At 49.1% G+C, this 233,006-nt stretch overlaps 7 protein-coding genes and 1 long non-coding RNA gene across 11 annotated transcripts in view; 5 read left to right on the forward strand and 3 right to left on the reverse strand.

Moving 5' to 3' along the window:
* Window positions 1-8,094, forward strand: part of CAPZB (capping actin protein of muscle Z-line subunit beta) — a 57,020-nt gene extending 48,926 nt beyond the window's left edge. Inside the window, exons 7-9 of one of the 2 annotated variants that reach the window (XM_087701828.1) lie at window positions 2,196-2,261; window positions 4,747-4,823; window positions 6,360-6,491. In XM_087701828.1, the coding sequence (XP_087557954.1) occupies window positions 2,196-2,261; window positions 4,747-4,823; window positions 6,360-6,462 (246 nt within the window). In that variant the 3' untranslated portion in view covers window positions 6,463-6,491. Of the gene's footprint in view, window positions 1-2,195; window positions 2,262-4,746; window positions 4,824-6,359; window positions 6,492-7,297 lie in introns of those variants that run through there. The other variant, XM_087701829.1, reaches the window with a different exon arrangement.
* Window positions 8,095-11,366: 3,272 nt separating this feature from the next.
* Window positions 11,367-22,704, reverse strand: SLC66A1 (solute carrier family 66 member 1). Its single transcript, XM_087702130.1, has 8 exons — window positions 22,495-22,704; window positions 18,883-19,134; window positions 16,761-16,890; window positions 16,184-16,271; window positions 14,944-15,101; window positions 13,640-13,732; window positions 12,443-12,628; window positions 11,367-11,730 (listed from the first exon to the last, which is right to left on the reverse strand). The coding sequence occupies exons 2-8, from the start codon at window positions 19,053-19,055 to the stop codon at window positions 11,632-11,634; spliced, it is 927 nt and encodes a 308-aa protein (XP_087558256.1). The 5' UTR covers window positions 19,056-19,134; window positions 22,495-22,704; the 3' UTR covers window positions 11,367-11,631.
* A 1,711-nt stretch (window positions 22,705-24,415) lies between these two features.
* Window positions 24,416-35,892, forward strand: AKR7A2 (aldo-keto reductase family 7 member A2). Its single transcript, XM_087701877.1, has 7 exons — window positions 24,416-24,684; window positions 27,311-27,498; window positions 27,796-27,900; window positions 30,212-30,308; window positions 30,568-30,670; window positions 33,150-33,279; window positions 35,654-35,892. The coding sequence occupies exons 1-7, from the start codon at window positions 24,480-24,482 to the stop codon at window positions 35,813-35,815; spliced, it is 990 nt and encodes a 329-aa protein (XP_087558003.1). The 5' UTR covers window positions 24,416-24,479; the 3' UTR covers window positions 35,816-35,892.
* Window positions 35,893-35,980: 88 nt separating this feature from the next.
* MRTO4 (MRT4 homolog, ribosome maturation factor) lies at window positions 35,981-45,060 on the reverse strand. Its single transcript, XM_087701878.1, has 8 exons — window positions 44,978-45,060; window positions 42,900-42,958; window positions 42,521-42,624; window positions 41,601-41,682; window positions 41,374-41,441; window positions 38,558-38,709; window positions 37,040-37,116; window positions 35,981-36,272 (listed from the first exon to the last, which is right to left on the reverse strand). Exons 1-8 carry the CDS (start codon window positions 45,003-45,005, stop codon window positions 36,120-36,122), a joined length of 723 nt encoding a protein of 240 aa, XP_087558004.1. The 5' UTR covers window positions 45,006-45,060; the 3' UTR covers window positions 35,981-36,119.
* A 574-nt stretch (window positions 45,061-45,634) lies between these two features.
* On the forward strand, window positions 45,635-71,937 carry EMC1 (ER membrane protein complex subunit 1). Its single transcript, XM_087702632.1, has 22 exons — window positions 45,635-45,773; window positions 47,549-47,673; window positions 47,804-47,869; window positions 48,661-48,754; window positions 48,844-48,972; window positions 50,136-50,262; window positions 50,530-50,679; window positions 51,093-51,260; window positions 53,567-53,638; window positions 54,341-54,463; window positions 55,406-55,502; window positions 55,695-55,811; window positions 57,581-57,780; window positions 59,007-59,156; window positions 62,713-62,874; window positions 62,999-63,118; window positions 65,101-65,238; window positions 66,744-66,917; window positions 67,611-67,821; window positions 68,794-68,878; window positions 69,671-69,800; window positions 71,308-71,937. The coding sequence occupies exons 1-22, from the start codon at window positions 45,667-45,669 to the stop codon at window positions 71,485-71,487; spliced, it is 2,925 nt and encodes a 974-aa protein (XP_087558758.1). The 5' UTR covers window positions 45,635-45,666; the 3' UTR covers window positions 71,488-71,937.
* Window positions 71,938-73,455: 1,518 nt separating this feature from the next.
* LOC148042558 (uncharacterized) lies at window positions 73,456-73,994 on the reverse strand. The gene is made up of 2 exons (XR_015695173.1): window positions 73,878-73,994; window positions 73,456-73,763 (listed from the first exon to the last, which is right to left on the reverse strand). It is a non-coding gene; the product is annotated as an uncharacterized LOC148042558 (long non-coding RNA).
* On the forward strand, window positions 73,809-198,982 carry UBR4 (ubiquitin protein ligase E3 component n-recognin 4). Its single transcript, XM_087702633.1, has 107 exons — window positions 73,809-74,151; window positions 77,283-77,380; window positions 78,276-78,379; window positions 78,867-78,996; window positions 79,088-79,227; window positions 80,094-80,196; window positions 81,370-81,511; window positions 83,320-83,444; window positions 84,413-84,537; window positions 84,725-84,784; window positions 84,909-85,099; window positions 85,313-85,412; window positions 85,889-86,026; window positions 86,465-86,579; window positions 86,959-87,146; window positions 87,262-87,421; window positions 87,774-87,862; window positions 90,069-90,238; window positions 92,010-92,292; window positions 92,743-92,875; window positions 93,547-93,626; window positions 95,565-95,693; window positions 95,824-96,006; window positions 96,836-96,958; window positions 98,036-98,265; window positions 98,367-98,491; window positions 100,107-100,204; window positions 100,527-100,684; window positions 102,138-102,347; window positions 103,497-103,598; window positions 105,437-105,537; window positions 105,852-106,050; window positions 106,194-106,382; window positions 107,236-107,299; window positions 108,802-108,993; window positions 109,982-110,052; window positions 110,363-110,510; window positions 110,641-110,865; window positions 110,968-111,138; window positions 111,353-111,535; window positions 112,583-112,741; window positions 114,571-114,723; window positions 116,040-116,267; window positions 117,397-117,554; window positions 118,882-119,053; window positions 120,032-120,233; window positions 120,791-120,954; window positions 121,070-121,286; window positions 122,327-122,543; window positions 124,029-124,061; window positions 127,376-127,439; window positions 128,559-128,693; window positions 129,509-129,683; window positions 130,420-130,560; window positions 131,406-131,527; window positions 133,046-133,157; window positions 133,777-133,907; window positions 135,165-135,342; window positions 136,339-136,443; window positions 138,319-138,456; window positions 139,364-139,532; window positions 140,576-140,672; window positions 141,082-141,189; window positions 144,212-144,328; window positions 148,046-148,255; window positions 154,066-154,215; window positions 154,458-154,685; window positions 155,774-155,852; window positions 156,209-156,442; window positions 156,535-156,706; window positions 158,110-158,254; window positions 159,177-159,262; window positions 160,797-160,884; window positions 160,989-161,182; window positions 162,862-163,101; window positions 163,345-163,483; window positions 164,950-165,075; window positions 165,168-165,296; window positions 166,084-166,427; window positions 167,404-167,494; window positions 168,573-168,657; window positions 168,847-168,974; window positions 169,100-169,229; window positions 169,364-169,521; window positions 170,145-170,254; window positions 170,347-170,488; window positions 171,410-171,491; window positions 171,621-171,794; window positions 172,923-173,044; window positions 173,323-173,520; window positions 173,789-173,869; window positions 184,424-184,511; window positions 186,203-186,330; window positions 186,867-186,974; window positions 187,136-187,255; window positions 188,216-188,406; window positions 189,888-190,061; window positions 190,561-190,660; window positions 191,398-191,616; window positions 191,730-191,843; window positions 191,928-192,070; window positions 192,899-193,024; window positions 193,263-193,457; window positions 195,165-195,389; window positions 197,241-197,331; window positions 198,273-198,435; window positions 198,537-198,982. The coding sequence occupies exons 1-107, from the start codon at window positions 74,003-74,005 to the stop codon at window positions 198,599-198,601; spliced, it is 15,534 nt and encodes a 5,177-aa protein (XP_087558759.1). The 5' UTR covers window positions 73,809-74,002; the 3' UTR covers window positions 198,602-198,982.
* A 31,710-nt stretch (window positions 198,983-230,692) lies between these two features.
* Window positions 230,693-233,006, forward strand: part of IFFO2 (intermediate filament family orphan 2) — a 31,208-nt gene continuing 28,894 nt past the window's right edge. For all 3 annotated transcript variants that reach the window (XM_087702614.1, XM_087702615.1, XM_087702616.1), the window contains exon 1: window positions 230,693-231,318. In XM_087702614.1, coding sequence (XP_087558740.1) covers window positions 230,747-231,318 — 572 coding nt within the window. In that variant the 5' untranslated portion in view covers window positions 230,693-230,746. The remainder of the gene's footprint in view (window positions 231,319-233,006) is intronic.

Genomic DNA, 233,006 nt, shown 5'->3' on the forward strand with positions numbered 1-233,006 from the left:
AGATTCATTATTATCCTTATCCTTCATTTTAAAACAAAAAATTCTAAATTATTCAATTCATGTATGTATGTATGTACGTACGTATGTATTTAGTGTCACAACCTCTGGTATGCCCAAATATGGGAGGAAGCCTACTGCTTCCTATCTTCCTATATTTTTACTGTTGCCTTTGTTACATTTGTGTTGTATTTGTGCTGATAAATAAAGGGAGACTAGTATAGATCTATTTCAAGCTAATTAGCTCTCATCAGCTAGCCATACCCTTACTGGGATTCGAACCTGGGCTTTGTGTTAACCACTAAGCCACAAGGTTCTCCTCCTTTAAGAGCTGAGCCAGGGAAATAGGTATGTATTTAGTGTCACAACCCCTGGTATGCCCAAATATGGGAGGAGGCCTACTGCTTCCTTTCTCTGTTTATCGGCTCGTCACAAGAGACCATCCACTATTTAGTGACATTAAATATATATCAGTTTTTCATTGTATCTTCATGGAGCCAAGTACTTTCCTCCCCCCCCCCCCACACCTCCCCCTTCAGGCTCCACATTGAAAACTCCTCAAGCAGCCTGTGAAGGTAATGGAACAGTCCCTCCCCAAGTGGCCGGTGCCTCTCAAGTTTGGGTGCTTCAAATTCCTGGGATCGGAAGATTAAAATAAAATAAAATAAAACGAAAACCTTCTTTCCCGCTTTCCACCAAACAGCTGTTGCATTTCTGTAATCGCCTCCACCTTCTCCCCCATTGTCAGTGCCTCTCAACAGCATTTCAACAATGTCCTCTCTCTCTCACCAGCTTTAATCTGCAGTGGGTCTTTCAAATTCTCCCACCCACCCCCAAAAAACCCCACCCCTTCTGGGACTGTTGCTTCCAGATGGGGAGGGAGGGAAGGAACGGCACCACCCGCCCTTCCCCCTTAATTTTCCCCACCCGACCCTACTTCAGCACTTGGGGACACCTGTGCCCTGTTGTTGGGGGTGGGTGGGTGGGTGGGAGGAGGGCGCCCAGCTCTTGCAAACATCTGGCCTTGAGCCGAGAGCTAGTTGAGCACTCTGCAGAAGGCGCAGAAAATGCCCAAGCATGAGAGATGGGAGAAGCTCCCGGAGGGCCCCACCAGCTCTTCCTGTCCCCCCACCCCATCGCACACACCCAGTGAAACAAAGGCCTTAATCTCCCTCCCGGCCTCCCCTTTTGTGTGTTTATAAAAAACACACCGGGCCCGGCTAATTGGAGCTGGCACCCAGCCACCAGCAGGCCGTTGCTTGCCTGGAAGGCACGCTGATGAAATTACATGCCCCGTCAGGCACTGTCCGTGCGATGCTCTCCCTCTGCTGGGGGAAGACGCAGAGTCCGTCCCCCCCCCCTCCATGTCTCAGGAACATTCCTTGCCTTTGTGGAAAGAGGGAGGGGGGCATCGAGGGACCTGCACTCCATCCTGGTCTGCTGTCCTGACCGAGGCTTCCCAAAAGAACAAAGCTGACTCGTCTATCCCGATAAAACCCCTTTTATTTAGGTTAAAGGGAATTCCTCTCCAGCAAAGTCTTTCGAGAGATTTCACAACTAGTCTTTTTATCAGGCTTGAAGAGCTGTCAAGCCGATATCTTCTAAACGCCATGCTGTAGCAGCAATTACTTGGCAAGTAGTCAGGGATGGATCTTCACCCAAATGAATTGAACTCATTGTCTCCTGCAAACTCCCCTCCCCTTTCGCTCCTCTTTATTCACTATGGGGGAGGGGGGCATTAACCATCCATTTATGGCCTTACTCCGAAGTCGACCCTTGTTCCTTGGCTGTTCCTTTCTCCTGGCAGCTCTCTGCATGCACACACTGGGAACAGGCTCCAACTGTTCTTCTGCCCCTCTGATGTCTGGCTCTGAAGGCAGCTGATAACTGGCTTACGGCCCTGGCCTCCTCTCCACCTCTGACACAGAGCCTTCCCCAGACTCCAGGACTGGCCCATGTTCCTTCTCAACCTCCTCACTGTCTGAGTCTGCCGCTGGCAGGCCACAATACCCACTAGACCCCCTCGCTCCTCGGCCTAGAAGTCCGTTGGGCACCTCAGTCTTGTCCCATGTGTGGGTTGGGATGACTGACCATTTTCCTTCTGGTGGGGCCCAGCCTCACTTCTGCAGTCGGCTGTCTCCCCCTCTTCCTCCTCCTCCTCCTCCTCCTCCTCACTTTTGTCCTTCCTTTCTTCCCAGATGGAAAAAGACGAGACGGTGAGCGATTCCTCTCCGCATATAGCCAATATTGGCCGTCTGGTTGAGGTAAGCCCCTCGTGATAGAGAGAGTCCTTTCTAACATCCCCTCCCCCCAGACCATGGGTTCAGGAAATGGGGCGAAGGCCCCCTTGGCTCCTAACCTTTGACCTTTGCGGTTTTGCTAATGGGCAACTAGTAGCTGAAGGGCCCAGTTGGGCTGAGAGTATGTCTTGGCTTCACACCTCAATTCTAGTCCTCTCTGGGGCATCTAAACCGTTAATATCTTCACCCCTGCTTTTGCAGAATTAATTGCAAAGGGAGGGGCTGGCTAGCCGGCCAGAGGAGGTGCCCACCTCTTGGGTTGGGGGGGCATTGGGTTGGGGGGGGCAGAGGGAGAGGGGGGCACAGAGATCTTAGTGTTCTTTTTTTGACCTCCCTCTCCCTGCCACTTTACCCAAATGCATAGAGAAGGAAATGTGTTGCCACTAAACATCGGAGAAGATTCATGCATAAAATATACAGAAAATTATAGTAAAGAAAATATATATATATATATATATATATTATATATATATATATATATATATATATATATATATATATATATATATATATATATATATATATATATATATATATATGATTATTCGTGTTATAACAGCAGCTAGGATCGTATTTGCACAAAATTGGGAAAGCGAAGAGATCCTGACAGAGGAGAATGTGATAAGGAAAATATTAGAATGTGCAGAAATGAATAGATTGACACTGGCAATCAAAGAGAAAGAACAAACTGATTATTATACAATTTGGGCATCGTTTTACCGATGGTTAGAGAACAGACATAAGAATTAATAGTAAAATAAATTATCTAAAGCAGGGGTAGTCAACCTTTTTGTCCCTACCGCCCACTTTTATATCTCTGTTAGTAGTAAAATTTTCTAACCGCCCACCGGTTCCACAGTAATGGTGATTTATAAAGTAGGGAAGTAACTTTACTTTATAAAATTTATAAAGCAGAGTTGCAGCAAATCCCTACCGCCCACCATGAAAGCTGGAACGGCCACTAGTGGGCGGTAGAGACCAGGTTGACTACCACTGATCTAAAGTATAGAAAAATGTATTAATAGTTAAAACGAACAGAGTTAAATAAATCACAATGGGATTGTTATAAAACTAGATACTTAAGGTATTGGAAATTAAGATAAGATGGGATTAAATAATGAATAAGATTGAATATTTTAATGTTGGCACAAAATATTTGCACCCAGATGACACACTGGTTAATGGAAAATAAATTGTTTGTATAAAAATAAAATAAATATTTTATTATAAAATACACGCAGAAGACGGGGGGAAAGCAGCTTTTTCGTGCCGTGGTCTTAAAACCCTCCTTTTACGTATCGCAAAGTCTCCTCACTGCTTCCCGGGAGGTGGAGAGGCTGCCCACGGTCCATTCCCCCAAGGTTGGCGCCTGGATGATCAGAAATTTGGACAGTTGCCCTCGAAATGTATACTGGGCAACTAGCCTGAAACCAGCCAATTGAACTGGGAAGAAAGGTAGCCTTCTTTTTTTTGCAGCTGCTTGCTGCCCCTGGTGGCCAATATCCCATCTGACCGTTCACATGGAACTGCAGGATTCCCTATTTTTATTCACCGTTATTCCATACTTGAAAATTGCTACGATTCTGCCAAATGGATTACAAGCAGAGCGGGCTTTGTCTTTTAAGAAATGCCCAGAGGTGTCTGGCTGGCTAGAGGATTACAAGCTCAGAGGGAGGATGGAAGAAAAGAATAGGAATTAGATTAAAATTAACATTAAAAATAGGAAGCATGTAAGAATAGGCCATGGTTTCTGCAGTTGCGGTGTATGGCTGTGCAGGTTGGACCATAAGGAAGGCTGAGCGCCAAAGAACGGAGGCCTTTGAACTCTTGATGCTGGAGAAGAAGACTCCTGTGAGTCCCTTGGACTGCAAGGCCATCCAACCGGTCAGTCCTAGAGGAGATCAACCCTGACTGCTCTTTAGAAGGCCAGATCCTGAAGAGGAAACTCAAATACTTTGGCCACCTGATGAGAAGGAAGGACTCCCTGGAAAAGAGCCTCATGCTGGGAATGATGGAGGGCAAAAGAAGAAGGGGACGACAGAGAAGGAGGTGGTTGGATGGAGTCACCGAAGCAGTCGGAGTGATCTTAAATGGACTCCAGGGGATGGGAGAGGACAGGAAGGCCTGGAGGAACGTGGTCCATGGGGTCGCGATGGGTTGGACACGACTTTGCAACTAACAACAAGAAGAATGGGCCATGTGGAAGAGCTGTTGGAATTGATGCTCCAGTCGGGAGTTTGTCGTCAGTGGAGAGTCCCATCTAATCAAAAGCTTTCCATGGGCTTCATAGGAGACCGGAAGGCCAACAGAGTCTCTTTGGGGGCCTAAAAATGTGGGCAGCTTCTCTCTCCGTGGGCTTGTCTAATGTTTCTCCCTTCCTCCCGCCTCTCCCTAAAACCACAGGGCCTTGGGATGACCATCAGTTCTCTCTCTCTCTCTTCCCTTTTAGGACATGGAGAATAAAATCAGAAGTACGCTGAATGAGATTTATTTTGGAAAGACAAAGGACATTGTCAACGGGCTGAGGTAACAATGGATGGACTGCAATGCTGTGCTCATGTTTATATATACATACATTCATACATACAGTACATACATACATACATACATACATACATATATGTATATATGTTGGAAATGGTCTAGGGCAGAGGTGTCAAACTCAAGGCCTAGAGGCCAGATCCAGCCCTCAGGGTGCTTATATCTGGCCCATGCAGCTGCCCTGGAAATGTTTCCCCTCGCACATATGAGCTAGTCGTTCCCGACTCTAGGGGGCGATGCTGATCTCTGCTTCAAAGCCAAAGAGCCAGCGCTGTCCAAAGACGTCTCCGTGGTCATGTAGCTGGCATGACTCAACGCCGAAGGCGCACAGAGCGCTGTGACCTTCCCACCAAAGGGGGTCCCTCTTTTCCTACTTGCATTTTTTACCTGCTTTCGAACGGCTAGGTTGGCAGAAGCTGGGACAAGTCATGGGAACTCGCCCCGTTAACGCGATGCTAGGGATTCGAACCGCCAAACTTTCTCATCGGCAAGCTCAGCGTCTTAGCCACTGAGCCACTGCTTCCATGGAAATACCAAAGGACCCGCCTGCAGTGCCTCTGCCAGCGAAAACGGAGCTCGCGAGGGCCATGCATACCCACCCACCCACCCACCCAGCTCTATTTTGGCTGGCAGAGGGTGGCAGGAGGCGGCTTTCTCTGGCAGAGAACTTAGGGCCACCACAGGTGTCTCCCCTTCCCCCCCCCGCCAACACTAGTGATGTCATGCTGGCCATGTCCTGCCTCCCAAGGTCAGACACAACCTTAACGCGGCCCTCAATGAAATTGAGTTGGAAACCCCTTGTCTAGGGTCTCCTTTCTTAAGCGGACTGGGGGGGAGGGGGGCTGGACTAGAAGACCTCTGGGGTCCCTTCCAACTCTGCTGTTCTGTGAAATTTCTCTTCCCCCTGCCCCAGACAGCCTTGCCTTCTAGGAAGTCTTTCCGCCTTCTCCCATCAGTTCTGCCATGGATTGGCCGATTCGGAAGATGGGATGGATCAATCCTAATCCAATCAGCCGGAAGGGCCTGTTTAGGGGTTGGGAAGGCTACCTCCGATTCCCCCGAAATCTTCTCTCTCCTTTTTTTTTTTCCCCAAACTTGATCCTGTCCATCACCCACAGCAAAGGTGCCCTGCCGTGCCCCATGGTGCTGCTTGCCGGCCTTTGGCACCCACTTCTTCAGTTGCTCAGAGGGGTTGATGGTTTGCCGGGAGCCGATTTTAGCATCAGACGAAAAGGCTCCAGATGGAGAAAAAGACTCCCAGCTTCCTTCCTTCTTTCTTTCTTTCTTTCTTTCTTTCTTTCTTTCTTTCTTTCTTTCTTTCTTTCTTTCTTTCTTTCTCGTTCGTCTACGAAATCTGGGAGATTTCAGGAGACTCCGTACGGCTCCTTCCTGCCTCCTGTTCTCCTTTCGGTTCTCGATCCCCCGTCCCCCTTTGCCTTTCTCCCTCGTTTTCTCCTCTCTGCCAACTTGTCTGACCCTTTTCTTTCCTTCCTTGGCTGCCCTCTTTCGTCTCCGCCCCAGATCAATTGACGCTATTCCCGACAACCAAAAATATAAGCAGTTGCAGAGGGAGCTCTCCCAGGTTTTGACTCAGCGCCAGATGTACATTCAGCCTGATAACTAAACCAACTCAGGTATACATCCACCCCACCCCGTCCCATCCTCTTCCTCCCCACTCCTCCTCCTTTCCCCTCCCCTCCCCAGTACTGAAACTGGCTTACGTGGGCATCTTGACACTAAAACCACCACTCACCGACTGAGCGCATAGATCCGCATGAGAGAATTCAGCCTTCACGCCAACTAACTTCTAATTCTTGCAAAGTCCCGTTGTTGTTGTTGTTATGTTGTCTTTTAAAGGAAAAGGACGGAGGGAGCCTCCGCATAACCATCGTTTGCGCTCCTTGCCTTGCCGTGTGGAGATCCTTGCTCTTGAGAATGCCGACAGCCGTGTGGGCGTCTGTTGTGTGCGGGCTGTGTGTGTCAGGGGTCTTGCTGGTTTTCTGTGAGCGCGCATGCGCCTCCCGGGCAGGCGGGCGGGGCCTCCCGCAGTCACCGCTACTGGCTTTTTGTGATTCCGGAGAGAACTTGCTGAATCCCTCCAGTGGTGAGGGGTGTGGTTTTTGTGAGTGATTTTCAACCCGGGAACAACAACAACAAACCCACCCTCCACTCACTCTCGACCAGGCTGCCGTGTTACAGAGAGTCCTTGTTTAACAACCGCTCGGAGTTACGACGGACCTTTCACACACACCCTCTCCCCTTCCAAATGCTAACAAGGATGCAATGGAGGTCAGCTACTGTGGATCCGGTTACGATCCACGGAGAAGCGCTAACTGACGTGTCGGAGATGCTGGGTTTTTTTGGGGGGGGGGAATTTGCCGGAAGCCGCCTCCGCTGCTCTTGGCCCCCTCCCCAAACCTCCTTCCTCCTTCTAACCCCCTGCCTCTTTCCTCCCCCAGGTCTGTGCAGACGTTTGCGGACAAATCGAAGCAGGAAGCTCTCAAGAACGACCTGGTGGAGGCATTGAAGAGAAAACAGCAAAGTTAGAATCCAGCGTCTCCCCTTCGAGGATGCTAACAAGACACGCCATGCACTCATTAGCACCCCCACCCCTCCCTAAATTTCTTAGGAATCTTTTTTTTCTTCCTCCCCACCTCTCTGGCATCCTCCTCCCCCCCCCCCCCTTGGCCTCTTCCCCGTTATTTTCATTTCCTGCATACAATATTCTTCCACTCATAAAATATAAATAAAAGCCTGTTTTTTTTTCTCACCACCACCCCAAATAAAGTTGTAAAAACTTTTTTGGGGGGGGGGCGGGGGGCGCTGTGAAGGGGGTGGGGGCTCTCTAGCAGCTTAATTCCCACTGTCTTATTGCCCACAGCCTTGCAAAATGTATTTTCTGTTGAGAGATTTGTGCCCTTCCCGGCCTTTTTCGACCCTTCCTCCTCCCCCCCCCCCGCCTTTTCTTCTTGGGCCTTACGTTTTATCCGCCTAATTTCCACCGATCATGTTTTTTTTCTTTCGATTTCTTGGTGCGATCCTCCCCGGCTTCCCACCGCTCTTTCCATATTTTGTTATATTGGTGTAAAAAATGTACAAGAAACAAAAAAAACAGAAAAAAACCCTTTATTAAATAACCATGGTTTGTGAAAGGAAGGAAGGAAGGAGGGAGGAGAGGGGGGGAAAAAATCCATAGTGGAAAATGTGTTTGGTGTATGTTTGGAAGAAAAGTTGAGAAAGGAGGACGGGGGGGGGGGGAGATGTGTGTATGGGGGGGGGTGCAGGCAGCGGCCAGCTGCCCCCCCCCCTTAAGGCAGTGGTTCTCAAACTTGGCAACTTTAAGACTTGTGGACTTCAACTCCCAGAATTCTCCAGCCAGCTCTGCAGAGCTGGCTGGAGAATTCTGGGAGTTGAAGTCCACAAGTCTTAAAGTTGCCAAGTTTGGGAACCACTCCCTTAAGGGATCTGCAAAAAGCTGGCAAGAGTCAAACACCACCACCACCACCCCAGTCCTGCTTTCCATGCGAGAGGCTGCCGTGTGATAATGCTTTTGACTTGTTCTTGATTTCTATGGGAATGCGAAAGACTGGTTATTTTTTTTTTTTAATATGTAATGCTTCAAATTGGAATCTACATCTCTTTTACTTGAGCCTCCATACTTAAAAACGGGAAAAAAAATAAAAATCTTTAAAAAACGTAAGACAGCCTCCGGTGCTGGGCCTGTTTCTGATTCTTTCTCTTTGTCCTTTTCCCCAACTCTCAAAAGAGTCCCAACCTTTTGATTGGCAGGGTCCTGATTGGCAGGCTGCGGCTTCGGGGGGTGGGGGCTGGGCTCAGTGCTTCAGATGAAATGCTCTTTTTTTAAAAAAGAGAATAATTTGATGGTTCTGACTAAAGTTGGCAAATGTGCCCCTTTTGAAGTCACAAGTTTCTTGGTCCTTCATGACACACACACACACACACACACACACACACACACACACACACACACACACACACACACACCCCTCATTCTCACAGCCAATGGTGGAGCTTAAAGCTTCTTAGCAGTTCTGGGCTTTTCAGTTTTTCTTACCTTTCGGTTTTTATATTTCCTAGAGCTGGCTGGCCTGAAATATTTACGCTGGCTTCCCATCTCAGGAGTCCTGTATATATGGAAAAAGAAGGTGGTATAATGCGCAGAAGGGACAAGAGCTGGATGGAACCTCTCCAGCCAGAGGCAGTCTACCTCTGAACGTCTCGCAGGCCTCAGACAGATGCGCTGTTCTACAAACTCTGCCGTTCTGACCCAGCGCCCCCAAACACAAGAAACCCTCTGTCAATGATTCCTTTCTTAGGAGCGCCGGCAGCCCCGGCAAAAAATTACTCTCTCAATGCAGGCTAACACGTCGGTCCGTCCGGAAGATAAATGGTTGTCTGCTACATCTATTTATCTCCCCCCCCCACCTGCCTTTTATCCCCAGAGCTAGGTGGGGCTTCGCTAGCAGCGGTGGCTCTTCTGTCCCGAGGACCGGCCCATAGATTTCCACTGTTCTCCCCTCCTCTCTGCCACATCTATTCCTCTCCGCCCCTTGCCTTTTATCCCCAGAGCTAGAGTGGGGCTTCGCTAGCAGCGGTGGCTCTTCCGTCCCGAGGACCGGCCCATAGATTTCCACTGTTCTCCCCTCCTCTCTGCCACATCTATTCCTCTCCGCCCCTTGCCTTTTATCCCCAGAGCTAGAGTGGGGCTTCGCTAGCAGCGGTGGCTCTTCCGTCCCGAGGACCGGCCCATAGATTTCCACTGTTCTCCCCTCCTCTCTGCCACATCTATTCCTCTCCGCCCCTTGCCTTTTATCCCCAGAGCTAGAGTGGGGCTTCGCTAGCAGCGGTGGCTCTTCCGTCCCGAGGACCGGCCCATAGCTTTCCACTGTTCTCCTTTCCTCTCTGCCACATCTATTCCTCTCCGCCCCTTGCCTTTTATCCCCAGAGCTAGAGTGGGGCTTCGCTAGCAGCGGTGGCTCTTCCGTCCCGAGGACCGGCCCATAGCTTTCCACTGTTCTCCTTTCCTCTCTGCCACATCTATTCCTCTCCGCCCCTTGCCTTTTATCCCCAGAGCTAGAGTGGGGCTTCGCTAGCAGCGGTGGCTCTTCCGTCCCGAGGACCGGCCCATAGATTTCCACTGTTCTCCTCTCCTCTCTGCCACATCTATTCATCTCCACCCCTTGCCTTTTATCCCCAGAGCTAGAGTGGGGCTTCGCTAGCAGCGGTGGCTCTTCCGTCCCGAGGACCGGCCCATAGATTTCCACTGTTCTCCTCTCCTCTCTGCCACATCTATTCATCTCCACCCCTTGCCTTTTATCCCCAGAGCTAGAGTGGGGCTTCGCTAGCAGCGGTGGCTCTTCCGTCCCGAGGACCGGCCCATAGCTTTCCACTGTTCTCCTCTCCTCTCTGCCACATCTATTCCTCTCCGCCCCTTGCCTTTTATCCCCAGAGCTAGAGTGGGGCTTCGCTAGCAGCGGTGGCTCTTCCGTCCCGAGGACCGGCCCATAGATTTCCACTGTTCTCCTCTCCTCTCTGCCACATCTATTCATCTCCACCCCTTGCCTTTTATCCCCAGAGCTAGAGTGGGGCTTCGCTAGCAGCGGTGGCTCTTCCGTCCCGAGGACCGGCCCATAGCTTTCCACTGTTCTCCTCTCCTCTCTGCCACATCTATTCCTCTCCGCCCCTTGCCTTTTATCCCCAGAGCTAGAGTGGGGCTTCGCTAGCAGCGGTGGCTCTTCCGTCCCGAGGACCGGCCCATAGCTTTCCACTGTTCTCCTCTCCTCTCTGCCACATCTATTCCTCTCCGCCCCTTGCCTTTTATCCCCAGAGCTAGAGTGGGGCTTCGCTAGCAGCGGTGGCTCTTCCGTCCCGAGGACCGGCCCATAGATTTCCACTGCTCTCCTCTCTGCCACATCTATTCATCTCCACCCCCTGCCTTTTATCCCCAGAGTTAGGGTGGGGCTTCGCTGGCAGCGGTGGCTCTTCCGTCCTGAGGACCGGCCCATTGATTTCCACTGCTCTCCTCTCCTCTGCCTTCTGCACATCCACATGTCAGGCACGACCCAACTGTTCCTCCTCTCCTTCATCAACCACCTCCAGACCTGGGGGCTGTTGACTCTCCATCTTATGGCCCAGGCTCCGCCTCTCTCTCTCTCTCTAAACCAGGAAGGATTCTTTCCCGCTTAGCTTCCCTTCCTTTGCCAAAAAAAAAGGGGGGGGGCAGGCAGATAGGAGAGCTGAAGCCCACCCACCATTGCTTCAAGGGTGAGAGAAGGTATACAGGGATAAGCAAAGAACCAAATCCACTCCTGCTGGGGTGGTGGGGATATTTTTATTCATTTCGCCATGTCCACACACACACACACAAAAAAGCCTATTAGAAGGAATGCCCTCCCCCCTGGTGTGGAAAAAAAAGACACCCCCCCTCAGCCCTCCTCTGACTCTTCGAGCTTCAGTGAGGTCCAGGCAGCCGGCTGCTGTGCGTTCCCCCCCCCCCCCAAACACTTCTTTTTCATGAATTAAGAGTTTTCCCTTCGGAGGAATCCGAGGTGAGGCGGGGGAAATGTCATCGATAAAAGTTTGCTGTCAACGCAGAACAGAGTCTTCACGTTTCAATGTTCATTTTTCCATGAATTGAGAGGTAGGAAAGGATCTCTCTTAAGGTGTTTTTTTCCTAGAGTCCTAGAGAGAAAGGCCAGGTCTTTTATCGAAGAGTCCCAAAAAACCCACTGCTGGAATCCTAACGCAGCCACGCCCCCGATCCTGGCATCGTTCAGCTTTCCACAGAGTCCTCTTCTCTGCCCAAAAGAGCATCTCTCTCTTCCAGGACTGGCAGCTTCCTCCGACGATAGGCCAGGAATTGGAACGAAATCTGAAGGTGAAGAATTAAGGTTTGCTGCTTTTGGGACTCAAAACACCCACCCATTGGCTAACAAAGGCTAATAAAGCCTCAAGAAGGTCTTTTTTTAAAGGAGAGGGTTGAAATCTCTTCCTCCTCCGGACAAGAGTGGGGCCATGGCAGAAATGGGGCATAAACTTGCCTTACGTGGCTCAGCTGGCAAAGCAGAAATGATATTTTAATTAACGTGGTAGAGGCAGGCATTTCTCTCTGGGAACAATGAGAATATATGTGCTGGGGGGAAAACTCTGCACTGGCGTCAGAACACTGGGCTGGCTCGGCAGGGGGTAGGGGGGGATCCTCCTCCAACGCTCCCTCCCCTCTCCCCCCCATTCAATCTTGACACTATCGTTGACTGCAGTTCAGAAAGTCTCTGAATCAAAAGTTTGTGACACACTATTTTCCCCTCTCTGGGCACAATGAGAATATATCTGCTGAAATAAAACCTCCGCACCGGCAACAGGGAGGGCATCTGGCCAGTAAATACTCCGCTCCATTCAGTTTCCCAGACTCCACCGCACAAGGGATTATGAGGTCGTTAAAAAGATGATCCTGCTTGTCTCAGGACTATTTTTGCCCCCACCCACCCACCCAATCTTGACACTAGCGTTGACGGCAGTTCAGAAAGTCAAGTTTAAAAGCAGAAACAAGCCCCTCCCCGCCCCCGTTTTGCAGAAAAGGATACCACGACGTCGAGGGACAGAACCCCCAAGCTGCCAACCAGCCAGGGCAAGTGGTGGATCACGTAACTGGCTTCCGACTGCCCCGGATCCGGGTTTTTCATTAAGACGCTGAGACCATAAAGTGTATTTCCCAGCATGACCAGAGCGAAGAGAGAATAAGAGATTCCGGTAGTGCATTTCCTCTTGAACTGCAAAGAGAGAGAGAGAGAGAGGGATTTTAAAAGCTTCACGGAGGTTGCATTCAAGAGGCAGGCTCTGCATAGTATTCTGTAATTGGGATTTGATTATGAACATTGAGCCAGATTTTACTCGGTGACACTGTTCACTGGGCTCACGGCTAGCTTCAAACAAGCTTTGAAGTGGAGCAAGCATATGACATCTCCGTGTCTTAGACCAGATCAGGGCGTAGGAATAGCCTTAAAATCCCCCAGTTTTTCTTGCAACAGATCTCAGATAAGTCTGCCTTTAGCTAGGTTTGGCAATGGTACACTCGGGGATAGAAGTAACAAGAATATAATAGAAAATATGGAATGGAATGGTATAGAATAGAATATAATAGAAAATATGGAATGGAATTAAGAATGGAATGGAATAGAAAATATGGAATGGAATTAATGGAATGAAATAGAATAGAATAGAAAATATGGAATGGATTTAAGAGTGGAATGGAATAGAATAGAAAATATGGAATGGAATTAATAGAATGAAATAGAATAGAATAGAAAATATGGAATGGAATTAAGAATGGAATGGAATGAAATAATAGAAAATATGGAATGGAATTAATGAAATGGAATAAGAAAATATGGAATGGAATTAAGAATGGAATGAAATAGAATAGAATAGAATAGAAAATATGGAATGGAATGGTATAGAATAGAATAGAATAGAAAATATGGAATGGAATTAAGAATGGAATGGAATAGAAAATATGGAATGGAATTAATGGAATGAAATAGAATAGAATAGAAAATATGGAATGGAATCAAGAATGGAATGGAATGGAATAGAAAATATGGAATGGAATTAAGAATGGAATGGAATAGAAAATATGGAATGGAATGGAATAGAAAATAAAAGGGGTTTATCGGGACAAGGACGAGGCTTTGTGCTGCTGAGGAAGCCTAGGTCAGAACAATCTGCTCCCCAAAAGAGCCCCTCCCTTCCGCAGTGGGCCTTCCCCCTTCCGTAATGCTTACATTGGTGTAGATCTGAGGGACCCGAGAAAGCAGGTAGAGCACTGACGAAGTGGATCCGATCACAAAGCCGCAGATCTCCTTCTGGGTGAAAGGCTGTGGAAGGACAGAGAGGGTTACGGGATGCTGCGGACAGAACGTCCTAGCAGGCCTCGTGGGATCCAGGAGGAAAGAGGGTCGAAGTAATTTAACAGGAAACCTCACCACCAGGTGATTTAGTCCATGGCTTAATTTGGATAATCCTTTCTCCCTCCCTTGAATCCACCTGCTACTTCAAATTCAAACACTAATCTTTGTCTAGCATTCCTCCCACCCAAGGAGTAAACTTTTAACTTTAGAAAGCACTAGCTGTTAACCTGGCATTGCGATCTAACATTATAGATACAGTATAATTCATTCCTTTTCATTTCAGCTGTCCAGGCGTTCCAGAGTTATGCTGGAACACACACACACACACACACACACAGTATTAGGGGTGCCTTACCCCCACACTATTTGTTTCCAGAGAGTATATCATCTGTGTACCAAGTCATTTCAGCGGCCCAGGTGTTCCAGAGTTATGCTGGAACACACACAGACAGACATACACACAGTATTTGTTTCCAGAAAGTATGTCATCTGTCTACCAAGTCATTTCAGCGGCCCAGGCATTCCAGAGTTATGCTGGAACACACACACACACACACACACACACACACACACACACACACACACACACACTGAGAGGTGTTAGGGGTGCCTTACCCCCATAGCATTTGTTTCCAGAGAGTAAGTCATCTGTGTACCAAATCATTTCAGCGGCCCAGGCATTCCAGAGTTATGCTAGAGCACACATACACCGACACCTTCCCCCCCCCGAGGGATGTTAGGGATATCTTACCCCCACCGTATTTGTTTCCAGAGAGTGTGTACCACGTTTGGGGGATACACACAAACACCCATTTGTAGATAGATTATTAACTTGGGGGAGAATGTTTCCATGTGAAAATCAATTGGGGCATAACCAGGGGAGCCACAAAATGCATGTATCAATGCCAGCCAGGTCTTTTCACCCGGGGAATCTTTTGCTGGACAAGTTTCCTGTGGCCACTGGACATAGGGGCAAAACAGGGGTCTGTTGTTGGGGTCTCCAGGGAGAGAGGCAGAAGGGCCAGAGGCCAGCGCTTCTGTTAACTTTTAACGTCATCTCCAACTACTGCTAAACTTTACATCACCACCACCTTTCTCGACGGGATTTGAACCCAGGGCAGCCATTGGCGAGGACAGCGTGGTCTCTGCAAGGCGTTTTAAGGCCAGTTTTGCCTCACCTCCCAGCCTGGCGGAGAGTCCGCAGAGGATAAAAGTTTCCTGCTTTTGAACATCCTTCCGTCCCCCAGGTGAGGAGAGGCAGGCCCCCCCTGCCAGGCGGGCGTCAACGTCGCTCCCAGGACGGTGCAGGCGAAGACGGCGTTGATTGAAGCGGAAACTGAGGAAGGGAGAAACGTTGGATTAGGGGTTAAAAGTCTGTCTCGAGTCTTCTTCTTTTTCTGGTCTGTCCCAATCAAACAAAAAGGAGAAGCCGGTGACATCAGCATAAACTTTCCCTGGCAGCCGCTTCGCAAAGCAGAAATACGAGCCAAAAAACCCCCACAAGAATCATCGTCCTCTGCGGCAGGGGAGCGCTATCGCGCGCCATCTACCAGATCTCAACCTCTTTAGAGATCTGAAACGGAAAGAGATACGATCGAGGGGAGACCAGCTTTCGCGGTTCAAAATAAGTCACAGAAAGGGTGAGAAAAAGCTTTCGCCACAAAGAGCAGATGCCCCACACACCGTTTCAATTTTTGTTCGAAGGGGGCAGCAAGGATGTGTCTTCCCATGGCAACTTGGGAGAACCCAGATTTTGGGGGCACCAAGAACCTCAAATCCTCTTGAAAGAAAGATCGGCTTCCCGTTAAAACTACCGTATTTTTCGGAGTATAAGACGCATCCTTTTTCCTGAAAAAAGAGGCTGAAAATCTGGATGCGTCTTGTACATCGAATATTTAGCAGGGGGTTCTCTGCTAAACCCACCACTGACACACACACACACACACACACACACACACAGAAAGAGAAAGAAAGGAAGAAAGAAATAAAGAAAAAAAGAAAAAAAGAAAAAGTGAGAGAGATGAAAGAAAAAAAGGAAAAAGGGACAGAGAGGCAAAAGGAAGGAAAGAAAGAGAGAGAGAGAGACAGAAAGAAAACATGGCCGGCAAGCCACTCCCACAAAGGAGGCCACACCCACAGAGTAGGTTCAAAAATTTTTTGAAACCCACCACTGGTGTGCGTGAAGCTATCCTGCCCCATGTAATCACCTTGTTTTCAAGCAAAGTATGCATATGCACAAGGCCCGTGTAGGTATCCCGTCCTATGTAATCGCCTTGTTTTTGAGCGAAAGCCCACATTTTCAATTCTTGTTAAACTTTGTGACACCCCACTTCTGGAATGAAGCCCTGATTTTTGAACCTTGGGGATATTCCGTGGCGGAGTTTTATATCTCGCTCACATTAGCGGAGGTCAACTTACGGACTCTGTTTTGATTCTTGACTTTGTAGTAGACGTAGAGAGAAATCATGAACAAATCGGCCACCACGTAGTAAATGGCGGTGTATACCTGGGGAAGAGGAGAAGGAGAAGCTGAGGGGGAATTCTGGGATTAGTTAAGAGAACTCGGGAACTCTCGGCTTAATAACAGTAAAGGTAAACATTCCCCTCGCACATATGTGCTAGTCGTTCCTGACTCTAGGGGGCGGTGCTCATTTTCGTTTCAAAGCCAAAGAGCCAGCACTGTCCAAAGATGTCTCTGTGGTCATGTGGCCAGCATGACTCAATGCCGAAGGCGCACGGAACGCTGTTCCCTTCCCACCAAAGGTGGTTCCTATTTTTCTACTTGCATTTTTGACGTGCTTTCGAACTGCTAGGTTGGCAGAAGCTGGGACAAGTCACGGGAGCTCCCTCCGTTATGCAGCGTTAGGGATTCGAACCGCCAAACTTCTGATCGACACATAGCCACAACAATGATGGCTTTGGTCATCTTTCTCAGGGTCCAGGATTGGGACCAGGAGAACATTCCAGGTCAAACTGTTTTTTCTCTGTTTCTTACCTGTAGCGGCAGCTGATCCGCCAAGAAAGACCCCAGTAAGTTCAGCGAGTCACCTCCGAGCCATCCCAGAAGGAAGTAAACGGACAGGGCTTGGTCCATGATGCCAGTTTTACAGGCCAGGTAGAACTGACTGCGTGGAAAAGTGGAGGAAGAAAGAATTTAAAAAGGAAGCATCAGAGTCACCCCTGACCAGCAAATTATACCACTGATTGTGGGCTGGGGCCGATGGGAAAGGGAATCCGGGGTCCAATTATAAGAGAAGCGCATCCTTTATTGCAGTGTTTCTCAACCTTGGCAACTTGAAGATGTCCGGACTTCAACTCCCAGAATTCCCCAGCCAGCAAATGCTGGCTGGGGAATTCTGGGAGTTGAAGTCCGGACATCTTCAAGTTGTCAAGGTTGAGAAACACTGCTTTATTGTGTCATTCTGCATAGGATGAAGTTAAACCACCCAGAAGAGACTTTGGGGACGAAATTTCATTTATTTTTTTGCTGCAACTGATTGTGGCACAAACAGCTCGTGTGTTTCAAGAGGTTCCTGGAGGTGATATTTTAAAAGCCGCCCACAGTCAGGTGTGGCTGGGCATCTGGCCATTTCCTTTGCCTGAATCCCAGGAAATGAGTCATCTCCCGTTTTGTCATCCCCAATGGGCAGCCACTTATTTGTCAGTCAACCCAGGGAGGGAGGGAGGAAGGAAAGATGGGAATAGAAGGAAGATAGATGGGAATGGGGATGGAAGGAAGGAAAGGGGAAAGGAAGGAAGGAGAGATGGGAATAGGGTGGGACGGAGGAAGGAGAGAGATGGGAATGGGGAGGGAGGAAGAGGAAGGAAGGAAGGAAAGAAAAAGATGGGAATGGGGAGGGAGGAAAGGAAGGAAGCGATAGGAATAGGGAGGGATGGGGAAAGGAGAGAGATGAGAATGGGGAGGGAGTGGGAGGAATGAAGGAAAGAAAGAAGAAAAGATGGGAATGGGGAGGGAGGGAAGAGATGGGAATAGGAACGGAGGAAGGAAGGCAGAGGAAGGGAGGGAGGAATGAAGGAAGAAAAAATGGGAATAGGGAGGAAGGAAGGGAAAGAGGAAGGAAAGATAGGGGAGGGAGGGAGATGAGAATGAGGAGGGAGGAAGTAAGGATGGGAATGGGGAGAGAAAGAGGAAAGGAAGGAAAGGAAGGAAGGAGAGATGGGAATAGGGAGAGACGGAGGAAGGGGAATGAGGGAGGGAGGAAGAAATGAAAGAAGAAAAGATGGGAATGGGGAGGGAGGGAAGAGATGGAAACAGGAATGGAGGAAGGAAGGCAGAGGAAGGGAGGGAGGAATGAAGGAAGAAAAAATGGGAATAGGGAGGAAGGAAGGGAAAGAGGAAGGAAAGATAGGGGAGGGAGGGAGATGAGAATGAGGAGGGAGGAAGTAAGGATGGGAATGGGGAGAGAAAGAGGAGAGAAAGGAAAGGAAGGAAAGAGAGATGGGAATAGGGAGAGACGGAGGAAGGGGAATGAGGGAGGGAGGAAGAAATGAAAGAAGAAAAGATGGGAATGGGGGAAGGAAGGGAAAGAAGAAGGAAAGATAGGAATGGGGATGGAGGGAGGGAGATGAGAATGGGGAGGGAAGGAGGAAGGAAGGAAAGATAGGAATGGGGAGAGAAAGAGGAAAGGAAGGAAGGAGAGATGGGAATAGGGAGAGACGGAGGAAGGAGGAGGAGGAAGGGAGGAAGAAATGAAAGAAGAAAAGATGGGAATAGGGAGGAAGGAAGGGAAAGAAGGATGGGAATGGGGATGGAGGGAGGGAGATGAGAATGGGGGGGAGGAAGGAAGTAAAGATGGGAATGGGGAGAGAAAGAGGAAAGGAAGGAAGAAGAGATGGGAATAGGGAGAGACGGAAGAAGGGGGAGGAGGGATGGAGGAAGGAATGAAAGAAGAAAAGATGGGAATAGGGAGGAAGGAAGGGAAAGAAGAAGGAAAGATGGGGCTGGGGAGGAAAGGAAGGAAGGAGAGATGGAATAGGGAGAGACGGAGGAAGGAGGAGGAGGAAGGAAGGAGCCAGCCAACTGGCACCCCTAGCACAAAACTCCCAAAACTTCCTACTGGTCCAGGGTGAAGGTTCCCCCCTCCTCGTTTACTTACGGGAAGGAAGCCCCAGCAAAACAGGCGATGGAGACCAGGCCCAGCACCACGCTGGTGATGTCCCAGCCATCCTGAGCGCACTCGTGGAAGACGGACAGGATCCACTCCGAACCGTTGACGCAATCCGAGGCGTTCCCACTGGAAAAGCTGAATTTGTGAGGATGAGCAAACATGGCCGGCCTCAGGCAAGGGAATGAGCCACTGGGAGTCACTGGGAATGCAAAACAGGCCTTCCCATAGTGAACTGGGAACCTGTAAAGGAAGACGAGAGATGGGGGTCTCTGGGATTTGCTGACCCTCAGATCAAAATGTGGAATAGCAAAACAAAAGCAACAACCCCAAAAAGGGTGAAAATTGATCTTTTAAAAATGAAACACGCATCTTCCTTCCATTCTTTTCCCTGGGGTATTTAAGTCGCTCCTGGAACAGAACTTTGCGTGAAGAATAAAATATAAACAACACTGGCCGCCACCTAAACTGAAGAAGTTCCCCAGCCTGGTAACGAGACGTCCGTAAACCAACCCACAAGCTCTGAGAACCAACCTTCGCCCTCCTCCTCCTACTACCCCCTTGCTACAGACATTCACCACTATTGCAAAATAAACAATCTGGTCCCTTCTGTTAAAATTTAAGTCGTTTTGCAAACCGGTTGCGAATAAATATTGGGATTCCCAGTTTTCCTCCGGCTCCCATTCCAATATTTCAAAGACCAAGTGACTTTATTGACTTCACCGGAAACCCCCATGTTCAGGGGCAGTATATCTGAGGCTAGTCTGAAAGACAGCTGTTAACTTTTCACCATGGAGGTACAGTATATGGCAGAAGTGAGTAGTGGGTTTGAAGAGAGGGGGGGCTCTAGATGCCCTCAGGGTGCCTTGCGAGGATTTTCAGCCAGGAAGGAACGGGGTTTAAGGACAGAAGGCCCCCCTCTAGATGACCTCGGGGTGCCTCTCAAAGAGCCTGCTTTTCGGCCAGGAATGAATGGGGTTTAATGAGAGAGGGAGCTACCTCTTTTTTTTCCCCTTTAACTTTTTATTTTATTTATACAAACTTCACATCTTTGCAACACATTACACTTCTTTTACACATCTGTTGTGATTCTTTTATCTGTACATATAAGTTCTTGTATAACTAACTTTATATATACACGTGCATTTATATTATTTCATACATCTTTTTTCTTCATTCTATATACAACATTCTATATCAGTATTTCTCAATCTTGGCAACTTGAAGATGTCTGGATTTCAACTCCCAGAATTCCCCAGCCAGCGAATGCTGGCTGGGGAATTCTGGGAGTTGAAGTCCGGACATCTTCAAGTTGCCAAGATTGAGAAACACTGTTCTATATATTCTATGATTACATTTGACTCATTTTGTATCCATTTCCTATTATTTATTTGCTACGGTCTATTTCGTATTTCTATTTTTTAAACATTTTCTGGTTTTGTGGTTGCTTTTTAATTTGTTGATCTTTCTTCCTTTCTTTTTTGCTCCCTCTAGATGCCCTCGGGGTGCCTCACATTTTGTATATATTTAAGGATATCTTTTCATGGGACAGCACTAAAGAAGTGACCCTTGGCTACAATGTAGAGTAGTGAGTACACAGCTTGTATAACAGTGTAAGTGTGCTGTCTGCTCAAAATAATGCCACACACAGCCATTCATGTCTAAACTGCTGGCAACAAATACTTAAACATTTACCAAATACCAAACAAGGAATGATATAATCTGTTTAGAGCTAGCCTAGGAAAGAGGAGTTAAAGCTCAAATGAAAGATGATACTAACTTTTTTAAAGTTTATTTTAGTATATCTTTGTTAAAGACTTATACCCTGTATTGGTTCTGGGAAGTCGGGGTGGGGGGGGGAAGGTTGGGGGGTTGGGGGGGAAGGTAGGGGGAGGGAGGTAAACATTTGTAAAAGTTTTTTTTCCAAAAAATTTCAATAAAAAAAACATTTACCAAATATGAGGGGGGGGGTGTAATCACTTATTTGCAGGGTGGGGGGAAAAAGGGGTCCTGGGCTGGGGACACCTCCCCCTCCCCCTTTGCTGTGACTCATCTAGATGATCTCATGTGATCCCAAGCAGCAGCTGACCAGGGGGACACCTCCCCCTCCCCCTTTGCTGTGACTCATCTAGATGATCTCATGTGATCCCAAGCAGCAGCTGACCAGGCAGGCAGCAGTCAAATCTTATCAGCACTTCCCAGGTTCAAACAGCTTACCCAGCAGCTTAGCCTCCCCTTCCTGGAAGACTTTGGTCTAAGCACTGGCTCAAGACCCCCTCCTCAAAATATGCTTACCAAGGAAGTCTCTCCTCCCCACCCCACAATTTTCTACAGCCGGTGGGAAAAATAGATCAAGGTTAACAGCAGACAGAACAAAGCTTTTGATGATTCATCAGTGCGTAGAAAGGGAAGAGTTCAAGATTGGCCAAGAATGATTATTTCTTTTGCTTTCGAAATCGTCCCGAAAAGACCTCGTTTTTGTTCCAGCTGAAAAGACAAACCACGGATAAACCAGAAAGGCTGGGATTCTGTGGTCTGTTTAAGACCCTGAACTAGCCAAAATTAAGCCAGTTAGTGGGAAAAGACCGACTACCTTGTTATAAGGTTGAAAAGCTTTTTTTATTTTGAAATATTTTCTATTGTTTTCTATCATACCTTCCGTTTCTATGTTGAATAGTGTGTTCTCTAGGTGTCAAAGGGGTTAATATACAAACATCGTCATTATAATCATCTCTCTCTCATCTATCTATCCATCTCTCCCTCAATCGCTCTATCATCCCTCTATTTATCATCTCTCTCATATCTATCTATCTATCTATCTATCTATCTATCTATCTATCTATCATCTATCATTCCCTCAATCGCTCTATCATACCTCTATCTATCATCTATCAATCTATCATCTCTATCATCTCTCTCATATCTATCTATCAATCTATCTATCTATCTATCTATCTATCTATCTATCTATCTATCTATCTATCTATCTATCTATCATCTATCTATCTATCTATCATCTATCTATCTATCTATCATCTACCTACCTACCTACCTACCTACCTACCTACCTACCTACCTACCTACCTACCTACCTACCTACCTACCTACCAATATGCGATAATACATAAACAAATATACGATATTTGAAAAGCTTTTTTGAGTGTGGGCTTCCTAATTTCAGCAGCCCAGAGACTTTGGGAGGGGGAGGGGTTGGGCCTTCCAATTTGGAACTGGAGAAAGGCCAGGGAGGGTCTTCTATGTCCCCACCTCCCTCTCCCCACGTTTAGAGATGCTCAGACTTCAAGATGGGGACGCCAGACAAAGCAAGGATCCCGGTTTCCCACGGGAAACTTGAGATGGGGGGGTCTCTTTCCCCCTCCCCCTCCCCCGCCTTCCTCGGCGGAGGGAATCCCCCCACGCCCCTTCCCCATTCATTGCCTGGCGTGTAAGGCTGGCCTGGGCTTCGCCTCCCCTTTACCGGGGCTCAAGGGCAGCATCCCTCACCTGCCCAGGTGTGTGTTCAGCCAGGTGTGCTCAGGTTCTTTCCCGGGTGGGGGGTTTATTTGGGGGGGAAAGGTTGGAAAAGCGGCGCGTCCGACTCACCGGCCCTTTGGCGGGTGGGGGGGTCCGCGATCCCCCCTCCCTAGCAGCTCCTCTCACTCCCTCCTGCCTTGTGGGGTGTTGGGCGGGGACACCCCGGATTCGCAGCCGGGTTGCCCGGGGAGGCTTTGCGAGGTTGCGGGTTGTTGTTTTGGGCTGCCTCTTTTCTTCGCGACCGGCAGCTAAGCCGGAGCCCCGCCCGCTGCTGACTCGGACGGGAGGCTCAGCTGATCGCCGCCGGCTCCGCCTTGCGGGGCGGAACTGGGCTGGCTGGGCAGTGGGTGAGGGGGGATCCTCCTCCAACGCCCCCTCCCCTCCCCCCCCATTTGCAGGCGCCCCTCCTCTAGCAGGCTCTTCTTCCACCTCCCCACCCGCCTGGTTAAAAGGGGGGGGTCCTTAGCTGCTCCCCCCCCAACCCCTCTGCTGAGTTTCGGCCAGGAAGGAGGGGGGGGCTCTAGATGCCCTCGGGGTGCCTCTCAAAGACCTTGCTTTTCAGCCAGGAAGGAGCGGGGTTTCAGAAGAGAGGGGGCTCCCTCTAGTCTAGATGCCCTCGGGGTGCCTCTCAAGGACACTGCTTTTCAGCCAGGAAGGAGTGGGGTTTAAAGAGAGAGGGGGGCTTCTAGATGCCCTCGGGGTGCCTCTCAAGGACCCTCCTGAGTTTCGGCCAGGAAGGAGCGGGGTTTAAGGAGAGAGGGGCCTCCTTCTAGTCTAGATGCCCTCGGGGTGCCTCTCAAAGACCTTGCTTTTCAGCCAGGAAGGAGCGGGGTTTCAGAAGAGAGGGGGCTCCCTCTAGTCTAGATGCCCTCGGGGTGCCTCTCAAGGACACTGCTTTTCAGCCAGGAAGGAGTGGGTTTTAAAGAGAGGGGGGCTTCTAGATGCCCTCGGGGTGCCTCTCAAGGACCCTCCTGAGTTTCGGCCAGGAAGGAGCGGGGTTTAAGGAGAGAGGGGCCTCCTTCTAGTCTAGATGCACTCGGTGTGCCTCTCAAAGACCCTGCTTCTCAGCCAGGAAGGAGCGGGGTTTAAAGAGAGGAGGGGCTTCTAGATGCCCTCGGGGTGCCTCTCAAAGACCCTGCTTTTCAGCCAGGAAGGAGCGGAGTTTAAAGGGAGGAGGGGCTTCTAGATGCCCTCGGGGTGCCTCTCAAAGACCCTGCTTTTCAGCCAGGAAGGAGTGGAGTTTAAAGGGAGGAGGGGCTTCTAGATGCCCTCGGGGTGCCTCTCAAAGACCCTGCTTTTCAGCCAGGAAGGAGCGGAGTTTAAAGGGAGGAGGGGCTTCTAGATGCCCTCGGGGTGCCTCTCAAAGACCCTGCTTTTCAGCCAGGAAGGAGCGGAGTTTAAAGGGAGGAGGGGCTTCTAGATGCCCTCGGGGTGCCTCTCAAAGACCCTGCTTTTCAGCCAGGAAGGAGCGGAGTTTAAAGGGAGGAGGGGCTTCTAGATGCCCTCGGGGTGCCTCTCAAAGACCCTGCTTTTCAGCCAGGAAGGAGCGGAGTTTAAAGGGAGGAGGGGCTTCTAGATGCCCTCGGGGTGCCTCTCAAAGACCCTGCTTTTCAGCCAGGAAGGAGCGGGGTTTAAAGAGAGAGGGGGGCTTCTAGATGCCCTCGGGGTGCATCTCAAAGACCCTGCTTTTCAGTCAGGAAGGAGCGGGGGTTTAAAGAGAGGGGGGCCCTTCTAGATGCCCTCGGGGTGCATCTCAAGGACCCTGTCGTGTTTCGGCCAGGAAGGAGCGGGGTTTAAGGATCAACCAATCAGAATAGAGCTGGCAAGGGGCATTGGAGGTCTTCTAGCCCATCCCCCTGCCCCAACGAGTGAAGTCACCCCCTCTAGATGCCCTCGGGGTGCCTCTCAAAGCCCCCGCTCCGCTTTCCTTCCTTTAGTGGGTTGAGTTCCGGGCTTTGGAGGCGGCGCCCGGTTACGAGTGCTCGGGGGCCGGGCCAGCGTGGAGCCTGCTTCCGTCCGGCCAGCGGCTGTTTGCAAAGGGCCGGCTGGATAGGATGGCGGCGGGGTCGGGGGTCCGCTCGGTGCTGGGCACCATGGAATTCGGGCGGCGGGCAGGGCCGGAGGCCAGCGGGGTTATGCTGCGCGCTTTCCTAGCCCGCGGCCACAGCCACCTGGATACGGCGCACATGTACGCGGGGGGCGAGTCGGAGCGCATCGTGGGCGCCCTGTTAGCGGCCGAGCCAGGCGCGGAGGGGAGAGGTGAGGAAGGGGCGCGCGGGGAGGTGGGGATCCCCCCCCCACTCCTTCTCTGCAAACTCCCGAAGTGCCCGCATTTCAATGCAATCCCCCCCCCTGCAATTGTGGGGAGTGGGCGTTTAAAAGCTTGGCTTTTGGGGTGCAGCAGCTGTTCCCCTGGATCCAGAGGCTGTCTAACCCCCCCCCCAATGTTAGACTCCTCTGTTGATTACACACACACACACACACACACACAGAGAGAGAGAGAACTCTGGGTCTCCGCCTTGTCCTCACTTTGGGGGAGGGGGGGAATCTGGTTATTCAGCAACCAGCCCCGTTTAATCATTGATTTAATCGGGGTTGGGGTTGGGGTGAGGTGGAGGGATCTTGTTGGCCTGGAAGTTAAGGAGGTTTCTGGGGAAGCTCAAATGAAATCTAAATAATAACAACAGAATAATAGAGAAGAATGGAAGGGAAGGGGATTGGGAATGGGAGTTGAATACAGAATGTAAGGAAATAGGACTAGAAAGGGAATAGGCTACGAATAGGATAGGAATACAAATAGGAATAGGAATAGGAATAGAAAATGGAAGAGGAATAGAAAACGGAATAGGAATAGAAAATGGAATAAGAATAGGAATAGAAAATGGAAGAGGAATAGAAAACAGCAATAGCAATACCAGTTAGACTTATATACCGCTTCATAGGGCTTTCAGCCCTCTCTAAGCGGTTTACAGAGTCAGCATATTGCCCCCACAGTCTGGGTCCTCATTTCACCCACCTCGGAAGGATGGAAGGCTGAGTCAACCTTGAGCCTGGTGGGATTAGAACCGCTGAACTGCAGATAACAGTCAGCTGAAGTGGCCTGCAGTGCTGCATTTAACCACTGCGCCACCTTTTCTAGGAATAGAAAATGGAAGAGAAATAGGAATAGAAAACGGAATAGGAATAGAAAATGGAATAGGAATAGGAAATGGAATAGAAAATGGAATAGGAATAGAATATGGAATGGAATGGAATATAGAATAGAAAATACGGAATGGAATAAAGAATCAGGTTAGGATAGGATATAGAATATTAGAATATAGAATAGAGTAGAGTAGAACAGATTAGAATTAGAAAGAATAGAATAGAAATAACAGAGTTGGAAGGGGGACCTTAAAGGTCATCTAGTTCAACCCCCTGCCTAAGCAGGAGACACTACACCATTATCTGACAGATGGCAGCCCAGTCTCTTCTTGAAAGCGTCCAGGGATGAAGCTCCCACAACTTCTGAAGGCAACTTCTGTTCCATCGGTGGATTGTCCTCCCTGTCAGGAAATTTTTCCTTATTTCCAGGTCTAGCAGCCAAACACGAAACTGGTGTTTAGGAAGCTAAAACCTGCAGCTTTGCTACTTAAAAACATAGACGTAGAGTCTTTATTGATTAGCCCTTGGGCCATATCAAAGTGCAAAGTTCCAGAAACATATTATTTCTAAAATTTGATAAAAGCAATATAAAATGGAATTTGATAAAATACAATTTAAAGTGGAATTGGAATAAAATACGATTGAAAATGGAACAAAATACAGTCTAAAATAAAATTGGAACACAATATAATAATTTAAGATATATCATATTTTTCGGAGTATAAGACGCACCAAGGTTTTGAAGAGGCAAATTAAAAAAAAAAGTTTTTGCACTCTGCAAACCTCCCCAAAATGGCCAATTTTTCACAAAAACAGGCCCTTTTTACCCCCCCAAAAAGGCATGAATAGCCTTTAGGAGGCTTATAGAGTGCTCCTGGGGGCTGGGGGAGCATAATTGAACAAAAAACGGCCCTTTTTCACTCATTTCTACCCTCCCCAGCCCCCAGGAGCTCTCTGAAAGCCTCCTAAAGGCTATGCATGGCCGTTTTGGTGAAGGGGGCGGAGTTTCAGGAGGCAAACAATGCTGTATTCAGTGTATAAGACGCACCTAGATTTTCAGCCTCTTTTTTGAGGGAAAAAGGTGCATCTTATACTCTGAAAAATACGGTAGATAAAATATGATAAAAAAGTTATGCAGACTTTTCCAGGTAAATACAAACCAAACACTTTCCATTGTGAACCTGGAGAGTGTGTTTTAGCCAAACCTGGATGCGTGCGAGTCGTTTGGAGTGGTGGCGTGGAAGGAGCGCTCTGCCCATGCCCAGAGATCACCTTGGCATCCTATGACAGAGCCCCCCCCCGGGGAGGAGGGGCTTGCTTGGTGTGCCTTAGCGGCTCCTGATAGAGAATTTTACCAAGTTGAGAAGTTGAGGCTGCAAAGAGCCCAGAGCAAGAGAGACGAACGACTCTTCCGATACACTGCTCTTAACCCTGGAGGTTCCATCGACCTGCTCAAGAAGGCCGAAGCTTCCAAATTGTACGAAGAAGAGCCCGAATGGATGAAATTCATTTTCTGCCACCTTAAATTTTAATCCATTCCGGCTCTTCGCCGTCCAATTTGGAAGCTTCGATCTTCCCGAGTAGGTCGGTGGAACCTCCAGGCTTAAGAGCAGTGTATTGGAAGAGTCGTCGGTCTCCCTCTGGGCTGGTTTGGAAGCATTTTTTTCTTCTTCTTTCATTTCTTGAGTTTGCCCTTCCAAAAGTGCCTCATCCTCCTTTTGTCCCTTCACCCCACCTCCAGTTAAAATAGCCACAAAAGCCAATCCTTGGGATGGCAAAAGCTTGAAGGCCCAGAGCGTCCGCTCGCAACTGGAAGAGTCCCTTCAGCGTCTGCGGCTGCCCAGCGTGGACCTCTTCTACCTCCACGCCCCGGATCACGAGACCCCCGTGGAAGAGACGCTGGGGGCCTGCAATGAACTTTACAAAGAGGTGCGGGGGGGTTGTTGGAGGTGGGGGGCTGCTGGGAAAACCTTGGGGGACAGGGCAGCTGGACTGCCAAGAGGGTTGAGGAGAGGGCATCCCCCTCCGCCAGGGTAGATGCCCCCTTCCCCAGTGCACGAGAGTGAGTGGGAGGGATCCTCAGAGGACATCAGGTCTGACCCAGAATGGCCGTGTTCCTGACAGGTGTGGTGTGTAGTTTCCTAATCCTCTTGTTTGATGGCATGTTGAGCAAATCCTTAAAGCTATGACCTAAAATGACGGGATGATTGATTTATCACTCGACAGGGGAAGTTCAAAGCGCTTGGCTTGTCCAATTACGCCTCTTGGGAGGTGGCGGAAATCTGCACCCTTTGTAAAGCCCACCAATGGCTGGTGCCGACGGTGTACCAGGTGAGCGAGGCTGTTAACAAGTGGGCTGCTTTATTTGTGTCAGAGTTTGTTGCATAAATTCAATTCCAGAAAGCACACAGAGAGAACTGATGCCGCAGGATTCATTAAGTTCTTTATATACATAAGAATAGATGAATAAATGAACAATACCAACAGATGATTCTTCCAAGTAAACACAAGGCAGGAGAGTTACAGGCGAACACAAACAAGTTAGTTTCATTTCAGCAGACAAGCCCAGCCAGTCTGCTAGTTTACTTCTCAGAGCAGCAGACTGCTTTCTTCTTCAGTTTCTGTTTCAATTCTCTGCACAGAATCAGATCTGTTTAAGCTCCCATTGGCTGACTTAGTTCCTGTGCCTATTAATTGGCTGACCTTGTTCCCATGTCCCTCCCAGTCATGAATATTTCAACAATCCGGAATATTTTGTGACATGGGAACTTTTCTACAAATGGTTAGCTGACGGATACAGAGATGAGTGAATTTACATGAAATGGGGACCACATGAGAAAGGGGAAAAAATGATTAGTAAATATTTTGATGGCTATATTAATTGATATCATAATGGAAGATAGTATACTTTTCAATAACGATTGATATTGCATATTTGTCTATATGGACATGATTATAAAGGGATGCGGTGGCTCAGGGACTAAGAAGCTGAGCTTGTCGATCAGGAAGGTCGGCAGTTCAGCGGTTTGAATCCCTAACGCCGCATAATGGAGTGAGCTCCCGTGACTTGTCCCAGCTTCTGCCAACCTATCAGTTTGAAAGCCCATAAAAATGCAAATAGAAAAATAGGAACCACCTTTGGTGGGAAAGTAACAGTGTTTTGTATGCCTTCGATGTTGAGTCATGCCGGCCACATGACCATGGAGATGTCTTTGGACAGCGCTGGCTCTTTGGCTTTGAAACGGAGATGAGCACCGCCCCGTAGAGTCGGGAACAACTAGCACATATGTGCGAGGGGAACCTTTACCTTTTTACATGATTATAATGATTATGTTTATATTTTAAAACCCTGGACCCCTAGAAAACACATTGTTCGCTATAGAAATGGAGGGTTATAGAATTGATACCATAATGGGAGATAGTATACTGTTGTGGCCCAGCAGGAGCCGTTGGAACTGCAAACAGACTCCGACAGCGAGGGGCCTTATGAGTCGGCTCTGGAAGATGTGGAGGACCCTGGACAGGGTTCCGACAGGGCGCAGAGAGGCTGGTTGGCCATCAGGAGGCGCCTGAGGCATGGAGCAGCGGTGAAAGCCAAAGGGAGTGTGCTCCTGACATCAGGCCTTGGAGCAGTGGCGAGGAGACAAGAGAGTTGGTTCTGGACGCCTGGCAATGATGGGCAGATCGACATAGAGAACAGCTACGCAGATACAAAAGATAATTAGATCCAGGTGGTTGTAATTAGGCTCCTCTCAAGATAGTATTTAAGGAGAGACTCTGGGAGGAGTCTGTTTGCAGGATTCAACTTAATTATCAACGCTGGAGAAGCTTTTATCGGTTCCACCACAAAACCGCGGACGACAAAATCGCGGTCAACGAAAGCGCGTATGTGATGTCATCACAGCGCGATGAAAAAGATAAAAAAATGTAAAAATAAAGCGAAAACCTTACCCTAACCCCCCCAAACCTAACCCTAAACCTAACCCTTAACCTAACCCTAAACCTAACCCTAAACCTAACCCTTAACCTAACAAAAAACCTAACGCTAACCCTTAACCTAACGCTAAACATAACGCTAACGCTCTAAACCTAACCCTAACCCTTAACCTAACCCTTACCTTTATGTGAATCGGCTTGCTGTAATTTAATTTTTATTTCAATTTTTCGATCTTTTTCGTCGCGTTGTGATGACGCGCTTTTGTGGAACGCGGTTTTGACGGGTCACGGCTTTTATCTGTATCTGTCGAAGTGTGGGTTGCTGCCAAGGTTCTTTATCTGCTTTCAGCCACCAAGATTTATGTTTCCTGCTAATAAAGAGTTGTGACATTCCAGCTAAGGTTGTCTTGGCATTCGTTACTGGACGGAGGAGGGGGTCAGAATAGTATACTATTCAATAACGATTGATATTATCGCCTATATCTTTATGGTATTTATATTTTAATGCTTTGGATACCTAGAAAACGCACTGTTCAATATAGAAATGGAACTGGTGATATAAAACAATAAAAATATTATTTTTTTAAAAAACAACAACCCAAGGCTGCAGAAATCGCAGAGCGATGCTTTCTTGGTCCCACTTGACGAAAGACTTTGGGGTGAAGTCTGAAGGGTTTATTATTATTTTTTTCCCGTTTGAACCCAGGGCATGTACAATGCGACCACCCGGCAGGTGGAGAAGGAGCTGTTTCCCTGTCTCAGGCACTTTGGAATGAGTTTCTACGCTTACAATCCCTTGGCCGGTAAGGAGTGGGAAGGAGTTTTTTTTAAAAAAAAACTCCAAAGCTTCACCTGTGGAATTGCAAAAATGGGTGAAAGGAGGACGGGCATTTATAATACAGTACAATAGCAGAGTTGGAAGGGACCTTGGAGGTCTTCTAGTCCAACCCCCTGCCTAGGCAGGAAACTCTATACCGTTTCAGACAAATGGCTGTCCAGCATCTTCTTAAAGACTTAAAGTGACTGTTGACTGATCTCAAGACTTTGATCTTTTTTGAACAGGAGGACTCCTGACAGGGAAGTACAAGTACGAAGACAAAGACTTAAGTCAACCACCGACGGGCAGGTTTTTTGGGAATGACTGGGCTAGAGTCTACCGGGACAGGTGAGTCTCCACGTAGCACAGGGGTGTCAAACTCAACTTCATTGAGGGTGTTGTGGCCTGCCAGCAGCCGGCAGAGCTGGCAGCAGATTCGGACAGTGAGTAGGTTGGGGAGGAACAGGGGCCGGGTCCTGGAGTCTGGGGAAGGCTCTGATGAGGGCTCTGTGTTGGAGGAAAAGAGGGGGCCAGGGCTGTCCGACAGTTATTAGCTGCCTTCAAAGTCGGAGATCAGTGGGGCAGAAGAACAGCTGGAGCCTGTTCCCAGTGTGCACATGTGCAGAGTTGCCAGACGAAGGGAACAGCTAAAGAACAGGGGTCGACTTGGGAGTACGGCCACAGGTGGACGGTGAATGGCCCCTCCCAGAGGAAATAAAAGAGGAGCAAAAGGGGAGTGGAGTTTGCAGGAGACTATTAGTTCGCTCAATTGGCTCATGACTCTCCAAGACTCCTTGCCAAGTTCTGCAGATATCGGCCTGGCAGCTCTCCAAGCCAGATAAGGTCTGTGACTGGAAATCCTCCCTTGAAAGTTGGATGTGAATGAGAAGAATTCACAGTAATTTAATAAAAGAGGTTTTTATCGGCAACAGGAGTTTGCTTCATGCTCTTGGGAAGCCTCAGTCAGAAGAGTGGGCCACATTAGGGGTGTTTGACATTAGGAGGGAGCGAGGGGGTCAGGGAATGGCCATGGTAGGCGTGTGACACAGGCTCAAGGTGCATTTCCCCCCCCCTTCTTTCTTTCCACAGTTCTCTACTATAACCATTTTCCTATCTCTTCTACCAGATATTACTGGCAAACATATATTAATTATTCTTCATACTGCACTAAACTTTTTATTTCTAAATTTTTACCCCGTTGTTTAATAGTAAATTGCTTTTTCCAGGCTGAAAAGCTATTTATACTATTGTATCTTTATTATTCAACTAATAATAAAAATACACTAGCATAAATAACGTAATACAACATCTAGCAGCAGAGGTAAATTTCCAGGATAGTAAATAGAAATGTCTGTCAATTATAGATTGTTGATTGTAAATCAAATGGACCTACAATATGTAAAATCTGGCATTAAACAGTAGTATTAACATAGGATGTGGCTGGTTTTCTATCCAGATCAGGCGACATACCGTATTTTTCAGAGTATAAGACGTACCTTTCCCCCCCCAAAAAAGAGGGTGAAAATTTGGGTGCGTCTTCTACACTGAATACAGCATTTTTGGCCTCCCGAAACCCTGCCCCCTTTGCAAAAAATGGATGTGCAGAGGGTTTGGGAGGCTTGCAAAGTGCTCCTGAGGACTGGGGAGGGCAAAAATGAGCAAAAAAATGGGCTGGTTTTGCTCGTTTTTGCCCCTCCGCAGCCCCTAGGAGCACTCTGCAAGCCTCCCAAAGTCTATGCATGCTTTTGTTTTTTTGCAAAAAACGAGGCGTGCAAAGGGTTTGGGAGATTCACAGAGTGTAAAAGCTTTTTTTAATTTACCTCTTTAAAATCATGGTGTGTCTTATATTCCAGTGCGTCTTATAGTCCGAAAAGTATGGTAATTGTAATCCAGTCCTCTTGCAGCACCGGCCAAAAACGGGTGCATTTTTGGTTGGCAGAGGCAACGTGGGCCAACTCAGTCTGTTATGTCCACAACGGCTCTGCGGGCTAGATTTAAGCACCCCGTGGGCTGGATCCGGCCCACGAGCCTTGACTTTGACACCCCTGAAGTAGCGGAAGGGACTAGCATCTTGAATCAGAAGAGGAGAGGTGAATAGAGATTGGCTTTTTGGTTAGAAAGGCTAACAGAAATAGTCCTCGACTTACAACTGCAATTGAGCCCAGCCTTTCTGCTCCGAAGCAAGACAGTTGCTGAGTGAATTTTGCCCCATTTTACAACCTATCTTGTTAAGTGAACCACGGCAATTGTTAAGTCACGCGGTTGTTAGAGTGATTTTGCTGGTCAGGTGGTCGGAAAAAGGGACACCGGTGATTCTGCGACCGTCATAAATATGAGGCATTGGGACAGCGTCTGAATTTTAACCCGGTGGCCCTGAGGATGTTGCAATGAGCTTTCACACGCACTGTAAGGGTGAATAATGGTCACAAGTCACCTTTTTTGCACATATACTGTTCTGGCTGTTGTAATGATATGCAGAATTAGGTCTAAAGCCTCTTTATATTTTGTTGTGGGTTAAGCCGAACAAAAATGTCTTCGGTTTCCAGTCTATGTGATCCTTTGTTATTGTTTCCCACCGGTTTTGGATTTTAACCCAGAATATTTTGGCTGCCTCCACCATGTGTGATCGTATGTCCCATATGATTTCTCACATTTCTCAGGTGCCATCTCTAAAACATTTCTGCTAACTTCTGTTAGGTTATTACTTCCTTTCTGCTCAATTGTTTTAGTTCTGCTTCTAACTGTTTAGGCCACAGGATGTTCGTTTTTTGTTTTAAAGTGGCGGGATATTAGTGTGTGTGTGTGTTTTTTTAAATACCTACTCCAGGTATTGGAAGCAGCACCATTTTGAAGGCGTGTCCTTGATCCAAAGCGCCCTCCGTGAAGCGTACGGCGCAGACCCTCCCACTTTGACCTCCGCTGCCCTGCGCTGGGTCTATCATCACTCAGAACTGCAGGTAAGGCCTGGGAATCATCTCCTTTTAACCACCCCATAATCCCTTGCGGACTGGAATCTGGGCAACCGAATGGAGCTAGCAGAGTGTCTGGATGCCTTCCGTGTCGCCAGTGCGGAGTTATAGTCACCCACCTCGGTCCCATTACACCTTGTCTCTGGAGGCAGAGGAGGAGATGAAGGAGATGGTCCAGAAACAAGCTGGCCTGTCCATTTTGGCAAAGCTGAGAGGTTCTGGGCAACAGAATAGAGCAGAGTGATTACTGGCCAGATGCCTTCCCTGTCGCCAGTGCGGAGTTATAGTCACCCACCCCGGTCCCTTTACACCTTGTCTCTGGAGGCAGAGGAGGAGATGAAAGAGATGGGTCCAGAAACAAGCTGGCCTGTCCATTTTGGCAAAGCTGAGAAGTTCTGGGCAACAGAATAGAGCAGAGTGATTACTGGCCGGATGCCTTCTGTGTCACCAGTGTGGAGTTATATTCAGCAGATGTATTCTCAGTGTGCCCAGAGAAATATCTGCCTTTACCTAGGATCAAACTCATAGCCTCCTGATTGTGAGGTGAGAGTGCCAGTTCTGGGCCACTGCGCCACTCTGCCAAAGTCCTGGAAATAACATTAAGAAATGAGCCTCAGCTGTTGGTCTGTGGAGATCCTCAGTCATCCAGGTCATGGTTGTCCCTTAGGTGGCTTTTTCAAGTGGCAACGGGACTTTCTGGTTTTTCTTTGAAACCCGTTGCCAACAGGCAAGGATGCCAACAAGGCACCACTGAAAGAGATGAGGAGGAGGAGGCTGGAGAAGATGGGCTGAGCCTCACTGTCCGTCTCGTGCTCCCCCGGTGAAGGATGGGCGATGAGGCCATGAACTTAGCCAGCCACAGTGGCAAGGTTGACTCAATCCAGCCAGCAGCCAGTGGATCTGGCAGCAGAGTCGGACAGTGAGGAGGTTGGGGAGGAAGATGGGTCAGTCTGGAGTCTGGGGAAGGCTCTGATGAGGGCTCTGTGTCGGAGGCAGAGAGGGGGCCAGAGCCGTATGCCAGTTATCAGCTGCCTTCAGAGTCAGACTTCAGTGAGGCAGAAGAACAGCTGGAGCCTGTTCCCAGTGTGTGCATGCACAGAGATGCCAGGAAAGGGAACAGCTAAAGAACAAGGGTCAACTTGGGAGTAAAGCCACAGATGGACGGTGAATGGCCCCTCCCATAGGGAATAAAAGGGGAGTGAAAAGGAGAGGGGAGTTTGCAGGAGACAATGAGTTCAATCCGTTAGGGGGAAGATCTCTTCCTGACTTCTTGCCAAGTAATTGCTGCTACCGCATGGCGTTTGGAAGATATCGGGCCTGGCAGCTCTCCAAGCCTGATCAAGGTCTGCAGTTGTGAAATCTCTTGAAAGATTGTTTTTTTCTGGGACTTTTGCTGGAGAGGGCTTCCCTTTGAACTAAACAAAAATGGGTTTGACTGGGACGAGGAGTCGGCTTTGTGCTTTTGGGAAGCCTCGGTCGGAACACCAATTAATTGCTTTTTGCCAACTTCAGCCAGAACAACAGGCCCTTGGTTGTCGGCAGTGTGATTCAAAGAAAAACCAAGCGAGCTAGTTGCCTCTTGAAAAAGCATCTTTGGGGCATCTCAGTTTTTTTAAGAGCAAGCTTTCAGCCTTCATGGCTGCAAAATCCGTCGATCTTTAGTGGAGGAAAGTTTTAGACTTGCTTAACTTCTAACTCATCTCTGTGATGAAGGGAGGCCTTCCGTTTTCAACCCCAATCCTTCTCCTTGCGTGACTTATTCCTCTTGTTCTGACCCTGTCTTCCTTAGAAAGCAGGAAGCAGAGTCTTGGTCCTGACAAAACCCCTTTTATTTATACGACTGTGAATTCCTTTCATAGGAATGTTTATCCACACGAACCTTATCTCGCTCGGAGAGCTGCCAGATAACTAGTTTCCAAGCGCAGGGCAAGGCAAAACTTGGCACAGAGTCTCTTATAGTCGCAAACAGAACTTTCCACTCTTAAAACAACCAAAGAAACAGATGGTTTCCTGCAAAAGCCCCCTCCCCATTCGTTCCCCTTTTGTTTCCTGGGGGAGGGGCCAATCACCTGCAAGGTGTGGCTTCGATCCCAAGTCGACCCTGCTTTCTTAGTTGTTCTTGTCTTGCCAGCTCTGCGCATGTGCACACTGGGAACAGGCTCCAGCTGTTCCTCTGCCTCACTGCTGTCTAGCTCCCTCTCTGCCTCCGACGCAGAGCCCTCCTCTGAGCTTTCCTCAGCCCCCAGGACTGGCCCATGTTCCTCCCCAACCTCCTCGCTGTCCAATTCTACTGGCCGCTGGCGGGCCACAACACCTTCGATCTGGCTTCTCATGCAGTTTATTCCTCTCTTCCTTTCCGCAGGAGAAATACGGAGACGCTGTGATTTTAGGGATGTCCAACATGGACCAGTTGCAGGAGAATCTCCGGTCCAGTGAGGAGGGGCCTCTCGTCCCGAGTGTGGTGGAGGCCTTTGAGAAAGCCTGGCACCTCACGGCTCACGACTGCCCCAACTATTTCCGCTGAAGGCGTGCCAGTGGGCAGAGAGGTCTCAATTCTTAGGTAAAGTCGAATTAAATGGCGCTTTCTGAATCCTAACGTTGAATTATTGCTTCCACAAACTTTGACCCGTTATAAAGAGAACGGAATGCGCTGTAAGTTCTTTTATACATTTTATAGACATTCATATATAAATCTATATACACCCCCTTTTAAAAAGTCATATTATGACAATATCATTGATTAGTTCAGTCCTCCATTAAGAAGAGAGCAGGAGTTAGGAAACTCTTAAACCCCACCCCCCCTAAGGTCTATTGGTATTTCTTCTTCCCTAGTTTTCTTCGTTATTTGCATCTTCCTCCTCTTCCATCTCCCCTGAAGTGTCCTCTGTGGGGGTCTCCAGCTGTTCAAATTCTCCCGTCTCGGCATCCCACATGCTCCTGATCACAACATTAAACTCGGCCATTGTGTATCCAAAGAGTTTCTGAAATTAAAAGCATGATGTCTCAACCATGGCGCTCGGAACGGGAAAATCATTTCGTGCATGACAGACTGGTTCCCCTCGCACATATGTGCTAGTCGTTCCTGACTCTAGGGGGCAGTCCTCATCTCCGTTTCAAAGCCGCTGTCCGAAGACGTCTCCGTGGTCACGTGGCCGGCATGACTCAACGCCGAAGGGGCACGGAACGCTGTTCCCTTCCCACTAAAGGTGGTCCCTATGTTTCTACTTGCATTTTTTACCTGCTTTCGAACTGCTAGGTTGGCAGAAGCTGGGACAAGTCACCTCACTCCGTTACGCGGAGCTAGGGATTCAAACTGTAATGGAGTGAGCTCCCGTTACTTATCCCAGCTTCTGCCAACCTAGCAGTTCGAAAGCATGTAAAAATGCAAGTAGAAAAAATAGGGACCACCTTTGGTGGGAAGGTCATAGTGTTCCGTGCGCCTTTGGCGTTTAGTCATGCTGGCCGCATGACCACGGAGACGTCTTCGGACAGAGCTGGCTGTTTGGCTTTGAAACTGAAATGAACACTGCCCCCTAGAGTCGGGAACGACTAGCACATATGTGCAAGGGGAACCTTTACCTTAATATAGGGTAATTTTATTTATTTATTTATTTATTTATTTATTAATTAATTAAATATATTTATATACCGCCCAATCCCGAAGGACTCCGGGCGGCTTACAAAAAATAATCTAATCTAATGGAAAATGCAGCTATGAAAGTAGGATCATCTGCAGCCAATAACTCACCAAGAGGCGAGCTTGCTCTGGGCTCAGGATGTCCCCCTCTTTGCAAACCTCGTAATCGGAGAGAAGCGTCACTACGCCTAAGAAAGGAGAAGAAAAACAGGAGAGAAAAAAATGAAAGGAGGTTCCCGGAGAAAGAACTCTGCCAATGTGTCAGGGTTCCAAGTAATACCCCTAACCAATGGTGAAATTCATTTTTTTTTACTACGGGTTCTGTGGGCGTGGCTTGGCAGGCTTGGTAGGGAAAGGATACTGCAAAATCTCAATTCCCACCCCACTCTGGGGCCAGCCAGAGGTGGCATTTGCCAGTTCTCCGAACTATTCAAAATTTCCGCTACCTGTTCTCTGAACTACTCAAAATTTTCGCTACCTGTTCTCCGAACCACTCAAAATTTCTGCTACCTGTTCTCTGAACTACTCAAAATTTCCGCTACCGGTACTCCGAACCACTCAAAATTTCTGCTCCCGGTTCTCCAAACCACTCAAAATTTCCGCTACCAGTTGTCCGAACCACTCAAAATTTCCGCTACCGGTTGTCCGAACTACTCAAAATTTCTGCTACCGGTTGTCCGAACTACTTAAAATTTCTGCTACCAGTTGTCTGAACCACTCAAAATTTCCGCTACTGGTTCTCTGAACTACTCAAAATTTCCGCTACCAGTTCTCCTAACTACTCAAAATTTCCGCTACCGGTTCTCTGAACTATTCAAAATTTCCGCTACCTGTTCTCTGAACTACTCAAAATTTCCGCTACCTGTTCTCTGAACTACTCAAAATTTCTGCTCCCAGTTCTCCGAACCACTCAAAATTTCCGTTACCTGTTCTCTGAACTACTCAAAATTTCCGCTCCCGGTTCTCCAAACCACTCAAAATTTCCGCTACCAGTTGTCCGAACCACTCAAAATTTCTGCTCCCGGTTCTCCGAACCACTCAAAATTTCCGCTACCGGTTCTCTGAACTACTCAACATTTCCGCTACCAGTTCTCCTAACTACTCAAAATTTCTGCTCCCGGTTCTCTGAACCACTCAAAATTTCCACTACCGGTTGTCCAAACCACTCAACATTTCTACTACCGTTTCTCCAGAATCTGTCAGAACCTGCTGGATTTTACCCCTGCCCCTAATGAAAGAAGACTCTGAGGATTGAGTGTCCTCAAAGTTCCTCAAATTTTATTAGAGATGTCATATTGGCACATCTGGGAAAACCCGAATCAGAAAGCTTCCAGGTTTTCCCCACCTAAGTGAAAGTTCAAGCACCCTGCCCAGCACCCACATGTCCATCCCATGGTGCAATCAAACACCGTCCCAACTGGAGATGCCTCCCAGTCACACCACTCCAGGTGCTGGGCAGGATGTCCTTGACTCTCTGAGAAAGGAATGTTATTTTGACTATATCTACCACACTCAATATAATTCCCCCCCTTCCAGTTTCCCACAGCAATGACTGTGGCAGGCCTGAAGGCCCAAGGCAAAAAATGGCTTCCAGGCCTGGCACAATATTTCTTCAGTAACGTTCCAAACCTTTTTTCAGGGCCGTGGGCAAGCCAAGCTGCCTCAGTTGGGGTTCCATGGAATGGGAAAACTGCTCCAGGGGTCCCATATCCAAACTGACTGTCAAGGTGGCTTTGTTTCCAGCCCGGGCAAAATCAGTCTCTCTGAATTGGGAAAACCACCTGCAAAAGAAAAAAAGAAGAATAGAATAGAAATTCATAAGGACTAGCAACTCTATTCTTGCATCCTCCCACTGTTGTGGACCGCCATCAGAGCTGGCAGCAGATTCAGACAGTGAGGAGGTTGGGGAGGAACCTGGGCCAGTCCTGGAGTCTGGGGAAGGCTCTGATGAGGGCTCTGTTGGAGGCAGAGAGGGGGCCAGAGCCATATGCCAGTTATCAGCTGCCTTCGGAATCAGACATCAGTGAAGCAGACAAACAGCTGGAGCCTGTTCCCAGTGCGAGTTGCCAGATGAAGGGAACAGCTAAAGAACAAGGGCTGACTTGGGAGTAAGTTAGGGGTGGGTTCCTGCCAGTTCTGACCTCTTCTATAGAAGAGGTTCCACAAATCTACAGTGCTGTTTAGAACCGGTTCCAGCTCCTTCCCCCCCGTCCGTCCGGATATCATCAAGATGAAGAGCGAGAGGAGGAATTCTGGGAGTTGAAGTCCACAAGTCTTAAAGCTGTCAAGTTTGAACACCCCTGTTTTTTTTTTTTCTAAAGGGTTAGGGGTGCAAGGGTCTTGTAACTTGACAACTTTAAGACTTGCGTGCTTCAAATGCCAGAGTTCCTGAGCCAACATTTTGGTTGCTAAGCAAGAGAGTTTTTAAGTGAGTTTCACCACATTTTCCAAGTTGGCCACGCCCACCTGGTCACATGGTCGGCAAGCCACTCCCACAAAGCAGACCATACCCACAGAAGAGGTTCTAAAAAAATTTTGAAACCCGCCACTGGAAGTAAGGCCACAGTTGGATGGAGAATGGCCCCTCCCAGAGGGAATAAAAGAGGAGCAAAAGGGGAGTGGAGTTTGCAGGAGACAATTCTTTCATTCCTGCATTCTTGCCAAGTGTTGTGGCGTCTGAAAGATATTGGCCTGGCCACTCTCCAAGCCTGATAAAGGTTAGTAATTGGGAACTATCTTGAAAGACTGTGGGCCGGGACTTTGCTGGAGAGAAATTCACTGTAAATTAAATAAAAGGGGTTTATCGGGACGAGGACTCGGCTTCATGCTGCTGGGGAAGCCTAGGTTAGAACAATCACCTGGACAGCAAGCGGTGAGGAGAGAAAGGTGAAGGAACAACTACCATATTTTTTCAAGAAACGCTATGGGGATGCTGAGTGCAGTAGGCTAAAAGCAGGCTACAGGACAACAGATTCTAACACCAACCAGCAATACTGCAAAATGATACTCTTCCTTCTAGGTTGTATTTTGCTTCTGAGTAGAAAAGGCACAGAATTCAGAGTGAAATTCTGCAATTCACCCTATTTGTCTTGGGGTTAAAAAAAAACAACGTTATGGGATAAAGCCCTTCTCAAAAAGCTTCCACTGAAAGCTTCCAAAATCCCCCTCCTCCCTCCCAAAAAATCCAGTTTTTCCTAGTTTAAATCTTTGGATGTTCTTTTTGGGAAACATTTACTTTATTATTATTATTTTAAAAAAAGGTTTTTATTAGGTAAACATTAAAAACATTGGACATGGTGCAGCATTTCTGGCATAATCATTTCCAGAGAAGTTTTTTTGATCTTACAACAATAACAGTTTATAGAGAAGATCAACAGAGAGGATGAGGGGACTGGAGACTAAAACATATGAAGAACGGTTGCAGGAACTGGGTATGTCTAGTTTAATAGAAAGAAGGACTAGGGGAGACACGATAGCAGTCTTCCAATATCTCAGGGGCTTCCACAAAGAAGGAGTCAAAATATTCTCCAAAATATCTGAATGTAGAACAAGAAGCAATGGGTGGAAACTAATCAAGGAGAGAAGCAACTTAGAACTGAGGAGAAATTTCCGGCCATGAGAACAATTAATCAGTGGAACAGGATTTGCCTCCAGAAGTTGTGAATGCCCCAATACTGGAAGTCTTTAAGAAGATGCTGGATAGCCATTTGTCTGAAACTGTATAGGGTTTCCTGCCTAGGCAGGCGGTTGGACTAGAAGACCTCCAAGGTCCCTTCCAACTCTGCTATTGTATTGCATTATATCTGTTACGTATGTGTTGTGGCCCAGCAGGAGCCATTGGAGCTGCCACCAGACTCCGACAGTGAGGAGTCCTATGAGTCGGCTCTGGAGGAGGTGGAGGACCCTGGACAGGGTGCAGATTCTGAGCAGGACGCAGAGACTGGTTGGCCACCAGGAGGCGCCTGAGCCTTGGACCAGTGGGGAGGAGCCAAGGGAGTGTGATCTCGCGCAGTGAGGCGGAGCCAAGGGAGTTGTTCCTGGATGCCTGGCATCGAAGAGCTAATAGGCGTAAGGAGCAGTTACGCAGTTACAGGAGATAATTACACTCAGCTGGTGGTAATTAGGCTCCTCTCAAGACTATAAAAGGAATGAGTGTGCATACGGCCTTTGCAGGAGTCAACGTATTCATTAAAGTTGGAGAACTCTCGTGGCTAGCTTGGCAGGCTGGCTTGCTGCCAAGGTTAGTCTGTGCTGGATTGCTACCAAGGCCTGGACTGGGCTGGCTTGCTGCCAAGGTCCCGTCTGTGTGTTAATAAATCCTTGCCGTATCTCTGTCTTGGCGTGCTTTGGTGTAGGACATATGTGTGGTCAGTCAAACTGCATATCCATTAATCCCTTTCATTATATAGTTACAACCAGTGCATATACAAACACCAAACACTTACTTCATAACTTCATCCTTGGTGCGATTCGTGAAAAGGAGGCCGACTTCTCCTCGCAGATGCTTGCTGACCTAAACGAATGAAACACCAGGTGATGAAAGTGACTTTCTCCAGGGTGGGGGCTTCAGGATTCCGAGATACTCCCCCACCAGGACTGGGGGAAGGCCCTGCTTTCCTACAGTAGCCACAGGCAAGTGAAGTGAGATCGTTTTAAAAATCTGGTGCTTTACCTCGTGCAAATTATCTTTGTATTCGTCTGAAGGGCTGTGGCCGAGGGCCACAATCATCACTTTGTTTTTCCCAAAAAATATCCTGGAATAAGAGAGAGAGAGAGAAATTCTACTGAAATGTCAAATGCTTTTTCAAGGGAGCCTTCAGTTTCAGCTTTTAATAGAAGACCGTCATGTAAAAATCCGAATGGCTGTAAGGAACACTGACGAGTTTCTGAGAATGTAACGGAATATAGGGAGCAGGTTGAGGAGGCTGATGATAGCAATAACAATAGCAGTTAGACTTATATACCGCTTCATAGGGCTTTCAGCCCCCTCTAAGCAGTTTACAGAGTCAGCATATCGCCCCCACAGTCTGGGTCCTCATTTCACCCACCTCGGAAGGATGGAAGGCTGAGTCAACCTTGAGCCTGGTGAGATTAGAACCGCTGAACTGCAGATAACAGTCAGCTGAAGTGGCCTGCAGTACTGCATCCTAACCACTGCGCCACCTCGGCTCTAATGATGAAGCTCAAATATTTGGGGGCCAACATGGAAACCAAGTCCTATGAGGAGTGGGTTGAAGGACTCAGGCATGGTTAGATGCTATGGTTTTCCCAGTTGCAATGGACGGCTGTGAAAGTTGGACCGTAAGAAAGGCCGAGCGCCAAAGAACAGAGGCCTTTGAACTCTGGTGCTGAAGAAGAAGATTCCTGCATTGAGTCCCTTGGACTGCAAGGCCATCCAACCGGTCAGTCCTAGAGGAGATCAACCCTGACTGCTCTTTAGAAGGCCAGATCCTGAAGAGGAAACTCAAGTACTTTGGTCACCTAATGAGACGAAAGGTCTCCCTGGAGAAGAGCCTCATGCTGGGAACGATGGAGGGCAGAAGAAGAAGGGGACGGCAGAGAAGGAGGTGGCTGGATGGAGTCCATACTCACCTGCTGTGTTTCCATGCACTGCGGATATCTTTCAGTTTGTTGTTTCGCATGTTGGCAATGGAGAAAATGAAGAGACGCTTGTAGGTGTCCACGCATTTTCGTAGCTAAAGACAAAAAAGTATTTGGCGGTTGCTTTTTTTTTTTTTTGATTTTCGCACCCCAAATTTTCTATCTTGAGGAAGTTTCACAGGCCCAAAGGTCAGGGCTTTCCCACAGAAGAGAAAACTTAGCAGACACTGCTATGGCGAAGTACAAATAAATGTAATTTAATCCTTTCTTATATTGGTGAAATTAACAAAGTCATCCTGCAAAATGACCCCTTTAAGGAGCCTTTAAACGAAATGGTTGCTCAACAGCTGCCTTACCACACCTGGCTTACCTCTTCTATCAGGTTTTGCTTCACTTCCAAACCTTTCTTGGCGGTTTTGGTTAAGGAGACTGCAAGAAAGAAAGACACAGGTTCAGGATTCAATAGGAAATCTTTGGAATAGCGATTGCCGATTCATATGGAAATTGCACTGGAGTGCAAGGAGAAGGAATATGAGGAAGGGAGGGAGGGAAGCAGGGGTGGGTTCCTGCCAGTTCTGACCTCTTCTATAGAAGAGGTTCCACAAATCTACAGTGCCATTTAGAACCGGTTCCAACTCCCTCCCTCCCCCCGCCCGTCCGCACATCATCAAGATGAAGAGCGAGAGGAGGAATTCTGGGAGTTGAAGTCCACAAGTCTTAAAGCTGTCAAGTTTGAACACCCCTGGGGTTTCTAAAGGGTTAGGGGTGCAAGGATCTTGTAACTTGACAGCTTTAAGACTTGTGTGCTTTGAATGCCAGAGTTCCTGAGCCAACATTTTGGTTGCTAAGCAAGAGCGTTGTTAAGTGAGTTTCACCACATTTTACTAGTTGGCCACCCCCACCCAGTCACATGGCTGGCAAGCCACTCCCACCCAGTCACATGGCCAGCAAGCCACTTCCACAAAGCAGGCCACACCTACAGAAGAGGTTGTAAATTTGAAACCCACCACTGGAGGGAAGGAAGGATAGATGGATGGATGGAAAAGAAGGAGAGGAAGGAAGGGATGGGTTGGTTGGTTGGATGGAAAGAAAGGAAGGAAGGATAGAATGGAAGGAAAGAAGGAAGGAAGGAGAGATGGGTTGGGTTGGATTGATGGATGATGGATGGAAAGGAAGAAAAGATGGGGTGGATGGGAGGGAAGGAAGGAGAGATGGATGGATGGAAAGAAATGAAGGAGAGATAGGAAGGAAGGAAGGAGCTATAAAAATTGAATAATTTTTCAGGGAAGTAACTGGAATCTCTGCAGGAAACTTGGATAGACTCCTCCAAATTTGCCATTCGCTACTTGACTTCCAATATCTGCATTTTCCACCCCGTGTGAACCAGCAACTTCTCCTATCAGCCCAAAAGTGTTATCTCTTTTTTAAAAAAGTCTCAGTATAAGATTTGGAGATTCGGAAGAAGCTCCAGTGTGAACACTGGACGTCTTCCAGGAGGCCCACAGATCTTGATCCAGGATACGCTCTGCAGTGAAGGGGGGAAATCAACCCATTAATCAATAATTCAAGTTTATCCAGTCCATTTTCAAGGCCACGTTGCCAAGGTTGGCGAGGAATTCCGCCTTTTTAAAAAAAAGATGTTGGGTAAAGCGAGTTGAACAGCTGATACTTTGGAGTACCACAACCCCCAGCATCCTCAGCCCACAAAAGAGATGGGAATAAAGCACTACCTGGGCACCAAAAGCTTCCCCCCACCACCCACCCTTAGGGGAAAAAAAGACTAGGAAAAAAAAGGCTACCCCCTTTGAGCCAAGGTGGCGCAGTGGTTAAATGCAGCACTGCAGGCTACTGCTAGATCAGCAGTTCAGCGGTTCAAATCCCACCGGCTCAGGGTTGACTCAGCCTTCCATCCTTCCGAGGTGGGTAAAATGAGGACCCAGATTGTTGGGGGCAATATGCTGACTCTCTGTAAACCGCTTAGAGAGGCCTGAAAGCCCTATGAAGCGGTATATAAGTCTACTGCTATTGCTATTGCTATTGCTACCCCCACCATCATCCCTCTCTTGGCGCAGGATGTTGTTTGGTGCAGCCTAGCCTACCTGACAGGGTTGTTGTGCAAAAGTAAAGAAACTCCCCCCTACTGGGGGGTCTTAATGGGGATGGTTAGGGTGGTCAGACAAAGACCTGAGCCTGGGGAGGGGGGGGGACACCTGATCCCTAGAGGGGATGCCCCCCTTCCCCCCTTTCCGCTTTTTGGTGCATTATGTTGTTTTGGGCAGCCAAGCCTACCTGGCAGGGTTGTTGTGCAAATAAATAGGGTTGTGCAAAAGAAAGAGTTCTCTGCTTCCCTTGGGGGGGATCTTTATGGGGGGGGAAGAAAAAAAGAGCCTAAGGGGGGAAGGGAGAGTCCTAACTCCTGGGGTCCCCCTGCCCCCCACTCCCACTCACCCTTCTTGTCTCGTTTGGACTTGGGCATCGCGGGCACCCACGTGTAGCTTACTCGTCCGGCAGCGGCGGTGGGCGGAGCCTCGCGGGCCGACGGGAAAGCATTAAGGTGTCTACGACGACGCCTGATTTCCCGAGCGAGGAAAAACCAAACATAAGCCTCACGAGAAAACAGGGCTGCCTTGTTAAGCCTATTTATTAGATACTTTTTATTATTTCGGTCCGTTTTAATTTCATTAATTTATTCCCCCAATCAGGCAATTCTGGCGGATGCCTCTTCTCCAAGGGCCCCTGTGAGGCCCTTCGACCCCGCTCGCTTGCGGGTCTTTCGCGCGGTGCCTGATGGGAGGACGTCCGTAGATCTGTGAATTTCTTTTCTAGTTTGAATTCCTCCGTTTTTATTTTCGTTCATTTTTGTTATAGATTTAGGTTAGGTTTTGATTTATTGGATTTATATTTTTGTTTTAAATTATTCCCGCCTTCGATATGACAAGGAAAACCAGTTGAGGGACTAGGCAGAGTGAGATTTGTCCTTGTGACTCTTTTTCTCCCCCAAGGTCACTCTAATACATTCGTATCTCTATGGGGCCGGAAGCCAAAAGTCTATTTCTCGCCTCTATGGTCGCGCAGAGCCTGTCGGGATACCGGAGGCTTTCTTTCCTTTTCCGGCTCCTGTTCTCCTCTTGGTCGTCATGGCGGCGCCCGTCCTGCCGCTGCTTCTTTTTCCGCTCCTGCTCCTTCCTTGGCTTCCCCCGCCGGCGAGCGCCGTCTACGAGGACCAAGTGGGCAAGTTCGACTGGTGGGTGACCGGCGGCCCTGCCTTACCTCGAAGGGCGCCGCCATCAGGGTTGGCTTGCGGAACTCCCCGCCACTGGAAAAGGATGAGGGCGCTGCTGCTTGCTACGTGGGGCGGGGGTGGGGAGGGCGAGAAGGAGGGCAATTACATGGCGTTGATGAAACATCCAAATGGGGCAAATGGGGCCTTGTCTTAAATTAGGGTGCTTCTAGGGTGGAAGGCAGCTGCTTCCCTGAGCTTAGTTGCCAGACTAATAAAGGAGAATATTTGCAGCACAGGGTTGACATGAGGGCTCCTTGGTGCTCTCTGAGCTGGGTGGTTTTCTTGCAGACGTTTCATGACCCAAGTAGGTAACATCATCAGTGCTAGTACCAAAGACAAGGAAGGAAGGAAAAAAATGAATTGGAAATATGGAAGGATGGGATGCGCAGGGAGGAAGAGGAGGAGAACTGTGGGGTCCTTGGTGCTCTCTGAGCTTGCTTGTTTTCTTGCAGGTGTTTCATGACTCAACTAGATAACTTCATCAGCACTAGTATCAAAGTCGAGGGAGGGAGGGAGGAAAAGAAAGGGAAGGAGGGAGGGAGACAGGAAGGAAGGAAGGAAATATTTGCAGCGCAGGGTTGCAGGTACTTCATGATCCAACTAAGTACCATAATATCATCAATGCTAGGAGGGAGGGGTATTTGTAGAGTGGAGGAGGAAGACTGTGGGGTCCTTGCTGCTCTCTGAACTTGTTTCCTCGCAAATGTTTCATGACCCAACTAGATAACATCATCAGTGTACTAAATAAATCACTGAGCTAATGTAACTTTGCCTTGGGGCGCCACGCACTTGGTGGGGTGTGTAATCTTACCTTACAGATATTTAAAATTTTAGGGTTGTAAGCCTCTCACTGTCATTCTGTAGTAAGATGAGCAAGCCTATGTATATAAGCCTCTCACTCATGACAGTGAGCGGCTTATATACATACATAAGCACGCGTGTGCGCGCGTGTATGTGTATGTTCCAGCATAACTCTGGAACACCTCAAGCAATTTCAACCAAATTTGGTACACAGATGACGTACCCTCTAGGGAAAAATATTGTGGGGGGTAAGACACCCCTAAAACCCCTCTGGGTTTGTGTTCTCTTATGATGCAGCCTGTCGTGCCTTAAAATGGCTTCTACTGTGCAGTGCAGTGGGGTTGCCATGGTAACGGCTTCACCGTACTCCACAAGGCAGCAGCCTCTGGTAAGGGGGAAAATCCAACATTAGAAATTGTTTGATCCGGACATTTCCCCCCTATAAATAAATACCCAGGCAACATTGGGTTATCGGCTAGTATAGGGGTCGGCAACCCACGGTTCTGGAGCTGGGTGTGGCTCTTTCATCCCTCTGCTGCGGCTCCCTGTCGCAAGTTGGCACCACAATTTTGAGAGGAGCTTCCGGGTTTTTTTTGAGGGGGGAGGAGAAGCACGCCGTACCAGGAGGAGACTCTATGGTGAGGGAACCAGATTTCCGATTGACTCCAGAATTGAACGGGGAGACTTCCAGTTAGGACCTTTGTGGCTCTTTTGAGTGTTTAAGGTTGCCGACCTCTTTGCTAATACATAAATAAATATAAGGTGAGGAGGGGGGGTCACTGGACTATCATGGCGAGTGGGGAACAGAGGTGAGAGTTGCACTCCAGGGCCCATATTTTCCTTTCAGTGAAGAGAATATCCTCTCCCCCCACCCCTATTATTTCAGTTTATGACTGCGGAAAATGTGATTTTTTTTTCCTTTGCATGTATTGCAGGAGGCAGCAGTATGTGGGAAAGCTCAAATTCGCCTTTTTGGAAGCCTCCCCCGCCTCCAAGAAGCTGATTGTGGCTACGGAGGAGAATGTGGTGGCTGCCCTGAACTCTCGCAGTGGTGAAATCCGTGCGTGTCCTTTTGGTTCCCTGCTTAGAGCGCCTCCCGGGGAGCCCCCCCCCTTCAAATGAGGAAAGAGCGCTGCCTCTGGCATGGATCTTTTTAAAAGGTTGATCTGGGATTTTTTCCCCCCTTCCAGTGTGGCGACATGTGGACAAAGGGACTCCTGAAGGGGCAGTCGATGCCATGCTGATCCACGGGCAAGGTGAGGAAGGGGATGGTATCCTGGTAGCCGTTTCTCGTTTACTCACACTCTTTCTCCATGTGAGCAGTATAGCTAGACCAGGGGTCAGCAAACTGCGGCTCTGGAGCCGCATGTGGCTCTTTCAACCCTCTGTTGCGGCTCCCTGTCGCCGGTTGGCTCCACAATTGATAGGGCTTTTGGTTAGCACAGGTAGAGGAAAAAGGACGCCAGGCTAGGAGGAAACTCTATGGTGGGGGAACCGGACTTCTGGTCCACAGAGGAGAAAGGACGCCCTGCTAGGAGGAGACTCTATGGTGGGGGAACCAGACTTCAAGTCCGTAGAGGAAAAAGGACACCATGCTAGGAGGAGACTCTATGGTGGGGGAACTGGACGTCCTGTCGGTTCCAGAATTGAACGGGGGGCTTCCGTTTAGAACCTTTGTGGCTCTTTGAGTGTTTAAGGTTGCTGACCCCTGAGCTAGGTATATGACCACAATCGAGCCAAAAATTTTGGTTTGTGAGATAGTTAAGTGAGTTTTGTTCCATTTTACCACCTTTCTTGCAACCCAGTTGTTGAATGAATCACTGCAGCTGTTAAAAGTTAATAACAAGGTTGTCCCAAAGGTGCTTATGGTTGTAAGTCGAGGACTGCTGCCATGTCACTTGATTTTTGGTTTTAGCTCACAAGTTGACAAAGGTCTCGGAAAGACCCCATGCAGCATTTGGAAAATCTGGAGGGGGACGGTTTAACGTGGCCACCTCACAGAGCGCGGCGCGCACCGAGTTGTAATTTCTGTGCCTATTTTCTGCAGATGCCATCACGGTTTCCAATGGGGGTCGTATCCTGCGGTCTTGGGAAACAAACATTGGTGGCCTGAATTGGGAGGTTTTGATGGATGCTGGCAGGTGAGCCTTTTAGATTAGGGTTCATTTAAATAATGAGTAAAGAAATCCAATTTTTCAAAAAAAACAACACCTTAAATTCTTAAATTAAGCTTTCAGATGGCTAGTTTGGTGGGAGTCCAAGAAGCAGTGAAGTATGTGGCCGTTTTGAAGAAAAGTTCCCTCCTTCTACATTATCTCTCCAACGGTTACCAAAAATGGATAGAACATTTGCCAGAAAGGTGGGTTGATTTGTTGACTACAAAAAAACAACAGCCTTTAATCCTAACTGTAACCCTACTCATTTTTATAAAGCAGAAATGTTCTGTTGTGTTGTGCACATTCTTTGCATTTTGGTTAAGTTTTTCACAGCAACAGGCAATAGATTTACAGATTGTCCTTGTTTAACTGCCTCATTTTGCCACCGTTCACAGTTGATGGAAAAGTAATGGTAAACTTTACAAACTTAACTTGTGTAGAAAAAGGAAAGCCGAGTTAAGACCATAAGCACAGTTTCAGTTAGTGACTGCTTCCCTTGACAACTGAATTAGCAGCCCCAATTGTCACTAAATAAGGACGGCCTGTAATATTAATATAGAGCCTTCTCGGTGGTAGCCCCGACCCAATGGAACGATCTCCCCGTGGAGCTTCGTACCCTCACCACCCTCCAGACCTTCCGCACAGCCCTTAGAATCTGGCTATCCCGTCAGGCCTGGGGCTAAAGATTGTAACCCGCCCGAATGGTATGAATGTTGCGTTTTAATCATGTATTGTCTTATGTGTAAAAGTCTGTTTCCCCCCCCCCCCCCTTTGGATTGTGAGCCGCCCTGAGTCCCCCCAGGGAAAAGGGCGGCATACAAATAAACAATCTAAATCTAAATCTAGATTGTGCAGAAATGAATAGATTAACACTGGCAGTTAAATAACAAACTGGTTATTATGCGATGTGGGAAACATTTTAGCGATGATTAGAGGATAAATATAAAAATGAGTGAAATATAGAAAATAGTTAATAGGGTTAATAGAGTTAAGCAAATTAAGAGGATGCAAAGTAACAGATATTTAAATTATTAGTGTTAAGCTAAGAATAGATTAAATAATATGATTGTAAATTTTAACTTATTTGTATTCAGGTGACACATTGTTTAATGGAAGATGGATTATTTGTACTAAAATAAAAATTTTAAAAATGAAAAAAAAGGACTGCTTGTAATAGTGATTGAAAAAAGCAACTTTTAAGTGTCTTCACAGCTGTCTCTTGCTCTGCGTATTTTATATCAATCCTTAAGAATGATTTCATTTTGGCCCAGACATTTTAAGAGTTTAGCTCCTCTGAGAAAGACGGCAAGATGGCTTCAAACAGACAACCTGATCATGCTAATTCCCACCTGCTTTTCCTTATCAGCGACATTGTCCAGTATCAGCTGGTCTATTCCCACGGAACAGGCGTTGTGCACGTTGTCGGAATTTCTCCGCACAGCCACCTCAGCATCCTGACTTTTAGCATTGAGGATGGTGAAATGACGAGACAGGTGAAGCAAGAATTTGGCTTTCAATGGGATTTCCTTTTCAATGGGATTTCCTTTGCCGGGTTGGTTGGGGGAAGAGAGGGGAGGGAAGACAGTCATCTCGCCAAAACAAAAATGTTTCTCTTACGGTAAAATTACAACAATGTCATATTTGGGGTGCACCTGTGCCTTTAAATAGGCCGTTAAATTTTCTGCCATGTGGATTTGCCTTTGCTGGTCTCAAGAGTCATCTCAGCTGGGCTCAGCTGTGCATCTCTGTGCTTTCTGTAGATCAGAGTGGCAGCTCCGTGGCTGAAGAAACTAGCTGGGACTTGCAACATTGTCGAAGAAGGCAGGCTTGTGTGTGTGAACCCAGCCACCCAGTCCCTTTACACCTTGTCTCTGGAGGCAGAGGAGGAGATGAAGGAGGTCCCACTGCAGGTGAGAGGTCGAGGAACGAGTTCTGAGCAACTGAATGGAGTAGAGTGATTACTGGCCGGATGCCTTTCCTGTTGCCAGGGTGGAGTTTTGTTTTAGCAGATATATTCTCATTGTGCCCAGAGAGAAAAATATCAGCTTCTACCTAGGATTGAACTCACAGCCTCCTGATTGTGAGGCAAGAGCGCCACCTCTAGGCCACCGGATCAAGGTGCTTCTGAGTCCCTTTCCCAAAATCTCTCCTTGAATTTTCTCTGCCATGGAGCAATAAGCTGGAACTTGATCCTGGAGCAAGGAAGTGCTTGTTCCTTTCAACTGTGGCCAGCATAGTTATAATGCACAAGGTATCCAGGTGTTGACTTCTGTAGCTGGCTTGGCTGATCTGCCTGCTCTCTTTTCACCCCCCTTTCCTGCAGTCTCTCGGCCTGGAATTTGCGGACATTTCCGAGGCCCGCATCCTGTCCTCCCAGCCGAACCCAGCCAGAGCTCCCCGGCCTCAGTTCTTCCTGCGCCTGTCGCCGACCCACTCCGCTCTCTTGCAATATCGGCACGGCGTCGTGAGCCTCCTTCGGAATTTCCCGCAGGTGAGGACGGAAAAGGGAGGCTCCGATCTCTTGATCCTTTGACCTCTCTCCACCCTTCCCCTTCAAGGAACCACTCAGCAGGTTGGGTGGAAATGCACAGGGAGAGAAACTGACCAACCTCGGTGCTTTTATTCTAGTGTTTCTCAATGCTGCTTGTTAGGGGTATCTCCGTTGGGAGACAGAAAGTAGTGCAGTGGGATGTACAGCTAGAGAGAAGGAACGTTGCTAGTAGAAGAAACATGGATAGAATCTCAGACACTGCTAATAAAAACAAGTAGCTTTACTACTAACAATAGCTTCACAAGCAGTGATAGTGGATGTGTGTCCAAACACAATTCAAAGAACAATCAATTGCTTACAGTCGCAGTTCACGTTCCAGTCATCAAGCGAGCAATTAGTCATCAAGCATAGGACAAGCAGAGCGAGCGAGAGAGAGAGATTTCCTGACTCCCTCTTATTGCAAAGTTAATTACAGCTGATAAGTACATTCACCCAGTTAAAGCAACATCGACCATTTGTTGTTATATATGAATCTATATTTCCTACCCAACACTAGGAGTATACTCCCAACACTGATAATAAAATAGAATATAATTCTTTATTGGCCAAGTCTGATTGGACACACAAGGAATTTGTCTTTGGTGCATAGGGTCTCACTGAATATAAGGAGAATAAAATACATTCATCAAGAATCATAAGCTATAATACTTAATGATAGCCATAGGGTACAAATAAGCAATAAATCAAGACTAGGAAACAATATAAATCGTAAGGATACAAACAACATGGTTATACTCATAAGTGGGAAGAGATAGATACTAGGAAGGATGAGAACAATAATAGTAATACAGTCTTGATAGATAATTTGACAGCGTTGTGGGAATTAGTTGTTTAGCAGAGTGATGGCATGGGGGGAAAACTGTCCTTGTGTTTACATGTTCTGGTGTGCAGTGTTCTATAGCATCGTTTTGAGGGCATTAGTTAAAACAATTTATGTCTAGGATACGAGGGGTCTGTAGATATTTTCATAGCCCTCTTTTTGACTCATGCAGTGTCCGGGTCCTCAATAGAAGGCAGGTTGGCAGCCATGGTTTTTTTCTGCCGTTCTGATTATCCTCTGAAATCTGGGTATGTCTTGTTGGGTTGCAGAGCCAAACCAGACAGTTATGGAGGTGCAGATGACAGACTCAATAATTCCTATTAATAATTAATAACTTTTAGAATAGGCGGACTTTGACTCCCAGAATTCTGGATTTTGTGAGTGTTGTGTGAAGTGATCCATGCATTATGTTTTTTTTTTTAAAAAAACCCTACTATTACAGTTTAGTGCTTAATAAACATTGTATTGTCTGGGTTATTTTGTTTGCTTAACAATAACAATACAAATTATATTCATAATCTTTACCCCCCTTTTTCCCATTGATAAAATAAATTCCATATTTGATAGTATTCTGTTCTGGGCCCCCTCCGTCCGGTAATGAACGCAGACACAGGCTTAGCTGTTTGCCACTCTTTATTCACAGCAATTATAGTCCTGTTGGCTGAAAGCCCAGACACTGGCAAGACGTTGGCAGCAACCCAAACTCCAACAGACACGGGAACACAAGGCAGACTAGACAAGGAGTTCTCCAGATTAGTCCTGCAAAAGGACTCCTCCCAAAGTCTCTTCTTATATATCTCTTGGGAGGGGCCAAGCCACAACCACTTGGCTTGATTATCTCTTATGAGTCTGTCTCCATAACTGCTGCCTCCGTTTCTCCGCCCTCTGTTGCCTGCGTCAGGGACAAACTCCCCTTGATCTTCCCCATTGCTCCATGCCTCAGGTGCCTCCTGGTGGCCAACCAGCCTCTCTGGTCCCTGCTCTGAGCCTGAACCCTGCCCAGGGTCCTCCACATCTTCCACAGCAGACTCATAGGGTTCCTTGCTATCGGAGTCCATCGGCAGCTCCAACGGCTCCTGCTGGGCCACAACAGTATTCTATATCTTGTTTCTGTTTAATTTTCAATGCAAGCCTGTCCCATTTCTGCACAGTCCAATATCTTCTTAATTATCTCATCAGCTAGTGATATTTCTATGTTTTTTGCAATGCTGAGCAAATACAATCCTCGCAAATACATGCAATGTTAAATATGCCCTTTGTTTATCACATTTTTCTGATATTACACCTAATAAAAAATAGCTCAGGTTTAAGATCTACGTGTTTTCCTAAGATCTTTTCTAACCACATGGGTGTTTTTGCCCAATTCTTTTTGTATAATCCATGCACTATTGATCTCTCACTGTCTTTCTCCACATTGGGTGTCCAGGCCAGCCTTGTGACTTTCGCGACTACCGGTGAGAAGACGGTGACGGCTGTCCTTGCCTGCAAGGGCGAAGGGGTAAATATATATACATCAATGCATGAAATGGGTATGGAGTTTTTTTGTACAACTACTCTGTAAGGGAGGCATCCATCATCCCTATGTTGCAGCAGGGATGCTAAGAATTGAGGCTCTTGGTGAATTGAACAGCTGATTGGCGGTTGGAATCGGCCTCCCAGAATACTGCCAATCAGCTGTTCCAGACTGCGGGGATTGCCAGAGCCCATTGCTGCCTTCGTGCGCAATGTTTTTGGCCTCTGTTGCATTTTTGGCCTCCACGCGCTCCGCTTTAGACACGTTCCAGGCTGTGGGGATTGCCACAGCACATTGCCGCCGATTCCCGCCTCCGCATGTCGTGTTTTCAGCCTCCACAACACCCCGTTTTCAGCCTCCGTGTATCGCATTTTCGGCTGGTTCCAGGTGGTGGGAATTGCCGCCACCGATCCTCGCCGCCTGGAACCGGCCAAAAATGCGATGCATGGAGGCTGAAAAAGGGATGTGCGGAGGCTGAAAATGCGACCCGTGGAGGCTGAAAATTGCTGAAGGGTGGGGCCCGGCAGGTAGGCAGGGCTTCAGCAATGTTCGGTGTATAAGACGCACTGCAATTTTCACCCACTTTTAAGGGGGGGGGGAATACGTCTAATACTCTGAAAAGTATGGTAACTTTTATTCTTGTAAGAAGCTGAAGGCCATTTTGCTCTGTTCATTCTCTCCCTCCAGGAAGGCCTTTCTTGCCCCGCCCAGTCCTACACCATCAACTTGTACCTGGCTGAAACTGGGCAGAGACTTCTGGACACCCTCATCACCTTTACTCTGGAGAAAAGCAGCATCAGGCCTGAGCAGGTAACGGTGCTTCCAATGAGCAGGGTTTGTTCTTAGCCTGCAGCCATCTCTCGACCTGGGTATTTCTCCCATGCTTTGGGATCCCAAGACCCCCCTGCATCTTCTTTCTCCTGTCTGTCTGTCTGTCTATCTATCTATCTATCATCTTCTGTCTATCTATACCTGTCTTATTTTTTCCTTCTACTTTCTTCTTTCTTTTTCATCTTTCTTCTTTCCTTTCTTCTATCTTTCTTCTATCTCCTTTCTTCTTTTTCTTTCATCTATCTATCTATCATCTATCTATCTATCTATCTATCTATCTATCTATCTATCTATCTATCTATCTATCTCTATCCGTCTTCCTTCAACTTTCTTCTTTTTCATCTTCTTTCTTTTCTATCTTCTTTCTCCTTTCTTCTTTTTCTTTCATCTATCTATCTATCTATCTATCTATCTATCTATCTATCTATCTATCTATCTATCTATCTATCTATCTATCATCTATCTGTCCATCTAAAAATGGCTGTATGTGTGTATGTTCCAGCATATCTCTGGAACGCCTCAAGCAATTTCAACCAAACTTGGTACACAGATGGCTTACTCTCTGGAAACAAATACAGTGGGGGTAAGACTCCCCTAACATCCCTCGGGATGTGTGTTCTGTTAAGATGCAGACTGTTGTGCCTTAAAATGGCTTCTACTGTACTGCCATAAAATGGCTTCTACTGTGCAGCGCAGTGGAGTTGCCACAGTAACGGCTTCACAGTACCTCACAAGGGGCCTCCCTCTGGTAAGGGGGAAAATCCAACATTAGAAATTACGTTCAGTCCAGACATTGTCCCCCCTATAAATAAATTTCACGGGCAATGCTGGATAATCGGCAACTTATTTTAAAACCAAACATCCCTTGCTGAGGATTGTAAATTTTCTTATCGCTCCATCCATTACTTCCCTTTGTTGCAGCTCTTCATTCAGGTCTTTTTAAAGAAGGACGACTCCGTTGGGTACCGTGCCTTGGTGCAAACGGAAGATCACCTCCTCCTCTTCCTGCAACAGCCAGGTACCCCTGCGAACACAGAGGGAGTGTTCCTCCCTTCGTGACTCCCTCCGCTTTGGCGCCAAACCCTGGCCAGAGCTTCGTTAACCCTTCCTCATCCTCCATTGTTCTGCCCTCTGGGCGATTCCATCAACGGGCTACAAGAAAAGACCTTTTTTTTTTTTTTTTTTTTGCTCAATCTCTCATTCTCGGCAGGAAAAATTTGGTGGAGCCGGGAAGAGTCTCTGGCTGAGGTGGTTAGCCTGGAGATGGTGGACTTGCCCTTGACGGGGGCCCAGGCAGAACTGGAGGGCGAATTTGGGAAGAAAGCTGGTAAGGAGTGATGGGGGAGGAGGGGAGAGAATTATTTTGCCAAGGTGGCTGAGGCTAACACTTGGGGAAATAAGCCTAGAGTTTATCGCTGGGTGGAGCATTTTCCTAATGGAGATCAAAACGTCTGTTCCGCCCACTGAAATTGGACTTGGTGTTCTAACCTAGGCTTCCCAAAAGCACGAAGCCGACTCCTCGTCCCAAGAAAACCCCTTTTATTTAGGTTAAAGGGAATTCCTCTCCAGCAAAATCCTGGCCAACAGTCTTTCAAGAGATTTCACAACTGCAGACCTTGATCAGGCTTGGAGAGCTGCCAGGCCGATAATCTTTCAAACTTCATGCTGTAGCAGCAAATTCCTTGGCAAGAAGTTAGGGATAGATCTTCACCCTAAGGAATTGAACTCATTGTCTCCTGCAAACTCCACTCCCCTTTCGGTCCTCCTTATCCCCTATGGGAGGGGCCATTCACCGTCCACCTATGGCCTTCCTCCCAAGTCGACTGCTGTTCTTTAGCTGTTCCCTTCGTCTGGCAGCTCTGTGCGTGCGCACACTGGGAACAGGCTCCAGCTGTTCTTCTGCCTCACTGATGTCTGACTCTGAAGGCAGCTGATAACTGGCATACGGCCCTGGCCCCCTTTCTGCCTCCGACACAGAGCCCTCTCAAGTGTTGGTCCACAACACTTGGATTGTGCCCCTGTTTGATCAGGAGACACAAGGACATCTCGGAAGGAAAAAAAAATCCACAAATATCTTTTGGCCCGGTGTGCAATTTATACTGCTATGTTCAGGGTTTTTGTTGTTTGTTTGTTTGGTTTTTCCACTCCTCCAAAGATTAAATGTTGAATTGTTTCCTGGTTTGTGTTTCCTTTTTTTTGCTGCCTGGAAATCAGCCATTCAAGGTAACCGAGAAATGTCCAGTGTCCTGTTTTTCTTGAGTGTGTGTGAGAGGGGGGAAGCACACTGATCTTGGGGGCCGTTTCTGATTTTGGAATAATGTTCCACCTGGTGGGCCTGATATCTGTGCAAAGAAGCATGGAAATAAACCTTCCAGCTTATTATTAGAGGAGGATCTTCTTCTTCTCCTCCTCCTCCTCCTCCTCGTCCTCCTTCCTTCTCCTTCTTCTTTCTCCTCCTCCTTCCTTCTTCTCCTCCTCCTCCTTCCTTTTCCTCCTCCTCCTTCCTCCTCCTCCTTCCTCTTTCTCCTCCCTTCTCCTCCTCTTCCTTCCTCTTCCTCCTCCTCCCTCCTCCTCCTCCTCCTTGGTCTTGTTCGAATCCTTCATCTCCATTGTCATTTGGGGGTGGGGGCGCCACTGTCTTTGGGACGTGGTGGCTCATTGGCTAAACACACTGAGCTTGTCAGAGTGAATTCCCGTTCCTTGTCCCAGCTTCTGCCAACCTAGCAGTCCGAAAGCACATTAAAAAATATTTCTCTTCTTCCTCCTTGTTCTTCACATTTTTCTCCTTCTTTCCCTCTCCTCCTTCCTTCCTTCCTTCCTTCCTTCCTTCCTTCTTTCCTTCCTTCCTTCCTTCCTTCCTTCCTTCTCTCTCCTTCTTTCCTTCCTCCCTTCCTTCTCCTTTTCTTTTCTTTTTTGGATGAGTTTTTCAGGCCTTTCCGCAAAACACCTTTCAGGGATGAACTTAACATTTTACAGGAAATCTCTCCCTCCCATCCCCTGCCCCGCCCTGGGACCATAAGGAAGGAAGGATTTTGCTCGGGAGCCTTTTCTTCCTTAATTGTGGTTCTCGGTGGCAGCTGACGCTTGTTCTTCCAGATGGCCTCCTGGACATGTTCTTCAAACGCCTGTCCTCTCAGCTCATCCTGCTCCAGGCCTGGACCACTCATCTCTGGAAGATGTTCTATGATGCCCGGAAGCCCCGGAGCCAGACCAGGAACGAGTTCAACGTCGACAACTTAGCCCGGGATGAGTTCAACCTGCAGAAGATGATTGTCATCGCCACAGCCTCCGGGAAGGTGAGGGGGAAGGGCTGTGGTTGCTCACTGCGCCGTGGTGGTGGTGGTGGTGGTTAGAGGCCGTGGAAGCACCCCACCAAGCAGGGCAGCGACCTTCCACTCCTCTTTGAAACATGGTAGACTGCTCCTGCAGGTGGAGGTTCTTTGCTCACGTCGTAAGGAGAGTCCCTGTTACCATCATCCTCTTTTAACAGCCCCGTCAATCCCTTGTGGGGTGGAGTCGGGGCAACTGCATGGAGCGGAGTGTTTACTGACCAGATGCCCTCCCTGTCGCCGGTGCAGAGGTTTTTTTGTTCAGCAGATATATTCTCGGTGTGCCCAGAAAGAGAGAAATATCTACCTCTGCCTAGGATCGAACTCACAACCTCCTGATTGTGAGGCAAGAGCGCCACCTCTAGCCCACAGCATAACTCATAAAGGAGAGTCCTGTTATCTGAATTTAAAATGATGGGAGTCTTCACTTTGTATTGAAACGGCCTCAAACCTGGTTGCCGGGAGAGGAAACCTTCAAGCGGTCAGGCAGAGTCCAACCCACCAGGGTGGCTTCGTGGTTCCCAGGCAGACCTCCTCTTTCCTCCTCCGCCTTCTCTTTCTCCTCCTCTTCTTTCTCCTCCCTCTTCCTCCTTGGTAGGGGTATCTCCGTTGGGAGACAGAAAGTAGCACTGCGGAATCTACAGCTAGAGAGAAGGAATGTTGCTAGTAGAAAAAACACATGAATAGAGTCTCAGACACTGCTAGTAAAAACAAGTAGCTTTACTACTACTACTAGCTTCAGAAGCAGTGATAGTAGATATTTGTCCAAACACAATTCATAGAACAAACAATTGCTTACTGTTGCAGTTCACGTTCCAATCATCAAGGGAGCAAGTAGTTATCAAGCATAGGACAAGCAGAGAGAGAGAGTTTTCCTAACTCCCTCTTATTGCAAAGTTAATTACAGCTGATAAGTACATTGACCCATTTAAAGCCACGTCGACCATTTATTGAATATGAATCTATATTGCCTACCCAACACTAGGAGTATACTCCCAACACTCCTCCTCTTCCTCCTCCTCCTCTTTCTCCTCCTCCTCCTCCTCTTTTTCCTCCCCCTCTTCCACTTTCTCCTCCCTCCTTCTCTTTCTCCTTTTCCTCTTTCTCTTCCTCCTCCCAAACAAGAAGCTTTCAATATCCAGAGTCTCTCCCAAGGACAGCTTAATTCAGATATTTGTTTTCCTTCTTTCCAGCTTTTTGGAATAGAGAGCAGCTCAGGGACCATCTTATGGAAGCAGTTCCTCCAGGATGTGCGCCCCGGCTCTTCCTTCAAGCTGATGGTCCAGAGGACGACGGCGCATTTCCCCCACCCCCCACAATGCACCCTGTTGGTCAAGGACAAGGTGGGTGCCTCCCCTCCTGTCTTCTCTCCCGAGTAGGAAAGGAAATGAGCCGCGGTGGCGCAGTAGTTAGAGGGCAGTACTGCTGACTATTTCTGCTGACTGCCGGTTGCCAGCAATTTGGCAGTTCAAATCTCAGCAGGCTCAAGGTTGACTCAGCCTTCCATCCTTCCGAGGTGGGTCAAATGAGGACCCAGATTGTTGGGGGCAATTGGCCGACTCTGTAAACTGCTTAGAGAGGGCTGTAAAAGCAACTGTGAAGTGGTATATACCATTTTTCTCCAAAAATAAGACCTCCCTGGATAATAAGCTCAATCAGATTTTAGAGCGCATGCGCTAAAATAAGCCCTCCCCTGAAAACTAGCCTGAAAATATTGCAACACAGCAGCAGCCATGAGGTGACCACATTCACCGCCTCCTGCACCTCAAAAATAATAAGACCTCCATGAAAATAAGAGCAAGGACTTGTTTTGGAGGTCAAAAGAAAATAAGACCCTGTCTTATTTTCGGGGAAACACAGTAAGTCCAAGAGCACTTCCTTCCCTCCCCTCCCCTCCCTGTGGTTAGAATGCAGTATTGCAGGCTAACTCTGCCTTACTGCCAGCATTTCGATCCTGATTGACTGGCTCAAGGTTAACTCAGCCTTCTGTCCTTTCGTGGTGGGTAAAATAAGGACCTAAATTCTTTTTTTTTTTTTTTTGAAATTTTTATTTTATTTTAATTGAACAAAAACACAAAAAAAGAATCATCCTTCATTACATCTTGTAGAAAGCATGTCAATTGGTTACAGATAACTTTCGTGCATTTTTCCACAGTCATTACATAGTTCATATTAGATTATACACTTGAAAATCTTTGAATATCTTAATATCAATGTACCACAATTCTCATTTGACTACAATTATTTGAACATGCTTTTACCTCAAATCATTCATACTTAAAGACACAACCACATAATGGCATTCATTATCTATTTCCAAGAATCCTCCAATAGCATTACACCTTTATAGCATCTTTTAAGTAAAAGTCAATTAATAAAGTTTCTAAGCCTCCCCCCCCCCCTTTTTTCCAACTCACTGACTAAAATTTATACCTTTATAACAAGATCTAAATGAAAATTTGTTAATAAAATTTATAGGTCTTTTTCCCAAGTCACAATTTACAGTTTATATCCAAATTTCTTTTACTAAATTGTCAATACATGTATATATCATTACGCTGTATCCATTATCATTTCATTATTATTATTTATGGTTAATTAATTGTTAGCGAGTAAACATTTAATAACAGTCTAAAACAATCTAAGAGTTACAAAATTCCTACTTATTAATCACCAATAATAAAAAAACCTATTTTTTATTACCAACTTTCATTGTCAACCTGTATCTTTCCAATAACAAATCAGTCTTATCTCTCTTGCCAATTGTAGAGTCAGTCTTCTTTTTATCTCCTTTTTAAAGTTTTTATAGGCGTCTCTCCGCACTTTGTTGCTTGAAGGGTCTCTCAGATAATCTCCTTGCCCACCAGTTGCTTCTAAAGTTAACTTGTCTTTGTTTATCAATCTTGCTTTTGAAAAAAAATTCTCTTCTTATGTCTATCATCATTAGTACTTTTTTCTGTTCTGTGTCCTGGAATCGGGTAGAGCTCCAATTCATCGAATTCCCTTTTCCATATTCCCTTCTTCCCATTTTCACCCACATTTGCTCCATTAATAAATTCATCTGTTATCTTTATCTTCTATACCTTCATTCTCCCCTTTAATTTTTGGGGCTCCAACCCCATCATCTTTTGCTGTGAGGAAGACTAGTCTTTCCAACTTCTTCTCAATTCTCTCATATCCTTCCAATAGATTTTGAATTCCAGCCAAGATATTTTGGAATTTTAAGGTTTCCTCATCTAAGTGTTCACCCATGTTTCCAAAACAGAAGAGAGAAAGAAAAAGAAACTAATAATGACTGCCACTCTAGTCTTCCAGGCCTCTCTTACATTTATTTTAAATTGACTTGAACACAAGTTCTTTTATGCTCTTCAAAGGGGAAGGGTTCTGTTCCCCCCAGTTAATTTTCACCTTCTGTAGGAAACAAAGTTCTTTAGATTTCTTTTAGTGTGGTAAAGTAATAGGAAGAATTGTTAAAATAAAAAGGAAGGTTTTAATCCAGAAGTCAAAAAATAAAGCAACAAGAAGCAGAAGAAAAAAAAAATCAATCTGTTCACTTTAAGAGGAGAGATGAAGAACGTTGCGAGCATTTCAATCCACAAAAAATAGTTAGAAAGGCAAAGGAAAAAAAACTTTCCACAGCGATCCCATTAGGATTATTTTTGCAGCTCACTTCTTTTGTTTAAGGATCGAATTTGGCTTTAAAGAAACATTTATTTGGGCAGTCTTTAGCAAAATAGAAAAAATACCTCACCAGATGGACTCACTTTCTCTTTTCACTTCCTTCCTTCCGAAGCATCCCGATTTCATCAGCCTAGGGGCTGTTTGTTTACCACGGGCTTGAAACACTTCCCTTGGGTCTATCAGGGATTTTATGATATCCCTGAGATCAGCAAGGCTTTGTCTTCCTGATCACCATCTCTACGGGACGGTTTAGGTCTCAATGGACCCCCCCCCAGCGGCAAAACTGTCAACGGCGGTCTCAGAGTATCGAGACCGCACGTTGTAACATCACGACGTGGCTCCTCCTATCTCAGGACCTAAATTGTTGAGGGCAATAGGCTGACTCTGTAAACCATTTAGGGCTGTGAAGCACTGTGAAGAAGTATATAGGTCTAAGGGCTGTTGCTAAGTGCTAAAGAGGGATTCAGTGGCCTAGTAACTAAGACGCTGAGCTTGTCAATCTAAAGTTCGGCGGTTCGAATCCCTAGCGCTGCGTTAACGGAGTGAGCTCCCGTGACGTGCCCCAGCTTCTGCCAACCTAGCAGTTCGAAAGCACGTAAAAAATGTAAGTAGAAAAATAGGAACCACCTTTGGTGGGATGACAACAGCGTTCCGTGTGCCTTTGGCGTTGAGTCATGCCGGCCACGTGACCATGGAGATGTCTTTGGACAGTTCTGGCTCTTCAGCTTTGAAACGGAGATGAGCACCATCCCCTAGAGTCAGGAACAACTAGCACATATATGTGAGGGGAACCTTTACCTTTCAAGAAAATGGGTGGGAGTAAAAAGGCCGATGGTCCTTGCGGGGAGGAACACCAGGGGAAGAAGCTGATCTAAGGCAGTGGTTCTCAACCTGTGGCCCCTGGGGGTGGGGTGGGGGTGTTTCATAAAAGCTTGAAAAAAATGCCAGGATTTAAATCTTTAGCTAAGTCTTGTGGGGAGTCACAAAAGGTGTTTAAAGGGGGCCCACATGGGAAGGACAGGTTGAGGACCAGTGGCCTAAGCCAGGGGTCTCCAACCTTAGCAACTTTAAGCCTGGAGACTTCAACTCCCATTTGGAGGATTCTGGGAGTTGAAGTCCTCCAGGCTTAAAGTTGCCAAGGTTGGAGATCCCTGGCTTAGGGTGTTTTAGTCCCGCACTCAACCCCTGCCTGCTGCCCTCCCCCCCCCCCCCCCCCAGGAGTCGGGCCTCAGCAAACTCTACGTCTTCAACCCCATCTTCGGCAAGTGGAGCCAGGTGACACCCCCGGAGCTGAGCCGCCCCATCCTTCAGTCCATCCTGCTTCCCATCATGGACCAGGATTACGCCAAAGTGCTGCTCCTGATTGACGATGAGTACAAGGTGCCTTGGGGAGGGGAGGAAATGGGTGAGTGGGCGAGTGTCATCCTCGCGGGATTCTTCTGCAGAGGCCTTTGCTATTTGCCGCCACCCCCCACCCTCCAACCTCCTTAATTTCCTCCGGCAGGTGACTGTCTTCCCGGCCACCAAGAACGTCCTGCGGCAGCTGGAAGAAATAGCCCCCTCCGTCACTTTCTATCTGGCAGATGACCAACGGGGGAAGCTGATGGGGCGGAGGCTGAGAAGGGTGCGGCTCCTGGATTCCCAAGCGGGGTGGTGGTGGTTAGTGAATTGGAGGGGGGGGGGCAGTAAGATTTTTTTTTTTAGATGAAGGGAAATTTTCTTTGATGTTTTGTTGCTTTGTTCTGACTGGACTTTCAAGCATCCATCCATCCAGCCTGCCAGCCCTGTCTGTCTGTCTGTCTGTCTGTCGCCTCTCTCACACACATCTGTCTAATCTATCTATATCGCCTCTGTCACACACACCTCTAATTATCTATCCATCCATCTATCCTATCTATCTATATCCTCCCTCCCTCTCTCTCTCTCTCACACACACACACACACAAATTTATCTGTCTATATCATCTGTATCACACAGACCTTATCTATCCATCCATCATCTATCCTATCTATCTATCCATCCACCCACCCAATCTATCCTCCCTCCCTCTCCTTCCCTCCCCCCCTCTCTCACACACACACATATTTATCTGTCTATATCATCTGTATCACACACACCTTATTATCTATCCATCCATCATCTATCCAATCCATCCATCTGATTTATCATATCTCTCTCTCTCACACACACACTTATTTACCTGTCTGTTTATAATAGCTCTGTCACACACACATCTTATTTATCCATCCATCATCTATCCAATCCATCCATCAATTATCTATCCAAACATCCATCCCTCCATCCATCCCTCCATCCATCTGATTTATCATCTCTCTCTCTCTCTCTCTCTCACACACACACACACACACACACACACACTTATCTGTCTGTCTATATCAGCTCTGTCACACACACATCTAATTATCAATCCATCATCTATCCTATCCATCTAATTTAGCCCATCTCTCTCACTCTCTTCTCACACCCACACAAACACCCACACACTGTATCTATCTCTGTCTATAACATGTGTCTCACACACACATCTAATTATCTAATTATGTATCCATCCGTCATCTTATCAATCATCTATTTGTTCATTCATCCATCCATTCCTCTAATTTTTCCTCTCTCTCTTTCTCTCTTCTCTCTCTCTCACACACACACGGTATCTATTTATCTCTGCCTATATCATCTGTCTCTCACACACATCTAATTATCTATCCATCTGTCATCTTATCAATCATCTATTTGTTCATTCATCCATCCATTCCTCTAATTTATCTTATCTCTCTCTCACACACACATACACACATAATCTATCTGTCCGTCCATATCAGTGATGGCTAACTTTTCTGTAAAGGTGTGCCAAAATTGTGTGTGTGTGCGCACTAGCCCTGCACTGTGCCCTGACCCACAATGGAATGCGCCCCACCCCCACCCACCCCCTGGCATGGAGGGGGAGTTTTCACCCTTTTCAGGCTCTGGAGGCTTTCCTGAAGACTTGGGAGGGCGAAAATGCCTCCCCCGGCACGCGCTCACACGCTGGAGCTGAGGTCTGGCATGCTGGCAAATATGGATCTGCGTGCCACCTGTCACGGGTCTATATCATCTCTGTCACACACACACACACACACACACACACACACACACACACACACACAATTATCTAACTATCAATCTATCATCTATTTGTCCATCCATCCATCCATCCATCCAAGTTAGCTATCCTGTGGCTAGCATTTATTTATTTATTTTAGCTCCTCAGCCAGTGTAGGGCATAGAATACATGGTAGTAAAGATGGAGCACATAACACTGTGGTAGGCGTAGAATGGAAATGTATCGTTGATTTTGTAAGGTGTGCAGAATTCAAGGCGTCATGTTGAATAGGTTCCCTTTTGGGAATGGGTTGGTTGATGAGAATGGAATCAACAGCCTTCCACTAACGCAGAGGCTCAGTTGGTGGAGGTCCCTGCCAGCCCTTTCTGGGTTTAGAAAGGCACGAGCACTTGGGAGAGTGAGAGGGGAGAGCTGCAAGTCGTGAACCAGCCTTTGACCCACTGGCTATTTCCCCCCCCCCCCCCAACCCCACCCCGTCCTCCAGGATTTGGCCACTGAAGAGACCTGGGATGTCACCATCCCTCCTGATCTGCAGCGGATCGTGACGGTGAAAGGGAAGCGGTCCAACGAACACGTCCACTCTCAAGGCCGGGTGATGGGTGACCGCAGTGTCCTGTATAAGGTGAGGGGGAGAAAGCGAGCTCCTTCTCTTCTTCTCCTTCCCCTTCTCCCCTTCTAGTTCTCTTCTCCTCCTTCCCTTTCTTTTCTTCCCCTGCCCCTTCTTCTTTTTTTCTCCTGCCCCTTCTCCTCTCCTCCTTCTCTTCTTCTCCTTCCCCCTCTCTTCTCCTTCTTTTCTCCTTCCGCTTCTTTCCTCTTCTCCTGCCTCTTCTTCTTCTCTTCTTCTCCTTCCCCTTCCCCCCTTCTAGTTCTTCTTCCCTTTCTCTTCTTCCCCTGATCCTTCTCATTTTTTTCTCCTGCTCCTTCTCCTATATCTCCTCGCCTCCTTTTCTTCTTCTCCTTCCCCTTCTCCCCTTCTAGTTCTCTTCTCCTCCTTCCCTTTCTCTTCTTCCCCTGCCCCTTCTTCTTTTTTTCTCCTGCCCCTTCTCCTCTCCTTCTCCTCTATCACCTCTCCTCCATCTCTTTTTCTCCTTTCCCCTCTCTTCTCTTTCTTTTCTCCTTCCTCTTCTTTCCTCTTCTCCTGCCTCTTCTTCTTCTCTTCTTCTCCTTCCCCTTCCCCCATTCTAGTTCTTCTTCCCTTTCTCTTCTTCCCCTGATCCTTCTCCTTTTTTTCTCCTGCTCCTTCTCCTCTATCTCCTCGCCTCCTTTTCTTCTTCTCCTTCCCCTTCTCCCCTTCTAGTTCTCTTCTCCTCCTTCCCTTTCTCTTCTTCCCCTGCCCTTCTTTTTTTTTCCTCCTGCCCCTTCTCCTCTCCTCCTTCTCTTTTTCTCCTTCCCCCTCTCTTCTCTTTCTTTTCTCCTTCCTCTTCTTTCTTCTCCTGCCTCTTCTTCTTCTCTTCTTCTCCTTCCTCTTCCCCCCTTCTAATTCTTCTTCCCTTTCTCTTCTTCCCCTGACCCTTCTCCTTTTTTCTCCTGCCCCTTCTCCTCTATCTCCTCTCCTCCTTTTCTTCTTCTCCTTCCCCTTTTCCTCTTCTTCTTTTCTCCATCCTCTTCTTCTCCTGCCCCTTCTTCTTCTCCTTCTCCCCTTTTAGTTCTTCTCCTCCTTCCCTTTCTCTTCTTCCCCTGCCCCTTGTCCTTTTTTTCTCCTGTCCCTTCTTCCCTCCTTCTCTTCTTCTCCTTCCCCTTTTCCTCCATCTCCTTCTCTTCTTCATCTTCTCCTCCCCTTTTCTCCTTCCTCTTCTCCTCTGCTATCTCCTTCTCTCCTCCTTCTTTTCTTCTCCTTCTCCTCTCCTCTCCTTCTTTTCTCCTTTTCTCCTCCTTCTCTTCTCCTACCCCTTCTCCTTCTCTTCTTCCACCTTTTCCCATTTTCTCCTTCCTCTTTTCCTCTCCTCCTCCTCTTCTCCTCCTGCCCTTTCTCCTTCTACTTCCCCTTCTCCTCCCCTTCTCTACTCCTCCTCTCCTTCTTCTCCTTCTATCGCTCTCCTCCTTCCCTCCCCCACTTTGTGCAATGACGCTGAGCCTTATTGCCGAAGGAAGCCTGACGGGCTTTGCATTCCCCCCACCACCTCGCAGTCGCTGAATCCCAACCTGCTGGCTGTAGTGACCGAGAGCACGGACACCCACCCGGAGCGCTCGTTCATCGGAATCTACTTGATTGACGGCGTCACCGGCCGGATCATCCACTCCTCAGTGCAGAAGAAAGCCGAGGGGCCGGTTCACATTGTCCATTCGGAGAACTGGGTGGTGGTAAGAGTTTGCCCCCTCCCAAAGCTTCAGGAACTTGTAGCAATAACAATAGCACTAAGAGTTATATACCGCTTCTAAGTGGTTTATAGAATCAGCATATATTGTCCCCAACAATCTGGGTCCTCATTTTACCCACCTCGGAAGGATGGAAGGCTGAATCAACCTGCAGCTGGTTAGGATCGAACTGTTGGCATTGAGCAGAGTTAGCCTGCAATACCGCATTCTAACCACTGGGAGGGAGGAAAGGAAAGAAGGAAGATAGCAATAAACACTTAGACCAGTGTTTCTCAACCTTGGCTACTTGAAGCTGGCTGGGGAATTCTGGGAGTTGAAGTCCAGACATCTTCAAGTGGCCAAGGTTGAGAAACACTGACTTAGACTTATATACCGCTTTACAGCCCTCTCTAAGCGGCTTACAGAGTCAGCCTCTTGCCCCCAACAATCTGGGTCCTCATTTTACCCACCTCGGAAGGATGGGAGGCTGAGTCAACCTTGAGCCTGGTAAGATTCGAATGGCCAAATTGCAGTCAGCCGGCAGTCAGCAGAAGGAGCCTGCAGAACTGCACTCTAACCACTGTGCCACCGCTGCTCATTATACCCTATAACTTGTAGGGCCAAGTCATGAGAGAGAGAGAGACCCCAGGGACTTGAGGAAGCTGGCTTTATCGTTAGAGACCTTCCTTCTCTTCGCAGTACCTGTATTGGAACGCCAAGGCCCGTCGGAACGAGTTCACGGTGCTGGAGCTGTACGAGGGCACCACGCAGTACAACGCCACGGCCTTCAGCTCCCTGGACCGGCCCTACTCGCCCCAGGTGCTCCAACAGTCCTACATCTTCCCCTCCGCCATCAGCGCCATGGAAGCCACCATTACAGAGCGGGGCGTCACGAGTCGCCATCTGCTGAGTTAAGGAAGGGCGCCGGGAGAGGGGGGTTGAGCGGTCTGTCTTACAAGAACCCGGAAACCGGATGAGAGCAGCTGGCTGGTGCACATGCGCGTGCTGGTACCCAGAAGAGCAGCTGCCACCTGTGCACATGCGCAACGGCCACCTGCTCTCTTCCGGTGCTTCGGCATGCGCTTCAGGTTAACCATCACTGCTCTAGAGCTTCCTGTGGGAAGATCAGATTAGGCAGGTGTTCAGTCCCTTGTGATGCCAAATTTGGACTGGCTGCCACGTGCTCGGCTGACAAATTTTCCTGCGCTGCCACTCGCTCTCCCTGGGCGAATTCATGCATCTGCCTTCTCCTTGTCAGGAGAAGAAGCACGGGATTTTCTCCTGATTGGAGAACCCTTTGTTTGAAATGGGATAGGATCTCCAGTTTGAGCGGGGGGGAGTGGTTGAACTAGAAGACCTCCAAGATCCCTTCCATGATTCTGTTATTTTCCCCATTTTTTAAAAAAATATATATGTAAAATTAAAATACAAAAGAAAAAAGAAAAAAAAAACCAGAGGCAAGACAAAACTAGACAAGAACATTAAAAAAATTGCAAATTTAAAAGAAAGTCCAAAACATTCTGGGAAGTTCCCAGAAGATGACCTAATTAATTTACGAGCCTCGAGACAAAGTTCAAAAGAAATCCATTCATTTATTAGGATCAACATTCTGGCGTGTTCTCCTGCAGAGCCAAAACTGACTGCTTCTTAATTGCATTTGAACTTTACCCCTGTGTCCCCTCCCCTCTGTCATAAATCACATTCACCAACAAGATTGTAGAAATATGAGATCCGACTCTGGCCGAAGGTATGCATGGAACCCTCCCTTCAATGCCAACCTGATAATAGTCATGGCAACGCTTTACAAGTTGACACAAACATTATCCTCTTTGACAAATCTATTCCAACAATAATAGCTTCTCCATTTTTCTCTTGGGTGTAGTCGGTCTTCCCTCAGGGGCCATTTTGTCCCTCCCCAAGGCTTTGCTGGATCCGCGGCGGCCGGAAGTCCCCACAGAGCAAACAAGGTGAGGAATTTGGGGAGCGGGGAGATCCACCCACTGCCTAGCCCAGGGGCATTTAGGACTTCGCAGATATTATGGGAAGCTGATGTTTGGGTTTCAGCCAGACCTTCCAAACAATTTTCAGCTTGCCACATGTCCACCTAATGCTGCTAATATTACTGGAGGGGTTTGGATACAGCCGAACCATGGGAGTGGATGGGTGGTGGATGGGAGGGAGAGGGGTTTTGTCTGGCCCGGATTTGTCAGAGTTTGCAGCAGCAATTACATCCAGAAAGCGCACAGAGGTAACTGACTCAGCAGGATTCAAATAACTTCTCTTTATATATAATATAACGCATGAAGTTAATATACAATACCAAAAGCAGGTTTCCCCAACGTAGTAGCGACTACAAGCAAACACAGGCAGAGGAGAGAACAGTTTCAGTTTCAGTTCAGGCAGCAGACTAGTTTAGAGCTCAGCACAGACTCAGAGCTACAGAGTATAGCCACACCCAGGCTCCTTGTCGTCTCCTTGTTACTCACGATCAGCAAATACTGTTTCTGTTTCCAAACAGCCCTCATTGGCTGACTTAGTTGCTATGCCTGTTCATTGGCTGACCTTGTTACCATGTCTTCCAAGTCATGAACTCTCATGCACTGATAGGACGGACCTTCCTAGGCCGACCTCTCAGAGCCAGGATTTTGTAAGATAAAATAAGAAGAATTACGAATTGCAAAGAGCAGTGGAGAAATAGCAAAAAAGGAGAATAAGTTGAGGATTGAACCGGGACCAAGATGTTTTCCTGCTCCTTACAGGGAAGAAAACTTGATACCGTATTCCCCGGATGTGCAAATCCACGCCGAGAGGTTCATCAACTACAATCAGACTATCTCGCGAATGAGGGGCATTTACACAGCCCCGTCGGGCCTGGAGTCCACTTGTCTGGTGAGCCTTTCTTAAACCAATGTTCCTTCAGCTTCGAGAGAGGTGGACTTCAACTCCCAGAATTCTCCAGCCAGCTTGCTACCTGGGGAATTCTGGGAGGTGTACTCCAGTCCTCTTAAAGTTCCCAAGGTTGAGGAACACCATAGATCATTGTCCTTCTGGCCCAGGGAATTCTGGGAATTGAAGTCCAGTCCTCTTAAAGTTCCCAAGGTTGAGAAACGCCTTAGACCACGGGTCTGCAAACCTAAACACTCAAAGAGCCATTTGGACCCATTTCCCACAGAAAAGAAAACACCGGGAGCCACAAAGGTCCTAATTGGAAGTCCCCTGTTCAATTCTGGAGCTGACCGGAAGTTCAGTTCCCCCACCATAGAGTCTCCTCCTAGCGCGGTGTACTTTTTCCTCTACCTGTCATAACCGAAAGCCCTATCAATTGTGGAGACAACTGGAAAATCCTCCCCTTGCCATAGAGTCTTCTGGCGCACTGTGCTTCCCCCCCCCCCCCGAAGCTCCTCTCAAAATTGTGGCACCGACCAGTGATGGAGCCGTAGCAGAGGGAGGAAAGAGCCGCAGTTTGCTGACCCCTGCCTTAGACCATTTGTCCTGATCCAGATTTTCTCACTGGCTCCTGAGTATTTCAAAAAAAAAAAAGAGAGAGAGAGAGAATAAATACCAGTAATTACAGCCACAATAGCCTTATGGAGCCTCCATATTCAGGAACAATCTTCCCTTGAGTAAAAAACACCAGGGGTAACAAGAAGAGATTGGCCTTGAGACACCCCCAAAAGCGATGTCAAGAGCTGAGTGGCTGGATTAATATATTTTTGGGAAGGACCCAAGTGCCACCTAACACTTACCTGTCTCCTGATGCAAATACTTCTTGACTTACAACGGTTTGTTTAGTGGCCTTTCAAAGTTACAACAGAAGTGGGGAAAAAATTGATTTATGAGCATTTTTCGCATGGACATTGAAGAATTGGGACCAAAATTCAGACCTTTGGCAATTGACTCATATTTTATGACCGTTTGTGACCGGGGTGTGTGTGTTCATGTCCTTATGACAGTTGCGGTGTCCCGACTGTGTGTGTGTGTGAGAGAGACGTGATGCCTTTTTGCCATCTCCTGACAAGCAAAGTTAACGGGGAAGCCAGATTGACTTAACGACTGCAGTGTCTCACTTAAGAACTGTGGCATGAAAGGTCGCAAAACGGGGCAAGGCTCACGTAACTAATGTCTCGCTTAGCAATTTCTCGAAATTTGGGGGGAAGAATTGAGGTCGTAAGTCGAGGGCCACCATGAGATGGGTCGCTCCCAGTTCGGCCGAACTGGGCCGAACCAGAACTGAGAATTCAGGCCCGAGTCGCAGAACCAGCGGCGACCCAGGCCTGCCACGCCCCCAAATCCGTTCCTTGGCTGCCGCCATTTTGGATTTTAGAGACCGCGTGCCCAGTTCACTGTAAATTGTTCTGTGCATGCACCCTCTTTATTCATTCTTCTTCTCCTTCAGGTGGTGGCTTATGGGTTAGACATCTACCAGACCAGAGTCTATCCCTCCAAACAGTTCGACGTCCTCAAAGACGATTACGATTACGTCTTGATCAGCAGCGTGCTGTTCGGCCTGGTCTTTGCCACCATGATCACCAAGAGGCTGGCTCAGGTGAAGCTGCTGAACCGTGTCTGGCGGTAACGGTTGAGAGATTCACACAGATCCACCCTTGAGGGCGGACGGCTGAGCCTTCCCGGTGGGTTGCAGCCTCATTTGAAAGGGGGGGGGGGTACTGCCCCTTTTCCCCCTTGAGGAAGAGAGAACTGTGGAACCACGCTGCCTATTGCCCACACACCCGTCTCCAATTCACTGCGGAAAACGAGAGATTGCAGAAACGGGGAAGGGTCTGTGAAATTAAGCTGCTTTGAAAAATGTTTTTCCCCCGGCCCCTATCCCCATCCTTCGATGCCTGCAACTGCTTTTGCTGTTGAACTTTCTACGACGACCATTTCGACTCCTGAAGCCGTGATAAAACATTGTCATCCTTTTTTTCTTCCCCTTGAAATTTTAGCTGGTTTGAGGAATCCACCCGATTTTCTTCTTTCTGTCCTCTTTCTCGGATTTTCAACGGAAGAAAATGGCTGGGGGGGGGGGAGATGACATGGGGGGGGGCAGTCTTTTGAGCAAATGTGTGAAACATAAGCTTAGAAAATGCAGAAGATGAATTTGGGGAAATGGATATAAACGGGGGGAAAAGATGCCAAAGATGGCTTCCAGGCCTGACAGACCTCTCCCCGGATTTTCAAGGGCCAGCGAGAGCTCACTAGATGCCACTGAAACTCCCTGTGTTACTCTCATTGCAGGACACAATCTTCTGATCTAAGGGGGGAGAAGCCTGTCAGGCCTGGAAGCAATCTTTGGCAAAAGACGGCTTCCAGGCCTGACAGTGAGCCTGTTCAATCTTTAGTGTCCCTAGCAAAGAATTCAAAAGAGAGATGAGCCTGTCTTTTCCCTGCATTGAATTTTTAAACTTCTCTTTTTTAATTGGCTCTTTTTTCCTCTCAGGTGTCTTATAGTTTTCTAATTTATATTGAATTTTTTTTGCTCAGTCCAGATTTGGGTTATGGGAGTCCTTGAAGCTCATTGAAAAAAAAGCAAGTTTGTCTTTCTAAATGCAACATTTTCCTGAATGTGGTTTATTCTTTTCACTTTACGGCAAGCGAGTGGCTTGCTAAGAGTCATCTGTCGGTTCATTTATATTTATTCTGAGGAGGGTTTTGGGTCGCGGTGGGCAGAGTCTAAATCTGGAGTTTGCAGGGTAGAAATTTCTGTTGGAAAAATGTGAAGTCAAGACCTATTCGCCCTGTATCCAAATCACACACAGCAGAAATAAAAAAAAATAACAACAGTGTGTTGGAAGAAATGTCCTTCTGAGTTCAGTTCCAAGTGGGGAGAAAGACACTGGGAAACATGGCGGCTGTTTGGAAAGATGGTTTTTAACGGTGGACAGGATCACATGCCCTGATGATGTTGGGTGAAGAAGGAAAAAGGGAGAAGATGCTGAGAGTGCCTTGAGTTTTATACCCTCTCTGGGCTCTTTTGAATTTGAGCTTGTATTCTGATTGGTTGTCAGGCTCCCATGGGGCCATTGGGGGGGGGCAATTCTGTAGGCTGGCCTGAGTCCCAGGCTTGGTTGACTCTTGCTGGGTGATGATGTAATAAAAGGGCTTTGGGCAATTCCTACCATGGCTCTGCTTGAAGGAGGTAGATCTTTGCTATATAGAATAGAATGGCTCAGGCCTTAATGGCTCCATTGACAAAGTTAAGGAGGGATGAGCTTCTGCCTTCCTTTTAGGGGAAATATTCTGCCCTTTTAATATAATCTGGGGGACGGGTGGGTGCTACCTTCCTACAAGTGAATTTGCTTCTTTGTCTCCCTAGAGGTGTGTTTAACTGGCACGCCTTGCCTAAGGAGCACCATTATTTCCATCAACTTTATTAAATTTTATTGTACACACACACAGAGAGATATTAGATTGCAAGCTCTTTGGGCCAGATATTTGAATTTTAAGCCATTCATGTGTTAAATTGCTAACACAAAATATTAATAAGCTCATGTGTTGGATGATTTCAAAACACATCCAAGAAGATCAAACTTTTTTTTTAAAAAAAAAAAAACCCCACTTTTGCACATAGAAACCCTAGAGGAGCGAGGGCGCCTGCGCAGCTGCGCCCTCGAGATAAAGTCGCTGAGTCACCTTTCTGCGCACGCGCCCTCCCGCACCTAACCGGGAAACGAAATTGATATTGCGCCCCCGGCGTTCCTTTGGCTTCCTCTCCATGCGGGGGCGGAAGAACGGTCGGAAATAGCCGCGGGGCGTTCTAGCCGTCCGTGCCGGAAGTCTCTGCCGCGCTTCTGTGAGGCGAACCTGCAGTCCCCTTGTGAAGGCTCAATTTTACTTCTGGACGTTGAGAGCCTGGAAGTCGGTTGATAATAACGAAAAAAGCGCCCAATTTATTCTTTAGGGCCGTTGGTTGTTTCCCCCCCTCAGAGAACAGACCGGTGTCGTTGGGGGGGGCGGAGTTTCAACCTGAATCAGCGGTCGGTCGACGTCATTTCCCCCGCGACCCGGAAGCGCTTTCCCCGGCCTCTAGTGTCTTTGCCTCAGCAACTCTAACGCTACTGGAAGCAGAACTGAGGAGAGTCGGCGGCAAGATGGCGGCGTCGGGGGGCGTCGGCGGCGGGCCCGGGTCTTCGGAGCGGGATCCCGGCTGGGAGGTGGCGGTGCGGCCGCTGCTGTCGGCCTCCTACTCGGCCTTCGAGATGCGCGAGCTGCCGCAGCTGCTGTCCGCCGTCATTGAGAGGTGGGAGGAGAAGGGGGCGGGGTTTCAACCCTCCCCCCGCCCTCCGGGTGGGAAGGGGGGGCGCTGTGGGGGGAGGGCCTCCGGGGATGGAAGACACCTCCCTATTTTGCACTGGCGCCCCCCAAAAACCTCCCCCTCAGGTCTCCCTCGGCTTGACAGCTCCTAGTGGGCGGGGAAAAACGAGGCCACGCCCTCCCCTCACAAAACCTCCTGCTGCTGGATGATGGGAGTTCTAGTGCTTACCCAGCTGTGAAGCAGTCTGCCCGAAGAGAAAGGCCTGCCCTTCTGGGGATGATGGAAGGGGTGGTTGGTCCACCTGGGAGGGAATGCCTCTTGGGGACAGTGCCCAAAGGATGTGGGTGATGGGAGTTGTAGTCCTTGCTCAGCGGGGAGCAGCCTGGCTGAAGAGGATTGAAGGAGAGAACCAGGCCTTTGAAGATGATGGGAGGTGTAGTTGGCCCACCTGGGGGAGGGAGCCTCTTGGAAAAAGTGCCCAAAGAATGTGGGTGATGGGAGTTGTAGTGGTAACATGGTGGTTGAAAGGAGCCCTGCTGTCCTGGAGTTAGAGGGAGCATCTTAAAGGGTGGTGTTGGGGGTGCTGAGATGTACAAAAGTTTCGCGTTCTGAATATCTGAGATGGGCTGGTTCTTCGTAGTGCCATGAAGTTGCCTTTGATCATCATTTCTCTGGGTGGACGTAAAACAGCCATGCTGATCTTTTAAGATCTCTTTGATCTAAAGACATTTGGACCTTCCAGACACATCCTGAGGGGCAAAAGGAAATGTGTTTTAAAGCTGTTTGAAAAGTGGGTCAGTTAGATCAGTTGGAGGCCAGGCCCTACAGGTTCCTTTCCCAGGATCTCGTCCCAGGTTTAGAAAAGACTTGGATAAAATAATGTCCGTTTCTTCTCACCGATGAAATTGCTTCCATGTTGGCTCTATTCATTGATCCGTTGTGCTTCACTTCTTTGGCCCTGTGTTTTTTTGGGGGGGAGGCTGCAGCCCCCTCTTTTTCTTTTATGGTCTGGAAATGCGTTGCTTGGACCTAAGCACCCCTAATTTCAGTAGTATTCCATATCGCATCCTGATGCCCTTTGGGTACCTGATACTTTAGTAGGATTTGAATATATAATCTTTCCTATACAGAACCTTGTATTCTAAGGCTGAGCTGGAGCTCTTTAGCATATATTGTGCACAGTTTTTGTTTTAGATAGCAGCTGCTTGTCTTCTTTGAAGCAACATATCACTAGTTGATTTTGGGCTGTACGTTGCTTTTATTGGTGGTATATTTTATGCTAGATGTTTGTGCTGCTGGGGGTCAAGAATTTCCCAGAGCAACTGACTGTTGTTCAAAGTTGGAGCTATTTAAAAAACAAGATAATCCCCAAAAACAATATTTTAAAATGCTACCTGGATTCCTGGTGTTGGCAATCTGAATGTATATTTTTCACCAAATACTCTCTTCATCCCTTGTTACATTAGAATAGAATAGATTTGAATTGAATTGAATTCTTTATTGGTGAAGTGTGATTGGACACACAAGGAATTTGTCTTTGGTGCAGAGGCTCTCAGTGTACATAGAAGAAAAGATACATTTGTCAAGAATCATAAGGTATAACCCTTAATGATAGTCATAGGGTACAAATAAGCAATCAAATCAGACTAGGAAACAATATAAATCATAAGGATACAAGCAACAAAGTTACAGTCATATGTGGGAGAAGATGGGTGATAGGGACGATGAGAAGACTAATAGTAATAGTAATGCAGACTTAGTAAATAGTTTGACGGTGTTGAGAGAATTATTTGTTTAGCAGAGTGATGGCATTTGGGGAAAAAACTGTCCATGTGTTCTGGTGTGCAGTGCATCATTTTGAGGTTAAGAGTTGAAACAATTTCTGTCCAGGCCTGTAAATATTTTCACGGCCTTCTTTTTGACTCGTGCAGTATACAGGTCCTCAGTGGAAGGCAGGCTGGTAATAATTGTTTTTTTTTTTGCAGTTCTAATTATCCTCTGAAGTCTGTGTGTGTCACAACTGTGTTGGGTTGCAGAGCCAAACCAGACAGTTATGGAGGTGCAGATGACAGACTCAATCATTCCTCTGTAGAACTGAATCAGCAGCTCCTTTGGGCAGTTTGAGCTTTTTGAGTTTGCGCAGAAGGAACATTCTTTGTTATGCTTGGGGTTTTTATCCAAAGTTTCTATTATGCAACAGCCTGCTTTGGAAAACTTCCCCTCTGCAAAGTTGCACAAACTCTTGTCTCTTTGCATTTCTGGGTGGGATTGTCAGGTTTGTTTTTCAGGGCATGCGGAATAAATCACATGAGTCTAATAGTCAAGGTTTTGAAAAGAAAAGGAAAAAAAACAGCATGCAACTACAAGTATTGAAGGTGCTGTGTTCCTGTTTGCTCTTCCTTTGTGGGATACAACTCTTCACGGTTTATTTGCAAAATCCTCTCGGGCATATTATGATCCTTGCCTTTAAGTTGTGTGGAATCATTTCAGGGCCTCAAAATAGTGCAAGCCGACTGATGCCTGCAGCAATCCCTTCACTGTTTCCGTGGGATCCGCGGGGATGACTTAGCTCGGATTTCAAAAGTTGCGTGGGTTGCTTTTGTTGGTTTGATCCAAGTTCATAATTCTGTCACAGTGCAGTCCCTCCAAAAATATCAATGCTGAATCAAACTTTAGACCTGAGTCTTGTTCCCCCGAGTAGCTGGTCAGATAAACAGAGGGGAGGCCCCAGCAATTCCTCAGCAGCTGATACTGAGACAGATCTCTCTGTGCTTACCATCTGCTTCTTGATGGAACAAGAAATGTCTTCCAGACCACCAATGGCAGCTTCCTCATATGAAACACAGCAAAATATCCAATTCAGAAAATGACGCTAGCTTAAGAGGTTCAGATTTTAAACCAGGATAAGCTTTCAAGCAGTCTCAGAGTCCCTGCTGGCTGATGATCTGTCCTGTGGTTTTAAGCCCCTGTAGTTCCTATATATCAGTAGCAAAACTCATCCAGAGACCAAAATCCCACCTTCTTTTTCACCTTCGATGCTCAGAGCTTTGCAATGTTTACTTTAAGGGTGCCCAGCTTTCTGAGCCTTGTGTCTGTGCTTTTTCTCTCTGCTGCAGCGAGTCGGAAATCCTGCACCACGACAAACAATACGAGCCTTTCTACTCCTCTTTTGTTGCACTTGCAACGCACTACATCACCACGGTGTGTGGAGTAGGTGAGTGAGCGCTCAGACATTCTGCTGCGGACTGTCGTTTGCCAAGTTTTTAAGGATGATTCTCTCCCCTCTGGAATTCTGTGAGGAGCGTTTCCAAAACTGGCTTAGAAGGCGGTTCGCAGAAGGGTTAGAAAGGACATAGCAGGAGGGAGGGGCATTTATCAACACCCAGAAAGGAGGAAGCAGAAAATGTGTTTTTTTTTCAGATAGCCGTAGCAATAGCACTTAGATTTATATACCGCTTCACAGTGAGCTTTACAGTCCCCTGTAAGCAGTTTACAGAGTTAGCCTCTTGCCCCAACAATCTGGGTCCTCATTTTACCTACCTTGGAAGGATGGAAGGCTGAGTGAACTTGCAGCCGGCAGGATCGAACTGTTGGCAGTGGTCAGAGTTAGCCTGCAATACTGCATTCTAACCACTGGAAGGGAGGGAAGGAAGGAAGAATAGCACTTAGACTAGACTGCTTCACAGTGCTGTACAGCCCCCTCTAAGTGGCTTACAGAGCTAGCCTCTTGCCCCCAACAATCTGGGTCCTCATTTTACCCACCTCAGAAGGATGGAAGGCTGAGTCAACCTTGAGCCTGGAGGGATTTGAACTGCCAAATTGCAGGTAGCTGGCAGTCAGCAGTAGTAGCTTTCAGTACCACTGTGCCACCATGGCTCATATATCCGTAGGTTGGGGTAACATTCCGTTGCCTCAGATCCCATTGAGTGGCTCCTCTGAAGACCCAAAAGCCTCTGAATCTCCACCAGAGTCTCCACCAGAAATTAAAAGGGGGGGGGAGGCTACATTTCAAGGGGGGGGATTCTTAGATCAGCCAAGGCAAGGACATGGCATTGCTTAAAAGCTCCTCCCCCCCCCCTCAAACTGACGTAACCACATTGCCTTTTCAGTACCTCGGAACCAGCTGCAGTCTGTAGCAGCTGCCTGCAAAGTACTGATTGAATTCTCCCTGTTGCGACTTGAAAACCCAGATGAGGCCTGCGCTGTCTCACAGGTGAGGTGGGAGAGGTGGGGGGATAAATGAAAGAGAAAGAGAGATACAGAGAGAGATCAGAGACAGAGAGAGGTCAGAGAGAAAGAAAGATGCAAAGAGACGAGAGAGAGAAAGATGAGAGAGAGACAAAGAGAAGGGGGGGAGAGAAATGAGAGAAGAGAGATCAGAGAGAGAGAAAGAAAGAGATGAGAGAGACAGAGACAGGGAGAGAGAGAGGTGAGAGAAAGAGAGAGAGTGTGTGTGCCCCCCTTCTTCCCCGTTGGGGAGTTTCCGCATCATTTGCATGGGAGGCTCTTGGTTGAAGCTGACCCAGGATGCCGGGGTCTTGCTTGCAAGATGTGAGCATCTCGTGCCTCCGAATTCACAGCAGAGGCCATGCTGGAGGGGTGGGGACTCTGGGAATTGGTGCCTGTCCAGCTGGGGTCTGCTCAGGTTTGGAAAAGGTTCCCTGAACCTTGCACCGCTCACCTTTCTTTTGCTTCCGTAGAAACACCTGATCCTGCTGATCAAGGGGCTGTGCACTGGCTGCAGCCGCCTGGACCGGACAGAGATCATCACTTTCACAGCGATGATGAAGTCGGCCAAGCTGCCCCAGACAGTGAAGACCCTCTCGGACGGTAAAGGCTCCCTCCCCGTGATATCTTCTGCCCCAGCAAGGGCTGCTCTCCACCTCCGACTTGACCCTCTACTCCCGCTCCTCTTTTCCAGTGGAGGATCAGAAAGAGCTGGCTTCTCCTGTCAGGCCTGAACTGCGCCAGAAGGAGGTGCAGATGAACTTCCTCAATCAGCTGACCTCTGTCTTCAATCCCAAAATGGCCCTGTCGCCAATGACGATGCTGCAGGCTCAGGTGGGTTGTGGAAGAAAGAAGGTTGCCTGAGAAGGCTCGGGTTCCCTGGGGAAAATGGCTTCCCATCCTCCTTAGCGAGGGGCGAAGGGTCCCAAGGCTCTGGCTGGAGTTCTTGGGGAGCCTGCTTTGATGGCGGGAGATCATAGCTGTTCTGATCCAGCTCCTCAAACACGATGAACCCTTTGTAGTTAAATTAATGATTCATTTATTAGGAGTGCCAGCAGCCCCGGCAAAAAGTTTCTCTCTCTGTCTCTCAGCAGGCTAACAAGCCTGTCTGGCAGGGAGATGACTAGTTGTCTGCCATAACTATTCATCTCCACCCCCTGCCTTTTATCCCCAGAGCTAGGGTGGCAGCAGTGGCTCTTCCGTCCCAAGGACCGGCCCATATATTTCCACTGCTCTCCTCTCCTCTGCCTTTTATCCCCAGAGCTAGGGTTCTTCCGTCCCAAGGTCTGGCCCATAGATTTCCACTGCTCTCCTCTCCTCTGCCTTTTATCCCCAGAGCTAGAGTGGGGCTCCTCTAGCAGCAGTGGCTCTTCCGTCCCAAGAACCGGCCCATAGATTTCCACTGCTCTCCTCTCCTCTACCTTATGTGCATCTGCAATGAGGCACTGTGTTCCTCCTCTTCCTCATCAGCCACCTCCAGACCTGGAGGCTCTTGACTCTCCAACTGAGGGTGGACAGATGGCCCAGGCTCCGCCTCTGTCTCTCTCTCTCTCTGCCACCTCCAGTTCCCCTTCCACCCGGAGCTCTCAGGTTGTCTCGATGCTGACATGATTCCCATGCTGTCTTCTCCTCTGATTCGGCTGCTGGAGGGGCCAGTGGCTGACAGGCCACAACAAAATAACACTTGGCTCTGCTTCTAGGGGGAAGGGGAAGGTGAAGAGCAGACTGCCACGGACCAATCCTCCACAACCAAAACCAAGAGCATATTTGTTGCCCAGAACGTGGCCAGCTTGCAAGAACTCGGTAAGGAAAGGGGTGGGGTGTTTTGTCTTGCTTGTCTAACAGAGCCTCCCCCGTTTCCGAAGGCGTCATCTGGAGAATGGGGGTGGGTGGGTGGGTGTTGGAGCTGCTTCCTTGCCACAACTGTGTTCTCAGACCCAGCCGGCTGCACCACGAGTTAGAAACTACAATTCCTTTGAGGTGTTGGTGTTGGAAGTGCAGATAGCTCCCAACTTAACGACGGTTCATTTAGTGACTGTTTGAAGTGAACAACAGCACTGGGGGGGGGGAAAGCGACTTAGGACCATTCCTCACACCGTTGCGGCATCCCCCGTGACCATGTGATTAACATTCAGCTGCTGGGCAGCTGACTCACATTTATGACGGTTGCAGTGTCCCCCTTTTGTGACCTTCAGACAAGCAAAGAGAATATTGCAGTTTTGGTCACTACACTATAAAACTATAAAACTACACTATAAAAAAGATGTGGAGACTCTAGAAAAGAGTGCAGAGAAGAGCAACCAGGATATTGATGGGATTGGAGGCTAAAATATATGATGAAGGGTTGCAGGAACTGGGCTTGACTAGTCTAGTGAAGAGAAGGGGAGACAGGATAGCAGCCTTCCAATATTTGAGGGGCTGCCACAGAGAGGAGGAGGGGGGGGTCAAGCTATTTTCCAAGATACTCGAAGGCCAGACAAGGAATAATGGATGAAACTGAACAAGGAGAGATTCAACCTAGAAATAAGGAGGAACTTTCTGACAGAAAAATCAACCCATGGAATAGAAGTTGCCTTTGGAAGTTGTGGAAACTTCATCCCTGGAGGCTTTCAAAAAGAGATTGGACTGCCATTCGTCAGAAAAAAATGAAGGACTAGATGATCTATAAGGTCCTTTCCAATTCTGTTAATCTGTATTAAATTCTATGGGGAAGCCAGATTTACTTAACCGGGTTACTGAGTTAAGAACGGCAGCAATTCGCTTAACAAACGTGGAGGGGAATGTCATAAAACTGAGTGAAACTCACTTAAAGAATTCCTCACTTGGGCACCCGAAACATTGGGCTCAGTTGTGGTCATTAAGTCTATCTGTAATTTCTTGCCTCTTAGTCCCCCAGGGCCATTTGGCAGGTTCCTGCTGGGAACAAGACTCTTTTAAGAGGCTAGTCCTCATCATTTGCTTCCCTTTTCAATGCAGGCGGTTCTGAAAAGCTGCTGCGCGTCTGCTTGAACCTTCCGTACTTCCTGCGCTACATTAACCGCTTCCAGGACGCTGTGTCAGCCAATTCTTTCTTCATCATGCCGGCTACTGTTGCTGATGCCACAGCAGTCCGTAACGGGTAAGCACCCGTCCTCTTTCTTCTGTGATTTCTTATGTCCTGGTTCTCCCCAACACCCCATAGGTTCTGAGCAGAACTCGATCTCTCCCCCCCCCCCATGTTTTATTTATTTTATTTACCATATTTTTCTGAGTATAAGACGAGCTCCAAAGTATAAGACGCATCTAGCTTTTGGGGAGGAAACAAGAGAAAAAAAATCTGTCTCTGCCTCCTTGCAACAAAAAGCAAACAGTACAGACAATATACACTGTTTGTGGTGTTACATTCCATACTGTACTTGTACAGATGCTGTTAAAATTGAAAGTGGCTTTCTGGACGTATAGGTATTCTCTGCTGTTTAAAAGAAGATACAATAGCACTGGGCCTCTTCAGATCAAGCCTTTATTTTAAAAAAGCTTCTTCATTTTGTCAAGCTGCCTAGAACAATAATAAAACAGTCTTTAAAAAAATATGTCTAATCATTTGAATATTCTATAGGCATTTATAGTTACTGACTTACCTTCCTGCAGCAAACAGCCTGATTAGCACAAGAAAAAAAATAGCTGCTGCTGCCTCCCAGCAATGCTGCCTTGTGGAGCAAACAGCATGTTTCACTTTCAGTTTAAGCGGGCCTCTGGATCATCAGCTGTTTCAGGTTGCAGCAATTGCTATAGCCTATTGCAGCCTTCGCAAGCCCCATTTCCCCCGTTTGCTGCAAGGAGGTAAATTGCTGGGTGGCAGAGGCCAAAGGGTGGGGGTGGGTCGGTGGGCCTACATTCAGTGTATAACACACACCCAAATTTTCACCCTCTTTTAGGGTGGAAAAAGGTGTCTCTTCTACTCTGAAAAATAAGGTATATTACTTTCCATTTCCACCGAACAGTGTGAGATCTGGGTTTTAGACAATCAAAATCCACATTGTTATATTCATCACAATAATATTAGTAATATAACTATATAGCAATATAATTACAACAATACATAACATTTTCATCATCAAATTCTCTCCATATTAACATTTCCTCTTTTTTTTTATATCTTCTCCTTTCTAACTTCTGTTTCTATTGTCTAGCCATTGGTAAAATACATCCCACGTCAAAAAAATGTTAGTTTCTTCTTTATCCTTAATAGTGAGTGTTAATCTGTCCATTTCTACACATGCTAATATTTTATTTATTATACTTCTCATCTGACGGTGTTTCATCATTTTTCCATTGTTGCACAAATACAATTCTAGCTGCAGTTAATATATGTACCGTGTATTCCCCAAAATAAGAAAGGGTCCTATTTTTTTTTTTACTCCCGAAATAAGCACTTGGCCTTATTTTCGGGGAGGTCTTATTTTTGAGGTGCAGGAGGCGGTGAGCGTGGTCACTGCTGCTGTGTTGCAATATTTTGGGGGGCGGGGCTTATTTTAGAGCATGCACTCAAAAAGCTCAATTGGGCTTATTATCCGGGGAGTTCTTATTTTCAGGGAAACAGGGTAAAACCAGATATATAGTCTTCTTATCATATTTTTGCGGTAGAATGCCCAACAAAAAATATCTTGGGATTCAAATCAATATGCTGCTTTATCATTTTTCCCAACCAAGTATGTATTTTTGTCCAACTTATTTTAGCTTTTGGGCAGGGCCACCACATATGATGGTATGAACCTAGTGGTTGATTACACTTACAGGATTTGGCAGATCTATCTTTATACATTTTAGCCAATCTTGCCGGTACAAAGTGCCATCTATAAAACATTTTGTACAGATTTTCTTTATATGCAGTGGACATAGTCAAATTCGATCTCTTGACTCCCTTCCGTTTTCCCTCCACCTGTGCAGGTTCCATTCCCTGGTGATTGACGTCACCATGGCCCTGGACACGCTTTCCCTCCCCGTCCTGGAACCTCTGACCCCCGCCCGCCTGCAGGATGTGACTGTTCTCGCCCTCAGCTGCCTCTATGCAGGTGAATCCATGCGACGCGGGAGCCAAGGCGAAATCCTTGGGGGGAGAGAGAGAGTGTTGTTTTGGGTTCCTATACTTGAAGGAAGGAGAAGGAGCTTCCTGTGTTCCAGGAACAAAGGGGCAGGCAGGGAGAGCTTGATGTTTCTTCCCCTCCGCTCTCTCTGTTTCCCATTGTCAGATCTTTGGGGAAGAGATTTTAATTTCCTTGAAGGGCTACCTGGGCTTACAATAAAAGCTCCCAAAGTCAGTTTGCTTTTAGTAGCAATAACAGCTCTGACTTATATACCACTTCACAGGGCTTTGCAGCCCTCTCTAAGTGGTTTACAGAGTCAGCCTATCGCCTCCAGACCATCCGGGTCCTCATTTTTACCGAACTCGGAAGGCTGAGTCAACGTTGAGCCAGTTGGTCAGGATTGAACTCCAGACAGTGGGCAGAGTCAGCCTGCAATAATGCATTCTACCAGGAAGGAAGGAGTGAGGGAGGGAGTAAGGGAGGGAAGGAAGGAAGAGCACTTAGACTTATATACCGCTTCACAGGGCTTTGCAGCCCTCTCTAAATGGTTTACAGAGTCATCAAACTCGTAAAGATGGAAGGCTGAGTCAACCTTGAGCCAGTCTTGTCAGGATTGAACTGCTGGCAGTTGGCAGAATTAGCCTGCAATACTGCATTCTGGGAAGGAAGGAAGGAAGGAAGGAAGGAAGGAAGGAAGGAAGGAAGGAAGGAAGGGCACTTAGACATATACTGCTTCACAGTGCTTTTAGAGCCCTCTTTATGGGGGTTTAAAGAGGCAGCCTTTTTCCTCCAACAATCTGGGTCCTCATTTGACCCACCTCGGAAGGATGGAAGGTTGTAATGATGCAGGGGGGGAGGCCTCTCACTCATCATCCCCCATCACAGGATGAGACTCGAGGCCTTGAGTTGGTCCCCGTTGCTCTGGCTGACCCCCAGGATCCTTCCTCTCCCCCCAGGGGTCAGCGTGGCCACCTGCATGGCCATCCTACACGTGGGCACCACCCAGCAAGTTCGCACGGGCTCCACCAGCTCCAAAGAAGAGGACTACGAAAACGATGCTGCCATCATTGTACAGAAATGCGTGAGTCAGACGCACACACAGGATTGGGTGGGGGGGGGGAGGACCTGCGAGGAAAGTGTGAACTCCAGCTGAAGTTTGCAGCCGCGAAATTCTCAAGGGAGCATTGGGGCTGGCATCAGCTGGGCTTTGGTCTCTTTCACGAGACCCTTTTATAATTTTTTTAAAAAAAATCCATCTCTTTCCGCAGTTGGAAATCTACGACATGATCGGCCAAGCCATCAGCAGTTCCCGCCGGGCAGGTGGGGAGGTAAGAGCGGAAAGGAGCTAAACATAAAATAAAATAAGCAATTCTCCCGTGCCGACCTCTGGAGCGGCAATCACAATGTGATGTGTTTGTCTGTGTGTTTTTTTTCCTTTTTCTGGAACTCCAGCACTACCAGAACTTCCAGCTCCTTGGGGCCTGGTGTCTGCTGAACAGCTTATTCCTCATCTTGAACCTCAGCCCGACCACCCTGGCCGACAAGGGGAAAGAGAAGGACCCCCTGGCAGCCCTTCGGGTCCGGGATATCATTGTGCGGTCCAAAGAGGGTGTGGGGTCTCCCAAACTTGGACCTGGCAAAGGGTAGGTCTGGCTCTGAGTGGGGCGAGTCCTTGGGAGGGGGGGGTGGGGGAGAAGAGACTTTTCCTTGCTGTTTCTTCTGCCTTTGATGCTGGGGGTTAAAGCGTGGTGTGGAGAATGCAGCTTCTTTCCATGTCTTGCCCTCGGCCGAGAGATCCTTCCTGAGCTGGTGTCCGCACTCTCCTTTCCTCACCTCCTTTCCTCCCCCTTCTGCAGGCATCAGGGGTTTGGCATCCTCTCCGTCGTCCTGGCCAATCACGCCATCAAGCTCCTCACTTTGCTCTTTCAAGACCTTCATGTGGAGGCCCTTCAGAAGGTGAGCGCTTGACGAAGGGACAGGCAGGTCCTCAGAATTGCTCTGAGGGTGGTTGGGTGTCCAGGTGTGTTTTGATATCTTTTATCCTCCCCGGGAGGGATGCCCTGGCTCAGTGGCTAAGACGCTGAGCTTGCTGATCAGAAAGGTCGGCGGTTCGAATCCCTAGTGCCACGTAATGGAGGGAGCTTCCGTGACTTGTTCCAGCTTCTGCCAACCTAGCAGTTCGAAAGCACGTAAAAATGCAAGTAGAAAAATAGGAACCACCTTTGGTGGGAAGGGAACAGCATTCTGTGCGCCTTCAGGAGTTGAGTCATGCCAGCCACATGACCATGGAGATGTCTTTGGACACTGCTGGCTCTTTAGCTTTGAAACGGAGATGAGCACCGCCCCCTAGAGTCAGGAACGACTAGTATGTATGTTTGAGGGGAACCTTTACCTTTTTATCCTCCCTGTGGGGGATGGCTCTCATTCTTCAGGGCTGGGATACAGACGGCCCTCCGGCCGTTCTGAATATCATGGCCCAGAGTACATCGATCCAGAGGATTCAACGCTTGATCGAGTCGGTGCCTCTCGCCAACCTGCTGTTGACCTTGCTCTCCACGGCGTATCGGAAGGTGGGCGAGGGCCACTTCTAGATTTGTCTGGGTGGTGGGAAATGACCCCCCCTCCTTGGTTCTCTCTGCTTCAAGCGTTTTCCCATCGAGAGAAAAGAGATCGGCCATGGTGGGGCTTGAAGGGGAAGTTGTGGGTTTCCTGGCTTGCTCTTGGTGGTGTGAATCTGCCCCGTGCGGGAGGGAGCGGGGCCTTATCATTCGGGCACGGTGCAAACCCCACCCAGGGAAGAAGCAGAGTGACTGCCCTAGATTAGCAAGGAAGGATGGGTTGCTTGTAGGCTCTGCTTTTCCAAGGGGGGCAACATGAAGCCTTGTTCGCCCTCACATCTGAGATTTTCTCCAGGGAGCGGTCATAAGGTTGTGGGGGGGAGATACTCACTGGCTGGGCTTTTGTGACACCCCTCCCCTTCTCCCACCAACCCCTCCTCCCTCTTTCAGGCTTGCGTCCTGCAGAGACAACGAAAGGGGTCCATGAGCAGCAACGTCAGCGCCTCCACAGACTCCAACACCTACTACGAAGACGACTTCAGCAGCACGGAAGACAGCAGCCAAGGTGGGGGGTGGGGGGGAAGAGGAGGCTTCAGTGGGGAAGGGACGGGGGGTCCGTCCTGAATACAATGGATGGAAACTGACCAAGGAGAGATTCAACCTAGAAACAAGGTGGAACTGTCTGACAGGGAGAGCAATCAACCCCATGGAACCGAAGTTGTGGGAGCTTCATCCCTGGAGACTTTCAAGAAGAGACTTGGACTGCCATTTTTCAGAAATGGCGGAGGGTCTCTTGCTTGAGCAAGGGGTTGGACTAGATGACCTACAAGGTCCCTTCCAACTCTGTTAATCTGGAGAGGGAGGTGGTGGTGGGGTGATGGAAGGCCCTGAGCCGTGTTCCTGGCCCTTCAACTGTCTGACTTGCCCCTTTCCCCTCTTTTCAGACGACGACAGTGAGCCCATCCTTGGTCAGTGGTTCGAAGAGACCATCTCCCCCAGCAAGGAGAAGGTGGCCCCTCCTCCCCCTCCTCCCCCACCCCCTCTGGAGAGCTCCCCCCGGGTGAAGAGCCCCAACAAGCAGTCGGCAGGAGAAAACGGGAACATCCTGGCCAGTCGCAAAGACCCGGAATTGGTGAGCTACCCAGGACTCTGCCTCAAAGTCAAAAGTTCTGGGGCTGCCTTCCTCCTTTTTATCATTTTTCTTTCTTAATCGATGCCTTTGTCTCTGTCTTTCTTTTTTCTTTCAGTTCTTAAACCTGGCTTCCAATATCCTCAACTTCCTAACGTCCTCCATGCTGGACTCGAAGAACAATTTCATTCGCAACTACCTGAGCGTCTCTCTGACGGAGCAGCACATGGCCACTCTGGCCAGCATCATCAAAGAAGTGGACAAGGACGGGCTCAAAGGTCAGGAAGGGGAGGGGAGGTCTCCCTCACCCCCAACCCACACATCGAGCCTCAGAGGTGGCGGGGGGGGGGGGAGACTGAGAAAAACCTGCTTGGCTGAAAAGTCTAGGACAGTTTCTGCCTCTCAGAGTTTGGCAGTGATGATCTGGATGGGGAACTAAATTCATGGAGGTTGCAGTAGAGGCGAAGAAGTGGGGGGGGGCAGGGGGAGGTAGTCTTCCCTAGGAGGAAGAGATGGACTGATGGGCTTCCTTCTTACCCAAGAAGGGACCCATGGGAAGATCCTGCCCTGGAGTTCTTGAGAAGGTTGGAGAGGGGTTGGCCTCACCTGGTGACTCTTGTGCTCCTGTAGGGACCTCCGAGGAAGAAGAGTTTGCGGCTGCACTGTACCATTTCAACCATTCCTTGGTGACCTCTGACCTCCAGTCTCCGACCTTGCAGGTGATTCTGGCTCTCTAGTCCGGGAGGAATATTTGTCAGTTAAACTGCCAGTTATTAGGAATAATAATTAGGAAATCTCCATCGTGTTCTCATTTTGAGCTTCTCCGTTGCTGCGTTGAAAGGCAGATGGGTTTGGACCTTTCCCTTTATTTAAACCGGGCCAACAATCCAGTGTTAAGTCTGTGTAGTTAAACAAAGGGGTCTTCTCTGATCCTCTCTGAGCTTGGTCGTTTTCTGGCAGACATGACCCAAACTAGGTAACATCATCAGTTGCTAGAAGGAAGTGGGATTTGCAGGGAGGAGGAGAAGGAGTGGAGCAGAGGTGGGATTCAGCCAATTCTGACCGGTTCTGGCGAACCGGTAGCAGAAATTTTGAGTAGTTTGGAGAACCGGCAAATACCACCTCTGACTGGCCCCGCCCCCATCCATTTGCTGTCTTCTGAGTCCCAGCTGATTGGCTGGGTCTTCTTCTGTTGCTCTGCAATAGAAGGTGGAAAGCAGGTTAGTGGGGTGTTGTGGCCCAGCAGGAGCCGTTGGAGCTGTCGATGGACTCCGATAGTGAGGGACCCTATGAGTTGGCTCTGGAAGATGTGGAGGACCCTGGGCAGGGTTCAGACTCCGAGCAGGGACCAGAGAGGCTGGTTGGCCACCAGGAGGCGCCTGAGGCATGTAGCAGTGGTGAAGATCAAAGGGAGTTTGCCCCTGATGTCAGGCACTGGAGCAGTGGTGAAGATCAAAGGGAGTTTGTCCCTGACGCCAGGCAGAGGAGGGCGGAGAAACGAAGGCAGCAATTACGGAGACAGACTCATAGGAGATAATCAAGCCCAGGTGGTTGTGGTTTGGCTCCTCCCAAGAGAGTATATAAGAAGAGACTTTGGGAGGAGACTTTTTGCAGGACACAACCGTTCATACCAAGCTGGAGAAGCTCTTGTGTGTATTGTATCTATTATCTGTGGGAGTCTGGGTTACTGCCAACGTCTTGTCTCTGAGTAATTACTGTGAATAAAGCGTGGCTAACAGTAAGCCTGTGTTGGCGTTAATCACCGGATGGAGGGGGGGTCAGAACAGTGGGGTGGGGTGGAAATGGAGATTTTGCAGTATCCTTCCCCTGCCAAGCCACACCCGCCAAGCCACACCACACCCACAAAACTGGTGTAAAATTTTTTGAATCCCATCACTGATTGAGGAGGAGGACTGGGGGGTCCTTGGTGCTCTCTGAGCTTGGTGCTTTTCTGGCAGACGTTTTGTGACCCAAACTAGGTAACATCATCAGTGCTAGAAAGGACAATATATAAATTGCAAACTATACTCCTTTTTTTTTTAACACTGATGATGTTATCTAGTTGAGTCATGAAACATCTGCAAGGAAAAAACCAAGCTCAGAGGGCACCAGGGACCCCCTCGTTTCAACCCATTTCAATATTCTCCTTTATTGTAGTTTTAAAAAGGGAGTGGCTTAGAGGTGGCGCTTTTGCCTCACAATCAGGAGGCTCTGGGTTCGATCCTAGGAAGAGGCAGATATTTCTCTTTCTGGGCACATTGGGAATATATCTAGAATAGAATAACAGAGTTGGAAGGGACCTTGAAGGTCTTCTAGTCCAACCTCCTGCTTAGGCAGGAAACCCTACACCAGGCAAATGGTTATCCAACATCTTCTTAAAAATGTCCATTTTTCACAACTTCTGGAGGCAAATTGTTCCACTGATTAATTGTTCTAATTGTCAGGAAATTTCTTCCTAGTTCTAAGTTGCTTCTCTTCTTGATTAGTTTCCACCCATTGCTTCTTGTCCTGCCCTCAGGTGCCTTGGAGAATAGCTTGACTTCCTCTTCTTTGTGGCAGCCCCTGAGATATTGGAACACTGCTATCATGTCTCCCTTAGTCTTTCTTTTCATTAAACTAGCCATGCCCAGTTCCTGCAACCGTTCCTCATATATTTTCTGCTTTCATCTGCTGAACAAAACTCCATATTGGCGACAGGAAGGGCATCTGGCCATTAAAACACTGCTAGCTCCATTCAGTTGCCCAGACTCCACCCCATAAGGGATTAAGGGGCCGTGAAAAGATGATGATGATGATTGTAGTTAAACAAGGTTCAAATACTTATAGTAGGCTGTGGTTTTTTGTTTTTTTTAAATATATCACTTGTGACTGACAGATCTGTTCCCCTCCAGTCTTTTAACACATGTGATGGTTGTCTTTTGCCAGAACATTCTCCTGCAGCAACTTGGGGTGTCTCCTTTCTCTGAAGGGCCGTGGCCTCTCTACATCCACCCCCAGAGCTTGTCCGTGTTGTCCCGTTTCCTCCTCATCTGGCAGCATAAAGCCAGCACCCAGACGGACCCGGATGTCCCAGAATGTCTGAATGTGTGGGAGAGGTAGGAGAAAGTCTTGAGAATGGGCTGAACTCTTCCAGTCAGAGGCTCCGTGGTCAACAATTTCATAACTCAAGTCTCTAGGCTAGTGGACAAAGTTAACCTATGCTTGGATTCTCCTTGCAATGCACATAGAAGGACCGTTCAGATAAGTCAATGGTTGATTCACAGCTTTGGCCGGTCACACCAAATTCAGAGTGTTTTCAGTCCAGTTGTGATGGATAATTGTTGCACAGTTACCATATTTTTTGGACTATAAGACGCACCCCCCCTCCTGCAAAAGTGGGTAGAAATGCCTGTGCATTTTATAGAGTGAATGTTGCTGCAGCCTTGCCCACCTGCTGGCCTCTGCCTCCCAGCAATTTGCCTCCTTGCAGCAAACAGAAAACAGCCTAGTCAGCTTCAGCACGGCCTGATTTAGCACGAGCAGCTGATTGGCAGTTGGATCGGCCTCCCGGAATATTGCCGATCAGCTGTTCCAGGCTGCAGGATCGTTGCCGTTGCTGCCTCCATTTTCGGCCTCTGTACGTCCTGTTTTCCGCCTGTCCTGTTCAGCTGCAATAGGCAGCGGGGAATGGCCCAAAAACAGGATGCGCAGGGGCCAAAAATGGGACGCAGGAAGGCCGAAAACAGGATGTGCGGAGACTGAAAATGGGGCACAATGGGCAGCGATAGGTGGCGGCGATCCCTGCAGCCTGGAACAGCTGATTGGCGGTATTCCCGGAAGGCCAATCCAACCACCAGTTAACTGCTCATGCTAAATCAGATTGTGCTGAAGCTGACCAAGCTCTTCTCTTGTGCGCTGCTTGGAAAATCCAAGCATGGGTTAAATTCAGCCGATTACCTCGAGACTGAGTTGAAAAAAGTCTTGTCCATGTCTCTCTTGTCCTCCGGACGCCAGTTTTTTTAATTCAGTCTAGCCATGTGCTGAAGCTGACCAGGCTGTTTGCTGTTTGTTGCAAAGAGGCAAATTGATGGGAGGCAGAGGCAGATTTCTTTTCTTGTTTTCCTCCCCCAAAAGCTAGATGCCTCTTATAGTCCAAAAAATATGGTATAGCTAAAATGATATTCTGATTACACAGATAACACTAAGGTATAAGAGCTGCTGTTTATAGATTTTTCCTTCTTTCCTTCCTGAATGTCTCCCTCCCTCTCTTCTTCCCATTCCTTCTTCCCTTCCTCTCTCCCCTTCCTTCTTCCCATCCCTCCCTTCCTCCCTGATTATCTTTCCTCCCTCCTTTCTTCCCATTCATCTCTCCTTCCCCCTCCTTCCTACCATTCCTCTCTCCTTCCTTCCTTCTTCCCATCCCTCCCTCCCTTCCTGAATATTTCTCTCCTCCCTTCCTTCTTCTCATTCCTCCCCCTCCCCTTCCCATTCCTTCCTCTTTTCTTCCCATTCCTCCCTCTCTCCTTCCCTCCCACCATTCTTCCCATTCTTTCCTCTCTTCTTCCCATTCCTTGTTCCCTTCCTCTCTCTCCTTCCTTCCCATCCCTCCCTCCCTTCCTGAATATCTCTCTCCTCCCTCCTTTCTCCCCTCCCTTCTTCCCATTCCTTGTTCCTTTCCTCTCTCTCCTTCCTTCCTTCTTCCCATCCCTCCCTCCCTTCCTGAATATCTCTCTCCTCCCTCCCTCCCTCCCTCCCTTCTTCCCATTCCTTGTTCCTTTCCTCTCTCTCCTTCCTTCCTTCTTCCCATCCCTCCCTCCCTTCCTGAATCTCTCTCCTCTTCCTCCCTCCCTCTCTTCCTGAATCTTTCTATACCCCCCTCCCTCCCAGGTTTGTGGGCACTTTGAAGCAAAACGCCCTGCAGGGGATTCTTCCCGGCGACACAGAGGACCTCAATGTGGAGCACCTCCAGCTCCTGCTGCTCATCTTCCACAGCTTCTCCGAAAAGGGCCGGCGGTCCATCCTGACCCTCTGCGTCCAGACCATCCTGGACGTTACCGCCAACCTGGACTCCCAACTCCGATGTGTCCCTCTCCTGCTGGCCCGCCTTCTCTTGGTCTTCGACTACCTGCTTCACCAATACTCAAAGACCCCCGTGTATTTATTTGAGCAGGTGTGTGGTGAATCCACGGAGGCAGGAGTGGGGCTTGAGGGAGAGGAGAATGCCCAACTCACACATCGGCTTGTCAATCAAGGTTTTCTTTGGGAGCCAGTCCATCCTTTGAATGCTCTCTTAGGTACCTGGAGATGGCTTGAACAATGAAAATAATCACCAAAGTTCAGACTGAAAAAAATTGATTTATTGGCTTGATTCCTGCTTTGCTTTTGTGCTCCACTGGGCCTCCCTGTTTTCAGACCCAAATCATGGAGGAAAAACATCCCAAAATGAGCCAATAAGTTACAACTTCCTTGCTTTCTTCTCTCTCTCCCTCTCTTTTTTCTTTGAAGAAGGAGCCATTCAGATAAATCACAGTCAATCCGTGTAGAAAAAAATAGTTTTCTCCTTTTGGGATTTACCCTGCTGCCCCATATTTATTTCCTGTCGCCTCTTTGTGTTTTCTAGGTCCAGTACAACCTCTTAACCCCTCCAATCGTATGGGCCAGCGCGAGCCAGGAGGGCAGCCGACCGGCCTGTTCCCCACTTTATCATGGCTTCAAGGAAGTGGAAGAAAACTGGACCAAGCACTGTCCCTCTGGTACGGAAGGGCTGCTGAAGAAGAACCGTAGGATTAGGCCCCTCAAATACCTTGGAGGAGCTGTCTGTCCTTTAGGCGGGGCCTAAAGGACAGAGAGATAGCAGGGCCCCTGAGAATCTTCTCCCTTCCTTGAGACCCCTGGAGACCCCAGGTGTAGAACTTAGCTCCCACCTGGCCCTTTGGAGAGGGGGACATAGCCCAAGGTATCCAGGAAGGAGAGTAGGTTGGGCGTGATTTCTGGCCCCAGGGGTGTGTGTGTGTGGGCATTCCTTTTGGAAATTTAAAAACTCATGTTTTCCGACTGGGACACGATGCCTCAGTGGCTAAGACGCTGAGCTTGTCGATTAGAAAAGTCAGTGGTTTGAATCCCTAGCGCTGCGTAACGGAGTGAGCTCCCGTGACTTGTCCCAGCTTCTGCCAACCTAGCAGTTCGAAAGCATGTAAAAAATGCAAGTAGAAAAATAGGAATCACCTTTGGTGTGAAGGGAACAGTGTTTCGTGCGTCTTCAGTGTTGAGTCATGCCAGTCACATGATCACGGAGACGTCTTCGGACAGCGCTGGCTCTTTGGCTTTGAAACCGAGATGAGCACCGCCCCCTAGAGTCGGGGAACGACTAGCACATATGTGCGAGGAGAACCTTTGCCTTTACACAGCTTCCTCTTTCTTCCAGATGCTGCCCCCCAGCCACGCTTTTACTGCATTCTCTCCCCCGAAGCATCTGAAGATGACTTGAACCGCCTCGATAGCACGGTAACAGGATTCTTTCTTTAAAGCTTTCATCCCTTCTGAACACACACACACACACACACTCATGCATTCTCCGGGAATGGTTTGAAGATAGGGAAAGGCTTCAAGGAGATTGTCTGCTCCACCCCGAGGATCATCTTGGGTGAGAGGGCAGGGGGATGGTGGCCGGTGGGTCCACTGCAGAGCAGATCAAGCCCTGTAGTTCCCAACCCCCCTCCCCCCCCCCGTTCCGTGGAACGGCACCAGTTCACGGCATGCCAAAAACGGGTCTGTGCAAACAAGCAAAGTCCCATCCATGGGATGCAGGTAGCACATGAAACCATGCCCACACCCCTCCGGCCCATGGAAAAGCCTCTCTCCACAGAACCAGTCCCTAGTGCCCCAAAGATTGGGGTGGGGGCTGCTGCTCTAGTCTGGAGCTTCCTGCGGGAAGTTTAGATTTGGCATGTGTGCAGTCCCTTATGATGCCAAATTTGGACCAGGTACCACGTGGTAGGCTGACAAATTTTCCTGGACTGCCACTTGCTGTCCCTTAGCAAATTCACGCGTCTGTCTTCTCCTTGTCAGGAGAAGAGGCATGGGACCTTCTCCTGATTAGAGAACCCTTTCTCTGAAATGGGATAGTTTTTCCTGCTTGAGCTAAGGCGGGGGTTGGACTAGAAGACCTCCAAGGTCCCTTCCAAATCTTTTATTCTGCTCTTTTCTGAATTGTACGGAGGTTTTGCCCTTGAAGGGTTGAAGTGGGTGGGGGAGCAAAGCAGTGAGAACCACTGATTCTGCTGGTACAGGTAGTCCTCGACCTAAAGCCATTCACTTAGTGACCGAAGTCAGAAAAAAAGTGATTTATGACTGGTTTCCATACTTCTGACCATTGCGGGGTCATATCAGAATTTGAGCCCTTGATAACTGGCATGTTTTTATAATAGTCAACGCCTTCCAGGATCCCCTGATCACCTTTCCAGCCAGCATTCAACAAGCAAAGTCGATAGGGGAAGCTGGATTTGCTTAAAAACCACCCGATTCACAACAACCACAGTGATTCTCTTAACAACCGGGGCCAAATCCTCCCTCACTCTTAACAGCCACCTTGTTTAGCAGTGGGAATTTTGGGCTCAATTAGGTTTGTAAGCCAAGGTCGTTCACTAGCCACATGGCCAGGGTTTAGTCCACGATATCTCTTGCTTCCGGAGAAAGTGGGAAAGTGGTGGGGTGGCCTAGAGGTAGTGCTCTCGCCTCACAATCAGGAGGCAGTGAATTCGATCCTAGGTAGAAGCAGATATTTCTCTCTCTCTCTCTGGGGACAATGAGAATATATCTGCCGAACAAAACTCCCCATTGGCAACAGGAAGGGCATCGGGCCAGTAAATACTCTGCTAGCTCCATTCAGTTGCCCAGACTCCATCCCGCAAGAGGTTATGGGGTCATTAAAAGATGATGATGATGATAATCTCTTCTTCCAGAGGCCCCCACCCCCGGCCCCCACCCCGAGCTAGAGCTTCAACTCTGTATTTCTCTGGCAAGCTGCCTTTCCTATTCTCCTCCCAGTCAGGAGAGAGGGAGACTGGTGAGATACGACTGGTACGCCCCGGTACGGGCATTCCAGTGCCTGCTGGGTGCACCAGGTACCGTTCCGGTACAGTGCTCCGGAGGGTGCACCTGCCCGTTCGCTCTCTTTACCTGTAATTGAGCTGATCGGGGCTTTTGCGCACAGAGCGTACGGCAAGCAGCTGGAGCATCACGGGCGAGAATATGCATACACATGGTGGACGCCCGGCCCCGTTGCAGCGTACCAGTCGCAACGGGATCCGGAACCCACCACAGGAGGGAGACAGAGAGGGAGGGGGCGGGACATTCTGGTTTATTCAGAGTTGAGTGGGACCCGGATCAGCAAAGGGGAAGAACAATCCCTGAGCAGTTCAAGAAGTGCCACTTCCCTTTCAGGTGTGCGAAGTTTTGTTCTCCAAGGCCATGAAATACGACGAGCTTTACTCCGCCCTGGCCTCGCTGCTGGCTGCCGGCTCCCAGTTTGACACCCTCCGGCGGAAGGAGAACAAAAATGTCACTGCCTTGGTGAGGACAAACTCCGTGGAGGCCCCTTATGGGGCAGGGGGACACCTCTGGCCTCGGGTCCCAGTGTCGGAAAGACCGGTTGACCAGGCCGCTTGCCTCCCTCTCTCTCTCGCCCCCCCCCCCCTCGCAGGAGGCCTGCGCGCTTCAGTACTACTTCCTGATTCTCTGGCGGGTCCTGGGCCTCCTTCCCCCATCCAAGAGCTACATGAACCAACTGGCCATGAACAGCCCAGAGATGCGGGAATGCGACATCCTCCACACCCTCCGCTGGTCTTCCCGCCTCCACATCCCCTCCTACGTCAACTGGATCAAGGTAACTGCTCCTGTGGGCTGGGCAGGGGAGTATGGGGTGCTCGAGAATACAGGTACCGTATTTTTCCATGTATAAGACGCTACTTTTTCTTTAAAACATTTATTTGAAAATAAAGGGGTGTCTTATACACGGGGGGGGGGAGAGAAGGTGTGGCCCATCCTGATCCTCCAACTCCGCTGCACATGCCGGACGAGCCTCTACCTTATGTGCAGTTCTATCCTTCCTCTTTATTGTAGTTGTTTCCTGTATGACATTGCCACTCTAGGTTTCCTCTCTATTGTTCCTTTGATGCATTTGCTCTTTTTGTTGTATTACTCACTCTACCAAGATGGCTTTCGTACAGCGATGGCTTGTAGTGTGCTTACTTACTCTACATGGAAATCCATACCGTGTACGGGTTCTAGGAAGTCGGGGGGGGGGGAAGGAGGAGGGGGGTTGGGGGGGTGGAGGGAGGGAGGGGCATACAAAAAAAATTGTAGTTCAATGTTTTAATGATTGACGAATGATGAAATATTTGTGTTTTTTAAAAGAAATAAAACCTTTTTCTTGAAAAAAAACCCAAATATTTCACTTGGCAACATACACATTTTTTGGGTTCTATTGAGGTCGTAAGTCAGAGGACTACCTGTATGTCCAGAGGTGGTAAATGACCGTTGGTAAATCAAGAGACGGGCTGGGCTGAGATTATTTTTCTCCAGATAGGACTCACTCCAGGGTTTTACCAGAACGTAGTTTCCTCACACACTGCCATTCTTCTTCTCTTCGGCCCATCTCGTCTTTTCATTTAAATTTTTTTTTTAATCTACTTTTTCTCTGACTTCTCTCTTAGGACCACCTCATCAAACAAGGGATGAAAACCGAGCACGCAGCTTCCCTAGTCGAGCTGACTTCGGCCAAATGCAGCTCCGTCAAGTACGACGTGGAGATTGCGGAGGAGTATTTCGCCAGGCAGGTGCGTTCAGGCCCCAGGAGTTGTCGAATCAAAGACAACGTTTCCGCCTTCTTATTTCTTTATTTACCGCCTGACCTCTGCGGAGGCTGTGCAGTCGGCGATATACAACATCCTCCCTTCTGGTCTGGGTAGAAAAAGCAGGATTTCATCTCAATAGAGCCGCGGTGGCACAGTAGTTAGAATGCAGTATTGCAGGCAAACTCTGCCCATTGCCAGCAGTTCGATTCTGATTGGCTCAAGCTTGACTCAGCCTTTTGTCTTTCTGAGGTCGGTAAAATGAATACCCAAGTTGTTGGGGGCAAGAGGCTGACTCTGTCAACTGTTTAGAGAGGGCTGTAAAAGCAGCTATAAGTCTAATTGCTATTGCCATTGGTAGAGGTACAGAATAGCCGATGGAATGGTATCTCCCAGAGGAGTGCTTCCCAACCTTGGCAACTTGAAGAGGGATGGACTTCAACTCCCAGAATTCCCTAGTCAGCAGAACCACAGCCAATCTGGGAGTTGAAGTCCACTTCATGTCAGGGTTCCAAATAGCATCAAAAATTAAAATCGTAGTCCAAGGCAAAGGATTCCTCAAAGTTCCAATTTATTAAGAGGGCCATGTTGGCACATCTGGAAAAACCCAAATCTGAAAGCTTCCTGGTTTTCTCTACTCAGCTGAAAATTCACTATCTTGCCCCCACACCCACAAGCCCATCACATGGTCTAATCTCCCACTGCCATGCTGGCAGTTCCACCCAGCCAGTTCCGGTCAGGTGCAGAGGTGCAGAGACAAAGGATGACCTTGGCTTTCTAGAAAGAATTTTGTTATGGCTACATAGCATCTCACTCCGTACAATCCCCACTCCTATTTTCCCACAACAGAAAAGGCATAGCAGAATAATAGAAAGTGTGGCAGGCCAAAGATCCAAGAGGAATATGGCTGCAGGCCTGACACCTTTCTCTTCAAGTTGCCAAGGAGCGCTGACATTGGGAAGCACTGCTCTAGGCACTGAGTTGTAGCAGAGCGAGGGATCAAACCCCACCTTAGCCACAAAGGGAACAATCCTGCCAGGAATCCTCTTCTTCCCTTCCCAGATCTCCTCTTTCTGCGGGGTTGACTGCACCACCATCCTTCAGCTGCACGAGATCCCCAGCTTGCAGTCCATCTACACCCTGGACGCGGCCATTTCCAAAGTCCAGGTCTCCCTGGACGAGCACTTCTCCAAGCTGGCTGCCGAAACCGACCCTCACAAATCCTCGGAGATCACCAAGAACCTGCTGCCAGCCGCCCTGCAGCTGATTGATACCTACGCCACCTTCACCAGGTTGCTTGGACTCTCCGAGGTCGCCCTCCCTTTGCCCTGTCCGTGGGAATCTTCTGCCTGGCAGTTTCGGTAGAGTCCCAACGGCTTCTTTCTCGCCGCAGATCTTACCTGCTACAGAGCCTTTCCGAGGACAGCTCAGCTGAGAACAAACCCACCGAAGAGAAGCTGCAAGGATACGCTGCCGTCCTGGCCATTGGCTCCAGTCGCTGCAAATCCAACACTCTGGGTAGGTTGCATTCTGGCTCAAGTTGTTCAGTTTTTAATTAAAAAAAAAATCAATTACATTTGCCTATACGATTATTTTTTCATGATGCAAGAGAATTATAAGCTGGAATAAGTAACAGGTAGACCTCAATTTATGACCACAAAATATATGTTGCTAAGTAAACAATTGGTTAAGCGAATTTGGTCCCGTTTTACGACTTTCCTCACCTTGCAGTGGTCCTAAGGTAAGACATCCCCCCAAAATAAGACCTGGTGCTTACAGTATTTCCCCGAAAATAAGATACTTATTTTCTTTTGACCCCCGAAATAAGCCCTTGGGCTTATTTTCGGGGAGGTCTTATTATTTCTGTGGTGCAGGAGGTCCCTAACCTTGGCCCACGGATCAGCTGATCCAGAGAGGGCCGGTAGTTCTGTCTCTGTTTATGGCACACTCTTGCGAGCCCTGGCGTCGCTGGTCCTGCTGCTCTTTTTGCGACCACTACTAAGAGAAGAGGCACGGTAGCTGGGGTTTGCAGGAGCGGACTCTGCGAGGCCATTCCGCGTGGATGACAGGTGCATGTGGGGCGCATGGGGCATTTCCCCCCCACAGGAAATGGCGGGAACCAGCTGCGCATGTGTTTAAATATTTTCATGGAGGTCTTATTTTCAGGGGAGGGCTTATTTCAGTTCATACACTCAAAAGCCTGATTGGGCTTATTACCTAGGGAGGTCTTATTTTTGGGGAAAGAGGATATTTTGGGGCCCAAATAAAAATAAGTCTGGGTCTCGTTTTCGGGAGAGCACAGGTAACAATCAACTGCAGTGATGCACTTAACAACAAGTGGCAAGACAGGTCATCAAAGGGGATGAAGCTCGCCGAACAACTGCCTTTCTTAGCAACAGAAATGTTGGGGGGGGGATCTCCGTTGCGGTCGTAAGCCGAGGACTGCCTGCAACTGGGAGGTGGCAGCATATCTCAGCTTTAACTGCACAGGGTGAAAGCCTTTCAGCTGAGCTGATGAGCTGAGTCTGAGTTTGGCAGCCTGGGTGCCCTGCCGTTGGTTTGCACTTCCGGTTTAGTTCTGGAAAGATGGCCTTGGGCCCAGCTTCTGGGGGAAAGGAAACAAGAGATCCCTCGGAGGGTCTCAAGGTCAATGATCCCGACCAGCGGCGGGTTTCACATTTTGTTACCACTGGTTCGCACATGCCAGCTTGCTTTGCAGGCGCACGCGTCCCTTCCGTACTTGCACCCAGCTTTCCAAGCATCAGCTTTGCTTGTGCGCAGGTCTTCCATACATGCACCCATCCTCAAAAACACGCCTAAATACAACGGCATAGAGCTGGGTGCATCCTGCGGGGCCACCTGCTATTTCCCCAACCGGTTCGGGCGAACCAGTCTGAACCGGCTGAATACCACCTCTGATCCCGACTGTACACAGCTGAGTGGACCTGAACATCTTCGGGTCCTTGGAGGGTAGGGATGAGCCATGCCAGACCTCTCTGTCTCCTAGCTGCTGGTGGCCCTTTTTATCCTCGGGGGGGGGGGTGTCCATTGGGGCCGGCATTGGCAGCAGGTGGAGCCTCGCTGTTCTCCCAGCTTTCCTAACTGATGGGTCTTTTGTTTTCTCACGGGGCAGGGCCGGTTCTGATCCAGAATTTGCCGTCATTCGTCCAGTCACTGTGCGAATCCTGGAACAGCATCCATACCAACGAGTTCCCCAACATTGGGTCTTGGGTGAGTCTGCCTTTTAAAACGTCCCTCTTTCGTTGGCAGGTGTGGGAGGAAGTTGGTGGTGGGCCAGGTCTCTTTCTCCTCCCTCCTCTTCCTGGGCTGGTCTTTCCCGCCCGTGGCGGACCATCCCGCCGGCTTCTTCTCTTCTGCCTTGCTGTCATTTGGCGACTCAGACATATTTCTCTGTGGGCAATCCCTCCTCCTGCTCTCTGGGAGGCTGCTGGGAGTCCCAGGCCTCTCGATGAAGCTGTCTCTGAGCTTTCCAGCTGGAAAGCCTTAGGAAGCCTTAACTGCAATGTCACCCCTTCTGTGCGGACTTTTACAGCGCAACGCCTTTGCCAACGACACCATCCCGGCCGAGAGCTACATCAGTGCCGTTCAGGCCGCCCACCTGGGCACCCTGTGCAGTCAGAGCCTTCCCTTGGCGGCCTCCTTGAAGCACACCCTCCTCTCCTTGGTCAGGCTCACCGGAGACCTTGTGGTGTAAGTCCCATCCAGCCTGCTGTCCCATGGTTCTGAGGAATGAACTCAGGGAAGTCAGCACTCTGACACTTCGTTTAGGTTCAAGAGATCCTTTATGGCAGGGGTGTCAAATTCTTATTTCATGGAGGGCCGCATCAGGGTTGTGTTTGACCTTGGAGGGCCAGGGTGGGCATGGCCAGGGTGGACATGGCTACTTCGACATCACTTGTATCGGGGACGCCTGTGGCCGCCCAAGCGCTCTGCCAGCGAAGATGGGCACTCAGCTGTGATGGCTTCCTGCAGCCCTCTGCCAGTAAAAACGGAGCATCCCTCCTGAGCTCCTGTTTTCACTGGCAGAGTGTTGTAGGAGGCTGTGGCAGCCGGAAACGGAGCTACGGCACCTGTTTTCGCTGGCACAAGCACTGCAGGCCGGTCCTTCGCTATTTCCAGGGTGACCCCGCAGGCCAGATCTAAGCAACCGGCGGGCCGGATCCGGCGCCCCTGGGCCTTGAGTTTGACACCCCTGCTTTATTGAGTACATCATATCGGCACTTGGAAAGGTGAAGCTACCATATTTTTCTGAGTATAAGACGCACCAAGGTTTTGAAGAGGCAATTTTTTAAAAAAAAAAGTTTTTGCACTCTCCAAACCTCCCCAAAACGGCCCGTTTTTTTGCGAAAACAGGCTCTTCCCCCCCCCCCAAAAAGGGCATGAATAGCCCTTAGGAGGCTTGTAGAGTGTTACGGAGGGGGGGCAAAAATGAGCAAAAAACAGCCCATTTTTTGTCAAAAGGCATTAGGAAGCTTATAGTGGTCCTGGGGACTGGAGGGGCAAAATTGAGCAAAAAATGAGCCGTTATTTGCTCATTTCTGCCCTCCCCAGCCCCCAGGAGCTCTCTGAAAGCCTCCTACAAGCTATGCATGGCCGTTTTGGTGGAGGGGGTGGGCTTTCGGGACACCAAAAATGCTGTATTCAGTGTATAAGACGCACCCAGATTTTCAGCCTCTTCTTTGAGGGAGAAAAAGGTGTGTCTTATACTCCAAAAAGTACGGTAGCTCTAAATTATCCCTGTGCTTACGGATAGTTGAAAGGAGACTTCCCCACCCTCCTCACTCCTTTTGTCTCACAGGTCACACTGGCCAATCAGTCCTGGTGTAGGGTTCCCACTCAACTTCAACAGGTGTCCGTTGACATGACCTTGGTTTCTCACACTGGCTGGTAGATGTTATGGCTAGCCGGCTGAGGCACCACATTCACGGCTTTCCTCCCCCATGCTCTCCCCCCCCCACTCCCCCTTGAATTGGCAACCAAGAAACGAAGCAGAAGTGAGCAGGGCTTTAGCTGAAGTCATTTTGTTGAAACTATCTCACCCCATCCCCCCCCCCACTCCCCAAGTTCTTGATTGTGGTGGAGGTAATGTTGCCAAGACTGCCCCTCCCCCAAGGAAATTTTTGCCTCTCCTCTCTGGCTCCAGCTGGTCCGATGACCTAAACCCTCCCCAGGTGATCCGCACGCTGCTGCCTCTCCTGTTGGAGACCAGCACGGAGAGCGTGGCCGAGATGAGCAGCAATTCACTGGAGCGGATCCTGGGCCCGGCCGAGTCGGATGAGTTCCTCTCACGGGTCTACGAGAAGCTGATCATGGGCTGCTACAACATTCTGGCTAACCACTCCGACCCAAACAGGTAAGCTGCTTTTGCTTTCCCACTCTTCTGACCCAGCTCCCCAAACACGAGAAGCCCTCTGACGTGAATTTAAAAGATTCCTTTATTAGGAATCCTGGCAGCCCCAGCAAAAAGTTTCTCTTGCAGGCTAACAAGTCCATCTCTCCGCAAGATGAATAGTTGTCTGCCACATCTATTCGTCTGCACCCCCTGCCTTTTATCCCCAGAGCTAAGGTAGGGCTCCGCTAGTAGTGGTGGCTCTTCCGTCCCAAGGACTGGCCCATAGATTTCCACTGTTCTCTGCCACATCTATTCATCTCCACCCCCTGCCTTTTATCCCCAGAGCTAGGATGGGGCTTCGCTAGCAGCGGTGGCTCTTCCATCCCTAGGACCAGCCACTGTTCTCCTCTGCCACATCTATTCATCTCTGCCCCTTGCCTTTTACCCCTGGTGAGGCCTCATTAGCAGCGTTGGCTCTTCCATTCCAAGGACTGGCCCACAGTTTTCCATTGCTTTCCTCTCCTCTGCCTTCTATGCATCTGTGCATCAGGCACTGGACCCAGCTGTTCCTCCTCTTCCTCATCAGCCACCTCCAGACCTGGGGGCTGTTGACTCTCCATCTGAGGGCTGACGGACGACCCAGGTTCCGCCTCTGTCCCTCTCTCTCTGCCAGCTCCATTCCCTCTTCCTCCTTGGAGCTTTCAGGTTGCCTTGATTCTGATCCTGACTCCCAAACCCCCTCCTCCTCTGATTCGGCCGCTGGACAGGCCACAAAACCCACCTGAATGTCTGGAGATTCTCAAGTCATGCAGGTCATGGCTGTCCCAAAGGGATCAACTCATAACCTGACAAAAGGTGCTTTTTTCAAGAGGCCACTGGACTTTCTGGTTTTTCTCTAAGGATGCTTCGCTTCTCACTCAAGTAGCTTCTTCAACTCTGAAGAAGCTTCTTGGATGAGAAGCGAAACATCCTCAGAGGAAAAGCAGGAAGTTTCCCACCTGAAGCGGCTTCGCATCAAGGTTATTCCAACTCTGGGTTTACTCCCAACTTCCCGGAGAAATGTTTCCCAAGAATGACTCCATCCTTTTGTCTGTCTCTCTCTTTTTTTAAGCGTTTCATTAATTTTTAGTTACAAGAATAAACATTCCTGATTCTGTCCTTATCTCTTAGCGGCCTCGATGAAGCCATCTTGGAGGAATGCCTGCAACATCTGGAGAAACAGCTGGAGAGCAGCCAGGCCCGGAAAGCCATGGAGGATTTTTTTGCGGAGAGGTGAGTTGCAGGAGCAGTCCTCGACTTACGACCACAACTTGAGCCCCAAATTTCTGTTGTTCAGGGTGAGACCTTTGATAAGTCAGCTTTGCTCCGTTTTACGAGTTTTCTTGCCTCCGTTGTTAAGTGAAGCGCTGCCGCCGATAAGTTAGTAACCCAGTCGTTAAAAGTGAATCTGGCTTCCCCTTTGACTTTGCCGGTCAGAAGGTCACATGATCTTGGGACACGTAAGTATGAACCAGTTGCCAAGTGCCTGAATTTTGATCATGTGACCAAGAGGCGGTGCAAAAGTCGTAACTCTGAAAAACGATCATGTCATTTTTTGTCAGTGCCGTTGTAACTTCGAATGGTCACTAAGAGAACTGTTGTAAGTCGAGGACCAATTGCACTTATTCTTCCTGCTTTATCAGTGCTTCTGAAATGTTCCCTGCATTGTTTTTTTATCTCCTTATTTATATGGTGCAGGGGTGTCCAACCTTGGCCACTTTAAGAACTGTGGACTCCAACTCCCAGAATTCCCCAGTCAGCATTCCCCAGCATGGCTGACTGGGGAGTTCTGGGAGTTGAAGTCCACAGATCTTAAAGTAGCCCAGGTTGGACACCCCTGACCTAGACTCGCCAGACTTTTTTTTAAGGAGAGAGAGAAAAAAAAAAGAAACCACGAAACACTTTATACAAGTAATGCATTTAAGCACCAATTGTACAATTACTTCTTGCTAAGGAGTGAGAAAGAGAGAAGGGAAGGCTGGGAGGGAGGGAGGGAGGGAGGGAGAGGGACAGGAAAAGATTAATGAAGAATTTACAGTGGCTTTAATCCACCATTTTTACCCCCCTTCACGAAGCTGAAAATTCTCCCTCCTTCATGCCACCCTGGGGGCGTGCCCAGCCCTGCATTTGCCACTGGGGGGGTGGAGGCAGACCTGATGTATTTTCTGGGTGGCCATTTCAAATCCTTATAAAAAGAGAAGGAGTTGGTGAAACCAGCACCTACATTCCAGAAAATAAGACTGGGAAAAAGATCAAAACTCAGAAGGCGTTTGTTAGCGTCTTTTCCAACTAATAAATTTTATGAACAGGAAGAAACTTTGTGGATGTGGTGGCCCACCAGCAGAGCTGGAAGCAGATTCGGACAGTGAGGAGGTTAGGGAGGAACATGGGCCGGTTCTGGAGTCTGGGGAAGGCTCTGATGAAGGCTCTGTGTTGGAGGCAGAGAGGGGGCCAGGGCCATATGCCAATTATCAGTTGCCTTCAGAGTCAGACATCAGTGAGGCAGATGAACAACTGGAGCCTGTTCCCAGTGTTGTCAGATGAAGGGAACAGCTAGAGAACGGGTTGACTTGGGAGGAAGGCCACAGGTGGACGATGAATGGCCCCTCCCAGAGGAAATAAAAGAGGAGCGAAAGGGGAGTGGAGTTTGCAGGAGACAATTAGTTCGCTTAATTGGTTCGTGACTCTCCGAGACTCCTTGCCAAGTTTTGCAGCTATCAGCCTGGCAGCTCTCCGAGCCAGAGAAGGTCTGTGACTGTAAATCCTCCCTCGAAAGACTTTGCTGGATGTGAATGAGCAGAAATCACAATAAATTAATAAAAGGGGTTTTTTTGGGGGGGGGACGACAAGGAGTTTGTTTCATGCTCTTAGGAAGCCTTGGTTAAAACAGATTTTACCCCACTTCGGGGGCAGTTTAGAAATTGTGCTAGCTCAGGAGCGGGGGGAAATCTTGTCTTTGAACCCCATCTTCATGAGTGACATCGTAGGTAGCCAGGGGGGAGGGATGGCTGTTGCAAGCCCAGAACCCCTCCTCATGTTTTCTTTGCTTCCGGGCGTTTCTTTCCCTCCAGCGGAGAGCTGGTCCAGATCATGATGGCGACTGCTAACGAGAACCTCTCGGCCAAGTTCTGCAACCGGGTTCTGAAATTCTTCACCAAGCTCTTCCAGCTAAGTGAGTGCTTGATACGCATAAGGCGTGTGTGTGTGTGTGTGTGTGTGTGTGTGTGTGTGTGTGAGAGAGAGAGAGAGAGAGAGAGAGAGAGAGAGAGAGAAACTCAATTTCATTGAGGGTGGCATCAGGGCTCTGATTGACCTGGGGACGGGGCTGACATGATAAGTGTGGCCAACTGAGTGGGCGGGGCTTGACACCACTCTCCAAACTGCTGGCATGTTTCCTCTTCGCCCCGGGTAGTCCAGCCGAAACACAGGCAGGTACGATGGCTGACTCTCCTCTCTTCCCCCCCCCTCTCTCTCTGCCCCGTTTAGCCGAGAAGAGCCCAAACCCCAGCCTTCTGCGCTTGTGTGGCTCCTTGGCCCAGCTGGCGTGCGTTGAGCCTGCACGCCTCCAGGCCTGGTTGACCCGTATGACCACCTCTCCCCCCAAGGAGACTGACCAGCTGGAGATGGTGCAGGAGAACCGGCAGCTGCTCCAACTCCTGACCACTTACATCGTGCGGGAGAACAGGTACAGACGGGCCCAGGCTCTCCCCTGGAGCTCCCAAGAGGGCTGGGACTGCAGAGCTCACCCTTGCTTAGTTGGGATGCCACCGTTCAAACGTGCCCCTTGGCCGCTTCGTGGGGTGTCTTACCTCCTTCTCCCCACTCCAGCCAAGTCGGCGAGGGAGCCTGCACCGTCCTCCTGAGTACCCTGATTCCCATGGCTACCGAGATGCTGGCAAATGGAGATGGGACCGGCTTTCCGGAGCTTATGGTGGTCATGGCGACCTTGGCTGGCGCCGGACAAGGAGCTGGTCACCTCCAGCTGCATAGTGCAGCCCTGGACTGGCTGGGGAGATGGTAAGAGGCGCAGGAGAGCAGCTGACCGGAACGTGGCTGCATTGCTGATGTTGCTTGAGTGAGGGGAGGCAGCTGGCCAAGGAGGACTTTCTCCTATTCGTTTGCTGGAAACTCTGCCTGTGGGAGAGGAGGGATATTGCGGTGCTGCAGCTCCTCGGGAGGGGCAGCTGCTTGGTAAAGTCCCAGTTCAGGTCCTGGGGCTCCAATTGTGAGGTAGAGCCTTCTTTCCCCTTTAAATGTTGTGGTCCGCCAGAAGCCAGCGGAACTGGCAGCAGAGTCAGACAGTGAGGAGGTTGGGGAGGAATATGGGCCAGTCCTTGGGGCTGAGGCAGACAAGGGCTCTGCGTTGGAGGCAGAGAGGGAACTAGACAGCAATGAGGCAGAGGAACAGCTGGAGCCTGTTCCCAATGTGCGCATGCGCGGGGCTGTCAGAAGACGAGAACAACTAAGAAAGTAGGGTCGACTTAGGAGTAAAGCCACAACTTGGAGGTGATTGGCCCCTCCCAGAAGAAACAAAAGAGGAATGAACGGGGAGGGGGCTTTTGAAACAATTTGTTCATTCAGTCGGTTCAAGAGTGGAAAGTTCTGTTTGTGACTGTAAAGAGACTCTGTGCCAAGTTTTGCCTTGCCCTGCGTTTGGGAACTAATTATCTGGTAGCTCTCCGAGTGAGATAAGGTTCGTGTGGATAAACATTCCTCTGAAAGACTGTTTGCCAAGCCTTGCTGACTGGGAATGAAAGGAATTCACAGTCGTATAAATAAAAGAGGTTTTGCCGGGACCAAGATTCTGCTTCATGCTTGTAAAGGAAGCCTGGGTCAAAACATCAAGTCCCTCTTTCTTTTCTTTTCTCAGCAAGAAATATTTGTCTCAGAAGAATGTGATTGAGAAAATGAACGCCAGTGTCATGCACGGAAAGGTAAGACCCCGTCTACACAGAATCCAGCATCTTCGCAAATAATCTTAGAATCAGCCAGTCTGGTGTCTTTTTAGAAGCCTTAAAAGGCAAAGGACAGACTAGCCTTTCAATATGTCCTTGGGCAACTTTTACAGGTGATCATTTAGTGACCATTGGGAGGAGTGGCAAAATTCAAATTTTTTTACTACTGGTTCTCTGGGCGTGGCAGGGGAAGGATACTGCAAAATCTCCATTCCCTCTTCAGTCCTGGGGGAAGGTTCTTGCAAAATCTCCATTCCCTCATTACTCCTGGGGGAAGGTTGTTGCAAAATCTCCATTCCTTCCTCAGTCCTGGGGAAAGGATAATGCAAAATCTCAATTTCCTTCTCACTCCTGGGGGAAAGGATACTGCAAAATCCCTATTCCCTCCTCACTCCTGGGGGAAGGATACTGCACAATCTCCATTCCCACCCCACTCCTGGGGGAAGGATACTGCACAATCTCCATTCCCACCCCACTCCTGGGGGAAGGATAATGCAAAATCTCCATTCCCATCCCACTCCTGGGGAAAGGATAATGCAAAATCTCCATTCCCATCCCACTCCTGGGGAAAGGATAATGCAAAATCTCCATTCCCTCCTAACTCCTGGGGGAAAGGATACTGCAAAATCCCCATTCCCTCCTCAGTCCTGGGGAAAGGATAATGCAAAACCTCCATTCCCTCCCCACTCCTGGGGTCAGCCAGAGGTAGCATTTGCTGGTTCTCCCAACTACTCAAAATTTCCGCTACCAGTTCTCCAGAACCTGTCAGAACCTGCTGTATTTCACCCCTGGTTGGGAGTTAGGTGACTTAGGACCCCTGTTAGGTGACTTTGACCCCTGTGATCAAAATTCCGACGCTTGGCAACTTGAGTTTGGAAGTTTGGAAGTTTATTGGTATTTGTATGCCGCCCACTCCCTAGGGACTCAGTGTCATATTTATGACGACTCCCAAGGTCACATGATCCTTTTTCGCGACCTTCCGACGAGCAAACTCAATGCGGAAGCCGGATTTACTTCACATGCACGTTGCTAAATGAACTGCAGTGATTCACTTAACAACCGTGGCAAGAAAGGTCATAAGATGGGGGTATAACTCCCTTAACAACTGTCTCGCTTAACAGCAGAAATGTTGGGCTCCATTGTGGTCCTAAGTCCAGTGGCCTAGAGGTGGACCTCTCGCCTCACAATCAGGAGGCTGAGAGTTCGATCCTCGGTAGAGGCAGATTTTTTTATCTCTTTGTAGCAATGAGAACGTATCTGCTGAACAAAACTCTGCCTCGGCAACAGGAAGGGCATCGGGCCAGTAAACGCTCAGCTCCATTCAGTTGCCCAGACTCCATCCTGCAAGGAATTATGGGGTCGTTAAAAGAAGATGATTGTGGTCCTTCGTCGAGGACTTAACCTGTACTCCCCTCGCCCGTCTGCTGATCTGCCTGCGCTTGTTAGGAAAGGCAGATAAAGTCGCTTCCCTTTTCTTGCAGCATGTGACCATCCTGGAATGCACCTGCCACATCGTCTCCTACCTGGCCGACGTCACAAATGCCCTGAGCCAGAGCAACAGCCAGGGCACCAGCCACCTCTCGGTTGACGGAGAAGAGCGGGCCATCGAAGTGGACTCCGACTGGGTGGAGGAATTGGCTGTGGAGGAGGAGGACTCGCAGGCCGAAGACTCGGTAAGCGGGCCAGGAAACTCAGCTGGACCATTAATAATCTTTTATTATTAACACTATGAAATGCAACAATACAAAAGAAAATAGCAGGAAAGACAGGGGAGGGAAAAGGGAAGAGAAAAGTGCAGGAAAAAAGAAAGAAGACATTGACTTCCTTTCCCGTTTGGTGCAGTTAAATAAGATAATAACATAAAAAGACACTGAGCTTGTCAATCATAAAGGTCGGCGGATTGAATCCCTTGCGCTGCATTGACGGAGTGAGCTCCTGTTCCTTGTCCCAGCTTCTGCCAACCTAGCAATTCGAAAGCACGTTAAAAAAATGCAAGTAGAAAAAATAGGAATCACTATTTGGTGGGAAGGGAACAGCGTTCTGTGTGCCTTTGGCATAGAGTCATGTCGGCCACATGACCACAGAGACAGCGCTGGCTCTTCAGCTTGGAAACGGAGATAAGCACCGCCCCCTACAGTCGGGAACGACTAGCACATATGTTCGAGGGGAACCTTTGCCTTTTTATAAACTAGCCACTTTTATAACAACAAACCTTTTTAATTGGTAAAACCCAGAATCAAAGTTTCATTCCCCACCCACCTCGAGCGCAAAGTCCAAAAGCGGTTTCCAAGCAGAAACAAAATTCAATTGTGTTCTTTTCTTTAATCAAAGCAATCAATTTAGCCGTCTCTGCTACCTCCAATCAACTTTTGCAGCCATTCTCCATTGTGGAAATCAAAATGTCCTTTCATTTATGTGCACAAAGTAGTCCTCAGCATATATAGCTCCGGAGCCTGGGGAGAGGGGGAAACCCCTCCCCCTCCCCCCTGCAGTGGTGCAGGAGGCCGACTAGGCCACACCACATCCAGCAACTGGGCAGAGACCCTGTTGCTAAAATTTTAAAGCCCACCCGGGTTGTAACCAGTTGTGAGCAGGTGTTTGAAGGAAGCCATCCTAGGCAACTCTTACAAAAAAACTGTTCACTTCTGTGCACAAACACAGGACGAAGACTCTCTCTGCAACAAACTTTGCACCTTTACCATCACACAGAAGGAATTCATGAACCAGCACTGGTGAGCTTCCCCAGCTGCCTAACCCAGGGGGTCCCCAACCTTCCAGTCGGTCCATGGCATGCTAGAAATGGGCCCACACAAACAAGCAAAGCCCCATCCATTGGATGCAGGCAGCATGCGAAACTATGCTCCCTCCCGCCCATGGAAAAATTTCCCTCTGGCCCACAGAAAACCTGGTGCCCAAAAATGATGTTGGGGGGGAGGGGGGGTGCTGAACCAGTTGTGTCGCTTTGTCTGCTTTATCGCAAAGCGCTCATCTCTCATTTACCTCCCTCCCTCTCTGGCTTGCTCTCTGTTCCCACCACGGCAGGTATCACTGCCACACCTGTAAGATGGTGGACGGTGTCGGCGTCTGCACCGTCTGCGCCAAGGTTTGCCACAAGGACCACGAGATTTCGTACGCCAAATACGGATCGTTCTTTTGCGACTGCGGAGCCAAGGAAGATGGCAGCTGCCTGGTAGGGCGGAAATCCTGATAAGAAATGGGGGGTGGGGGTGGAGGACAGGCGCTTTGGACGAGGTCAGCTGGGGCTATGCCTCTTCCTGCCAAATGGCCGAAGTCCCTGCATGGTGTTTGTTCCCCTCCAGGCCCTGGTGAAGAGGACTCCCAGCAGTGGCATGAGCTCCACCATGAAGGAGTCAGCCTTCCAAAGCGAGCCACGCGTCTCGGAGAGCGTCCGCCATTCCAGCACCTCGCCCACCGACAAGTCCAAGTCCTCCGCCAGTGATGTCCGAGGGAGTGACGAAGACAAGCCCAAGAAGAGCACCCTCTGCAGAAACGTGGAAGGATGTCGGGAGCAGCTACAGGCCCAGGTTTGGCCTCATGCGCGGAAGAGACAATTGGGGCGCCAGGGACCTCTCCCTAGTGGGGGAAGTCTTCTCAGCCCCGCTCCCTGTTCTTCCCTCTCCCCCAAGGCCAACTTCTCCTTCGCCTCTTTGGTCCTTGACCTGCTCAACTTCTTGATGGAAGCCATCCAGATCAACTTCCAGCAAGCCTCAGCGATGGGCAGCAGCAGCCGCGCCCAGCAGGCCCTGAACCAGCTGCACACCTTGGACAAGACTGTGGAAATGACCGACCAGCTGATGGTGAGATGGGCAGCACAGGTTGGGAGGGGGGGGTCTAGTTCGAGGGGGCAGCCTCCAGAAAAGCCCCCTTCGTTCCATCCTTCAGAGTCAGGCAGCAGCATCTTTCAGAAGTCGATATTCCAGGCTAATTATGTCCCCACAAGATAATTCCAGGTTAATATTCCAGGCTGTGTTCATGGCAGCTCCCCTTTCCTGCTTGTACCCTGCCCTGCAGGTGCCGACCCTGGGCTCTCAGGAAGGCGCCTTTGAGAACGTCCGGATGAACTACAGTGGGGATCAAGGCCAGACCATCCGGCAGTTGATCAGCGCTCACGTCTTGCGGCGGGTGGCCATGTGCGTTCTTTCCTCGCCCCACGGACGGCGCCAACACCTGGCAGTCAGCCACGAGAAGGGCAAGGTGAGAAATGGCAGAGGATCTGCCCCAGAAGCAGGCAGGGGATCTCTGCAGGGTCTTAAACCTCTGGTCATCTTCAGCGTAGGAGGTCAAAGAGATTTCCGATCCAGTAGTTTAACCAAGAGAGGCTATTAACCAGCACCAAGACCAAAATAGCAATAGACTTAGAGATAGCTTCACAGTCTGCTCTAAGCGGTTTACAGAGTCAGCCTATTCTCCCCCCAACAATCTTGGTCCTCATTTTACCCACTATGGAAGGCTGAGTCAAACTTGAGCCCGATCAGGATCAAACTGTTGGCAGTTGGCAGAATTAACCTGCAGTGCTGCCTTCTAACCACAGTGCCCTCATGGCTCTTAATAGCAATAGTCCTTAGACTTATATATCGCTTCACAGTGCTTTCCAGGCCCCTCTAAGCGGTTTACAGAGTCAGCCTATTCTCCCCCCAACAATCTGGGTCCTCATTTTACCCACCATGGAAGGATGAAGGCTGAGTCAACTTTGAGCCCGATCAGGATCAAACTGCTGGCTGTGGACAGAGTTAGCCTACTAGCTATTTGGGAAGGAAGGGAGGGAGGAAGGGCGCTTAAGAGTTATATACCGCTTCACAGTGCTTTCACAGCCCTCTCTAAACGGTTGACAGAGTCAGCCTCTTGCCCCCAACAATCTGAGTCCTCATTTTACCCACCTCGGAAGGACGCAAGGCTGAGTCCACCTTGAGCCTGGTGAGATTCATACTGCCAAATTGCTGGCATCCGGCAGTCAGCAGAAGGAGCCTGCAGTACTGCACTCTAACCACTGGGCCACCGCGGCTCATAAAATACAGAATGGCAATGAAAACATTTCCACTTGATAGCCATTCAAAGTGAGCCAAGCATCCTTTGGATGCATCTTCCTTTCTCTGCCGCTGGGCAGCAGAGATCCCCGCAAATGCCTTGGGTGGAAACCACGATGCAGGGGGAAGCTTCCATTTTAATTTTTCTCCCCCTTTTTCTTGGGTTGTAGTAATTTGCTTGCCCCCCCATGTCCGGGTTCTTGTTGCCCTCGCACAGATCACCGTGCTGCAGCTCTCTGCGCTGCTGAAGCAAGCCGATTCCAGCAAGCGGAAGTTGACACTGACCCGCCTGGCCTCCGCGCCCGTCCCCTTCACCGTGCTGAGCCTGACGGGGAACCCCTGCAAGGAGGACTATCTGGCTGTTTGCGGACTGAAGGTACACACACACACACACACACACACACACAGAGTAGGCTGGCTGTGGACTCTCGGCTTCTCTGCAAGGAGGGTGGCTGACTGCCTGCCTGCCTGCCTGCAGAAGAGAGATTACCTCCTTTTGTACAGCTAAGTCCTTGACTTACAACAGATTGTTTTGTGACCTTTCGAAATTATATCAGCACTGGGGAAAAAGGGACTTGTGAGCAGGTTTCACACTTAGACCATTGCAGCATCCCTGTGGTCATGTGATCAAAATTGATCACGCTTGGCAACTGGTTCAGATTTACGACAGTCGCCGTGTCCTGGGATCAGTGTAATTCCCCCTTTTTTTGCGACCTTCCGGACAAACAAAAGTCAACGGGGAAGCCAGATTCGCTTAACGTACCTTATTCCTTCTTTTTTTTTAATAAAGGTTTTTTTTATTTTGTTCTCTATATATACATTCACATAATTATTATTCTTTTTTTTACATTCATAATTCTAATACATTTGTCATTCCATTTATAGAATTGTAATATTCCATTCGGGTTGTTTTGTTTACCATCCCTCGCCTGTTTTGACACCACCTTTTTCTCCTTTCCTTTTCTCCCTCCCTCCCTCCCTTCTCTACTCCCTTCCTCTTTTCCTTTCCTTCTTCTCTTACCTCTCCCCTCCTCTCTTCCTCTTCCTACCCTCTCTCCATCTCCCTTCCATCTTCCTCTCCTCCTCACTCTCTTCCTTCCCTCCTCTTCCTCTCATCTCCTCTCTTCCTTTCCCTAACCCTAACCCTCCCTTTCCCTTCTTCCCTTATCTCTCCCCTCCTCCTCTCTTCCTCTTCCCTTTCTTCCCCTCTCTCCTTCCCTGCTTCTCCCTTCCATCTTCCTCTACGGGAATAAGAAGAGGAAACCTTATTCCTAACTTTACAGTCCTGGTGATTCACTTAATGACTGGGGCAAGAAAGGTGGTAAAATGGGGCAAAACTCATTTAACAACTGTTTTGTTTAGCAAATAGAAAATTTTGGCTCATTGGCGGTCATAAGTCAAGGACTAGGATTTCACCGGCTTCCACAAGTCCACCTGCTGAGCCCTTGTCCCTCTCCCAAACCCCACCTGGATTCACCCCTTGCCTCCATCCACCCTTGTGATATGAACCCAAGCATTGCAGCTGTGTGTCAGACCTGCCCCAATCCGATCCCTTAGGAAAGAAAGACCATCGATTCCATTCGGTTAAAACAGAGGGTTATTTTACTAAGGACGCTGGTTGCAGTCAAGCCAAGCCGGTTCTGAAATCTCCCACACTCACTAGGTACAAAAATAAGTTGCGTGAAGCTAACCTGGCTGAAGCCATCTTCTGCTTCCCTCATGGTTGTTAGTGTAGGTTTGCCCCCCCCCCCAACCAGTCCCTCCCACCGTGACCAGTCCCATTTCCAGCCGTTCAGAGCTTGCCAAGATGTTTTGAGAACTCTGAGGTGTATTTCTCAGGGTGCTTGATTGTGGGATGCTGGTTCGAACAGGATCCAGTTGCTCTGGTCCTTCTAACCTATCATTTCTCCTTTTTGATTTCATATCACGTACACACAAAGCTTTATTGCCCTTTCATCCTCCCTCTCCCCTCCCTCTCTCCCCCTCTCTTTCTGTCCCTCTCTCTCCCTCTCCCTCCTTCCCTCCCTCTCTCTCCCTCTCCCCCCCTCTCTCTCTCCCTCTCTCTTTCTCTCTCTCTCCCTCTCCCTCCTTCCCTCCCTCTTCTCCTCTTCCTCTCCCTCTCTCTCTCTCCCTCTCTCTCTCCCTCTTCCTTGTGCTTGCCCGTATGTGTTTCTCTGTTAACTCCCCTCTCTTGGTTCTTTCCAGGACTGCCACGTCCTCACATTCAGCAGTTCGGGCTCTGTCTCGGATCACTTGGTACTCCATCCTCAGCTTGCCACGGGCAACTTCATCATCAAGGCAGTCTGGCTTCCAGGATCCCAGACAGAACTGGCCATCGTCACTGCCGACTTCGTGAAGGTTAGTGACAAGTGGAAGCCGTCTAAACTCCTCTTGTCCCTCTCTCCCTCTGCTCCGATCTCTGTCAGACCTGCCCCGATCTGAGCCCTGAAGAGAGAAAGACCCTCGACTCCCTTTGGCTGAAATGATAGGCTCTTTTACTCAAAAGATGCTGGTAACAATAAAGTTAGGCTAGAACTGGGGTCAGCAATCCTTGGCTGTGGAGCTGCATGTGGCTCTTTCATCCCTCTGCTGTGGCTCCCTATTGCTCAAAATATGCATCATAACTGCCAATGTGCGACACCCGCCAGCATGCGATTTATTGAGCTTTTCGACCCTGGTAGGCCACCCATGGATAAATCCAACAAAAGAAAAGTTTCAGAAGAAAACAAAACATTTAATTCAACTACATACACTAGTTTTGTGGCTGCTCAGAAATAGTCAGCCACGGGAAGGGTTTTATGGCTCCTGGTGTTTTCTTTTCTGTGGGAAAAGGGTGCAAGTGGCTCTTGGAGTATTTAAGGTTGACAACTCCCGGGCTAGATGCATGAAAGTATACAGGCTTTCCCTGCCAATCCATTGCTCCCCTTTTGACCAGTCCAATGCCATCCAATGGGCAGAGGTCTCGGTGTTTTGGGTACATTTAGGATTTGGAGCAATCAACATTCCATTCCCAGCTTCTCCGGCTTCTCAGTGTCCTTGAAAACTGGCACGAATGGGGTCAAAACATCCCTGGTCTTCCTTAGCTGTCACTTCCCACCTCCCTGTTTCCCAGGGGTATCCTAGCACATGTTTATTGTCCATTTGTCCCCTTGCTTCCTTAATTTCCTCCTCACTATTTGTCAGAGTTTGCAGCAGCAATCACATCTAGGAAGGTAACTGATTCAACAGGATTCATTAACTTCTCTTTATATAGAATGTAATACAGGAAGCAAATATACAATACCCAAAGCGTGGTAGAGAGGAGAGATTGTAAGTAGGTGCAAATACAGGAGAGGAGTTTCAGTTCAGAGCAGCAGACTAGTTTATGGCTCAATACAGAGCTGCAGAGCTAAGCCACGCCCAGGCTCCTTGCTGTCTCCTTGTTGCTCACACAGCAAATACTGTTTCAGTTTCCAAACAGCCCTCATTGGCTGACCCAATTGCCATGTCTCTTCATTGGCTGACCTTGTTACCATGTCTCTGCCAAGTCATGAACTCTCATACACACTGACACTATTGATGGCAGGATGCCGATGAGGGCGGAAGATGCTAGAACCCTGTTTGGCGGCTAGGTGGGAGGGCGTCTCTCTGCTCTTCCCAGCCAAAAGTCTTCCCTTTTCCTTCTCCTCGCACAGATCTACGACCTCTCAGTGGACGCCTTAAGCCCCACCTTCTATTTCCTGCTGCCCAGCTCCAAAATCCGGGACATCACTTTCCTCTTCAACGAAGAGAGCAAGAACATTGTGGTCATCATGTCCTCCGCTGGCTACATCTACCTGCAGCTCATGGAGGAGGCCAGCAGTGCCCAGCACGGCCCTTTCTACGTCACCAATGTCCTTGAAGTCACCCACGAGGACCTGAAGGTATTCCGCCCTGTGTCCAGTCTCCTCCCTCAATGTGGCTACCGGCACTGTCCAGAAACTCTCCCTCTCCATTTAAAAATGGGGTTTCCTTAATTTGAGAAGACCCCCTTTGTGTCAAAAGTGGTTTTATATTTTCACTTTTGACACAAGGGGGGAGGGGACACAGAAGCGAAAGAATTTTGGCGAAATATCCAGATGTGGTTGGAAGAAATGACTGGACAAAGGTTAGAACTCAAACCAGAGTTATTCCTATTAGGAATCATAACAGAAGACTATAGTAAGGGGTCAGTGTATCTAATATTACATATCATAACAGCAGCAAGAATGGTATATGCCGAACAATGGAAAAGTCAAAAGGGTACCTTCAGAGAGGGAATTAATAAATGAAATATTTGTATGTGCAGAAATGGACAAATTGACGCTAGAAATTAAGAACAAAGAAGAGTCAGAATATCACAATATAGATTTTACTATTGGTTGGAAATGAGAGGCGGAAGTTGGAACAAGAAGTAATTTGGATTTGTGAATGTGGAAAGTAATGCAATAAATGTAATATATGGATATACGATGTAAACACAAAAGAGTATATTAACTAGAATATATTTATATATGTATAATTAGTGATGTATCGTAAGAGGTCAATGTATGATAATATTTGTATAGTTTCGGTTATACACTTTAGTATGTACGGCGGAGGTAATGCCAGAGTGGTTGCATTATATCCAATATTTTAATAAGAAACAACTAAATAAAATTTCATTTTTAAAAAAAATGGTTTTATATTTTGAAAAGACAACTGGATGGATTTTGAGGGGGTGAAAATGAGACATTTTGCTTCCTATCCTGAAAGCTTCATCGGTTTCTATAGTAAGCTCCGGGAGACAGAAGGACCCTCCTTCCATCTCCCCACAACTTCCTATAGAAGCTGATGAAGCTTCTAGGATAGGAAGCAAAACGTCTTGTTTTTTCCCCTCAAAAAAATCCATCCAGTTGTCTCTTCAAAATAAAAACCACTTTTGATACAGCTGTGACCTGGATTAACGGAGAATCTTCTCAGATACTTTTGAGTCAGAAATGGTTTTGGGGGCAACCCACCTGTGACCTCCTCTGCCTTTTATGTCCCTGGCAGGACAGCAATGGCCAGGTGGCCGGGGGCGGAGTGTCCGTCTACTACTCCCATGTCCTGCAGATGCTTTTCTTCAGCTACAGCCAAGGGAAGTCCTTTGCAGCCACCATCAGCCGATCTACCTTAGAGGTGCTGCACCTCTTTCCCATCAACATCAAGAGGTGAGGCCTTCTATCTCCCCCTCCCTCCCCCCCTGCCTCCCCCCTGCGAGTCAGGATAGAGCAATGGTTCCCAACGTGGGCCCATGCCCCACAGGGGGGAAATTTGTTTTTTAATGGGGGCAATTTGAACCTAGGTTAAACCACGTTAATGGCCTTTTAGGCTTCCACTGGGTGAGTAGAGTTCACTTTTTGAGTAAAGTAAGAATTACTGTATTTTCCAGAGCATAAGACGCACCGGAGTATAAGACGCACCAAGGTTTTGAAGAAGCAAATTTAAAAAAAAGTTTTTGCACTCTGCAAACCTCCCAAAATGGCCTGTTTTTCATAAAAGCAGGCCTTTTTTTTAAAAAAGGGCATGAATAACCTTTAGGAGGATTGTAGAGGGCTCCTGGGAGGTGGGAGGGGGGCAAAAACTAGCAAAAAACAGCTCATTTTTCACGAAAACGGGCCTGTTTTTTGTAAAAAAAAAAAAAAAAGGCTATGGATTGCCTTTAAGAGGCTTATAGAGTGCTCTTGGGGGGTTGGGGGGGGGAAATTGAGTGAAAAACGGCCCATTTTTCTCTCATTTCTGCCTTCCCCATCCCCAGGAGCACTCTATAAGTCTACTACAAGCTATACACGGCCATTTTGGTGAAGGGGGCCAGGTTTCGGGAGGCAAAAAATGCTGTATTCAATGTATAAGGCGCACCCAAATTTTTGAGGGGAAAAGGTGCGTCTTATACTCTGAAAAATACGGTATATGTCACCGGGGGAGGCGAGGGGTGGGGCAATCAGATGCTTAGGTGGGGCATGGTAAAAAAAAAGGGTGGAAACCATTGGGATAGATGCAGAAAAGGCAGGGAGAATTTGGAAGGGGGGAGGAGGGTCTCGCCTCTGAATTTCTTCCACGTACAGGTAGCCCTCGGTTTATGACCCCAACTGAGCCCCAAGCCTCTGTCGTTAAGTGAGGCATTTGTTAATCCTGTTTCGGTGGCCTTTCTTGCCTCAGTTGCTAAGGGAGTCACCGCAGTGATAAGTGTGGTCGTTAAGTGGCTCTGACTTCCCCATTGTCTTTGCTCACAGCGACCGTCATCAATATGAACGGGTTGCTTGAGCATCTGAATTTTGATCCCCCACATGACCTCACAGGGAGGCTGCCAAAGTCATAACTGAAAAATGGTCCTAGGCCAGTTTCTTTTCAGTGACGTCCTAACTTGGGACGGTTGCTAAACGAACCGTGGTAAACCCGAGGGCTCTCTGTGTTCTTTTTCAGGCCTTCCCTGTTTCCGCTGGGAGGCTGAGCAAAAACGGCTCGTCACTCTCGCTTAATCCCTGCTTTTCTTAACAGCTCTAACGGGGGCAGCAAGACCTCCCCGGCCCTCTGCCAGTGGTCAGAGGTCATGAACCACCCCGGGCTCTTGTGCTGCGTCCAACAGACCACCGGCGTCCCTCTCGTCATGATGGTGAAGCCCGACACTTTCCTGATCCAGGAGATCAAGACCTTACCGGCTAAAGCCAAGGTGAGTTCGGCGCAGCGGGCCTTTCGGAGTTTGGGTCTTCACCAGTGGGATGGGAGGGCTTTGATTCAGGCTCCAAAGCTTTGGTTCGCCCTGGGTGGCCAGAATTGCTGTTGAGTCTCCTTTACTTGCCAGCCTTCTTCTTCTTCTTTTTCTTCTTTTTCTTCTTCTTCTTCTTCTTCTTCTTCTTCTTCTTCTTCTTCTTCTTCTTCTTCTTCTTCTTCTTCTTCTTCTTCTCCTTCTCCTTCTCCTTCTCCTTCTCCTTCTCCTTCTCCTCCTCCTCCTCCTCCTCCTCCTCCTCCTCCTCCTTCTCCTTCCACTTCTACTTCTACTTCTACCAACTCCTCCTCCTCTTCCTTTATCTCTTCTTCCCCTACTCCTCCTCTTTTTCTACTTCTACCAATTCCTCCTCCTCTTCTTCTTCCTCTACCACCAACTCCTCCTCCTCTTCTCCCTCCTCCTCCTCCTCTTCTTCCTCTTCCACTTCCTCTTCTACCAACTCCTCCTCCTCTTCTTCCTCTACCACATCCTCCTCCTCTTCTTCTCCTTCCTCCTCCTCCTCCTCTTCTTCTTCCTCTTCCACTTCTAAAAACTCCTCCTCTTCTTCTTCTTCCTTTACCTCTTCTTCTTCCCCCTCCCCTCCTCTTTTACTTCTATCAACTCCTCTTCTTCCTCTACCTCCTCTTCTTCTCCTTCCTCCTCTTCCTCTTTTTCTTCTTCCTCTTCCACTTCCACTTCTACTTCTACTTCTATCAACCCTCTTCCTCTTCTTCTTCCTCTAGCTCTTCTTCATTCTTCTTCCTTCCTCCTCCTCCTCCTTCCTTCTTACTCTTGTTCTTCCTCCTCGTTGTCTTCCTCCTCCTCCTCTTCTTCTTCTTCTCTCTCTCTCTCTCTCTCTCTCTCACACACACACACACACACACACATACATACACATACGCACACACAAGGCATCAACCCTGGTCCCCTCCTTGTGCTTAGATCCAAGACATGGTGGCCATCCGGCACACGGCTTGCAATGAACAGCAGCGGACGACCATGATCCTCCTCTGTGAGGACGGCAGCCTGCGGATCTACATGGCCAACGTGGAGAACACCTCCCACTGGCTCCAGCCGGCCCTGCAGCCCAGCAGCGTCGTCAGCATCATGAAGCCCATCCGCAAACGCAAAGCAGCTGCCATCCGTAAGTCGCGGCGAGGGCAGGTTGGACGTTGCCCAGAAGGTGGTTTTTTCCTCCTCCTCATTGTCGCTTGTTCCTCCTTCCCTCCATCCCTCCCTTTTCTTCTTCTTCTTCCTCCTTTGTCCTTCCTTCTTCTCGCCTCTTCCTTTTTCTTCCCGCTCTCCTCCCTTTTCTCCCTCCCTTTTCTTCTCTCTTTCCTCCCTCCGTTTTCCTCTGACACATTACTTGACTCCCTTGTATGAGAATTCCCTGGTCACTGCTATTTATATCGAGCAGCGTACTGTTTTCATGTTTTATGTTTCCTATCGGCCAGTCCTTTTGCTTTCAAAGACGTTACAACCCAAAACTAAAGATAGGAATGGCAGTGAGAGTAATGAGGGAGAAAGGACCTGGAGAAAAACTGGTTACGTTGTAAACCAGGATTGTTGCATGGCAGAGATTTGACCTGGGAAGAGGGGAAGTCTGAATTTCAGGATAGGCTTCCCAGAGCAACCACAGCTGCTCCAACCAGTTTCGCCCTCTGCTTGATGTCCCATTCTGTCGCTGCTCTTTCCCTTCAGCCACACGCAGCTCCACGCAGGTGAACTTCCCCATTGACTTCTTTGAACACAACCAGCAGTTGACGGACGTGGAGTTTGGGGGCAATGACCTCCTGCAGGTCTACAACGCCCAGCAGATCAAGCATCGTCTCAACTCCACCGGCATGTACGTGGCCAACACCAAGGTAGGACCTGGCAAGGGTCAGCAATGGCAAGGAAGCCCCTCAGCTGCCGGTGGGAGGAGGGGCCGAGCTCCTGGCTTTTCCTGTCTCTCGAGCCATGCCTGTCCTTTCTCGGTAGCCTGGGGGATTCACCCTCGAGGTGACCAACAACAACAGCACCATGGTGATGACCGGCATGAGGGTCCAGATTGGGACACAAGCCATCGAGAGAGCACCTTCCTACCTGGAAGTCTTTGGCCGTACCTTGCAGCTCAACCTTAGCCGGCCCCGGTGGTTCGATTTCCCCTTTACTCGCGAGGAAGCCCTGCAGGCCGACAAGAAGCTGACCATTTTCAGTAAGAGGCCATATTTTTGGTTGTCTTTGCGGATGCCAGTGTCAGACCTGCCCCAATCAGGTCCCTTAGGAAAGAAAGACCATTGACTCCCATTTGGTTGAACTGATAGGTTCTTTTTCTAAAGGCTGCTTCCTGCAGAAAATTTAGGTTAGAACTAGATTTTCTGTGCGAAAGGATTGCAGATTGTTACCCTCATCCCATAGATTGTTACCCCCATCACTGCATGACCAATTTGTCTTCCACCAGGGAAGAACTCTTTAGGTATGAGAATTTCTGAGATGTTTGGGGCCACATCCAGTGGTGGGATTCAAATAATTTAACAACTGGTTCTCTGCCCTAATGACTGGCTGGGTGGGCATGGCCATGCTGGCCGCCCTTGGCCTCATGCACCCCTCCCCCCCAGAGCAAAAACAAGCTGCTGGGGGACGACGACCCCCATGCCCCATTTTGGATCTAGTGGGCCCCCCTGCAGCCTCCTGGGAGCAAAAACGGGGTGCATGGGGACTCCTGGAAGTGGTGGGGCAGGAATGGGCGGGGCCAGCCAGCAATTTAACAACCGGTTCGCCCAAACCAGCCTGAACCGGCTGAATCCCATCACTGGTCACGTTCACATTCCAGTCTTCGGGTACGTGGTCCTGAAGGCTCATACAAACTGGTTTCTTGCTTCCCTGATCTTCGTCAAGCAGTCATTGTTCCCCCCTCCCCATTTCTCATCACACATTACATTATTATTGCTCATTTGTTCTCCTTCCCCCCCCCCCCAGCCTTTGACGGCAGTATGCCAGCAAAGCGCTAAGCCGAAGGGCAACCTGACAGCCACAAAGAATGTTTCTGTAGCTGTCAGTTGGGTTACCATCACAAGGAGCTATAGCTTGTTGAATGGTGGCTTGTTGGTGGAGCTTCAGGATGATAATGATAATCTTGGTTTATGAACCACAGCAGCATTTGGAAAAAAATGCCAAGAGGCCCACAGGCTGAGCGGGGAGTGGGGGGTACTCAGTGACAGATCACCCTCACAGCCTATCTTTTCCCAACTGCAGTCGGGGCCTCCGTGGACCCCGCCGGAGTCACCATGCTTGACGCCGTCAAGATCTACGGCAAGACCAAGGAGCAGTTTGGTTGGCCGGATGAACCCCCGGAAGACTTCCCGTCGGCATCTGTGAGCAGCGTCTGTCCCCCAAATCTGAATCAAGGAAACGGGGCCGGAGACACGGAGTCGGCCACCCCTGCAGCCGTGGGCGGCACCGTCTTGGAGAGGTAAATAATGGGCCGAAGATTGGTTTTTTTAAATTCTGCTTCCCTGGCCCATATTGGGAATCAATTTTATCATATTCACTGTGCAGGATGTTCTTTAGCACAGGGAATGTCCAACTTGGCAAATTTTAAGACATGTGGGCTTTCAACTCCCTGGGCGTTGAAATTCCACAAGTCTTAAAGTTGTCTTTGTTGGATCCTCTCCCCTGCTTTAGCAACTTCCAAATCCTGCAACCCTTTTCCTCATCCTCTCTTTGCCCCGTGTGTTTTGGAGACACGGGGGCCAGACAGTTGATGCTCGGCTTCTCTCTGTTGAGGATACACCGTCCACCTGCTGGTTGTAGCTTCTCCCCAACTCCCTTCCCTCCCCTTTAAGTTCCCTCATTGCTTTTTAAGCCTCCCCTGTGTTCTGACCTAGGCTTCCCCAGCAGTCCTCGTCCCGATAAACCTCTTTTGTTTAATGTACAGTGAATTCCTCTCCAGCAAAGTATTTCCACTCCCACAGACTTTTAAGATAGTTCACAATTACCAACCCTTCCCAGGCTTGGAGAGTGGCCAGGCCGATATCTTTCAGACACCGCAATACTTGGCAAGGATGCAGGAATGAACGAATTGCCTCCTGCAAACTCCACTCCCCTTTCGCACCTCTTTTATTCCCTATGGGAGGGGCCATTCACCGTCCACCTGTGTCCTTGCTCCCAAGTCGACCCTTGTTCCTTAGATGTTCCCTTCTCCTGGCAGCTCTGCGCATGCGCACACTGGGAACAGGCTCCAGCAGTTCTTCTGCCTCTGCAGGCAGCTGATAACTATCAGATGGCCCTGGGCCCCTCTCTGCCTCCGATGCAGAGCCCTTATTGGAGCCTTCCACAGACTCCAGGACTGGCCCATGTTCCTCCCCAACCTCCTCACTGTCCGAATCTGGCGGGCCACAAAACCCTGTTTGTTCCCTCCTCAGCTTGTTCTCCAGGGCAGTTTTGAGGCAAAGAAATCTGAGTCGGGAAAAGGCGGGCTCCAATAGGGGAGGAACTTTGCTGGCTTATTTTAATCTAGTCTTACCTTAATACCAATACATTAAATATCTTCCTAGTTTGCTTAACTCGTCCTTCATTGTTTTCAGGGTAGCCCCGCAGGCCAGATTTAAGCACCCTGTGGGCCGGATTTGGCCCACGGGGTGGATTTGGCCCACGGGCCTTGAGTTTGACACCCCTGGCCTTAGAGGCTTTTCTTCATCGCTTTTGTGAATGAAGGAATTCTCCTAAGACTCGCTTCGGTTTGGGTCCGTCCAGCTTTGCCCCTGTGCCTCCCTTCCCTATCTTCCCCCCCAATTCCCAGCTCAGTTTAGTTTGCCGACTCCTTTCCTTCGTTGAGTTGCTCTTAGGATGTGTTTTTTTTTTCTCCTCAATTCTGGTTGTGCGAGCTTCGTATCTTTTCGTTTATACCTACCTATATATTATTTTTCTCCCCCTTTTCCTTTCGCTCCCCCCAAAGTCCTGACACTGAATCCTTAACCACCCTGGACCGGTTAGTATCCTGCCTCTCTCTGCACGAATGGTTTTATGTGGGAGAGACGGCCGCCCACTGCTTTCATCCTCCTGGCTGTTTTATTTTTTATTTTTAAACTCTCTGCGTGTTCCTACATCCGTCTGGTCGGTCGGGGATTTTTAAATTATTAATCTCCCCACTGCGCTGCTTAACAACGGGGTCCCTTGCATGGCAGATTAAGTCAGCAAAAAGAGAAAGAAAGAAAAAAACCCTCAGCTGTTCGTTTTGTTTTGGTTTTTTTGCTTGGCTTCCCTCTGGTTTTCCCTGCTCCTGGCTAACTGTTGCCTGCAGACTAGGCTAAATAAAAAACAAAGGGCAGATTTTACCAGCTTTTGAGAAGGGTGAGGTGAGGTGAACCCGCAACTTTCCTGCAAGTTGTGTGACGGAAGCCCCCGAGGAACATGCTAGCTGTGTTTCACTGGCTCACATCCTACCCTGTTTTTCTAACTTAGAAGGAGATCTCTCTTTGTATGTTGTTTTTCATAGCTTAGGGACGCGGTGGCTCAGTGGCTAAGATGCTGAGCTTATCGATCAGAAAGGTCGGTGGTTCGAATCCCTAGCGCCGCGTAACGGAGTGAGCTCCCGTAACTTGTCCCAGCTTCTGCCAACCTACAGTTCAAAAGCACGTTAAAAATGCGAGTAGAAAAATAGGGACCACCTTTGGTGGGAAGGTATCAGTGTTCCGTGCGGCTTCGGGCGTTTAGTCATGCTGGCCACATGACCACGGAGACATCTGCTCTGCTGGCTCTTTGACTTTGAAAGGGAGATGAGCATTGCCCCCTAGAATCGGGAACGACTACCATATTTTTCAGAGTATAAGACGCTCCGAATTATAAGACGCCGCTAGCTTTTGGGGAGGAAAACAAGGGGAAAATATCTGCCTCCCAGCAATTTGCCTCCTTGCAACAAACAGACAATATACACTGTTTGTAGTGTTACATTTCAGATTATACTTGTACAGATGGTTTAATTAATGTGCTTTCTGGAAGTATATGTTATTCTCTGCTATTTAAAAGAAGATACAATAACACTGGGCCTCTTCAGATCAAGCATTTATTTTAAAAAGCTTCTTCATTTTGTTAAGCTGTCTAGAACAATAATAAAGCAGTCTTTAAAAAGTAAGTCTAATAAATCGAACATTCTATAGGCATTTATAGTTATTGACTTACCTTCTTACAGCAAACAGCCTGATTAGCACACACACACAAAATCTGTCTCTGCCTCCCAGCAATTTGCCTGAGCAAACAGCAAGTTCCACTTTCAGCTTCTCCCGATCATCAGCTGTTTCATGCTGCGGGATTGCTATAGCCTATTGCAGCCTTCACAAGCCCCCGTTTGCTCCAAGGAGGTAAATTGCTGGGAGACAGAGGCCAAAAGGTTGGGGCCGGTGGGTGGGTGGGGCTACATTCTGAGTATAAGACGCACCCAAATTTTCATCCTCTTTTGGGGCGGGGGGGGGGGGAAGGTGCGTCTTGTACTCCAAAAAATATGGTAGCACATTTGTGTGAGGAGAACCTTTACCTTTCATAGCTTGTTTCAGACGCCTGCTAGATGATGAAGGTTTGAGCATCTTAAACAGGGAATTCACTGAACTGCTTGTTGGGTCTCTTTTGGCTTGCTCGCTTTTTTCCTGGTTTCCCTCTTTTTGGGGTGCTCTTTCTTGGTTGATATGTACAATGAAAGGGATTAGCTCAAAATTGGAATGTGGTGGATAAAAGACACAACAATTGTTCCAAAGGAAAAGAAAGGAGGAGACTCAACTGTTCTATTCTTAGAGGGAAAAAAATCCGTTCCTCTCACTCAATAAACGGTGATGTGGGAGAGAAGAGAGATCTGTGTTAAATAAGTGGAGTATCTACAGTGATTCTCCGCCATCCAGGTCGTGGGTGTCCCAAAAGGTGCTTTTTCAAAAGGCAACAGGACTTGCTTAGTTTTTTTAATCCTCGAAAACGTTTTGCTTCTCACCTAAGTTAAACTCCTCTTAGTTAACTCAGAACTGAAGAATCTCCTTGGATGAGAAGCAAAACATTTTCAAGGGGGACACCCCCCTCCCTGCCAAAAAAAGTCCAGTTGCCTTTTGAAAAGCATCTTGGGACAATAAGCGGAAGGGCAGATGAGACCTAGATTGCCGTGGGTATCTTTACCCCTCTGCGCAAAAGTGGAATCTAGAAAACTACATGGGACACATTGGCTCAGTGGCTAAGATGCTGAGCTTGTCGATCAGAAAGGTTGACAGTTCAGCGGTTTGAATCCCTAGCCGTGTAACGGAGAGAGCTCCTGTTCCTTGTCCCAGCTTCTTCCAACCTAGCAGTTTGAAAGCATGTAAAAATGGAAGTAGAAGAATAGGAACCATCTTTGGTGGGAAGGTAACAGCATTCCATGCACCTTCGGCATTTAGTCCTGTTAGCCACATGACCACGGAGATGTCTTTGGACATTGCTGGCTCTCGGGCTTTGAATCAGAGATGAGCACCGCCCCCTAGAGTCAGGAATGACTACCGTATTTTTCAGAGTATAAGACACCCTGAAGTATAAGAAGCACCTAGCTTTGGGAGAGGAAAACAAGGGAAAAATATCTGCCTCTGCCTCCCAGTAATTTGCCTCCTTGCAACAAACAGCAAACAGTACAGACAATATACACTGTTTGTAGTGTTACATTTCACACTATACTTGTACAGATGCTGTTAAAATTGATGTGCTTCGGACAGCGCTGGCTCTTCGGCTTTGAAACAGAGATGAGTTCTGCCCACTAGAGTCAGAAATGACTAACACATATGTGCGAGGGGAACCTTTACCAGCCTGAACTTTTGATAGCTTGGAAGACTTTGCAGTAGCTCACCCAGAATCATTGCATAGCTCTCTCACCTATCATGCCTAATTAAGTTGGCCTGGATTTATTAAGAACATGATAGGCCCATTAGTAGATAGTGGGGATGCTGTTGATATAATATATCCACAGGTATCCAGGCATTTGCGTTTTCTTGGAACAAAACAAGCTTCCTGAAAGTAACTCAGCATCACTGCTATCACCTCATCAGGAACTAGAGGGGTGTGACCCGGCCTTAAAACAGCCTTGAGTTTTTCCCGAACAGATTGCCCTAGACCTGCATGGTGCCTGTGGCAGCTCTTTCCTTTGCTTTGATTCTTTTATCTGTGCTGGGGTGTGGGTGGGAGCGAGCAAAGGGCTTGGCATCCCCAACTGCTCCCCGCCTTCTTTCTAAGCCATTCTGGGGGTGGGGTGGGGGTGGCGCTCGTGTCCTGACCAATCTTTTCTCCTTGTCTTTCCTCCTGCAGGCTAGTAGTGAGTTCTTTAGAAGCCCTGGAAAGTTGGTTTGCTGTCGGACCGGTCAACGAGAAGGCAAGTCCCTTCGCTTGGGGATGGGGGTGTTTGTGGGGAGGTTGAGGAAGAGAACAGGGACACCTCGAAGCCTTGATCAGAGGAGCTTACAGATCCTAACTTCTTGGACTGCTGTGGTGAAGCAGAGATTTGTTCGGAAATGAGCCGAAATGAGTCCTCCGCCAGCAGCAGAGTTGGAGAGTGAGAAGGTGGGGGGGAAACATGGGCCAGTCCTGGAGTCTGGGGAAGGCTGTGATGAGGGCTCTGTGTCGGAGGCAGAGTGGAGGCCAGAGCCGTATCCCAGTAATCAGCTGCCTTCGGAGTCAGACAGCAATGAGGCAGAGGAACAGCGGGACTCTGTTCCCAGTGTGCACATGTGTAGAGCTGCCAGAAGAAAAAAACAGCTGAGAAATTAGGGTCGACTTGGGAGTAAAGCCTCTGGTGGGCGCTGAATGGTTCCTCCCAGAGGAAATAAAAGAGGAGCAAAAGGGGAGTGGGCTTTTGCAGGAAGCCATTTGTTCATTCGTTAATTCATTTCAGGAATGTGAAGCAGGGGTGAAATTCAGCAGGTTCTGACAGGTTTTGACATGTTCTGGAGCAGAAATCTTGAGTAGCTCCGAGAAACGGCAAATGCCACCTCTGGCTGGCCCCAGGAGTGGGGAGGGAATGGAGATTTTGTAGTATCCTTCCCCTGCCAGGCCCACCAAGCCACACCCACAGAACCGGTAGCAAAGGAATTTGAATTTCACCACTGGTGTGAAGATCTGTCCGTGAATCTCAGAGACTCTGTGCCCAGTCTTTCCTTGCACAGCACCTCATTTGGAAAATATTTACATGGCAGCTTCCCAAGCTAGATAAGGTCTGTGGTCATAAATGCGCCTTTGAAAGACTGTTTGCCAGGCCTTTGCTGAATATATTTTGAGAGGAATTCACATTTGTTTAATAAAAGGGGCTTTTGACGGACCAGGAATCTGCTTTGTCCTTTTTGGGGAAGCCTAGCTCAGAACACTCTGAATTAAGATTCAGAAAGGCAGCCCCCTTGATCTGAGCAGGCTGTGGCATTCTCCATTCTTGTGGGTGGGTGGGAGGGCCCCTTCCCACTCCCCAGAGCAAGTCTGACGTGAGATCGTCTGCCCTCAGGAGAAGACCAAAGCTGCCACTCAGGAATTGGCCACCATGCTGCTGTCCACACCGGCCCCTTCCAGTGTCCAGCAGCAGACAAAGAGCCTGTTGGCCAGCCTCCATGCCAGCCGCTCGGCTTACCACAACCACAAGGTAAGCGAGCCAGTTTCCTTCCCGACGCGGCTTCCCAGATCCCTCCGTTCGCCACCCTGCGGAGCCCCAGGGGAATTCGGAAGACTCTCAGCAAACTCTTGCCTCCATTTCCACGTGTAGCCGGACTTTCTGGTTTTTCTTTGAAGACGTTTCGCTTCTCATTCAAGAAGCTTCTTCAGCTCTGTGGAAATCCATTCATACCCCCGCACCTTTCGAAAGGTGTTCATCCCAAAGCGCGTAGTTAAATGTCTATGGAGAGTCTCAGGCATGCGCGTCATGGTTTGTCCCAAAGGTGCTTTTTTCAGGAGGCAACTGGACTCTCTGGATTTTCTTTGAAGACATCTTGCTTCTCATCCCAGAAGCTTCTTCAGCTCTGAAGTTGCCTCTTGAAAAAGCACCATCCAGCCCTGGATGACTGAGAATGTCCATAGACATTTACTGGTAGATCCACACAGGCGCAGAAGAAGCAAAAGCCAGCTCTGAGGTTTTCGTGCGAAAAACAGCACAGTTAATTTTCCCTATTCCCCATGTGGCTCGCCCATTATCCAATCGCACGGCCTGGATTTTCTCAGGCTGCCAACGGCTCCCATACATTCCTCGCCTCCCTCCCAGCTCCCAGTATATACCAAGCATTCCCCTCCCCCCCCTCTTCGTTTCAATGGTCAAGTGGAGAGTAGAGGTGCGTTGCGAGTCAGCCTTGACAGCACCCCTGCTGGCATTGGGTGTTGCCTTGCGTTGCCTTGTGGCGTCTGGGTAATTGTGAGGAAGGGGATGCTGATTCAGCTCTTTCCTTCGGGGTGGTCTGCCTCCCACAGGATCAGGCTCTGCTGAGCAAAGCCATCCAGTATCTTACCACCTCGAACAGAGAAGGGAAGGACCTGGAACCGGAGGTTTTTCAGAGGCTGGTCATCACGGCGCGCTCCATCGCCATCATGCGGCCGAATAACCTGGTCCATTTCACGGAGTCGAAGTTTCCATCTCTGGAAACAGGTAGGGTCAAGCTCCTCCCCCTCCTTGCACACAAACCCCCCACGCACCCAGTTTCCTCCCTGTTCTGACAACCTCCGCCCCACCTAGCCTGTGAATACACTGGAACACAGGCTTGGCTGTTTGCCACTGCTCAATTACTGAGATAACGAATCCTTTGGCTGAGGGCCCAGGCAACTCACGTTCAATACAGTAACTGCAGCAATCCAGATAATCCAAAGGAAGCAACCCAGAGAGTCCAAACGAACAGACACAGCTAGAATACACAGATTTTTATTAACTACTAATTTGAACGGTTGTTTCCTGCAAATGTTCCCTCCCAACGCCTCAACCTATAATCTCTCTTGGGAGGGGCCAATCCACAACCACCTGTGTTTAATCATCGTCTGTGAGTCTGCCTACAGAGTTGCTGCTTCCATTTCTCAGCCCTTCTCAATCTAGCATCAGGGACAAACTGCCTTTGATCCTCCCCACTGCTCCATGCCTCAGGCACCTCCTGGTGGCCAACCAGCCTCTCTGGTCCCTGCTCGGAGTCTGAACCCTGCCCAGGGTCCTCCACATCTTCCATGGCAGACTCATATGGTTCCTCGCTATCCGAGTCCATCAGCAGCTCAACAGGATCCTGCTGGGCCACAACACTCACCCCTCACTTCTGTTTTTTTTTGGGGGGGGGGAGGAGAAATGGGGTGTGGTTTGGGGGGGGGGATTCCATCTGCTCAGCCTTTCCTTAAACTTTCAGAAAGCATCGAAGAAGGGCAGGAGGCTGCAAAGGCCCCAGAAGGAGAAGGGTGCAGCTTTATTACCCAGCTGGTCAACCATTTCTGGAAACTCCATGCCTCGAAACCCAAGAATGCCTTCCTGGCGCCTGCTTGCCTGCCAGGTGGGTACCGTCTTTCTCGAGCGGGGATCGGACCTGGCTGCCAGGGCGACAGCAGCCCTGCAGAGAGTTCCAGGCCAAGCACACACGGCGTCTTGGCAGGCTTCACACACACAATATTTGTCCAGCTGAACTGTTCAGGCTGCCTTCTGTCTCTGGACCCTGTAATGGATTATGTCCTCCAAGTTCCTCTCAACAATCCACTCCCTCCCTTCCCTTCTCTTCCTCCTTTTTCTTTCTCTCTCTCTTTCCCATCTTCCTTTTCCTCCCTCCCTCTTTTTGTTTTTCTTTCCTTCTTTCCTTTCTTTCTCTCCCTATTTCTTTTTCTCCCTCCCTCTTTCTCTTCCAACCTGCTTTTCCTTCCTCCCTCTTCCTTCCTTCCTTTCTTTTCTTTCTTTTTCTTTTCTTTCTTCCTTTCTCTCTCGTTCTCTTTCCCTGTTTGTTTCTTTCTCTCCCTCCTTCCTTTCTTTCTTTTTTCTCTCTTTTCTTTCTTTCTCTCTCATTCTTCCTTTCTCTCCCTCTTTCTTTTTCTCCCACCCTCTTTCTCTTCCAACCTGCTTTTCCTTCCTCCCTCTTCCTTCCTTTCTTTTCTTTCTTTTTCTTTCTTCTTTTCTCGTTCTCTCTTTCCCTGTTTCTTTCTTTCTCTCCCTCCTTCCTTTCTCTTTCTTTTTTCTCTCTTTACTTCTTTTCTCTCTTTCTTCCTTTCTCTCCCTCCTTCCTTCTTCCCACCCTCCCTCCTTCCCTTGCCCCTCCTCCCTCCCTCCCTCCCCTGGAGCAGAAAGGGCACCTGGCCATTGTGCACAGGAGTCCCACTTTCCCTGAGCTCTCCTCCCACTTCCTCTCTGCAGGGCTGACCCACGTCGAGGCCACTGTCAATGCCCTCATAGACATCCTCCATGGATATTGCATCTGCGAGCTGGACTGCATCAACGTCGCCTCCAAAATCTACATGCAGATGTTGCTGTGCCCGGTACGTTGTTTCAGGGCTGCATCTTGGGTCCATTCTCAAGCGACCTGGGCATGTCTTTGTAGAAGGGCAGAGTGCTACCCTCCCCCCACTCCCCACTCAGCAGAGGAGGCCGACCAAGGACCCCAGAGGGAACAGCAGGAGAGGCCTGGCTTGTCTCTGGCACCCTCGGCTGCTGGTTGGCTCTGTGGCAGGGAGCATCCAACCCTGGTGGGAATTGGCATCCTGGTGAGGAGGAGAGGGTAGGAGGGGGCTCTCTGCTCCTCCTCCTCCTGCAGTGCCCAAAAGAGAGTAGGAAAAAGGCTCTGAGAACTCAGCAGCTTCTACTAGTCCAACACTCCTCTGGCTGCCTGGCCCGGATTCCTGCTTGGTGTCAGCTCCCATAATCCCCAACCAGAAAGTGCCAATCAGAGCCGGATGGAACCGAGGCTCATTCCTTTTCATTTGCCCTGTTATTCAGGCAGGGAAAAGTCAAGCTCCGTGATGGCAAACCTATCGCACATGTCCCTGAAGTGGCACATGGAGCCATGTCGCCTGACGTGCAAGGCTTTGTCTGATCCTCTTTGTAGATTTGTAGATTTATTTATTTATAGGCCGCCCTTTTCCCTGAGGGGACTCAGGGCGGCTTACAATCAAAAAAGGAAGGGGAGTGTAGGACAATACCAAAAAGAAATGTGCACAAAGTAAATTAGACAATAAAACTCAACATTCACTCAGCATTCGGGAGGGGCGAAAATAAGATTATCCCCAGGCCTGACGGGCTAGCCAGTTCTTGAGGGCTGTGCGGAAGGCCTGGACGGTGGTGAGGGTACGAATCTCCACGGGGAGATTGTTCCATAGTGTCGGAGCCGCAACAGAGAAGGCTCTCCTCCGAGTAGTCGCCAGTCGGCACTGACTGGCAGATGGAATACGGAGGAGGCCAACTCTATGCGATCTGATGGGACGCAGGGAGGTAATTGGCAGAAGGCGGTCTCTCAAATAGCCAGATCCACTACCATGGAGCGCTTTATAGGTGGTGAGTAGGACTCTTCCGGGCTTCCGGCGCGCATATGCACGTGCACATGATGACCAGCTTGTGCATGTGGCAGTGCCAGAAACTGATGAGCTGGGCTTCCATTTTCTGGCCTGTGCCAGCTGATCATTGTGTTTCACATGTGCGACGAAAGCCGGAAGTGTGCGTGCCAAAAACCGGAAGTGCACCCGCTGGAAACTGGAAGTTCGTTTCCCAGTGCGCGCATGCCCCCTGGCCAGCTCCTCTTCCGGGTTGCGTCCCCGTCAATCGTGCACCTGCGCCATCACTAATCTAGCTTCTTAGGCTGCATCCATGAACAAAGTTCAGCTAGGTCTGAACAGCATGTGCGAATGTGGCTAGAAGATTCCTCTGGAGGGCTGCACCTGTGAGCTTTTCAGGCAGAGGACCTGAAGCCTGAGTCCCTTGAGAGTTCATTACTGCCCCACACCAGGCCGTTGCCACCCCTTCTCCCTCAAATGCACTTTTTGATTTGCCGCTTTGCCTTCCAGGATCCGGCTGTGAGCTTCTCTTGCAAGCAAGCGCTGATCCGGGTGCTGAGGCCCAGGAACAAAAGGAGACACGTAACCTTGCCTTCATCCCCTCGAAGCAACACCCCCATGGGTAAGGGGGGGAATGCTGCTTTGGAGCCTGGGGCATGGCCAAGGGAAACCTCACGGGAAATCCCGCCAGGGAAGGTGTCTCTTCTCCTAGAGAAGCTCCTGGCTTGCCTTTGAGGAGGCCCCAGGAGCATCTCTCCATTCATGAGAGGGTCACATCCCCCTGGCTGGGACTGCAGAAATTGTCTTGCCCTGTCCACGTTTCTCTCTCCTTCTCTCACTCTCTGTCTCTCACTTCCTTCCACCTCTCTCCCTCTCTCTTCCTCATCTCTCCCTCTCTTCCTCATCTCTCCCTCCCTGGCTCTTCTCTATCCCTCTCTTTCTCATCTCTGTCTCCCTCCCCTTCTATCTTTCTCATCTCTCCCTCCCTCCCTTTCTCATCTCTCCCTCTCCCTCCCTCTCTTCATCACCTCTCCCTCTTCTTTCTCCCTCTCTTTCTCATCTCTTTCTCCCTCCTCCCTCTCTCTCATCTCTCCCTCCCTCCATCTCTCTCTCATGTCTTCCTCCCATTCTCCCCCCTCTCTCCATCCTGTTTCCCCCTGCCCTCTCGTGCTCTCTCGTGCATCTGGCTGGGTTTCACAGGACTTTTCTCTCTCCTTCTTCTTCTTTTTTTTAACATCCAGGAGACAAAGATGATTATGACGACGACGATGCCGATGACAAGATGCAGACCTCCGGCCTGCCCAGCGGGGAGGACATTCGGCAGGAGAGCCAGGAACAAAACGAAGTGGACCACGGAGACTTTGAGATGGTGGTGAGTCCACGGCTGGCGAGGGAATCCGGCCCTCCCACTCAGGGGCAATCGGGATGCTTCACTGGGTTATGCATGGAAGGGTGTCTTAAATTTAATAATCACTCAGAGGGGGTCAAAGGGTATATATAGCTCCCCCAGAGGAATAATGGGAGGATGCATTTAATGGAACTGCCTCCAATCTTTTGAGTACCAGGGACCGGTTCTGTGGAGAGAGGTTTTACCCCGGACTGGAAAGGGTGTGGTTTTGCATGCTGCCTGTATCCCGCAGATGGGGGCTTCGCTTGTTTGCGCGGCTCAATTTCTGGCATGCCACGGACTGGTGTTGACCAGAGGTGGTATTCACTTACCGTATTTTTCGGAGTATAAGACGCACTGGAATATAAGATGCACCAAGATTTTGAAGAGGCTATTTTTTTAAAAAAGGTTTTGTACTCTGCAGACCTCCCAAAAATGGTCCGTTTTTTGCAAAAACAGGCCCATTTTTTAAAAGAAAAGGGCATGAATAGCCTTTAGGAGGCTTGTAGAGAGCTTCTGGGGGTGCCCCCCCCCCAAGAACAAGAAACAGCCCAATTTTGTCAAAAAAAGGGCATGCAGAGCCTTTAGGAGACTTATAGAGTGATCCTGGGGGCTGGGGGGGGGGCAAAATGGAGCAAAGAACGGCCCGTTTTTCGCTCATTTCTGCCCTCGCCAGCCCCCAGGAACACTCTGGAAGCCTCCTAAAGGCTATGCATGACCATTTTTGCGAAGGGGGCGGGGTTTCCGGAGGCAAAAAATGCTGTATTCAGTGGATAAGATGCACCCATATTTTCACCCTCTTTTTTGAGGGGAAAAAAGGTGCGTCTTATACTCTGAAAAATACGGTACTTTTCCTACCGGTTCACAAATATGAGCCTGTTGATGCCTCCATACAGCCGTCTGTGCACACGCTTTGCTTGCCAGCATGGCTTGCATGCATGTGTGCCGCTTGAAAACATGCCTAAATAGGACAGCATAGAGTCAGGGTGGGTGTAGCAATTTCCACTACCAGTTTGGGTGAACCGTTCCGAACCGTCTGAATACCACCTCTGGTGCCAGCCCACCAGGTCAGTGATGACCCCTGGTCAGTGGCTAAGACACTGAGCTTGTCGATCAGAAAGGTCAGCAGTTCGAACCCCTAGTATTGGTCTCCTGCGTGAGCAGGGGGTTGGACGAGATGACCTCCAAGGTGCCTTCCAACTCAGTTACGGTTACAATGTTTCGGCTCTCTCCTACTCCTAGTCCGAATCGATGGTCCTGGAAACCGCTGACAACGTGAACAATGGGAACCCGTCTCCCCTGGAGGCTCTCCTGGCTGGGGCCGAGGGCTTCCCCCCCATGCTGGACATCCCCCCCGATGCTGATGACGAAACCATGGTCGAACTGGCCATTGCCTTGAGCCTGCAACAGGACCAGCAGGGTGAGAAGAGGCCGGCAGCCCCTTCCTTTCTGCAGAGTGTGTGTGTGTGTGTGTGTGTGTGTGTGTGTGTGTGTGTGTGTGTGTCTCCTTTATAAACCTGGTCAAGGCAAGACCAGTGCTGTCAAGCATGGAGAATGGAGGGATCTGCAGTGAGCCTCGGTGGCGCAGTGGTTAGAGTGAGGTACTGCAGGCTACGCCTGCCTGCCAGCCGCCTGCAATTTGGCAGTTCGAATTTCACCAGGCTCAAGGTGGACCCATCTTTCCGAGGTGGGTAAAACGAGGCCCCAGATTCATTGGGGGCAATAAGCCGACTCTGTAAACCGCTTAGAGAGGGCTGTAAAAGCACTGAAGCGGTATATAAGTCTCTGTGCTATTGCTTTATAAGAGCCGTAGTGGTGTAGTGGTTAGAATGCAGTATTGCAGGCTAACTCACTGCTCACTGCCAACAGTTCGATTCTGACCGGCTCAAGGTTGACTCAGCCTTCCGTCCTTCCAAGGTCAATAAAATGAGGACCCAGATTGTTGGGGACAATAGGCTAACTGTGTAAACCACTTAGAGAGGGATATAAAGCACTGTGAAACGGTATATAAGTTTAAGTGCCCTTCCTTCCTTCCTTCCTTCCTTCCTTCCTTCCTTCCTTCCTTCCTTCCTTCCTTCCTTCCTTCCTTCCCTCCCTCCCAGTGGTTAAAATGCAGTATTGCAGGCTGACTCTGCCCTCTGTCAGGAGTTCTATCCTGACTGACTGGCTCAAGATTGACTCAGCCTTCCGTCTTTCCGCGGTTGGTAAAATGAGGAGCCAGATTGTTGGGGGGGGCAATATGCTGACTCTGTAAACTGCTTAGAGAGGGCTGTAAAGCACTGTGAAGCGGTATATAAGTCTAAGGGCTATTTCTATTATTGATATGGAGGAAGAAAAACAGAGGTTTGTGGGTTCCTCCCATACCCCCGGTGTTGATTTCTCCTGCCCTTCTTTTTCCTCTCTTTTTCTCACGTAGGCAGCAGCAGCAGCGCGCTCGGCCTGCAAAGCCTGGGGCTGTCCGGACAGGCCCCCAGCTCTTCCTCTCTGGATGCCGGGACTCTGTCAGACACCACTGCGTCAGGTACCTTGGGGTTGGGTGAGGCAAGGGAAGGCTACCTGGATCGGATGCCTCTCGCGAGACTGAGGGGAAGGAAGGAACAGGGGTAAAGTTCAGCCATTCATTCAAATGAGCTTTAGATCTGACTGCAATGCAGTATTGCCGAAATGGTGTTCCTAATAAATGACTGGTTTTCCTTTGAAACTTGACTCGAGGCTCATGAATTAATTAGGGCATCTTTCGGAAACCTGACAAAGGCTTGATTTGAATCAACTCGATTTCAGTCATACTTTTTAAAGAGCAACTGTCATCTCTGTCCTCCTCCTTTGACCCACTGTTGACTCACCGACCGTCCCCTTCGCTTTACTGGGACGGCTGGTGATGTGGCGGGGACACAACAAGGTGAGGGACGTGGTGGGCAGCAGGTGAGTGGATGCTCGCTAACGGGCGCTGCCACGAGGGACTGAAATGACAGGCGCTCTTTAAATGTAAGGACTCATTCTTTTCTGGTAGTTTTTAATATAATTATTTGCAAACAAAATGAAGGCTTCCTATTTAGAATAGAATAGAGTAGAGTTCCTTATTGGCCAAGTGTGATTGGACACACAAGGAATTTGTCTTTGGTGCAGATGCTCTCAGTGTACATAAAAGAAAAGATACATTTGTCACTAATCATAAGGTACAACACTTAATGATAGTCATAGGGTACCAAAGAAGTAATCAAATAATACTAGGAAACAATATCAGTCTACCAGCAACAAAGTTACAGTCCTGCAGTCATAAGTGGGAGGAGATGGGTGATAGGAACGCTGAGAAGACTAATAGTAATAGTAATGCAGCCTTAGTGAACCATTTGACAGTTTTGTGGGAATTATTTGTTAAGCAGAATGATGGCATTCGGGGAAAAAACTGTTCTTGTGTCTAGTTGTCTTGGTGTGAAATGCTCTACAGTGTCGTTTGAGGGTAGGAGTTGAAACAATTGATATCCAGGATGCGAGGGGTCTTTAGCTTGCAGAGCTGGGATTCATTGAATGGGTTTCCCAAAAATGTAAAATATTGCAGAACACACAGCCTCATGCTACATAACTAAGCTCCATTTCATGCCGAATAAACTAAATTATTAATGTATCTTAAATAGAAAACTATCTTTGGATAGATTTTTTTAAACTCCAAAAGCATTTTATTAAAATTAATTTGATAAAAGTTAAAACAATCCGATTTAAATTTTAAAAAAACTGATTTTTTAAAAAAATTTATCCACTCTGGTCCTCGTTGCCTCCAATTCGAACAGATCCCTCCCCTGTTTGTTTTGAAGAGGATTTCAAAAGGGATCCAGCAGTGAAGCCCAGGCCCTCATTTCTTCGGCCTGCCCAAAGAAACCTACCGTATTTTGCAGAATATAAGCGGAATATAAGACGCACCTTTTTCCCTCAAAAAAGAGGGTGAAAATCTGAATACAGCATTTTTGGCCTCCCAACACCCCCCCCCCCTTTTTTTTTTCTTTTTTTTTTGCAAAAATGGCCATGCATAGCCTTTAGGAGGCTTCCAGAGTGCTCCTGGAGGCTGGGGAGGGCAAACATGAGCGAAAAACAGGCCATTTTCTGCATGCTTTTGCCCCCCTCCAGCCCCCAGGAGCACTCTGAAAGCCTCATAAAGGCTATGCATGGCCATTTTTATGATTAAAAAACAGGCCCATTTCCATAAAAAACGGGCTGTTTTTGGGAGGTCTGCAGAGTGCAAAAGCTTTTTTTTTTAAATTTGCCTCTTCAAAATCTTGGTGCGTCTTATACTCCGAAAAATACGGTAAGCTCTCCAAAGCAGCCCCACTTCGGGCTGGTCCCCGTTCGAGCAGCTCAGAGGCCGGGTTTTTACTTGTAACAGCTCTCCTTACTCTCCTAGCTCCAGCCTCCGACGACGAAGGCAGCACGGCCGCGACCGACGGCTCCACGCTCCGCACCTCCCCAGCCGACCACGGGGGCAGCGTGGGCTCCGAGAGCGGGGGCAGTGCGGTGGACTCTGTGGCAGGCGAGCACAGTGGTAATCACCCCTCTCGGTTTACCCTTCCCTTTGGGGGGGGCGGGGGGAGCACTGGCCTTTTCGGTCCAGGCTGAAGTCTCCAGGCCTAGCCTGGGAAAGATGGGGGGGGCTTCCTCTCCCCCCCCCCACCAGACCAGGGGTGTCAAACTCGATTTCATTGAGGGCCGCATCAGGGTTGCATTTGATTTCGGAGGGCCAGGTTGGGCCTGGCCAGACCGATGTCACTCGATGTGACATTTGATGTGGTGGCCTTTTTAAAAATAAAATAAAAATAAAGTTTTTTATTGAACACAAATGAAAACATTGGACAACAGTGCAACCTTGCTGGCAAAGACTTTGCCATAGATACCAAAATATAAAGCTACGCATTATAACCGTCATGCTGATTTACATTTGCTCTATTCAGTATTTCCAAATATAAAAATATTGTCATTCCAACCATGATGCTTTATTTTTATCTTATACACACTTTCACTGTTATAGTTTCATACATGATTCTATAATCTCCATCCTAAGTCATTGCTTATTTTGGGTCTTTCAATTTTTTGTTCCAACCCTCGATAAAATTTGTCCCAGATCTTACAATATTCTGATTCGTCTTTGTTCTTCAATTCCCACATTGATGTGGTGACCTGAGCACTTTGCCTGCAAAAATGGGCTCCCGAGCTCCCGTTTTTGGCGGTGACGGCTTCCTGCAACTTTCTGCTAGTGAAAAGAGAGCTCGGGAGGGTCGCCTGTCGCTCTTCTGAGCGCCATTTTTGCTGGCGAAAGCCCTGCGGGCTAGTCCTTTGCTGTTTCCAGGCCGACCCTGTGGGCCAGATACAGCCCCTGAGTTTGACACCCCTGCCCCCTGGCCGGGCACCTCCAGGGACCGCCGGTGCTCATCCTCCTGGCCTCTCTCTTGCAGTGTCCGGCCGTAGCAGCGCATATGGAGACACGACGGCCGAAGGCCATCCGGCAGGTCCCGGAAGCATCAGCTCCAGCACGGGGGCCATCAGCACCGCCACTGGGCAGCCAGAGGGCGAAGGCTCGGAAGGCGAGGGCGAAGGCGAAGCGGATGTCCACGCCAGCAACAGGCAAGAGAACTCTCTTCCCTGCTTGGGATGGGGTGAAGTGGGGGGCTGGGAATGGCCACAGGGCCCTCTTCACACATCCCCAACCTGGGGAAACCGAAATGGTTGTGAGTCAAACTGCAGCAGGAAGGCCGAGGGTGAGGAAGGGGAGGAGGAGGAGGAGGGGAAAAGCTGGCTCTGGAAGTCAGGCGTGGGGAAGAGCCTGTGTCCCATGGCTTCTGATTGGTCTGTTGGGGGCCATTGGGGTGGGGGTGGGATGGAACAGTGGGGGCAGTTAACTGTTGGGGGGGTTAGGCCCTTCCCTTCCTCTTCCTCAGGGCTTACTCATCCCCGGTTCTGCCAATCAAATCCTGCGAATGTCTCTTAGGGCTAAAATGGGAACACAATTCATGCTGCTCAGTTGCCAGAGGGTGGTTTTACAGCCAGCCCTCACATGCCTTCCTCCTCCCTCTTTCTCTCTCTCTCCTTCCATCCCTCCCTCTCTCTTTCTCTCTCTTTCTCTCTCTTTCTGTTCCTCCCTCTCCCTCCCCACTCTTTCTCTCTTCCTCCCTCTCTCCCACCCTCCCTCCCTCTTTCTCCTCTCCCTCTTTTTCTCTTCCCCCTCTCTCTCCCTCTCCCTCCCCCTCTTTCTTCCCCCTCTCCCTCCCTCTCCCTCCCCTTCTCCCTCCCCCTCTCTTTCCCTCTTTTTCTCTTCCCCCTCTCCCTCCCTCTTCCCCTCTTTCTCTCCCTCCCTCTTTTTCTCTTCCCCCTCTCTCTCCCACTCCCTCCCCCTCTTTCTCTCTCTCTCCCTCTTTTTCTCTTCCCCCTCTCTCTCCCACTCCCTCCCCCTCTCTTTCTCTCTCCCTCCCTCTTTTTCTCTTCCCCCTCCCTCTCCCTCCCCCTCTCTTTCTCTCCCTTTCTCTTATTCTCTTTCCCCTCTCTCTGTCTCTCCCTCCCCCCTCTCTTTCTCTCTCTCCCTTCCTCTTTTTCTCCCCCATCTCTCTATGCCTCCCTCTCTCTCCCTTCCTCCCTCTCTTTCTCTTTCCTGCTCTCTCTCTCTTTTCCAGGTTGCACATGGTCAGGCTGATGCTGCTGGAACGGCTGCTGCAGACCCTTCCCCAGCTGAGGAACGTGGGCGGGGTCCGGGCCATCCCCTACATGCAGGTGGGTCTGAACGACTCTTCCCCCTGCCATCTTTGGGATGCGTATGGGCTGAGATTTGCCAGGCGTTTCCCCCTAGCTGTGGTTTCCTTCTCTGCTTCTCCCTCTTCTTCTTGGACTGGTACTCAAAGACCAGATCCAGTTTCTCTCCTAATGCTGCCCAGTATCCTAAGTGCAGCCTGGGAATACGGAAGGTCCCCCTTGGTACAGCGCCTCTTGCTGACCCTGCTTTTGCGGCTGAACACTAGAGTGTATTATTTGAATGCTTTTTAGTGTGATTTGGAGGGCCAGGAGTGGGTGGGTGGGAGAGACTTCTGTTCACCAAGTGGTGGGGCGGGGCGGGGGGGGGGGTTGTTCCACACTTCCCCAGTTGTTATCTCTGACTTTGCACTTCAATACACTTTGTCCCCAGGTGATCCTGATGCTGACCACAGACCTCGATGGCGATGAAGAAAAAGACAAAGGGGCACTTGACAACCTTCTGGCCCAGTTGATTGCTGAGCTCTGCATGGAGAAGAAGGTAACTAACACACATTCTCTCTCCCACCCACCCACCCAAACATTTCAGGAACTCATGGGGGTTGGGGAGGGGGATGCCCTTAAGCAGCCCATCACCAAAAGGGGTCTGTCTCTCTCCATCCATCCATCCATCCATCTATCTATCTATCTATCTATCTATCTATCTATCTATCTATCTATCTATCTATCTTTGTGTGTGTCTCTCTCTCTCATTCTCTCTCCGTGTGTCTCTCATACTCTCTCTGTGTGTCTCACTCATTCTCTCTCTCATTCTCTCTGTCTCTCTCTCATTCTCTCTCTCTGTGTCTCCCACTCATTCTCTCTGTGTCTCTCTCTCATTCTCTCTCTCTCACTCTCTCTCATTCTCTCTCTCATTCTCTCTGTGTCTCTCTCATTCTCTCTCATTCTCTCTGTGTCTCTCATTCTCTCTCTCATTCTCTCTCTCTCTTCTCTCTGTGTGTCTCTCATTCTCTCTCTCTCATTCTCTCTCATTCTCTCTCTCATTCTCTCTCTCTCATTCTCTCTGTGTGTCTCATTCTCTCTCTCTCACTCTCTCTCATTCTCTCTCATTCTCTCTGTGTCTCTCTCATTCTCTCTCATTCTCTCTGTGTCTCTCATTCTCTCTCATTCTCTCTGTGTCTCTCATTCTCTCTCTCTCATTCTCTCTGTGTGTCTCATTCTCTCTCTCTCACTCTCTCTCATTCTCTCTCATTCTCTGTCTCTCTCATTCTCTCTCATTCTCTCTGTGTCTCTCATTCTCTCTCTCATTCTCTCTCTCTCATTCTCTCTGTGTGTCTCTCTCATTCTCTCTCTCTGTCTCTCATACTCTTTCTGTGTCTCTCACTCATTCTCTCTCATTCTCTCTGTCTCTCTCATTCTCTCTCTCTGTGTCTCCCACTCATTCTCTCTGTCTCTCATTCTCTCTCTCTCACTCTCTCATTCTCTCTCTCATTCTCTCTGTGTCTCTCTCATTCTCTCTCATTCTCTGTGTCTCTCATTCTCTCTCTCATTCTCTCTCTCTCATTCTTTCTGTGTGTCTCTCTCTCTCATTCTCTCTCTCTCATTCTCTCTGTGTGTCTCTCTCATTCTCTCTCTCTGTCTCTCATACTCTTTCTGTGTCTCTCACTCATTCTCTCTCTCTCATTCTCTCTCTCTCTCTGTGTCTCATACTCTCTCTGTGTCTCCCTCTCTCATTCTCTCTGTGTCTCTCTGTGTCTCTCTCCTCTCTGTCTCTCTCTGTCTCTCTCTTTCTGAATGACAACCCCTCCCCTCCGATGAGACGTGAATGATGAGAGGCAGCAGCTCCTACCTGACACCCCAATCAGAATAGAGCTGGAAGGGACCGTAGAGGTCTTCTAGCCCAACCCCATAGGGACATGGTGGCTCAGTGGCTAAGATGCTGAGCTTGTCAATCAGAAAGGTTGGCGGTTTGAATCCCGAACACCACGTAACGGAGTGAGCTCCGGTGACTTGTCCCAGCTTCTGCCAACAATTTCTGGAGGCAACTTCTCTTCCACTGGTTCATTGTCCTCACTGTTAGGAAGTTTCTCCTTAATTCCAGGTTGCTTCTCTCCTTGATTGGTTTCCATCCTAAGTCAAACCTGTGACTCAGGATGGGAACCAATCAAGGAGAGAAGCAACAAACCTATTAAGCATCAATAATCATCCTATATGTCAGACCTGTGGAGAAAGTGCCTCTTTGCAGGCCAGGTTGGGAAGCCCTTTGACCTGCTGGCCACTAGGGGGCAGCAGTAGCTTGAGGGAGAGCCAACTGACTGACTGTTGAGCTTCATTTGGCTATTGCTCAGATTCATTGCCTTTGGCTCCAAGATGGGTTGGCTATTTATTTATTTAACCATATATATTTAATTTGTTTACTGCCCGCCTGATCATAAAATGAGTCAGATCTGTAGGCTGTAGTGCCAGCTTTGAAAAATAACAACAAAGTATTTGCAAACAAGGGGTATCCAAGATAGGTCTGCGCATGTGCACTGATCACAAATCAGGGTATCAGGGGCATGCAGGTGCTTTTTCTCCTCCGTTTTGTGTTTGGCAAGGGTTCAGACTACAGGTAGTCCTTGAGTTACGCCCACCCCTCCCCCCCGGGAGCCTGGCTTGTCTGTTGCTACATGAAGCAAATGCTTTTTAAGTGAGATTGCCCCCATTTTATCACTTTTCCCACTGCAGTTGTTAAATGAATCATTGCATTTATTACATTAGTAGAATATGGTTTCTACTAATTAAAAGTTAAAAGGGACGGGGTCGCTCAGTGGCTAAGACGCTGAGCTGATCAATCAGAAAGGTTGGCGGTTCGAATCCCTAGCGCCGCATAACAGAGTGAGCTCCCAGCTTCTGCCAGCATAGCAGTTTGAAAGCACGTAAAAAATGCAACTAGAAAAATAGGAACCACCTTTGGTGGGAAAGGAACAGTGTTCCGTTCTCCTTCGGCATTTAGTCATGCCGGCCACATGACCACGGAGATGTCTTCGGACAGTGCTGGCTCTGGGCTTTGAAACGGAGATGAGCACTGCCCCCTAGAGTCAGGAACAACTAGCACATATGTTCAATAGGAACCAATTTCATTGTATTTAAGTACAATGACAATAAAGATTATACTTATACTTTACCTTTTTAGAATACGATTTGTTAAATGAATCTGTCTTCCCCCATCAATTTTGCTTGTCAGAAGCCTGGAAAGGGTTGGACTAGATGATCTACAAGGTCCCTTCCCACTCTGTAAATCTGAGGTGACGAAAGAGGTGACCCTTGAATACTGCAGCCGTCGTAAACCTGAAGCAATCACCAAGAGTTCGAATTTTGATGATGTGGCCACCAGGCGGGTGGGTGCGCTGCAGCAGTAGTGTGTGAAAACGGTCACAACTCAATTTTTTTTTTCCTAATGCAAATAGTCACTTTGGAGAGTCGCTAAGTGCCCAGTTGTAAGTCGAGGACTACCTGTCACTGGGCAAACATAAATCCCTTCCCTTAGCCCTTTCCTCATTCTTTCCTCTACTCCCTCGCAGGATGTGTCCAAGAAGAACGAACGCTCTCCACTCAACGAAGTCCACCTGGTAATCATGAGGCTTTTGAGCGTCTTCATGTCCCGGACCAAATCTGGTTCAAAATCTTCCATTTGTGAGGTACGTACGGAGTGTGGCCTGGTTAGGGTGTGTGTGTGTGCCCCACGCAGGTGTCTGCACGGGGTCCACATCAGGCAGAAAGGAAAAGGCTATTTTTTTCCCCCTTCCCTATTTGCCCTCCTCGCCACCTGTTCTGACCCAGCTCCCTGAACCCTCTGTAATTAAATCAATTATTCCTTTATTAGGAGCGCCAGCAGCCCCAGCAAAAAGTTTCTCTTACCGCAGGCTAAGAAGTCTGATGAATAGTTGTCTGCCACATCTATTCATCTCCACCCCCTGCCTTTTATCCCCAGAGCTAAGGTAGGGCTTCGCTAGTCGCGGTGGCTCTTCCGTCCCAAGGACTGGCCCATAGATTTCCACTGCTCTCCTCTCCTTTGCCTTCTGTGCATTTGTGAGTCAAGCACTGGACCCAGTTGTTCCTCCTCGTCCTCTTCAGCCACCTCCAGACCTGGGAGCCGTTGACTCTTCCTCTAAGGGCTGATAGATGACCCAGGCTCCGCCCCTCTCTCTGCCAGCTCCATTCCCTCTTCAGCTCTCAGGTTGCCCTGGTGCCGACCCTGATTCCCCCTCCTCCTCCTCCTCCTCCTCCTCTGATTCGGATGCTGGAAGGGCTGGCGGCCGACAGGCCACAACACAAGACATTCCCGATTGCAAACCCTTCGGGCTCCGGGTTTCAGACCTGGGCGGCCTTTGCCCACCAAACCCTCCCTGGTTCAAAGAAAGAAAGAAAGAAAGAAAAACCCGTGGGTGGGGAGGGAGGAAGGATTTGCAAATGGGATTGTCGGGTAGGCCGAGATGCAGGCGCTATCTGCCATGTTTCGGAACCCGCTAAGAGGATTCCGTTGCTAAACGGTGCAGCGCTAAGGCGGCATTTCAGAGCGGAAGCTGGCAAAGGCGCATGTCGCGGAAAGCATATTAATAACAAAAGCGCAGAGGTTAAAAATGGAACTGGGGATGCATTGAATTTTAATGAGCTTATGGGCTGTGGGCTTTGTTTGGATTTAAAAGGGCTTTCTCTAATGGTTTTATTTACACTTGGGGCTCACCAGCCTCTCTCCCCCCCCCCACCCCTTTTCCTCCCAAGTGCAGAAGAGGGAGGTGGGGGGGGGCTTTTCAAAACCTGTCAAAGTGCAGATGACCAGTGGGGGCGAGAGAGCCCAGGCGTCTCCTGGCGCCTCTTCAAAAGCGCGGCTGCCTCCCCTTCCATCGTGCAACTGGCCGAATTCCAGAGGAACGGAGGAGAGGACTTTTCAGCAGCTCCTCGTTTGAAGGGGAGGCAAATGAAAGGGGTTGGGAGCCCCTCTCTCCTCCTCTTAATCCTCCGCTCGGTGCCCACCGGCATGTGTGTCGAGGGGAGATTAGACTCCAGAGCTGATTGCCGTTTTGCCTCTCTCTTTCTTTCTCTCTCTCTTTCTCTCTCTCTCTCCCTCCCTCCCTCCTCCTGCAGGCCTCTTTTAAACTAAGCCTCCTTCTGAAGTGTAGGGGGCTCCTGTTGCTGCTCTTTTTAAAAGGATATCAAAGGCTAGAAAGTGGGGTGGCATTCGCCCTAGGCCCCTGATGGCCCTTCTGTGGCTTCTCTTGGGGCCATCTGGAGTCTGCTGGACTGGGCGCAACCCCCCCGCCCAGTCCTTGGGACCCCCCTTCATTCTCCCTCCTGCTTGCTTGGCCTCGGGGGTGGGGGAGAGGGGGGCTACAGGCCATGGAGAACCCCGAGGTGGTCTGGATGAGTGTTCTTGCATCGCCTGGCCGTGCCAGGCTGGTAGGACCATCCCTGATCTTAACTTCGCAGAAAGTCCTGGGTTCAAGGTTGCCTATAGCATTAGCATAGCAATAGCCCCATGACATATACTGCTTCACAGCCCTCTCTAACTGGTTTACAGAGTCAGCCTCTTGCCCCCAACAATCTGAGTCCTCATTTTACCGACTTTAGAAGGACGGAAGGCTGAGTCAATCTCGAGCCAGTCAGAATCGAACTGCTGGCAGTGGGGCAGAGCTATCCTGCAATACTGCATTCTAACCACTGGGAGGGAAGGAAGGAAAGGAAGAAGGGAGGGAGAGAAGGAAAGGAAGTCCGTATCAATAATAACAATAGCCCTTAGACTTATATACCGCTTCACAGTGCTTTTACAGCCCTCTCTAGCGGTTTACAGAGTCAGCCTCTTGTCCCCAACAATCTTGGTCCTCGTTTTAACAACTTCGGAAGGATGGAAGGCTGAGTTAATCTTGAGCCGGTGAGACTCGAACTGCCAAATTGCTGGCAGTCAGCAGTCAACAGAAGTAGCCTGTAATACTGTGCCACCGGGGCTCTATCATTGGGAAATGCTGTGCTTCTGTCTTGCATGTGATGATCTGCCCCCACTCCCACACCCGGTCCCCTTCTCCCTGAGGGAAAATGGCATTGATGCCAGTGAGAATGCCCCGCTGGCCGCTTTGGCTCCGGGTGAGACTTCTGCTGGCATGGCAGAGGCTTGGGCAGAGAAGGGTCTTTTCCCTGCCCAGCTATCAGAAGCCTTTGAGAAGGAAGGAGATGGAATCCCCCCTGGCTGGATCCTGGCTGCCTTGTCTTTAGTCTTTAGTGAATGAAATTGGGGTTTATTTTTAAATACCTATTTTAAAAATCTTTTTGAGGTAGGTGTAGAGATGGGGACGTGGTGGCTCAATGGCTAAGAGGCTGAGCTTGTCGATCAGAAAGTTCGGCAGTTCGAATCCCTAGCACCGCCTAATGGAGCGAGCTACCGTTATTTGTCCCAGCTTCTGCCAACCTAGCAGTCCGAAAGCATGTAAAAAAAAATGCAAGTAGAAAAATTGGGACCACCTTTGGTGGGAAGGTAACAGCGTTCCATGCACCTTTGGTGTTGAGTCATGCCGGCCACATGACCACGGAGACGTCTTCGGACAGTGCTGGCTCTTCGGCTTTGAAATGGGGATGAGCACCACCCCCCTAGAGTCAGGAACGATTAGCACATATCTGTGAGGGGAACTTTTACCTTTACCTTTTAGAGATGGGAAGAAGGCCTGGAAAAAAATACCAGAAAAAATAATGGTGGTTGGTTTTTTCCTCCCAATTTTTCCATTTCAACCCCCTCCCCAGTCCTTCCCATCTCTCTCTGGGTGTGTAATAGGCTATTTCACAGCATTTTTTTAAAAAAAAACAACACCAGCATAAAATGATGACTAAATGAGCAAGCGAGAAAGAGATGCTGGCAATTGAATTCATCACCCAAATCCCGTCCTCTTTGGCTGAGCTCAGGAGTCCAGAGGGCTTGACCTCCATCGCTCTCATATCACCATCTCCCTCCCCCAGATGTTCAGCACGGTGGAACTGGAGACTTGGGCTCCTGGCTGCTGGGCCTCTTGATTTGAGTCTCCTGTGGCTGGGCCAGAGGTGGGTTCTGACCGATTTGGCCAAACCGGTAGTAACTTGGCGGCCTGGGTCGCTGGAACCGGCAGTGCCCCAGGTCTGCCATGCCTCCGAACCAGTTCTCCTCCGGTGGCGCCATCTTGATCTGTGGCAGAACAACTTTTCTTTGCAGAAATGTAATTTTCTTTCATTGTTTTAACGTTTTGCCGCCCGCGCAGACATTTTTATGTGCAAATGAGCACACTCACGGAATCGGCAGTCATGCCGGAAGCAACTCATCCTTGGGCTTCGCCATTTGGTATGCCAAAGGAAGAATGCCAGGGTCCCTTCACATGCTCTCTCTCTATCTCCCGCAGTCGTCGTCCTTGATTTCGAGCGCTACCGCAGCTGCTTTGCTGAGCTCCGGAGCTGTGGACTATTGCCTTCACGTCCTGAAGTCCCTGTTGGACTATTGGAAGAACCAGCAGAACGACGAGGAGCCCGTGCCCACCAGCCAGCTCCTGAAGCCCCATACCACCGCCTCCCCGCCCGACATGAGCCCTTTCTTTCTGCGACAGTATGTCAAGGTGAGACGGCGGTATTAAAATGACTCCCTGCCTCTTGTTGGGTGTTTCTCAGCCTCTTGGCCTCTTTTACGGTGCATGGGCTACAACTCCCAGAATCCTCCAGCCAGCATTCAACACTGGACTAATTCATTCATGGGGCCGGGGGATGGGTGCTAACGTTCCCTTCCCAGGATCTGATTTAAAAAAACAAAAACCTCTTAAAGGAGTGGCCAGAACTTCAGATCTTGAAGAATTAGGAACACGGTAGCAATAGCTTATAGACTTATATACCGCTTCACAGGGCTTTTACAGCCCTCTCTAAGTGGTTGACAGAGTCAGCCTCTTGCCCCCAACAATCTGGGTCCTCATTTTACCCACCTCAGAAGGATGGAAGGCTGAATCAACCTGCAGCTGGTTAGGATCGAACTGTTGGTATTGGGCAGAGTTAGCCTGCAATACCACATTCTAACCACTGGGAGGGAGGAAAGGAAGGAAGGAAGATAGCAATAAGCACAGACATATACTGCTTTACAGCCCTCTCTAAGCGGCTTACAGAGTCAGCCTCTTGCCCCCAACAATCTGGGTCCTCATTTTACCCACCTCGGAAGGACAGAGTTAGTCTACAATACTGTATGCTAACCATTGGGAGAGAGGGAGGAAGGAAGATAGCAATAGCACTTAGACTTATATACCGCTTCACAGGGCTTTGCAGCCCTCTCTAAGCAGTTGACAGAGTCAGCCTCTTGCCCCCAACAATCTGGGTCCTCATTTTACCCACCTCGGAAGGACAGAGTTAGTCTACAATACCATATGCTAACCATTGGGAGAGAGGGAGGAAGGAAGATAGCAATAGCACTTAGACTTATATACCGCTTCACAGGGCTTTGCAGCCCTCTCTAAGCAGTTGACAGAGTCAACCTCTTGCCCCCACCAATCTGGGTCCTCATTTTACCCACCTCAGAAGGACGGAAGGCTGAGTCAACCTTGAGCTAGTCACGATCGAACTGGTGGCTGTGGGTAGAGTTAGTCTGCAATGCTGTATTCTAACCATTGGGAGAGAGGGAGGAAGGAAGATAGCAATAGCACTTAGACTTCTATACCGCTTCACAGTGCTTTGCAGCCCTCTCTAAGCAGTTGAGAGAGTCGGCCTCTTGCCCCCAACAATCTGGGTCCTCATTTGACTCACCTTGGAAGGACGGAAGGCTGAGTCAGCTTTGAGCCGGTCAGATCGAACTGCTGGCAATTGGCAGAATTAACCTGCAATGCTGCATTCTAACCACTGTGCACCATAGAAGGAAGGAAAGAAGGGATAGCCCTTAGACTTCTATACCGCTTCACAGTGCTTTACAGCCCTCTCTAAGTAGTTGACAGTCAGCCTATTGCCCCCCTCCCCCCCTGCCAACAATCCGGGTCCTCATTGAACAGACCTCAGAAGGATAGAAGGCTGAGTCAACCTTGAGCTGGTTAGGATCGAACCGCTGGCAGCGGGAATGCTGAGTTAACCTGCAATCCCAAGTTCTGTCCTGTGCTTTAATTTAATTCTTCGGTCTCAAATTTGATTTTGGGGTTTTTGTTTAAACATGGGCATGTGCCGATGACCATGGTTGAAAGACGGCAGGTGGTTAAATAGTGTCATTCTTAGAACAGTGTTGCCCCAGATTAAGAGCCGAGGTGGTGCAGTGGTTAAATGCAGCACTGCAGGCTACTTCAGCTGACTGCAGTTCTGCAGTTCGGCTGTTCAAATCTCACCGGCTCAGGGTTGACTCAGCCTTCCATCCTTCCGAGGTGGGTAAAATGAGGACCCGGATTGTTGTTGGGGGCAATATGCTGACTCTGTAAACCGCTTAGAGAGGGCTGAAAGCCCTATGAAGCGGTATATAAGTCTAACTGCTATTGCTATCTTGGAATCACAAGGTTAGTTGTGGAAGCTGGATTAAGGATGCAGAGTCTTCAGAACGTGGCTGGAGAAAAACGTTGGATTCACAGCTGTGAAGATTAAGATTAAGATTATTGTCTTTTGGCCCACATTCAAAATGCAATTCTGTTGCCTGCTTCCAAAGCAGAGGTAGTCCTCGACTTACAACAGTTCATTGGGTGACCGTTCAAAGTTACAACGGCACTGGGGGAAAAATGGCCTTGGGACAGTTTTTCCGCCGTTGCGACCTTTCCAGCATCCTCGTGATGATGTGATCAAAATTCAGGCGCTTGGCAAACTGGTTCCTGTTTATGACGGTCACAGCAGTGTCCGGAGGGTTATGAGATCCCCCTTTTATGTCCTCCTGACAATCAAAGTCAATGGAGAAGCCCGATTCGCTTCACAACCAGGTGACTAACTTATCAATTGCAGTGATTCACTTAACAACTGAGGCAAGAAAGGTCGTAAAATGGGGCAAAACTTACTTGGCAAATTTCTCACTTAACAACAGAAACTTTGGGCTCAGTTGCTGCAAGTCGAGGACTATCTGTATATATCTACCCATATCCATACATAACATACATTAGTAGAGAAGAGAAGAGAATATAGAATATGGAATAGAATACAGAATAAAATGGAATGGAATAAGGAATAGAATAGAATAAATTTAAGAATTAAGAAATGGAATGGAAGAGAATAGAATGGAATAGAATAGAAGGGTAGGATAGGGTAGAATGGAAGAGAATAGAATAGAAGGGTAGGGTAGAATAGAATGGAATGGAATGGAAAAGTAGGATAGAATAGGAATAGAATAGGAAGAGAAGAGAATAGAGAGAATAGAAGGGTAGGATAGAGTGAAATGGAATGGAATAAAATAGGAATAGAAGAGAAGAGAATATAGAGTAGAATAGAATATAGAGTAGAATAGAAGGGTAGAGTAGGGTAGAATAGAATGGAAGGGAAGAGTAGGGTAGGATAGAATAGAAGGGTAGGATAGAATGGAATGGAGTTGGAAGGGACCTTGGATGTCTTCTAGTCCAGCCCTCTGCTTAGGCAATCTCTTCCTAAAAACTTCCAGTGTTTATATAATGTCTCTATTTGGAATACATTATGAAAAGAGGAAACCTGAGGTCAATACTCTATGGAACCAAACTGTGGCCGAATCTGGATGTCCTTCTTTGGGTACCACGAAGCTCCCACACCCCACCCACACCGTCCCAGAAGGCAAGAAGGAAAACAGGTCGCGGAGAGGATGTTGTAGCCTCCCAGGCAATCCTGCGGGACCCTTTCCCCTTGCTGTGGGGCAGGGCCTGCTTCAGGGATCTCGCAAGCAAGCATTTAACACGGCCTGCTTGCGATTTTGGCCAGCCCCTCACCCCTCCCTTAAAAGTAGATCTTGTCCTACTTTAACCACCACGGAGCCTGTCTTTATTCCTGGCATCTGGCAGTGCAGTTTCGGTGTGTTCTTTTTTTTTCCCCCTCTCCTGCACTCAGGGTTCACAATGGAATAAGCCGAATTAAATGTTCGGGTGCTGTTTTCTGGAAGAATAGAGCCTGCTCAAATTCTTATGGCCTGCAGTGACGGTTGCAATTTTTAATCCCTTTTATTCCTTTCTTTCAAAGGGGCTTGCTGCGTTCACATTTCTCCTCTTTTTTCCTCTCTCTCCCTCTCCCCCTCCCTTCCCAGCTGTAGGAAGAGAGTGATATTAAGGATTGGTGAGGATGTGGCATAGCTTATGTTCCTCTTCTTCTTCTTTTTTTTTAACCCGGGGCAACATCCCAGCTTGTTACTCTAGGTTTTTTTTTCCCCCTGTCATTTAACATTCATCTCCACAGCAGAAAGTAAAAGAGCAAAATCTCAGCCAAAGCGTTGCGAAGGAAGAAGGAAGGACACACACACAAAAAAAATTAAAACAGGAACCCCACGACTTCAAAAGTCTCCCCTTGGGTGCTTTTGTCACTTCCCGGGGTTGGTGAAAGTTAATTGTGTGCCAAAGCTGTGGTTGTGGCCCCCACGAGTATGCTTTTAAAAGCTTTTTTTTTTAAAAAAAAGAAAAAATATATACAAAAACCGCCCTAATAAAGATGATTCTGGAGATTTGGACTTCAGTCTACTAGTCTTAAAGTCACCCAGGTTGGACAGCCCTGTTCTGATTTTTAGCTCATATTTGGTTGGCTGTGTAGTTTGAGCCTTGAGCCCAGTTGTCATTCTTCAGAAGCAATCAACAGGATTTGTAGCTGGCATATATACACAGTCCAGTGGTGGGATTCAAATAATGTAACAACCAGTTCTCTACCCTAATGACCACCTGGGTAGGTGGTGCTCGGTGGTCATGTGACTGGGTGGGCGTGGCCAACTCACCGTCACTCATATCAATGGGTGTTTCGCCTTAGCATTACAATGTAATAAGGGTTAACTGCAGAGGCGGTTTCTGTAAGCAGGGCAATAAAGATCAGGCTAGAAACAACACCAGAATTTTTCATTCCTGCCTTCCTTACAGGATTAGCCCTGTAAAGTGGGAAAAAACAAAAGGAGATTTCTTCCAACAACTGGTTCTCCGAACTACTTAGAAAGTTACCAACCGGTTCTCCCGAATAGGTGCGAACTGGCTGAATCCCACCACTGACACAGTCCAAAACCATGTTTAAATCTAGGTTTATAAGCACCGAACACGGGTAGTATTCACTTACCTTCCCTACTGGTTTGCAAATGTGAGTGTGTGTCCTCTCTCTTGTTTTGCTCTCACGTGCCACATCCATTCATGTGCTCAGCCTTCTGTGCATATGCTTTGCTTAAAAAAGGGCCTAAATGGGATGCCATACAACCGGGGCCGGTGAGCCGCTACCCACTACTGGTTTCGGGTGAACTGGTCCGAATCAGCAGAACACCACCTCTGGTTGAGCATCACGTTTAAATCTAGGTTTATAAACACCTTAAGAATTCTTTATTGGCCAAGTGTGATTTGGTGCATAAGCTGTCAGTGTCCACACAAAAAAAATACATTAATCAAGAATCATAAGCTACAATGTTTAGTGATAGTCGTAGGATACTAAATAAGCAATCAATACAAATCGTACTAGGAAACGAAAGAAAATATAAATCGTAAAGATACAAGCAACAAGGTTATGCTCATAAGAAAGGAGATAGGTACTAGGAAGGATGAGAAGAATAATAGTAATATAGTCTTAGCCAATAGTTTGACAATGTTGTGGGAATTAGTTGTTTAGCTGAGTGATGGCATGCAGAGAAAAACTGTCCTTGTGTCTAGTTGTGTTCTGAGCTGAGCTTCCCAAAAGCATGAAGCCGACTCCTCGTTCCAATAAAACCCCTTTTATTTAGTTTAAAGTGAATTCCTCTCCAGCAAAATCCCGGTCAACAGTCTTTTTCAAGAGATTTCACAACTACAAACCTTGATCAGGCTGGGAGAGTTGCCAGGCCGATATCTTCCAAACTCCATGCTGTAGCAGCAATTACTTGGCAAGAAGTCAGGAACACATCTTCCCCCTAATGAATTGAACTCATTGTCTCCTGCAAACTCCTCTCCCCTTTTGCTCCCCTTTTATTCCCTCTGGGAGGGGCCATTCACTGTCTGCCCCACAGTTATTATCGGCAGTTATATCGACTCCAAAGGCAGCTAATAACTATCAGACGGCCCCTGACCCTATTTCTGCCTTTGATGCCTTCCCCAGACTCCAGGATCCTCTCCAACCTCCTCACTGTCTCGTCACAAGTTGTTCCAGTGTGCTAAGTTTATAAGCATCTATCCTTCTGCTGCTCTTCTGGTTTTGAGCTCTTTCAAGAGCAGGGAATTTAGCTTTGAAAGAAACTTCTGCAAAGAGTATGAAGAACCTGGGGGGGGGGGATTTTCAGGGGTGGTTAAACTCCCTCTTCTTGTTGCCCCCACCCTCACCCCAGGGTCACGCGGCCGACGTCTTCGAGGCCTACACTCAGCTTCTGACGGAGATGGTCCTGCGGCTGCCTTATCAGATCAAGAAGATCGCCGACACCAACTCCCGCATCCCGCCCCCCGTCTTCGATCATTCATGGTTCTACTTCTTGTCCGAGGTTCGTCTTCTATATTGACCCACTCACAGGTGGGGCTCCAGAAGCCAGGGTAGAGTTGGCCATGGTAAAATTGGCGGTGGTGAGTTGCCCATGGTGCGTTGACCATAGTAGAGTTGATCATGGCAAGTTGGCCATAGTGGTGTTGGCCATGGTGAGTTGTCTCATCCTGCCATGAAGGCTGAACCTTTCCCCAGAAAGCAAGCTTTCGGAATGCTCTGATGCCCTTCCTTCCTTCCTTCCAGTACCTGATGATCCAGCAGACCCCCTACGTGCGGCGTCAGGTGCGCAAGCTGCTCCTCTTCATCTGCGGCTCCAAGGAGAAGTACCGCCAGCTGCGGGACCTGCACACCCTCGATTCCCACGTCCGGGGGATCAAGAAGCTGCTGGAGGAGCAAGGCATTTTCCTCAGGGCCAGCGTGGTCACTGCCAGCTCCGGCTCTGCCCTGCAGTACGACACCCTCATCAGTTTGGTAAGCGGGGAAACAGTTTGTGTGTGGGGTGTGTGTGTGTGTGCATGCGTGTGTGCCCGCCTGCCTTCGGTGTTTGGCCGAAGCACCTTGAAAAGGAATTTTGCAACCTTCGATCTGTCCTCTTTGGTGTGGATAAACCCCTACATTTGTTCTAGGTGCGCGCCCACATCCATAATGCAATGCGCACCTAAACCTCCCCCCCACGTGTCCCGCCCCCTGCCTCCCTTCACATGCGTGCGCGACCTTCCCCTGTGCCTCCCCCCGTGCATGCGCACGTGACCGCCCCACGTCCCGTTTTGGGCCCAGTAGGCCTCTCTGCAGCCTCCTGGGCCTGCACACACACCCGTGCTCCTCTCAGCCCCTCGATCCCTGCGACCCGCCACTCCTGCACACTCGTCTCCTACATGCGCCCCTCCCTGCGCATGCAGACATGAATATCAGCTAGCTGGCGGGAGGCGCTCATGCATGTTGAGGTGGGCGACGGATTGCGTGCCCGCAGAGAGGGCTCTGTGTGCCACCTGTGGCATGTGTGCCATAGGTTATAGGCCTTTGAGCCCCCAATCTCTCCCTTGCTTGGAGATTCTCTCCCGCTCCTCCTGCCATCTGCCCCATGGGATATGGAAGGCGGGGCCCAGCCTTTCCCAGGACGGTCCAGGTCTTGAGTTTGATGGGAAGAGGAGAGAGAAAGATTTTGAACACTTCCAGAGGAGCTTGGGGAGTTTCTGGGCTGAGGAGAAGCGAGAGCTTCGGTAAAGATGCAACCATGAGCTCAAAGGTCCAGGTTGAGAGAACCGTGGCTCCCCAGAGCTCTGAGGCCATGTATGGCAGATGTCGTAAGTCAGCAACATCTGGACTTGGCATAAAATGACACAGGGAAGCCCAGTTTTCATATCGGTATTAAAGTTCCTTGGGTGCCATTTGTTCAAACAAACATCTGGCCTTTGCAGATGTTAACCCCCAAAACTTTATCCTCCTCCTCCTTCCATCCTCCTCTTCCCTCCCTCCTCCCTCCCTCCTCCTGCATTCCCTCCTCCTCCTCCATCCTTCCTCCTTCTCCTCCATCCCCTCCTCTCTTGTGCCCCTTCCAGATGGAGCACCTGAAGGCCTGTGCCGAAATTGCCACCCAGCGCACGGTCAACTGGCAAAAATTCTGCATCAAAGACGATTGTAAGTCCCTTGGTGGTTTAAAAAGAACGGTGCCCCCGCTCCAGAGGATCCAACGGGAGCCTCGTACTCTTCTTTTGGCTCTTGGGTCGGGGGAGGTGGGGGGGCTGATGGGAAGCAGCCAGGAAGGGACAAAGATTCCTAGTTCCTGGCTAGTTGCATCCTGAACTTCTGCTTGTAGAACCTAAGGAGCCTGAAACTGCCCCCATACTCAGCACTTTCGCAGTGGGCTTGTTCCTGCCTGCCTCTGCTTGGCCATAGCGTCTTGCAGAAATCAGATTTAAGAGGTGCTTGTTCATGAGTGTGAAAGCAAAACCAACCTTCCCCTTCTCTTCCTCCTCCTCCTCTTCTTCTTCCAGCTGTCCTCTATTTCCTCCTGCAAGTCAGCTTCCTGGTCGACGAGGGCGTCTCGCCCGTCCTCCTGCAGCTGCTCTCCTGCGCCCTCTGTGGCAGCAAGGTCCTCTCTGGGTCGTCTTCGGCAGGGTCTTCGGGCACTTCAGTCCCCGGAGGGTCCAGCTCAGGCCAGCCGTCCGGGCAAAGCAAATCCTCCACCAAGAAGAGCAAGAAGGAAGACAAGGAGAAGGAGCGAGAGGGTGAGGAGGCTGGGAGGCCTTTGGGCTGCGGTTGCCACCGTCCTCTTGACGGTTGGCAGGGCCATCGCTGAGCCCTCTGAATTCTCTCCCAGGAGACGGCTCCTCGGGCAGCCAGGAAGACCAGCTCTGCACCGCTCTGGTGAACCAGCTGAACAAATTTGCCGACAAGGAGACTCTGATTCAGTTCCTGCGCTGCTTCCTGCTGGAATCCAACTCGTCGTCCGTGCGTTGGCAGGCCCACTGTCTGACTCTGCACATCTACCGGTGAGTAGCCCAGCCCTGGGCATGCCAAGCTCTACCCATCCAGGTCCCAGGAGTGTTTATTCCTCCCCCAGGGCTGAGAAGAGAAAAAAAGCATCCAGAACAGGATGTTTGTTTGTTTATTTTAAGACCCATTGTTTTTAAAAAAACAAACTGCCTGTAGAACATGGAGATCCAAGGACAAAGAGGGAGAATCCGATAAAATAGGGGTGTCCAAGCTTGGCCCATTTTGCGATTTCTGGACTTCAACTCCCAGAATTCCCAGAAGGACAAAGAGGAATTGGTGTACTTCAAGACATGGGGGCGATTTTAGGATTGGTTAGAAAAGGAATATGAATAAAGGGTTACAGATCAAGCAACCCAGATGACACACTCTTCAACCAAGGGGAGGGGAAGGGAAAAAAAACAGAAAAGTATTAATATACAACTGTACAGTTAAAAGATGACATATGTGGAACTATTATAATGAAAATAAAATGTGGAAGAGGGAATTTATTGTTATGTAGCTTATTTTTCAGAGTATAAGGTGCACCTTTTTCCCTCAAAAAGGAGGGTGAAAATCTGGGTGCATCTTATATACAGCATTTTTGGCCTCTTGTAACCCCGCCCCCTTTGCAAAAATGGCCATGGATAGCCTTTAGGAGGCTCCTAGAATGCTTCTGGAAGAAAAAACGCCCCCACTCCCCAGGAGCAATCTACAAGCGTCCTAAAGGCTAGGCCTGTCCTTTTTTTTTTTTACTCCGAAAAATACGATAAATATGGAGCCTTGAGTTTGCTTGAATTCCACCCCGGAAATCCACCAGAGTGAAGAAGAAAATAAGTAAATACAACAACGGAAAGAGGGAGGGAGGATAGGGAAAGAAGAAAGGGAAAAGGAGAGGAAGTAAGGGGGGGTAGTAAGAGGAGGAGAGAGTAAAATAGAGGAGGAGCGGGGGAGAGGGAGGGGAAGAAGAAAAAAGAAAGGAGAGGAGGAAAGAAGAAGGTAGAAGAGGGAGGTTGGGAGGACGGAAGAAGTAGTAGGGTTGTGGTAAAATAAGATGGATATATGGGGGTGGTAGGAAAGCGACGCCGATTATATTTTTAATTTTTTTTAATGAATTTTGATAAATGTTAAAGGATAGCATATAAATGTCAATAGCACTTATGAGAGTGTATATTTGTGAATGTATATATGAGAAAGATAAATAAAACTTTTTAAAATAACTCCCAGAATTCCCCAGCCAACTTGGCCACTTTAAGACTTGTGGACTTCCACGCCTAGAATTCCCCAGCCAGCAGAATTGAACTCCACGAGTCTTTAAAAGTGCCCAAGTTTGGCCTCCTTTGACAATAAAAGTCTAGTCGTATAAGTGAAGTCTAGTCATGAATCCAAAGAGCAGCCACTGAGTGTAGGCATTTCCCTTCAGGAACTCCAACAAGTCCCAGCAAGAGCTGCTACTGGACCTGATGTGGTCGATCTGGCCCGAGCTGCCTGCCTACGGGCGGAAGGCAGCCCAGTTTGTGGATCTCCTGGGCTACTTCTCTCTAAAAACCCAGCAGACAGAGAAAAAGGTAAGAGCTTGGAAGGGTGTCTTCTCCCCAGGGGTGAAATGCTACTGGTTCTCTGGAAACGCGGGTGGGTGGGTGTCATTTTTGCTCCCAGGAGGCTTCCTGCTAGGCCAAAAATGGAAGGGTGGGGGTGCTGAGAAAGAGAGGGAGAGAGAGAGAAGAAAGAAAAAAGAAAGAGAAGAAAGAAGGAAGGAAGAAAGAAAGAAAGAGAAGGAGGAAGGAAGGAAGGAAGGAAGGGAGGGAGGGAAAAAGGAGAGGAAGGAAGGACTCCAAACCTGGCACTAGACGCAGTTTCAGAGGTTAATCCAGGGCTGGAAGGGACCTGGAGGTCATCTAGTCCAACCCTGCTCCCGCAGGACATTGTTAAAGTGAGTTTCTGTCTTCTGAGTCCCTAGTTACATGGCTACATAGTCACATGACCCCACCAAGCCACGCCCACAGAACCAGTAGTAAAAACATTTAGATTTCACCACTGCTTCTCTCCCTCCTTATTCCCTGCCCTCTCCCCCCCCCCCCCTCCCCGGGACTTTCTGCAGGCGGGGCTGGGTGCCCCGGTGCACGTTTAAAGTGTTTTAAACAACTCGGGAGGTTTGCCATCCCAAGAGCCATCCTAAGAGGAGGGGGGCACTTCTGTGCGTTTCACGGCCATCCTAGGCTAGGTCGAAAGAGCTTCAGCTGGTGAGGTTAGAGCTCAGATGTCCATCTTGCTTGCCCTGTGTGTAGAGAAGGGTGACTCACTTGCCCGGGTGCTAAAACCTGAGAAGAAAATGTTTTATTCCCCCTTCTTTCTGGAACCTGACTTCTCCAAGGATGCAGGAAGCCACTTCAGGCCACTCAGGGACCATTTCCTGTAGCTCACCTGAGTCTGCTTTATGGGACCTCCTGGTTCACAGGTTGGGTCCTTCTGATTTTTTCTCTATTTCAGTTCAAGGAATACTCCCAGAAGGCTGTGGAGATCCTCAGGATGCAGAACCACATCCTCACCAATCACCCCAACTCCAACATCTACAAGTGAGGGTTGTTTGGCGCGTTCAGAGCGGAGGGGAGCCGGGAAGGGACAGGCAAGGTGGTGGGGGTGGTGGGTGCTTCTTGTCTGGAGGTGAGAGGGGGCACTTGCCTGGCTGCCCCAATTAACTCTGCAGCGCCTGGAAATTCATCATTCTCTTTAAAGGCCCCATAATCCCTTGTGGGGTGGAGCCTGAATGGAGCTGAGTTTTTCCTGGCCAGTTGCCCTTCCTGTTGCCAGTGCGGAGTTTTGTTCAGCAGATATATTCTCATTGTGCTCAGAGAGAGGAGAGAGAAAGAGAGAGAAAGAGATTTGCCTCTACCTAGGATCGAACTCACAGCCTCCTGATTGTGAGACGGGAGCTCCACCTGTAGGCCACCGTACCCCACCCAGTTTGCAGCTTCCCGGAAATGGTTCCAAATTAATTCCAAGCAGCCTTTTTTTAGTATGTGGCTGAAAAGGAGACATCGTGGGGTGCCAACTATATTTCATGCAGTTAAATGACGAGGAAATGAAATTCAGATTTTTGCACTGATCCTGCTTAAGAATTAGGCCTGCCCTATGGAAGGTAAAAGCTGCAGCTAGCTGGGACTTTGGCCTGAGCAGAATAAATCAACTGTTCTGTCCGAGGCTTCCCCAGCAGCACGAAGCCGAGTCCTTCTCCCGATAAACCCCTTTTATTTAATTGACGGTGAATTCCTTTCCAGCAAAGTCTTTCCTCTCCCACAGTCTTTTAAGGTAGTTCACAATTACCAACCTTTATCAGGCCGATATCTTTCAGACGCCCAGTGGTGGGTTCTGGATCCCGTTCCAACCACTTCGGTTGGAACGTGCCCGGCATTACCCACATGGACGTGCGCAGCACGCGTGCATGCATCGTACCTGACAGCGATGCCTCCGCAGGCCTCCGTGCCGCTCCAGCTGCTCGGCGGAGTGCTGCGCAGGTGCTGTACGCGCCATGCGCGGAAGCACCAAAGGCTTTAAAGGATAGGTAAGGAGCTTGGGCGGGCAGGTGGGCCCTCCTGAGCACCATACTGGAACGGTACCCAGTGCTCCGGGCAGGCTCCGGTATGCCCGTACCGGGGTGTACCGGCTGCAACCCTCCCACTACAGACGCCCCAGTATTTGGCAAGAATGCAGGAATGAACTCATTGTCTCCTGCAAACTCCACATCCCTTTCGCTCCTCTTTAGTTTCCTCTGGGAGGGGTCATTCACTGTCCACCTGTGGCCTTACTCCCAAGTCTACCCCTGTTCTTTAGCTGTTCCCTTCCTCTGGCAACTCTGCGCATGCGCACACTGGGAACAGGCTCCAGCTGTTCTTCCGCCTCACTGATGTCTGACTCCGAAGGCAGCTGATAATTGGCATATGGCTCTGGCCCTCTCTCTGCCTCCAACACAGAGCCCTCATCAGAGCCTTCCCCAGACTCCAGGACTGAGCCATGTTCCTCCCCAACCTCCCCACTGTCTAAATCTGCTGCCAGCTCCACTAGCCAATGGCGGGCCACAAATCAACTGCCTTTCTTTTCCCCTCATTCCAGCACCCTCTCTGGCCTTGTGGAGTTTGATGGCCACTACTTAGAGAGTGACCCCTGTCTCGTTTGCAACAACCCTGAAGTGCCTTTCTGCGTAAGTGTCGTCCCCCCACCCCACCCACCTCGGGCTTTCCAGCCCCGCCAGCCTTCAGCTTCTTCCAGCCCATCTCTCTCTCTCTCTTCTCTCTTTTCTCCCAGTACATCAAGCTGTCCTCCATCAAGGTGGACACCCGTTATACCACCACACAGCAAGTGGTCAAGCTCATCGGCAGCCACACCATCAGCAAAGTGACAGTCAAGATCGGAGACCTGAAGCGCACCAAGATGGTCCGGACCATCAACCTCTACTACAACAACCGGACCGTGCAGGCCATCGTGGAGCTGAAGAACAAGTAAGGATGACAGGCAAAATCACAAGAAGCAGCTATGGATCTCTGGCCGGAGTGCAGTTTTAGCTCTCCTTATCTTTGAAAGTTTTTTTTTTTTCCAGTTCTTGTTTGTCTGTACCCCACCATGAGGGAAATGTTGTTTTTTTTAAGAGAGAGAGAGAGATGGATACAGATATGGATTATAGATGGATAATAGATAGATTAATAGATATGGATGGTTAGAAAGATAGAGAGAGATAAACATAATACATAGAAATATAAATAATAGATGATGGATAGTTATAGATAGATAGAAATAGATGATGATATAGAAAGATAGATAGATAAGATAGTAGAAATAAACATGGTAGATAAATAATAGATGAGAGAAATATAGATAGATAGATAGATAGATAGATAGATAGATAGATAGATAGATAGATAGATAGATAGATAGTAAGATAATAGAAATAAATAAAAATAATAGATAATAGATGATGTAGCTGTAGGTAGATAAAAATAGATGATATAGAAATATAGATAGATAATAGAAATAAACATGATAGATAAATAATAGATGAGATAGAAATATAGAGAGATGATTGATTGGTAGATAGATAGATAGATAGATAGATAGATAGATAGATAGATAGATAGATAGATAGATAGATAGATAGATAGATAGATGATAGATAGATGCTAATAGAAATAGAAATAAATAAACATAATAGATAATAGATGATGTAGTAGATAGATAGAAATAGATGATGATATAGATAGATAAGATAATAGAAATAAACATGATAGATAATAGATGAGATAGAAATATAGATAGATGGTAGGTAGGTAGGTAGGTAGGTAGGTAGGTAGGTAGGTAGGTAGATGATAAGAATAGAAATAGAAATAAATAAACATAATAGATGATGGATAGTTGTAGATAGATAGATATAGATGTGATAGATAGATGATAGATAGATAGATAGATAGATAGATAGATAGATAGATAGATAGATGATAGATAGAAAAAGAAAAAGAAAAACATAATTGATAGAAATATAGATGGATAGATAGAAATAGATGATGAGATAGAAATATAGATGATAGATAAGATAACATAAGATAATAGAAATAAATATAATAGATAGAAATATAGATAGATAATAATGATAGATAGTTATAGATAAAAATAAAGAGATAAAGATAGATGATAGAGAGGTAGAGATAGAAATAGATAAACAATAGGTAGAAATATAGATAGAAATAGATGATAAGATATAGATGATAGATGGATGGAGAGAGAGGGAGATTGATAGACATAGACGATAGACAGGCAGACCTGCTCCTCAGCCACAAGCTGCAGAGTTTCTCTAGGATGTTTCTCTTCTGGCTTTGGCAAAGCTCCTTTGCCCACGAGAAGAGCTCAACTTCATTTTCAGTCTCCTCCCCATGGAGCCTTGATGGCTCTATTCATTCACCGCTGCTGGGCTCGGGGGGTGGGGTGGGGTGGGGTGGGAATGTCTTCATTCTCCATCTCTCTCGACTCATCTCATTTTAAGGGATTATTTTCAGCAGGGGGGGGGGGTAACAGGAATGCTTAGTTTTCCCTATGAATGCAGTGCAGCCAAAAGAAACAGAAATGGACTTCTGTGCCTGTTTCTCAATGTTGGCCTCCCCCCACCTCCGCCCCTTCCTGCCATCTTTAGGCCAGCCCGCTGGCACAAAGCCAAGAAGGTCCAGCTGACCCCTGGCCAGACAGAGGTGAAGATCGACCTTCCGCTGCCCATCGTGGCCTCCAACCTGATGATCGAGTTCGCCGACTTCTACGAGAACTACCAGGCCTCCACGGAGACCTTGCAGTGCCCCCGATGCAGCGCCTCGGTCCCCGCCAACCCCGGCGTCTGCGGAAACTGCGGGGAGAACGTTTACCAGTGCCACAAGTGCCGGTGAGTGAGCTTAGCTCCCCAACTCCACCCAGAGAGCTCCAGGATGGAGGAAAGGGCAGCTTTGGGTGAAACATCTCCCCCCCCCACACACACACACAGCTTGGGCTTCTCCTGGCTCTTTAGCTGGAGTCCCACCCCCGGTCCTAGTCGGTGATCTGGGTTAGGGGGAATCTCTTTGGGGAGTGGGAAAGGGGAGCAATGATGAGATTTCAATGTCAGGACCCCCTCTGTGTTGACTTCCAGGTCGATCAACTATGACGAGAAGGACCCCTTTCTCTGCAACGCCTGCGGTTTCTGTAAATACGCCCGCTTCGATTTCATGCTGTTCGCCAAACCATGCTGCGCCGTGGATCCCATCGAGAATGAAGAGGACCGGAAAAAGGTCAGGGGGAGGAGGAGGAGAGATTTTTTTCCCAAAGAATTTTTTATTTTTTTATTCTCTTACATACCATTTTAAGTATACATTCACATAATTGTTCTTCTTCTTTACGTTTATCATTCTAATACATTTATTATTTCATTTAATATATTATAATGTACAGTTTGGGTTGCTTTATTTGCCATCCCTTCCTCCTTTTGTAACCCCTCTGTGTTTTCCCTGAAACGTACCTGAAGAGACCCACTGCCTGGTTTTGGGTTGGAAAAAAGTTTGGCCTGTGTGCCAGACATTGGAATGAGCCAGAGAGCCTCTATTCCAGTGGTGGGTTCTGGATCCTGTTCCAACTGGTACGGTTGGAATGGGCCTGGTGGCATCCACATGGATGCGAGCAGCGCGCGCATGCGTCTTAGCACCTCTGCGAGCCTCCGCAATACTCCAGCTGCTCAGTGAAGCGTTGCGCAGGCACTGTATGCACCATGCGTGAGCGCAGAAGTGCTGAAGACTTAAAAGACTTGTAAGGAGCTTGGGCGGGTGGGTGGGCACTCCGGAGCACTGTACGGGAACGTATCTAGTGCTCCGGGCAGGCTCCACCTGCAACCCACCATTGCTCCATTCACAGCCTGGGAGCAGACCCCTGCTTGATCCCCAAGTTTATTACCTAGAGACCTGCTTTGTATGGAAGTTGAGGCAGCAATGTACACATATGGGGGGGGGGGGTGGAGGAGAGGAAGATGGAGGAGGGGAAGGAAAAGGAGAAGAGGAAGAAGGTGAATAACCTTCTCATATAAATAACTTGAAAGGAGAAATAGCTGCGGTGGCCTAAAGGTGGAGCTCTTGCCTCACAATTGGGAGGTTGTGAGTTCGATCCTAGGTAGAGGCAGCTATAGGGTCTCCTGCTTGAGCAGGGGATTGGACTAGATGACCTGCAAAGTCCCCTCCAACTCCAAGGTGGAGGAGTGGAAGAAGTAAAGAAGAGTAAGAAGGATAAGGGAAGGGAAACAAGGGGGAGAAGGAGGGAAAGAAAAAAAGAGGAAGAAGGTAGAGGGAGGAGAGAAAGGAAGGGAAAGGAGGAGGAGAAAAAGGAGAAATGGAAGAAGATGGAAGAGGGAAAGCAGGAAAAGAGGAAGGAAGGAGAAGAAGGAAGGGGAAGGAAAAGGAGAATGTGGAGGAGGAAGAGTAGGAAAAGAGGAAGGAAGGGGAAGGGGAAGGAGGAGAAAAAGGAAGGGGAAGGAAAAGGAGGAGGAGAAGGTGTAGGAGGAAGAGGAAAAGAGGAAGGAAGGGGAAGGAAAATGAGGAGAAAAAGGAAGAAGAAAGGGGAAGGAAAAGGAGGAGAAAAAGAAGGAGGAGAAGGTGGAGGAGAAGAGGAAGAGGAAAAGCAGGAATTTTGCTGTCCACAAAGGCTGGGGACCCCAGGGTTGTTCAGTTTAGCCAATGCCTAATCGGGGTGCTGTGGCATTTTCTCCTGCCAGGCCGTGACCAACATTAACACTCTCCTGGACAAGGCTGACCGGGTCTACCACCAGCTGATGGGCCACCGACCCCAGTTGGAGAACCTGCTCTGCAAAGTGAACGAGGCAGCGCCTGAAAAGCCACAGGTAGCGAGAGAGGGAGAAGACCGCCTCTGGGTGGACTCCGGGTGAGGCAAAGCCACCCTGGCCTGACTTCTTCCCTCTCCTTTCTGTGCCAGGATGACTCCGGGGGCAGCGGAGGCCTCAGCTCTACCTCAGCCAGCGTAAACAGGTACATCTTGCAGCTAGCGCAAGAGTACTGCGGCGACTGCAAGAACTCCTTCGACGAGCTGTCCAAGATCATCCAGGTAATGTGGGCCACTCCCAAGATCATCCAGAGTAGTCCCTTCCGTAGTCCGGCCCGCTCTGACCAGGCTGGGACAGTGACTGCCAGAATTCCCCTTGAACTGGCCTTGCCCACCCCAGGCCACCCCTTTCAGCAGGTTGGCTCTTGAGGTCAGAAACAGCTGATGGATTCAGGCCAGGCTTTTCGTCAGGCTGTCTGCTAGTCCAGAGTTCCCCAATCTTCCCAGCTGGGGCGGCGGTAGTTCCATGCAAGTGGTGGGCAAGTGTGCGCATGTGGGTATGCAGCTCCATTTGTGCAAGCTGTGGGAAAACTCGGCCTCTGCTTGTGCAAATGGAATATATATGTGCACTCTCCTGCTGCTTTGGGTGGCTTGGTTCTGAACAGCTCATGACACAGTAGTGGGCTGCGGCCCAAAGTTTGGGGACCCCCCCAGAGGTGGTATTCAGCAGGTTCTGACTAGTTCTGGAGAAACCGGTAGTGGAAACTTTGAGTAGTTTGGAGAACCGGCAAATACCACCTCTGGCTGGCCCCGCCCTCATCTATTCTCTGCCTCCCAAGTCCCAGCTGATCAGGAGGAAATGGAGATTTTACAGAATCCTTCCCCTGCCACGCCCACCAATTTTTGCCACGCCCACCAAGCCACGCCCACAGAACCAGTAGTATAGAACCCTATGTTAGTCGGTCTTAGGCTGCTCTGATGGAAGTTCCGCTCCTGGATCACCTGAGGCCCTACTCAGATTATGCCTCCCTCATGGCTCAGCCCCCTCTCTTCTCTATCATCTCCCCAGAAAGTGTTTGCCTCCCGGAAGGAGCTTCTGGAGTATGATCTCCAGCAGAGAGAGGCCGCCAGCAAGTCCTCCCGCTCAGCTGTCCAGCCCACCTTCACCGCCAGCCAGTACCGCGCCCTCTCGGTCTTGGGTTGCGGCCACACCTCCTCCACCAAATGCTACGGCTGCGCCTCGGCCGTCACCGAGCACTGCATCACGCTGCTCCGAGCCTTGGCTACCAACGCCGCCATCCGCCACATCCTGGTCTCCCAAGGCCTCATTCGCGAGCTCTTCGACTACAACCTGCGCCGAGGGGCCGCCAGCATGAGGGAGGACGTCCGCCAGCTCATGTGTCTCCTCACCAGGTGGGCTCGGCTAGCTGCCTCCCTTTCCCTCCTTCCTTTTTGCTCTTTTCCAAGAACGGGTAAGAGTTGGAACCCAGGTAGCCTCTTGCATTGGATTGGGCCCTTGTACCCGCTCAGTACTGAAGATCAGTGTCAGACTTGCCCCCGTCCGATCCCTTAGGAAAGAAAGACCCTCGACTCCATTTAGTTGAAGTGACGGGTTCTTTTACTAAAAGATGCTGGCTGCTGTAAAGTAAGGCTAGAACTAAATTTTCCGCACAAAAAAGCTAGAAAGTTTTTCCGTCATCTGAGCCCTCCCCTCATGACCAGTTTGTCTTCAGCTAATGATGAAGAGGGAGGGAGGGAGGGAGGGAGGGATGTATGTATGTATGTATGTATGTATGTATGTATGTATGTATGTATGTATGTTAGATAGATAGATAGATAGATAGATAGATAGATAGATAGATAGATAGATAGATAGATAGATAATTATAAATAGGTAGGTAGGTGGGTAGATAATAAAGAAATAGAGATGATATATTCATAGATGATAGATTATATATATAGACAGATGATAGCTAGATAGCTAGATGAGAGAGCGGGGGATGATATATAGGTAGATAGATGATAGATAGCTAGATTATAGGTAGGTAGATGATAAAGAAATAGATGATATATTCATAGATGATAGATTATATATATAGTCAAATGATAGCTAGCTAGCTAGATGAGGGGGGGGAGAGGGATGATATATAGGTAGATATATATATGATAGATGATAGATAGCTAGATGAGAGAGAGAGAAATGATATATAAGTAGATGATAAAGAAATAGATAGGTATAGATGATATATATATAGATGATAGATTTTATATATATAGGCAGATAATAGATAGCTAGATGAGGAAGGGAGGGAGAGAGAGAGAATGTGAGTGTTGGAGCACCCTGTGACACTTTAAAGATGCGTTTGTTTTATCCTCCATCTCCAACCAGGGACAACCCAGAAGCCACCCAGCAGATGAACGACCTCATCATCAGCAAAGTGTCGGCAGCGCTGAAGGGCCACTGGGCCAATCCTGACCTGGTGAGCAGCGTTGGTCAACCTTTTCTTCCTCCCTCCCTCCCTCCCTCATGTTGGCCCCTTGGGCTGGGGCTCTTCAGTAAAATAAGCTTCCAGCCTCAGCACCAGAGTTGGTATTCTACCGGTTTGGACCGTAATGGAAATCGCAGGTGGACCCGCCCACCCACCTCGGCTCTATGGCATCCAATTTAGGCACTTTTTTTTCAAAAGCGCATGCATGGAAGTCTCAGCACATGCGTGGGGTGGCACATGCGAGCAGTGAGAAAGAGACTGCATGCTCACATTTGCGAACTGGAAGGGAAGGAAATACCATCCCTGCTCGGCACCCCAAGACTGCCCTTCCCCTTTCCTGCCGAAGGGATGAACCAGCCTTGAGGTCTTCCCGGCTCCATCAACAACCTGGAAAACCTAGATCAGTGATGGTGGACCTTTTTGGGCTCGCATGCCAATATCGGGGGGAGCACAGGGGGGTTGTGCGTGACTGTGCCACACCCATAATGCAATGCGCGACCCCAGTGTGCATGACCAGTGGTCCCCCCATTTTTTGCATGCTTTTTTTGCCCTCCCTATGTTCCAGAGGTTTTATAAAAGCCTGGGGGGAGCAAAAACAGCCTGCCCCGCCCTGCCAGACCATTCAGGAGAACATAAAACAGACTTCCGGTTTGTCCATAGGGGCGTTTTTAGTCCTCCGGAGCCTTCAGAGACCTTCAGGAGGCTTCCCTGAAGGCTCCGGAGGGCTAAAAACGGCCTACGAGCAAACCAAAAGTCTGTTCCCTAATGTCTGGTTTGCCCGTAGGGCCACTTTTTTTGGCTCTGGAGGCCTCAGGGAATTTCCTGAAGTCTCCGGGGGGGCAGGAGGCTGTTTTCGCCCTCCCCAGGTTCCTATAAAGCCTCTGGAACCTGGGGTGGGCAAAAAATGGCCTCCAAAAATGGCTGATTCGTGCGCTGACCAGCTGACAGGGCAACACCTTGCGTGCCCTGACAAATGACTCCATGTGCCACCTGTGGTATGCGTGCCATAGGTTCGCCATCCCGAACCTAGATGCAACACCCCTTACTCCGTCCTTCTCCCCCGACGTAGGCCAGCAGCCTTCAGTACGAGATGCTGCTGCTGACGGACTCCATCTCCAAGGAGGACAGTTGCTGGGAATTGCGCCTGCGTTGCGGTGAGCCCCGGGGCTCGGACAGCCAGTTACGGCGGACAGGGGGGTGGAAAACAGAGTGGGAAGGATCTGCTCCCTCTCCCCCCAGAGGGAGAGAGTCACCATCCTCACTGGGACAGAACCCAGCAGGGGAGGGGGGGAATGTTATTTCTGGAGTTTTTGGTCCGATTCTGACCTCTTTGTTTGCTTCAGCCCTCAGCCTCTTCCTCATGGCCGTGAATATCAAGACGCCGGTAGTGGTGGAGAACATCACCCTGATGTGCCTGCGGATCCTTCAGAAGCTGATCAAGCCCCCGGCACCCACCAGCAAGAAGAACAAGGTACTTGCTATCCGGCTTGCCTCCCTCCCTCCCTCCCCCTCATGCCAGCCTCAGGTGTGTGGGCGCCCAGTTGCATGCAGTGATGTCTCGAGTCCCTTCCAGACTCTCTTTTTTGGGCTCCCCAGGACACGCCGGTGGACTCCCTCACCACGGTCAAGCCCTACAGCAATGAGATCCACGCCCAGGCCCAGCTGTGGCTCAAGAGGGATCCCAAGGCCTCCTACGAGGTGTGGAAGAAATGCCTCCTTGCCAGAGGTACGCTTCACCCCCACCCCCGTTCCTGGCTTCCTCCCCCAGCCGGGAGACGGAAGACCGAGGATGCTCTGCTTTGAGAGGGACGACCACTCCGCCCTGCCGCTCACTCCCGTGGCTGCTTTGACGTCTTTCAGGCCTCGAAGCCAACGGGAAGTCTCCCAGCCGAACGGAGCTGCGCCACCTCTACCTGACGGAGAAGTACGCCTGGAAGTGGAAGCAGTTCATGAACAAGCGGGGGAAGAGGACCTGCCCTCTGGACCTCAAGCTGGGACACAACAATTGGCTGCGGCAGGTGAGACACACTGATGCACGCACGGGGGGGGGAGGGGGGAGAGGACAATTTAGGGGAAGGAAAAGGAGAAGAGGGAGGAGGTGGAGGAGTGGAAGAAGAAGAGAAGAGGAACACAGTGGGGGAGAGGAAGAAGGTGAAGTAGGAAAAGGAGGAGAGGAGGAAGGAAGGGGAAGGAGGAGAAAAAAGAGAAGTAAAAGAAGGTGGAGGAGAAGAGGAAGTTGGAGGAGTGGAAGAGGAAGAGAAGCGGAAGAAGGAAAAGGGAAGGAAAAAGAGGAAGAAGGTGGAGGAGAGGAGGAGAGGAAGAAGGTGAAGTAGGAAGAGGAGGAGAGGTGGAAGAAGGTGGAGAAGAGGAAGGTGGAGGAGTGGAAGAGGAAGAGGAAAAGAAGGAAGGAGGAGGAAAAAGGAAGAAGGTGAAAGAGGAGGAGAAAAAGAGGAAGAAAGGGGAAGAAAAAGGAGAAGAGGAAGAAGGGGGAGGGGGAGGAGTAGAAGGGGGAGGAGGAAGAGGAAAGGCCAGACTCTTGCAGAAGGCGATGGAAGAAGCAGAGATTCTCCAAAGAATGAGGTGGGATCCATGCCATGTGAGTGCCCAAGGGGCATCTCCCTTCTCCTCCCCCTGTTTCCAGGTCTTGTTCACCCCAGCAACCCAAGCAGCCCGGCAGGCGGCTTGCACCATCGTGGAAGCCTTGGCCACCATCCCAAGCCGCAAGCAGCAAGTCCTTGACCTGCTGACCAGGTAAGGCCAGAGCCAGGTGAGGGAGGGGGACAGCCTCTCTCCTTCAGCTTCCTGACCTCCCTAACCCCCTCCTCCTCCCTTCTTCCTGCCAGCTACCTGGATGAGTTGAGCGTGGCAGGCGAGTGTGCGGCGGAATACCTAGCCCTCTACCAGAAGCTCATCAAGCCAGCCCGCTGGAAGGTCTACCTGGCGGCCAGGGGGGTCCTGCCTTACGTCGGCAACCTGATCACCAAGGTACGGAGCCCCCACCCCGGTCTGGGAGAGGGACGGGTCTCTAATCCCTCAGCTTCATTTTGAAGCAATAAAAAACCCCTCGCTGCTTTGGAACCACATTGATCCTCCAGGGAATTTGCTGGCCCAGCTCAATGGCCTGGCCAACAAGGACAGCAGCCGGGAAGGAATTGGTAGTAGAGTCTGACAAGAGCTGGAAAAGCTACGGCTTGGTCCTGAGACATTCAACTCAGACTCTGGAAGGTTATGTTATGTGGCCCACCAGCGGCCAGTGGAGCTGGTGTCAGACTCAGACAGTGAGGAGGTTGGGGAGGAACATGGGCCAGTCCTGGAGTCTGGGAAAGGCTCCGATGAGGGCTCTGTGTTGGAGACAGAGAGGAGGGCAGAGCCATATGCCACTTATCAGCTGCCTTCTGAGTCAGACATCAGTGAGGCAGAAGAACAGCTGGAGCCTGTTCCCAGTGTGCATGTGCAGAGCTGCCAGGAGAAGGGAATAGTTAAGGAACAAGGGTGACTCGGGAGTAAGGCCACAGGTGGACGGTGAATGGCCCCTCCCAATCATTAGGGTGAAGATCTGTTTTTGACTTCTTGCCAAGTCATTGCTGCTACCGCGTGGCGCTTGGAAGATATCGGCCTGGCATCTCTCCAAGCCTGATAAAAGGTCTGTGGTTGTGAATTCACCCTTGAAAGACTATTGGCCAGGACTTTGCTGGATATGAATGAGAGGACTTCGTATTAGCTTAATAAAAACAAGGAGTCTGCTTCCTGATTTGGTAAAGCCTAGGTCAGAACAGGTTAAAAGGAGCCTTGTTTTTTTTTGGATGCTCAGCTCCTCCAGCTCCCAGGGGGGCAGTCTTGGTCTTCCTCCCTGCCCTGGCTGTTCTGGGCCTCTTTTGTTCAAGGCTGGACATCTCTCCGTTTCAGGAAATCGCCCGTCTCCTGGCCCTGGAGGAAGCCACCCTCAGCACCGACCTGCAGCAGGGCTATGCTCTCAAGAGCATCACCGGTAGGGCAGCCGCAAGGTCCCCCTCCTCACCCCACCCCTTTGGCTTTCTTGGGCTCTGGGGAGCCGCAAGCCCCTGGCGGGGTCCCTGTTGCTCAGCAGACCTCCCTGCCCCCTCCCCCCTTCTGCCAGGCCTCCTGTCCTCCTTCGTGGAAGTTGAGTCCATCAAGCGCCACTTCAAGAGCCGGCTGGTGGGGACGGTGCTGAACGGCTACCTCTGCTTGCGGAAACTGGTGGTGCAGCGCACCAAGCTGATCGACGAGACCCAGGACATGTTGCTGGAGATGCTGGAAGACATGACCACAGGTAGATGGCGATGGGGGGAGGCACCCTTGACTTGGTTCGGCCTACTCCCAACGCTGGGCTCGGCCAAGGGGGGAAAAGAAGGAACATGAATCTGCCTAAAAAGCAATTTTCTCTCTATTTGAGATAGCAATGGCCCTTAGACTTATATACCGCTTCACAGTTGCTTTTACAGCCCTCTAAGCAGTTTACAGAGTCAGCCGCTTGCTCCCCAACAATCTGGGTCCTCATTTTACCCACCTCTGAAGGACGGGAGGCTGAGTCCATCCTGAGCCGGTTAGGACTGAACTGCTGGCAGTGGGCAGAGTTAGACTGCAATGCTGCACTCTAACCACTGGGAGGGTGGATGGATGGATGGATGGATGGATGGATGGATGGATGGATGGAAGGAAGGAAGGAAGGAAGGAAGGAAGGAAGGAAGGAAGGAAGGAAGGAAGGAAGGAAGGACTGAGACTTATAGACCGCTTCACAGTTCTTTGCAGCCCTCTCTAAGCAGTTGACAGAGTCCTCATTTTACTCACCTCTGAAGGACAGAAGGCTGAGTCCATCCTGAGCCGGTTAGGACTGAACTGCTGGCAGTGGGCAGAGTTAGACTACAATGCTGCACTCTAACCACTGGGAGGGTGGGTGGATGGATGGATGGATGGATGGATGGATGGATGGATGGATGGATGGATGGAAGGAAGGAAGGAAGGAAGGAAGGAAGGAAGGAAGGAAGGAAGGAAGGAAGGAAGGACTGAGACTTATAGACCGCTTCACAGTTCTTTGCAGCCCTCTCTAAGCAGTTGACAGAGTCCTCATTTTACTCACCTCAGAAAGATGGAAGCTGAGTCAACCTTGAGCTGGTCAGGATCAAACTGTCAAATTGCAGACAGCCAGCAGTCAGCAAAGTTAGCCCGTGGTACTGCACTCTAACCACCATGGCTCATGTTCTTCAAAAGAAAAGGGAAACTATCAACTTAGCTACTTAGTTTTGGGAAGAACGCATGTGGGGCTTCTTCACTCCTTTGGTGGGACATGACGGTCTCCCTGGTAAACCCCATTGGTCCATCCCAGGAAAGGAGCCACTTTGAAGATCACATCTCAGTGAGCCCCACTCTCCTCCCCTCCTCTCTCCCTTCTGATCTACAGGTACGGAGTCTGAGACCAAGGCCTTCATGGCCGTCTGCATCGAAACCGCCAAACGCTACAGCCTGGACGACTACCGGACACCCGTCTTCATTTTCGAGAGACTCTGTAGCATCATCTATCCGGTAAGGGGGCGGGGGACCTGGCCCTGATCCTGCCCTTCCAGGGTGCCCGCCAGTAGAGCTGGGAGTAGATTCGGACAGTGAGGAGGTTGGAGAGGAACATGGGCCAGTCCTGTAGTCTGGAAAGGCTCTGATGAGGGCTCTGTGTCGGAGGCAGAGAGGGGGCCAGGGCTATCTGACAGTTATCAGCTGCCTTCAGAGTCAGACATCACTGGGGCAGACGAACTGCTGGGAGACGGGGCCTTCTTTTCTCACCCCTGTGCTTCCCGCCTCTCTCTCAGGAGGAGAACGAAGTGACGGAGTTCTTTGTCACGCTGGAGAAGGACCCTCAGCAAGAGGATTTCCTGCAGGGCCGGATGCCCGGGAACCCCTACAGCAGCAACGAGCCGGGCATCGGGCCACTGATGAGGGACATCAAGAACAAGATCTGCCAGGACTGCGACTTGGTGGCTCTGCTGGAAGACGACAGCGGGATGGAGGTGAGGAAGCCGGGCAACAAAGCTGGAGGGTATGGCCATGCTTTCTAAGTCTAGTGCGGGGTCTGTGGTTTTGTGCAAACCCTCCTTTGCTTATGAAGCCTGGCTTTTTTTCCCCCTTTGGTGGTCCATCCAGGGCCCCCTGACTTTTTGTGCTTTGGGTAGAGGGGCCCGCTTTCCAAAAAGCAGCAACCTTTCCCCATTTTTAAAATCAACATCCTCGTTCACCGCCCCACTATGTTTTTCCTCCCCTTCCTCCTGTTTCCTTCAGCTTCTGGTGAACAACAAGATCATCAGCTTGGATCTCCCGGTGGCTGAAGTGTACAAGAAAGTCTGGTGCCCGACAAATGAGGTGAGTGGGTCCTTTTCTCCCTTAGGCCTCTCCCTTCCCTGAGGTCTTGGAATGGACACACATTCTGTGCCCTGCCCAGGCCACTGTCTCTTTTTTACACACACACACACACACACCAAGATTTCCCCCTCTTTCTTCTCCAGCTTTGCCCGCTGTGCATCCCAGAGCACATTGTGTTCAGTCACAGTAATCTGGAGCACTCTCCAGATTACTTGGGTCAGCGTTCCAAATATCCAGAATTAAATCAGAGTCCAAGGCATAGCTTTCATCCAAGTCCCAATTTAATAAGAGAGACATGTTGTTACAAACTGTGGAAAACCCGAATCTGAAAGCTTCCTGGGTTTCCCACCCAGTTCAAAGTTCAAGGCCTTGCCCCCACACCCACAAGTCCATCACATGGTCTAGTCTTCCTCTGCCATGCTGGCATTTCCACCCATCTAGTTCCGGTCAGGTGCAGAGGTGCAGAGACAAAGGATGACCTTGGGCTTCTAGAAAGGAATGTTTTATTTTGATAACACCACATTCTACAATTCTATTCCTTACTATTCCCCTCCCAATTGCCCCACTAATGAAACAGCAGAGTAAAATAATAGAGAGAGTGTGGCGGGCCAAAGAACCTAAAAGGAATATGACTGCAGGCCTGACAACTTGCTCACCAGTGCGTGTGTTTATCTGCACTGTCACTGAACATTACGATCCCCATGGTCCGAGGACTGGATCCTTAGTGGTGGAGAAAAGCAGTCAGTGTCAAGATTCCAAGTAATCTTTTACTGAGCCCCATAATCCTGGAGTCTGAGCAATTGAATGGAGCTGAGTATTTACTGGCCGGATGCCTGTCCTGTTGCCAGTGCAGAGTTATATTCAGCAGAGATATTCTCAGTCTACCCAGAGAGAGAAAGATATCTGCCTCTACCTAGAATTGAACTCACAGCCTTCTGATTGTGAAGTGAGAGCTCCACCTCTAGGCCACTGCCCCATTCTCATGGTTCCGAGTAATGCTCCCAAACAATTCAAGACTCTGAGGCCTTGGCTTCCTCAAAACTCCGGTTTATTGGGTACATCATATCGGCATGGTCAGAGGTAAAACCAACACTGAATAATTCCCTTGGTTTTGGTATCATTAAAGGATACTGACCGTCCAGTATCCACCCCACCTCCGTGTCATAGGTCCCGTTAGATAACCAAGCAGGCGATGAACTTCTCAGCGCTCCCTCCTGCCCTTGCTAGGTCACACTGATTTGACCTTGGTTCTCAGGAGCCTTATTGTTGTTTCGTCTGGCACATTGGAGGAAGACGTCCTACATTCCATAAGTCCCATCCCGCTCCCTCCCTAAGTATGGCAACTAAGAAACGAAGCAAGAAAAATATGGCTAGAATCGAATTTTGAAAGTTGACAGTCAGCCTCGGTGTGGGGAAAAAAGCAGGCTAGGCTTTGCCGCAGGTCAGAGTTAGCCCCAAACAGTCGTGCTGCTCCCTATATTGGCTGTTTTGAGGCACGTGGTTGGCACAGAGTTCCCTAACCTTTTCAGCTTTGTGGATCGGCGGAAAGAGAGAGAGCGGGGATGGTTCCATGCTCACCTGCTCTCACCTGCCACTTCCATGGCCCAGTTCTAAATGGCTCAAGGCACAGAGATGGGCCATGACCAGAGGTGGTATTCAGCCGGTTCGGGCAAACTGGTAGCTCCGACGATCAGCTGGCCCCACCCACCCACCCCTGCTCTATCTTGTTTATTTCCTGCCTTCTAGCTCATCTCAATCACGCAGCACAGCTGATTTCCCCCCACCCCAGCTGTTTTACTTACCTTTGACTTGGAAGGTAAGCAGCTGAGCTTCTAAATTTGCTCCATTTTCAGCGCTGTGCGCACAAAGCTCACCAAACCGGTTTTTAAACCAGCAGCATCTCACCACTGGCCACGACCCATGGCCTAGCGAACCTAATTGATGAATTCCCACTTTTGTTTATTTCGGGGGGGGGGGGTCATTTTAGGGACGCTTTGGCTGACCCAAATCCCCATGGAGCAGAGAAGCCTTGAAAACCTCTCTCAGATGGATTCCTTTTTCTGTCTTTTAATTCCTTCAGCCTCCTGTTTCTTGTGTGTGTGTGTGTATGTGTGCGCGTGTGTATATTTTAAAACAATTTTTTTTTGTTTCCTGCAATCCGCCTAACGCTGCTTAGCCCTAGCCTCTGTCGCATGATGGGCACCATCTAGGTATGTCATGAGAGAGTTACGGGCCCAAATTAGGGAGCCGATAAAAGACAGCCTTGCTGGCGATAAAACAGCATCCGGTTTTTAGAGCCGGGATGATTTTATCCCAGGGAAAAGAGAAAAGGGCCCGTGCCTTGTGTGTGCTATCAAAAATTCAAAATACCTTTTGTAGCCGAGCATTTTCGGGAGGGGATTAAGGATATCTTTGCTTTAACTCTCGGTGCCAAACTTTGGGTATTATCCCCCAGAAAGCCTCTAGGAATGAATATGTTAAAATAACCCTGCCTTGTCATCTGAGTTCAAAAGAATCTCACGCTTGTCGGGAAAGCAGCGGGGAGATTAATTCATTCAGACGCGTGTCTCCAAATGGCCCCGGCTTTGAATGCGGTGACAGTTTTTTGAGCAAAAGCCTGCATTTTCATCGCGGAGCCCCCGTAAACGGACGACAACAAGGAGGGGTTCTAGTCCCTTTTGATTTCTCCCTCCCGAGGCCGGATAGGTAGCAGAGAGAGAACACGGGCATTCCTTAGCTTAACTACAGTTTCTTTACTGAGTGTTCGAAGTTTACAGTGACATGGTTGTGGTCCGCCAGCAGATTCGGACAGTGAGGAGGTCGGGGAGGAACATGGGCCAGTCCTGGTGTCTGGGAAAGGCTCTGATGAGGGCTCTGTGTCGGAGGCAGAGAGGGGGCCAGGGCCATCTGACAGTTATCAGCTACCTTCAGAGTCGGAGATCAGTGAGGCAGAAGAACAGCTGGAGCTCCAGAACAGCTGGAGCCTGTTCCCAGTGTGTCCATGCGCAGAGTTGCCAGATGAAGGGAACAACTAAAGAACAGGGGTCAACTTGGGAGTTAAAGCCACAGGTGGACAATGAATGGCCCCTCCCATGGAAAATAAAAGAGGAGCCAAAGGGGAGTGGAGTTTGCGGGAGATAATTAGTTCGCTTCATTGATTCATGACTCTGAGACTCCTTGCCAAGTTCTGCAGCTATCGGCCTGGCAGCTCTCCAAGCCAGAGAAGGTCTGTGACTGTAAATCCTCCCTCAAAAGACTGCTGGATGTGAATGAGCAGAATTCACAGTCAATTCATAAAAGAGGTTTTTTGTCGGGACAAGGAGTTGGCTTCAGGCTCTTGGGAAGAACAGACACCAGGAAAAAGCGACTTGCAACCTGCTGCAGCATTCACGGGATCAACATTTAGGATGGTTGCTGTCTTCCGGGGACCTGTCAAACAAAAGGTTCACTTTTTAACAGCCAAAGTTACTAACTTAACAACTTGAACAATTGTGGCAGGAAGGGTGATCAAATGGGGGCAGAATTCTCTTACCCAATGTCGCACCTAGCAATAGAAGTTTTGGGATCCACTATAGTCATAAGTTGAGGACCACTTGCATGGCACAGACTGTTTTGCCGCTTAGCTAAGGCCATTGGCTCTTTCCCTCGGTAGACGCCGCCATTAAGTTTCGGTTCCTTGACGTACGACCCCCTTTTCCATTGCTAAGCCAGGCGGTTGTTAAATGAGCCACACCTGATTTTTACCACACTGTTTTCTCCCCCACCCACCCCAATGGATGTTAAGGGAATCTGGCTTTCCCCATTGACTCTTCTCGGGAAAGCACAACGGTCACAAATACATCGATCGCATGGCTGTGGGGTTGCTGTGACCATTGTGTGTCACCACCTTCAATGCCATTGTTAACTTTGAACCGCTGTAAACAAACAGGGGTATTCCTGCAGAATGGAGGCACGGGAAGACAAAGCACTACTCGGCCAATCTATAAAAAACAAAAATAGCAGGGAAAGCAGATAATAACAAGACCTGGCAATGGTTAAGAGCAGGAAAGTTAAAATAAGAGACCGAGGGATTAATTCTAGCTGCACAAGACCAAGCCTTAAGGACAAATGTATACAAAAGCCAGAATTGAGAAGACAGCAACAGATGGTAAGCGCCACCTATGCGAAGAAGCTGAATAAACAGCGGACCACCTGATAAGATAAAGATAACTGCTGCAAGAAGATTGCAGGAAATGACTGCAAGCAGCAGCATGACAAAGTAACAACAATGGTGCATTGGAAGATCTGCAAGAAATATCATTTGCCTGTAAGCAAGAACTGGTGCGACCATAACATGGAGAATGTCATAGAAATGAAGAAGTTTGATTGCTCTGGGACTTCAGACTCCAGACAGACAGGCTCCTCCCACTTAACACCCTGGACTTAACAGTTGTCGATAAGAAAGACAGAAAAGTCTCAACAGTAGATGTGGCAGTGCCTGGAGACAGCAGAAGAGAAGAGAAAGAACTGGAGAAGATAACAAAATAAAAGGACTTACAAATAGAAATAGAATGACTGTGGCAAAGGCAAGCCAGGGTAGTACCAATCGTCATAGGCGCCTTGGGTGCAGTCCCAAAACCACTGGAGCGCCACTGGAACACCATAGGCATTGACACATTTGCCACCAGTCAATTGCAGAAGGCGGCTTTACTTGGAACTGATTCCATCCTGCGATATAATCTGTAACACCATCAAATACCCAGATTTGCCTATCCCAGGTCCTTGGTAAGGACTCGATAGGCAGACAAAAATGCCAAAGCCAGACTGACATCTGGCTGACTGTATGATTAATAAGAATAAGAATAATGTTAAGGTTAAAGTTAATTATATTTGTGATACATTTTTAAATGTTCAGTTGACTGAGTTTCATGTTTAATGAATAAAGTATAACAACAACAACAACAACAACAACAACCTGTATCAACCATTAGCACCAGTCAATGATATTTGTGATGCATTTTTGAATGTCAGTTGACTGTTTCATATTTAATGAATAAAGTAAATAATATTAAATAATAATAATAACAATAAATACAATCATCATCATCATCCTGGAGATGCGCAAATTGAAGATAAGCAGCAAGAAAAAATCACAAAGTACCAGGACTTGCAAATTGAAGTTGTGCGACTGTGGAAAAAGAAATCATGTGTTGTTCCGATTGTAATTGGAGCCCTTTGAGCAATACCCAAAGAGCTACCTTGCTATTTGGAAATTCTAAATCTATTGGACTTGAACATCCTGATTTTACAAAAAAAGCACCTTACTAGTGAAGAACCAATGATTAAGGAAGTAAATAAAGGAGGAATTCTGAAGACAACTAAGTCGAAAGCTGAATAAAAGAAAAAAAGTAATTGAGAAGCGAGCTGAAAATTGGAAAAACAAAGCTATGCATGGCCAATACTTGAAAAGTATTGAAGGCGAAGCTGACCAAAAGCTAACTGGGAACTGGTTAAGATCAGAAGCACTGAAAAAAGAAACAGAAGGCTTTATTTTCGCAGCTCAAGAACAAGCCTTAGCTACAAACTGCATGAAGGCAAAAATTCAGCATGTTACCACCAATAGCAAATATCGCCTCTGTAATGAGAAAGATGAGACAGTCGACCATTTGATCAGTGGGTGCAGCAAAATTTCACAAACTGACTAGCTACAACGCCATGACCGCATTGCTAAGATCATTCACTGGAAATTGTGCCAAAAGTTTGGATTTTAGTACAGCAAAAACCACTGGGAACATCAGGTTGAGAAGGTTTTAGAGAATGAGAAAGTCAAGATCTTGTGGGACTTCAGAATTCAGACCGACAGGCACTTGGGCCCACAACACACCTGACATAACAATAGTTGAAAAGAAAAAAGTTTTTCTTGCATTGACATTGCAATACCTGGTGATGCACGGATTGAAGATAAACAGCAAGAAAAAATCACAAAGTACCGGGACTTGCAAATTGAAGTTGAGTGACTGTGGAAAAAGAAATCGTGTGTTGTCCCAATTGTAATTGGAGACCTTGGAGCAATACCTAAAGGGCTACCTCGCTATTTGGAAATTTTAAATTTATTAGACTTGAACATTTTGATTCTACAAAAAACCACCCTACTTGGAACAGCTTATATCCTCCGACGTTACCTTAACAGTTCCTAGGTCCTTGGTTAGGACTCGAGCTGTTGAGCTACCAACCAGCCCCAAAGGCTGTGAATCTCACCAAAGATTAATCATGCAGCAGCAGCAGCAACAACAACAACAATAATAATAATAATACACAATTGTTTAAAAGTGTTCCTAGTTAATCCATTAAATCTTAAGAAGATTTTTTTTGTCGGGAATAACAGTAGAAAGCTGCTGGCTACGATGGGATGTGGCTTTCTTAATTCTGGTTGCAGAATTCAGCCTTCTTTTTGTTTTCTGGACGAACAGGGGGGGCCTCTTGTGAGTGAGGTCCACACAAGACACTCAGCCACAAGGAGTCTCATCCTGGCTCACTTTTGGAGCTTCATTCCAAAAATCCTTAACTGATGTGGGTGCTTGCGAAGGGCGGCTTGGCAACAAGAAGGCCAACCCAGAAGCCTGTTCTCTACCCGTTCTCCAAAGACCGGAAGGCAGAACAAGAAGCAATGGATGGATAGTACTACTTTGTAAGGCCACATCACAAAACAGATGTGGAGACTCTGGAAAGAGTGCAGAGAAGAGCAACAAAGATGATTAGGGGACTGGAGGCTAAACCATAGGAAGAACAGTTGCAGGAACTGGGTATGTCTAGTTGAATGAAAAGAAGGACTAGGGGAGACATGATAGCAGTCTTCCGATATCTCAGGGGCTTCCACAAAGAAGAGGGAGTAAAACTATTCTCCAAAGCACCTGAAGGCGGGACAAGAAGCAATGGGTGGAAACTAATCAAGGAGAGAAGCAACTTAGAAGTAAGGAGAAATTTCCGGACAGTGAGAACAATTAATCAGGGGAATAACTTCCCTACAGAAGTTATAAATGCTCCAACATTGGAAGTTTTTAAGAAGATGTTGGATGACTCTTTTTCTGAAGTGGTGTAGGGTTTCCTGCCTAGGCAGGGGGTTGGAGTAGAAGACCTCCAAGTTCCCTCCCAACTCTGTTATTCTATTCTAGATGTTGAGACTTTGGAAAGCAACTAAGATGATTAAGGGCTTGGAGATTAAAACATCTGAAGAATGGTTGCAGGATTTGGGTTTGGCTAGTCAAGAGAAAAGAAGGACCAATGGGCTGCCATTGAAAAGAGGTGGGGGGCTATTTATTTTTCAAAGCACCAGAAGGCAGGACAAGAAACAATGGATGGAAACTAATCAAGGAGAGAAGCAATCTGGAACTAAGGAGAAACTTCCTAACAGTAAGGACAATTAACCAGTGGAACAGAAGTCGCCTCCAGAAGTTGTAGGTGCTCCATTACTGGAGGTTTTTAAGAAGAGACTGGACAGTGATTTGTCTGAGATGGTATAGGTTCTCCTGCTTGAACAGGGGGTTGGACTAGAAGGCCTCCAAGGTCCCTTCCAACTCTCTTATTCTGCCTGTTCAGAAGTCTGGGAAGAACAACACGGCAGCCCGCAAACCCCGGATGCTTTTTTCCCATCAGTTCTCTCCCTCTTACCTTCCTGGAAAGGAACACTGACTCCCCAAAAAGTCTCCATCCAGGCCCATTTGGTTTTTTCCCCCCTCCTTGCCTCTTGGGGTTCAGCCTTTGACCAGCTCTCCTCACAGTGCCTGCTGCCTTTGCTGCTCTGGAGCCCCAGCCGTCGATCCCCCCCATTTCCCCATGGGGCTTCCCCAGCCGCGCTCAGAATCTCCTCTGACATTAAGCGCCAGCTTATTCGCCGCCGGGCTTAGCGGCTGCCTTACTTGACAGGTCCTCTTTGCTCTTCCGGCTTTGCCTCTTTCTTCCCCCCCACCCCACCCCAATAAAGTCTCCTCCTCCTCCTCCCGACGATGGAATGGCACCCCCTTCCCCACCGCCTCTCCCCCTATTCTTTTCCCCTTCCCCGTTGAGACTTCAAGGATCTTAAAATGGAAACTCGCCCTCTTGCGTCTGGGGCCTCGGACTTGAAAGCGGTGCGTTTGTCTCCTGGGGGGAAAAGTTGTAAACGAGGCCTTCCCCGGGCTTTGCCACTTTTCTAATACCCAGTTTGGCTTAAAAGCTTATTAAATTGTCACTTCCACCTACCCATCCCCACTCCTGTTTTCTTCTCATCAGTAGGAGATGTCTCTCCCTTCTCCCCCCCCCCCACACCTCCCCGCCCTTCCTTTGAAGGTGCCAATTTAATTAACCTGTCACACATACACTTCTGCCTGTTTTCTTTAGTTTCCGAGGGTCAAACCTGCCTACGTGGGAGCCACCTTTGGTTTCTTTCAGGTTAAACAGAAGGAAAAAAGAATAGATCCAGATTTAACTCCCAGCCTCTCCAGGCACCTTCCAGTGTCGGATCTGAGTCTTCCAGGGACTCCAACTTGTTCCAGTTTGGGGCGATTTTACTGCCTTTTTTTTTTCCTACAGACTTTGCCGAGTTTTGTTTTGTATGCCCCACCACCAAGGTGCCTCCCACGTCATTTTCTTGAGCTAGACCAGAGTTGTCAAACTCAAGGCCCGCGGGCCAGATCCAGCCTGCAGGGCTGCCCTACAAACTGCAAAGGACCAGCCACCAATGCTTCTGCCAGCAAAAATGGAGCTCGGAGGGGTGTTTTCAGGTGCCTACAGGCACCTTAGACACAAGTGATGTCAAGCTGGCCACAAAGAAATCGAGATTGACATCCCTGGGCTACACAAAGTTCACTCAGTTGGGAGTGTGTTCCTGTTCTGACCTAGGCCTCCTAAGATCATGAAGCCGACTCCTCGTCCCGATAAAACCCCTTTTATTTAGTTCAAAGGGAATCCCTCTCCAGCAAAGTCCCGGCCAACAGTCTGTCGAGATTTCCCAACTACAGACCTTGATCAGGCTTGGAGAGCTGCCAGGCCGATATCTTCTAAACTCCATGCTGTAGCAGCAATTACTTGGCAAGAAGTCAGGAACAGATCTTCACCCTAATGGATTGAATTCATTGTCTCCTGCAAACTCCCCTCCTCTTTCGCTCGTCTTTATTCCCTATGGGAGGAGCCATTCACGGTCCTTGTTCCTTAGTTGTTCCCTTTGTCTGGCAACTCACACAGGAAACAGGCTCCAGTTGTTCCTCTGCCTCACTGAAATCTGACTCTGAAGGCAGCTGATAACTGTCAGACGGCTCTGGCCCCCTCTGCCTCTGACACAGAGCCCTCATCAGAGCCTCCCCCAGACTCCAGGACTGGCCCAGGTTCCTCCCCAACCTCCTCACTGTCTGAGTCTGCCACTGGTGGGCCACAACAGTCCGGCCTCTTCGGCCATACCTAGGGGTGTATATATTTTTGGGTATCTCGGACTGCTTCTTGCTTTCACAGACAGGAGCCAGTCTACTGCCACATCCTCTTCACTGCTGCTACTGCCAAAATTGTGTCGGGTTGTGCTATTTCATGGAAAGGAGGAGGGGGAGTTACGTTTCCAAAGTCACCGGCATTATGGGAGAAAGTCCATTAGTGCAGGAGTCCCCAATGGCTGGCCACGGCCCACCTCCGGGCTTTGAGCCCTTTGGAACCGGGGGTGCGGAAGTGGCAGGCAAGAGAGCGTGTTCACTCATCTCCACTTGCACAAACAGCAGGTGAACACATGCTCCATTTGCACAAGCGCCAATCGCGTGTACCTGCCGCTTGCACAAATGGAGTTGAGTACATGCACGTGACCGCTGCTCATGTAGAACCATCCCCTCCACCCACCCACCCACCCTTCCCGCCAGTCCACAAAGCCAAAAGCTTTGGGGAACTCTGCATTAGTGGATTAGCCTAGTGTAGAGGATGGGTCAAACCGTTGGAAAATTTCTCTGCCTCTTCTGTGTGTCAAGGTCTGGTGTCCCGCATAGCAATACAAGTTGCCGATAGAGTTATTTATCTGGAAACGCGCACCCGGCACGAAGCAACCATCCAAAAGGAATCAAAGTTAGCGCTACCATGATTAGTTCACCCGCCCTTATACTGTGCTCCACCTGCTCTGTGTGTACTCCTGCCGGCCACTAATACAGCCACTGCAGTCTGCCCATACCAGCCTATCTCCTGCTCCTTCCCACGCTCCAATGATCAGCTGTTGCCACGAGCCCAATGATCAGCTGTTATGCAATTAGCCGGTTGCAGTCAGGGTTCAGCTAGTCAGGCGGCAGCCCAGCAGATGCCAGAGCAATCAGCTAGGTAAAGCCTTGGCCCCACAAGCCAGGTGGCAGCCCCGTGGGCGCGGGAGCAAGGCGATGCGGGCCATAGACACGTGTGTCCTGGGAGGCAGCTCCTTCCCATCAAGGCGCCATTGCAGCGTGCCCCTTGATGCCCATGTGTGCACCTCTACTCTTCCCCCATCCGAATGGCAGCCCCGGGCCATCTGGCAGCCCAGAGCTGATGCTGTGCTTATCTGACCAAAGTCTCTCTGGCCTCCCTTTTTCTCCTCCACAGGGTGAGCCCATGAGGATAATTTATCGCATGCGGGGCCTGCTGGGGGATGCCACGGAAGAATTTATAGAATCGCTGGATTCCACTACAGGTACAGCCCTTCCATCCTGACCCCAGGGGGGGGGGGGGGGGCACAGGATACTGTTTATTGAGCCCGGCATCCGATGGGAGCCGGCTTAAGAACCGTGTTTCTCCACTTCCCTGACTTTTTAAGATCTGTGGTCTTCAATTCCCAGAATCCCCCATCCAGCCGCATATTCTAAAGATTCTGAGGTTGAGAAACACTGGTTTAGAAGGTTGGCCATCGCGCTCGGAGCCGAAGTGGCGAAACCGATGCTTTATCCTCCGCCCTGGGAGAGGGCAAGGTTATTTTCAGGGCCTGGCATTGATTTAGCCAATGCATCCACTAGGTGTGTTGGCCCATCGCTGTTTTGAACATCCTTATCTTCCAAGGATGCTGGGCCAGAAGGAGAATTCAGGCAATCTGTGAGGGGTCCTTGGTGCTCTCTGAGCTTGCTTGTTTTCTTCCAGATGTTTCATTACCCAAACTAGGTAGCATCTTCGGTGCTAGTAGGGACTGGGGTTTGTGGAGAGGCGGAGAAGGAGATGAAAGACACAGAAATGAAGGAGGAGGAGGTGGAGGTGGAAAGGAGGAGATGAAGGACATGGAAGGGGTTTGCAGAGAGGAGGAGGAGGAGATGAAAGACACGGAAAAGGAGGAGGAAGGGGAGGAAGAGATGAAGGACATGGAAGTGGAGTTTGGAGAGGAAGAGATAAAAGACATGGAAATGAAAGAGGAAAAGGAGGAGGAGATGAAAGAGTGGAGGAGGTGGAGGAAAGGAGGAGGAGATGAAGGACATGGAAGTGGAGTTTGTGGAGAGGAAGAGGAAGAGGAGGAGATGAAAGACAAATGAAGGGGGAAGTGGAAGAGGAGATGAAAGAGTGAAAGAAGTGGAAGAAGAGGAAATGAAAGAGTGAAAGAATTGGAAGAGGAGGAGGAGGAGATGAAGGACATGGAAGTGGGGCTTGCGGAGAGGAGGAGGAGGAAATGAAAGTAGTGGAGGAGGAAGAGGAGGAGGAAAGGAGAAGATGAAGGACATGGAAGTGAAGGAGGAGGTGGAGGAAAGGAAGAGGAGATGAAAGACATGGGTTTATGGAAGGGAGGAGGAGGACAACTGTGGGGTCCTTGGTGCTGTCTGAGCTTGCTTGTTTTCCTGCAGATGTTTCATTACCCAAACTAGGTAACATCATCAGTGCTACTGGAGAGCCGTTTGCTGTCAGTTTATACTCTGATGGCTTGCCCTGTCAGTGTTGGTGGGGTTGGTCTTAGAGGTTCTTTGTTTGGGCCGTTTACTGATGGCTCTTTGGCCGTTTCATGACCGGGGTTTTGATTACTGGGTGGTTGGATCTGAAGTTAACCTTGGAGTTCATCTATGCTGATCTGGTTGCTGATTACTGATGGAGAGGTGCCTAGAGTCCTTTTGTTCCCTATTAGGCGGGTTGACTGTCTCTTTTGCATCGTCTGTAGATGTTGTTTATGTCTATGTGTCTGTTGATGGCTGATTTAGCAGAATCCCAGGCTTTCTAGAGATCCCCTGGCATTTTTGGACTTGGATGTGGCCACATTTTCCCCATTGAATCTCTGGTTAAACCTCTCTATATGTTGTGAGATGGAAGAGTTGGGCCTTGCCTCCCGGGACAAGCAACCAGGATCTTTTCTCCAAGCCTTGTGGATGCTGTTGTTCCTCTCCTGAAAGCGTCTTTCCCCCCCCCTCCCCCCAGATGAAGAGGAGGATGAGGAAGAGGTGTACAAGATGGCGGGAGTCATGGCGCAATGCGGCGGTCTGGGTTGCATGCTGAACCGCTTGACCGGGATCAAAGACTTCAAACAAGGCCGGCATCTGCTGACGGTGAGTTGCGTTCCCCCACCTCCCTTTTTGGAAGCCCTTTGCTAGCGGGATGCTTGTGTGAAGAAGGCCATACGTTTCCCCCGAAGGTTGATGGACGAAAGGAAGAAAGAAAACTTTCAGTTGCACCTCCAGCAAAGGGAGGGTTTTTTGACCATCATGACTACTTCCTTCTCATTCCTTTTTGAGTTTTGGTCAACATCGGTCCAAGGAATAACTCCAGTATCAAAAGATTGAATCCAGCCAAGAGGCACAGCCAGGCAGCCAATAGCAGAACCCCTAGCAGCTCCTGGTAACAGCTATGTCAGGGTTCCAAATAGCATCCAAAAGTAAATCAGAGTCCAAGGCAAAGTATTGCTCAAAGTTCAGATAAGTGGAAATCTTTCCAAGCAGTGAGAGGAAACTCCGGCCATCAGGTGGCTATCTTAAGGACAATAGCCTGCTTCTCTTTTCTTTGAGAGGCTCCTGGTCCAACATGGTTCAGCATCACTTGGGTGGAATTTGCTCCTGAAATCTTTGACCATCTCTTCCTCCCGCAGGTCCTGCTGAAGCTCTTCAGCTACTGCGTCAAAGTGAAGGTCAACCGCCAGCAGCTGGTGAAGATGGAGATGAATACGCTCAACGTCATGCTGGGGACACTGAACTTGGTAAGCGGCCACCTTCCCACCGCCTGGCAGGTTCTCTGTCTCTCTTTCTCCTTCCCTGCTTGGAGGCAAGGAAACAGTGGTGCCCTGGGCCAGCAAAGAGGAAGCCAGACTGGTGGCTGAGCTCTCCATCTCCAATGCTCTCATTTGCGTCCTCTCCGTAGGCTTTGGTGGCCGAGCAGGAAAGCAAGGACAGCGGCGGAGCGGCGGTGGCAGAACAGGTCCTCAGCATCATGGAGATTATCCTGGACGAGTCCAACGCAGAGCCACTGAGTGAGGACAAGGTTGGTGCACGGGAGTAAACTTGTGGGCGGAAGAGGAAGGTGGGTGGCCTTTGGAGGCACAGTGTCAGGTCTTCCATCACTTAAACCTCCATAGGTCCTGGCTACATAGGTTGAGACAGCTGTATAGTCCATTTAGAGGTCAAGTGTATTGCAGAATTGCATAGCCAGAACTGATCATCACGCGCCAAAATAGCACTTAGCAATAGCGCTTAGACTCATATACCACTTCACAGTGCTTTTACAGCCCTCTAAGCGGTTTACAGAGTCAGCCTCTTGCCCCACCCTCCCCCCAATAATTTGGGTCCTTGTTTTACTGACCTCGGAAGGATTGGAAGGGTGAGTCAACCTTGAGCCTGTCAGAATCGAACTGATAGCAGTGGGGCAAAGTTAGCCTGCAATACTGCATTCTAACCACTGGGAGGGAAGGAAAGGAAGGAGGGAGGGAGGGAGGGAAGGAAGGAAGGAAGGAAGGAAGGAAGGAAGGAAGGAAGGAAGGAAGGAAGGAAGGAAGGAAGGAAGGAAGGACTGATTTACAGAGTCAGTCTCTTCCCCCAACAATCTGGGTTTTCATTTTATCCACCTTGGAAGGATGGAAGGCTGCGGACCTTGAGCTGATGAGAATCAAACTGCCAAACTGCAGGCGGACGGCAGTCAGCAGAAGAACTACATTCTAACCACTGCGAGGAAAGGAAGAAGGCAGGGGAGGGAGGGAGGGAGGGAGGGAGGGAGGAAGGAAGGAAGGAAGGAAAGAAGGAAGGAAGGAAGGAAGGAAGGAAGGAAGGAAGGAAGGAAGGAAGGAAGGAAGGAAGGAAGGAAGGAAGGAAGGAAGGAAGGAAGGAAGGAAGGACAGACACTTATATACCGCTTCACAGTGCTTTACAGCCCTGCAGGGAGCCGGGCTGGTGTCCCAAGGGCCCTCCATTTGCTTCTCTCAAACCGGATGGGCGATTCTCTCCGCAGGGCAACCTGATCCTGACGGGCGACAAGGACCAGCTGGTGATGCTACTGGATCAGATCAACAGCACCTTTGTCCGCTCCAACCCCAGCGTGCTCCAGGGCCTCCTGCGCATCATCCCTTACCTGTCCTTCGGGGAGGCGGAGAAGATGGAGATTCTGGTGGACCGTTTCAAGCCCTACTGCAGCTTCGACAAGTATGGACAAGGACGGTGCCCCGGGGCCGTTCTCCTTCTTCTTCTAAATACTTGGGTTAGGGTGTGCGTGCACACCAGCAGTGCCGCGTGACCTTCCCCCGTTGCACAAACAGAGCCGGGTGTGTGGATGTTGCCCGATTTCTCTCCAGCGCAAGGAGACGAGGAATGAAAACGGCTTCTCCTTTTGAGTTTCGTTCTCTTTTAATTTGCAATTTTAGTATATCACAGAAGTAAGTACACCCCCTCACATTTAGTAAATATTTAAGTATATCTTGCAAGTCATTTAGACATTAATGGCTGTATGTTGCGATATTTTGAGGGGACAGCACATTTACACTGTTATACAAGCTGAGTACTCACTACTTTACATTGTAGCCAAGTGTTATTTCTTCAGTGTTGTCACATGAAAAGATAAATATTTACAAAATGTGAGGGGCTGTACTTCTGTGATATACTGTAAAATACAAAGAAGAGAAGAGTAGAGAAAAGTAGGAAAGGGAGCAGGGGGGAAGGGGGGCATGAGATAAACGGGAGAAGAGAAAAAAGAAAGAAAAGGGGGCATTGACTCTGCTTAGCGCAGTAAAAGATGAACACACTCCATCCTTGATTTTTTGCCTAGCCACTCCTATGAACACTAAATCTTTATGACCAAGGTCATAAAGTTTCATTTGGTTTTTTTTTTCCCTTCGCAAGGGCAAATTCCAGAAGCAATATCCAAATAAGAACCTATTTTCCTCTTAGCATAAAACAATCCATTTAACCGTTCCTGCTTTATCTTCCTTACTATGGAAAAGTTTCATTGTCGTTTCAAACTGCCTAGTGGCTTTTCCTGGCCCTGATAAAGCAGAACATGACTCAGGTGGTCTTTCCGAGACCCTCTCGATGCCTCTGTTCTGACCTAGGCTTCCCAAAAGCACGAAGCTGATTCATCGTCCCGATAAAACCCCTTTTATTTGGTTTAAAGGGAATTCCTCTCCAGCAAAGTCCCGGCCAACCGTCTTTTATGAGATTTCACAACTGCAGACCTTTGTCAGGCTTGGAGAGCTGCCAGGCCGACATCTTCCAAACACCATGCAATCACTTGGCAAAAAGATGTTTACCCTAATGAATTGAACTAATTGTCTCCTGCAAACTCCACTCCCCTTTTGCTCCTCTTTATTCCTTATGGGAGGGGCCCTTCACCATCTACCTGTGGCTTTACTCCCGAATCGACCCTTGTTCCTTAGCGGTTCCCTTCATCTGGGAGCTCTGCGCACACGCACACTGGGAACAGGCTCCAGCTGTTCTTCTGCCTCACTGATGTCTGACTCTGAAGGCAGCTGATAACTGTCAGACGGCTCTGGCCCCCTCTCTGCCTCCGACACAGAGCCCTCATCAGAGCCTCCCCCAGACTCCAGGACTGGCCCATGTTCCTCCCCAACCCCCTCACTGTCCGAATCTGCCACCAGATTCAATAGCCTCCTTTCTTTCCTCTCTCTCAGGTACGACGAGGAACACAGTGGGGATGACAAGGTTTTCCTGGATTGTTTCTGCAAAATTGCAGCCGGCATCAAGAACAACAGCAACGGGCACCTGCTGAAGGACCTCATCCTACAGAGAGGGATCACCCAGGGCGCCTTGGACTACATGAAGAAGCATATTCCCAGCGCCAAGAAGTAAGAGACCCGCTTGGGGGTCGGGGGGAGGCAGGGACTGGCCTGGGGGTGGCTCCACTCCCCAAGGAACCTCTGAGGTGGGGGACAGGTTGGAGAGAGCGTGAGGTCGAATCCTTAGCTAGGCTGAGCCCCACAGTTTGTTGCATGCTGCATACTGGCCGTCCCCCCTCACAAGGACGGGTCGGGTTCCTATTGGGGCAGCCCAGGCGCCCCCTTTTCCACACTGGCAGGGGAATACTTCACTGGAGCCTCTTTTAGCCAGACGGTGGTGGGAGTTGCAGGCTGGCAGTCCAGAGGGTCACTGCTGTTCGCTTGAGGCCTGGATTTTAAAGGCCAGCCCTGCAGTTGTATCAGGGGAATCCTTGTGGAGGGTGGAGGGTCGGGGACACTTTCATTGCTCCCAAGGAGAGACAAGGCTGAGCGATGTTCCATGGATGCTTCTGCACTGATGCTCTCCTTCCCCTTTCCCCTCTCCTCCCCCTCCCCGCCAATCTGACAGTTTGGACGCCGATGTGTGGAAGAAGTTTCTGTCTCGACCGGCCCTCCCATTTATCCTGCGGCTGCTCCGAGGACTCGCCACCCAGCATCCGGCCACCCAGGTGAGGTGTCCTCCCTCCCTCAACCTTCTCCTCCTCCTCCTCCCTCCATCTTCTCCTCCCTCAACTTCCCCCTCCTCTCTTAACCTCCCCTCTCCTCCTCCTTCCTACATCTCCTACATCTCCTCCTCCTCCCTCAACCTCCTCCTCAATCTACCCTCCTCTCCTCCTCCCCCCTCTTCTGTTTTGCTGTGGAAAGCAGGAAGTGTTGCAGAGCAGCGGCCCCCAAAAGTTTGGCCACCTGGGATCAGTTCCATGGAGAAAGGTTTTTCTGTGGACCAGAGAGGGTGGTTTTGTGTGCTGCCTGCAATCCCCGGATGGGGCTTCTCTTATTTGCGCAGCCCAGTTTCTGGCATGCTGCGGGCCAGGGCCAGGGGTTGGGGACCCCTGTTATAGAGCCTGCCTTTGGCAGGGACAGTGCCTGAACACTGGATGCTCCCTGGCTTTCATTCTGTCCTCATGAGTTCAATGCTGGGCCCCGACATTTATCCTCCTAGCTGTGCCTTGGGGGAACGGGGCAGTGGGGAAGGGCCTTCACTCCCCCAGAGTGAAGCCTTTGTCAGTTAGGGAGTATGAGCATTTTAGTCCTGTGTCTGTGCTGCAACCTTTTGATAGCGAAAGGTTTAAAGGAAAATAACGGAGTGAATTGTCTCTTCATCCTATATCGAACATCGGTCTGGTCTATTGGCCCTCAAATTAAAAGCCTCCTCCCCTTTCCCCCCCCCCCACCTGCCCCGCAGGCGCTGATTGGGACTGATTCGATCTCCAACTTGCACAAGCTGGAGCAGGTCTCCAGCGACGAAAGCATCGGGACGCTGGCCGAGAACCTCCTGGAAGCCCTGCGGGAGCACCCAGATGTCAACAAGAAGATCGACGCGGCCCGCCGGGAGACACGGGCAGAGAAGAAGCGGATGGCCATGGCCATGCGGCAGAAGGCCCTGGGCACCCTCGGCATGACGGTAACGGGGTCCTCGCTTTTGGGTTGGCGGGAAGCAAGGAGGCCTTCGGGGAGTGCAAGCCCCGTGGCCCTTCCTCCTCCTCAATCCCTCCTCCGCTCTGCTTGGCTTGCCAGACGAACGAAAAGGGACAGGTGGTGACAAAAACGGCACTGCTGAAGCAGATGGAGGAGCTGATCGAAGAGCCTGGCCTGACGTGCTGCATCTGCCGGGAAGGCTACAAGTTCCAGGTGAGCCCAGAGCCGTACCTTCCCTTGGGAGGGGAGCGGGACGACCCCAGGCAGCTCACCCTAACTGCCCTTTCCCTGCCACAGCCCACCAAGGTCCTGGGCATCTACACCTTCACCAAGCGGGTGGCCCTGGAGGAGTTTGAGAACAAGCCTCGGAAGCAACAGGGCTACAGCACCGTCTCCCACTTCAACATCGTCCACTACGACTGCCACCTGGCAGCGGTCAGGTAAGGAAGCCCGGTTGGCATTCAGCCAGGCCTGGATCGGTGTGAGGAAGCCCACTTAAGTCAGATGGAGCCGGTCAGCTAATTGGGGTGGAGGTTTTATCCATGAAGAAGTGGTATTCACTTAACTACCGGTTTGCAAATGTCCATCTCTGCGCATACTCTCAGCCTTCTGCGCATGCGCTTTTGGCAAAAAAAAGGGCCTAAATGGGATGTCAGGAGGGGTGGGCGAGGTGGGTGGGCAGGGCCACCTGTGATTTTTGCTACCGGTTTGGGCAAACTGATCCGAACCGGTAGAATACCACCTCTGATGAAGACCCACGGATAACCCAGGTCTTGCGTAGGGGCCCCGTGGAAAGGGGTGGATTTGTCATTTGTCATTTATTTGACATTTCTAGGCCGCCCTTTTCCCTGAGGGGACTCAGGGCGGCTTACAATTAATGGGAAGGGGGTGCAAGACAAAACACAAGAAAAAAATGTGAATAAAAAAAATAAACCAGTAAAACACAACATTCATTCAGCATTTGGGCGGGGCGAGATTAGGATCTTATCCCCAGGCCTGACGGGATAGCCAGATCTTGAGGGCTGTGCGGAAGGTCTGGACGGTGGTGAGGGTGCGCATCTCCACAGGGAGATCGTTCCAAAGCGTCGGAGCTGCAACTGTGAAGGCTCTCCTCCACGTAGTCGCCAGTCGGCACTGACTGGCAGATGGAATTCGGAGGAGGCCTACTCTATGCGATCTGATGGGACGGAGGGAGGTAATTGGCAGAAGGTGGATGGGCTGGGAGAGCTCCACGCCCCTGACGGACATGCGTTTCTTTCGCCTGGCAGGTTGGCGCGGGGCCGCGAGGAGTGGGAGAGCGCTGCCCTGCAGAACGCCAACACCAAATGCAACGGCCTCCTGCCAGTCTGGGGGCCGCACGTCCCGGAATCTGCCTTCGCCACCTGCTTGGCAAGGTGAGTTGGAAGGACGCCCTTTTCCTGGAACACCTGCGGCACCTGGCAAGGGGCATCTCCCCACCTGGGAGGAGGAGGAAGAAGCCCTTGTGTGTCTCGTGAGGTGTCCCACTTGCCAAAAAAAAGTCTGTTTTCGTGGCTTGTCCCTCCTTAACCTCGTTTTCCCACGGAATCGATCCCAAATGTCATCCCTTAGGACTCAGGGAGCCCTAATTTTCTCATGGTTTTCCCTCTACAGGCACAACACTTACCTCCAGGAGTGTACGGGGCAGCGGGAGCCCACCTACCAGCTCAACGTGCACGACACCAAGCTGCTCTTCCTCCGGTTTGCCACGGAGCAGTCGTTCAGCGTGGACACGGGTGGCGGCGGCCGGGAGAGCAACATTCACCTGATCCCCTACATCATTCACACAGTGCTTTATGTCCTCAACACGTCAGTATCTCCCAGACCCTTAGTTGTGCTTTTAGCCCTAGGTTGGAAGGATCAGGGCGGAGGAGGAGGAGGTGGTCAGCAGTTAACGGCTGAGCATGTTGATCGCAGAGGGTTTGCATGTTCCCCTCCTCCACTGCCTCATTGCCCGTCTCTGCGGCTGGTGCTAAAATCTTGTCTGCCAGGCTGTGGGCAGCAGGTGTTCTGATTTAGGCTTCCCCAGCAGTCCTCGTCCCGATAAACCCCTTTTATTTAATTGACAGTGAATTCCTCTCTGGCAAAGTCTTTCCACTCCCACAGTCTTTCAAGATAGTTCACAATTACCGACCTTTATCAAGCTTGGAGAGTGGCCAGGCCGAGATCTTTCAGACGCCACAATATTTGGCAAGGATGCAGGAATGAACTAATGGTCTCCTGCAAACTCCGCTCCCCTTTCGCTCCTCTTTTATTCCCTATGGGAGGGGCCATTCACCGTCCACCTGTGGCCTTACTCCCAAGTTGACCCTTGTTCCTTAGCTGCTCCCTTCATCTGGCAGCTCTGTGCATGCGCACACTGGGAACAGGCTCCAGCTGTTCTTCTGCCCCACTGATGTCTGACTCCGAAGGCAGCTGATAACTGGCATAGGGCCCTGGCCCTCTCTCTGCCTCAAACACAGACCCCTCATCAGAGCTTTTCCCAGACTCCAGGACCGTACCGGTTGCACCGGGATCCAGAACCCGCCACTGATTTATACTCCTTGCAGACAGTTGGTCATTTGCATTCTTTTTAGGGAGTCATTGAGGCCACTCGGAGGTTTGTCTCTGTCCTTAGAATCACCTGAGTGATACAAATGGGTGCGGAGCCTTCTTGGGACTGCTGAAAGGACTGTGTTGTAGACTCGAGATCACCTATCGTCGTGATGGCGAGCCTGTGGCACGCGTGCCACAGGTGGCACATGGAGCCATATCTGTGGGCACGCAAAGTCTGATTTTTGGGCCTTCTGGACCCACCAGAAGTCGGGAAACAGGCTGTTTCGGTCTCAGGGGGGATTGGGAAGGCTGTTTTCGCCCTCCCCATGCTCCTAGAAAGGGTCTGGAGCCTGGGGAGGGCAAAAAATGGTTCCACCCTGCCATCGCGTACCAAAAGCGAGGGTTGCACCGGAGGGGGTTGTGGCCGCATAGAATTATGGGTGTGGGCACGCATGCGCACAACCACAACCCCCGCTTTTGGCCTGCGATGGCAAAAAGCCATCACTGACCTATTGTATCTGTTGAGAGAGGGCTGTTCAATGTGGACATAGATGGCCTCCAGGTGGCCTCAACGACTCTCTAAAAAGGATGCAAAGGACCAGCTGTCTGCAAGGGGTATCAATCCTTCCCTTCCACACCATCCAGTCAGAGCTGAAGAAGCGTCTTGGATGAGAAGTGAAATGTCTTCAAAGGAAAGACTGGAAAGTCCAATTGCCTCCTGAAAAAGCACCTTTGGGACAAGGGGCTTGGGTCTCTCTCTCACTCTCACTCTCACTCTCACTCACACACACACACACAGAGTCAATAAAAGAAGAATGGGACTCCTCTGCTGGGCTTCTCACCTGCTTGGTCCTTATTTAAGACATGCGTTCTGGGCCAGGCAGAGATGAGGCCTTGTGACCTGTGGACTGGGGTGGGGAAAGGCTTCTTCGGTCCAAATCCCCTCCCCCTCTTGACAGCCTCTGCTTCCTTCCTCTGCAGGACGCGGGCAACCTCTCGAGAGGAGAAGAACCTGCAGAGTTTCCTGGAGCAGCCGAAGGAGAAGTGGGTGGAAGGAGCCTTTGAGGTGGACGGACCCCACTACTACACCGTCTTGGCGCTTCACATCCTGCCCCCCGAGCGGTGGAAGGCGATGCGCATCGACATCTTGAAGCGTCTGCTGGTCATCTCCCACGCCCGGACGGTGTCCCCGGCAGGAGCCAGCAAGTAAGCACACGAGACACAGCTGGGCGTGTTCTGACCTAAGCTTCCCCTAAAAGGGGAAAGTCCTGGTCCCGACAAAACCCCTTTTATTAAATGAATGTGAATTCCTCTCATTGACATTCAGCAAAGGCCTGGCAAACAGTCTTTCAAAGGAATATTTATGACTGCAGACCTTATCTGTCTTGGAAAGCTGCCATGTCAATATTTCCCAAACGCAGTGCTGTGCAAGGAAAGACTTGGCACATAGTCTCTGAGATTCATGGACAGATCTTCACACTCCTGAAACGAAAAAATGAATTGTTTCCTGCAAAAGCCCCCTCCCCTTTCGCTCCTCTTTTATGTCCTCTGGGAGGGGCCATTCACCATCCACCTGTGGCCTTACTCCCAAGTCGACCCCTGTTCTTTAGTTGTTCCCTTCCTCTGGCAAGTCTGCTCATGCGCACACTGGGAACAGGCTCCAGCTGTTTTTCTGCCTCATTGATGTCTGACTCTGAAGGCAGCTGATAACTGTCAGACGGCCCTGGCCCCCTCTCTGCCTCCGACACAGAGCCCTCGTCCGAGCCTTCCCCAGACTCCAGGATTGGCCCATCTTCCTCCCCAACCTCCTCACTGTCTGACTTCTGCCAGCTCTACTGATCACTGGTGGGCCACAACAGGGTGTGGACAGGCCGTCCTTGATTTACGGCCACTTAAAAGTGGTCATTAAAGCAAGGGCTGCTTGGGAGTCCCTTTTTTTTCAGGGCTGTCACAACTTCCCTGAATGAATGGTTGTAAGTCGAGGACGACCCACGAGCCTGGGAGTTGCCCTTCCCCCTTGGCCAATCCAGTAGAGCCAAAGCTGCTCCAACTCAATTTGAGAGTTCACCTGATGAAGGCTGGATTTGGGGTAACAGCTCCTTCCGGCTGCTGCCCGCGTTGTCTGTCCATCTTCCGAGTCTGCTGGGATGGGGGTTTTTCTGAGGTCAGGGGTGACTGGTTTGCTGCCCTCCTGGGTCTCAAAGGTGCTTTTTTCAAGAGGCAACTGGACTTTCTTGTTTTTTTTTCCTTGAAAATGTTTCCTCATTCAAGAAGCGACAGGGTAGTGGGGAATGGAAGGATTTATATTCCTTGCAGACAGCTGGTCATTTGCATGCTTTTAATGGGTCCTTGAGGCCGCTTGGAGTTTTATCTGTGTCCTCACGCTCACTCGAGTGGGGCTAATGGTCCAGTTGCCCCCTGAAAAAGCACCTCTGGGACAACCATAACCGGGCTCCAGGCTGTGTGCATTTCCCCTCTCAGTGGTCTCCTCCTTGCCCTTACTGCTGGATGATTCACTGGCTGGAATTACCGTATTTTTTGGAGTATAAGATACACCTCCCCCCCCCAAAAAAAGAGCATGGAAATGTTGGTGCCTCTTATACACTGAATGACACTGAATACAGCCATTTTTGCCCATCCGGAGCCCTGCCCCTGCATCCCATTTTTGTGAAAAACGGGCCATTTTTTGCAAAAATGGAGGCGTTTTTGCCTTCCCCCAGCAGCATTCTGCAGGCTTCAGCAGGGCTAAAGGAAGGCAAATACGCCCATATTTTTCAGACTGTAAGATGCACCGGTGTATAAGATGCACCAAGATTTCGAAGAGGCCCGTTTTCCGCTCCCATTTTTTGCAAAAGCGAGGGTTTTTGCTTTCCCCGGCCCTGCTGAAGCCTGCAGAGCGCTGCTGGGGGCTTGGGAGGACCAAAACTTTTTTTTTCCTTACTTATCTCTTTGAAATCTTGATGCGTCTTATACACCGGTGCGTCTTAAAGTCCGAAAAATACCCTAATCTGCCCACCCACAGGACCTGATGGCCGGCCTTTCTTCCCTTCCTAACAGGCTAACGGACAAAGCTGTGAAGGACTACGCAGCCTATCGCTCCAGCCTCCTCTTCTGGGCCCTGGTTGATCTCATTTACAACATGTTCAGAGTAAGTGCTTCCCTTGCATCGGGGTGGCCGAGGGGGGAGCACGGGAGCTGCCAAGAATCCGGGCACGGGGCACACCTACGATGGCGTTGCCATGACTGATCTGCCCTCTACAGCCTCTGTGGCACAGGGGCCAACACTTCCAGGCAGAGACCCACGCTCTGAATGTCTACCAAGCTGAAAAGGAGACCCCAGGAGAGCCCCATTAGACCCTTCCGTTCACCCCCAAGAAGGATTGGTTAGGCCAAGGGTATATCTGAGCCCTCCCTCCAGGGGACAGTTTGACAGATTCCCCATTTCCAAGCTAGGGTTTAGTCTTGGCCCCTCTCTATCCCTTCCTCTCCTCCTTCCTTCCTTCCTTCCTCCTTCCCTTCCTTCCTTCCTTCCTCTTTTCCTTCGTATCATCATTCTTTCTTTTTTTCCTTCTTTCATTCTTTCTCTCTCTCACCCTCCCTTCCTCTTCTTGCTTTCATTCTCTTTCCTCCCTATTTCCCTTCTCTTTCTTTTTCTTTACTTTCTTTTTCCATTTTCCTTCCTTCCTCCATCCCTTCCTTCCTCTTTTTACTCATATCATTCTTGTTCTCTTTCTTTCTCCCTCCCTCTCTCTCCCCCTCCCTCCCTCTTTTTTCTTTTATTCTCTTCCCTCCCTATTTCCCTTCTCTTTCTTTTTCTTTCCGTTCTTTTCCCCTTTAACATCCTCCCTTCTTCCTCCCTCCCTCTTTTCCCTCATATCATTCTCTTTCTTTCTATCTTTCTTTCTTTCTTTCTCCTTCCCTCCCTCTCTTCCTCTTTTTTATTTCATTTCCTCCCTATTTCCCTTCTCTTTCTTTTTCTTTCCTTTCTTTCTCTCTTTTCCTCCCTCCCTTCCTCCCCATCACTCTTTTCCTTCCTTTCCTCCCTCCCCCCACGTGCCAACGTCTCTTCTGCTTCCTCTTCCCCTTCAGAAGGTGCCTACGAGCAACACAGAGGGAGGCTGGTCCTACTCTCTGGCCGAGTACATCCGCCAGAACGACATGCCCATCTACGAGGCGGCCGACAGAGCCCTCAAGTCCTTCCAGGAGGAGTTCATGCCCGCGGAGACCTTCTCAGAATTCCTGGATGTGGCTGGTGAGTGCTTGGCATCTTTCGGCTTCGTCCGGATACCAGCGGGTGGGGCGTGCCGGTGCACCTGCCCAGCCGGCTTTGACTTATATCCCGCTTTATTTCAGGATTGTTATCGGAAATCTGCGACCCTGACGGCTTCCTGAAAGATCTCTTCAACTCTCTTCCCTGAGCGCCCCCCCCCCCGAAAAAGAGACTTTGGACTCCCATCCCCCCCACACACAATTCATGCCTCCCCACCCCCATTTCTCAAGGAACGTTGCCGTCACTTTTTCCTCGCCTGCCCATTCCTCGGCCCACGCTTCTTCCTTCCTTTCTCCTCCTCCTCCACCTCGAACCCCATTCCGGAGTGATGGATTTGGGCTGATTTTCCTCCAGGCCCCCCCCCCCTTTTTGGTCTTTGCTTCTCGGCAGCCTTTCCTTCCACCCAAGCCGGAACGTGTGACGGACTCACAGAATCCAAGCCTGGTCAAAGTTTTTTTTTTTCTGCTTCTATGTGTATGATCATTTTATCGGTCAATAAATAAATTAAATACAGTCGGAAGGAAAGACACGCCTGGCCCGGTGTGTCTCTGCGTCAGTGCCTGGGAATGGCTCTTTTGCTTTCCTCCCAGGGCTTCCGTGGAGAATGAGCAGTTGGAGAGACTCTCCAAATCTTCCCTTCGTCTGCATCCTGCAGCCTCCTTGCAGGACGTTGTCCCCTGACAACACTGGTTGTTGAATTGCCTGTTCTCTCCACTTCCTGGCATTCTCCTCTCCACTTGTGTTTCTTCCTCAAGAAGAAGAAAATGTGAAATCTTCCGATGGGGGCAAAGGAGCGGGAAGATACTCCGCTACTGGCACTTTTTTTTTTCCTGGCACCAAAGTGAAATTTTCCTTGTGTCACCCCATCTTTGGTTCACCCACCGAGTTGGACTGGTGGCACCCTGGATTTCGTCCGTCTGTCCCCGCCATCTCGCATGCTTGGTTGGGCCTCTTTTTCCAGAGGTTGTCCACAGTGGTGAAATTCAATTTTTGTTCTGTGGGCGTGGCTTGGTGGGCGTGGCAGGGGAAGGATACTTCAATGTCTCCATTCCCATCCCACTCGGGGGCCAGCCACATTACTCAAAATTTCTGCTACTGGTTCTCCGAACTACTCAAAATCTCCACTACCGGTTCCCCAGAACCTGCTGGATTTCACCCCGGTTGTCCTCCTTTCTTAAAAATGCAGATCTTGCCCAGCTAGGAGCTCTTTCACGCCCTAACGAGGGCAGCATAAATAGATATGCAGCAGTAATGTCCTCCTCTTATCTTTACTAGGTGGACAAGCGGGATCTCGTACCACTGCCACTACCCGAACCAACGCGAACCAGCACAATGCCACCTCTGGGGTGCAGCCACCCCGGATGAGTAATCTTGCATCTTGAGCAGCCTGGCATTAATTGGGGTGACCCATTCTGCGGGGAGCGGCTCCTTGTAGCCTGATCAGCACTCGCTGGCCAAGCCAACAAGATGTGGGCGGATGAGCCGAGGCGAAGCTGCCTTAATGCTATCCTTCTGCTCCTCGGGAAGCTTCGGGAGACGCCATTCCGGATTTCTCAACCGGTCGCCTTAACTTAAGCAACTTGACAAAAAGGGATTAAATCCGATGAGAAACGAGGATCGGCTCCGTGGCCCGGAGGCAGGGCCGGGATGGTTAATGGTTAGGGAATGTGACCGGAGTGGTTAGAGGCGTCGGTTTTAAGTTTTGAGCATCGTTTCGTCACGGGGTGGCCAAATGTAGACGTCTTGCTGTTGGCATCAAAGAGGGAAAATGTGGGTCTCCGTGGGAGGCAGGGGTGTGTATTTTGGGCATGGTTGTTGCCAAGGAGAGACGGGCAAGGAGGAGCCCAAGGCCTGGCAACAAGGTGTGCTTTGCCAAAAGGAAACAGGTTTGCCCACATGGCCTATATAGATTCTCAATCATCCAGGTCATAGTTGTCCCAAACTTCCTTGATTGCCTTGTTTCCCCCTTGAAAACATTTTGCTTCTCATCCAAGAAGCTTCCTTACCGTATTTTTATGACTATAAACCGCACTGGTGTATAAGACGCACCAAGATTTCGAAGAGGTAAGCAAGGGGGAAAAAAAAGGTTTTGCCTTCCCTCAGCCCCCAGCTGAGGACTCTGCAGCCTTCAGCAGGGCTGGGGCAAGAAAAAAACACCCCAATTTTTCTCCCGTTTTTACAAAAATGGGGACATTTTTCCCTTGCCCCAGCCCTGCTGAAGGCTGCAGAGTGTTGCTGGGGCCTGAGGGAAGGCAAAAAAGCCTCAGTTTTTGCGATAAACGGCCCATTTTTCACCTGTTTTTCACAAAAACAGGGGCATTGAAGCCTTGCCTACAGCCCTGCTGAAGCCTGCGGAGGGAAAGCCAAAAAGCCTCCATTTTTGTGAAAAAACAGCCCATTTGTTTTGCAAAAATGGGATGCAGGGGTGGGGCTTTGGGAGGCCAAAAATGGCTGTATTCGGTGGATAAGATGCACAAACATTTCCATGCTCTTTTTGGGGGTGGGTGGGTGCAGCTTATACTCTGAAAAATACGGTAGTTCTGACTGACCTGAACGGAGTGAACGTCAGTCAGAACCCAAGAAAGCTGCTTGGATGAGAAGCGAAACCTTTTCAAGAGAAAAGAACCGCAAAGTCCAGTTGCCTTTCGGAAAAAGCACCTTGGAGGACAACTATGACCGGAGGGATGGGGAATCTCCGTAGACATTTAGCCAGGACAGAGGTGTGGCAATGTGAAAGGATGCGGAGCGCCAAGGGCCAAGGGGCAGAGTTTCAGGAAGACTCTGCAGCAGGAGAATGTAGGTAGTCCTCAACTTACGACCACAATTGAGCCCAAAAATTATGTGGCTGAGTGAGACATTTGTTCAGTGAGTTTTGCCCCAGTTTACAACTTTCCTAAGTGAATGCCTGCAGTTGTTAAATTAGTAACCTGTTGTTAAGTGAAACTGACTTCCACATTGACTTGGCTTGTCAGACGGTCGCAAAAGGGGATCACTTGATCCCGGGACGTTGCAACTGTCATAAATGTGAGTCAGTGGTCAAGCATCCCAATGTAAACCACTCAACTGGGGGGATACTGCAACGGTCGTAAGTGTGGGAAACGGTCGCAGAGCTGTTTTTTCAGTGCCGGCGTAACTTGGGACGGTCACTGAGTGAACTGTTGTAAGTCAAGGACTAGCTGCAAAGTGAAAAGACCCCCCTGAGTCATCAGTGGGCTTGCTAAGTGGGGAATGTCCCCCTCCCCGTAGCCAACAAGGGCACCCAGGGTGCTTCACCTTCTGTCAAAAAAAAAAAAAAGAGCATGTATAGCCTTTAGGAGGCTTATAGAGTGCTTTTGGGGGCTGGGGGGGCAAAAATGAACAAAAAATTGCCTGTTTCTTGCTTGTTTTTGCCCTCCCCAGTGCCCAGGAGCACTCTATAAGCCTCCTATAGGCTCTGCACTGCCATTTTGGTAAAGGGGGGCGGCATTTCAAGAGGCCAAAAATGCTGTATTCAGTGTATAAGACGCACCCAGATTTTCACCTTCTTTTTTGAGGGAAAAAAGGTGCGTCTTATACTACGAAAAATACTGTATTCTTGGGGCATCCTGGCCCGCTTTCTCCCTCCTTTGACCTGGAAAGCCCCCATCCAAAGTCAGGTCTCTAGTCCTCGGCCACCGGCTGTGTTGCTCTCCTTGTACAGGCTCATCCATCGATTGCCTTGCAAAAGTCTTCCCCCCCCCCTCCCATCAGATAATATTCCTCTTATTTCCCACCAGCAGAGATCCTTCAGGCAGTGACTCAGGCCGGCAGGAAGGTGCAGGGCTCCCTGGGATCTGTGGCTAGATCTCCGGCAAGCTGGACAGCCCCTAAAGCAGGATCTTTTGGGCAGGACAGCAGGTACAAAATAAGAGCAGAAAATAAGGCCTAACGTGATTTTTCAGGATCATCTTTTAACGACTCCATAATCCCTTGCAGGGTGGAGTCTGGGCAACTGAATGGAGCTGGCCGGATTCCCTTCCTGTCACCAATGCGGAGTTCTATTCAGCAGAGATAACAGCAGAGATAACAGCAGAGATAACAGCAGAGTGGGTTGGGCTGTGAGGACCTCCAAAAGTCTTCTGGGTCACCGGCTGTGGCCAGAGAAAGCTTGATGAGTCCTTAGGAAGTAGATAGGGCTGGGGGAGTCATCGAGGTTCCCCCTGGCATTCTCTTCAAGTCTCTCGAACCTAGCTCCCCTCATCCTCAGCCACTACCATGGAGAAGACTGGACCATGTAACAGCCCTTTGCCAAAACATAGCCCTTGCTTGCCTCCATTCAGTTCTCCCTTGTTCTCCTAAAATACAAGTGGTCCTCAACTTACGACCACAATCATCATTGTTCAACGACCCCATGATCCCTTGTGGGGTGGAGTCTGGGCAATTGAATGGAGCTAGCAGAGTGTTTTACTGGCCAGATGCCCTTCCTGTCACCAGGGCAGAGTTCTATTCAGCAGATATATTCTCATTGCTCCTAGGGACAAATATCCCTCTGCCTAGGATCAAACTCACAGCCTGCAAGGCGAGAGCCCCACCTCTTAAGCCACCGCACCACCCCATGATTTTTCAGGAGGCTTGTAAAATAAGCCCTACCCCCAAAAATAAGCCTCAGTGGTTAAGACCGTCAGCTTGGTTCTGTATTTCCCCTTAAATAAGACCTAACTGAAAAATAAGCCCCAATGCGTCTTTTGGAGCATAAACTTAATATAAGACCCAGTCTTTTTGCAGGGAGGAAACACAGGTAAATCCCAGGACCTTGGCCTTCCATGAGGGCAACATTCTAATGTTGGCCTTTGAGTCAACGGAGTTTCATCTAACCGTGAAGATGCCCAGCCCATGGAGGAAAGGAACTGGGAGGCTCCGTTTCCTGAGGGAGGCTTGGTTCTCTCAATGATCCGGAGAGATTGAGGTCATTTTAGGGGTGTTAGGCCTGCCCTCGGCTCCTTCCCTGAGGAATGAGGTGTTGAATGCCTCTTTCCTGGATATCGTGCCAATGGCTTCTTTGCAGCTTTTCTCTTCCACTTCCAGAGTGGTGAGCTGGCAGGGGAAAGGCATCGAGCAAAGGTTTAGAAAAAAAATGAAAACTTTTTTTGCCGAGCGTGCTGGATTTGCAAGCCTGGGGGAGGGAGCAAGCAGGGAGGGGCATTTCACCTGCTTTTTAAAGCAAAGGGAGAGAAATCCAAGGCTGGGCTAACGTGGGAAGCACGTCAGCGAACTCCGTTATACCTCCTGGGGCTTCACACAACCTCCCCGCCCCATCGGTAAAAAAGGAGAAATTAATCCACCTTAGGGTAGCGTTTTTGTGAACGCCAATCTCAGGTCCCTGAAGTGGTGTGCAAATTGGGAGTGCTGACGAAGGATTTTAATTGCAGGAAAGGCCTCCAGAGGCAATCAAGCAATGACGAGGCTTGGCAATTCAAACCCGTCATGAAAAGTCAGTGGCAGGGGATAGCAATAGGAATGGCTCTTAGACTTATATACCGCTTCACAGTGCTTTTATAGCTCTTTCTAAGCGATTTTCAGAGTCCGTGTCTTGCCCCCAACAATCTGGGTCCTCCTTTGACCCACCTCGGAAGGATGGAAGGCTGAGTATCCACCTTGAGCCTGATGAGATTTGAACTACCAAATTGCAGTCAGCCGACAGTCAGCAGAAGTAGCCTGCAGGACTGCACTAGGGGTGGGTTCCTACCAGTTCTAACCTATAGGAGAGGTTCCACAAATCTACAGTGCCGTTTAGAACCGGTTCCAGCTCCCTCCCCCTGCCTGTCCGGACATCATCAAGATGAAGAGTGAGAGGAGGAATTCTGGGAGTTGAAGTCCACAAGTCTTAAAGCTGTCAAGTTTGAACACCCCTGGCCTTTTATTTCTAAAGGATTAGGGGTGCAAGTGTCTTGTAACTTGACAGCTTTAAGACTTGCGTGCTTCAATGCCAGAGTTCCTGAGCCAACATGACTGGAGGAGGAATTCTGGGAGTTGAAGTCCACAAGTCTTAAAGCTATCAAGTTTGAACACCCCTGGGGTTTTTTTCCTAAAGGTTTAGGGGTGCAAGGGTCTTGTAACTTGACATCTTTAAGACTTGCACACTTCAATGCCAGAGTTCCTGAGCCAACATTTTGATTGCTAAGCGAGGGCGTTGTTAAGTGAGTTTCACCACATTTTACAAGTTGGACATGCCCACCCGGTCACATGGCCGGCAAGCCACTCCCACAAAGCACACCGACAGAAGAGGTTCTAAAAATTTTTGAAACCCACCACTGGACTGCACTCTTAACCACTGCGCCACCGCAGTGGGATGGAGAGAAATAAGCCATTCTCCCCCCCACCCCCCCTTTGAGAATTACAGGCCTAAAGAAAAAAAAAGTGGAATTAGGGGGCTTCGTACGTCTGGGTTTCAGAACAGAAGAAAAACCAGGCACTCAAATAACGTCCTTTCCCGGGAATTCAGGAGCCAGGCTCTTTCATGGATTCCCACGGCTAAACCCCCGCTGGGAACGTTTTGCCCTAAATACCGTAGCTGCTCTTGCAGGACGGGATGGAGCCATTCCTTCTGAAGGCAAGACGCCGCCGTTTCTTGATCAGGCATGTCCCAAAAGACAGTTTTTACAGGCTTTCTGTTTTGACAGTCCCTTACAAGTGCGTTTGTGTGTGGTGTGTGGGGGGGGGGTTGTTTTCCTCCTCTCCTTTCCCCTTTTTCCTTTCCAAGTCACAAGGAGAGTTGCTGGGGGCTCCGCGAAACAAACAAAGCTTCGCCAGCATTGCGTTTTGCAATCTTGGCGTAGAGCCTGCCCTAAACTTTGTGGCTGCCGCAATTATTTTTGCCCAAGATAAATCACTCCGGAAAGTTGGGTTCCCCCATTTTCAAAGGCCTGGCAAATAAACAAATCGGGTTTTTATTACTTTGAAACCTTGGCAGCTCCCAGAGAGAACCCTCACCCCAACCAGGGTTAGCCGCCAAACACGTTGCAGTTAACAACAACAAATTTCCGGCAACCTAATAGGCTAAAATGTGATTGTCAAGACCAGCCACAAAAGCCTTGTTAAAAAACTATTTTCACAGAATGTTTTTGTTGTTGTTTTGCTTGAAATGTGCAGAGTAATTGTTCTCAACCAGGTTTGTAGTTTTTTGCCCTCAAAGGCAAAGACTACATCGTCCAGAATTCCCCCATCGCTGAGAATTCTGGGACCCACCCCATGCGTCCCACTTTGAGAAGCGGGACGCACATCCAACTTTGAGAAAGTCAGAGCTGTTGCGGTCCATTGGTGGCCGGCGAAGCTGGCAACATGGTCGGACAGTGAGGAGGTTGGGGAGGAACATGGGCCAGTCCTAGAGGCTGGGGAAGGCTTGGACGAGGGACATCTGGGAGTTATGTGCTGCCTCCAGAGCATCCAAGTCGGACATCAGCGAAGCAGAGGAACAGCGGGAGCCTGTTCCCAGTGCACGCATGTGCAGAGCTGCCAGAAGGCAAGAAGAGTTAAGACAAAAGGGGTGATTCAGGAGTAAGGCTTGGAGATGATTGGCCCCTCCCATAAGACCTAAAGGAGGAGCAAAGGCACATGCGCTCTACATGGGGCAGCCCTTGAAGAGCATTCGGAGACTTCAGCTTGTCCAGAATGCAGCCGCGCGAGCAATCGTGGGTGCACCTCGGTACACCCACGTTACACCTATCCTCCGCGAGCTGCACTGGTTACCGATTGGTCTCCGGATACGCTTCAAGGCGCTAGTCGTCACTTATAAAGCCCTTCATGGTATTGGACCTGGGTACTTGAGAGACCGCCTGCTGCCAATTACCTCCCAAAGACCCATTAGATCACACAGGGTTGGCCTCCTCCGGGTTCCGTCTACCAGCCAATGCCATCTGGCTACTACCCAGGGGAGGGCCTTCTCTGTGGCGGCTCCGCCCCTTTGGAACGAGCTCCCCGCAGAGATTTGGACCCTCACCTCTCTCCAGGCCTTCCGAAAAGCCGTTAAAACCTGGCTGTGTCGGCAGGCCTGGGGTTGATGAGTTCTCTTCCCCTCTCAAATCGTGTGGCTGTTGGTTGTTTTTAAATGCCCTGTACTTTTGTAGTTTTTGTGTTTTTCCCATCCCCTCCTTGGGTTTGTGCGCCGCCCTGAGTCCTGCCGGGAATAGGGCGGCATATAAATAAAATGAAACTCAAACTCATGAGCCTTTGCAGGAAGCAACTTTGTTCATTCTGGTCAGTTTATATTCTGAAGCTCCGTTTTGACTCTGTGCTCCATGTGGCCTTGCAAAGCTAACTGGCAATTAGGTCTTTGGCAGCGTTTCAAGGGAGATAAAGGTGGGTGCTTATCAGCTTTATCCCAAAAGACTTTGGCAGACTACTGTCGGACTCTTTACAAACTATTTGGGACTCATTGCGGGCTGTGAATGAACATAATTCACAACCGTTGAAATAAAGAGAGGGTTTTGGGGACTAAGCGTGTGATTTTCCTGTCTCAGGAAGCCTAGGTCAGAACAAGAGTTCGGCAGTGTGAGCTGAGCCAGGAGGGGCTTTTGAAGGACTTTTTTTAAAACAAAGACGACAGAACAAGTAAAGTTCACAACCAGTTGGTGGAATTTTGGAAAAGCTTGGCATGTCTTTGAGTCTCCCTGCAGAACGGATTCTATAAGAACTGCCAAAAGTTTGAGTCTTTGTGGTTCAAAAGTCTTTGGACGTCGTATAGGTAGTCCTCAACTTACAACAGTTCATTTAGTGACAGCTCAAAATTACAAACGGCACTGAAAAAAGTGACTTACCCCCGTTTTTCACACGACTATTTCAGCATCCCCACGCTCATGGGATCAAAATTCGGGCACTTGATGACTGTCTCGTATTTATGACGGCGGCAGCATGCTGGGCAGGGGTGGTATTCAGTTACCTTTCCTAAAACTTCGCAAATGTGAGCGTTCACTGCAGTGGTGGGTTCCAGCCGGTACGGCCATACCGGTAATAGCCGGGAGCAGCTGACAGCGTACCAGTACGGTGGCTCGTTTGGCCCACCCGTCCGCCCGCCCGCATTCTATACTGGTCTTAAAAGCAACCCACCAATTGTGCACCTGCACACAGCGTACAACGCCTGCGCGAGCTCCGACAAACAGCTGGGTGTCGCAGGGGAGGGGGAGTGTTCATGTGTGCGCAGAGTGTATGCATGAAAGGACAGGCGGCCCCATGAGCACCGTACCAGTAGCAACGGGGAGAGGAACTCACCACTGGTTCACAGCCTTCCATGCATGCACTTTTGGCAAAAAAAGGCCTAAATGGGATGCTGTGGAGCCGAGACAAATGAGCGCAAGCCACGCGGGATTTCTGCTACCAGTTCGCTTGAACCGGTCCGAACCGGTAGAATGCCACCTCTGGTCCCGGGAGGGGGTCATGTGATCTCCTTTTTGCAACCTTCTGATGAGCAAAGTCAATGGGGGAGCCCAGATTCATTTAACAACCATGTTGTTCACTTAACAGCCGCAGGGATTCCCTTAACGACTGTGGCCAGAAAGGTCGTAAAAGAGGGCGAAACTCACTTTTAACACCTTGTCTCGGAAACGTTGGGCTCAATTGTGGTCGTAACTCGAGGACTACCTGTACAGGAAAGGGATAAGTCACGTGTAGGAGAAGGTGCTTCACCGTTCAAAAGGACGTTTTTCTTGCTGCTTCTCCTTCGGCATCCCATCAGGCCTCCCTCCCTCCGTGTGTGCCGGTAGCACCTTTGAAAACACCAAAATGAAGCTTCGAATCAACAGGTGTCCCGCTAGAGGAGTTGGAAGACGGGCGATTAAAGACGAGAAGCGCCCGGAGTTGGCAACTGGGAAGGACAAGTTTGGCTCGGGGGCTGCACCTTACCAACCTCTGCCAAACCTTCCTCCATTTCGAAAGCCAATTTCCTTTCAGCCTTTCATCGTGCCGCCTGCTCGTTGGAGAAGCAAAGCAACTGAAAAGATGGCTCGGAAATCCCAGTTTGGGAAGTTTTACTGCTGGGAGAGAATGATTAGGAATAGGAATAGGAATAGAATAGAGAATAAGGAATATAGAATAGAATAGAATAGAATAGAATAGAATAGAATAGAATAGGAATAAGGAATAAGGAATAGAATTAAGGAATAGAATGGAACAGAACGGAATGGAACAGAATAGAATAAGGAATATAGAATAGAAGAATAGAATAGAATAGACTGGAATAGAATAAAATAGAAAGGGACCTTGGAGATCTTCTAGTCCAACGCCCTGCTTAAGCAGGAAACCCTACACCATTTCAGACAAATTGATATCTAACATCTTCTTTAAAACATCCAATGTTGGAGCATTTACAACTTCTGGAGGCAAGCTGTTCCGCTGATAAATTGTCCTCATTCTCAGGAAATTTCTCCTTAGTTCTAAGTTGCTTCTCTCCTTGATTAGTTCCCATGCATTGCTTCTTGTCCTGCCCTCAGGGGCTTTGGGTAATAGCTTGATTGTTTCAAATCAAGCAGAACAGATCTGGAAGGGACCTTGGAGGTCTTCAAATCCAGTGATCACCAAGTGGTGGTCCCTGAAAATTTTTTGGTGGTCTGCACCACTTCTGGAGGCAACTTCTGTTCCACTGGTTAATTGTCCTCACGGTTAGGCAGTTTCTCTTCAATTCCAGGTTGCTTCTCTCCTTGATTAGTTTCCATCCATTGTCCTGCCTTCAGGTGCCTTGGAGAATAGCTTGACTCCCTCTTCTTTGGGGCAGCCCCTGAGATATCGGAAGACTGTTATCATGTCTCCCCTAGTCCTTCTTTTCATTCAACTAGACATACCCAATTCCAGCAACCATTCTTCATATGTTTTAGCCTCCAGTCCCCTCATCCTCTTTGTTGCTCTTCTCTGCACTCTTTCTAGAGTCTCCACATCTTTTCTACCTCGTGACGACCAAAACTGGATGCCGTATTCCAAGTGTGGCCTTACCAAGGCCTTATAAAGTGGTATTAAGACTTCACGTGATCTTGATTCTATCCCTCTGTTTCTGCAGCCTAGAACTGGGTTGGCTTTTTTTGACAGCTGCCGCACACGGCTGGCTCAGTGTGAGGAAAGGGAGGGGAATCCAAAGAAAGAGCCGGAGTTAGCAAAACCCAAAGATCAAGCACAGAGAGATGGTTCCTGGCAGCCATTGATCCTTTTTCCAGCTCTTGGCAGCAAAACGCACAGAGATGACTTTGAAACAAAGCCCGCGGGGGGGGGGGGGCGCTTCGGTCTTATTGGAGCATGACAAGGCAGCCCCTTGTCTTCTTTGGACACATGATGAACCGTCTCTGAACCTTAAGCTCCGTCGATCCTCTGAGAGAAAAGTCTGTCCATCTGTGCAGAGTTGCAAATAAGCCAGTCTGAGGCCAAAAATACGTTTGCGCCGGTTGTGCTTCAACCGGCATTCGTGTATCCTGGTTTCTTGTCAAGCAAGGGAATGAAGGCCACCCATTCAGAGGGCTTTAAAAAAAAATCCCTGTGGATCATGTCTGTAGAAATTTCTCAGTCCTCCAGGTTGCAGCCGAGGTGGCGCAGTGGTTAAATGCAGCACCGCAGGCTACTTCAGCTGACTGCAGTTCTGCAGTTCGGCTGTTCAAATCTCACCGGCTCAGGGTTGACTCAGCCTTCCATCCTTCCGAGGTGGGTAAAATGAGGACCCAGATTGTTGTTGGGGGCAATATGCTGACTCTGTAAACCGCTTAGAGAGGGCTGAAAGCCCTATGAAGCGGTATATAAGTCTAACTGCTATTGCTATTGCTATTGCAGTTGTCCCAGACGGTGTTTTTTTTTTTCCCTTGGAAGACGTTTCGTTTTTCATCCAAGAATCTACTTCAGCTTTGAACTGGATGGTGAGGAATGGAAGGATTGATACTCCTTGCAGACCGCTGGTCATTTGCATCCTTTTAGAGGGTCGTTGAGGCCACTTGGAGGTTTGCCTGTGTCCTCAGGGTCACCTGCGTAGTGCAGATGGTTTCTGGGGTCTGCCATTTTTTTCCCCAATCTGGAAATCCCTTTCTACTCCCACACTGTTAGGTAAGCTCCCCGTTGGCAGAGCGAGTTCAGCGTTCAGAGAAGCATTGTGAGAGTTGTGTTGGAGAACACACAAGCAGCAAACAGAGACACTGCAATTGAAATAGTCTTTTACTTTTGTGGAAATAGAGGTATCAGAGTCCATCAAGCAGTCCAAGTCATACACAGATAAGACAGTCAATCATCAATGTCTTTCAGTTAAGGGATAATCCAAATAACATAGCAATAGCAATAGCAATAGCAGTAGACTTATATACCGCTTCATAGGCCTTTCAGGCCTCTCTAAGCGGTTTACAGAGAGTCAGCATATTGCCCCCAACAATCTGGGTCCTCATTTTACCCACCTCGGAAGGATGGAAGGCTGAGTCAACCCTGAGCCGGTGAGATTTGAACCGTTGACCTGCTGATCTAGCAGTAGCCTGCAGTGCTGCATTTAACCACTGCGCCACCTTGGCTCAACATAGTCCAGTATCATATAATCAGTTCAGAAGTTTGCTAGCAGTTGCAAAACTTACAATAGCTCACGGCGCTTTCTAACAGCCAGCTTCCAAAACACTCAGATCAGATCAGCCCAGCATCTAACAAAACAGAGAGCTAACAGTCATTCTGGCTCCCTCTTATGGCCGATTGAGGAAAACAGCAGCCAATCCCATTTTACAGTATGATTTAAAGAAACAGGTAATAGCATTGTTACATGATTTATATATTGCCAACCCAACCGTTAGAATTATATTTCTAACACACACCATTCAAAGGATGTTCATCCCAAATTGTGCAGCTAAACGTCTGTAGAGATTCTTAGTCATCTCGGTCCTGGTTGTCCCAAAGATGCTTTTTCAAGAGACAACCTGACTTTCTTCTTTTTTTTCTTTTGAAGGCGTTTCGCTTCTCATCATCCAAGAAGCTTCTTCAGCTCTAACCGGATGGTGGGGAAGGGAAGGATTTATACTCTTTGCAGACAGCTGGTCCTTTGCATCCTTTTCAGAGGGTCGTTGAGGCCACTTGGAGATTTACCTGCGTCCTCAGAATCACCTGAGTGGTGCAAATGGGTGTGGGGCCTTCTTGGAACTGTTGAAAGGACTGGGTTGTAGAAGGCTGCCTTAGAGCCGAGGTGGCGCAGTGGTTAAATGCAGCACTGCAGGCTACTTCAGCTGACTGCAGTTCTGCAGTTCGGCTGTTCAAATCTCACCGGCTCAGGGTTGACTCAACCTTCCATCCTTCCGAGGTGGGTAAAATGAGGACCCGGATTGTTGTTGGGGGCAATATGCTGACTCTGTAAACCGCTTAGAGAGGGCTGAAAGCCCTATGAAGCGGCATATAAGTCTAACTGCTATTGCTATTGCTATTGCTATTGCTATTAGTCCTCCTTTTCATTAAATTATAATGTGGTGGAGAAGTATATCCCTGCTGAAACTCGGCTGGCATAGCCTGCTGCCCTTCCGCCGTGGCCTCGATCTCACCTTAGTTCAGAAGAAGTTGGCTGTGGCTATTCTTCTGCTGGAAGTTCCGTCAGGGCTCCAAATTTACAAGCCTGGAAAGTTCTTTTCCCCGGTGAACTCTTCCTGGTCCTGTACAGCACTTCACCCTCTCTGGTAAAATGATATCTGGTAAGAATGCTAACAGGAGTTTGGAGGCCATCATTGTGCATGGAGAGATCCAGAGGTGGTATTCAGCCAGTTCGGTAATGGAAATCGCGGGTGGGCCTGGCCACCCACCCCCCGGCTCTATGCCCGTCCTAGTTAGGCACATTATTATTATTTAAATGTATTTTTATTGTTATTACATTTAAAACAGTTCAGCACCACGAAGTTGTAGTGACCATACAATCACATTACATACAGATAATCTCATCCAATAACTATTAGCCTACTTAATTACATTGTCTATCCTTCTATCCAATCACATTGTTTACAGTTGGTTCCGGCCTGGTCACCTTGTCTTATACCAATCATAAAATCTGTTCCAAATTTCATAATATTCCGATTCCCCTTTATTTTGTTTAGCTCGAGGGTGAGCCTATCTGCTTCCGCAGAGGTCAAAATTTTCCTATTTATGTCTAACTCTGATGGTGTATTTTCTTTTTTCCCCAATACTGCGCATACGTTATATGCGCCGCAGTTAATACATGTATAATTAGATGGAGCACGTTTTTCTTATGCCCCTTCGGTATTACGCCTAGGTGAAAAAAATTCTGGTTTGAACAAAATCTGATCTCCCGCCACTTCTTCCAACCATGATTGCATCATTTCCCAGTATATTTTTGCCTCAATGCATCCACACCACGTACGATAAAAAGTCCCTGGTGTTTTTTTGTTGTTTTTGCACTTCCAACAATTTGGGGCCACTATTTTTTTTTATAAATTTTTATTTTTATTACAGAGACAACAAATACAGACAACAATTAAAAAGGGGGGGGGAAGCATCATCACATACAGCATGTCGTTTGGTTACAGGTGTTTTAACATCCATATTCTCGAATAACATTTACCAGCACAGATTTTTCATCTAGTATAACTAAATACCTCACTTTCATTGTACAGTATATGTTCAATTACGATTAGTATTATTTTTCCCCAATACATCATAGTTCCCTTACATTCTTGATTATCTATTTGATAACAGTATACCTTTATATAATCCCCATGCGAAAGAAAAGCAATTTTTTTTACCAACCATTTATATTTATATATCAGAGTTAGGGCAGGGGTGTCCAATATATATTTATATATTGGGGCCACTATTAAGGCATGTTGTTGAGGCCGGGTGCATGCGTGGAAGGCCCGTGTGAGCAAACTGCATGCGCAGAGGGGCATATGCACCCGCAAATTGGTGATAACAAAATGAAAAGCCCACTGCGGGACAGATCCACTCACTTGGTGCCAGGAATTGCCATCTCCATGTTTCCCTTTTCGTTCGCTCTTCCTGACAGCATCCTTGGCTGGGGGGAAAAAAAGTGTGCGAATCCGCTTGCTGGGTCTTGTCTCTCGAGCAAGCCCTACGGGGACAGGTGTGGAGTGACAGACAGGATGGATCAAAGAAAGGTCCTCAGGTGCTCTAAGCAACCTGCTCGGAGGCAGGGAGGGAGGGAGGAGAATAATGATGTAAGAATTATTCTCCCCTCCAGCAGGAATTGAGGATCCTTCCCCCCCCCTCCTCCCCAACTCTTGGAAGGGTAGATCTTCCCCCGGGCTGACATTCTCATCTTTGTTAGGAAACAAAGCTTGGAATCAACAACTCGCAAGGAACAGGTGGGGAAGCCGAAATCCTTTGCAGGAGAAAAGACAATGCACTGCCTGTGGGGCAAAACTCCGATTGAACGGCCCAGAAGACCTAAAAGAAGGCGAGATGGCAGCCGAGTGGCCCTCATCCATTTCAAAACCCTACGCCCAATTGTGTTTCATTCACATCAGACGAACCTCCTCCTCTCTGTGGCAGACCCTCAAAGATTGGAAGGCTGCTATCCTGTCTCCCCTGGTCCTTCTCTTCACTAGACTAGCCAGGCCCAGTTCCTGCAACCATTCATCGTGTGTTTTAGCCTTCATTCCTCGAATCATCCCGGTTGCTCTTCTCTGCACTTTTTCTAGAGTCTCAACATCTTTTTTGTAGTGTTCTAACCAAAACTCGATGCAGTATATACTAGGTGTGGCCCAGGGGTGGGTTCCTGCCAGTTCTGACCTCTTCTATAGAAGAGGTTCCAGAAATCTACGGTGCCGTTTAGAACCGGTTCCAGCTCCCTCCCCCACCCCGCCCGTCCACACATCATCAAGATGAAGAGCGAGAAGAGGAATTCTGGGAGCTGAAGTCCACAAGTCTTAAAGCTGTCAAGTTTGAACACGCCTGGTTTTTTTTTCTTTCTAAAGGGTTAGGGGTGCAAGGGTCTTGTAACTTGACAGCTTTAAGACTTGCACACATCAATGCCGGAGTTCCTGAGCCAACATGACTGGAGGAGGAATTCTGGGAGCTGAAGTCCACAAGTCTTAAAGCTGTCAAGTTTGAACACGCCTGGGTTTTTTTTCTTTCTAAAGGGTTAGGGGTGCAAGGGTCTTGTAACTTGACAGCTTTAAGACTTGCACACATCAATGCCGGAGTTCCTGATCCAACATGACTGGAGGAGGAATTCTGGGAGTTGAAGTCCACAAGTCTTATAGTTTCAAGTTTGGACACCCCTGAGTTTTTTTTCTAAAGGGTTAGGGGTGCAAGGGTCTTGTAACTTGACAGCTTTAAGACTTGCGTACTTCAAATGCCAGAGTTTCTGAGCCAACATTTTGGTTGCTAAGCAAGAGCGTTGTTAAGTGAGTTTCACCACATTTTACAAGTTGGCCACACCCACCCAGTCACATGACTGCCAAGCCACTCCCAGCAAGTCACATGGCCGGCAAGCCATTCCCACAAAGCAGGCCACACCCACAGAAGAGGTTCTAAAAAAAATTGAAATCCACCACTGGTGTGGCCTTACTAAGGCTTTATAGAGCGGTATTAGGACCTCGTGATTGAATCCCTCTGTTAATGCAATTTAGGATTGCATTGGCTTTTTGGGCTGCCCCCATTGCTCTGGGGAATCTGCAATTTGTATGAGCCTTGTTACTCCTTGCACTACATTGCTGCTTGGCAACCATATTGGATTCCGAAGTGCACAACGGAGGCATTCCCGCATGGGATCCCTTTCCTCTCGGCCCCAAACCGAACCCTTGAGCCATTGGTCTAGGTTGACTTTGCACCTTCAATCTTCCAGAGAGAGAGGCTCTCTGAGACAGGATCTCTTTTGCAGCCAGACAGATCACCTGCCTTCAGCTGGAAGAATAGGCAGATAGCAATAGCAATAGCAGACTTCTATACCGTTTCACAGTGCTTTATATCCCTCTCTAAGTGCTTTACAAAGTCAGCCTCTTGTCCCCAACAATCTGGGTCCTCATTTTACCCACCTTGGAAGGACGGAAGGCTGAGTCAACCTGCAGCCAGTCAGGATCGAACTGCTGGCAGTAGGGCAGAGTTAGCCGGCAACGCTGCATTCTAACCACGAGGGAGAGAGGAGGGAGGAAGGAAGATATCAAAACACTTTGACTTATATACCACTTCACAGTGCTTTACAGCCCTCTCTAAGTGGTTGACAGAGTCAGCCTCACTGCCCCCAACAATTTGGCTCCTTGTTTTACCCACCTCGGAAGGATGGACGGCTGAGTCAGGATCCAACTCCTGGCAGTGGGCAGAGTTAGCCTGCAATACTGTATTCTAACCACTGTGCATGATGGATGGATGGATGGATGGATGGATGGATGGATGGATGGATGGATGGAAGGAAGGAAAGAAGGAAGGAATAGCAATAGCACAACCTGCAGCCAGTCAGGATCGAACCGCTGGCAGTAGGGCAGAGTTAGCCTGCAATACTGCATTCTAACCACAAGGGGGGAAGAGGGAGGGAGGAAGGAAGATATCAAAACACTTATATACTGCTTCATAGTGCTTTACAGGCCACTCTAAGTAGTTTACAGAGTCTGCCTCTTGCCCCCAGCAATTTGGATGGATGGATGGATGGATGGATGGATGGATGGATGGATGGATGGAGAGAGGGAGGGAGGAAGGAAGGAAGATATCAAAACACTTACTTATATACTGCTTCATAGTGCTTTTACAGCCATCCCTAAGCGGTGTACAGAGTCAGCCTCTTGACCCCATCAATCTGGGTCCTCATTTTACCCACCTTGGAAGGACAGAAGGCTGAGTCAACCTTGAGCCTGGTGAGATTAGAACGGCCAAATTGCAGGCAGCCGGCAGGCAGCAGGAGGGGCCTGCAGTACTGCACCTTAACCACTGTGCCACCAAGGCTCATCCCTTGAGTTTGTGCCTTTCCGGCATGCAGAAAACTTGAGAGGGTTGTTCATGCACAGGTGAGAGTGGTGGCATCAAATGCCCACCCACCTATCCACACCCACCTTGTCTCCTTCACTTGGATCTTAATAACCCCAGAGAACTGATGTTATTTAATCTGTCTCTGGTTTGTCAATGTTTTGTTTCTCTGAGCGATTGCCGCAAGACCTCTGGACTGACGTCAGCCTGTTTTCTTCCCCGAACCATTTTTATTCCTTCCTCATTTGCATCTCACATATCAAAGGCTCTGGGTGGTTTCCAGACGCACCTTTTGATCCCAGCAAGTGTAATTAAGGTCTCTCGGCCTTTTTTTCTTCTTCTTCATAGCGGTGAGGCAAGGTTGCAACACGCCCCGTGTTGTGGTTGAAGTGAGGCTTAGGAGAAAGTCCTGCTATTGAACTGGAGGGATTGCAGAGCAGTGGGTCAAAGGCTAGCGGTTCGGGACGATTTGCCCAAACTGATAGTAAAAAAATATGCTTAACAAAGTTAAAAAAAACACAGTTCCAACAATCAGCTGTGATTGTAGGATGGTAGGAACTTTTTAAAAACTTTTTTTAAGCATTTGGGGGTCCGTTTTTGCTCCCAGGAGGCTTCCATGAGGCCTGCTAGGCCAAAAATGCAGGTGTGTGTGTGTGTGTGTGAGGTGGTGCTACAAAAGAAAAAGAAAGATGAAAGAAAAAGAAAGAAGAAAGAAAGAAAAAAAGGCGAAAGAAAGGGAGAAAAAAGGGAGGGAGGGGAGAAAGAGAAAGAAAGAAAAAAAGGAGGTGAGAGAAAAAAGGCAGGGAAGGGAGAAAGAAAGAGAAAAAGAAAGAAAGGATGGGAGAAGAAAGGCAGGGAAAGAAAGGAAGGAAAAAGAAAGAAAGGGGGATTGGGGAAAAGGGAACAAAGAAAGAAAGGGATGGGAGAAAAGAGGGAAGGGAGGAAGAAAAAGAAAGAAAGGATGGGAGAAAAAAGGGAGGAAAGAAGGGAAGGAAGATGGGAGAAAAAAGGGAGGAAAGGAAGAGAAAGGGGGTGGGAGAAAAAAAGAAGGAAAGAAAGTAAGATGAGAGAAAAAATGGAGGAAAGAAAGAAAAAAGGGGGATGGGAGAAAAAAGGGAGGAAAGAAAGATGGGAGAAAAAAGGCAGGGAAGGGAGAAAGAAAGGAAGGAAAAAGAAAGAAAGGACGAAAGAAAGAAAGAGAGGGAAAAAGGAGAGGGAGGAAGAACCACAAACCGGGCATTAGACGTAGCTTCAGAGGATACCTTGAAAGAACACAGCAATCCAGGTCTGGAAAGGACCTGGAGATCATCTAGTCCAACCCCATGCTCTAGCAGGACGTTGTTAAAGTTGCTGTCTTTTGGGGGGGGGCAACCATCACATGACTACATATCCACACCCACCCAGTCACATGACCCCCACCCCCAACCAAGCCATGACCACAGAACTGGTAGGAAAACTTTTTAGATCTCACCACTGTTGCAGTGGCTTGTTTTCATGAGTGGAGGAGTTAGGGCAGGGGTGTCCAAACTTGGGCACTTTAAGACTTGTGGACTTCAACTCCCAGAATTCCCTGGCCGAAGACGTCTCCATGGTCATGTGGCCGGCATGACTCAATGCCTAAAGCGCATGGAACGCTGTTACCTTCCCACCAAAGGTGGTTCCTATTTTTCTACTTGCATTTTTTACATGCTTTCGAACTGCTAGGTTGGCAGAAGCTGGGACAAGTCACGGGAGCTCACTTTGTTACGCGGCGCTGGGGATTCGAACTGCCGAACTGCTGACCTTTCTGATCGACAAGCTCAGCGTCTTAGCCACTGAGCCACCGCGTCCCCCGCGGTGTTTTGTGTTGCATTTAGATTTACCGACCAAGAAATGAAGGAAGACTTAGTATAGATCTATTCCAAGCGACTTATCTCTCATCAGCTAGCCATACCCTTCTGGGATTCGCAGCCCGGATTTGAATCCCAGAAGGGTATAGCTAGCTGATGAGAGAGATAAATCGCTTGAAATAAATCAGGGGTGTCAAACTCAAATCCAAGGGGCCAGATCCGGGCTGCAGTGTGCTTAGAACTGGCTCACGGGGCTGCCCGGGAAGCAGCGAAGGACCGGCCCACGGTGCCTCTGCCATCGAAAACAGAGCTCGGGATGCATGCTTGGGGCCCTCCTAGGCTCCTGGATTGGGGCTGATAGCCTCCTGCAGCCCTCTGCCAGCGGGGATCTCTGTTTTTGTTGGCAGAGCTGGAGGAGGCTGTCATGGCCAAAAACAGAAGCCGGGTGGCCTCCCTGAGCTCCATTTTTGCTGGCAGAGGGCTGCAGGAGGCTATCGCGGCCAAAAACGGAGCCTTGATGAGTGACACCGAGCTGGCCACACCCACCCCGGCCATGTCCCCCTGGTCAAGCCCCCCCCCCAATCCCTCAAGGTCAAACCACAACCCTGATGCATCCCTCAATGAAATCGAGTTTGACACCCCCGAAATAGATCTATACTAGTCCCCCTTTATTTCTTGGTCGGTAAAACATAACTTTAACAGCTTTTTTCGATACTTCACGGCGCATTCAGGCTCTTTCCCAATATTTTTTGAACCACTGGACCACGTCGGTGGCCTTGCAAAGAAACACATTTGGGCCAGCGCGTTGCCAGGATGTACGAAACATCAGAATGACTTCAGCCGGCGGACGGGACTCTCCCGTAACCGCCTGGATCCGTCGAGAGCCCGGGAGTAGCACAATGAAGGATCCGAATCTTCTCTGCTTCACAGAAGTGAGGGAGTATCCCTGCGGATGGCTGTCCCTGCCCCACCCAGATACTCCCCAAGGGAGCCACACCAAGCTGCTGTTGACTCATTCAGCGGGTGGCCTCCAAAGAGGATTTAGCCCAGCGCTGCTTTGGAGCCGGTGGTTGCATCCACCCTCGTTGGTCTAAAGCAGGGTTTTGCTTTAAGATGCTCACCTGTCTTATTGGCTCTTCCTGCTCTGCTCTGATTTTTCTTCTGAGGGGATTCCCCAGTTCAGGACCTCCAATAGGGGTCCCTCAGCACAGAAAACATGGCAACGGCAAGAGCCCTTAGACTTCTATACCGCTTCACGGTGCTTTCCAGCCCTCTCTAAGCGGTTTACAGAGACCTCTTATTGCCCCCCAACAATCGGGGTCTTCATTTTACCCACCATGGAAGGATGGAAGGCTGAGTCAACCTGGAGCCTGGTGAGATTTGAACTGTTGGCAGTGGGCAGTTAGCCTGCAATACTGCATTCTAACCACAAGGAAAGAAAGAAGGAAGGAAGGAAGGAAGGAAGGAAGGAAGGAAGGAAGGAAGGAAGGAAGGAAGATAGCAATGGCAATACTTATATACCGCTTCACATTGTTTCACAGCCCTCTCTAAGCAGTTTACAGAGTCATCTTATTGCCCCCAACAATCTGGGTCCTCATTTTACCCAGCTCGGAAGGATGGAAAGCTGAGTCAACCTTGAGCCCAATCAGGATCGAACTGCTGGCAGAGGCACAGTGAAGGAAGGAAGGAAGGAAGATAGCAATAGCAATAGACTTATATACCGCTTCTCAGTGCTTTACAGCCCTCTCTAAGCGGTTTACAGAATCAGCCTCTTGCCCCCAACAATCTGGGTCCTCATTTTACCAACCTTGGAAGGATGGAAGGCTGAGTCAACCTTGAGCCGGTTGGAATCGAACTGTTGGCATTGGGCAGAGTTAGCCTGCAATACCACATTCTAACCACTGGGAGGGAGGGAGGGAAGGTCTCAGCGTTCCGGAAAACCCCAGCTCCAATGAAAATCTCCGACACATGCATTTTCTCAAAGCTCCTATTTATTAAACCCGGTATACAGGCACATCTGGAAAATCTGTTAGATTGGGTAGAGGAAAGGCACACACAAGCTAACGATAACAACAGCTCTTTATTAACTCAGTGGCAACTATGTACAATCCAGTGAAGGTTGAGTCTGACAGCAGCCCTTTTATAGGGAGGCTGTCAGACCCTTCGACCAATGAGATTAAACCTCTGTTCCCGCCGGAACAGAGGACCTTGGTGGAAACCATTATAGCTGATGCTAGTATCTAACAGCCGAATCTGAGATTTCTGGGCTTTCCCTCAGTAAGTCAAAAGTCCAAACCCATTAGTCCAATCCCAATCCGTCCCAATTTGAGACATCCTTTCAACCACTCCTCCTCCAGATGCAGGAATACCCTGACCTTGATCAAAAAGAAGAATGCTGTGATGTCTAACTACATTCCCACTACTAAATCCCCCCTCTTACTCTTCCAGGCACAAGAATGTGGCAGCATGGAAGCTTCCAGTGTTAATATGGCTTCCAAAGCAGGTGGACGGAAGGAAGGAAGGAAGGAAGGAAGGAAGGAAGGAAGGAAGGAAGGAAGGAAGGAAGGAATAGCAGACTTATATACTGCTTCACAGTGCTTTATATCCCTCTCTAAGCGGTTTACCGAGTCAGCCTCTTGTCCCCAACAATCTGGGTCCTCATTTTACCGACCTCGGAAGGACGGAAGGCTGAGTCAACCTTGAGCCGGTCAGGATCGAACTGCTGGCAATTGGCAGAATTAACCTGCAATGCTGCATTCTAACCACTCTGCACAAAGGAAGGAAAAGGAAGGGAGGAAAGAAGGAAGGAAGGAAGATAGCAATAGCATTTGGACTTATATACCACTTCACAGTGCTTTTACAGCCCTCTCTAAGCGGTTTACAGGGTCAGCCTCTTGCCCCCAACAATTTGGGTTCTCATTTTACCCACCTCGGAAGGACAGAAGGCTGAGTCAACCTTGAGCTGGTCAGGATCGAACTGTTGGCATTGGGCAGAGTTAGCCTGCAATATTGCATTCTAACCACTGAGAGAGAAGGAGGGAGGGAGGGAAGGAAGGAAGGAATGGCACTTAAACTTATAGACCGCTTCAAAGTGCTTTTACAGCCCTCTCTAAGCAGTTTACAGTCAGAATCTCTTGTCCCACAACAATTTGGATCCTCATTTTACCGTCCTCAGAAGGATGGAAGGGTGAGTCAACCTCGAAGTGGTCAGGATCAAATTGCTGGCAGTGGACTGAGTTAGCCTGCAATATTGCATTCTAACCACTGAGAGAGAGGGAGGGAGGGAGGGAGGGAGGGAAGGAAGGAAGGAAGGAAGGAAGGAAGGAAGGGCACATATAGACCGCTTCACAGTGCTTTTACAGCCCTCTCTAAGCGGTTTACAGAGTCAGCATCTCTTGCCCCCAACAATCTGGGTCCTCATTTTACTGTCCTCGGAAAGACAGAAGGCTGAATCAACCCTTAGCCTAGTGAGAATCAAACTGCCAAATTGCAGGCAGCTGGTAGAAGTAGCCTGCAATACTGCGCTTGAACCACTGTGCCACTACGGCTCATGGTTGGAGATGTCGCCGAAAGCTGCAATCCTGATTCTGCTGAGGCAGGGAATTCATTTTTTAGAATTTAGAGTTTAGCTCTTGGGGGAAAATTGAGTGCAAAAACTCTGCGGGCAATCCATAAGGAAGTGTCTCTTATCACAGCCCAGGGAAAGTGGTTTCCCAGGTCCTTTTGCCTTGTGGGTTTGTCAAAGATGAAATTAAAAAGCCTGGAGGACTGCTTCTATTCATTTGAAACCAGCCTCTGACCATTTACAATGCCATTTTCTGGCCGTGAGTCAGGGGAAGAAATCTTAATTGCAATTTGCCTCTTGTTTGCTCAGCAATACAAATTCCAGTTCTCCGCTTTTTATGTTGCTGATGCACCAAGGTGTTTCCTCTCTTATCTTATCAGGAAACACAACCTCCTTTCCCAAGAAGATAATATTCGCCCTCATCTGAGATCCTTTCAAATCAAGCGGAATAGAGCTAGAAGGGACCTTGGAGGTCATCTAGTCCAGAGGTCACCAACTGGTGGTCCACGGAAAAATTATTTGCATTTTTATATTGCACTAAATCAGGGGACCTCAAACTACGGCCCCCGGGACGGATACGTGCAATGAACGCTTGTGTTGCTGCAGAGAGTCTCCCCCTTTGGGGTCTTTTTGTGTGAGTCGGAGGGGGGCAGAAATTCCAACTTGGGGTCTGCTTCGGCCTTCTGTCTTTGCCTTCTTAGTGGGTCTGAACAACTCCGGTTTTTTGCCACCTGAATTGTGGGCGACACATTTCACGTTGCTAGTCCTGCATCTTAATACGGCAAAGCCAAGCCGACGTACCTTATGTTGCTCATCCGACTTTCCTCCTCCACACCAACATTTTGCAAGTTTTTAGGGGATGAAGTCACTCTTTGGAGGGGGGAGAGGCCTGAATCACTTAATTGTGAAGCCGCTTTGGATCTCTCCTCTTTGACGTGCAAGAACTTGCCTCCCGCCCCTGTCAGCGATGCCACATCCCGTTCTGCGCCCAGGGTGTCCTTCTCAGTAGGCAGAAATGTGCAGAGGTGCATAAAGTGAAGGGGGAAAAATAGCAATATCCCTTAGACTTATAGAGCGCTTCAGAGGGCTTCGCAGCCCTCTCTAAGCGGATTACAGAGTCAGCCACTTGCCCACCAACCATCTTCATCCTCATTTTACCCACCTCGGAAGGACGGAAGCTGAGTCAACTTTGCGCTGGTCAGAATCGAACTGCTGGCAGTCGGCAGAGTAAGCCTGCAATTCTGCATTTTAACCACTGGGTTGGGAGGGAGGGAGGGAGGGAGGGAGGGAGGAAGGAAGGAAGGAAGGAAGGAAGGAAGGAAGGAAGGAAGGAAGGAAGGAAGGAAGGAAGGAAGGAAGGAAGGAAGGAGAAATAGCAATAGCACTTATATACCTATAAAGGTATATACCTATATACCAGTGGCGGGATTCAAATAATTTAACAACCGCTTCTCTGCCCTAGTGAGTTCTTCCAGCAACCAGTTCACCAAACTGTTCAGAAAGTTAACAACTGGTTCTCCCGAACTGGCGTGAACTGGCTGAATCCCACCACTGCTATATACCTATATATAGGTATATACTTATATAAACTTATATACTTATAAAGCTTCACAGTGCTTTTCAGTCCTCTCTAAGCAGTTGACAGAGTCAGCTTCTTGCCCCCCAACAATCTGGGCCCTCATTTTATCGACCTCGGAGGGGTGGACGGCCGAGTCAAACTGGAGCCTGGTGAAATTCAATCTGCCAAACTGCTGGCAGCCGGGGATCAGCAGTAGTAGTACTTATGCAGTACTGTGCTCTAACCACTGCACCACCGTGGCTCATCAATTGAAGTAATCAGTAGTTCTTGACTTGCAACCATTCAGTTAGTGACTGTTTCAAGTTACAACGGCACAGAGAAAAACTGACAGGATCATTTTTTTCCCCTACGCTTAACGACCGTCGTAGCATCTTCGGGGGTCATGTGATCAAAATTCAGATACTTGGCCACCAGTTCGTACTTATGACCGGGGTGATCCACAATCTCCTTTTGCGACCTTCTGGCGAGCCAAGTCCACGGGGAAGCCAGCTTCGCTTAAGGACCGTGGGACTTCACAACTGTAATTCGCTTAACGGCGGCAAGACAAACGGGGGCAAAAGTCAATGACTGCCTTGCTTAGCCACACAAACTTTTGCCTCCATTTCAGTCGTAATTTGAGGACGATCTCCATTGGCCTTAGATGCTGAAACCAGAGCGAACCAAGGTATTGGGGTGCCAGGGCTGCTCACTCAGGTGTTTTTCAAATTCGGTCTCTTCCACCCCAGACTGCCTCTTTGGTGCCCGTTAAAAAAATTCGATAGAAAAGTTGAATCCGTAGTACAAGGGACCTATTATCACATATGGTGGACATGCCTGGAAACACAAAAATATTGGACAAAAATTTGGAAATTACAGTAGAACAGATAAAATACAAACCCGAAATCTTTCTGCTGGGAATAATCAAAAGGAAATATACAAAGAAACTTAAGTACATATTAACACATCTGCTAACTACAGCTATAGCAATACAGTTAGACTTATATACTGCTTCATAGGGCTTTCAGCCCTCTCTAAGCGGTTTACAGAGTCAGCATATTGCCCCCAACAATCCGGGTCCTCATTTTACCCACCTCGGAAGGATGGAAGGTTGAGTCAACCCTGAGCCGGTGAGATTTGAACAGCCAAACTGCAGTCAGCTGAAGTAGCTTGCAGTGCTGCATTTAACCACTGTGCCACCTAGAATAGCATTTGCCCAATGCTGAAACAAGATAATACCCCTTGGACGAATTGTGATAAAAAAACTTTGGATTGTACAGAGATGGACAAATTAACACTGAAATTAAAAGATAAAGAAGAGTCGGAATATTATGAAATTTGGAACAATTGGTACAAATGGCTGCAAAAACAGGAATAAAATTAATTAAGCCAAAAAACAATATATATAAATATATATAGAACTGTGTATAAAGGGTGTAAATATAGAAGCGAAATATTATATACATGTACAGGTATGACATAACAATGTTGATGTAATGACTGTAAGGTGGTGTAGAAGGGAAAAAATAATAATAATAAAAAAAGAAAAGTTGAATCCGACTTAAAAATACAGAAGCTGCAACCCCCTCAAAACACCCCAAATGTTATTTTTTTTCTATTTATCTGGCATGAAGTGGCCAAGCCGAGCCTAATTCTGAGGGATGCTGGGCCTTTGATCTTGAGTTGAAGGTCTATTGGGGAGATCACGGGTTGGCCACTAATGATCGGCATGTGATGGGGACCTCAGTGTTAAGCGGAGCCTCAGCGTGGCTAATTCGGGAAGCGAATAGAACGGCATTATTGTAGGAAGATCACCAAGGTCACCGCCCAGATCACCGCAGATGGGGACTGCAGCCAAGAAATTAAAAGAGGCTTGCTCCTGGGGAGGAAATTGATGGCAAATCTAGACAGCCTACTAAAAAGCAGAGACATCACCCTGCCGACACGTGCGTCTAATCAAGGCGATGGTTTTCCCAGTTGCAATGGATGGCTGTGAAGGTTGGACCACAAGGAAGGCTGAGCGCCAAAGAACAGAGGCCTTTGAACTCTGGTGCCAGAGAAGAAGACTCCTGCACTGAGTCCCTTGGACTGCAAGGCGATCCAACCGGTCAGTCCTGGAGGAGACCAACCCTGACTGCTCTTTAGAAGGCCAGATCCTGAAGAGGAAACTCAAATACTTTGGCCACCTAATGAGAAGGAAGAAAGACTCCCTGGAGAAGAGCCTCATGCTGGCAACGATGGTGTCAGACCTGCAGTCATATTCCTTTCAGGATCTTTGGCCTGCCACACACACTCTATTATTCTACTCTGCTGTTTCATTAGTGGGGTAATTGGGAGGGGGAATAGTAAGGAGTAGAATTGTAGAATGTGTTGTTTCAAAATAAAACATTCCTTTCTAGAAGCCCAAGGTCATCCTTTATCTCTGCACCTCTGCACCTGACTGGAACTAGATGGGTGGAAATGCCAGCATGGCAGAGGAAGATTGGACCATGGGATGGACTTGTGGGTCTGGGGGCAAGCTCTTGAACTTTGAACTGGGTGGGAAACGCAGGAAGCTTTCAGATTCGGGTTTTCCACAGTTTGTACCAACATGTCTCTCTTATTAAATTGGAACTTGGATGAAAGCTATGCCTTGGACTCTGATTTAATTCTGGATGATATTTGGAACGCTGACAGATGGAGGGCAAAAGAAGAAGGGGACGACGGAGAAGGAGATGGCTGGATGGAGTCACCAAAGCAGCCGGTGTGAGCTTCAATGGACTCCAGGGGATGGGAGAGGAGAGGAAGGCCTGGAGGAACATGGTCGATGGGGTCGCGATGGGTGGGACACGACTTTACAACTAACAACAACATTGTAGGAAATTCCCCTTGCTGCCTTCTTCCATGGGATCCAGGAGCAATGGGTCTGGCAGAGGGGGTGGCAATGGGGTGCGGATCTTCCTCTGGGCCTCCTAGCCCTTCCCCAGAGTTTAGCCTGTGCCGCAAAGCACTGCGTGGGAAGACTCCGCCAAGAGCCCTGTGCCAGAGCACCTTTGCCAGGAACAAACAATTAAGCATAATTGCTCCGGTGCGGCCTCACGCCTGTTTGGATAACACCTGTCGCTGTGCCAAGCCGGCACACCCTCCCTGGTTAATTATTTCAGCAGACGGGGACCAGCCCAGGAGTCCCCGAGGCTGACGGGCCCGGAGGACGCCGGGAAGAAGCACAGGGCAGACACCCCGCCTGTGCCAAGCCCAGCTGGGCTCTTCCCCCAGGCTCCTTTGGGAACCGAGGTGAACCTGGACTCCCACCTGCGGTGAATGGGAGATGCGTCTTTGGTGAAGTTTCCTCACCCACTGGCTGGTTTCTGATTTGCGGGAATCCAGCTCAGTTTATTCTGCAAGTGATCAATCGGTGTGGGAGAGTTGGGTGATTCCTTTGCTCCATCTTCTGGACCCAGAAACCAAGGTTTGAATAGGGAACCATCGGCCTAATGGTCAAGGATTGGGTACCCCGATTGTACAAACACGGAGGAGCCCAGGTGGAGGTGCATGGATTGACACGGGCATTTCAGCTCCTGCTGGATACCATCTATATCAGGGGTCCCCAACCTTTCGGACCTCAGGGACCACTAAATTCATAATTTTAAATCCCGTGGACCACTAATAGGATCTGCCCAATGACCGGCTGGGTGGGGGTGGCAAAGTAGCCATGTGATTGGGTAGGTGTGGCCAACATGATGTCACTCATGTCGAGGGGTGTGCCTCGCCAGCCTCTACTCACCCCTCCCCTGCCAGCCACTCCTCGCCTCTCCGCCAGGGCTCCTTAGGGCCCCAACAGGAAGCAGTTGCTGGAGCTAAGGAGCCGCCATGAGAAAGAATTGGCAAAACAGCTCAGTTCAAATTGGATCTGGCCAAGAAGGAGGCTCAACAGAAGCACCTCACTGAGGACTAGGAGCATAGGCTTTCCAAGCAGAGGAAAGACCTGCGGGAGTGCAAGGCCAGATACGGGCGCCTGGAGACTCAGTGGGCTGAGATGTTCCGCCAATTCCAGGCCGTGATGCAGTCCAACTGGAATGAGGCCCTCGGCTCTTTGCCACTAGTGATGCTTCCCTCCAGCCTTCACCTAAAGCCCCCACCAGGCGGCCGAAGCAGACCCCAAACCAGAATTTCTGCCCCCCTCCGACTCTCACAAAAAGACCCCTGTAGGGGGAGACTCTCTGCAGCAACACAAGCATTCATTGCACGTATCCATCCCAGGGGCCATGGATTCAGGACCCCTGATTTAGCGCAATATAAAACATGCAAATAATTTTTCTGTGGACCACCAAAATTTTCAGGCAGATCACGAATGGTTCACAGACCATCGGTTGGTGACCGCTGGTCTATATAACGAAGCAGCGCGAACCACTGTACCAAGCCAAGCGGACTTTCAAGCAGCAACACAACTGGCGCTTTCTCCAGATCCTGCACACAAAAACACACACATCATTGTGTAGGTTTCGTACCAAAGAGGAAGCGCCTCTGTGCTTCACAAGGATGCCTCTGTGCAATGGGGGTGCGGGGTGGGGGCGGAGAGGGCACAAACAAGATAAAGACACTGGCGGGATGGGTTGTGCTCTCTTAGCAAAGGCCCCAAGGGGAAGATGGCGGGACAGGCAGATGGAAATTGGTGACAGACGCCCAGGGCTGGGGTGGAGAAGATGCCATCGAGACGCTGCAGGGATCAAGAGAATCTGTTTTGAAGAAAAACAGATCCACTTTTTATTAGCGTTTTCCGATGCAGGTGTTTTTTTAAAATGAAAGATAAAAAGGAAGATAAAGAGTAGGGAAAATGGAGCCACAAATTAATTGCCCTCTTTGTGCCTGCCTTCCCAGTTTAATGCTTTCTCCCTAAATGCATAAATCATTTTTTTTTCTCTGTGTACAAAAAGTTCATGTAAGTCTTTAAAAAAAAGTGATCTGATGATTAGAGGACTGATACCACAAATGGCAGAAGACATGAGACTGTTTTGCTACTGGAAATATACAGGTTGATAGATGGAAGTGCATAATTTAAAACTAGTTAAACTTAGTGAAATTTAGTGACAATAGATATAGTCAAATAAATAATTGATATATTGTTACAATAAGTAATAATTGGATATGAATATTTGAATGATAACCACGAAAGGAAGATTAGAATTTTTTTTGGTTATATATAAAGGCTAATAAAAAAATAAGTTAAATTTGTTAAATTTGATTATAAGAAGGAAAATTGTTATGACACAGGATACAGTCAAATAAAGGAGGGATAATAATACAAAGGAAAATATATATGTATGGGGACAACATAAGGAAACTGGATGTAAATGGTAAACAGTGATTTGGTAAGGAGGATTAGAAATTTTTGTAACTAGATATTATGGATGTTTAGCTAGAATAGGCCATAAGGATTCAGTGTTATTGGAGGATCTTAGAAATAGCAAATGAAATGCCAGTATGTGGTTATGTCTTAAATCTTGATATATTTTATGATAAAGGACATTTAAACAATTGTAGTCAAATGAAAATGGAGATATGATGAGAGTAGTATGTATAAATATTGGAGTTAAAATACTTGAGTTAATATGAATTATGCTTGATGACTGTGGCAGAGATGCACAAAAGTTTTTTGTAACCAACTGACACACTTTCTACAGTATGTAAAAAAGGAGGATTCTTTGTGTTGTGTTTGTTTTGAAAATTAAAAATATTTTTTTTAAAAAAAATGATCTTATAGTTTTTCCCTCCCAATAGCGGACAATAGTGCTTTCTTTTCCCGCAATATTGATATTCAACACTGTTATAGGAAAAGAGCTTAAAAACACGTACGTTGCAGGTCGAGGCCATTGAATACACACGGCAACCCATGCTGTGTTCATTTACATTGGTATTTCCCAACCTCTGCATCTTTAAGATGGGTGGACTTCGACTTCCAGAATTCCCCAGCCAGCAAAGACTTCTGGGAATTGAAGTCCATTTTAAAGCCGCGGAGATTGGGGGAGGAGGTAAATGGCCCCAGTGGGCTCTTTCTGGCTCAACGTCTGGCAAGCCAACCTGATCCATCCTCAGAAATGGATGTAGGGCGGGGGTTAACAACCTGCAGCTCTGGAGCCGCATGTGGCCTTTTCATCCCTCTGCTGTGGCTCCCTGTTGCATTTGCGTCCAAACCACCAATGTGCGACACCCGCTGGCATGCGATTCCCCAGTCGGCCCACCATGGATAAATCCAAGAAAATAAAAGTTTCAGAAGAACACAGAACGTTTAATTCAACTACATATGCTAGTTTTGCAGTCGCTCAGGAAATAAGTCAGGCACGGGAAAGGTTTTGTGGCTTCCGGTGTTTTCTTTTGTGTGGGAAACGGGTCCAAATGGCTCTTTTGAGTGTTTAAGGTTGCCGACCCCTAGCGTAGGGTCTCCTGCTTGAGCGGGGGTGGGGAGGGGTTGGACTAGATGACCTCTAAGGTCCCTTCCAACTCTGTTAATCTGTTAAATCTGCCTGGCATCACCAGGGCTCAGCTAGGCAAACCACCCCTCCCCTCTTAATTCTGGGCTCCCTTTTCTAAGGAGAATCCCAACAATTCCTAGCCATTCCAGCCAACAATGCGGGAAATGCAGTTCAGCCCCCATTGGAGAGGACTACAAATCCTGATTGTCAAACCTGCCTCCCCCACCTGCTGGGGGATTCTGGGAATTGAAGTTCAACTCTTTTACTTGACCTCTGTCCTTTTGCATTCCCCCCCCCCAGCATCATTTATAATACAGGAGAGACCATAAAATAAAATGAAATGTAAAATAGTGAAATAAGAAAAATGAAATGAAATAATGAAATGAAATGAAAAAATGACAAAATAAAGTAAAATATAAAATAATAATAAAATAATCAAATAATAATAAAATAACGATAAAATAATGATAAAATAAAATAAATCAAAATAAAATAAAATGTAAAATAATAAAATAAAATTATGAAATGAAATGAAATAAAATGACAAAAATAAAATATAAAAAATAATTAGAAAATTAAAAAATAAGAAAATAAAATAAGAAAATAATAAAAAATGTAATGTAATGTAATGTAATGTAATGAATCAAAATAAAATATAAAATAATAAAATAAAATAATAAAAAATGAAATGAAATAATTAAATTAAATTAAATAAGACAAAAGTTACAGGGGAGAGAAAGAAATAAACTCGACCGAGCGATCTCTTTTTGTCGTCGTCGTCCCCCTCGTCCAGATGGAGGTGGACCGGTCCTGCCGGCCCGAGCCTGCGCACTGCCCCTCGGCGCACGTGCGGGGGCGTGGCCCCGAGGGCGGTTGGGCGGGCGGGGCGGGTGTGTCAAACCCCGCCCCCTTCGAAGCCGCGTCTGGCCGCCCTGCGCGGGTGCGCCTCACTCGCCTGCAGGCGCGCGAGCTCTGCGGAGGCTGCGCGCGCAAGTCGGCCAGGCGGCTCACCGAGGAGGCGACCGTGGAGATGATGCTGGGCGACCTGGCGTCCCTGGAGGAGCCTCCTCCGGCGGCGGCCTCGGCGCTGCGGAGCGAGCTGGGCTCGCACCTGCACCTGCTGAAGGGGCTGAACGTGCGCTTCCGCAGCTTCCTGGCCAAGGTGCACGAGCTGGAGCGCCGCAACCGCCTGCTGGAGAAACAGCTGCAGGCCGCGCAGGTGGGCGAGCGCGAGCGCCGCCTCCGCTACCGCCGCTTCCCCCGGCACCAGGCCGTGCAGACCGACCCGGAGCCGCCCCTCGGGCCTTCTTCCTTCGCCCCCTCCTCTTCCTCCTCGGCTCCTTCTGCTGCTGCTCCTTCGGCTTCTTCATTTTCATCCTCCTCCTCGGCTTCCTCCTACGGCCGCCTGCCCGGCACCATCTGGAGCTACACGCAGGTGCGGCGGACGGGCGGAGGCGGCCTGGAGACCCTGCAGGGGCCCGGCGTCTCTTGGGTCCACCCGGACGGCGTGGGCGTCCAGATCGACACCATCACGCCCGAGATCCGCGCCCTCTACAACGTCCTGGCCAAAGTCAAGCGCGAGAGGGACGACTACAAGGGCAGGTGAGGGTCGCCGCGTGGCCTCCTTTTCCTCTGGGGGGGGGGAGTTCACGTACTGATAGTCACCCGATAGGGATCGCCGCGTGGCCTCCTTTTCCTGCTCTGGGGAGGGGGAGGGGGGAAGCTTACATCTATGCAACTGGGGATGGTGATGTCCCCCCCCCAGGGATCGCTGCTTGGCCTCCTTTCCCTCTTGGGGGATGAGGGGGGAGGTGTGGAAGCTTACATCTATGGAACCGGGGTGGTGGTCCCTTCCACGATAGGGATCGCTGCTTGGCCTAGGGGGAGGGAGGAAAAGATTACATCTGTGGAATTGGGGTGGTGGTTTCCCTCACCCCCCCCCCCATCTCTGCTTGGCCTCCTTTTCCTCCCCTGGGGGGAGGGAGAAAGGGGAAGGAAGGAAGGGAGCCCCTTCTTTCCTCCTGGGTGGTTTATCCCCAGTCAGGGGTCTATAAATGTTAGAGAGGTGGAGGAAAGTCGGGGTCTATAAGGTCAGAGATTGCTGCTTGGCCTCCTTTCCTGGCCTGAATTGAGGGGTGGGAGTGGGGGAAGAGCTTCCCTCTTTCCTGTCTGGCAAGTGATGGGGGGGAGGGAGTCCCCAATCAGGCACCCTGGGCTGTGCTAGGTAGCAAGTTCTCGGGATCAGGGATCGCTGCTTGGCCTCCTTTCCTGGGTGGGAAGGGGAAAGAAAAGGGAGCTCCCCCCCCCTTTCCTAGGTGGCAAGAGATGAAAGAGGTGTGTTTCTCTGAATCAGCCATCCCTGGCTATAATAGGGAGATAGTCCCCAGAATCAGGGGATCGCTGCTTGGCCTCCTTTCCTATTGCTGGAGGTTAGGAAGGAAAGAAGCCGAGGAACCAGGCAAAAGTTGTGGAAGGGATCCCATAAACCCTGCTAGATGCGAGAGAGCCCTCCCTGCAAGTCCCTGAGAAGCCAAGGGTATGGGATGAAGCAGGGGGGGCCTTGATGATTTTTGGGGGGTGGGGGGGATGAGATAGCAGGACAGGGGGGCGTTGCGGTTGCTGGGCAAGCGGCAGGGAGAGGGCTGCCCCCCTCCTCCAACAGAAAGCAGCAGTCCCTGGACTTTGGGATGGGTGGAGGTCCCCGAATGCTTGAGGGGCTTAAGGCCTTTGCCCTTGGTGGCCTTGGCTTCTCCCCGGATAAGATAATGGGGAGTGGGCGAGGCCTGGCAGGAACATCAGCCTGCTTCTTCCCCAGGAGGAGGAGGAGGGGAGGGCGGCTGGATGGGCAATGGGAGGGGGCTTCTTGCTTCTCTGGGGAAGGAGGGAAGGCTGAGGATTACTTGGCCAGCCAAATGGGGGTCTGAGTGGGGAGGAGAGGGGCTTCAAGGAAGAAAAAGGGGCCTGCAGGGGCCCTTCTCTGCAGCACCAGGCCCAACGGTGGCTTGTGGGGGGGGGGGACGACACACACAGGACTGGACCCTAGGCAGGAGGAAGAAAGCTTAAGGGGGTGAGAACCCCTTGCAGCCCTCCCAAAGAAGGGCTGGGAAGAGAGAAGGAAGGCGATGGGGGGGCTGAAAGAGAGGGTTTTTGTGGGAGCCCCCCCCCCATTAGCCAGAGGCACTGCAGTGAGAATTTGAGGAGCTGGGGAAAACATGGGCCCAGTAAAGGAGACAGAAGAATTAATGGGGAGCCCCCCCCCCAACCTTCCTGCAGGCCTGGAGGGAGGGGAG

Source organism: Thamnophis sirtalis, unplaced genomic scaffold (genome assembly GCF_051295495.1).
Source record: "Thamnophis sirtalis isolate CommonGarterSnake01/CBP01778 unplaced genomic scaffold, rThaSir2_p1.2 scaffold_15, whole genome shotgun sequence".
Classification (NCBI taxonomy): Eukaryota; Metazoa; Chordata; class Lepidosauria; order Squamata; family Natricidae; genus Thamnophis; species Thamnophis sirtalis.

Coding starts and splice junctions, on each gene's coding strand:
- SLC66A1 (XM_087702130.1), bottom strand. CDS start 19,055: ATGTTTGCTCATCCTCACAAATTCAGCTTTTCCAGTGGGAACGCCTCG. Junction 15,102..16,183: donor CAAGAATCAAAACAGAGTCC/GTAAGTTGACCT, acceptor TCCCTTCCTCAG/TTTCCGCTTCAATCAACGCC. Junction 13,733..14,943: donor ACTCTCCGCCAGGCTGGGAG/GTGAGGCAAAAC, acceptor GTCCTTCCACAG/CCTTTCACCCAGAAGGAGAT.
- AKR7A2 (XM_087701877.1), top strand. CDS start 24,480: ATGGCGGCGGGGTCGGGGGTCCGCTCGGTGCTGGGCACCATGGAATTC. Junction 24,685..27,310: donor GCCAGGCGCGGAGGGGAGAG/GTGAGGAAGGGG, acceptor CCCCACCTCCAG/TTAAAATAGCCACAAAAGCC. Junction 27,901..30,211: donor TGGTGCCGACGGTGTACCAG/GTGAGCGAGGCT, acceptor GTTTGAACCCAG/GGCATGTACAATGCGACCAC.
- MRTO4 (XM_087701878.1), bottom strand. CDS start 45,005: ATGCCCAAGTCCAAACGAGACAAGAAGG. Junction 41,442..41,600: donor ACAAAGATAATTTGCACGAG/GTAAAGCACCAG, acceptor TCATTCGTTTAG/GTCAGCAAGCATCTGCGAGG. Junction 38,710..41,373: donor ACCAAGGATGAAGTTATGAA/GTAAGTGTTTGG, acceptor TTTCTTTTGCAG/GTGGTTTTCCCAATTCAGAG.
- EMC1 (XM_087702632.1), top strand. CDS start 45,667: ATGGCGGCGCCCGTCCTGCCGCTGCTTCTTTTTCCGCTCCTGCTCCTT. Junction 47,870..48,660: donor CATGCTGATCCACGGGCAAG/GTGAGGAAGGGG, acceptor TATTTTCTGCAG/ATGCCATCACGGTTTCCAAT. Junction 67,822..68,793: donor CACGAGTCGCCATCTGCTGA/GTTAAGGAAGGG, acceptor TCTTGGGTGTAG/TCGGTCTTCCCTCAGGGGCC.
- UBR4 (XM_087702633.1), top strand. CDS start 74,003: ATGGCGGCGTCGGGGGGCGTCGGCGGCGGGCCCGGGTCTTCGGAGCGG. Junction 111,536..112,582: donor TCAGCCACGAGAAGGGCAAG/GTGAGAAATGGC, acceptor GCCCTCGCACAG/ATCACCGTGCTGCAGCTCTC. Junction 156,443..156,534: donor CAAGGAGAAGGAGCGAGAGG/GTGAGGAGGCTG, acceptor ATTCTCTCCCAG/GAGACGGCTCCTCGGGCAGC.